Source organism: Onthophagus taurus, chromosome 1 (genome assembly GCF_036711975.1).
Source record: "Onthophagus taurus isolate NC chromosome 1, IU_Otau_3.0, whole genome shotgun sequence".
Classification (NCBI taxonomy): Eukaryota; Metazoa; Arthropoda; class Insecta; order Coleoptera; family Scarabaeidae; genus Onthophagus; species Onthophagus taurus.
Window position 1 is genome coordinate 22,409,266 of NC_091966.1, and position 288,358 is coordinate 22,697,623.

General features: G+C 33.2%; 4 protein-coding genes and 2 long non-coding RNA genes across 7 annotated transcripts; 1 reads left to right on the forward strand and 5 right to left on the reverse strand.

Annotated features, from left to right (window-relative positions):
* Positions 1 to 1,339: 1,339 nt before the first annotated feature.
* Positions 1,340 to 235,127, reverse strand: LOC111429449 (shroom). Of its 2 annotated transcripts, none has more exons than XM_023065358.2 (9): positions 234,740 to 235,127; positions 79,439 to 79,906; positions 76,516 to 77,405; positions 74,912 to 76,237; positions 8,579 to 9,885; positions 8,324 to 8,501; positions 8,105 to 8,267; positions 7,712 to 7,978; positions 1,340 to 3,383 (listed from the first exon to the last, which is right to left on the reverse strand). In XM_023065358.2, the coding sequence occupies exons 2-9, from the start codon at positions 79,820 to 79,822 to the stop codon at positions 3,123 to 3,125; spliced, it is 4,776 nt and encodes a 1,591-aa protein (XP_022921126.1). In that variant the 5' UTR covers positions 79,823 to 79,906; positions 234,740 to 235,127; the 3' UTR covers positions 1,340 to 3,122. The 2 variants fall into 2 exon arrangements, with proteins under 2 accessions (XP_022921126.1, XP_022921124.1); XM_023065356.2 differs by lacking the exon at positions 234,740 to 235,127 and adding an exon at positions 96,309 to 96,573.
* Positions 60,249 to 62,734, reverse strand: LOC111429453 (carbonic anhydrase 7-like). The gene is made up of 3 exons (XM_023065362.2): positions 61,202 to 62,734; positions 60,966 to 61,139; positions 60,249 to 60,913 (listed from the first exon to the last, which is right to left on the reverse strand). Exons 1-3 carry the CDS (start codon positions 61,323 to 61,325, stop codon positions 60,282 to 60,284), a joined length of 930 nt encoding a protein of 309 aa, XP_022921130.1. The 5' UTR covers positions 61,326 to 62,734; the 3' UTR covers positions 60,249 to 60,281.
* LOC111429452 (carbonic anhydrase 1-like) lies at positions 63,937 to 67,126 on the reverse strand. Its single transcript, XM_023065361.2, has 5 exons — positions 66,962 to 67,126; positions 66,707 to 66,907; positions 66,264 to 66,437; positions 65,961 to 66,205; positions 63,937 to 65,903 (listed from the first exon to the last, which is right to left on the reverse strand). The coding sequence occupies exons 1-5, from the start codon at positions 67,035 to 67,037 to the stop codon at positions 65,550 to 65,552; spliced, it is 1,050 nt and encodes a 349-aa protein (XP_022921129.1). The 5' UTR covers positions 67,038 to 67,126; the 3' UTR covers positions 63,937 to 65,549.
* Positions 192,999 to 196,861, forward strand: LOC111429450 (organic cation transporter protein). Its single transcript, XM_023065359.2, has 3 exons — positions 192,999 to 193,538; positions 195,098 to 195,209; positions 195,284 to 196,861. Exons 1-3 carry the CDS (start codon positions 193,499 to 193,501, stop codon positions 196,803 to 196,805), a joined length of 1,674 nt encoding a protein of 557 aa, XP_022921127.1. The 5' UTR covers positions 192,999 to 193,498; the 3' UTR covers positions 196,806 to 196,861.
* Positions 235,128 to 239,406: 4,279 nt separating the features above from the next.
* LOC139431678 (uncharacterized) lies at positions 239,407 to 239,981 on the reverse strand. Its single transcript, XR_011641742.1, has 4 exons — positions 239,880 to 239,981; positions 239,792 to 239,822; positions 239,621 to 239,725; positions 239,407 to 239,568 (listed from the first exon to the last, which is right to left on the reverse strand). It is a non-coding gene; the product is annotated as an uncharacterized lncRNA (long non-coding RNA).
* Positions 239,982 to 242,054: 2,073 nt separating this feature from the next.
* On the reverse strand, positions 242,055 to 242,666 carry LOC139430959 (uncharacterized). Its single transcript, XR_011641316.1, has 3 exons — positions 242,514 to 242,666; positions 242,379 to 242,456; positions 242,055 to 242,310 (listed from the first exon to the last, which is right to left on the reverse strand). It is a non-coding gene; the product is annotated as an uncharacterized lncRNA (long non-coding RNA).
* Between the last annotated feature and the right edge of the window lie 45,692 nt (positions 242,667 to 288,358).

Here is a 288,358-nt window from a genome sequence, read left to right on the forward strand (position 1 = left end):
GTCAGTTATACATTGGACTATTATTGATTTAGCTTTCACATCTTTTGTTTTTAGATCTGCCTTTTTTGTTTCATCAGTTTCCTCATTAATGTCCTTATATAAAACTTCATCTACCATCTTCTCCTCCAAAATACACTTTACTCTGAATCTCCAATTTCCAAAGGATTCGAATGACAACATAGGTAAATTTACTTGAGTCATGATGTCGAGCGTTTTCTTTTTTAAGGTTATGTTTTTTTTTTAGTCTTTTCTTTTACAACCACGTAACTTCTCGTATTTAATCTATTTATTCTTTTGCGGCATCTGGGCCCATAACCTATTAAAGGTTATTTTAAAATAACTCCACTTTTCGTATTATTACTTTATTTAATATTTAACTGAACACACATACAAAACTTATATCAAGAACTTCTTTCTCTAACTGTCACGCACAGAGTATACTCTGTGCACGTCTCCCTCTTTTTCTCTCCCTCTTCTTAGTACCAACCTTTACCTTCTCTAACACATATAATTTATTATAATGGGGTCATACACGATTTTTTTTTTATTATATTTTCTGAAAGTTTATATAAAAATATAGTTACCGTTATTTTTTTTTTTAATATTTTCGAACAAAGTCATTGTTAAAAAAATTATTGGAAATTTATATACCCATTTGCGCTTTTAAAATTCCCGCGTTGATGACGTACGATTCTCACTTTTGCGTCCCCTGCTCCCCGCTCAAATGCGAGAAAGAGATGAACGTCATTTAGGTTGTATTGAAAAGAGATAGAGTGTTTGTAGGTTATGTTTATTATGTTTTGTTCATGGATGTAATAGAGACACTGTATTACATCCATGGTTTTATTTTGACACTGTCACACCGCAAGCGCTATCTAACGGACAATTTAACTTGTTTTAGGCAGTGCGGTTCCTACGTCACAGAAAAGCCGCGAAATTATTTCGTTTGAATATTTATTATTTTTCACTTCAAATTACGCAAAATATAAAATTGATCAAAATATTTCTTTTACTTTGTGTTCATGCATATACTTGCATATATCGTTTGACATAAAAATTTTCTCTCAATTTAATAAGTGTGTATGACCCCATTCTTCAAATTACATCAAGTAAAGTTTTACTTCATTTTTCACCTATAAAACTTCTTGCTTTCATTGGTAATTATTAGTGATATAACAGTTTAACTACACTAAACCAACTTTTTTTAATGCTGTAACTGTAGAGTTAAAGCATTAAATAAGTTTTGCTAGATTGACTAAATAAGATAGAATTTACCAGAAATTTCACTTATTTGATAAAGAATAATTAATTAAACATATTAGAAAAAAAAACGAATAAATTAAAATTTGTTATTGTTTATTGCAAGCGGGGCATAAAGCTCAAAAAAATATTTTGTATACTTGGACAGCATACAGACGATATGTAAATAGAACTTAAATATTACATTCACATTAAGCGAGATACACATAACAAGTCGATGCTAGAAGAAACAAAAAAATAATAAAAATGATCACATCACAATGTAATTAATAACTCTTACGACATAGGACGAAGATAATGTTTTTTATGCAACCAGAGCACCGTTCAATTCCATTATTCAGGATTTAATCCGATATGTACAAATTATGTCGCTCGTTATTAACAGGTGATCCAAATATAAGTTTCCAAACTAACTATGTAAACAAACTAATTTAAAATCCAAAATAAAGAATATACCTTCTCAAACAATGGTCATTCAAGGTATTTATTATTGAAATGACAAAAAACAAACAAAGAAAAGAGTATATTTTCTTTTATAAATTAAGAAGAGAATACATTAATTTTAAACTTTAGATTTAATGACCATTTTTTAGGGTATAATTAAACAATTGGAAAAAGTGTGATTATATTTTTTAAGAACAAATATTATGAAAAACTTGAAAATAACAATTACAAAAAGTCTTAGTTTGGGAACTCACTTTTGCATCCTAATGTAAAATTTGTAATTTCCTGCTTTTTCTTTTTGATCAGCTGACGTCTCTCTCTCTCTCTCTATTTTTATTCTCTCTACACATATCTATATGCATACAGTTTTAAAAATATATAAGTATCCGATACAATATAATTTCATCTATACAAAAAATAACTAATCGACAGTTAAATACTTGGTAGGAAGATGCTTTGAACTTAATATAAATAAAAAAACTATATAATATATTTATATATAAATAATTAATTAATAATCTTTATGTATTATATAAAAGGGTAAGGGAGAAATGCACGTAAATGAATACACATTTTTCTTTTTATAACAGCCCATCTTCATTATCATCATCATTATTATTATTATCATCGCATCACTAGCCGTTCACGACATCTTTCCCGTTTTTATTTGGAAAACGGTAAGAGGCGATTCGACTTGAAGTTAAGCGGCCACAAGATCTACCCTAAACACAAAATTTAAGAAGGTAGATACACTGCGAGGTTCGTCCTACACGAAATAAACGACACGACAATATTTGTCATTGTAAACGTATTTACATAAATTTATGAAACATAAATAAGTTTTCTCCTTTCATTATAGTCTGATTTAAATTGTTGCCAAAATGATAAGGCGTACTGAAAAAATATTTATCAATAATGATTGGATGATTGAGACTTCATTTTTGAGATATTATAAACGATAAGTTTTTGAAAAGGATTATATTTTAGTATATCATGAAATAAAGAGGGATTTTTATACAAATTAATACCTAAAAAATGGAAATTATTTTCTTACATGAAATGTCAGTTTAGCAACCTACAATTAAACCATTCTATACACGTAATGATAACATTCATCTTAATAAAACAATCTTTACTATCACAAATTTTATACTTTATATCTTCTTTTTTTATTTTGTAAATAAATCCCAATGAATATCACTTTACACGTTTATAACGTCCCGACAAATATCATCAGCGTCGGTAAGTACCAAACAAAAAAATTCCATTAAATTTCTTTTTCTTATAAAAATAGTGACGAGTATTCATTTATCAATTAACTTAACTTCGATTTAGAGAAAATTTAAAAGGAATTTTTCACTGGACTAGGCACGTTGTTGTTTCTTGCTCGATTTAATTACCATATCTTCGCAAACGATTTAATCAGATACTATTAAAGTTTCCTTTAAAGCCATGAGTTGTTCTTCCCCCAATTTAATTTTATCCGCAATATCTTTCGAATCCATTATTAATTTTGCTTTCATATTAATGAAATGATCGTAATCCGCATATTCTTCTGAATTAAGATATTTGTAAAGAATGTTTGATACGCTCACACTTCTTTTATCGATACTCTCTTTTAATTTTTTTGCTTCTTCTAGCTGATCCAGTAATTTATCACGTTTCGTTTCTAATATCCTCTGTAACGAAAATAAAGAAAAATATTAACAGAAAAGTAGTAGAGAAAAATGACATTAGAGCGATATAACGGAAATTCTTTCTGATCAACCTTTGTATTTAAAATTTTTAAAGGTAAACATTCTGTTAATTATTCAGTTATTCTACATACCCTGTATGTAGAATAACTGAATAATTAACAATTAGCCCATTATGTATGGAATATAGTATATATCTTGGTAGGTACCAACTTTATAAAAAAACATTTTATACAAAAGTTGTTTAATATTTTATTTGCCATAATAAGAAAGCATTCAATTGTTTTTATTTCAGAAAACAAATGAGCAACGAATACACTTGAAGTTTTTTAAATGGCAATGTACCCTTTTGTTAGGCTCATTTAACAGAGATTTTTTTTCTCTTTACGATGACGTAAAATTGTAGTACCCTTAGTTCAGAAAATTTTTGAAAATAATGTAAAAATTGTTTATTGAGGAAATTTAACTAATAACATTAATCTAGATATCCGAGATCGTCAAGTACCTCGAAGTACCTCGAATTATTGGAGATGTACACTAATTTTTCGTTTATTTGTTTTATTTTGTATATAAATTTAATTTACAATAATAATTGGAGGTATTTGACGATCTCGGATATCTAGATAAATGTTATTGATTAATTTTTATTAATAAACAATTTTTACTCATCTGTTTTCTGAATTAAAAACAATTAAATGCAGTCTTATTATGGCAAATAAAATATTAAACAAGTTTTGTATAAAATGTTTTTTTATAAAGTTGATACCTACCAAGATATATACTATATTTCATACATAATGGGCACCCTGTATAATTCAACTATTTAATAATTTTAAGTCATAGATTGACTTGTATTGTCAATTATAATAGTTATTATATTAAAAACTATTTCTTTGCTAGCCAATTAAACATAAATACCGCCCCGTATTTTTAACCTGCGTGAAAATAAATTGCGGGTTAATTTCTAAATGTTCAAATCATTCTAGGACTACATTTTTTCTATCTTGAGCGAAGTGTGAAGAAAATGCTCACATTAGGATGTCCATTCAGGGAAACTAGCCTAAACCGGATATGTAGTGCCACAGAATTACCAAAAGTGTCATTTTCCCAGTTCTTACTGTTGTAGGATGGATTTACACATATTCCACGTAGGAGTGCAAGTATCAATTAATACTGGGATAGCCAACCAAATCGGTTGACTATTTACTTCTACCCTATTACACGTAGGGTTCTATGTTAGACCACTATCTCACAAGAAAAAGTGAACGAACAGAAAAAGTACGACTTTATAATACGTTTGTTCGTGGTAGCGAATAAAGTTTCTAACATAGTTTCGAACATAGTATATATTAGAAATATAATAATAATTTGCCTTTGAATTAAGTTTGACAGTGTTGGGCGAACAAGCCTACTTTTATGTATGCAAATGATTCTAAATACAATCTTTTCATGAGCACTTTCCATTCGACCTTGCTGCCTTTAAAACGTCATTTATTTTTTAAATAAAAACGTATAATTCCCGACAGTTTAAGTCAAGAGATCAGTTCAACTGACATTCAGGGCCACACTAAGGGTTGGTAGGTCCTGTGTACAAAACTTTTAACGGCATCTGTGAAAAATTTTGTTGTGGTAACATTAAAAAATCTAATGAGGTAATCTTAGAAACCTATTGAAAAATATTAGGTAATAATTATTTAGGTATGTAATAAGTAATAAGCCATGAAAGTGTTTGTTTACGGATGCAGTAAGGCGTTTTTTTTTTGTTTTTCTTTTTTTTTATTGTTTTTGGCACCACGGCGCCCCGAATCTTTTGGCACCTATGTGCGCCGCACAGATTGTACACGTGGATGGCGCGGCCCTGCTGACGTTAAAGAAGATTCTTTCCACAATTATGTTTTACTTACAAAGATAAAATACTTCCAACAAGTATTGTTTATTAAAGATGCTCACTTTCATATGAAATCCACTACCCACTAAAATTCAAACTACAATTTTGAAACTTCGGTAAAATAATGCTTTATAAAAACTCAACTGTTATGTTTTCTGTACCATTGTAATCCAACTTTCAATATTTTCTTCCTAGCAATTAATGAATTTCTGCCCACAAAATGTTAGTTTATTTGATTGTCAAACTGTCAAATAGACGCCTTGCTCCCAGTGCGACATCGTCGAAATTTTGGCCATATCAATGACTTTAATATATTATCAGTATGAAAGAGGCGAGTCTCTCATTCCAAGAGATTTGAAGAATCGGGCTGAATCGGGACCACACTACAGTTGCTCGGATATGGTCTTTATGATCCGAAGATGGGTTCATCAATGGAATGACATCGTCTTCAGTGATGAATCAAGGTTTTGTTTATAAATGATGGTCGTAGAAGGGTGCGGCGACATCGAGGGGAAAGACGGAATTTGGAGTTCGTTCAAAGACGACACACAGCCTTAAGCCCAGGTGTTATGGTTTGGGGGGGCGATATGTGCTGGACGAACATCGACAACGTTCTAGAACCGGTGTTAGTACCTTTCATGCAGACGTTGCAGAATACTGCAACTTATAACCCATACTGCTGTGGTTATAAGAAGGTTCCTGAAGCAGGTTGGATTACAGATTTTGCCCTGGCCTGCACGGTCACCGGATTTATCGCCGATTGAACATGTCTGCGATATGATGGGTCAGCGACTAACACAAATATCTACCCAGGCCTCCTAAGAATCTGTATGAACTTCGATAATGCATGCATAGCGCGTGGGGATGCAACCCACTACTAGCTTTTTCTTGAAAAATGTTAATTCGTTTCTTAGTTGATAATAAAGCATTATTTTACCGAAATTTCAAAATTGTAGTCTAATTATTAATGGGTGGTGTATTTCATGTGAAAGTGAGTGTACATTTTTGGACAAAAAATTTAAACCAAGCAGTCAATATAGCATAAAAACAAAATAGAAAAGATAGTCTTGGCGAGTATACATAGATTGGGTCAGGCACTATGTACCTATATTGCAGAGGGACGGTACGAGACAGCGTAATATCATTAACAATAATAAACTTTCGAATAAGTACGATGAAAAAATTATTTATTAAATGATATTGGTGCTACATATGTTTCGAGAAAATATCTCGTCTTCAGGCACGACTGTATTGAAAAAACATTCATTAGTAAGCTAAACAAAAACTAATCAAAATAATTACCGTCAGAAATTTAGCAAAGAAAGTCACTATCCAGTCTCCTGGATCTCGACAATATCATCAGTAATTAGTCACAATTATTTAAAAAAGGGGGGGAAGCTATTCAGAGCTGTAAATAAAATAAAATAATATAAATGGAGAAACACAACTAAAATGAACCAGAACAAATATGGCGTGAACTTACATGTTTCTTTGAAAATATTGTAGAGATCAAGACACTAAACAATTAAAATTCAAAAATACACTATAATAAAACTACGTTGTTCAAAAAAAGAAAGCGAAATATCAGGTATCTACCTGGTTAAATTTAGCAATATTAAAAATTCTTGACCAACTTGATTAAAGTTCCAGTGACACTAAAAGTGACTAAGAAATTCGCTAATATGTTGTAGTCTCTGGGACTAAAATACGTCGATGAAAATAGACATCTCTGTAGGGTTGTTAGAACTAGTGGGTCATGTAAAGCTAGTGTAAAAGCTCTTTTCTTTCGCTACTTTTGGAGAATTTATTTTGTCGAACCAAATAAACATACACAACTGCATACTTTTCACCACATATTTATTCACATTTTGAGCACACCCTACAATTTTTGCAGTCCGAAATGGTTGCTGATTGCTAAACTACAACTTATTTTCAAAAATAGTGTTTTGTGATGAGTGTGATGACCACGATTGCAAGATTCAAGTTATCAGAAATAAAAAACCAAACGGCATTGCAATCTGTAAAGTATGAAGTAGTTTTTGAACTAGCAGAATTAAAAGAGGCAAAGTTTGGGCATCATGTTGAGTATTTTTTTTTGAATACTGGTGGTTTTACAACTTCCTTACCATGAAAATAAAAAACAGCTTGACGAATCAGAATGATCTCAGTTTGCAAACTGCCTAAATGAGTACAGAATAAATCAGTATACTTATACCGATCTATATACAGATTTTAACTCAAATTATCTGTTATCACAGCTTTTACCATACATTATTTTAAGAAATACTCTTAACAAATTCTTTTAGAAAATGAAATTTTTTTTCTTTATAGTGTTTTATTTACTTAAATCAAGAATGGCAAATCTTGGATAAAAATTATTTTATAGTATTTAATAAATTTGTTTTTAAACAATGCAATTTTTTACCTTTTCAGGGTTATCTTCACACATTCCTATTAGAGCGTTTTCAACTCGAGCTAACCTTCCAGACAATCCAAGAAGAAGACTAGTGATTTTTCCAACTTCCTCAATGTGTAAACGAAACTTAGCCGTTTCAGTGGTTCTTGCAACTTTGGCAATATGGTCTTCAACGTTCTGTCCTAATTCGTCGTTTATTCGACACTCCTCTGATACCACCAATTGTTCTCCTCGAAGTACTTCTAATTTTCTATCCAATCTGTTCACTAGTTCATCCTTTGAAAAGTTATAGATTATTAATTAATAAAATTTCCTATCGGTTATTTTTAAAAGTATCTACAGATTTTTACTATTATCTAAAAATTAAATAATATTTCAGAAGTTATTTTCTTAATTAGTTACCTTTTTTCTATTGAGATCTTTGGTATTTTTGATCGTATAATGATTCATATCCTGGCTATACCTCGTCAGGAATTTTGCTTTTGGTTCTGAAGTTGTAAAATATGGTGAGGTCGCTGGCAATGGACTTGTGGGTTCTAAACTGCTGATTATTGAAATTGTATCACTAAAATTAAAAAGAAAATTATAATATGCCTTACAGTTTTGATTAAGTTTGCATACCTTGATGTCATTGATGTTGAACTTGATGGACCAGAATTACATGTAGGAGGCGGAGTACTGCTTGGAGTGTGATTTCTACTTCGAAAAGGAGCATTTATTGGTCTTGGTTTTAAGGTAACATCAACCCTAAATAATCCCGTAACATAATCTGTAATTTTTTTATGTTCAGGAGCTGGAACTTAAAAAATATTGTTAATTTCGTCGCCCTAAATTCAAAGAATTTTTCATCAAGGTACGAACTGTTCAAAAGCTTACCAAGTAAATCCTTTAATTTATCAGTAACTGGTAACTGATTAACAAAATCCTGCGATAATTTTTCACAATCAATTTCTTCTTGGAGTTTTCTCCTGGTCGGCAACGGCGTCGGTGGTAGTTCCTCTTTTTCCGTTTGTGATGAAGCATCGATCGTTGTCGTGTTCACCCTTAAAACAACTTCCGTCCTTTGTATCATTTGCAAACCTTCGATCACCTTTGATGTAATAATTTCTTTAGGAGTTTCAGGTGATGATGGTGCTATTGATAAATTTTTTGGTGATGGTGGCGGGGAAGAAGATAACACTTTTGGTGATGATGGTGGTGATGATTCCGGCGAAGTTTTTAACGGAGTATTTGCCATAAAAGCCATTGACGGAGAAAAACTTTTTATCGGAATCATTTTATTCGACAAATTTGGCGATAAAGTTGGTTTAATTTCAGGGACTACTTTTGGTGTTGGTGAAAACCTGCCCGGAAGAGACATTGATTGGGACGAAACAGATGAAAAAGAAGAATTTGGGGACGTTGAAGGGGATATTCTTTGGACGTTGGAAGTTCGAATTTCTTGATGAAACGAAGCTCTTTGCATTGTTTTAGTTTCATTTCTTTGGAGACATAAAGAATTTGATCTTATTTCTGCTGTTGATTCTTTTCCAGGGTAAACTCTTAAAGGTGACGAGTATTGCGGAGTTGATGAAATTGGAGATGAACTTCCTTGTGGAGATGATAATCGTAAGGATGGAGTTCTTAAAGGCGAATTTGAAAGATTTGTACTTCTTAGTGGTGCATAAGGGGAATTTCTTGAAGGACTTTTCGGCGGAGAATTTGTTGGAGGTGGTGGTGATTTCGGAGGACTCTTCGCTGGTTGATAATTATTATCGAGAGGTGATAGACTTAAATTGGAAGGTCTAAACTCTCTAGTGATGTGATGATGATGTTGAGATCTGGGAGAAAGTATTTTGGCGTTTATTGGCAGTACATCAGGTAAAACCAACGGTTGTTGCTGAGTTTTTTTCAAGTCTTCCTTTATATCGCCGCCATTTTTCGCAGCCGGCTCGCACATCGATGGTCTTCTCATAATATTTCCATTATTATTATTATTGTTCGTATATTGTTCTTTATTCTTTAACGTCGACCAAGGTTCACGTGATGATAATTTCGATGTTTCTTGTGTTGTTGTTGTATCATTAGCGGTAATGATGTGTCCGTTTGGACTAAGGGTTCGTTTGTAGCTACCCGAATCCGGATCTGGGATGATTTTATCTCGTTCTCTTCTTGAAGCCATATACGACGCCTTTGATTGGCTCCTAAAAGCAAATGCAGAAATTATAAATAAGCCAAACGAGTCCATTTTAAAAAAAGTTTTTAAACTAAACGTGCAGATCAGATGGTAAGTTGTTATCAATGTATCGATAATGTGTTTGAGATAGGTAATTTTTAATCTGAAAACACACACGCTTATCTCCTTTAGATTATATTCGAAATTAACCGGCGAGACGATAGCAACAAACCGCCCAGCAACAAACTTTTTCCTTTATATTTCCACCTACTTCTAGGGCCCATATCTTTGTTATTTAGAAAGATAGCGAAAAACTAAGCACACGGTTGGAAAGCTTGGTCTTTTCTCTATCTTAAACCGAGTTTTCGTCCGCCGATATGTTGATAATAAGAGCAAGAAAAAATAAGAAACGTCGCGCTGCATTCAATTTACCTTAAAATTACCAAACTTCACGGCCTTGTGCAGCCGTTACCAGATGGAAATTTAATAAATGGTTTACATATTCGAAAAGAGCTGACCTTGGACTATCTTATTCCGAGTTTTCGTCCGTCAATATCTGTCAGCGTCTGTCAAAAAAACGTCCCTGAAAAGGAGCCTACAGTTGGCAACAAACTTTACTTTTGTATTTACTTTTGTATGTTTTCGGACGGATATCTTTGTTATTTATAACGCTAGCGAAAAACTAAGCACACGGTTGGAAAGCTGGCTCATTTCTCTATCTTAAACCGCTATTTTCCTCCGCCGATATGTTGATAATGAAAGCAAAAAAAAATAAGAAACGTCGCGCTGCCACGAATTTTTGCCGCGGCTAAACCACGCTTGGGTGAATAACTCTCTTATATGACGTGGAGAAAACTCTAGAACTATATTCATCTTATGGGAAATTTTCTGCTCTTTTCAACGGTATATAACACATCTCAATCACACGTTTGCACAATCGTTTTTCAGCCCAGCAACAAACTTTCCCCTTGTATTTCCGTCTACTTTTCGGTCCAATATTTTCGTTATCTAGAAAAATAGCGACAAATTTGCTGCCCTTATTAGAAGGAAATTCAACAAATGGTTTACATATTCGAAAAGAGCTAACCTTGGCCTGTCTTATTTCGAATTTTCATTTACAGACCCCATCAATATCTGCCAGCGTCTGTAAAAGAAACGCACCTGAAAGACAACCTACAGGTAGCAGAACGCAATCACTTCTTAACCTAACTTTCTTATATGATGAAGGAAAAATTGGAACAAAGTTTTACCTGAGAGAGAATCCTAACTTCATTTCATGTTGACAGATAATTTTTCATTCACTCTTAATTTATTTAAAACCGTTTAAAAACATATAAGTACGAATTGTTTCACGGCCGGTGTTAATAAAACTAAAACTAACACTAGCACTAGCACTATCACTACAACTAACACTAGACCTAGAACTAGAAACTTTCGGGTTGAGCCGTGCGTTTTTTGAAAAAATTTTTGACGTTTCGGGTGCCATGTTGCAACCTTCTTCAGAAAACAAGTTGGAAGCGAACCCGAAAGTTTGTAGTTCTAGGTCTAGTGTTAGTTCTAGTGATAGTGCTAGTGTTAGTTCTAGTTTTAGTTTTACGTTTAGAAACATGTTAAACTGTTCAAAAAGGAAAGATTATTTCATGTTACACCTATTTTATCAGAATCTGGAAGAATTTGAGTGATTTTAGACTCGAATTGTTGAATTGTGTTTTGATGGTTTTGAATCTGGTAACGTTACCAACCTTGCATTTTAACTCAGTTCATCAATTTAAAAAACGCGTATGCAAACGCGTAAGCGAAGTGCGTCGGACACCGTTGGAAAGAGCAGAAAATTTCCCATAAGATGAATATAGTTCTAGAGTTTTCTCCCCGTCATACAAGAGAGTTAGTTATTGACCTAAGCGTGGTTTAGCCGCGGCAAAAATTCGTGGTTTAGGTAGTTCATAGTCAGAAAAAAGGATTGTGCAAACGTGTGATCACGGTGTGTCACACATCGTTGGAAAGAGCAGGAAATTTCCCATAAGCTGAATATTGTTGTAAAGTTTTCTCCCTGTCAAATAGGAAAGTTATTAGTGCAAGAAATATTTGCGTGTTTTTATCGGTAGGGGCTTTTTCAGGTGGGTTTTTCTTACAGACGCTGATAGATATTGGCGGACGAAAACTCGTAATAAGATAGTCCAAGGTCAGCTCTTTCCAAATATATAAGCCATTTATTGAGTTTCCATCTGTTAACGGCTGCACAAGGCCGTGAAGTTTGGTAATTTTGAGGTAAATTGAATGCAGCGCGACGTTTCTTATTTTTTCTTGCTCTTATTATCAACATATCGGCGGACGAAAACTCGGTTTAGGATAGAGAAAAGACCAAGCTTTCCAACCGTGTGCTTAGTTTTTCGCTAGCGTTATAAGTAACAAAGATATCCGTCCGAAAAGTAGATGGAAATACAAAGGTAAAGTTTGTTGCCAACTGTAGACTTTTTTTCAGGAGCGTTTTTTTTACAGACGCTGATAGATATTGGCGGACGAAAACTCGGAATAAGATAGCCCAAGGTCAGCTCTTTCCAAATATATAAGCCATTTATTGAGTTTCCATCTGTTAACGGCTGCACAAGGCCGTGAAGTTTGGTAATTTTAAGGTAAATTGAATACAGCGCGACGTTTCTTATTTTTTCTTGCTCTTATTATCAACATATCGGCGGACGAAAAGTCGGTTTAAGATAGAGAAACGACCAACCTTTCCAACCGTGTGCTTAGTTTTCCGCTAGCATTATAAATAACAAAGATATCCGTCCGAAATGTACATAGATGGAAATACAAAAGTAAAGTTTGTTGCCAACTGTAGGCTCCTTTTCAGGACCGTTTTTTTTACTGACGCCGACGAATATTGACGGACGAAAACTCGGAATAAGATAGTCCAAGGTCAGCTCTTTCCGAATATGTAAACCATTTATTGAATTTCCATCTGGTAACGGCTGCACAAGGCCATGAAGTTTGGTAATTTTAAGGTAAATTGAATACAGCGCGAAGTTTCTTATTTTTTCTTGCTCTTATTATCAACATATCGGCGGACGAAAACTCGGTTTAAGATAGAGAAACGACCAAGCTTTCCAACCGTGTGCTTAGTTTTCCGCTATCTTTCTAAATAACAAAAATATGGGCCCTAGAAGTAGGTGGAAATATAAAGGAAAAAGTTTGTTGCTGGGCGGTTTGTTGCTATCGTCTCGCCGGTTCGAAATTAATATTATACCGGAAAGTCAAATGGTATATAAAATTGAAAATTCAGCGAATTTATCTTAAAATTTCAATAAAAAATAACTAAGGAATAACTTAATCATATTCTAGTTATCTTTAATAACAACCTATATAATCTTATAGCGTTAAAATTTTTTGGTAGAATTTTTCTTTAATTGGCAACGTATTTATTGATGATGTAATCGTTAATTCATCAACATACTTCCGACGTACCGTCAAGCCTCGAATTTATAAATTCATAACATAACCCGTGTTAATGGATGACTGTGTCAGCTGCTTTCAATCAGAATGTGCGGTCGTTTTGATTGAAAGTAGCTCGAAATCGTGTCAGTGGATCGGCTCTTTGTTCAAGTCGCAGGCACGTATTTAATTAACAACTCTCCAGTTTTACGTTAGAACCATATTGATCTTTGCGCACTTAGATAAATACAATGGCCAACAAAAGGATTCGTTTCAGATAATGATTTCGGTTCATCATTTTCGTTTCACCAATGTACAATCATAGTTGTGCACATCGATTGCCGCATTTCCTATTATTGGCGGATTGTTGTTATTTATCTGGATTGTTGTAAATTCTCTGCATGGCTAACGATACTCGAGGAAGATTACGGAGTTCTCACCAACAAGAGAGTAAACAAGACTTTCTTGACTCTCTTTTGAGTTATGTGTTTATTTTTGATCATCGTGGATCAAACTAATAATAGACCCACCCTAAAGAAATTTTTGTGATGTCTTGGAATATTAATAAATAAATTGGAAAAATCCTAAATTGAGTATAATATTCTAATTAAAGTAATAGATTTTAAATTTAGTACGGCATTATACTTGTCATAAATGTACGTAAACCTCTAAAACTTGTTTAAATCCTTTTCGTTTTACGGAACATCATGAACGCATAAAACATTTTCTTACAAAGCAGGAGGTCAAAATCTGTTGGAATATGAGCGTAGTCGTCGAGATTACTCGTCGGCGGTACTTTCCACGATCCGCTAACTAGTAAGGAATGCCAATTTAATTGAAATGGCGGCGTCGCAAACATGATATCAACTACCACTTGGCCCTAAATTTTTATATCTTGATATTAAATCGCGAGTTTAAGTGAAAAGTTGACCGTTCTGAATTAAAGTTTTGTTCCATTTTAGTTCACTTGGTATAAAAACATAAAAATAAAATAGGCGAATACCAAAAATCAATTAACCCATACAGTTAATCTGTACTTTTTATTTTGTCAAAAAAAATTAGAATTCATAAAAAACAAAAGAAGAAAAGCTATAACTGAATTTTAACAAATTTTACTTTCCATTCGATTCGGGTCACGATCCTCCCACGATTCTTCAAACGTCGTCAAATTCCACACACACATGTCGAAGAATAACACGAGTTCGTCGTGTGACAGATGACTTCTTTAACAAACGACTCGGGTACATTGAGACCTCTTCAACGAACAAAAATAATTACACGCGACGTTTAGGATCATTAGAGGTACCTGTAGTATAATTTCTACTTACTTTCACGACTACAATACAAAACAACGGCAAAAATATCGCGTGCGACCACCAAAAAATAATCATAATTATGTTTCACTCTTACATCAAAATCTATTTTTAATTACACCTAAAATAACCACGTATAGAAGAGATAAATATTTAAAAATCTAGAAACATTTTTATTCCAAATTAAAAAAATATATACAAAATATATGTGGATGAACAACTAGATTTTTCAAAAGGAACGCTTTCCTTCTCGAAAATTATTAAGTAATAATAAATAAAGTCGATTAAGTTAACTTCTTATTTTATACATTGGTGTTTCCGACCTATGCTAAAACATATTTTCTCCCCAGAAGTTTCAACCACTCGTAGTTATCTCTACGAAGTTAACCTGGGGGCTTTATCAAATGATTGGTAGATTTTAATACCATCTAAATCTCAATCCGACAGTTTTTTTATTTAGGTTCGTCTATTATCAACGATGACAGATTTAAGTTGGATTAAGCGTATTAATAATCAAGAACAACCAACAAGACGTAACAGTGTTAATTTTTTACAATGGTAATTACCACCAATGGGACTTACGTAATGGTACTTTCTAACTGTGAGCTACGTTTACACCGATTTAATTCGGAGGCAAAGTTGTGCAATAAACCGTTTAGTAATTCCACCACCTCGTAATGCAGGTGTATATTCATATTCTTTTTTTTTTTCGATGATGAAGTTACTATCGCTGCTAAAATTGTTCGTCGTCTATAAAGTGCGATGAAAGCTTCGCGCTGCGAACGAAACGAACGGTATCATTAAAGTGCACTTTCGCGGATACTTTATCAAATTGGTTTCGGACCGGAACATGTCGAGGACATAGTTGCATTAACGATAGAAAGTTTAAAAGATTAGGTTGTAGTTAGAGCACGGGATGTTTTTCCTAATTCGGTGACGTGTAAGTTTATTTAAAATCAATAGTAATAATAGCCAGGCAACTTTCCTCTCGACTGGATTTCTATTTTAGCGGGCGAAATGTTGATTGTCCAAAAGTTTCATCAATTGCTCAATAGATAGTGAATATTGAGTGTATTTACAAACTTGCCTTGCAACACATTTACCTTTAATTTTTGTTTCGACTAATTAAATATCATTGGATATACCGGGTGTCTCATTAAGGGTACAGAGCGGTGTGTCTGAGTCGAGTGTATCTCGACAACGGTAAAGCCTAGAAGTATGGCAAAAAAATCATTATTGGCAAGGATACATAAAAGACTGTTTTAAACAAGACCAAAAATACGAGTCCAATGATAATCAAATATTGGTCAATTAATTTTTATAATATCTTTGAGATTTTTACTACAAAATTCCAATTGTTTATTCTAATTGCACTTTTTCAATCATGTTTCAGTTGGCTCTAATATTTAGGTGAACAGGTCGTATTTGGTAAGTTTTATAGATACCTACTTAAGTAAATTTATGTCGATATAAAATAAAAAAGTTGAAAATCAATTTTGAATTGAAAAACGTCTGTAACTACCGCTGCGGAACAATGCGTGCATATGAATAATGAAAAAGAACCGCTTCGGCAATACGGGAACTATATCCATTCATATCCAAGAGAGCCCGTTAAACCACGTTTCACTTGTCTATTGTTTGCTAATTTCAAGTTTGGCCCTCGCATGCATGTGATTAATTCTAGAAACAATCGAAGCTTGCATCTCGCTCTTTGAGTTTTGCTATGTTTCTACTTTTGATTGTTTCTTCGATTCGAAGTTATTACTTCCCAGATATTAATTTTATAATAAAGCTCTCTATAAGCCTCGGTTCGATTCTCATTGGACTTTATACAGTATTTTTGTATTTTACGATTGAATACGTATTATATTGATAGTTTATTACTGATCTTTATTAAGATCACCGTTATTAAACCACAATGAAATTTATGGACGGTATCGTTTGAACTTTAGAATCGCATTTAAACGTGGCATTTGTTATTTGTTTATAGGCGATTGTCAATTAACAAAAGAAAGGAATCGGGTAACTTCAAATTCTCGTTAGATTCAGTGTAGTTCCAAATAGCACACAGCGAAAACTCTGACAACTATTGCAACATTTTCTTTGACAGAACGTTGTATAATTATAATTATAGACATCGCTATTGTGAGAGATAACAATTACATCCATCCCGTTTCCTTTTACATAAAATATAACCTCGTCAAAAATGTTGACTTTTCGATACAGTGCGCACCAAAATTATTATTGACCACTGCTCTAATTGACCTAAATTGGCATGATTATTTCATTGCTTGTCATTCTTGCATGCCGTAAATGCCAGGACAGTTTCGAAATTAACAAGGAAATGCAATATCATATACAGAACAAGAATTTTCAAGTTTTAATTCAATCACTTATTTTTCAAATTCATTTTTACTTTCAAATTTTTTTAACTTTACGACCTTCCATTAAATTAGCATTGAATTACATTGAATACAAGTCCTAATAGACTACTTTTCTTTAAAAATAAAATCAATTAATTTCAATCGAAGAAACATGTGTGTGCGCTAATTTTTCAGCACTTTAACGTGACATTGTGCACTGAGGAAAAATACACAAACTGCGACCAAACGATTGCGTTATACCAATAGATCGACCAGGTTTAATACAACGATATACGCCTTCTAATATCCATATGCGATCGAAAGAAAAAAGCTCCTTTGGCGACCCAAGGTCGTTTACGGGTTATAATTAATAAGAATAACTAAGATGTTTTGTCTTATCGAACCTGATATTTAACACAGTGAAAAATTAATAAACTCGGTTGCGACAAAGAGTTGCATTTTATTCATCACCGCCCTAGCTTTAATTCGTTCGTCTTTCAATGAATGCTTGACCGGGTTCAGTGTTCGTCCTTGCAATGTTATACCGCATGTATTGGTCATTCGTCAATAACATTTATGCTGTTTTAGTAAATATATACGCAATAACAGATAAATAATGGTTAAACCCTTTTTAAATAGTTGTTAAACAAAAAAATGTATTTTCTTGCCTAATATAGTAAGATACGTATACATATAAAAATAGTTATTCAATTTATAACGAAGAAATCCATTACCCAACACTTATAATAGGCAGTTATGGCACAGCAATAACTGTCTAACTAACTACTAGAAAATGATTTCCCTCAAGTTTTTCGTTTCAAGTAACAAGTGCCGATAAAGATCTATATGCGGTGTGTGTATGCAGCAGGTGGTACTTTCCGTTATTTATGAGACAGATGTATCAACCCCACCTAAGATTCGTTCGTTTCACGGAAAGGAACGTTTCTACAAAATGCTTCTCCCGTCGACGTTTGTCATCAACAGGTTCGTTGGCCACGGAGCCACCAGCCTCAACTGTAAATAAACTAAGGCAACTTTATAAATATTCAAGAGTCGCGGCAATACGGAATGCCGTCATTTCTCGAGTAGTATGTACTGCTTCAGTTGCGTAATCGTCACGGCAATTGTCATAACACGTTCGTTGACTTCATACTTAAAACCATTAGATATTAAAATCGGCATACCAGAAAAAAAAGTGTTATTTCCAGAGTTGTCATTTATTGTTTGATATGAGATCTATATTCTGTCTGGAGCTGCATAGACCTTTTGATAAGAAGAAGACATGAATGAAAATTGATATGAAAGAATGATTTGCGGATTTGTCTATTTTCAAAGATGAATTATTTTGATATATGTAATAATTTAAATAAGTAAGATTTTTTTCCTAAACTTTCGTTAAATTTTAATACCATTTTCTGCAATTTCTTAAACTTAAGGTTGGTTATATATATATATGATTATATGTATGTATATATCATTATACAGCGTGTCCCGTATCTTCCGCATCAGAGCATTATACGGTTGTAGAATACATTATTCTGAAGCGATCTTTCTAATAAAATTTTTTCGAAATGTTTATAATAACCGCACGGGAACTGTTTAACGACGACCAATAACGGACGACTTTGATTCATCGAAAAAGTTTATTTCTCTTTCCATGACGAATTTATTGGTGAGTACACGTGGGAAACGAGTTATCATCGGCGTAGCGGACCGGCCGAGGGTGGCACCGATTACCTGAGTCTGATTTGCGATCTGCTGATTGGACGAAAAACAGTTCCTTTAAACAGTTCCCGTGCGGTTATTATAAACATTTCGAAAAAATTTTATTAGAAAGATCGCTTCAGAATAATGTATCCTACAACCGTGTAATGCTCTGATGCGGAAGATACGGGACACGCTGTATACGATTGGTTCAAAGACGAACCAGTTTTATTCATATGACAACCAACTAACAATATTTGGATGGAAAACCTTAAAATCTATTTACACACACCCCTGATAAGAGTTGTCAGACACATAAGCGCGTCCACCACCTGTTTGGGCTTAAAAATATAGTAGATAAAATTGAACTTAAAACAGTTCTTAAAGAGTGCCGATTTTCGAGTACTCAGAAAGGTTAAGGCAGAAAATATAAACGCCAAGGAATGAAATCATAAATAAAAATATCAGATGTAATTAGTTGAGATCAACTTGAAGGTAAAAAGAAAGATGATCTACAAGATAAGTTTCATCGAACTTATTCTCGTACACAAATTATTGTAAACTGAGATTAAAATATATATATATATATATATATATATATATATATGTACAACCTGTTTCAGAGTAAGCGCCTTATTTTTTTTAGCCACACTATGGGTACTACTTTCAAAACATTTGGCAGTAACATGTTTTAAGACATTCTCTACACGATGGTGATACCAGATTTTCAATTGGACCAATTATTTCAAAATGGCGACTTACAACTTTTTTTTAAAATGGGATGCCATAATTTTTCTTTTATTATTGAGATCCTAAAACATTCTTTTTACGATAGTATTTCGTTTTTCTGAAAAATTCATTTCTGTTCCCATTAAAAAGCAACTAACATTTTAATCTAGTAGCGCATGAATGTTTTATTCGATGTTATTAAAAGTTGAAAGTCGCGACGAATTTTGAAATAATTCGTCCAATTGAAAATCTGGTATCATCATCGTGTAGAGATAAACCTAAAACATATTACTGCCAAATATTTTGAAAGTAGTACCCATAGTGTGGCTAAAAAAAATAAGACGCTTACTCTGAAACAGGCTGTATATATATATATATATATATTTATTTAACCAACTCCGCCTTGTTTTTATGTTGTTATATTGAGTTGAAAAATGAATGCATAGCAATTATCGTAAATATTTGGATATTAGAAGTGTTCTTCTCATAAAGTTTAACGATTATTTCATCAGAATTTTTTTAGAATGCAATTATAGTGCAAAAAAAGGCGGCAGCAACAGCGGCGGTCCTTTCTCTATTGTGACATAATACGGCGGCACTATGCGACTTAACGGCTTTTTCTAGCGTAGCTTCCTGGAAAAAGGAGAAGGCCATAAAGTTTTCACAGTTATTTATAAGATAGATTGAAAATACAGTTCAAAGTAAATGACAAACATTTGTGGACTTTTGGATCATTATTTTTTTACAATTTTAGTGTGACACTTCTCTTTTGTATTACCATGTATGGAGAAAAGATTGAAAAAAGACTGCTAGCCTACAACATCATATACAAAGTATAGCACGTTTAACCGAATCAATGACACATCGTTTTAGTAGAGGTAATAGATTTCTACCCATTCGAGTATGGTTTAAGAAATTTCTTCTATGAAAGTGGATACTTTTTTTATAAACATTATGAATAATGATAAAAACAATAATTCTATATACAAAGTCAAAGTTCTTTTACAATTTCCGTTTTACGTTCGAATCGATTCGAGAATGATTCCCACAGTTCTGTCATTAATTTTGCATATAACCTACTAGTTTCTTTGATCATCTAATTAGCAGTTTGAAACGCGAGGAAAATTTCTTGTGTTGTCCATTCGAGGGCATCATTTGGTTTCTTTATGTCCAGATTTTATTTAAATGCAAGTTATTTAATATCATTTACTTTCACCGTAAATTTATGAAACAAAAAATATATGGTGTAGTTTCTGGCAACGGTATGCACTTATAAAAGTATTTTAAATCGATTCAAAATTACTTCTCACACATACTAAATTTTAATAAAATCGTAATTTCAATCAATTTACATAAGTACGAAGTTTACCTTGTTTACACATCAAAACTTTTTAGATTTCACAGAAAATAATGTATGAAATTAAAAAAAAAGTTCTTCCATTGTAACAACATAGTAAGAACATTATTGTTATTGGGAAATTGCGGTGTTGCAATATATCCAAGTCCTTCACAAACGTCTTTGCGTTTTATGTTACAGCTACACTACTATTTACTACATCTGAAGAGAGAAGGCTATATACGGTCTTAATCAATATTGCTCTCGTATAGAGGCTACCCGTGTAGATATGAACCGTCCCGTTTCGCCGTTGTCCATTGTGCAAGAGAACTTTTTCCCATGAACGTGGTTGTCGGTCTCGTTCGGAATTCATGAGGGAGTTGTTTTAGTCATCGCGACGGATTTTGCGAAAACGATCGCGTCAAGAATACTTAATAGAAAAAAATTCTTATTTTTTTTTAAGATTGGTAAGCATGGTCAAAATAATAATAAATCAATTAGAACTGAGAAGGTGACGTTGGTTTGGTTACGTGAAAAGTAATAGATTTATCTATAGTTAACAACGAATTGGGTTAACCAGATAATATCTACGATATCGAAAAAACGCAAAACCAAATATAGTGTAAACCGCAACTTACCTCAAAAGGCAATATAATGGTCGCAACAGTTGGTCACATGCGGAGCGTGAGGTATATTGCTTTTGTGAGAGTAGTTTTGGTGTTTTCGAGGTGTGACTTGAAACAATACCAACATTAAATCACATAAAACGCACGATTAAATAAATATTCCTTTGAAATTGTATTTATACACTAACTACAAGAAATTCGACTTTTTTGCAATTATCATTACGTTGCGAGCGCTGCATTTTTACCGAATTTTTTCGAAAAACTAATTAACCAATATTTGATTATGGGGTATGATTAGAGGCAGAATACAACAGCAATAAAGGATAAAAACGGGAAATTGATAATAGGATATATAACTATGGGGGAAAGGAATATACAAAGAACTGCAAACTAGATCAACGTACGGTAATACACCTACTACTTATTATAGCATATATAAATCATAAACGAAGTTCTAAATAGGTGAACAAGCTTTTCTAGACGATCTTCTCAATGTATCTTATCTCGATGACATCTTTAACTCCTTTGCAAACTTCTACCTTACGTAGATTATAAACATATTTCTCTTATCACTTTCCCACAAAATTCTGTTACTAATAAAAATCGACATGATAAAAGCATGTCCTTATGTTTACAAATTAACTTAAATGTATTTTACAATATCAAATTCTTGAACAAGCTTTTCTAGACGATCTTCTCAATGTATTTTATCTCGATGACATCTTTAACTCCTTCGCAAACTTCTACCTTACGTAGATTATAAACATATTTCTCTTATCACTTTCCCACAAAATTCTTTTACTAATAAAAATCGACATGATAAAAGCATGTCCTTATGTTTACAAATGAAGTTAAATGTATTTTACAATATCAAATTCTTGCGCTATTTTCGATTTAGAATGATTTATTTTTGAAGTGATTTTCTATAGGTTCACGATCTCTTTAAATCTCCTTGAATAATTTTAAAAATCTGAAACGACGTATTAAAATGGAAATTACAAAATCACGCAACATATTAATTCCTTTTGCAATAACATTACCATTTCTCAAATATTAAATTACTAGATATCAAATTATTTAAATTAATGTTATTTAATAATTATCAGGCAATATCGATCGTTCATCATCAAATCAAATTTAATTCTAATTTAAAATTTTAATTGAATCTTTATGTTGTAATGTATCGTTTTGCTACCATATTAAAAGAAAAATAAAATACTTGCCACCAATTAAACTTAAAGCACAACATATCATTGAAAATTATTATTTAAACGGTTTCGCGTACAGATTAACTTGATTTAACCCGTTTCTTGAATGCAGGAGTTAATCCAATGAAAAAAAAGTATATGCTTTGATTAATTTTGCAGGCACAACACGTTCTATAAAAACTATAGATACACAATTTTCGCAATGGACAACAAACGACTGGGACCGGTTTGAAAATAATTTCGCCTCAAACGCGTGACACCACATAACATATCCGATAAAAATAAATCTTGAGATCACCAGAATCTATTCTTGGACTCGTAGAAACTCCAATAATACTACTACGACTGCAAATATATTCGTACATTATTTCGTACAAAATATCTTCAAGACATTCACTCAGGTTTTTCTCAAAACATAACAATAATAAATGGAAGTTATCTTAAAACGCAACAGATATATAATTTTTATAAACAAAATGCTTATTAATCTAAAAGCAATGTTGCTTCGGACACCGGCGAGACGATAGCAACAAACCGCTCAGCAACAAACTTTTTCCCTTATATTTCCACCTATTTCTCAGGCCCATATCTTCGTTATCTAGAAAGATAGTGAAAAACTAAGCACACGGTTGGAAAGCTTGGTCTTTTCTCTATCTTAAACCGCCGACAGATATTGACGGACGCAAACTCGGAATAAGATAGGCCAAGGTTAGCTCTTTTCGAATGTGTAAACCGTTTGTTTCATTTCCGTCTGGTAACGCCTGTATAAGACCTTAAAGTTCCGCAATTTTGAGGTGATTTAAATGCAGTGTGTCGTTTCTTAGTTTTTTCTACTCTTATTATCAACATATCGGCGGACGAAAATACGATTTAAGATATAGAAAAGACTAAACATTCCAACCGTGTTCAGAGTTTTTTGCTATCATTCTAGATAACGAACATATTGGTCTGAAAAGTAGACGAAAATACAAGGAAAAAGTTTGTTCCTGGGATGAAAAACGATTGAGCAAACGTGTGATTGAGATGTGTTATATACCGTTGAAAAGAGCAGAAAATTTCCCATAAGATGAATATAGTTCTAGAGTTTTCTCCCTGTCAAATAAGAGAGTTATTAACCCAAGCGTGGTTTAGCCGCGACAAAAATTTGTGGTTTAGGTAGTTCTTAGTCAGAAAAAAGGATTGTGCAAATGTGTGATCACGGTGTGTGACACATGGAAAGAGCAGAAAATTTCACATAAGATGAATATAGTTCTAGAGTTTTCTCCCCGTCAAATAAGAGAGTTATTGACCCAAGCGTAGTTTAGCCGCGACAAAAATTTGTGGTTTAGGTAGTTCTTAGTCAGAAAAAAGTATTGTGCAAATGTGTGATCACGGTGTGTGACACATGGAAAGAGCAGAAAATTTCCCATAAGATGAATATAGTTCTAGAGTTTTCTCCCCGTCAAATAAGAGAGTTATTAACTCAAGCGTGGTTTAGCCGCGACAAAAATTTGTGGTTTAGGTAGTTCTTAGTCAGAAAAAAGGATTGTGCAAATGTGTGATCACGGTGTGTGACACATGGAAAGAGCAGGAAATTTCCCATAATGAATATAGTTGTAGAATTTTCTCCCTGTCAAATAGGAAAGTTATTAGTGCAAGAACTATTTGCGTGTTTTCATCGGTAGGGGCTTTTTCAGATACGTTTTTCTTACAGACGCTGATGGATATTGGCGGACGAAAAGTTGGAATAAGATAGTCCAAGGTCAGCTCTTTCCGAATATGTAAACCATTTGTTGAATTTTTATCTAATAACGGCTGCACAAGCCGTTAAGTATGGTAATTTTGAGGTAATTTGAATGCAGTGCGATGTTTCTTTTTTTTTGCTCTCATTATCAACATATCGGCGGACGAAAACTCGGTTTCGCTATCTTTCTAGATAAGGAAGTGATTGGCCCGAGAATTAGGTAGAAATATAAGAGATAAAGTTTGTTGCTGAGCGGTTTGTTGCTATCGTCTCGCCGGTGATTCGGACTGATTTTATATAATTTTAAATCCATTGAGCTTCATGAGTCTAATCGTGATTCATCGATATATTAAGGAGTTAATTGAGGATTCTATTCTATTGTTTGTAAATTTTTTTTACAGGTACCTTATTTGGATGCAAATTTTATTGTTAGTTTGAAACGTAGGTGGAATAATAACTGGTATAATAAAGATGTATACGATTGTATTCTCAATAACATATCAATTCAATCTCATATGCGATTAAAGAATAAACGCTTCACATGTGAGAATGTAATTATTGTCTTTTAATTTTTGATTAACGCGATGAAAACGGTGGCTTTATTCGTGTCGATCGTTTTCGATGATGTAACACGTTTTTCACTGTCGTCTATCTTCTAATGAAACTCTGGCCAATTGTGTAATAGAACCTTGCACGATTGTAACTGAGTTTATTTATCGCACGTTAGCCGGCGAAAAGGTATATATCAAGGATGTTACGATTCGTATTGCTCTCTATGCGATGAAATGAAATCGGAAACCTTGAGACTAGTTATTTTTTATACGAATTATGATCTAAATTGAACGCCATCAACCGAATTTTTATAAGAATATGTGTTAAGCGCTCAATCAATAGGTGTGAGACTGAAAATACTATTAAATAATTTCAACATTCTATTAAATTCATTATGTATATTATTCTAAATATTAAATTGCGTAGTATTAATAACAATTTTTTCTCTCCAGATAATTACAATATTATTTAAAAAATAACAATACCAATAACTAATGTAAAACCTACCCCTTTCCCCAGCCTCCCAAGTCTTGACTTATATTTTAACTTGTTTTCTGAAGTCGTCCCAACCTATGCGTAGTCGCTCCTATGAACTCCGTCTCCATATCCCGCTCGTCTTTTCATTGTGTCCGTACTCCCATCTCTCCCTAACCCATTCTTCTTCTTCTCCCCTTCCATTTCCCTAATTACGTCTCTTTTTCATCCTTTTTTCATCACTTTTTTCATCCCCATGACCTCTCGTCTTTCTCCTCTCTTCTTCTTCCCTGTGCTTTCCTCTTTCCTTCTTCAATCCGGTCTTCTTGTACCCGGGCGACGGAGATCTCGCCAGAGTCTTGCCACTGTCTTGGTTTAAACACCTCACTAGGATTCGAACTCTGAACGAGACCTGAAACGGCTCCAGGGGCCGCAAAAAGCAACCGGTCCACACAAGAGCTCGGCGAGTGATGTAAATATTAACACCTCCAGAACACTCGAAAAAGTACCAATAAACACCTCGTACGGAAAGTCCTAATTTAAGGGCGCAAAGTATACTCAAAAATACCGGGTAAACTGACAGAAACATTTTATTCAGTGCTGATTCACACCCCGTAAATCGACGTAAATTGCGTAGTATTATACAACCAAAAAATTGTATTATTCCTCCAGGATTTTGTTATGATTTTAAGTTTATTTCAATATTTTACAATTTATTTAATCAAAATTTAAACAATTTACCAAACTATATCTAACAAAAACCACAGCTTTTACTTGTTATGTTTAAGAAATTAAACAAGAAATAATTTGCTAACAACAGTTGTTAATAACCAATATTTTTTTAACGAGATTCTAAGAGAAAGTCTAGAAGAGAGTTATATATAATAAAATAAATAGAGTCAAAACCAATTGAATTATTACCGCTGCGTTTGGATATGATATAAAAAGTTCCTGTACGCGGAACAATGCCTAATCAACGTGCCAAACTCCAGACGCCCATCGACTTTCTTCAAATCGAAGCAATTAATTCAACCGGATGCTGTCTGAACAGGCCATTGCACAATGGACGTATTAAATTTTAATAGGCACAACAGCAAGAATATGCGTCGACCGGGAATAATTCTGATTGCTAAAATTAGAACCAGGTGAAAGCACCTTATGCAATGCAACCGGTGACGATATTTTCTTCACCTATTCACACAAAAAAAGTAGCATCGCCTTACATGAAGAGATATAAAAGTAGAGACAATCAATTACTTTCATGAGATTACTTTTGTGCTCAAATTGTTAAAAATATATCTACCTTGATGTTTAGATTGAAGTAATTTCAAAAATATTTAATTCTAATTTCAAATAATTACCAAAAACATTTATTTAACTAAGTTCTTCAAAAAAATACCGCAGAATTTATGAAACTATTAAGATAGGTCTCCTGGAATTTGCGGTTGGTTACGAAGGATTCATTCTATTATTAGCACGGCGAGATGCTTTTGGAATGTCGACGACTGGCGGAAGTGCGGATTCAATTAAGAGTACCCCGACTACCGAGTTACTCAATTAGTGCACGTGAACGAGGAATTAGTACAAGACATTGTAAGTATGCATGATTTACTAGGGGTATAGATTTTATCTTTGGATGATTGAGAGGCCTATTAAGGTCTTGTACTAAGTAATAATTTCTATATTAACTACTTAGAAAGACGTCCAAAACCTTTGCTATTAGTAACATTTAATTTTTTTAAATTTGTTGCTTTCGCTGCTTCATTAATTTAGTTCATTTAACAAACTTTAGTTTAACATAACACGAGAAGTATTTCTTTGATTAGGTATGATTAACTTAAATCACCGCTGAAACGACATCCAAATTGTAACAAGCTCTACGAAGATCTGAGGGAAGATGTTTGAAGACTAAACTGAGATACATGAACAATAATAACTCGATTGTTTATGGATACATGAACCACATGGACCACTATATTTTGAAAAAGACAATCAGTTAATCCACAACAGTCCCAAATTTAAATGATATAAAACATATGAAGAAATAAACATTATATTAAGAACACCTAAAAATTTGCTCGTGATGTTTAAATACATTTAGGTATGTTACATTTATATAATTACGATTCGAAGTAAATGTGTTCCGAAAGTATCCAAAGACAAAATAATAAAATACTTTTCTTCAAAACAGGGTTCTATGACTTTTTAAGTTTCTTATACAATCTATAGTTTTGAACTCGATTAGAACTAACACTATTAACCTTTTAAACTTATTCAAGAATATTTGTCAAATTTTATTTCAATGTAATTTATGAAATTAATTGCTTGTTTATAGGAAGTTTTATAAGGTTACCAAGTAAATTCTAATTTAAAAAAAGTACCAAACGACCTCGTTAGAAAAAACAACAATATTTACGACTTATTTACATATTTAGAAACACCCGTTCAAATTAAAAAGCAAATAGCGAATCCATTTATATTTGTCACCTCGAAAAGGTTAAGGATCCATTACGACGTGTGTCGTTATTTAAATTATCCAAAACAATTAGCTGTTGCGGTTGTTTTGAAAGGACGTAATAATATGCAATATTTATCGTTTTATTATCAAGCTGTTAATTGTTTGCAATTCAAATTCACATAAGCAAAATTTAATCGAAAGTTATCTTTTAGCTTCGGTTACGTTACAGTTAAAACAATCTACATTCTTAATAACAAGCTGCAGTATTACATCTAAACCACACAACGACACAACATGTATAAGCACACACTACTTCCTTATTAATATTTGCCGCCATGTACAAAGATATTCAAAACTGTAAATAATTTGCATTTCATAGATAACAATGTTAATTTTACTGATACGAGATCGTTTACCTAGGGGGTTTGATTGCACGTGCGTTCGTTTGTAATACGAAAGAAAAGTATGCACTTCCATTTCACGTCGTATCATTCCATATTCGGGAAATCATATACTGATTGTACTGTTTATTGTTGTTTTGTTATTTACATAAGTTTATAGGAGGAGATAATTAAAGTATTCAAAACTTCCACTTGTGCTGCAAATGTAACTAATCAGAAATTACTGCCATAATATGAAGCTGTTGGAACAGAATACGTTTTGAATGATCATTTTATTATACTCACTTTCAGCTGATATACGCACATGTTGAGCTTATGTGCTGCCCTACTGTAAAATGACGGTAGGAAATATAATGAATAAAAAAACAGTGGACGACGAAATAGGCAGTGCGATAGCATGTATTCAATGCTTGCATGCTTCTAAACATGAACATTTTGAAGAAGACCCAGAACTAAATACAACAAAATGGTTATGGATGATCATTTTACGGCAAAATACTACTAATATTGGAAATTGGCGAGAGTACTTACATTTAAAAAAAATGTCTTGTGAGTGGCAACAATTATTTGTAACACATTACGTAACACTATACAGCTTTCAGGTGTAAATGCTACAAAAAATTAGAAAGTAATAAAAAAATCATTTCAGTCGAAACAAAAATATAAGACAGTGTTTTTTTTTTGGAAAACTGAAATAAATGCAGCAAGTCACTATTGCAGAAATATATCTAAAAATTGCATAAACTATAATGATTATATAATGAAGAAGTTTCAGATATTTTAGAAGATATTATTCAGTGTATCTGCGCATTTTTGCGAACGAGTTTAAATAGGGATTTAAATTACCAACTTCTGTTGTGCGTAGTTATTATTCCACCCAAAATAAAAACATCTAGTCAAAGACCTCAAATAAAAACTGATGCTTCCACGAAAGAAACTAAATAATAAAATGGGAACATATGCTTATTGGCTACTAGTTGTTGTTTCGATATACAATGAATACAACCTCTATCGAAAACCTCAGTGTTAGAATCTTATTCTTCAACATGGTTAATTTAAAAACCTCAGAATTAACATTTTACACGTGATCAAAAGCTGTTAAACGGTGTGCTGAAATCTCATCAGTGTTGTTCATATTTTACAAGCGATAGATTTTCAGTCATTAGGTATATTTATATTGTTTAGTGGCAGTCGTGTAGCATAAGAATAATATTATGAAAAAGATATGATGTTATTTTTTTTCTAGATTCAAAATTTTTCACATAATGCTATAATTCGACCAATGTAGACTTCTACACACTTTATTGTCAAGACGATCATTGATTAGGATAGTAAAGACTAGATATTAATTGTAGGAGGACGAGACGCTATACCTAGATCTTGATAGCAGTCATTATGGTACTTGGTCGCCACTTCCTTATTGTTGCATATGTACACGGTGTACCATTTTGTTGTAAGCAATGTTTTTTTTTGAATAACCTGAAAACAACTCAATGTTTTGTTTGGGTTCGATCATATTATTGAAGAAATTTGGACTTGTACAATTTGTTTAGTCACTTTCTGAATATAATGTCTGGTAGGTGGCTTCCCCCAGCTGTCACCATAAAATTGGTGAACGTAAAGGTTAATTGAGGATTTTCGGTGCCTTAATAACGAACATTTTGCGTGTTAACGCCTCCACAAAGTGTGAAATCTTTGTAAAGTCTTGCATGTTTCTGCCGTATTGAACGCATTGCGGTTTATTAGCTGGCAATAAATTTTGAGTCATTTGCATTTTGTAAGGGAACGCGTGCAAATCGAACTTTAAAATTCGCCACATCATTATCGTAGAGAGGCCAAACTTATAGAAGCTATAGCATCATCGCTACGGCGCCGCCGTGTACGAGTCTTAACTTTGGGCTTCAATGTTGCCAAAGAACCACTGACATTGAACTTCGCCACTAAACTTCGAATTGTCTTGGCTGTGGCCATTGGACGACCGCAATATTTTGCTCTGTGCGCGCGTTGAGCAAGCGTAACAGAGAAATTTTTTGGAAATAACATTTTATAATTTCTGCAAACATGACGATGTACAGTTGGTTGTCAATTTATTCATAAGAAATATCGGTTAAACATAATGGTACACCCTGTATATTTATCTTTATCTTAGCCTGTGTCACATTAATTGTAAGTTTATATAAAAAAGGTTCGATGGGTTCAAGGAACATATTCTGAAACACATTAAATATTGTCTACGTAAACTAGGTCGAATTATTACACTTTAGTAGTAGCTCCAAAATACAGATTTGACACCCATAAAAAAAAATAAACAAAAATTTTTAAGGTAATAAACAAAAAAAACAGTGACTAAAATAACAACTATTTACTCAAATTTTTCGTTCTAAATAGTGCTCTGACTTGACCTGAGTTCATACATATAATGAAATTGTTCAAGGTAAATCGACATTTACTAATTCTTTGTAGCACAAAATAAATAATTCCGTTCAATAAACATACGTGATTCATCATGATTCAACAGTTCATAAACGACATACAACACAACAAAATCGCATAAGAGTTTTTTAAAGGAATTTGCGATGGTCAGCTGAAAACAGCTGTGTAGTGTATTTTTGCGTCGTATATGTACGATTTGTTATTGAAAAATGAGACGAATGAATTCTTTATGGTTAAGTTTTTTTATAAATTCAATGTCACTGATGAAGGATAATTTACAATGGATTATTAATCTTCTTTAAGATTATTTTGCAATATCTCTTTGTTAATATAAATCTGAATTCCCGATTGGTTTAAAAGATTGAACTCAAATTTATATGTATAAACAGCACGCATCATAAGACCCCCTTGTTTAATGTAAAAACGTCGATTTTTCGTTTTTATTAATCCAAATAATGGAACATAAAAAATTGTTTATCAGTATTAGTTTTTTCGGCAAATAGGTCAACTTTATTTTTTTAAATGGAACACCCTTGAACACTCTGATAGATCTAAACATTATAAATTCAATGATACTTCCCAATCAAATATCGGTTAATTACTTTTTATAATATTAATTAATAACAACTAAATAACGCATGTAGGTATCATGCTCATGCTCATGCTCATGCTCATGTAGGCTCATGCCGAAACAGAAAACAGAAAATTGTAAATTTCATTACAGTTAAGAAACCGAGTCAACCGTGGAAGAATGTAACACATCGGGTGTCGATTATAACTAATATTTGATGATTTAATGATAAGCTAATAACTCTCATATGGCAATATCGCCCCAAGAAACTCACATAAGTAGGATAATATAACATTTTGAACTTAACGTGAAACCTATATCAATTACATTCTAATGCTACCTTTAAGTATTGCGGCAGCAAAATAAAACAGTTTTTAAATTTGAAACTTTTATTATTCCATTAATAAAGCGTTTACTTTGCTTGCCGATTGATTTAAAAAGAACTTTCATTGTTCAATTTGGTTTTAAGAATATGGGTCATAAACTCTGACACAATGTTGTACTTTAGTTTTGCAGTTTGCGGTCGACTTCCGCCTGTGTAACGTCAATTAAGAACGAAACAATTACTGTGTGAATACAAAGACATGTAACTGACATCAAATCCAACTGAAACGTTTTTGTGGTTTGCATAAAACTGTTCTCTATTTTGCTCAACATACAGATTTATCTTCTGGTTGTTGTTTCGTAAAAATCTATTTCGTTTATAGAACCATTATAAAATGCTGGCTAGGTTAGTTAAATAATTAACAATTTAACGAGTCATAACGTGCCTATTACGGTCCTAACTCAAGCGATTCTCCGCTTCATCGTGAAGAAAACAGCACTAAATCTTCAGCGCTCTAGGACATTATTACGCTAAATGTTGTTGGCACTCTTTCCTCTTTTCCTTCACCAACTAGAACTAATTGAAGCGAATGTTATGGACGACATTTTCCTACCCGGACCGTGGATAACGTTTTATGTTAATGTATTTCGACGATAGAACAGCTAATTTCCAATTAAAACCAGAGGAGAGAACACAACGTGTTACAGCAAACGTAACAACCACTATAAGAAGTCGATGATTTATACCGTTCGTTACCGATGGATAGCGTTAACGTGTCGCGAAATTAATTGTTACGGACCATTAGGTTTTAGTCAAGACACATACGTTACGGAAAACTGGAAGAATAGTAATTTTCAACATTAATTGTACTAATTTATCACTTGGTATTTACAGTTGATAAGAGTTAACTGTAATTAAAAAATATGTAATTAAAAATGCACATTTTACATTGATAAGGTTTTATTAGAAAATGTAATTTGTCTTTGCATAACTTGGTATTATGATATTCATATACTTTTTGTCAATGAAATTAATTGCGATAGGGATCAATAAAGTGTGAATGTTAATTGCGTTTCAATAAATTTATGGTTGTATCTGGGATATATTTTTTGACATATCCCATGGTGTTTAGAGTGATTTAAATGATGTTGAAGTTTCGATAAAAAAACCTAGTGTTTTTGTAATAATTGTTTATCGTTCTAAGGCGAGATTAAAAAATCTTTCCGTCTAAAAATGCACCTAATGCATTTTTAAAAGCAACGAACATGCTTGGTTAAATGCTGTAAGCTAGATCGCTCAGTAAATATAATACAAAGTTATAGCCTACTCGTAAAAGTGAGTTATTATTAAGTATCACAAAATGAATATTATTATGTGATATGAATATTACATTCAAGTGGCCACCAAAACTTATCATTCATGTTGAATTTGAAAATTGAATTTAATAATGGAACTTTTTCCTTGAAAGAAGAAAACTGTAAGAAATCATCTAAGAATAATGCAACTGTAAGTAATTGAATAAAAATATTGTGTTAAAATATTCAAAAATTCACTAAAAGTGGTCTTAAAAGCGTAATATTAATTTCTTTGAGCGAATGGACGTTATTCAGCTATGGTCCGTTCGTGGGAAATGCGTTTAGATGAGCTCGCAGCAAAGATAAGATGATCAACCCGCGTAGTAGAATCCATTAACGCGCAATTACGACCTATCGGACAGAGTCTGCTAGAGACGAGAACGATTTTTACGAAAATTCGCATCACCGTGGGGGTCACGTCTACGTTGTAGTAATTAAAGAGAGCCGAATGATGTGTACCGTAAGCTGAGAATAGTCACAATAGTGACCACCACCTCGGACGTCTAACGGTTCATCGGAAATTAATGTAAAACAAAAAAAAATGCACATACCAAAACGATGATAAATTACATGTTTTCAATTTCACGCAATAGAACACCATATTAACGCACGTCTATCCACATTTCGGCACGATTCCGAACTGAACCAGTTTTTTTTAAATCTCGAAAAATATAGGTATGTCTCTTCGATATCTTTCTCTCTTTTTGCGACGTCGAAGTACATTGGCGTACGAATACTTGTGATGCATGCTTAAAATAAATATATGAATGTATAAGAGATAATGTTTACTACAGCATCGTATTTTAAATTAAAATTATAAATTCATCTATTTTTGCTCTTAAAATTCTTATAAGAAAGCTACAATCTATTTAAAAACGACTTTAAATCATTAACATGGATTAGTTTGTGATATCTTTTTCTAATAGGTACTCTACATTGTTCAATTCTTACTCTTTCATGGTGTTATACAGTATATTTCATGCGCGTACTTCGAGATATGGACGTGTTAATAATTTTCAAGGTCAAAGCGTAAATCAACGTCGACATCGGTGCCATCAGCATTTTTTCTCTTCGTTTCCGCGAATTCCCTTCCGTATTTAGCTGAGAATTTAATAATTCATTGCCTGAACCGTGTTTCGTGCAAGTGTAGAAGACGCGTCAAATGTCCACACTGTTCGAGTTATGCGCATAAATCGATGTGTGTGCGAAGACAGCTCGACTTCTGTAGATCGACACACAGCGCTATGCAGGAAAATATCTTTCCGAAGAAGAGTTATTTATTGGCAGTTTTTTTTAAATTTAGAATTTTTCGTAGATTAGACGATAAAATTTACGACAATGACAAAGAGATTTGATGTATTTAACTCATAATGGGTGTTTCTATTTTCGTAATTAGGAAATTTAAGAAAGTATTTATTCATCAATGTAACCGTAAAATAGTATTTCTTCCGATATTGTTCAACAAAGTAATTTATAAACTAATTCCTTTTTACACTACCTATAGAATATAACCAAGCACTATTTTCTATAAATGCACTACGAAATTTAGCAACTTTGTAGTTTTATTTCTAATAACACCAGCAGTGAATGATTTCTAACTTAGATTTTTACACCCTAAAGGTCCCATCATATTAAGTGAGGTGTTTACAATATTTTCCAGGATGGTTAAGTTTACTGAATGCCTAATATCGTTTATGGTATTTTGTGCTTCCACTGGAACAATTACTCGTCATCATCGCAGGAAGTTAGATATTTGTTTACTGGTTTCTAATGAGCTGCAATTATTTTTGTTAGCGTAAAATCTGCAAGTTAATGACTTTTAATACTTTCAGTGTCAAGGCGTGATGGATTAACTACCCGTTTACACACTGACTGTAAATATGTATTAATGATCGTAGAAATATAATAAGAAGTTTAAAATTACAAGAAAAGTGGAATGAAAATGTATTAAAAGTAACCAATATGTACTTAAAATAATTTCAAAGTCAACGAATTTATCGCGAATAATAATTGTGTGAGTATATTATATTATATTCCATAATGGATTTACAAAATGTAAAATAGTTTAACCTTTAAACGATTCTATTTCATCGGCAACTAGAACGTTTAATTATTACTGAAAACATTATAATGATCCTGTCCTATCTCTGGATAACCCCTTTAATAATTCCTTTCTTTCGTATGAGTTAAACAAAGGAATATTTCCAATGCAGTTAACTTTTAAACACACAATTTCCAGCAAGGCTAACAATGAAAAGTCGATAAAACAGGACCGATAATCAACAAACAAAGCTTCCCCCTCTTATAATAATTTCTCTTCCGGTGAATAACACGTGCCGGGATCAGAAACAAACAAAAACAAAAGAAATGCAAAAAAAGGAAAAAGTAACCAACCAAATCATACTGATATACGTTGTCGTCGCATTGATTGCGTTCAGATAGCGCCTCGTACGCCACCTTTTCTCTTCGCTGAGAATCCAATTACGAGTCATCCTTTTTAATTAACCGCCTCTTCTCGCGGTTGAAACTACCGCGTTGACGTGACATTGACACCAACCAACGGTGGCCAACCGGTTGCTAGAAAGTATCTTTTGACACAGTATTTGCATAGCATCGCTATTGTCGTGAAACGGTTCTGGACTTTCATTATTATGTAGTGAACTTAAAAAAAAAGATTCATCGTGTCAAAATTCGTTCTAACAACAAACAAATAACCCTAGTTATTTAAACAGGTTATCTACCGAAAGCAAGTGCTATTAAGGGCTTACTTCTCTATAAGATGGTATGTGACATGGTTATACAAATGGTTAAGTGACCTACATTATATTATATCCCAGACAATGAACAATAAATTGAAAAACAATCCTATTTAGACTGTTTTTGTGTTTAAGTAGGTTTTAAACAATTCCCTAAATACCAGACCTCTTGTAAAATGTTTATGTCATAAGTAGAAACTGATGATGAGATTCAATACATAGAAACTTTAGAAAAACTTATTGGTAGCAAGAACAACCCTTCATGTACACTGGTAATAATGTACATAGTAACATAGTAATCTTCTTAATTTTTCAGACAATCAGAAGGATCGGGTATTGTCGGTTTGATGAATGCTACCAAATTGGATACCAAAATAAGGAACGGAGGATGTTTATAAACCCGTCAAAAAGTACTTACGTGTACTATAGTAACACTTATCAATCATTACTCACTCTGTCCAAATGCAGGAAGCCTTTAAAAAATTTGATATATTAAATAAACAAACTCTTCTGCTCGTGGTTGGGTGATATATGGTGACTTGAAAATTTCATAATTTCCTTGTCATTGCCAAATACACAAGTTTCACAAATAGTAGAACAAAGTAACATTGGACTATAAAAACTGGCTTGATTGAAAATTACCACCTAGTGAGAAGAATATTTTGCATAAAAACGTTGTTGACCCGAAAACAGATTGTGTAAGTCTTAGGTAATGGTAACGTTTTAAGTACTAAAACAACATCCTTGCGAGAAATTCCCTCATCTATCAGAAGCAAACTTGAAGGTAGGTGTGTTTGTTGAGCCTAACATATGAAAAATAATGTTCTATTCCAACTTTACATTACAAATGAGAATATATTTACTGAGAGGTTGGTATTATTAAATATGTTTCTAATACGCTGACGTTGTTTTTGCCCTTCATTTTGACGCCACCTACATTATCCTGGTCTACATACTTACAAAGTTTTGACAAATGTGACATGGTTATGTATTTGAGTTTCGACAATTTTTTACGAAGATAGACTATATGACGACGCCCGCCACCCCAGTCGGGTCCTGTACATACTGACTGCAATTCATCCTGTATAGTACCAGATTCCGCAAGAGAAGGTGCCATAATAGAATCTGTTTTAAACGTATTGGGTAACAAAGAATATGTTGAACTTACCTGCTGTGATCTCAGTAAAGCGTTTGACATTGTCGATCACAATATACTACTACAAAAGTTGTACTATTATGGTATTAGGGGCATCCCACACAAACTATTAACATCCTATTTGAGAGAGAGATAGCAGATGGTACACGTGAACAAAGATAGATCCTCAATAAGGCAGGCCATGAACGGAGTACCACAAGGATTAGTTTTGGGTCCGCTGCTGTTCATTATCTATATCAATGTAATCATTTGTATGCTGATGATATGTCATTTATAACAACAGCTCCCACGGGGCAACAAGTGAAAATGTGCAGCGACAAAGGCTTAGAAACAGCAGAAATATGGTTCCATAACATAAGCTAAAAATCAATACTGATAAAACACAATATTTAAAATTTGCGCCAAGAAGTGACCCAACAGTGTGTAACATCAAGTATTTAGGGTTGAACATAGATAACAAATGCATGTGGCAATCACATATATCGGATATAGCTTCCAAATTAGCCGGTGCAGTATACATAATCTGGAGAATGAAAATGGTTGCATCTCACGAAGCAGTCAGGATGGCTATTTTTGCAAATTTCCAAAGTATTGCATGTTATGGAATTCTATTTTGGGGTATGCCATCAGACTCTTCAAAAAAAAGCAATCCGAATACTATGTAACCTAAAATCGAACAAAAGCTGTAAAGATAACTTTAAAACGGAAAAAATTCTTATTTTACCTTGTATTTACATCATTACCTGTTTAAAATATGTAGTGGGAACAAGTATACCAAAAATAATCATACACATAATTGTAACACAAGAAATAAGAGTGCTTTTCAGGTACCATATCACAGGATCAAAAGAACCCAATTTATGTGGACTACTGGGGTCCAAAATTATATAATAAAATCCTAAATTAGCGTGATAATTTACAGGGGGCTCTACAGACCAAACAGTTCGCTGAGAAAGTGAAGAAATTATTAATTTCCAACCGTTTCTACACCATTGAAGATTTTTTAAATTATTAAAATATAAATATGTATTGTATATCGTCGTTGATTCAAAAAACCGCTGACAGACTTCTAAGGCAGGTAACACCAAAAATTAACATGAAAAGTCTTAATATACATGGGGTCGCAAATGCCTTCTTAACAAGATATAGCGGGTCAAAGTTTCTTTAAAATTAAACATTATCTGCAATAAAAAGCCCTTTTTTAAAAATATTTTCAAGTCCACTGCTAATTTTGTCAAACGGGCAGTATTTTCGTGTAAAGTGATCAATTATAATTTAAGCAACAAATGTAATTACAAATTGAATTAACAGATTTTCTACAAACGTGTTTTTCTTAAAAACTATTGCTTTAATCAAAGTTGTGTAAGAGACCAATTGATAGATAATTGATAACTACACGCGTAGAGAGCAATGACGTAGACAATATTTTTAAAAATGTGCTTTTTATTGCAGATAATGTTTAATTTTAAAGAAACTTTGATCCGCTGTATTTCACCAACGAGGCATTTCCAACCCCGTGTATATTAAGACTATTCATCTTAATTTTTCTTGTATTATCTACTCTAGAAGTCTGTCAGCGGTTTTTTGAATCACTTTTTGAATCAATTGATTTTCGTGTAATGTTTTATTGCATAGAATAAAGTAATGAATATGCTTATGCATTTAAACCTCTGATTTAAGTCTGATGCCGCATCGAATTCTTTTCTTATTCACTTCAAAATTGTTATTTTTATCGGATTCGTTATCAGCAAGTTATTTTCATTTAATACATCTATGTTATGATATGACGTGACCAACTTATTTCTGACAATAACATAACCATCAAAAACCGCTAAAACAAACAATTCTGGTTACTTTCGTTAACATTTGCAGTGACATTGTGCAAAGTTAGTAGGTTTTATTTAAACCGTACAAAACAGAATTAAATTTTCTCATAAACAATTTAGAACCATATTACATTGAATCACCAACTTGATGGAGCCTAGTAGATCACACATAGAATACATTAATGCAATGAAATGTTGAATAAAAATTAGTAACATTGTATTAGTACATTGATGAAATGGTGCTTGAATTAATTTTTATCGAAAACATCGATGATAACGTTGATAATGTTTGTGTATGTAAAGTTGTTGGGGCAACATTATTTGATACAAGTAATCTGAACAGCAGTAATAAGTGACATTATTTTTATGTACGCTAATTTGTAGAAATCAATTACGGAAGTCATTGCAAAGCATATCGATTGCTGATGTTTATTTATAGATGCTTAGTTGAGTTCGAAGAAAAAACATCGACAAAAAATGATGTGCAAACGTAATTCAATAGCTAACGTGGGGTGAATTAGGGCGGATGGTTAAATATAATATTGGAGGAGATGTCTCTTAATCTTCATTTTTCGCCGCGTAGATATTCAAGGATCAAGTTGCGCGCGCGAGCTGAGCAGGTCGTAGAAGAAGGATGCACTTAATTTGACGTTTGATGTAAACGGACACCGTTTAACGTTGTCGTCGTTAGTTGGCGGAATGGCAAAAACCGCCTACAACGATTTTCTTGTTAGAAATTATGATTATTTCTGGTTTAATTGCCAATAAGCTTCAATATAATTAGAAATAAAACTAAATGTATTTAATTTCTTTTAAACACTTCCATAAATTGACATGTTTCTTATTTCCGTTTATCGATTATTTATCCGATAACCGATTATTTATGATAAATGGTCATCAAAGTAATATTCAATTTATTATTAAAAACTCTTTCTTCTATTAAAAATGTATTTGTAAATTTTGCAACTTAAATTTAGAATTAGAAGAATTAAATTGTTACTCATAGTAACAACAATTTTTTAAACAAACCATCAACTAAACAATTCTCAATACGCTGTCAGATAATTTGTAATTCTTTAAAATAATGATATGAATGTAAATTAGAACTAAAACCGTTGAATAGACCTGCTTCCAGTTAGGAAAATTATTATGGTGTTTGAGGATTAAACATTTTTATAGATATGATTGCTGAGCTGACAACTCTTGCACACCATAAATCACCGTTTTCTTTGGCGCAGTACTCGTTATTTGTCTACATAACCCAGAAACCGTTTTAACAATTACGGAATAATAAATCAAAATTGTGCACCGACGGCGGCTCGACGGCCGGTTCTTTGGCTCATTACTTGTACATGCCGTAGCATCTTACGGTAATAACAACACGACGAGTACGAAAAAGCAATAATATCGGCCGTACGGTACTCTATGGCACAATTACGTTCGTTGTTGTTTACCGTACGAAGATATAGACGAATATTTTCTGTTGATAAAAAATCTTTTAATATAAAGGATTAGATTATCTCTAAAAACACTTGATAGTTTCAATTGAATGACATTCTGGAGAAAGAAGCCAATGTTGTAATGACATGAAAGCGTTTAGGCTAATGATTTATTGTGAAAGAAGGTTGGTTTCTTTCTAGAGAAATTCATAATTTTCGAAAACTGCTTCAAATTTTTTTAGTCACAATTTCCGTTTAATTAAAATGTTTTATTAATTCCTTAATGATTTTAAACAAACAATATATGTGTTACCTTCCTCTATTTTTATAAAACTTGCTTTACAAAGAAGCATACAAGAGGTAAATAAACTTTGACTTAGCGATGATATAACCACGGTATGCTTAATTCCAGACCTCGAGGAAGATTCTCACCATCGCGTCGTGTCGTTACGACGACGTTTCCCAGCGTATAACGACGACGTTCCTCTGCGACGCGTCTTCGCGGATTCCAGAGAGCAATTTAAATTACTGCGTCCCATTATTTAATGTTACGCTGAATTTATCGGTCGCTCCGCCGGCAATTACCTGCTGAAATCGAGCGACCGAGAGAAACTTGTCGTCTTCGAGGAGCTTTTAAAGCGCACGCAGCTTTTACGACCGGACAATTAGGGCCCTGGACCTGGTGCTATTAGATGATGGCACTTTCGATTTAAGACCAATTAGAAACAATAATAGCAAGTGGGCCCCGAGAAAAATTCCTCCCAACCGTAGACATCCCAAGAGTATCTTCAGACTCATAAACACGGAAATAAACAAGCCACACAAGATGAAAAAATGATATTTAAACGAAATTGTCAAGAATTAGTAAAAGTTATAAAAGGGTTTATTAGGAACCATTATAAATAAAACATATTTTTAAATGTTAACCATTTGTTAAATATTTTTTCATCATTATTAAAACAATAAATAGTGCGAAAAATGAAAAATTGCCAAAAAAGTTATAAGATCAAATCAAGAATGTTTAAATTAAGAGGCAACAAATGTAAAATTTCGCAGTTTAAGAATAACTTGTAAGAGAAAAATAAAATTTTATTATTGGTTTGTATAAGAGTAACATCAAAAGGAAATCCTACACGTCTTTTTAAATGCTATAAAATTAGTGTAAATTAGTACCGACGTAAATTTTAATTTAAAATCTAGAACGTAACCATTTCCTCTTTTAGATTAAATATCGATTTTAATAAATCGGTACCGTAATTGGCATTCTTGGTCATATTGGCAGTAAATTAGATGATTATTTTCCTTATTATCATTATTTTTGCGGAATGAAGAAAAAAATTCTAAAGCTCGTTTACCGGAGCAAGAATAGACAGTAGTTAACCAACGTGGCAAACTCAGGAGGCATCATTAAGCACATTCTGTTAGCAGTAAATTAGAAAATTTTATGCGCAAACCGCGAGGCGGCCGCTATAATAATAGTAAAAGAGGAACATAATCGCCTCTGCGCATTGCGTACCACTAGAGGCGTCATAGATTATCAATTTTATGTGCCCATTAAGCGCCCGACGCTGCCACCCATATTTAAAATAAGGGTTACCATGCTTAGAATTTCTATACTCTTCTATACTGCTTTACAGCGATCGACAATTTTGTTCTCAATGTTAAAAAATCTAGTGTTTGTAATACAAATAAACTAACTCGACACATCTTAAAGTAATAAATTTCTGGCCTTCAACACAATCTGGAATTTCTATTTTCAATACAATCGCGTGCTTTTGCGTGCTGATTTCCGAATGGAGGGATTCCATACGGACTGATTCGGTTGCGAGGAGAAGATTTTCGCAAGAGAATTTATCCTTTTTGCAGCACAAGTTAAGCCTGTTCGATTGAAATTCCCTTTTTGTTGATAATTTAGATGATGTAGATGTCCTATATAACCGATTGATACTTTTAAAATATTTTCATGATCTCTGTTGCCCGTATGTAAGGGGGTGAACTCCCGTAAACTTTGATCATCGGAAGAGATGGGTTACTGCCACGGTAATGCTGTCTGGCTAACAGATTTCCAGAACTTCGTACGGAATACAATAACAAAAAAAGTCATACAAGGCCTTAATCGATCAAACAAAAAAAAACACTCTTTTGCCGATAGAATCAACAATTCATTAAACAAAACTCGAGTGCTTCGATGCTGCATTAATGAGCAGTTGATTTTTCGTCAGTCGTTCAGGAAAAGTTGATCGCTGCCTACGGGTCTTCGTTGTCTGAAATGTGTACAGTAGGTTACTGCATAGGCTCCTCTTTGTATTTTACTCCGGTTACACTTGTTGAGGGTTCTGATGCTATACGAGATTTGAAAAGTGTTAGAAGTGTGGGCTGAGACGACGTTTCCGTCGAATGTATTAAATTTGTAAATGATAGTTTATGTGAGCCGCTAGCAATTATTTTGAATCGATCAGTTGAACTAGGTTCGTTTCCAGATGTATTGAAAGTGACGAGAGTGACTCCTGTTTTCAAAAAGGGAGATTCGAGAAGCGTTGAGAATTATAGGCCCATCTCCGTTTGCAGCATCTTTTCGAAAATATTTGAAATAATAATTAGTTTCGGAGGCATAAATGACTGTTTAAAAAATTATTCCCCTAACTTGCAACAGATTACAAGTAAATTAAAAAAATGGAAGCATACGAATGTTATCATTCGTATGATTCTTCATCATTCGTCTCAGTGTCATACAGCAAAGACCATGTTTTAAATGATAAAATTTTTGAGTTTAACAATGCCCTTTACAACTCTATTTTAACAACTAGAAAACAACTAATGTATTTAGATGCCAATAAAATAATAAATAACCGTGATCTGATGTATCGTGGCATTCATTTGAATAAAGGTGGGAAAGGGAAACTTTTTATAGAAATTTTCGTCAGTATCTGTAAATATGTCCCTAATGTGAATTGTATAAACTTTAGTAATATTATAAGTATTTCTAACGATACCTCTAACATGTTACATTTTCAAATGTTCGGAGGCTCCTTCGGATGCTGCCATGTCTGAAAATTGTTTCATGTAAAAATAGTGACATTTCTAGGAAGGTTTTTGAGCTGTTTTATACGAATACACAAGGCCTGAGCAGCAGTATGAATGAGCTTGATGCCTATTTGATTGATAAAACTTACGAAGTTCTATGTTTTACAGAAACTTGGCTTAGGTTGCCAGAAGCACAATGTTTTAAGTTGTCAAATTATAAGCCGTGTGCATCATTTAATAGAATCAATTTAAACCGCGGTGGTGCAATGATTATGATTAGAGATGGTTTGGATTTTAGAGAGCTTGTCAATGTGAAAGAATTATCACGGGAGCTGCACTTTGAGGAGTGTGCGGTTCGATTAACTGGTATGAATGTTACTGTTTTGACAATGTATAGGTCTCCAAATAGTAGTTTTCTCTTATTTTTGGAGCAGGTGGAGCAAGCACTTGAGTTGTTGAATAGATCACCTCAAAGGATAATTATCGCAGGGGACTTTAATGTCGACTTTGGTACTGACGATAGGAATTCTAGTCTGTTGGTTGATACCTTCTCTAGTTTGGTGTGGATACACCAACTAGAGGTGTAAACTGTCTTGACAATATTTTTGTGAACTTTGGCGATAATCGTGTCTCAGCGAAGGTGGGCTTTAAATGTTCGGATCACTATAGCATTTACCTGCAGTGTCTCGTGGAAAGCCCTCACACAGATTCCTTGGCAAAATGTAGACCATTGACTAGTATAGGAAAGTGGTCCTTCTACAGTTATGTATGCGAAATCAATTGGGATTTCTTATCATGTAGTATTTTAGATGCAAATCAGAAATTTGATAGGTTTCTCGAGATCATCCTTCATGATCTCCCTCTCAGATCAAGATTTTAATATACAACCTATTTTGTCAGACATGGTAGTATCGGCTGTAATGAATGTTAATTGTAGTGTATCGGTACCGTATGTATTAATTTTTTTTGACTTGATGAGTGTAAAACAAATTTGTAATTAGGTTGAAATTGAAGTTAATATCCATTATACCAGTTTGTTTAACGTGATAGAAAAAATTTCGAATTTTGTTGTACTTTTACTGGTTTATTTATATTTTTGTTGTCTAACTAGTTTCGGCAAAAGCCATCATCAGAGACAAAAGTCATTGTATCTTACAGGAAATTAACATCGAAAATATAAAGCAGTGAACAAATTAAAATTATTACTGTCACAAAATTTACTTAAAATACATGTAAAAATTCTTTTACAAAACTTGAAGATTTAACTCCGCATGGACATCGTAGATATCATAGATGTTACAAGATGGTCTCGGTCTCAGACCATCTTGTAACATCTACCACAAAAGAAGTAAATTTTGTGACAGTAATAATTTTAATTTGTTCACCGCTTTATATTTTCGATGTTAATTTCCTGTAAGATACAATGACTTTTGTCTCTGATGATGGCTTTTGCCGAAACTAGTTAGACAACAAAAATATAAATAAACCAGTAAAAGTACAACAAAATTCGAAATTTTTTCTATCAAATTTGTAATTGCACGAATAAATTCTATTCTATTCTACTAGTTTAATTATAATGTAATTGTCTCTGTATTTTATTTTTGTTTGTATTTAAGTGTGTTGACTTGTCACCACCTAGTTTCTGTGGCACTGTGGCAGAATAAAAAAAAAATCTAGACGAACGCGAAAAAAAAAAAATCTGAAACTAATCTCAGACATATGGTGAGGCGGCAGCATGTGGTCAAAGATTGACTTAAACGGCTGAAAGACAAATATTTACAGTATAGATCTATATAGATGCCGTGAAAGCAAATACATTTAGTTCTAAATATGTAGTACCGAAAACGTTGCATTCAATGCTTTTTATCCGACATTTACAGCCATTATAAAGAGAACTGCAAATGGTTCAATAGTAAGAAAACATAAAAAATAAAGAAATAATTAAACAACAAAAGAGCTTGTAAAAGTTTACAATCTTGATCTAATAAATTTTGAAGTAAAAACTGGTGTATCTTCAATAAATTAAATTTATAAAGTAGGGATATACAAGTGTTCATTAAGTATGGAACCGGCTTAATGTCTCCCAAAGTACTTGTCGGATCACATTAAATTTGAAAAGTGACTTGGTGTAAACAAACTTTTGCACCAACTTGATTTTTTTTAAATAGCACCACTAGTCAAAATTGACATCATTCGAAAGTTTATTTTTTGTGCATTCGAGAATGTATACATTGTTTGTCAAAACATTGTTTAATTAACGGTAAATGAGGAGAAATAGTAAAAATGAAACTGTCTACTGAATCTAGTTACATCAAAAAATTTAATAAATGGCATTAGGAAAAGTTTTTTTTAACAAGTTTTATTTAAAAAATAAATTGGTTCAACAATAACTGGGAAGATAATCTTGAATTTAATTTCTATACAGGAAGTCCCATTAAGGGTGCGGAGCGGCTGTATCTCAACAACGGTAAGGCCTACAAGTTTAGAAAAAAGGGAGCTAGAGAAATAGCTGGAAATAATTTTGAAGTTCGTAATTCAACCGCTAGGGGGTATAACTGCCATAGAGCAAATAAAATTCCCGCTATCTCAGAAAGTTAGATATGAGCTACAACTTTGACAACATCATTTGATAGCTTGGATAATACCGCATCACTTTTGTTTTCAAATATTTCTCACATTTATCATAATAAGGGAAGAGGCGGCCAATACGTTTTCAGAGAACATTTTAATATCTTCTGGACCATTCCGATTTGAATATTTTTAGTCTTGTTTGAAAGAGCATTTTATGCTCTTTTGAAACGTATTTTCAGTAAGACCGTTTGGTTTAAAACAAGTAAACTAGATGCAGAGGGCGCTATCTGCAGCGGTTACATATTTTTGTGACTCTTAGTCACCACAAAATTTGTTAAATATTAGTGAAAACCGCATCTTGATATCTCTATTCGTTCTCGAATTATAGATGAAAATGTTCAAAACTTGAGTGCCTACAATCGAATCCAACTAACTGTAAACATGTCATTTACTTCCGTAGAAGCGTATGATATGTTAGGGATTTATTTTCAGTGTTTCCAATATGATGCAATTGCATGGCAAGAATATGTAATGCAATTACCACAAAGAAAAACATTTTTCTCTAGAAGTGTTTTTAAGATTGACTTACCGATTACGGGAAACTGGCAACGTGTAGCTCATTCAGACACCTCTATGAATTCGTAGATGACATTAGTGCGCAATGCGATCCCACATAATCTGGGAATATCTTAAACAATAATTGTCCACAAGATTCCTCCAACAGAATACTATGCATCTTCTCTACATTGATTTACATCAGGCCTTGACAAATACCGATTATGATAACAGACTGAACTATTATCATTGGCTGTTAAATATGATTCGCGAAAATCCAAACTTTTTATCACAAATAATATGGATGCAATCAACCATCTCTCAATAACGCAGGTGGTGCATAATATGTGACCCATATTGTGTCCATCCCTTTTAGATTTGTATCTATCGGGTAGACTAAAAGACCTTATTTTTGAAGAAAAACCAACAAGCAAGGAAAAATGACAAAATAACGAAATGCCTTTAGAAACGAGTCCAGGGCTGAAACTGAAGCAGGGTTTTTTTTCTATCGAAACTTGATTAAATTAATTTCATTGAGATTGCTGCACGGAATTTCGAAGATTAGTATGAGCTATTGTTAGCTAAAGTGTGAATAAGTCTGAGTATTTTGGTTTATTTTGTTTTATTGTCATTGTTTGATGTTTCATTAATCCGCTGGCATTTAAACACGCCTCAAAAGTAGTTTTGAACCAGTTCTAAGCTTGGATAAATTGTAAAGGAAGGCTCTAGGTATTTTTGTGCTCTCATTTGTCTCTTATTTGTTTGCTAAGGTGACAGTCACCTGTTTAGCTTTGAGTGACAAGCTTTTTTGGAGGCAATTCAAAAAAATGTTAAAAGCCACAGCAACAATGATGAGACTGACAATATAGAAATAAGTAATAATCAGCAATTTATTAGTAAAATAAAAAGCTCAACATTCTGGAACTGTTACCAGGTAAAACCTTTATGTAGTAAATATACTAAATTCGGTAGAAACACATGAGTTTGCAATTAATAAAGTAAGTATAAAGTAATTCTACTTATTAGTTTTTGGCAAGTTTTGTTAATGCAACAGGTTAGAGGGAAGCTACCGTACATTCTTTATTTTGTAGTTTATTTTTCGAGATGGTAGATTTTTTGCTTTTTTCTTACATCAAAATACGAGAACTTTAAATGTAAAACATACCAGATTTTTTGAACATGTAATATTCCTTGGTCGAAGCCAAAGAGAATGCCAATAAAGTACAGTAACACAATATCGATAAAACAAGATTTATAAACGTTTGATTTCTAATACCTTATACACAGAATGCTATAAATAGATTCAGCTTCCGTAAAATCGCTAAAGGTAAACAAAAACAATCGAGCGATGCGGGCGTGGTACCCGTTAAAACAAACGACGATCATTACGGCACGCTTTCAAAGGTTTTCAAAGCTATCCAAAGGTTAGCCAGTCAAAAGTTGTGTCATACTGCGCAAAACGAGAGAGTGTCTACTCTTTTTATAACAGTGGTAGTTTCGCGAGATCCTTTCTCTCCTCCTCCTCATCGTATACCCGTTCGTGTTTTTATCTTTTTCTAATTTTTTTATCCTCCCATATCTTGTATGTGTGATATAATTTTGCTTTAGATTATACGTTTTAGCGCGCTCGTAGAAGTTCCAGAGATACGCCGGAGGCTGTTCTCAATCGTAGTTACATTTTGCACAGCGCTACCTAGGTGGACTAAGGTAGAAATAGACTACCGATCTTAAAATAAACGCGCGATTTGCCCGCGACCCGGGTTACTATGTGCACCACCCCCCGCCAGACATTCCTTCAATTTCAATGCACTTGTGCATGTTGTTAAATTCATGAGTCAGCGACTATCTCCCGAAGACTTACGTTGACAGGCTATGAAGACTGCTTCCGTATTTCTTTTTAGCAAAAGTGGTTTCTTTGTAAGGAATTCACAAAAAGGACGAATATATCATACTTTTTCATATTTTATATTATACAATAAGTTATGAATTAATTTTGATTAAATAACGTTTTGAGGTAATAATTAATTTTGTTGTAATTAGAGATCATAAAATTAGTATTTGTCAGAATATGGTTAATCTGTAGTTTTTTTTTTTGTAATCGTAAATAGAACTTCTTGGAAATCTGAGATCATTTATAAAAAAACTGATTTTAGTGCCATCCGTGATTACAATTTTGATGTAAGATACGAATCCTTTACTAACTTTGGGGTAATTAAAAACACACTTTTCTACAATCTGCGAATATGCCATAACTAAAATTATTGATCTAATATATTGGGATCAAAACTGCGACGACCAGATATGTCTCGAAAATGAATTTTGACGCAAACATCGAGTATCCGACATAACTGACCAGGATAGTGGATAAAACATACTCTTCTATTTCATCGTCGGATAAAGTCAATATGTTAAGATGAGCATTTAAAAACAGTGTTCTATAACACTCCATTAGAACATTAATGTTTATCACAGTTTAGTACTAAATATTCAAGCTTTGACCGTGAAGTGATCCACAATACTCAACTCAAATACTTAGACGGAACAAAATAAATCTTACGTCCATGAAATTATCAAATTAAATCAAACATAGGAAAAGTAATTAACGTGATTAGAATTTGTATTTAAAAATTTAGATGAACTTTAAATAAATGCAGAAAAAATATATATGCAATGTGGTATTAAATTTTTTCATGCCTTTATGCTTTAGTAGCATGGCTCGGTACATGTTCATTATAAATGTGGATAATATAAATACGAATAATCACGTATTTTTGATGATTTCAATGTCTACATTTTTTAATTGTTCTCTCCCCTTATATTTATACTTTTACCATAACAAAGCGTTTTATAATACTAATCTAAAATTAGTTATAACAGTTTTAGTTTCCATTTTAGGAATCATCACAAAAGGGAAATATTCGTACATTATCGACATTCACATGCATTCCAATATAAATATTACTGTTGGCATTAAGATAATGTTTCACCTGGATCAATACCATTTCGATAAAGATTAATCCTATATAAGTTCACCTTCAGATGAGATAAATTTGTCTCTCAGAGAAACTTTCGAAAAAAAAAATTAATAAATATTAAACTATATTTTACCTTCTAATTCTAAATTTATTTCCACTTCCAAAAACCATCTTTATAATCGTTTGGACAACAGCGTCAACTTAAAAACACAATTTCTATAATAATGGAATTAAAAAATATAATGAAACACTATCAAAAACAACAAAAAACCGCCGTCATTTGTCATATCATGGTCAAAAGTAAACGCGGCGAAAGTTCCCTAACACTCGACGGCAACGCCGTTTGGCGAGTACTAACGCATCACAGAGAAGAACGATGCGACGCTACCGCCCCCACTATACACAAACGGTATCGCGACGAACAAGAAAAAGAGAGGGGACACAAGGCGTTGCGTGCGGTGTGTAACTACTTAAAGGTGTGCTGTGAAAGGAAAGCAGATTAACACGATTTTAGTTCTTTAAAGAACTATGAAATCAATATATGAAATTAAAAATAACTTTAAATTGTTGAAGTGAGAATATCAGTTAACCAGTCGGAGTTAATTAAAGAACTAAAATTAAAACTAACACTAGACCTAGAAGTAGAAATTTACGGGTTACACCGTGCTCTTTTGAGAAGTGTTTGACATTTCATACACCATATTGCAACCTTTTTCAAAAACAAGTTCGAACATCAAACACTTTTTCAAAAGACGCACGGCTTGGCCCGAAAGTTTCTAGTTCTAGGCCTAGTGTTACATCTACTGATGGTGCTAGTGTTAGTTCTAGTTTAAATATATAAGTAAAAACAATATAAGATAACAAACAATCTTTATGTGAACTACTTTGAACAGCCCATCATCAGCCGAATAAACTAATCAATATTGGTACATAACACTGCTTTCAAAAAATAATAAGTCAAAGTGTTAAAATTTAAAAATAAAACAATAATATCACATGACTCTCAGTGTTTTAACATTTAATAATTTTTCATCAATGTGTTCTCCATGTGAAGTCGGAAATAGCGTAACTCGTTACCGCAATACCTGGGTTTTAAAGTAACAACTGCATGGCACAAATCTCTAACACTTTTCACATTCAAATGTTATAACTGATTAATTAATTACACTAACACAATAATTACACACTAATACACACTTAATACAATAATTAATACAATAAAAATTTGATAATAATCTTTCAAAATTCCAACGTCAATTGGCCAGGAAGACTATGTCTGATCAAGCCCCAATTTAGACGCTATAATTCAACATCAGTTGTTAATAGACAATAAAAACATTCAATGAAAGGTATTTTTGTTTCAAAATTGTACATTGAATATGCCACACTCGTTAGTATTACGCAGTAGCTCAAAAAGCCACCCTTACAATTGAAAATTGCTGTTGCATCTCTCTCCCGACTCGTTAAAGATAAACTTTATGGTCTTGATAACGAAATCACTATTTCAGCGAGGCTATACATATATTGTAAAGAGGATTAAACATTTTAAGAGGATTTTAAAGATTAATAACAAAAAGCTTGACCCCTAATAAGAATTTTTTTTAATTTATTCAACAAAACGCCAACGAGTTCAAGTTCCCTTTCACGTATGCTTTAGTTTTCTCACAGTTTAGGCGATGCAGCTAGTTGCAAATTTCGTAACAAGAAGCAGACTGCGGCCAGGAATGTGGTTTGATCAGGCAGCCAATTAATTCCTGCTCGTAAATTACTACAGAAGCCTTTTCGCTCATCCTGACGCAAATAGCCGACGACTTATGACAGCTGAATCTCAAGAAACAACCCGATGCAACTAGCTATCCTCCGTCATTTCAAAATCTATATCCCAATATTTTTTCATAGTTTCTATCTCTAATGCCACATCAATTGTTAATAGTCTTCTATTCTACATTTTTTGTAGTGGTTTTCTATACGATTTTTTTTCGCAGCACTCAATTAATGCGGAATGTAGAAATTAACAGCGTAATATTAAGCACGGACTATTAGAGGAGGTTTTAATGAAAATGGGGATCGATAAAATAACCTGTTCGCGGTCCCGAAGATGGTTCAGGATAATGACTGACACACGCTTTTTCTTCTACAAGTTCGTACGCCTCTGGAAGTTTGTTTTAATTTATTTTTCGTTTCGTAGTCTGCCATCGACCTGTTATTTCATCGAATTGGTCGTCGATCGTAATCGTTGCGACGATTAGCTATGCCACGAGAAGGACGTAGTCGAAGGCAAGGACGATTCCGTCCTTGAGGATGACACACCTTTCTTGTTGGAAGTAAAATTTCAAACTGACTTTTTCTACAGATTTCTGTATTCAGGTTTTAATTACTAAAATAATGTTTTCCGAATTTAATTTAAGACATTAATCGTTCTTAATTAAAAATAATAAATGATGGTATAATGACTGTTTGAATATATTACATGTCAATTAGTTCAAGAATAGTCACTTTTTTACTTTTATTATTTTCTATGTGTGCGGCTTACACATTTGAAACAAGGTTATTATGTAGGATATACGACCCATTATGCTCGATAATTACATCAGCTAGCTAAACATGAACAGTTATAAGCTATTTTGGTTACTTTTTAGATACTAGAATAATTGAAAAATGAAATAATAACACATATTTCGATGTACGGCCTACACTTCGTAATTATGTATCAATTTAATAATAAATATGCTTATTAGTTTATATGCTAGTTTGAACAAGGTAAGTTATCAAATATAATTTGTATTATATATCAAATATAATAAAAAATTTATATTTTGAAATAATAAATTACTAAAATACACTGTGTACAATTTCACAATCAATTCGATAAAAATTCGGGGGATATTCTTCCAGAAAAAAAGGGTTGTGCGTTATTTTTTTTAGATCAATTTGAAATGTATAGTGTCCCAAAATTTAAATACGATCCCTATGCACGTTTTTAAATACTTACCAATGAGTGTGCTCAAGCCGAATAAAGATTTTCTATCCATTTCAAGATAATCCAGCAGAAATCACTACAAATCATGTTTCTAATAATGACCGTCAAGATATGTAAATGTTTAAATGATACGTTTTATAGAGGTTGGTAAGTATTGGCATAAAGCCTCCGATATAAACATGAATAAATATTTTTTTGTTTGTTTTGTACTCATTTCTTGCTAAAATATTTTATACGAAAATCAACAATACATAACAAAGATAAATAAAAAAAAAATAGAATAAAATAGACTTTTTAAACTTTCAAGTAAAGGCGAGCAACAAATTTTAAGAATTTTATTTTTTTAGGCAAATTTTTAAATATTCTTCCATAAATTTCTTCTTTCATTATATATACCTTATATAATTGCAAGAAAATTAAACAATAATTGAATTTTTTTATCGTCTAGACCAGAGTAGGTGTTCCTTCCTAAAAAATTAAACATTTTTAAATTGGTCATTTTTTGATTGAAATTTGGAAGAGTATTATTTGAACATTTCTTTTTGCAAATTGAATTAAGAATCTGATAATGTTTAAATTTATTCATGAATCACTTTGTTATATTATATTAATGAATCACCTTGTATACCTAATTATAAATTGAGCAATAAATATAAAGTGAAAACAAACATATAATATCCATTTAGATAATTTACGTGCTTATATTTAACGATATGACAAATAAAATTTCCCCAGACTTTTCAAAAAGCGCTTTCCCAACGCGTTAACATTCAAAACGGACGCGACAAAGAAATTGCTTCATACAAAACGATTACTTTACGAGTTTACGTAACTCACCACTAACCGTGAAATTTTAAAGTTAAACTAATTAACTTTTTTGTTAGGCAAAGCACATTAAATTCGGCAGTATCTTGAGTGCGTTTCGATGTAAACCAGAGAAATCAAAAGAATTTCGCCCAAATCTCGATAGGTTTTCATTATTGAATATATTACAGTGAAAATATATTTTGATGTATGTGCAATTTCAAGAAACCGATTTCTTAGAGGTCAATGCTTTGAGTCGTTGTCGATTATCTGACCGCTTTAATCTCTTAGTACGACGTTCTCGTAAGAAGCATTTCTCGACGGTGGTAAATCCTTCCGCGTCGCGCAAGTTTCTTTTGTGTTCACGCGCGACGAGGAAATTCCGGAAATTTCGCTTCACACTAAATGCCGCCGAGTGCGTTCAACCAAATACTTTGCGACCCGTTAGCGGTGGAGTTGTTTTGTAAAATTTGACTGCCCACCGAGGAAGGCTAACGATGTCACGGTCGTTGTTAAGGTAATTACAAGAACGGACCGTTTTAAATGTACCTACTATCCAACAAGATGATAATGTGAGTAACGAATTTTATTTTTTTTTGTATAAAACTTTTACTGTATTTTACTTCTCATTTATATTGTTGAAACATTAAAAATAATTGGATGTACGTGTTAATCTGTTAAGTAAACCTAAAAATGATAAATTTTTGCATGTAAATTTCTCCTGCAATTGTGAAAGATCTTGAAAAAATATTTTGTTCAAATTCAGATATGATCAAGTTTCAACCAAATCAACTACAAAATTGTCTACAAAACAGTTTAAAAATGGTGAAACAGTTATGAATGCCAACTCTTGTAATCTTGAATAATATGTAAACTTGCTGAGTATCGCATAAATACAGAAATGATTTTAAGATCATGTATAATTTTAAAACGTTGCTTCTTAAGAAAACTTGGTCCTTAAACGTTCCAATATTCTATAAGTCATTTTAGGGTAACAAATATGTCTACATTTGTAATTAACACTTTACAACACTTATAATGAACTGTCTATTAACTTATAAATAAAAAAATAACTTTATTTTCCAATCCAATTTTCTATTTATAGAAACATTCCCGTCCTTCAAAAGTATTCGCCTCCTACTCGACATTGTGCATTGACAATGGTCTACACGCGAACGCCGTAACCGGGTCAACAAAAAGCTTTCACAACAGAGAGGTTCGGATACGGAAGAGGCAGATGTCTGCTCCTGAACGTTGTTGTTGCACACCAACAGAACAGCTGTTCGTTTCGTTTCCCCGATTGATTCCGGACGTAATAATTTTATGCCCCCACGTTATCGGTTATTTCGTCGTAGCAACCAGTACATCCGGCTCGTCGACAAACTTTCATGATCCTATTTATTTCAAACCACACGGAGACCATTGTCTGCCATCGTCGTTGGTGAAGAATTAAAATTCAAATTGGACGTCAAAGTAAAAGGAAGATTTTAGATGTTGGTGATAGGATCCTCGACTTGATCACGCCGTCGCCGCCAATTAAAGCGAAAGTGATTACTCGTAATTACCTATCTTGAAGCAGAAAACATAACTCTCGTCGGATGTACCGCGGGCTTGGAGGAAGTGGTATATCATCCGTTGTAGGTTGTTGGTCATATGACTTATACAAGAAGTATCAGTGTATTATATTATTGTTAAAGTAGCAAAACGTAATACATACCAAATTATACATATATGTATACCAGTTATTTTAATAAATTATTTGAATTCAGTTATTAAACATATGCTTCAACGTTCTCTAGTTACTCTGTAAATATTATGAAACGAGTTTGGTAGTTATATGATATGTTTGGAGTTAAAATTGTGTAGGATAATGAGATTTTTTCGTATGCGAACAAGTTGCAACAGTTAAGTTTTAGTAGTCATATAAGTTGCCTAACTAAAATGATTGAAATATAAAACAGCGATAAGTATTGTTAGATGAATATTATAATTAGTAGGTTTCAAAAGCCTGGAAAGAGTAATTAAGGATTTTTGTGAAATTAAGTTTTTTATTCATTGTTGGTAAGGTTCCAAATTCATAATGATTTTTTGAATTGCCATGATTACAGAATATTGTGTTCAAGTATTGTTTTCATTATAAAACCAATTGATTGCAATTTTCATGCGAAATTCCAGTATTTTTTATTTTTAGAGTATATGCAACCAACATAACCTTATTATGATTGAAAATTATAACGAAATTCATCATGTTATACTACTATAGTTATTTACGTTATAAGTCCAGTAGGCGACGAATGATCTAGATCTACATGATGAGATCTAGATGTTAGCGTTAGATTTAAACGAGGAATATCAAATTTTTTAGAAAAATTTTTAGCAAAGAAACAAAATGACAAAAACATATACGAAGAGATAAAGAGAGAGAGAGAGAGTTATATTGATCACTCATCATTTATTATAATTAGATTCTTCGTGATCTTTGGGAAGATATGGGGGCGGAAAACAGAAGGAATCGGCGCTGCTATTTCGATGGGGGTCGATAGGAGCAGCGTTTTAATTGCCGTTCTTTGCTGAGGTTTTTATCGGGGGCGGAATCTTCTGAGGGGTCTTCTAATGCAATTCTCCTTGAGCTGCTCCAGGGCCGGTAACAAGACGCGAGCAATTACCGTCGCGTTTTATCGTTTATAAACACTAAACTCGAGGGCCGAGCTTTCGAGGGGACATGAGACAAGGTCGAAACAGCCAAAGATCCGTATCGATTCTGTATACTATGGCGTCGTCGTGGTTGAAAGCAACCGAAGGAAGTATAAAGGAGCTATATAAGTAGTAAAAGGAGAAAGAGAACGAGAAAGAAAGAGGAACGTGGGGTCTGATAAGAAGTCACACTTACTTGTTGCTACCATTTATAGCGTCTACAGTCGTTAGGATTGAATCGCTCGACGTACACGCCTCTTTATAGTTCGTACTATGTTAATGTTATCTACTAATTTGATCGATTGCCTCTAAGTAGGGGGTTAAAAGATCAATCGGTAAATTTAAAACGTCAAATTCGGGGTAAAGTAACCGTACAGTGAAAATTCATAGTACTAATTTTTTAACACTGAAAATTAATTGACTTTCATATACAAGATAATTTCAACATAGATTGGTTTACTAATTAACTTTTTTTTTCATTTAAACGTCATTAAAAGACAACTTTGAAAGGGTGTTTTATCGCGAAAATAAAGTGAAAAGTTTACCGACCTTGATAAAAATGTTTTTCCAAAGAAAATTTTAATATTGATTAAAATAAGGCTATTTGTATATGAAGCCTGGGGTAATGTTTAAAGAAAAGTAAAAGAGTAGACGCTATTTTCTGTAGCATGTATGCTAGTTTGTGTTTACTAAGTGCTTATTCGAAAACTCATAATTTATAATATTCACTCTTAAAAAAGCGTTTTTCTTACAAATAACTTCGATTTGTTAACCTACATTTGAATTACTCTTTACAGAGTAGATAGACTTTCTATTTGGCGTTGAACACAATGGCTATCGCGGTGTGTCTTTTACAGCGCCATCCGCGATAACCTTGACACGACCAAGTACAATAACCCGTTTCGCACGCCGCGGCGTTCAGCCAGCCAACATTAAAATGATCAGGATCCATCCTGCTGCGTATTCGAGAACAGCCGACACCCAGCAGGAAATGGAAACGAACCGTGTCTTCTTCTTTTCTCCGATGGCTCCAGTGTTTTTGCAAAGCGAAAATTCTATCGACCATTGTTCGCGGTCGAGGGAGAAAACACGAGAATACGGCTTCTTCTGCCTACGCGGGATATGTTTGAAACATTAATGCAAACAAAGTTCACTAACTCGCCAATATTCACGTTGTAGAGTCAGCCGACGGGCTAATTGTCCAGACAAAATACGTTTCGTTGTTGTGTTTCAAGTGCCTCAAGAAGTTGTATATTGAAATTCACGCCGACGCTATGAAGCGCGATGCAAAGCGACAAAAATGATAATTATACGTTCCAGAGACGCGCAACAATGCTCTCTTTGATGAGCGGCGTAATGATGGACTTTGTTCCGGAACCATGAGTATTAACTGAGTTGTATCAACTTTAACGACTTATAGAAAACGAAAAATGTTTGAAATCAGTAAGAACATGATATATTCGATGTTTTAAATATTAACTATTAAAAGATAGCACATCATAAACTAAAAGGTCAACTCAGAAATGCCAAGAAAAATCGTAGTGAAACAACAAATTTTTATTGATTCTCAAAACGCTTGCAAAAGTGTTAATGTTAATTTTCACAAATTTTTAAAGTGATAATATTTATATTACTGTTATATTTTAAATGAGCATAAACGTGTTTTAGTTTTCTATACTGCTTGTATTTGAAAGAACAAATGACACAGTATAATGCGCGGTACCGGTGAACTACTATTTCAAGTCTGACAGTTTAAAAGCGAACCGGCGTAAGCTGATACGGTATTCGCGCTCTCAGTTCACGATCGCATCTCATCGGGGAAAACGGTAAATGTCCATTTGCATATACGACGCTCAAAAGGTTCTTTCTCCTCTCAGTGAGTAGAAGAAGTTGACGGCCGCGCGAAACTAGGAAGAGGTTTCGGAGCGAAGCTTTTCAGCCGCGGAAATCGCTTGGGAATAATTAATTGGTGGAGCGGAACCGATCGCAGGCGACATAAATCGCGAACGAACGGTGTGTGCCCCCTCGATTAATTGCTATCAGATGCGTCGGTCCATTAATTGAATCCTGCTGAGGAATGTTTCATGCGCGCCGGATCCAACTGTTTTATGATTTTTATAACGTTATGTAACTGATTTGCTTTTTTCCAATATATGTTGATAGAAAGTTCGCTTGATTCTCATAATTATTACACAGAGAGAAATATATTTTTGAACGAAGATTATTACTCTTCTCAAGCTTATCATATTCTTGTATATCCACAAGGTCATTTTGTTGAGTGAAAAAAAACCACATATTTTCAAAGCAAGTATACAAATATTCTTGATTCTCAAGAAAACGAATTCTTAGTGAAAGTAAATCAATAATCTTGAAAAAGAGTATCTTAGTGTTGCGTCAACAATCCCATTTTCGTATCGAGAATAGATTTCGTAAGTCAAGAATAACGTATCTTTCTTTTTAGAAAAACTTATTCATGTAACAACAATCTTGTATAATTCTTCATTTGAGTATTACAAATTATTGACGCAAAAATTAATTTTTGATACAAAAAATTGATATTCTTCGATGGTAAGCATATGACATGCTTCATTCGATAATATTTCTATTCTTAAAACAAAAAAATATTTTTGTTTTAAGAGTATCTTATACTTGTTTCTAAGAAATACATTCAAGAATAAATTTTTTTTGAGAGCCAAGAATAATTTCCCTCAGTGTACACTAGTAATCTTTAAATTAACTGAAATTGTTTAATATGTTTAATAAATATATCAAATTAATATTAATGACAGGAGGAACATCTAAAAACAAACTAAATGTGATTTTTTTTATATCCTAAGTTTTGATAACACCTTGATTCATAGGGTGCAGAAAAAAAGGATTCGAATTCGGAAGCAAAAACATTACTTTGACGTGAGGTTCATAGTCGATAAGGTTAGTTGCTGAATGTCCAACTGCATTGTTAATAATTAACATCACTTGACATACGATGTTTTTAGAGGAACCAATCTTCAAATAAAGAAGCAATAACCCAAGCTTTTCCGTTGGACTTCCAAATTAGTAGCAAGCATAAGTATTAACCGATCTTTCGCCGTTTTAAATCCTGTAAATCACAGCTAGATCAAATATGATCTGTGCGTTATAGTTGGTTGTAGCCCCCTTTGAATACCCAATAAAAAATAACGGACAAGTTAGCAATTACAGCTCCATCTTGGTTGAATAGTGGTGCAGAAGAACGAGTGCGACAGGAAATTGTTGAAGTGAGATAAGCGATCTCGTGACGTCGACGATCGTAGGTACAGTGCGCGCCAAAAATTTAGTACATACATCGTAATATTATAGCTTAACAAAAATACGCAATAACATAAACTTAAGCCGCTTGAAAATTATAAGCTTTTTATATTAACTCTATAGTAATTTTAGCGGGCGTAAATTTGTTATAATTGTTTATTTATGTTTTTATTATGTTGTAAAGGGAATTTCCGTTAAACATAAACATACGTAAAGAAATCACTTTTCAAGGAATAGATCTGGATGGTAAGGAGGTAAAACGAAGCACGTCTTGTTTGTCTAGAACGAATGTAAATATGTTTCATCCATATATATATAAAAGGCCGTATCGCATCTACATTGTTGTACATGCTTCAAGAAAATACAACGCAAATTTGTGATGTCATTCCCTTCATCAATGGCTTCTTAAATAAGACGATGGAAGACGAAATCAAATGATTTCGTTTTTCGTCAGCAATATTCGTTACTTTATTTGACAATATCTTCAAATAAATTTATCTATACGTGGTGATACAAGTCACCACGTATAGATAAATACCCTTTCAGTAGTTTTCAATATGACGATTTTAAATAAATTTAGCCCCTTTCAATTTGATGTACTTTCGAACAGTTGGCAAACTTTATTGGTTAATTAGTTTTTATGATATTAATTAATAAAAAGAGAAATCTAAGAGGTGGGGCGTCTTTTAAAAGTTCCGCCCGCCGCATTTTCCGCAATATTTATTAATTAATATCATAAAAACTAGTTAACTAATATTTGATTGACTACTAATTAATCAGTATTTGATAGTGAGGTATCGTTGGATTTGTATTTTTTATCTCTTTTATAATATGATATAATATATAGCATGTTCCATTTAAAAAAAACACAGTTCACAGATTTTCCGGAAAAACTAAGTGATAAAAATCGCAAAAAATAAAAATCGACGTGTTTCGGCTGATGACGATATCTCGAACCGTTTTCAAACTTATGACGTGTACTGTATAATAATAGTATATTCGAAAACTTCCACATCGCTGCATAAACTGTCAAATCTTCGAAAAATCATGCTTATTTCATTCCCGTGATAGCTAAGTGAACTTCGAGGTTTCACTTCTTTAGATGAGAATCGTCAATGTAGATATACGAAAATGCTTGGTGTATTTTTATTGATTAAATAACTTTTCAACAAGGTGGCTTTTATTGTTAACTAAATCTAGCGTTTTGGTTGTTTTGTTACATTATTTGATTAATCATTCATTAATCATTCTATGCTACCAGGAAAACTTTCTAAGGTAAATTATTTTCAAGGTAATAAACTGCGTCTGTATTTAAACAAAAAATTTGAAAATTCTGCAATGGTTATTTATTTGTATTTATAAAATACGACCAAAAATACATTTTAATATATATTCCGCTTCATTAATTTTAACAGTAATCAATCTACCATTAAGTGGTTGAACTGGTCTAAAATTGTTGATTGCGCCAGGTTGTATACCATAAAGCCCTCTTAATGCCCTTAACCTAACTGTTGAAATGGGTACAGGTTTTCCCGATACGATCCAAGTAACAGATTCGGAGCATGGAGGTGTTGTTAAAGAACCCGAATAAGTGTAATAATTACTGTCAAAAGGTGGTAATATGTCAGTAAGCGCTGGAAAGCCAGTTATGTCGGATTCGGTTGTGTTAGTGTCGGACATGTATACAAATTGTTTCGTGAGCAAATTCCAACTCTTGCTTTTGGTAATCCATTGGGGATAATAAACGTAAGCAATTACTAACAAACCATCTGATTGATTTATGGCGTTTTTAAAAGAACCGTATTTGAAATTATAATGTACGGCGTGAGTTTCTAATGCATAAACTTTGCTTTTTATTGTGTGTTCACTACCAACTGAATTATTACTGCCCCAATGAAAATGAATTTGTTCAAGAACGTAGGTATCTTGCAGTGGTCCTCCGGTTATCGTTACTTGTTCCCCATATTCGTAGGTTGGTTTTATTTCAACTAAAAATTTGGTTTTAATTATCAGGCCATTAAATATACTAAACTAAGATACCTCCATGATCAGTAACAGAAACTTTGACGTTATTTGGTTTTTTAGTAAACGTTTTCGATCTTCGAAAATTTCCATAGTTGTTGATTCTGAGAGCATCGCAGATGCTTGGTAAATTTATTGGAGATTGTCGATTTCCTCCACATTGTGGATATTTATTTGGCCAATCTTTGGGACCTATTGCAATTTATTAGAACAAACTAAAATAATATAAAAAAAATCGAAAAATAATAAATTACCTCCATCGTCAACATAAATATTTCCATGACAGATTACAAGTTGTATGGGCAGAAATGTAACAATATAAACGAAAATTAAGAAATTATTTGTGCACACCATTTCTTGTGTTACATATACTTTCATTAGACAGAAAATAGAGTTGCTTCGGTTTAAATATGCGCAACTTTATGTAGTCTCGTAAAGATAACCATTAAGTATATAATATTAATATGCATTCCAGTAATTAAGGAAAAACACCAAAAAGATATTACTTATATCGAGAATTTTTACGGTTATGACTTTACAGGGGGCGGATTAAAGGATATTTTCAAAAACGTGAAATGTAAAAAGTTAATGACATCTTATCTTAAATTCAGTTTTTCTGATAAAAATTGTTTTTGTTGTACAAATGGATTAATTAAAAAAAGTACTTTTTAACAAATTCGAATTGTAATATAAGTACGAAGGCTTCCACGGTTGGTGTTAATTAAACTAACACTAGCACTATCATTAGACCTAGAACTAAAAACGTTCGGGTTAAGTCGTGCGTTTTTGAAAAAAATGTTTAACGTTCCCGATGCCATGTTACAATCTTCTTCAGAAACAACTTAGAACTTCTTTCTATGTTCTATGTATTACTTGTAATGAAGAATATACAGTATCGGTAAATCAAGAAATAAAAAATGTAAAACCATAAGGGTATGGTTTTACATTTTGAAAATCTCTTGTAATTCCATTGAAATAATTACTTTTTGCCTATAAAATAAAATTGATATTATTTTAAAATTTCGTTAAATTCCACTACATTTTGTGTAGTAACCCAATGAGTAAACAGGCAAATCAATCGAAAGCTCTTTAAAAAAAATACAAACATAAGGTGATGCAAAAGTCTGAATAACTCCGGTTTTTTTGTGTGCAGATATCGAAAATACGATACAGGACGAAGTTGTTGGTAACAAGTTGTTATAAATCATCTACTTGATATCGACTATTTTTTATTTCTTTCTTTCAGTAATCAACAATAATAGCCCAATACTATTCAGGAACGAGTGGAAACGATTCTTACTATTGCAGCAGGCAAGAAACCTGAAACGATAAGTTGTAAAGAACCATTATAGACATTCAAGCATTGGTCATTTACTAGTATGATTCAAGACAACAGATAATATATAAAATAAATGGCGGTCAAGCTGGCGATGTACATCAACACTTTTAAACTCAGTTAGCGTGCTAGCAAGAAAACAACAGAGAAATACACGTACGCAGAAGTAATGGGAATCGTATTCGGATGTTCTATAAACAAAATAGAAATCAATTTCAACAATTCTTCCTGTAGTTTTTAGTGGTGTAATTGAAGGACATGGCAGTTCAAGTCATTATTTTATTTTAGTTATGCTATGCCGCGTAAATTTGGAGTAAAATTTTGTTGCATAGATAAAAGCGAAAATATAACCTTCTATTCCAAATGGTTAGCTTATCTCCAATCAATAAGTCAATCACGAATGCCAATGTTAATAAAAAAAATATTATAATACTATCACACTATTTTGATTTAGACTTAATGCAGTATATACACTGTGTACATAAAGTAAGGAATAAATTCGATAAAAATTCAGGGAATATTCTTCCAGAAAAATGCTTAGAGATCTATGTTATTTTTTTAACGCGCATTTTTTGATATAAAATTGAAATGTGCAGGTGTCCAAAATTGAGATACGATCTCTAAATTAACACTTTAAAATAGTAGAACCCCCATTTTTTGTTGTATTTATGGATTCTACTTAAAATTCTGAGTATTTTTTATGTTGCACACCCTATGTCGATATTCAGCTGTTTCCCAGAAAAGAGCTGTCAAAAATTACTTTACTATTTTATTTCAAGTAAAAGATAACATTGTTTTGTGTCCCACAGTTTTAAGATGTCATCATAAAAAATAATCCAAAGGATAGAGATCGAGGGATCTTAGTAGCCATTCAATTGATCCACGCTTCCAATCCATCTATTACGAAATGCTACTTTATTTAGGTATTGCCTAACCTGAACTGCATGATGTGGTGGTGCACCATCTTGTATAAACCTAAAACTTTCGTCATTAGCACGTATTGGCACTGGGACATGAATTTCTTAAATTGGGGATTGTTGTAAGAAATCAAGATATGTAGACCGTTGAGTGAGTTCAAAAAAGTAATTGAGTAATTGATTGATTGTTGATAATTTCTGCCCTAACGTTATTTTTTCAGGATACTGGGTATATTATGTTCGCATTCATCCGGGATTTTCTTTTGTCCAATAGCATACAATGTGTATTAAACGCCATTTTTTCATGGAAAATACTCAAATTTTGACGTAAAATCGATAGATGCAACAAAAATGGAGGTTGCTATTTAAAAATGTCAACTTAGGGATCAACATATATATATTTCAATTTTATCTCAAAAAATGCGCATTAACAAAAATAACATAGATGACCAAGCATTTTTCTGGAAGAATATTCCCCGAATTTTTGTCGATTTATTCCTTATTTTATGTACACAGTGCATATTAAACTTGAGAAATTTTTTAAATATCACTTCTTTTTCCAGATATAAGTAAAAATATAATTTTTACCCCAACTTTCAACACTTACACCTGACCAGGGGCTTTGGCCACACATATAAAGAAATAGTCAGCCGTACTTTTCATCGAAATCAGTGTGGCATACCTCTGGAACATCCTGGTAAAATTAGAATAGGGAAATCAAACAAAAATACATACGTCAACCAGATCAAACATTTTTCATATATTTCTTTCATAAACATCTCTTCCCTTAAACCCACAAAGTTCGGTCACAACAACATATAGACTCTCGATACAGAATAGTGGGAGATGGTTTATTGAGATATTTAATTGGTTTTGTAAATATAGTTAATATGTTGATATGCTGTTTGCGATCACGATAACTAGACAACATCGTAGCGTCTATATCAAGTATATAATATATGAATTCTCTTTCATGTACATCTGAATTTTCTTCGTTAATTTAGCAATAACAATTCAATGAAATGGTATCATATAATCTAACTTTTAGCATTAAGTTTAGGTAATGTTTATTCGACGAAAGTGTCGAGTATTTATACAAGACTAGATAAAATGGTATAAAAACATAGTGAAAATTTAAGCATGCTCCAATGGTTATTCATTGTCAACAGATACGGTGTTATTCTATTTAGGTATATCCTCCATTTCACATTTTCACAATGTAGATTTCTAATATTTTATGATCTCCATTTTATCGTAAAATATTAAGAAATGCAAACAGACCATAATGACAAAATCCTGATAACAAAAATAGCACTACAACAAAAATAGTATCAGAACGAAAATACCAAAACTATCTCTATGTAACATTATTTGCTAAAAACACTTTCAGGTAAAAAGAACGAAAAAAAGGTTCTTTTGTTATATGTTTCTTGAAAATAAAAAATTTACCAGGAGGGCTGATCAAGTTCTTACGCCATGCCAATAATATTAAACCTCACTAAATTTTATTACATTTTGATAGCCGTATGTTATTAACTAGGCATTTCTAGATAATCTCTTTTTTAGTTTTAAGTGTAATAAATTTGATTCTCTTTAAAAGCCATTTCTATTCACTTTATGGTAATCATTTTAACCTCAACTTCACCAAATATTTTCTTCCTATTTCCTTCTTATCAATACTATTTATCTTATCAAGCACCTTCATAAAGTTTCAAAAAAATAAGTTTTATCTTAGAAGTAGAATAATATTTTTTAAACATATGTTTAGGAAGCTTTTATACATTCCGCTTCAGAAGTAACTCCAGTCCGGTCTAATATGAAAACAGTTCGAGATGTCGTTATGAGCTAAATTGCTAAATAACATCGACTTTTTTATATTTTATCACTCTAAATATTTTAATATAAAAAATTGTTTATCGCTTTTAGTTTTTCGGAAAAATTATTCAGCTTTATTTTTTTTTATGGCACGCCCTAATTTTTCTAATAGGACTAAAAAAGATGAATACAATGATACCCCAACAAATAATAAATGATAAATAATCCTAATAAATGACTGACAAATAAAATTAACTAAAATGTGTCATTTCAGTTAATAATAATTTAAAATTAACTTTATGTTAATTGTTAATATTTATTTCGTTTTGCTTTTCAACACAAGCTGTTCTTTAACAGTGGTTATCTCAGACATGGTAAACTTTATAGCAGCTTGAAAATACAATTTGTAAAAAAGTATTATATAATCTGCGTGATTTTTAAAATATTTATGGCCAGTTTTATTTAGTCTTATTTGAAATACAACAAAACTTGCGATTTTTTAAACAACGAATGTTCTTAATCTTCCTTTGATATTCAGAAACATCTACATTTCCCAAAAACCTTTCTACCGTTAAGTTGTTGTAAAGGCCTAAAATTATTACGTGTACCAGGTTCAACCTTATACAAACTTCGAAACACTGCCATAGTTTCGGCGGAGATTTCCAGAGGTTTTTCAAAAACAATAAAAGTGGCGCTTTCGTAGTAAGGCGGAGTTGTTATAGATCCATGGTAACTAACGTAATTGTCTTGAAGAATTGGGAAAAACTCCGCAAAAGAAAACGATTTTTTAACGTTCACCTTCGCAAAATTTTTCTGTGTAAGAATTTTAATTGCAGCTGCAATAGAATCCAATGTACTTGATTGAGAACTTGTCGTTTCTTGAACAACCTTTTGTAAAAAATAAAAATTTAAAAAATTGAATTGTAAAAAAATGCTTTTGAATACCTTTACGAAATAAGTAAAAACTGCTAAACCATCTGATTTCGTTTGAGCATCAGCAAAAGATTTGTATTTAGTGTTATAAAATTCGGAGTGGATTTCCATCGGGTAAAACGTACCATTCATTGAGTGTTCACTTCCGATTGCATTGTTATCGCCCCAATGGAAATGTGCTTGATCTAAGACGTAACAAGTACCTTTTTGTATACCGGTGACTTTAATGTTACATGCATTTGCAAATTCAAGTTTGACTGCAAATAAAGTTTAGATAACCAAGAGAATATATTTAAAATAATTTTGTTTATTTACCTGTATAACTTTGTCTTGTTATTGTTATGTTTTGAGGTATTTCATAAAATGATTCGCTAAGACTAAATTGTGGAAGATTTGCCCTTAACGGGGCGTTGCATGGTAATGGTAAAGCTATTGGAGATTGGTTTAGTCCAATACAAGTTTCGTACCTTCGTAACATAGTTTTTGTGTCTACAAATTATATTTATTGTGTTATAAAAGTAAAAAAGTGTTAAATCTATTCCTGTGATAAAATCATTTCTCGTTTTTCTTAACAAAATGAAATAGAAAATAATAAAAAATGTAACAATAGTTTCTAATGTGTAACAAATGATAACAAACATTTTAAAGCATACTTATAGTATTATTAAAATGTACAAATTATGGTCAAATCTGTTATTAACAAAATGTTTCTTCAATCGTCCTTTAAATTTAGAACGTGAAATGTCGCCCCTTCTTACCTTTAGACTCTGAGGGTTCAGTTTGTATTATATTGGTGGTTTTATAATTGTGTATTGAGGAACTGCTTCTACACCAATAGTACGAATGTTTAAGTTCTGTTGGATTAGCTGGTAAATCCCAAATCTTGGAAGACCTGAAAATAGGAATTTGGTCTCTTACGTACCTGGATTCTAACCGAACACCATGATTTACGAAGTTGTCTGGAAGGAATCTAAGAGTAATCACAGGTCTAATAATGGGACATTGCCACTTACAAAAATACTTGTTTGTTTTGAGAATATACGATATAGGTCTCCTTAGAGAGTGCGGCCTACACCCAAGAACAATCATTTTGCACAACTAATTTAGACCCGCGATCAAAAATATTAAAAAGTTATAACCTTCGCTCGTCTGTCATTGACAGATTCACTTTGTCGATTAAACTGACATATGTACTTGTAATTGCTACAGTAAGTACAGCTTCTAATAAAATTAATATATTATGTATAAAATAATAAATTATCGATTTCCGGAAAGGTCGCAACTCTTAATGGTTTATGCGAAAAACATACCAGAGAAATTATGTATGATATTTCTAAGGGTTATATACCGGGTGTCCCTCAAAAGTGGCTCACCCCCATATTTTTTTAATTATTAGTGATATAAGAAAACCATTTGGAACACATAGTTAGGCCGTTATAACGGATTATTACGACATGAAATCATTCTTTTTGTACTTCCGGTTACACCGGTGAGGACTAATTTCGCTATTTTTTTAAATCTATAATTTTTTTTTCTTCAGTTGGGTAGACAGTATAATTTCACATAACTTTTACTTGAAAGAAATTTCAGGATCGCTTATAATTTTTGAAAAAAAAATTATATTCGTTATTTTTTAACGTTTTAGTACTTTAATAATTAGTACCTTTTAATACCTTGAAAATGTATTACAACTTTTGACGCTTAGTAGCTAGGTTAATAGTACAAACTACGTTATGTCCCTCTTGTTTGCTATTCCTCGAGCAGTGATCGCTGCTAGCTTTAGTTAGTGGTTCTTTTTTAATAATGGTGTAAATTAACAGTTGTATTAAATTAGTTTTAAAAGAAAAACGCTATCCAGCAATTAAATTTAATTCAATTGTAAGTTCAAAAAAACTAATTTTCTAAATTTTCAAAATGCTCCCGCCTCGATTTTGATATAATTGTATCTTGCGTATTATCGATCTACCGACTCGACGTTATTCCTGCGGAGATATTTAGGTAATACAATTTCTAATTCGATTTATTTTCTAATACCTCACGAGACCTTACTGGTGTATTATACAGCTCATTTTTGATTTTGTCCCATAGAAAGAATCTAAAGGTGTGAGGTCAGGTGATCTGGGACGTTTTAACCAAAATAAAGTAAACAATCCAAATTATAATGTACAATGGACATTGTACATTGTAAGTTACTATCAGCTACAGAAAATTTAGTGTAAAAGAACAAAAAATAAAGAAAAAAATAAAAAATCAAAAATAATGAATTAAACTTAATTCGCGTTTTTCTTTTAAAACTAATTTAATACAACTGTTAATTTACACCATTATTAAAAAAGAACCACTGACTAAAGCATAGCAGTGATCACTGCTCGAGAAATAACAAATCAAGAGGGACATAACGTAGTTTATACTATTAACCTAGCTACTATGCGTCAAAAGTTGTAATACATTTTCTGAAGGTACTAAAACGTTATAAAATAACGAAAATAATTTTTTTTTCAAAAATTATAAGCGATCGTGAAAATTTTTTCAAATAAAAGTTATGTGAAATTATACTGTCAACCCAACTGAAGAAAAAAAAATTATAGATTTAAAAAAATAGCGAAATTAGTACTCACATCCGGTATAACCGGAAGTACAAAAAGAATGATTTCATGTCGTAATAATCCGTTTTAACGGTCTAACTATTCATTCCAAATGGTTTTCTTATATCACCAATAATAAAGAAAAATATGGGGGTGAGCCACTTTTAAGGGACACCCAGTATAGTATAAGTTAAGTGATTAGATAAATCATTAAGTTGTAAAAGTGGATTCTAGCAATGTTCAAAAAATTTTATTGTGTTGAATAATTTTTTATCATATTTTATTACAAATACTTTTCTCTATCTGTAAGTAAATAATACATTAAGTTAACTATAATTTAAGATAAATAGGTCTTTTCCTGGTAAAAATAAACTAGCTAATCTTTTAAAAGTATTCAAAGTCAACCTCCACTTGCACATATTTTTTCAGGAATATGTTTCGAGGAATTCACTTTGAAACTTATTCGTACCACATGGCTAAAAAATGTAATGCTCCAGATTAAGTTTATTTGCTGAGATCCTTCCACAAAATTATTTTGTTGCTATGCGGTTTTATCAAAAAGTAACATTTTTTATCTAATATTTCGCAAAATATTATTTCCATGTCGAACGTAAAAATATTCAAGGTTATGAAAAATTTACAACACCTGAAAACATGTTTTTTTATAATATCCCCTAATAACACCTTTTTTTTATAAAAAAAATCACAATTTTTCCGATTTATTAAGATATACTTTTATATTCTAAAACTATTTCTTCCCAAATGTAAAAAGCTTGTTTTAAATTATTTTAAATAATAAATTGTTCGAATTTGTTAAATTATTCGAAAGTTTTGTTTAATCTTTTATTAATAAATTTAATAATTTTATTTTTGAAATTATTATTTTTTATTTAAATTATTACTATTATTTTATTAAAATAATTTTCTTAATATTCATCTACAGAACTAATTCATTCACAAATGGTTTTAAAAACACGTCCCTCCCATTTACATTTTGTAAATTCCTAAAATTGTTTCGCATCCCAGGCTCGATATAATAAAATGCTCTAAATCTATCTATATTCGTGATTGAAATTTTTAGAGGTGTTCCATAAACAATCCAGGTTACACTTTCGTAACAAGGAGGAGTGGTTAACGATCCACGATAAGTTATAAAATTATCTTGGAACGATGGAATCAACGCTTCAATCGGAAATGGATTTTCTATGTAAGTAAAAGTCACGTCTTTATCTTGTTGAATTGAAGTAAAGGAAGAGGTTAGAATATCCATTGCCGGATCTATCACTGTAGCTGAATCGACTTCAAAAACGTATGCAACAACAGCCAAACCATCCCGTTTCATTTGAGCGTCCTTCAAGGTATGATATTTTGAGTTATAATATACCGCGTGAAGTTCAATTGAATAAAATCGACCATATAAAGAATGTTCACTTCCGTAGTTATCGTTGTCACTCCAATGAAAATGAAGTTTGTTTAAAATATAAATATCACTGTATAATGGCCCGCCAGTTATGTTTATATTTTCTCCGTTTGGAAAAAATGGTTCAAGATATACTATATAAAGGATTAGATGAGTTTTAATTTAGAATGTTTATTTTCAATTACATATGTATACAGAGAATGTTTCACAAGTAGTGTGCCAAACAAAAATCGAATATATAGTAAAAGTGATTCTAGAGCAAAATGAAAGAATTTCATTTTACTACTACTAATATAGATATAACAGTTTCAAACATCAGAAGGAGAAAGTAGTAAATGTGTCAATAAAACGTTTCATTTGGATATTAAATAATCAATTGATCGAATTTGGTTGGATGGTCACTATCAAACAAATTTATCAAATCGAAATAATCGAATACGAATAAGTGTTCTGCAAGGAAGTCCATTCTTCCATTCTGTTATCTCTTATATGCAGGACGTTATCCTAATTATTGCAGATGACATAGCTATATTTGTAAATGACACAGTTTTAGAAAGTCGAATTTTAAAAAATGGGCCACATAAGATACTAAATACAGCAGTGAATTAGGTATAAAAACCTTATAACAATTGAACTAAAACTAAACCTAATACTATCACTAGAACTAACAGTAGACCTAGAAACTTTCGGGTTAAGCCGTGCGTCTCTTGAAAATGTGTTTACCGTTTTCGAATGTCATGTTACAACCTTCTTCAGAATCAAGTTAGAAGTGTCGAAATCGGTAAGAGTTTGACTAGATATGACATGAAAAAATATATAATAATTAATTAACACTAATTACTGACTAATTGTCAACTGAGTTGTTTTTGTCAAGACCGGGTGGAGAAGGCTTCGTCGAGTTAACTAACATTTCCCATGTGCAGCTAAGTTCCCAGCCTCCTATCGCTTCTCTTGTCATCCGCTGGAAATAAGTTCCGGCTTTAGCTAGCATCCTGATCTTATTGAATTTATGGTGTGTCACTTTTTCAAAATGACGCACGGCTTAACCCGAAAGTTTCTAGTTCTATGTCTACTCTTAGTTCTACTAATAGTGGTTTACAACAATTCTACAACAATTCTACCAAAAGTGACAAAAACCTACCCAACATAAGCAATAACTGCTGTCTTTCAAAAATGTGAGACAGAAAATCGTTAAAGGAATTCCAAAAACAGAATAAAAAATATTAATAATGACAGGATTAAGATAGTTAATTAAGTAAATATGCCCAAAATTTATCAATTATTAAGTTAATTAATAACAGCTTTATTTGTAAATTGGTTGCGAACTCGAATTAGAGTCGTGTATTCATTATTTGACATAACGAATAAAACTTTGAGATTTAATAAAACTATATTTTAAGACAATTTTGAAATAAATTAATCAATTTTTGATTTCAACTGTGAGCAATTTAGATTATATACTATTTTGTTTATTATGTTTTACATCTCATCTCAACCTTTAAAGTTGATTATCTCTACACAATTTAAGTTTGGCAACCTATTTATGAATCATTCTGTACTAGGATGTATCTAAAAAATACAAACAAACTTCAGCAAATGATTTTCCTAATCAGGTAGGTAATCAAAAGTGGTGCAAGAGTTCACTTGTTCATAGTGCTTTTACGTATATCCCATAGAACTTCACCAGCGTATTCTCACGATTAAAACAAACAAGACAGTATTCAAATATAAAAAAATTAAATTAACCGTCAATTTGGAAACCTTTGTGTGCACTGACAAGTTTATAGGATAGGAGCTAGATAGGAGCCATCTAGTTTTAGATGCTCCCTATTACTCAAATGAAGAGTTGTCAGAATCTCTTCATTTAAGTAATAGGAGCCATCTGATAGTTATAGTATGCTAAGTAATTAGTATTCGATAATTATTGAATTATTGTATGAAATTAAATCTCAACACTTTGAAAATATCCGATTTACTGATCTATGTATACCTATACGTTTATTATCTTTGTTGTTTGTTTTCAAATCGCTGAGAACACGTTGGTAAAATTTTACAGTCAGAGAGACTGCTATATTGGTGATATTTAAATACATAATGAAAAATACGTAATTGATTTTTTTTTCATACCTGTGTCTGGAGTTCTTATTACTTTTATTTCGGGTATTTTACATAACGTATCACTTCTAGTTATACAAGGAAAATCCGTTTCATGAAAAGCATTCATACTTCCTAATAGTGGTATTGGCGATTGTACTTTACCGCCGCAATTAGGATAGAAAAAATGCCAAAAGGCAGCACCTATCAGCATTTAAAAATATTCTGAACATATTTAATACGTTGTTTTTTAAAATTTACCTCCGCTTGTATCATAGACACTTCCTTGGACTAAATGACAAAAAATTGGAACTATGAAAAAAAAATTACTAACACAATCGAAAAGTATTCATTAACTTACTTATAACAAGAAGAAATAGATTCTTTGAAAACTTCATTCTCACAGTAGCAATAAAGTACTAATACTGAGATGCTTTATTTATTTTATACGGAGAGTAGTTTAGAAACGTTATCTTGCCTAATTATTTCGATATTAGTGAAAACACTTTCACTGACTTAACTAAACTTGTAATGATTATTAATCTATAGATTAAATCGACATTGTAGCACACGGTAGCAAACATAGTTTGTATCAAATTTGTTTTTCTTTTGATATCATTTCGTGCGGCACACGACGTTAATGCCGGTTATTTGCTAAAATATAGTAGATATTTAACGTCTCATTGAAAGAAAAGGACATATCGCATAAATTATGGTTTGGTACAACCAAATTTGTTTAACAAAAAGATCTCGCTAGATAAGCGTTTAGTTTTATGTGAAATAAATGTTTTTATGGCAGCTGTTAAAATGTCGTAAATATACAGAATTATTCTATTTAATGGTTGTTTTTCGTTAATATATTGTTGAAATTAAAAGATTAATTTTTTTTTGTAAATATGGTACTGATAAACAGTAACAAATGCCAACTTAGATTTTCTATATTACAAACTAATAATAAGAAAAAGTATAAAAATACGTTGAGTTCTCATTAAAATATTTTTGGACGATTTTATAGGATTATAATCGACATTACATTAACATTTCAATCAATTTGATCCTTTCTGAAGCTAATTAATGATTTCCAAAAATTGGAGGATCTTAAAACGATTTTTATATTTAAAAAACATTTTAAACGATTCGAAATATTGTTGTTCATTTGTTTCTGAATGATTCCAGAATGATTTTAGACGATTTTAAACATTTCCCTTTATCCCGTTATTTTAAATGGAAGCTATAGGTTTTGTTACACCTTCTACTTGTATGCAAAATATTTGATGACTGATAAAATTTATTGATGCTTTTTTTGATACCGTGCTCTTTAAAATCCTATTTCTCAGCGTTTCTCAACGTTCACTCACAAAATTTTTAAGTTGGCACTATCACATAGATTGTCATTTGCTGTATGTACAGGCTGGTCCAAAATTGAAGTACCGTTTTTCCACATTCAATGGCAAGAAATTCGAAAATTATAAATGGAACATGGGTCGTTCCATTTTATTACCCTACCAAAAAGAGAATTTAATTCTCTACAAATCATCCATAGACATACCTATGCTTATTTATTGTAGTTTCCCTCATATTGGGAAATTTATCAAAACATGCACGGAAAAAAAAATTTGCTTTTTTTATTAGAAGGTCATGGAATTTTTGACAGTTTTTCATTTATGTTGAAAGAATAAGAAAGTAGTATAAAGAATGTTATGAAAGTGTCGGATGATTGATCCCTACAACCAAAATTTCAAAATTGTCCGATTAAAAACAAATTTCTAACGAACCAGTTACGTGGGACTCGTATATGGATTTATACAGATGCATTTTCGATGTTACATATATTTTAAAGGATTTTTCATTCAAAAATTTATAAACATCTTTCTATTATTTATCATGATATTTAAATAATTTCAATTATGAGGAAATGATCAATAAGTGAATTTATGGTGTTCTCTTCCTTAACAGAACAAATACAGATGCTATGAAAAGGTTCAATGAACGTTTTCCCATCCAGCAAATACGCTTACTACCATGTTAGTAGACAGAGTAATTGGCAACGTGAGCAGGGGTAATTAACTCTTGTCCCTTAATTACATAATTAATTTTAATTAGATGTACAGGCGAGCAGGTTTGTAATGGATCGACCCATACACTCTATAAAGTCTTTTGCGGAAGATCAATACGCCTATGCGGAGTTACACCGTGAAAGCAAACACGTAGGTTAAGTTGCATATACCTTCACTGTACAAAATCATCAACGGAAAAGAATAATACGCCTACTATCAGAACCGTGGAGAGTTGATTCCGTTACGAATAAGCCTTTTACTAACAAAATGTTAATTTCGTATGTACATGCGTGTGCTAATTACATGCAATTAAGGCACACAGTGTGGTAAATAGTCGGGACAAAAAACTATTAATTGAATTCAGCGATTAGACGCTTTTCAGAACGCATTATAACACCCTTGCGTGGGCTTTACCATTTGCTAATTATAGTACATTTTCCTAATCGAGCAAATTGGTATTAGACATGTGAGAAATTTTTTCTAAATGCTTAGCTTATGTAAATATTATCAATACATATATATATTTATGTGTGTTTTTGTTTAAACTCCAACTGATTCCTCATTTAAGTTTTCAGTTTTCAATTTTAATATATTATTATTAATAGCAATTAAAACGTTATTATTATGAAAAAAAAGTGGTCAACATTCCACATTCATGTTGTTTAATTATGTCACATCACATACAAATGATAATTTACAACTTATTGTTCTCACACAAACAAAAATTATCGTTATATGTTGCATTTTAACAACTAAAATGAACAATATTCTTTAATTTTATTGTAAAATAATGTGAAATGTACTCACATTGTGTAGTTTAGTTGTCTCGAATCCCTCAACGTATGGTCCCTGGGCGGCGATGCTCTACTTTCCGGAATTCTTGCTCGCATACTCTGGTTAATTCTCATTTGTCTCGGTTGAAGAGGTGGAGGTACATCTCTCAATGGCCCTTCGGCAATAGAAGCCCTTTGATTCACCATATTTCCAACATGACGTGGCGATTCTTTTAATGGGGAAGTATTTTCCGATACTGTTATGGTCCGTAAAGGTTCAGCTCTATATTCACTAATACCATTTGAAATTTTTTGACTAACCGCTACATTTCCGTTTAATACAAGTTTATGAACTGAAGGATATCTCGTGCTGGATCTTTCGTAATTACGGTGATTCGGAAAACTGAAGACGTGCTGAGAATGATCTTTAGATTTTTTCGAACCTGACGACCAAGGCGTATCGCTAATGGAATGTCTAGTTTCGCTAGTGGAATTATTTTGTGATAACCTGTGTTCGCTTGGAAGATACCGAACCGAAGAATATCTTGGGTTTCCTCGTTCAGGAAGTCCTATAAGTGGCTTTTTCGGTGGTTCCAACAAGCAGAGATCATCGTTTAATAGTTTACTATTATTATTTCTAGACGATTGTACTTGTGGAGCAGGAAATTGTTTAGTGGTCGTTGAATTTTCCATATCACTATTTCTCCAATCAATTTCTGGTGGAGGCGGTGGTAAGGGATCGTCATTTTGAATAACTTCATCTTCCAAGATAGGTGGAGGTGAAGGTGGTGGTAAATCAGGACTTGGAACCCGTTGATCTTGAAACAAATCAGGATACGCTAACCTTAAATGCGGATTTTTCGGTGGTCGTTCCGGTGGTTTTTCAGGTACCCAATCATCCAAACTGATCGAAGGTCCAACAATAACTGGTCCCAACAAATCGGTTGAAAGGCTTCCGCATGAATTACTGTGTTTATGTCTAGCGGTAATTTTTCCTGAAGAGATTTCTTTAGAATCTCTGGAAGCTAAACTTGTTCTTTTCGATGAGCTGTAATCGGAAGCACATGAAGCTCTTCGTGATGGCGTTTGATGCGTTTTTACTCTTGGTGGTGGTTGAGGAGCAACCGTTAAAGCTGGTTGAGCTTGTGCTAATTGTGGTTCTGATCTCCAAGTACTAGTTTTTGACGGCGTGTTATTATGATGCCTTTCGTAGAAGGACAACAGGGCTTTTTTCTGTATGGCCTTCAGCGTCGGGTCAGGAACTTTGTGTTTTTTATTGGGATCTAAGTATGAGTATCTTTGTTGTTTCTCCAGTTCGTTTATTCTGTCGGCTACAGATAATGGAAGAGGCTGAGATAACCTAGAAAAGAATTTAAAAAATATTATTATTATGATGATGAAACGAATTTCATTCAATGTAAATTCTTTACGAATGAATCGTTTAGATTAGAAAGGAAAAATTATCTTGAAATCTATAAAATTGGATGATTGGAGTTAATTTAAATTTTTGCAATAAATAAATTTACTTGGGAAACATTCAGAATTCAATGTAATTCTAAGGAATGTAGAGCATTTTATCACTGATGTGTAAGTTTTGAAAGTGTTATTAATATTTACAATTTCATAACTGGATATTACCTATTCTGAAGTTGACTTGATGCACCATTTGTTGTAGAACTCGCAGTAGATTCGACCCTTTTAGTTTCATCACCCTGCACAGTGTACGTGTTAACAGCAAACAATTTAAGTTTATTATTACTATTATTTCGCTTTTCTTTATCCTTCCATGTAGACTCGTTATCGTTGTTCTTCTGCAGCACCGATTCCGAATAGTGTCTTTGTGGGGTTTGCACTCTCGCACTGTGCGCTATGTGTTGTCTTTGCACCGAGGAACTGGAGGAGGAGTTCACGAGATGCGTACAGGAACTAGCAACCGACACGTCACTCATAGATCCGTGCCACTTTAATGTTTCGCTGGAAGAAGCACTTCCCGAACTGGTGGTCACTACACTGTCTCTACCTTCCCTTCGCGAGGGTTGAAGATGACTTTCTTGGTCTTCTTCCCATCTAGCAGTGGCGACCGCTTCACTGTCTCTCCTTAAACGATCTAAGAACGGTGTAGAAGTCGAGTCTGTCGAAGATACGTAACTGTGGTAGCCTTCGGATTGGGCGTAGGAGAGCTGTTTCTGGTGGAGGTGAGCGAGTACGGTATCGTCGTGTTGTTTGATGTGGAACTCTTCGTAGCTCCTGGCATATTCGATAAAATTCTCCAAACCTTTCATTTCTAATTTTTCGATGGACGTCTCTTGGTAGGATCGCGCGTACTCTTCGAGTTCTTCTTGGGTTAGTTGTGGTTTACTGACATCCCTTTCGGGTGGTGATGGCACCGTATATTCCATATCTCCCAGTGACTTCCCGTCACGATCCACGTGGGGTAAGTACATACAGTCGTTGAGCTTGTCGAAACAACGCGACTCGAACGTCTCCGGCGGGATTTTCTCACATCTTTCAAGTACAGTCTTCAACTTCTATGAAAAGAAAAACAAAAAATAATCGTCAATGCGAGATTACACACGAAATCGCTTAAAGAAAAAGAAAGTTGTTTATTATCGGGTTATTCCAAGAAATCCAATACGCGGTGACTAACGATGCACGAGGTGTATGAATATTAATATAGTCACAAAGGATATTACTATGTACACTCTTTATATACTCGTGTCTCGGAAATGAATCTTCACATAAAAAATTTTCAAAGAAAAGAATAAAAAATATTAAAATCGTACAGTAATTTAGTCGTTAATCTACCAAGTTGAGTCGACTTGAATGTACAGGAAGTTAGTTGGCAACAGTGAACCTGATTAGCTACTGAAGAATGATGATAATCATAGAAAAGAACTGTTTCTGGAGATGATTGCAATCGTATAATAATAGGGATTAACCCGACAAAAGAAATTATTAATGTGAGCAGTTAATCGAACTTTTTCAACTTTCTCAAGGTGGTTATGTATATACGAGGTGGTATGAGCTCAGCAACTATTTCAAAAGGACCTGCTGTTGATTTGTCTATGTATGACTAACGTATGTATGACTAACTCGTTTGTGTATCTTAGTTTTAGAGGTTAATTTACATTCCTATAGGCATTGTAAGATCACCAACTGAACACGTAAGGTTTATTGTCCAATATCATTTAAGTTATTATCTTTCAACTATTATCCTAACATGTGTTGTCATAAAAATTTAAAAAACTCGAAAAAATATGACAAATTGTTGATAAAAATTAAAAAAATAATGTAATAGTTGACAATTTTTAACTTAGATAAGAAAGTAAAATAAGAAATATCCGCAAATATTTTGTTTATTGCCAGAAAAGTTACGAAGAAGAAAAATACAATAATTTAAAAGTTACGATCGTTGATTCTTTTACTTTAATTTTACTTTTTTGTTTTTTTAGTAAATTTTACTTACTTTCAACGATTTTTCATTTTCTATTAGATAAGTGTTAAAATCAACATAAAACCTTTTTTATTTTAATTTAAAGTATGGTAATCAAAAAAGTTTACATTGATTGGGAGAGAGATGTAATTTTTGCATAAATTGGGAAGATTAACCAGATTTGCACAACTGGTTCGTTAGAACTTTTTTAGGTTCCACTATTGGTACAGTTTTAAAATTTTGGTAGCATGGGTTTTTTATTCCGAACTTTCGATCTAAAATATTTTCAAAATGGCTACCACATCCGGTCTACCGAAAGTAGACCATAACTTCGTTATTTTAAATGGAATGCTATAGTTTTTATTACACCTTTTAATTGTACGTGTTAATTAATCATTTATAATATTAATTACTTTTTTGTTTTCATTGTTTCATTTATGTGATCTTCTGTTTGGGGTATTTTTGGTAAATAAAACCTAGTAAACAAAAAGATTATCAATCGTAGTTAATACTACAAATAATAATAGAAATAGATAATAATAGATAATTTGTAGAGAATCAAATTCCCTTTCTGATAGGCTCAAAAAATAAGGGACGTCAAATTTAAAATTTTCTACTTTCTTGCCATTGAATATGGAGAAACAGTAATTCAATTGTTGACCATCCTGTATAAGATACTCTGATACAACAAATGACAAACTATTTGATAGCATCTGAAGAGTAATCGAGCCATTTTGAGATGAAGAGCTGAAGAGCTTTTTTGAATGAACGTTGGCTAGGATATAGGGTTTTAAAGAGCATGGTGAAATTTCCCAAAAAAAAACTTAAAATCAAAATAACTCGAAAATGAAAAACGCTAGGTACCAATAACTTTTATGAAAGTTAACATGTTTTTTTACGTACAATTAAAAGGTACAATAAAAACTACAGCATTCCCTTTAAAATAACGAATTTATGGTCTACTTTCGGTAGACCAAAAGTGGCGGCCATCTTGAAAATATTTTAGATCGAAAGATCCTAATGAACAACCCATGCTACCAAAATTTCAAACCTCTACGAATAGTGGAACTTGAAAAAGTTCTAACGAACCTGTTACGTGAGACACCTGTATATTATTGAAAATTGTACCTGTTGTATATGTGACGAATGTTGTCTTTTCATATATGGTCTCGTATAGGTCACGACCTTTTCCTTGGGGTAGTTGGTATGATCGGTCCATGACTTGGAACGATGCGAACCGCCGCCAGGTGGAGCTTTGGTTGCCTGGGGGGCGTCAGCGGCAGCTGGTACTGGCCACGAAGGAAATTTTTCGTGTCCCGGTCCATATTTAATGGATTTGAGGCTGGAAGCATCGCGCACAGGGGGCGCCGGCGGCGGGCTATCATCGTTTCGTTCAACGATGACCGCCGTTTGTTGATTGCCGACGTTAGCGTTGGTTGATGTTGTTACCCCTTCTCTTATCGGTTGTGGTGGTGTTTGTTGTAAATTCGGTGTCGACCTCGAGGGCATCATTGTGTCCCCAGAATGGACGAAGGTGATCTCTTAAGCCTCGGACGGCCACTTGATAACTTCGAAGCCATTAGTTTAGTTCTTTAACTGAAAAAAAGAAGTTTGCGCAAATATTAAAAATCTGGTAAAAAATAAGATACAGAATAAAGGAGACAGCTACGATGAAATTATTCGATGTTAATTATTCAAGTTAACGGGGCTGTGGAAAAAAACAAGCGTAAAAACAGAATGAATGAATTATGCGTTGATTTTCGGTTTTTTGGGGCCGCATTGGAGGCGTGAGAATCGACCTGGAATTTGAACGAATCGCGGAGGAGAAAAGAGGTGCCTGGAACGTGAGAAGATCTCTTCATTGCTTGACATTAGATCGTCACGCATCTTATGCGTTTTTTTTTAATTATCATGCAAAAACTATTGCACTACGGATTTGAGCAAATAAATTTAAATATTATGAATAAAAGCCGCGATATTAAAATGTTGTTAATAGACTAGGTTAATAATTTTTTACTAGTGTCGTAATAATTACTTAAACGCCTCCAGAATGTTTATAGTCATAATTTTTTTACGGCTTAAAATTGTAGGACATTAATGCTGGTTAAAGATCGGTAATAACAGGCTTCCATATTGTTTCAATGTGATCATGGTGAACGTGTTATGTCATCTCTTAGTAATTACCTTTTTTATGGTTATAATTACATATTACGCAGCCATTTTGAAGAATACATGTTGTTCGTCTTCTTCGAGCAATATCAACTTACTCTCATTTCATAAGAAAATTACCTAACAACGGGAATGGCAGAAGGGTAGCAAGTACGTTGTGTTATACATCATAATAATAATAATAAACGCTTAACGATAATTTTAACACAAAATGTACTAAAACCATTGAATGCAATACATCGATGTACTACGTCAACTTAGTAAAATTTCAATTTCGATTCAATTCGAACGTTTATGGATTCTCGAACAATGGCCTATTACTTAATTCCATTTATATTCAGGAATAGATGTTTGTTGATGAGAGACTGGAATCGATATGGATCCAATCAGAAACCGTTTCAATAACGTTGGTACTGTTAGTGTTGCACTTGAACACACAATGTTATTATAAATTTCTTGACCTTTCAAATGACATCACCCTTCTTGGAACGTTGTAACGGCTCACGGGATTTTGAGCGAAATCCCAAACAATAAAATGCGAACTGTAAACAGGCTAATAACTTCATCGGACATTCGCGCCCACTCTAGACTGCAATCTTTGCGTTCAGTAGGCATAAACTTGCGTATATGGAGCTTATCAGTGGTTCTCAAACGTATTCAGGAATTTAAATTACGTCGAATTGAAGTTAAAATTACACGTCATTTAACAATATTTATTTTTTTTTATTAAAAATTGTTCCTTGACTGAATAAAGAATAATTTAATATGCAAATATTTGAAACTGCTGATCTTAAATCTTAAGGACTCTCGCAATTTATATTTCTAGCTCGTTTTGTTGTCAGCCTTGAAATCGGCCGTTCGAGAAAAGTCGTAAAAATCCGACAACCAACAACGATACATTTCGAATTGTCGGTACTACAATTCCAATCGAGCAACGAGATCTAACGACCATGGCACACACATGACCGCGACTTTTATTGCAACGATTACGGGCGGAAATTTTAATTAGCAGCGCGGCGATACGATAGAACACGGAGCCCGGCATGAAAAGTCACCTATTGTTACCTATTGTTGCGAAACTAAGGAAATATACTGGCCAAACAAGAAACGGCATTATAGCAAGAACGCGATTGTCCCCAAGAAAAAAAACAAGATGAAAACTGTAATAAATTAATGTTGTGGGTAATTTAGTTGATCAACGGGCAAAAGAAAGGATAAAGGTCAACAGTTAGTTTATAGAATGCGGATATAATAACATGTGATATGCTTTACTATATAGTACCTATATACTTACATAGTTGAGACGCAAAGGATATGCAACGTATTAATGACTGAATTCTTTTTAGTTTTAGTTTTCTAAGAATTTCCAAAAATTATACACGAAAATAATGCCATTTCACTACAAATATATGTCATCTAAAGTTTTCATATTGGATATAAGATGGGTATGCCACAAATATAACAACCGGCGCATTTATATGAGCTATTGAGCAAAATGTGTATAGTAGGCATAGATTAGCAACTACATTACCCACAACATTAAACGAGTAAATAAACCGTGCCTTTCATAAAGGTTCCAAACATCTTGTACATTTGCCCTTGTAAGGTCTACACCACTAGGTCTAATGTACAGTGATTCCTAAAACTAACGGATAAATGCGTTAGAACAATTAAAAACGATTTATGGAAAAATCGCTGAGACTAAGGATTTAAATTTATTGGTAAAGATTTAAAAATCTTTCCGCCATTTTTAAACAAGTTATGCCGTCATCGCTATTTTTTTCAAATAGCAATCCTCTATTTTTATTACGGAATATGAATGAGGATTTTTTCTAAATTTGATACAGCCAAAATTAATATTAGCTACATAAGAAAATTTTCGAGAAATATTGCCTTAAAGTTTCATGATTTTCGATTCATTTGAGGTAGAAAAATAGCAGTAGCCATACGTAACCATGGCAACGGTTGTGAAGTTAGCCATAGATTCTAGCCATAGATTTAAAAATCGAAAAATGATCGATTTTTGCAACTCGAAACGCAAATTAAAATTCATATTTGAGTTTAGCGGTCTTAGAATAACTCGTATACAAAAATTTACGGGGGGGTGTTTTCATTTAAGGGAGTAAAAAAATCCCAAAGTTGTGAACATCGCGTGCGCGCGTATACTATTCGACCAAAATCGAAAAATGACTAATTTCTGCAACTCGAAACGCAAATTAAAATTCATATTTGTGTTTAGCGGTCTTAGAATAACCCGTATACAAAAATTTACGGGGGGGTGTTTTCATTTAAGGGAGTAAAAAAATCCCAAAGTTGTGAACATTGTGTGCGCGCGTATACTGTTCGACCAAAATCGAAAAATGACTAATTTCTGCAACTCGAAACGCAAATTAAAATTCATATTTGAGTTTAGCGGTCTTAGAATAACTCGTATACAAAAATTTACGGGGGGGTGTTTTCATTTAAGGGAGTAAAAAAATCCCAAAGTTGTGAACATTGCGTGCGCGCGTATACTGTTCGACCAAAATCGAAAAATGACTAATTTCTGCAACTCGAAACGCAAATTAAAATTCATATTTGAGTTTAGCGATCTTAGAACAACCCCTATACAAAAATTTATGGGGGGGTAATTGTAATTAACGTTTTTAAAACATATGCTTCGTTTTTGATTTTTTCTATTAATTCATCCTTAGAGTTGACTTGTGTAAACATAGGGTGTATGTTAGGTGTATGTTCTTTCATGTGGCCCCACACATAAAAATCAAGGGGCGTCAAATCAAGACTCCTTGCAGGCTATGGAATTAGATCTCCTCTCCCAATCCAACCATTAGGAAACATTTCATTTAATGAATTTTCAACATTTTGGGAATAGTGTGCAAGGCATTCATCTGGAAAGCCACATTACATCTGTTTTCTAAAGGTACATGGTCAAGCAGGCCTATTAAATTGTTATGTAAAAATTCATTGTATGCTGCGCTAGTTAAACCATCCGGCAAAAAATAAGGACCAATTAAATTATTTCCAATGAGCCTCATCCACAAGTTTACGCAAAATTTTCTTTGATTGTTCATTTCCCTTGTTAGATGCGGATTTTGAATACGGTGAAAATGATTTAAGAATACAGTTCATTAATGGATGTCCGAGAATTGTTAAGAAAAACTAGTAACTTCCCAACGAAAAGAGTACAACATATACTATCAAAACAAATTTTTTACTTTGGTCGATGCATCAGACTTTGATATTATTGCTCTCAGTGAAACTTGGGTCAAGAAGAGCGTCCTAGACTACGAGATCTTTCCAGACAGGTATGACGTTTTTAGATGTGATCGATCTTTCCATAAGGGTGGAGAGATGTTACTGGCTGTTAATTCCGGAGTTGCTACTTCGAATATCATGATTGCCTCCTGTCCTATTGAATCAATTGACTTGAAAGCTGTACGGATTGACTTTAAAAAGACGAAATCGGCCTTTAACATTGTTGTCTGCTATTTCCCACCTGTTACACCTGGAGGAATGTATGTATAGTTACACCTTCGATTACATTGAATCAATGTTGGATATGTCTTTGGATACCATAGTCATGGGTGATTTTAATATTGAAGTAATAATGACTTTCTGCAATTAAATAATGTAATGAATATCATTGATAGAACTCTTGATTTGATACTTGCTTCCTCAAACTTGAGTTTCAAATTAAACAGTGAGACTTTACATTGGTATGAGAAGATAATTACCAATCGGCATTACTACTTACTATTTCGGTAACGGTGCCTACACATTTGATAGCTCGAGATGTTATCTTATCTGCCTGACATGTACGAGGTACTGCTTAACATCGACTGGACTCATCTATTTACGTTATCATCGGTTGAACAATACTGTAATGTTTTTTATGAAGCATTATACAACGGCCTGGACGCTCACGTACTTAAATCTGAGGGCAAGCATGCAAGCTCGAAATATCCTGTATTGCATTCAATTAACCTAATAAGAATGCTTAGATTAAAAAAACACCACCATAAATTGTATAGAAAAACTCATTGCAGATATCATCGCACAAGTTTATGTCAAATCTCTGAGGGACATAAGAAAAGAACCAAAAAACGTTTGGCGTTTTGTTAATATAAGCAGAAACAATATAAGATCTCCAGGCTCTCTTAAGTGTGTCCGATTTGCCAACAGTAGTTAACTTATTTGTCGATCATTTTGAGGCTATGTACTGTCCTGCATCATTTGGTAACCTACTGGTAACGATCACGCTGTTTATGATACTAATTCTGTCACCTTTGGTATCTCCGAAGTCAGTTACGACGAAATGGTTGAATCTTTCAAAAAATTCAAGACAAAGGCTACAATTGGCCCAGATGAGATTCCTACATTTTTAGTCAACGATTGCGCCCCTACACTCTCACATCCGTTCTTACATATTTTCAACCTAATAATCAAAAACTCTGAATTTCCAAGCGCGCAGGCGATGTTCAGAACTTTGTGATTTTTTTACTCCCTTAGATGAAAACACCCCCCCGTAAATATTTGTATACGGGTTGTTCTAAGACCGCTAAACACAAATATGAATTTTAATTTGCGTTTCGAGATGCAGAAATTAGTCATTTTTCGATTTTGGTCGAACAGTATACGCGCGCACGCAATGTTCACAACTTTGGGATTTTTTTTCTCCCTTAAATGAAAACACCCCCCCGTAAATTTTTGTATACGGGTTGTTCTAAGACCGCTAAACACAAATATGAATTTTAATTTGCGTTTCGAGTTGCAGAAATTAGTCATTTTTCGATTTTGGTCGAACAGTATACGCGCTCACGCAATGTTCACAACTTTGGGATTTTTTTTCTCCCTTAAATGAAAACACCCCCCCGTAAATTTTTGTATACGGGTTGTTCTAAGACCGCTAAACTCAAATATGAATTTTAATTTGCGTTTCGAGTTGCAGAAATTAGTCATTTTTCGATTTTGGTCGAACAGTATACGCGCGCACGCAATGTTCACAACTTTGGGATTTTTTTTCTCCCTTAAATGAAAACACCCCCCCGTAAATTTTTGTATACGGGTTGTTCTAAGACCGCTAAACACAAATATGAATTGTAATTTGCGTTTCGAGTTGCAGAAATTAGTCATTTTTCGATTTTGGTCGAACAGTATACGCGCGCACGCAATGTTCACAACTTTGGGATTTTTTTTCTCCCTTAAATGAAAACACCCCCCCGTAAATTTTTGTATACGGGTTGTTCTAAGACCGCTAAACACAAATATGAATTTTAATTTGCGTTTCGAGTTGCAGAAATTAGTCATTTTTCGATTTTGGTCGAACAGTATACGCGCGCACGCAATGTTCACAACTTTGGGATTTTTTTTCTCCCTTAAATGAAAACACCCCCCCGTAAATTTTTGTATACGGGTTGTTCTAAGACCGCTAAACACAAATATGAATTTTAATTTGCGTTTCGAGTTGCAGAAATTAGTCATTTTTCGATTTTGGTCGAACAGTATACGCGCGCACGCAATGTTCACAACTTTGGGATTTTTTTACTCCCTTAAATGAAAACACCCCCCCGTAAATTTTTGTATACGGGTTATTCTAAGAGTGCTAAACTCAAATATGAATTTTAATTTGCGTTTCGAGTTGCAAAAATCGGTCATTTTTCGATTTTTAAATCTATGGCTAGAATCTATGGCTAACTTCACAACCGTACCATGGCAACCAGTTGTTTCAGATATTTTATTAAGACAATAATTAATTTTTAATGACTGAAACAGTTGGTTGTCATGGTTACGCATGGCTACTGCTATTTTTTATCTCCATTGAATTGAAAATAATGAAACTTTAAGATAATTTTTCTCGAAAATTTTCTTATGTAACCAATATTAATATTGACTGTACTAGATTCAGAAAAAAGTCCTCTTTCAGATTCTGTAATAGAAATGGGGCATTGCTATATGAAAAAAATATCCATGACGTCATTACTCATTTAAAAATGGCGGAAAAAATTTAAAATCTATACCAAACAATTGCAAAAATCTTTAGACCCGGCTCAGCGATTTTTCCATAAACTGTTTTTAATGGTTTTACTGAATTTATCCGTTACTTTGGGGAACCCTGTATATTTTAATAGTCCTTAAATGAAATGAAATAACTATATTTCACATAATTTAAGGACTATTAAAATAAATAGCTTAACTATTTTAGTAGATGCACGGCAAAATATGGATGGTTCTAGATTTGGTTTTATCTGTAGACACTGCTTATGAAAACCTACGAATGTTTACTTCCAATTTCCATGGTGACGATACATTTAATCCTATCACGGATTTGAACAATGTGGAGTTTAACAACCTCGACTCAACTGGAGCCCGTAAAACCTTCATCAAGACAGTACAAACTGATAACAGGCATTGCTGAAACAAAGTTGATAGAATAATCATGAAAAAGAATTCCAGAAGTGCCGGAAAAGAAAAGCCAAAAGATTGGAGTCATAGAACGTCAAAGTGGGAGGAGGATCTTTTACAGTGATATTCATGGTCATCAACAAATCCAAAATTCTATAGTAATTCGCTAGATGCTGTGGCAAAAACTTAATCGAAGTCCAACTTCACAGTTGACGAGAACAACTTAAACGCACTAGTCCAGATAGAGGGTCCAGATTTCCTACTAGATAACGTCCCTTACAGGAATCGTCGACTCATACATTAGATATTCAACACATTTTATAGAAGCAATTAACAATATTTCTCTATATTCACATACATAGTCAACTTCGATCTGGGCATCCTATGGGCTAAGAAGGAAAACAAGCAGATATAATAGATTGTTCCAACAGCACGTTTTTGATCAGCTCATGTATGATCATTCATGTACGCGTTCATAAGCGGAATGTATAAAATTGTCAACGGTATTGGAACGAATTGTGTCTTTTAAGGATTATTGTCTGATCCTGAAACTTGACATAACCTAAACAAACACATCGCTCCTTGTTGAACAGTTGATTGATTCCTGATTTGATGTTTTAACAACGCATGCTTCTGACCGTCAATTGAAACTCAAAAATATGACTAGAATAAAGCTAACAGAGACGGTAAGTAGTCAACCAGTCAGCTTCATCCGTTTTTAGCGATAGAAACTTATCGCCACAAAAACATCATCAAAGAAGAGGATAATAGGCTCAATTGAACCTGCGAACCATTGCATAGCAGATCTGACAATTAGCAAATAGTAGTTAATTCATTAACTCTAATTATTTACTAAGTATACATGCAGTGGCGGCGCTACGTACAGGCGAAGAGGCAGCCGCCTGTAGCGGCCAAAATTAGGGGCGGCAGAAACCACGTTCCTCTCAGGCATAAAGAACTGCTATTAATCACGACTATCAGAAGTTATTCTTACACTAACTAAATTAGTGTAAGAAACTCTTTGAATGTAACTCTTTGAAAAAAATAACCGAGTGTTTTTTCGTCTAAAGAGACACAAGTTCATTGCCTTAGTAAAGACATACAAAATGAATTAATAGGTTTATTGGCGGAAATGACTAAAAAGAAAATTATAGAAATGGCAAAAAAGCTAAATTTTTTTCTGTAACCATGGAAACAAGTCCCGATATCAGCCACAAAGAATAACTTACATTAATAAGAAGAAAATGTTCTTCCAATTGATTTTATTGAAGGAATTGACACTACAGGAGTCGGTCTGGCATTTCTATTTTTAGACACAATGAAAGTACTAGTTTTAGACATTTACAACTGTAGAGGATAGGGCTACGACAATGGAGCCAATATAAAAGGTACGAATAACGGGCTACAAAAACATATTTCAAATATAAATGCGAGAGCGTTATTTGTTCCTTGCTCCTGTCGCTCTATTAATCTTGTTTTAAATGATGCTGCAGAATCAAATATAGAAATGATCAATTTTTTTTGAATAATACAAAGCTTGTATAATTTTTCTTCTGCTTCACTTATAGATGGTCTATTCTTGTCAAACATCTGACCAATTTAACATTACAACCTGTATGTTCTACGAGATCGGAAAGTAGGATAAATGCGATCAGGCCCGTTAGATTTTTGTCCCGTCACTTTTTGGTATTGTATTAGAGAAGTCAAATTCTTCTGCTACAAACCCCAAAGTGCACGATTTGTGCAGCAGTTGAAACAATTGAACAGGTTGCAAATAAACTAAAAAAACTAAGAAGTAACGAAGAGTATCAAAAATTGTTAGTTATAGCGTCTGAACTAGCAAATTCAGTACACGTACAACCAAACTTTACAGAAATCAAATTAGGATGTCGAATATGCAATTTCAATAATAATAAACTTTTGACAACCCAATACAAGATCCGTCAGAAAAATTCATTCAATAGAGGAGCGTTTTCAACAGTTATCCTTATTTAATAATACATTCGGAAGTTTGCACAATCTTGCTGACCTAAGAAATTGGGAAAAAGAGGACGTCCTAAAGCACAGTATGAATTTGGAGATTACTCTTACACATAACAATAGAAAAGACATCGACGGCATTCAGTTGGCGGAAGAGTTGAATTTTATTTCAAAACTTTTAAACCCAGGTGATACACCTTATGAAGTTTTGAAATATATTTTAAACAATAACTTAATTGTTATATATCCAAATCTTTAATTATATCGCTTTGAAAATCCTATTAACAATTCGTGTTAGTGTGGCCAGTGGAGTAAGAAGTTTCTCTCGTTTAAAGTTAATTAAAACGTGTCTTCGGTCAACAATGACACAAAATTAGTTATCAGGCCTGACAATTTTATCAATAGAAAATGATATTGCTAGATCTATAGACATACAAGATGCATTGCGACGTTTTATAAGCAAAAAGGCGAGAATTTTAACAAATTTTTAATAAATTTATATTTGTTAAACTAAGATTAGAACTAAAACTAGAACTAACAGTAGAAACTTTCGGGTTTTGCCGTGCGTCTTTTAATAAAAGGTTTGACGTTTCGGATGCCATGTTGCAACCTTCTTCAGAAACTGGTTCGAAGTAAAGCCTTCGTACTTATATTATATTTGTTAGTTTGCAATTTGCAACTTGTTCAATAAATAAATAGAAATAAATCAAAGTGCATTTTTGAAAGGACACTTTTTTTAAATTTTTATTTAGTCAAGGGCGGGCAAATCCATTTTCGTCTATAGCGGCCAAATCTCTGGCGCTGCCCCTGTGTACATGATGACAATTTTACATGTAGTTCGTCATTTATTAACTTATTTTAGAAGAAGATTACAACACGGTATCCGAACCGTCAAGTATTATTTTAATTGAAGCACGGCAAACCCATGAAGTTTTAGTTTTATTTCTACAGTTGGAACTATATGTATTCTAGTTAGAAAAACGTATCAAACTGGTTATAACATTAAAGGAATAAATTGGGCGATTAATAGCTGAACACCTGCTTAGTTAAGCATGTTCCTTTTATAAATCTTTAATATTATATTAATACTATGTAAACAGCTAAACAGATTCTTTTACTCGTGTTTCTAAATTTCTATGTTTTCACAGTTTAAAACACAACAATACAAAGTAGATAAAATTGTTATTTAATCTGTTTAACAAATGTTATAGTTAATTAGAAAAATAACAAAAACTTTGTAATATATGAAAAATGTAAATAATAACCGAACAAAGTATATGCAAATATATTATGATCATATTCTCAACCAATAAAGTTTAAACAAATACGTTTAACGCTCAACAGCTTTTCAAAATTTAGCTTCTATCTACCGATCTACAACTTGATCGGTTTGAAGTTTGAAACACCATCACCGGAAGCCACAACTTTAAAAATTCAGGTGAAAAATTATTGTTAAAACAACGTGCACAACTGGTCGTTGGTTACATAGTATAAATATGAGTAGACAATCACGTGAGGACGCCCACGCTGTAAAACGGACATGTCACACCCCCGCTTAAAGAGCTATCTACGTAGTGGTGTTGCGCCCAAGGAGGTCCAGCTTCGTCTCACGCAAATCCATAGGTAGATGCAGATTCTCGAATTCTTCGATCGTATCTGACCCCAGAATTAGATCCGGACGCAGACAATACGTCGCGTACATCGCCTCGGAGAGGCGTGTGACCGAGCGCAGCGTTGGTTGGCATTTACTAGAGGATTTACGCCATATGGGAGCAGCACCACACAGTTTCTAACAATGCGAAATCGTCGACGAAACGCCGACGACGTTGCTTCGACGGTGGTCTGTAGAAAGAGCCTTTTTTGAAAAAGCCGAAAGAGCCCGGTTTAAAAGAGGCTGTGTAAAATAGGGTTCCCCAGAGGTATTGTACGTAGGTAATTGAAGCGACTTTGTGGTTACTCCAAAGCGGGGCACAGGGACATTTTGTTTTGATGTACTTGTCAAGATGGAGTTTTATTGCCGCGCAAGCCTTTTCAGGTCAGCAATTTGTTACTTTGAAATATGTTCTTGTGGGAAGGTATTTTCTAGAGTGCATCGGAGATGCAATAAAATACACCAGAAAAAGCATTAGAGTTCAATAATTTATCTTTTAGTTAGTGAACCTTAAGAAGATTTTTATCTGTTCGGTTGACACTTAACTAATACATAAAGTGGTATCATTAGTTTCAGAAATTTTCTAAACCAGGTAGTTTGGGAATCCTTAGATTGTTTTTCATAAAGACCATTCTCATTTCGTTCCAGGTAGACCTCAACCAGGTACGTATTTACTTTGAAATATTAGAATATATTTTTCTAATAATATACCTAAAATCTGCTGAGATTTAAAAAGAGAAAAGTGTATATAATATAAAGTATATAAACAATTACTCATTACAAAAAATTATAGTAAAAAAAGTGCTAATTAAATCGTGGAATGATGATCAAATGATCAATTATTTATTAATTCTATTTTGTTTTTCTATTTCTCTTTTTTCTATATTTCTAATCTAAATAATTCTATATCACCATTCTAAGTATCATATCTATCGCAACTATCACCCAGTATATCACACAGTACTAACTTAAATTTGGTTCAAAAATTATTCACTTCAATTAGTGAACTATGTAAAATAACCAAATTAAAGAATTTTTTCGATGCGTAACTTTTTTTACGTCTAAAAAATCTTCCGCCCCGCCCAGTATAAATTATGTCTGGTATATAAATTCTTTTATATGTTGTTAAAACCTATAAGTGTGAAATATCCTGATGGATTTAAATTAACTTTATCGTGTTCCTTATGCAGCTTAAAGACAGCATCAGTTTGACCGAACAACACCTACGTTAGGCGCCAGGTATAAGTTGTGAAAAACCTCACTAAGGCCAGCAAAATGTCATGTTGCGTCACTCTTGTGCCTTGTAACTTGAAAACCATGCGGTTACGAAGCGGCTCGCTTATAGATACCACCTACACCAGATGCTTTATTTCGTTGTGTTCTGGTGTATAATTGTAAATGAAATCGAGATCTTCCATATACGAGAAATGTCAAGGTTCCTCTTTTATCCATATGATGCACATGTTGATAATTTCCGATTACCGTCTATCCGAAGAAGTAAAAGTTTGATTCTAATAACCTAAAATTATTAAAATTCAATGCTATTAATTTCCTGTTTACAAGTTGACGAAGAAAAACTCAGCAAGGCATACGTATACGGTTGATTCTAAGAAGTTCGCCTTTGCAATTATATTTCAGAAGGCAGGAGGTAAGCCGTGAAGATAAATCTGTCCTCACGCGGTCCAAAACCGTTAACAGAGGGGGTCTCTCTCGCTGGAAGAAGTCAATGGTCTCCACTCGATCGCAACTGAAGCGTTTTATTTACGTCTTCTTGTGTGTCGGTTAATTGAAGAAGTTCGAGACCACGCACGCCGAACGGTACCTATCTTTCCGGTTGCGTTAAAGGTTTCCGTTCCATTTTTTCACACGCTCAAAATTAACGATGTCAATTATTCGTATTGTTTCCAAGTGAGTACTTAAACTTAAAATATTCAAATAGAAACGCAAAGAAATTAATTATTCAATCGATGATAATAATTATTTCTCTTTATCGGTGTAATTGCTAATAAGAAATGATTTCGATTATAGATGTTGTCTTTATTGCTAAATCTATTATTCGGCATACGTACCACATTTTTAACACTCTAATAATTCTCCTTCGTTAGCCGTTATTATCTAGTGCCAGAGTCCATTCAATCAGTTTCGTATTAGCAATCTCCATAAATTAGAGTTTCTTGTTTCATTTGTCCGCCAAGTACTATAGCAACGGCATGCAATACGGCTTTTACTTCACACTTTCTTGTTAGAGTCGAACAAAAGTATTAGATTCGTGATCACTTCATGCATTGTCGGGGTAAACGCCGCTATATTCTGTTTTGCGCAGGTAAAATATCGCGAAGAAAGAGAATGTCTAATAAGAATATACGTTCTATAGGGCATGTATCAAAAGAAGTTACGGTCATAAATTCATCGACGACGATCGACGAGTTATGTTCTTAAACGGCATGAAATCGAAATTTATAATTAAGTAAATGGTATTTTTTATTAACTTTAGTTATATAAGTTTAAATTGTAAGTAACTTTGGTGAATTTTTCTTTGTTTCAAGATGGAATAAAGATATGTAGGTAACTAATACCAAACGCTGTTCTAAAGAACTTTTAAAAATTGAAACTGGCTTTATTTGTAAACAAGTACGGAGTAATCTTGATATCTTTGTGTAACTACCGTAATCCAGTCTCTCTTCGTCAGCTTCCAATATAGCCTGTTGGATAAAGGGGGTCCTCGTATGCGAGGTGCCAAGGTTCCATTATTTCTATTGTTTCTACTCCATTATGCGTTTATACGGTCGCTATTATAGGCGTACGTACGTCGATTATGCAGGCGATAGCTCGGGCTCGGCCAGTATTTTTCGAACCTCGATCGTATCGGAACCCCTTTTATGCCACATCTAAGCATGGTTCGGTTGAGTGGTGTGAGGTGCACAGCCGGGATTATGTACACAATGTCGAGCTCTCTGGGAGATGTAGTACGGGATATGGACGTGAACAAATGTGGTAGCCAATTGCAACGGCAAAGAACCGGCTACTGAATAACGTTGTTGATGAACGGCCGTTGTCACCTGAAGTAATTACTGGATATTTCAACGTTAGGTCAAGCTGTTAACCTACGAACTAAATGACTTAAAAAGGTTTAACCATAAGCAAATTCTAAAATTCCCTTTAATTTATGTTTTAATATTAATATAAGAAATGTAATGAAAATACAATTATTTTGTAATATTTTGATTTGATTTTAGAGACAAAAAATTTAAACGATTTTAGAAAAAATATGCAACACAATGTGTTCAGCTTTTTTAACACTCACGTGCATCAGTAAATAAATGAAACTAGTAACGTTAATGAACGCCTTGAAAACTAATAACCATTTATTGCTCTACATAGTCTTGATAAAGCATTTTTTGCTCCTAAATATTTACAAACATGAATATTTAATTTCCTTTGTCTTCACTCCAGCAATACAATAACATAACTAAAATAAATCATTTTAACTTAATAATTATAAAACTATTAAAAAGAAGAGAAACTATGTAAAAATAATTCGATAGATTTTGTCTTTTATGTTACGTATACAAAAACAGTTAGATGAGCATTTTTAAATAATTTACACTTGCATAATATATTTATATGCAAGTATAGCTGTAGAAACAAGATAAGAATGAGATTTATGACAAAAAATTGCAAATGTTGGATCGCAAAGGAAGTGTTCTGTTCCTATTTGGCCGAAAAGTTCGGAATGTTTATCAAAAAAGGTTCTCAAAATCATATCTCCACTACGTGACCGTCACAATGTATAAGTTAAACATGGTGGAGATAACCAATTTCACGGTTTAACATCAAGATTTTAGAATGCGGCATTTTCTACCTGCTCGGGGGAGTTCTTTTATGCTCTTAAAAAGCAGTACTTTGAGTGTATAAAAGAAAGCACCAAAAGTTCTCGGAATGCCACCACAAATTCCTTATCGCACGGTGCATACGCGAAATAGTTACAAAAAGCACTTTACCGTGCGCATTGCGACATGTTTAATTAGCTTTAACAGTTTCTCACGCGGCAGCGCTTCCACCTAACGTCCGTAAATGGACTTATGTATGCTACCGTTTATTGTAGAAAAATACACGAGAAATAGTTTTCGAATAGAAATGAATGGTGTAGGTATGTCGTAACATTAATCATATAACCATTAAAAAAATAAACACCTAACAATATAACTTAAAAAAATATGGTTTTTTTCTGTGAAATCCCTTATGCAAAGTAACGTTTTTTAATGAAAACAGATGTTAGACGTTCTAACCCACGATAGTTTATTTTATGAACACTTGTAACCACAAAGGATTATGTAAATATAACTTGTGAACGTCCACCTACGCTACAAGAATAAACGATTTGATGGTCGTGATTGACATAGTCTTAAAATAATATTCTTGAGTATTGGCGCACCTTTCTGTGTCAATATCTACTTATTTATGATCAACTGTAATGTTTAAAATCATTATCACTTGTATTTTATGGTCGTTGGAAAAAAGCAATCGTTATGTAATGCTCGCTCAGTATTATCTATGAATATTCTGCATAACATTTTTTCTAATATAATCGCTGTAACCTATAACTGTGATTATTATACATTAAACATACATAAATTATGTTTAACGGAAGGTTTATTACATTACTCCAGTAAATTCCAATGAAACAATAAAAAATAGTACTAAAAAATTCATTATTAATGAAAACCTATTTCATTTCAAGAATAGATTAAACAAAGAGTAAAAAGAGAAAAATAAATTGGCCTAGATATAATTATTATAAAACCGTAATAGACATAAAACTGTTTTTATATATAATTCTTTCAGCAATAAGACCTTGATCAATAGATTAAATTGCGTAATCTGGTGTGTCTAATGTACAAATCAGCTGTTGAAACGATGGTGAATATTTATAAAGGTCGACGACATGACGAACACCAAATGGCGAAATGGATGCAATTTATGCGATTGCCCTTAGTGCCAATTAAGTAAGAACAAGGTTTTGGTTAAATGTTTCCAGATAAGTTATCCGAAGAACAAGTCAGTTGGTTAAACGAATTCGAGACTAGACGGTACCTTATCACCGAAAAAGAACCGAGATGGCGCTCGTTACCAGGATAATTGGATTTTCTTGTTAAAGATAATTGTGATAATTATGGGGGAGATTCCGGAGCGATAAAATAGATCATGAAACGAGAGAAATGGGCATCAAGAAACAGACAGAAGCGGATCAAGCAAGAACGAGAGCTTATTAGTGACCTCGACCGTTTAAAGATCCAGCCTTGAACTCGATCGAAGCCTTCGGAGTAAACCGTCACAATAGCGAGAGGGAAAAATTGAACAGCGAAACGACGACGACAAGCGACCAGCACCGTCTGTTTGTACCTGTCACGGTTCGGGAAGAAGAGTTCGCAGGTTGGCAATACAAAGAGGCCGATGTTTTTTTATTAGTTTTTGTTATGTCCGAGATACGTCGTCGTCGAGGGCCTTCGTGAAAAATTCCTGCTCAATGATGCTACTAGCGCTCGAGGCCAATGTTGGCGAAGAGCCGCGTCGAAAGAAACCAATACACCGTTACGCGACAGTCGGTTAGGCGTGCGAAGATATTCCTTGGTTTTCGAGGACCTTCCTCACCGTAAGAGCACCTTCTTTAAAGAACATGTGTTAAACCCGGCAGCAAAAGACCACTGACTGGCTGGTGCGGGTGTACGGGTCGACAGACCCAACGTGGTCACTGCACCGACCGTTCCATACCGAGAAGAAGTTCACAGGACTTACTTTGTCGATTCCGAGATTCTCTTCCGAAGAGCGATGTATCCTTCACTTCTTGGAGTTTAGTTCACCCAGTATGGAAAGATAACGTAAATCACTTTTTGAAACCACTATACACCAACGAAACACCGCGCCTCTAACCGAATCGATTGGGAACCGCCTCGTTGCTAGGAAATTGTTGGTTAGTTCTGCGGGTAAGGAATGCAAACTTGTTCTTAAGCGAGCCCGGTTCTTTACGTAGACGCGTACAACACCTTTCGCGGTCTGCCGAGGACTGGCGAAGAAGCCAAGGAGAGTCCAAGACGCTATTTCCCCACCACATATTCTGTTTGGTCGAGCAACAGTTGCCTGCTGCTTGGTCGAGTTGAGCCGAAATCTTTGCTCGCTAAGTCGCCGGATGTTGAATCGCCCGGTATACAGTATTCTTGAAGGCCACATCGGTATACCCAACCGGTGTTTTTATAAACACTACTCTTTATACAATTAAATGCAACTTTTACGTTTGAAATGTAATATAAAAATATACTATCTTTAAATAAATTAGTAATAATAATTTTCAAAAAAATACGTAAGAGTGAAAAGATTTTAATGGCTATTAAAAATGTAACACTAAAGGGATTATTCCTTTAATAATAATCTGTGTCCTAAATGCATCTGAAATGATACTAAGTGGTAGATGAGGTATTGCAAGGTTCCGAATCCGGAAGAAAGGTCAGTTGATCGGGGAAAAAGTAGCACGAAGTCGATTTGGTGCAACATCGTCGTCGAAGAAGAAGAACGCGGGCGAAAGGGGGCGAAGAGGAAGGCAGAGATAAAGTGAGGTCGCAAGCTCGGCCCGTGTCGCCGTTCCACGGCCGTTTGTCCGCCCAGTGTGTCATTTTTTTTCTGCTGCCTTTAAAGGGGCACGACAGATTTATATCGATTCGAAATTCTCATTCAAATACCGTCGTATTTTCGTCGCCTAGCGTTCCTCTTTCCGATTAATAAACGCAAATGCACTCGGACGAAGCCTGTAATTCGGGCCTCCAAGTCGCCATATGGTTTGCAACATTTTAAAAAAGACTAATAATTACTAATAAGGAAAACTTAACACTTAATGCAGATTGGGATTTTTCTGTTGATGTGGTTATCGTCAAGATTCTATTTCTGAAAACAACCTTGGAGTTAGTGAAATAATCGGGGGTTACCTAAAAGAAACTGTGACTGGAATTTGCTCTTGAATCAAAGTAAGAGGTACGAAGGTTCCCGTTGCTGGTGACGCCAAATTGAGTTCCTTTCTTTTCCTCGACTAAAATGTTCTTCAGTTCGTTTAAATTACGGACCATGACTACACAAAAAAAAAACAAAAAGAGGACGATTTTCCTTACAGATCATTTATGCTTTGGCAATGTGTTGGTACGCAAACAGGTCGTTAATTTACTCTGCGCGAACATCTTCCAGGATGTAAAAAAAATCCATTAGCAGAACATCCTGTGTTACATGAATTTGCGGGTATACGCACTTTCTCTCTACTGATCGTGTTTACCGTTGACATGTCTACAAGCTTTTCTTGACGTAACGTCATCCTAACAAGGACTAAGTTTACATTATAGTATGTGTGGACTGTAAACGCATTATTTTCCGGCTTTCTTCGACTAATCACAAACATATTAGGTCAACTAATTATTATTTCAACGTTGAACATACCTTCTGTATACTATATAATGACGTTTTCGCATTACAAAGATCTCAGAGAGATTTTCTATACACTATCTTATCTGGGTTAATATGTTAAGTTAATCTATTTTGAGGAATTCTGAATCCATTTTAAACCCTCTTAAAACAGAATTCTTCAGTATTTTTTAAAACTTTCGTTCGCTGCACATATAGTGATCCATATGATACAATAACTGTAGTTTACGACTGCCGTTTAGCGACATCGTAAAACCTAAACTGTTTTCCTTTTCTGAGGAAGTGTTTAAAGTAATTAGCGTTCGTTCTTTAATTGCCTTGAGTTATTTCGTTGGGCGCATTCGGAAGAAGTGTGAGAATGCATCATTGGTGTAATAACCACTTTTTTCCCCACCACAGGGGTCTAATATAAATTCCTCCACCACGTTTCGTTTTCGCTTTACTAATCAGAGTCTAAACGATTTCTTCATAAATTAAACAACCAAACCGGCTGATTGAACTTTAATTCAAAGTCTAAGCTGACACTTTATGATGATGATTAAGATGTAAGCAGTCTTAATAGATAAAGTTTGAATTCATCATTTTTAGAGGTTTTACTCAAAGTATTAATAAAAAATCTCGTCGATATTTTTATAACTGTTAAATTCGTAACATCCGTTCCCGGTCTTAAACACTTAATGTCCTTAAAATGTTTGTGGGTCTTCTTTATGAACAAGTATCAATGCGTGTCTTGATTTTGTTGCATAGCAAGATTATGACAGGCGTTTAAAATCTCATTTATATTATGTGTTCTCATGTTGTATTGTCTCATTCTGTTAAGATTGGTTTCTGTTTTTCGGATGTGATTATTTTTTGTTCTGCATGTAGAAGTAATAGTTAATATAGTGAGCATGAAGCCGCGTCGGATTAACTGCAAATCGACGGCAAAGGAAATAGAAGAATACGCTGCACGTCTCTAATGATATTCAGAAGAATGCTGTGCGAGGAATTTTCTTTAACGATCGGCATTCCTGGGCAGCTTGGAGTCCATATGTTGACTTCTTTTCACACGTTGGTGCTCACCAGTTTTGAGTGCTCTTAAGCTATCAGCGAAACAAATAATAAAAAAGGTACACATATTCTTATGGTACGTTGTTATCTTCGCAAACACATTAAAGTTTTTAAACCCATTTCGAAAAGGCTTTCATTTTTGTTAAACATTTGAAATAAATTATGTTCAAGGTATCTAAATTGTCTTTTATCCCTCAGTATATTAAAGATATTGTGAAAGAATGAGCTCAAGTCAAGAGACAGTTTTAACATGTTTGTGTTGCGCAAATTGTATGGTTTGATCTAAATCAAAGAAAAAGGAATAAGTCAACTAAAACTCTATAAAAAAGAAAAGACAAATCAACCCAATAGTTGTTTTGGAAGTTTCGTATTAACCTCTTCAAACTTTTTCACAACATGACGAGTTTACGTTTATCATTAATTTTATCATAATGATATAAAATACGATTTTTGAATACACAAATTGTGCGACTTCGCCAAAACCTTTTCAGCGAATGATAATAATTTGTAGAATCTGCAAGTATCCACTCATTGAGAGTAATATGTCTACATTTTACAATAAATGGATTTCAATTCTAGAGGGTGACTAAAGAATAAGATAGGCAGGAACTCTGTGAGCAATACAATACTTGTTAAGTTGCGATCAAGACGAATACTCGAGTAAGAGAGATAAACAACAACCTGTCACGTCACGGAGAGCGATTCCACATTAATATTAATAACTAGCGGATCCGTCCGAGTATGCAAAACCGGCGGATTCGATTTATGAAAATCGTAGTAAGAGATGCTTTACAGTTTGATAATGTTGAGGATACACCATCTGAACCGTCGTGGTTTCGTCATGCATTGAACAGAACCTTCAAATTAACAAAAGATAACACAGTTGAATAATAAATTCGAACATTTATACTTTAATTTCATCCGCTATTAATCGAATGTTTACGATTTCCTCGAAAGGTAATGGACGCTAATGGTCGGTTCGGTGTCGATTCGGAAGCCGCGCGTTTAACGAATACGCCTTTGTCCGAAGAGTATAATCGTTGCCGGCAGTTCCTTCTCGATTAATTTCGAGGACGGTTGCCAAAGAGACTTTCTTGCTAGGTGAGAGAGTTACGTCCCCGCGGCGTCCATTAGCCACGCTCGTGGACAAATAGCGGTCGTAAGGCAACGCGCGTCTTTTTGCACAGTAAATAGTAACTATTACCATCAGCTCGTATTCGAGGAACTCTCCGACGGTGCGGACGACATTGGCAACTGAGCGTCGTGAACCTCCGCGTTGCGTATATCAAATCAAACCGCATTCCTCGGCGAGAAGGAATGACTGGAGAGGGACGAGGAGGAGATAGAAAGAGGCACGAGAAAGATTGTCTCGGATAGTTCCGCGACTGTTAAGCCGCGAGGAAGAAAGAAAGGATGAAAGAGGGAAAGAAGAAAACGCAAAAGAAAAAATGCACGAATTTTCTTTGAACCTACAGGGAATGCCGCCAGATGGTAGACAATAAAACAGCGTCGTCCAGCGCGGCGGCTCTTCCCATTAATTACGTTTACTAATTACGTGAAAAAGGACTGAAAACGGAATGCCGACGAGCGTATTTTTATACGTAAATGTCCGTTTAATTGGACGAAGATGCGGAAACTGCGTATCTGGACTTTTTCCCTAGTGGAAGCGGGGAGATAAAGGAGACGGATCTGTTGTCTTTGGTTCCTTAATGATGAACATCTCAGAGGGTTCCCGTGGACGGGAACAAGATAGCGGCGATACTACCGCATACCTCTTGCATATCCCGAACCGACCATCAGCATTTATCAAATATCGTGGCGGCCTAAGAGCCGGAACGTGTAAATCATAGTCGCTCCGACATTATAGCTCCTTCCTTCTTCCAGTCGTCATCAACGGACGACGTACCATGAAGATAAATGCACGCGAATCGATCTCGGCAGTATAGTAAATTGTTTCCAAGTGTAATTGAAAAGATACGCGACTAAATTCTGTTAGTTGGTACCTTCATCACGTACTAGATGCAGTTAGGCAGATCGACGCTGCGTTTTTAAAGCGAACAGCTTCTTTTCTTGGTACAATTAGATTTTTTCGGATAGTGCATCACGTGTTTTTTTCGGTTTCTTAACTGCATCTGATAACTACCACGTTACGTCTGTGTTACGTGACAACCATTTTTTACTTTCAGTTTTTGACTTTCTTCTAGGGCTGTAACCGCAGGATGTTTTTTATTGCCATTTAAACAACCATCTTACGTTCTAATATAAGTAAGTAAATGTGGTAATAAATAAATGTTGTGTGCTAATACATGTATATAGATGCATAAAATTCTTAAATTTCACAGGATGGCGTCATCAGTAAGCAGTCTATTAATAACTTGACGGTCATCTCAAGGAAGTACTCGAGAAATGACCACCGGAGGAATTTCAATCAATTATTTCCTCTTGGCTCACCGCATTCCCACCGTTTGGTCACTCTCTGGCAGCCGTGCACTATCGATCTTCACGACAATCAATCTAACGTCAAAGACAATGGTGTACGTTGAATGAAAGACAACGATAGCACACCTTTCTAATCGACCTTGTTTGCCAAGAAAATAAGGTATTATAATAAAATATTATTCTTAGTTACCTATCCGTTAAAAATTAAGCCAAAATACATATGAAAAAATTGTGCAACATATTGATTCTTTTGAAGTTAATTAACCTATTAATTGCCAAAGTTGCATAAACGCTTCAAAATAAGGCAAAAATAATGCAAATGTTTCATAGCGTTTTTAGGTGGTTGCACCAGTAAGTAATTTTCATAAAATAGTCTCCTGAATGTTATCTTTATAGGTTATAGTCAACAGGATAGATATGTAGTAGTTATTTTTCAATGTAAATGATTTGACTTAATGTTTATCTCACTTATGAAATAATTTTAAATAGCGTGGGAATAGTATTCAGTTCTATTCTAAATGGGAACAAAAAACATCCCATATATTTTTTATCATTTCGTTCCTATCAAATTACAGAATTAGTTGGAAGAGACATAGAAGGAAACAGTCCTCTTAGAAGGTTTGAAATGTATTTTGACAATGAGTTCCTTGTAAATTTTTCATAAAATAGGCTCATAATAATAATAGACATCATAATTTGTGATGCGTTATAAGTTATAACGCACCACAAATTAGAGCGTGGTGCATTATAACAAAATTACAATGAAATCTACAAAGTAATATAAATTAGATTAGGAGCAATCTAACAAACATAAAAATAACTTACGAATCGAAGGTGATGGTTAAATATAAAATTCCTTGAACAATTACAGCAAATGAGGTATTAAAGATTAGATGTGATCTTGGCGGAGCGAGAAGAACACTGGCTTCACTTTCTGACAGTGAGTATTTTATATTTTATTACGTAGTTTAATTATAATATTTTCGGCTGAAGATGAAGTTATAAACTTCGAAACCGGTTCCGATATAAATTAAATAATCTCTGTAAGTGTAAGATTCATAAATTGTGTTTTATTTTCATATTCAAATTTCATTTTTACTTGCAACATGTGTAATTCTCATAACTTTTCTATAGATGTTTTAAGAAAATGTTTGGCAATAATAATTTAATAATCGGGAATATAATAATAATTTTAGCAGTGTAGCGCATCACGCACTCTAATTATTTTTTATATTACCATAATGCTCATAATCAAGATATGCTCAAATATCAACATCATGTATTTTTCCCATGACAATTTTGCTATAGATATAAATAAATTTAAAAAAACAGACTGGATAGACATGAACATTTTAGTCTATCAAATACTTCCATATAAATTTTAATATTTTATTTATACAAATAATATAAACTTACTAATAAATAAACTCTATAAATATCATCTATAAATATGCCTGTACTTGATTATTGTAGTTTCCCTGATATTGGTAAATTTGTCAAAACATATTGCAAAATCAGGTACATGCTGCTGCACAGACAATGGTTTAGCAATGGCACCCTGGTTTAGGCTGCGCTAGTTGGAGATCGTGGATTCGGGGAACCCAATTGATAGAAAATATGGGAAATAACTTAGAACACTTGCTGTGATGTTATTTTAAAATGTTCTATGTATTCTTGATTTGTAAGTAAATATCACGGATATCTATGAAACAGAAAATCTTTTACTACAAATTTTTTCACCCATTAGTCATTATTCGTCATGAGGAGTAAATCCCCAAGTTTATGCGTATAGGTTGAGAATCACCCTGTATAAACAAAGAAAATGTCCTGCATAATAAAGTGTGTAATTTTACTTAAACAATTTATCTTTAGTGAAGATTTGACTAAAACTTATATTTTTTTTTTTACATTTTGGCTCACTTCTACAATCTTCGCGATAAGGATTGTTATCATAGTTACTACAGCGGTAATAGGCACTCTCAATAAAAGTCATTTATTGTATCATAAAGACCTTCCATATTATTAATAAATGAGGTATATTAAATTAACAATCACTAATCACCTATTCAATGAATGCTTTTATTGTATTATATGTATTAATGAATATTTTTACGAACAAATTTTGTTTCATTGCCACAATAAACTCGTTTCTCGATTTATCAGTTAAAGAAAATTTTTCATTGTGTTTACGTACTTTTCTGATTCAGTATAATAATTTTCAATGTGGCGACAACACCTTAATGTCAAAATCATTGGTTATAGAGAATATGTAATAAATTGTGTAAAAGTGTAGAAGAATAAAAGCAAACTTCAATGCATTTCCTAAACTTTATTTTTGGTAGTACCAAAACAATAATAAAATAATGTAAACACAGCTTATTGTACCTTGGTTCGTAACCAAGTTGTATGGCGTTAAAATGTGAGGTCTATGTTACGGCGTCGGCCACAAGATAGCTGGGAGCTCATTTCGTACAGCCAAAGTTTCGATAAAGTCTAAATTTGTATTGGTGGCATTTAATTTGGTTGGTCGAATAGTAGGGTTTGACATTGATGAAGTTAAATCAATATCATGTTAGATTCTAAATATTGTATTCTTTAATTTTGCAAACTTAAATAATGTATAGGGTGCCTATTGTTATTAGTGACTTTAAATGAAAAACGGTATAATTAGTGATATTATTTAGGATTTTGATTACAGCTATCCAGACCAGTAACGTCTAAGTGTTGTCTAAAGACTATAGTAATGAAACGTAAATAATTTCTGCTCCGAACCACGCACGTCAAGAAATTATCGATACAGCAGAATATTTTGTAAAGATATTACAAGGACAAAAAGATATGATGACAAACAGGATAAAATAAAAGGTTGTTATATTAGCATTCTGTTATATTCTGTTATATTATTAGAATTGTTTATGAACAATTGTAAAGAAATTTGTTCTATATCTGTGTAGATGAAATGTTAATTGCGTTTACAGTTAAAGGCAGGTTGTGAATGTAATTTGTAAATATAAGGAATTATTATGTTATTTCATATTCCAAACATGAAGTTTTGATAATTAATTAGAATCATAATATATCAGCAGTCATCATGACCATCCATTGGTGGAAGCGTTACTAAGAAAAACGTTTGGTATCTAAGGGTTATTTAAATGTTGTATAAGCCTTTATAATCTTAAACATTCCAAAAGTAACGAATAAATTCGTTAAAACTATTAAAAACGGTTTACGCAAAAATCGGACTCGGAAATGAGACGGGTCTAAAGATTTAAAACTTTTGCAATTTTTTGGTATAGATTTTATTTTCGCTATTTTAAACAGATATTTTATTAAGACAATGATTAATTTTTGATATGTGAAACAGTTAGTGGTCATGATTATGCATTTCTACTGCTATTTTTCCATGCCAAATGAATGGTAAATTATGAAACTTTAAGATAATTTTTCTTGAACATTTTTTTTTGTAACTAATATTAGTTTAAACCAAAACATTGCAAAAAATTTATATCTGTAGACCCGCCTCAGCGACTTTTCATAAACTGTTTTTAATAGTTTTGGCGAATTTATCCGTTTACTTATCCTGGAGATTTTCTGCCGTATTTTTTAATTAATGGTAACATATAAAAGCGCGATAAGCTTAAGGGTATTCCCCTTCCGATAATTAAATACAATTTTCTATAAAAACTATGAAGAGAATATATTTGTTAACGATTAAATTAAAAAATGCTGGGTGGTTCAGCAATTGCCAATTTCGTGTTTACTTAGTACATGTTTTAATAGCACTGAATAAAAGAGAAAAAAGGTTAGAAAAGATCCTTATTTTTATTTAAAACAGTTATAATTGCTCATAATTTAATAAAAATTGTTAAAATGCTCGCTCTACGTTACTTCATTTCCGTCATAAAAGAAAAATAAAAATGCATAATAAAAAAGTGAAAGTTAAACAAAATACGCGTAAATACAAAAGCTTCCATGGAAATGAGAAATGATAAACATCGATGTCATGTCCCTCGATTTACGTAAGCGAATAAGTGGTATTGCATGCGTGACATAGTTGGAAATGTGGGGTTTAAGAGATGATTTGGAAAAACACGAAAAAGAAAATATCGTACTAAATCATTTGCGGAGACTTTATTTTTTTGTTTACATTTAAATTAAAAAATACCGTTTCGTCAATGTAATTTAAAACGGAAAAAAGTTTTCGATGAGATTTGCATTAGAACGTTGTAGCCGCATTGTACGACAATTAATGCCGAATGAGCCGTGGAGGAAGGCGCATTGTTCCCATGTGGATTTACGATTGCGTTCGTGCAACTTCAAGACGCGAGCGCGGACAACATTTGTGACCTATTGTGTATACGGCTCTTTTTGCGCTTAGATCGCGATGTCGAACGACATGTAGACGTGCACGCAGTTACATTTTATTAAGTAATTGTAATGTTTGCCTTTGATCTTCCTTTTTCCGTTAGAAGCCCCAGAACAGTACGTTCCATTTCTTTGCAAGCTCTGCGGAGAAGTTAAGCTTTTGTGACGACAGCCTACATGAAGTCAATAGAATGTGGTTAGCACTCAATCGTAACAAGATCACTTAGAGTCAGTTAAAACATTGTCAATATCTAAGTTTGAAAGTAAAAGTACCCCCACAGTAAAACAGTTCCCTAATTAGTGGTAAATCCGTGTCTATATTTATCCCGAACGTCCATCTTGGACGGAGCTATTTTTATCTGGTGTCAACAAACTCGAAAGGTGGTCTTCGCTGGACTAAACCACGCACGAAGACGACTGGAAAGTGGCCCACGTAACCTATAACGATCTATAAAAGATAAGTTGGTCTGCGTTGTTCCGAAAGTGGCTCTCGGCTTCGCAGGAAAAAAGCGAACCAAAACTGAGCTAACGGTTCTGAATATTGTATTCTTTTAATTACTTATTGACGTCAGAGGAACTCTGGTAATCGATACAAAAGGAGTTTGAATGTAAGTCACAAACAAAGTCGTCTTCAATAGGAACTTTGTAGATTATCGAACAAGTTAAATAGCAATTAGCGATATAAAAAGGTTGGTTTAACGTCTGTTGGTCTCACGAGTGGCAAGTAATGATAGGAAAAGTCATCCAGAACAGGAAATTGCTGACTATATTTAAGACCAATTTCTTAACAGCATTAGATGCTATCCGGTAAATTTTTAGAAACCAGGAACATTTTAATTATTTAGCTGGTCCACTTATTCGGCACTTAAACAGCTGCTTTGTAACTACATTTCCCAAAGAAATCTGTATTGTGCAGTCTTATACCATACGCTCTCATCAACCTGCATTAAGAATTTTTTGTTTGATAATTATCGTTGACCATAAATGTTTGTATGATACGTCACTATTTTTGCTCTGGTGTAATTTGTATAGATTGAGATCTATAACAATAAATATTCTTTATTTGTACTTTAAAGGGCGAATCAGAAACCATATTTCCATTATTAACCATATTTATCATATTACGTTTTACCATTTTCAACAAAAACTGTCTGGAAGACTGCATAATTTCCTTTTCCTTATCTACCGACACAGAAGCAAATAGTAAAGAAGGGGTTGTATATTATAGTTGAAAAGAATAAATGCTTTTGTGACGAATTTTTTGGGAAGAAATTTCTGAATACCTGCAATAGTTTCAAATATTTTGTAGTAACTTCATTACTTAACTACATTTGACGCGCATGTTGGTTGTTTCTTATATGAGAAACCTGAACAATTAGTGGATCTTATACTGTCAGTACTCAATATACTTATGGTATTCTGCATTTGGCATTACTCTATACGACGTATATTAGGAATAAACTATTTCACCTGAATTCAAACTTATGCTTTCATGTAAAAATACCAATATTACATGTTTTTCGAAAATTGATTTCATACTTTTAAAAGAATACGTTAGATAACATATTTATTGAAACTCTTTATCTTAGCATGATTTGACTTCAAAGAACCACGTGATAGCTTTTGCTTAGTTTAATCACCTATCACCTCTCATTTATTATGTCATCAACGCAGTAAAAGTAAGAATAGAACCATCAAAAAAAAAGGAATAAAGAAAATAGAACCAAGATTTTGGGATTATTATGACGCAGAAACGTAACAATTGAGATGCTGCATTAGTCGCTATAGAATATAGACTGATCTATCTTCTTGCTGTAGCAAAGTCCGTTCCGGCGACACAGTGACCATGACCGACGTGTCAGCGGCTGGCACTGCAGACTCCGAGGTCCGAGTGAAAGAGAACAGCCGGCGAATTCTTGAGTTAATGGCGCAATAAACTGAGAATTAGCTTCGAAAGCAATTTCAGATTACAAAACACAAGACCAGCGTGCGGACCGGACCGCATTTGTTTCTCCAATTAAGCGGTTGTATTTGCAGAAGCTTTGTCGGTTTTAGGATCCAAGCAATTCACCCGACTACTGAGAAGGACATGCGTGAAATTGATGGTGGTGACAACGTTGATGACGTTTTCTCGTGGCGTGATCTTCATGACATACTGCAATAGAACGGTTTTCTACTCAGTGTGTCAGAGACCTACTTATTCCAAAAGGATCTTTTCGGATAATAGTAATTTTGTGCAAGGATAATGTGATGATGGCAACAACAACTGAATCCTTACATTGAATCGTAGCTGTCCCGAACGATACATACATTTAACCTCAGGTTATTGAAACTGTTGAATTGAGTCAACATTCTCACCGCTAACACATAAATAAGCGGTTGAACCGGACTATCCGAAAAAATAACGGTCAAGATAGGTGGACGATGGCAACGCTTGGCCTATCGAAATTGTCCAATAAACATCATTTTAAACAAGCTATTAAAAAGCAATTATACCGGGGGCGTACCGACCTTAGCGGCTCATTACGTGGCACGTTAAAGAAACTGCGCTGTTTAAACCGTATTAAATTACTTTTCGGATTTTTGCCTTATGATGGTTGTTGTTTATTATTTGTAAAATTTAAAAATGTGTGGAGGGTCGTCAAGGACAAATAGCTTTCTTTCGCGGGCGAATTTCTGTAACCTAAAACTTTGGCGACTACGATGACGGTTTTGGGCCCACCGCGTCGTCGACGACGTCGAAAGGTTCACTATGGGTGGTCGACAACCACTCGACACTGGACCGTTTATGATGACGTAACCTGATATTTACAAGCGGACAGGGTTCAGATCGAACCGTTCGCATTAGAATCCGATCGAGTATTGTTTTGTATTTACCATTGTTAACGAGTCGCATGTCGGAGACCAGGAATGTTGTTTGTGGACTATACATAACCAGAAAGGAAGAGTGAGCGTATTACGAGTCCAACTATAACTCATTGGTACAAGATCCCAATAAAACAGCTTTTGAGATTAAAGAATGCTTACTGATTAAATTTTGCAAGGAATTTCACGATGATTGATTTATACAAAAACAACTATACACTTAAAAAATAATTTATAAAGCAATTTAATCGCAATGAATTAAAACATATTTATTAATTTTGCAATGATTTGTGGTGAAAATGTTTGATAAAAGAATTTTTTTTATCATCCTTAATATGTTAAATGGTAGTGGACGGAACTCTTGTCTTCATTTTGAATGTAAAACCTAATATCAAAAAAAAGTGTTGTAGCTTGGTGCAAAAATTTTGTGTTCAGTTAAGAATAGAATTATGAATGTCTTTATTTTAGTAGTTTTTCTGGAATATCTGTGTAGTGTCCAGTATTATTGCATAAATACTATCACAGACATAGCGCCCCCTAAAGGACTTTCATTTTGTCCAACCTTTCATATGCGTTTTAAAAGAAGAGGAAGTAAATGAGAGTGTCACAAAACGTGCGGATAATGTGTTAAATGGGAATAAATTAAGGCATAAATTACGCATAAGTACAATAGGTCACAAATGGTCCCTTATGATTCAAATATTCATGGCTGATTAAATTCTTTAATTAATTATATATATATATATATATATTCTTAAATTCGAGCTTTGTCGCTCCTGCGTGAAATAAAAAAGAATGGAGAGGATTGTGCAAGAAGAGAGACCTTCATGGCGCCTCTCCGTCCGAGTCCAAATCTCTTATCGATAGTCGGATTCTTGACTTGGTGACGACGAGACGTGCCGATTGCGACATTGTCGCGTGAATGGGAAATCGCTGTCGTCGGTTGCCTGCAGGAGTAACGGCACTTCCTGAAGACGCCTTCGTCTTCGATTTATTATCGCATTGTTTATGCAAATGTTGGGCGTTAAGGAATCGAACATTTTAAATTAGAGAATATCTCCGAAATGTGACAGGTTAACTTCTGATGGGACCATTGGAAATGCCATGGTCGGCGTCGATCTACACACTAACGGGTAATATTACGCCACTTTCATCCGTTTTAAGAGAAAAAATTAAGCCATTCGAATTCTAAACTATTTTCGTTGAAACGTTATACGATATTACTAAGACGATGGATAGATAGATACAATTTATTGGTAAGATTCAATGTGCGCTGTCTTTTTCCATTACTTCTATGACCTTCATTCTTTGTATTCAGGTTCGGATACGACCGATAGAACGATAGATCGAGGAGATAGCGTGTAGGAGTTCAAGTTAAAGTTCAACCTTACAACATAACGGTGCAGCAGGCGGTGATTGTTGCCTTGCGGTTGGGCAACAAGCGAAAATATCCGGCGAACTAGATTTCGAGAGCATTTTTCATCATTACAATGGTCGCCTTTGTTATCTCTTCCTGTCCAGAAAGAAAGACGCACCTTCACCATCCTTCCATTGAATACAAAAACTTTTAATAGATTACTTTGCCCGCTAAATTTTCTTAGTTAGTACTTCCGGATGTTATACCAACAAAATCAATAGCGATAGGTTTTCTAATCCACTTAAATGGTACCCGTATATCTTACGGTAGCTATTACACAATTTATAATCACCGGGTATTCATTTCTTTGTTGATAGTATTTAGATATCCATGAGTTAGTACTTCCGGATACCAAAAGAGGATAATTATATATTAAGGTTAGTTTACGGACTTCTTGATTTTGCTTCCACGTTTTGACAAAAGGTTTAAGTTGCCATCTTCTTTGCCGTTTGGGTCATAATTGTGATGAAAAAATCTTTGTTGGAAGATAATGTCTGATGCTTTCGACTGCGAAGCGACAGTTTACGATACCATTTCTAGATAATCGAGCAACCTCTTGGTTTCAAGGGTCTTTTCTGTATCGCGGTTGTGGCAGTTTTACCAATCGACCGTGTTTGAGTAATTTATTTGTGATCGGAGCGCAGGATGTGATACGCGCAGCTGGTTCTTAAGTAAAGATATCAATCGTTCCACAGCAACAGGTATGGTCGGAACATTTGCATAACGAAAAGATGTGCTTTAAGAATCGTTGTTTTCCGGAAAAAACTTAAATTCACTATGTTTTGAATGAAACAGGAAGTATTTGTTTTCATAGATTAAACGGAAATGATCAAATAGCGCTATAAAATAAGTTTATTTTTTATCTACAATCAGTTTTGCATGGTTACAAATAGATTATAATCGGTATGTTTGAGCATGTTTCGAGCATTAATCAATGATTACGTACTGTACTGTATTCCAGGCGGAAGTATTTGCTATTGACATGGGTGTTAAAATCCTTCTTGAGAGAGGGGTGAAGAACATAACAGTACGATTTTTCTCAGACAGCCAAGCCGCTCTTCGGGCGCTGCAGGTCGTGAAAACGGTGTCGACTTAATGACTGTAAAAGAACTTTATCCACACTGAGATGTGATAACAGAGTTTCTCTGATCTGGGTCCCAGGTCACTTTGGGGTTGCTGGCAATGAAGCGGGAGACTCACTAGCACGAGAGGGCAGCGTTAAACCGTTAGAGAGGCCAAAGCCCGCAGTTGGTGTATCATTTGCGATGGCCAAACATAGGATTGGACTGTGGGCTGAAGAGAGATTTCACCTACAGTGGACCAGTTCTCATGAAATGAGTCACGCTAAGTTGTTTATCAACATCGGCACTGTCAAACCCAGGAATATCTTAGGACTTGCTCGTAGCAGCATTAAAGTTCTAATGGGCTTCTTTACTGGGCACTGCCGATTAAAGACACACCTCAACTTGTTGGGCCTAGTCGACGACGTTGAATGCCGACTATGTACGGAGGACGAGGAGACGGTTGGGCATGTTTTATGCCACTGCCCTGCTGTTAATCGTGTCAGATTCCCGATTTTTCGATCGCAGTTTATCAGCCCAAAGGATCTGAATGACTTTTCACCGAGCAAGGTATTAATGCTCGTTAAGAGCATTGGACTGCACGGTGAAATCTAATAACGTTATCTATCGGAGTACAAAAGATCCTTAGGGAAGCGATGCAAGGTTGGTTGGTGCGCCTACACGATATGTAATTTATGTAAATGTAAGTATGTTTGTAATTCATACAAAAAATCAAACTAAGCGTATTACAGAATATGAAAAAATTAATTTTACTTGCAATTGATTTTAAATGATATCGGGGTTCTAATTTCAATTGTTGTTTATAAAAATAGTAATACGCTTATTACGGCAATCATAAGTTGCAAAATACAGAAAGTAAACAGTCCTCCCTCTTTCAAGGTCTACAGTGATAAGTTGTACACACACGTCCATTGTTCGGCTAATGGCGTAGTGAAAATCGTTGGATAACCGACATTACCAATGACCTACTTGGAGCGATCTCTATAGATCCGGAGATATTAGAATAATTCGTTCTGCAATGTGGCAATCGACGGTCACTACGCGACGCGCAATTGAAATTTCGTGAATAATAGGCTGATTGATGTTACTCGTTAAAATTGAACCGCCGAGGAGCATTTTCATTGTTTTGCTGTGGGAATTTTACCTTTAACGTTGCGCAACTGCAAAATCTTAAGCAACTATTATGATATTTCACCCGACTCATAACCAGGAAATAATAATAAGAAAAGCTCCTAAAAAATGACGTCGTCATTATTTTGCCCGCACCGATTATAAAATGGTAACGAACTGTAATTGGTATCTGTGGGTTTGGCGGCGGTAACTCGGTTTATCACTTACATAACACGGAGTAAATCGGGATTTACTCAGTTATACCTATTACTGGTTGACTTTGAGATAGACATGCTTTTACTTTTCAGCGGTTCGCAGTTATTTGCTTTTAATTAAAGGTCTGAAAAGTGTGCGGTGTCCGGTTGAAAATGAAACCGGCGCAACTGGAGTGTAAAATCATATTTAGACCGTCGTCGTCGTCGACTTCGCGACATTTAAACCGGGGTATAGTGGAGCTCTAGAAACGTAACCGCGCCTCAAATCAGTCGTTGACGACTACACGAAACGTTTAATTTACATTTAACCACATGCATAAAACAACGACCACGTAACACGTTTTGCATACTGCACTAATAAATTTGCGGGAGCAGTTAAATGTCAAATTGCACCGGGTGACTTAGACTTGAAAAGATCGATTTTGATTGTATTCTAGTTGAATGCAACTCAACAGTACTATGTCCTATTTTTAACATTACGTTTTACTGACATAAACTAGCGCAAATCGAATGTATACCTATTGCATAACGGCCCATAGCGAGTAAAGCCACTAATTGCGACGTGAACTTGGCGCTGATCTCGTCGCATAATTATGTAAACAAAAGGTTGCAAAATGAATTTTAATAAGCGGCTGCCAGGCGGAGTTATGCGTGCAGACACCGCGCATGGTATTAATGTCAGTCCGCCGGCGCTGAGGTTTTAAATTATTCATAAACGTCCTCCATAACAACGTTCCGTTCTTTAATTTCGGTATATAGATAGCACACAAAATAGGCGCATTCTTTTTTATAATGATTAGTTCACAAGCTAATACAAGATAAATTTAAAATTTGGTAATCATCAACTCTACGTTTGTTTTTTATCATTATACTTACTACGAGTATTCCAGTTCTTACAGTAGTAATCAAGATAGATAACATTATGACTCTGGTGGATTGTGTTTTGGTCTTAACCTGAATGATTAAAGCACGTGTTATAGGATAATACCAGACGGCGTGTTTTGTTTTTGCTGAGCCACATGTGCTGGCCAACAAGAAGCGAAACGTGCTTCAGAATACAAAGTAACCCTCTCCTGTATGACTCATTCCTTTGTACCCGCCGAGAAAGAAGAAAAAGGCGTCCATCGCGACGAGAAGAAGCGGCAGAACAGAAATTCCTCCGCGGTGATGTCATCAAAAGATAATTTGTTCAATTTAACTCCACAAGATTGTTCAATACATAGACGATTTAATTACTATTGGCTTTATCAAAACCTGAAACTAAATGTCTTCTTCATTTAATCATTGCTATTAAATGTTATAATAAAATCGCTGCATTGACAGAGATGGAACATGTTTTGAGAAATATACAGGAAGGTTCAGATTTTAATCAGGAAACTTTACTAAGACTTGCCAAAATAACACAAGTTTTTTATATGTATAAACATAGGGTCCCTACTAGGAAATTTGTACATATTAACTTGTGTTATTTTGTTAGTACTAGATCCTGGTAAGTGCAGAACTTCATATCTAGCTACGAGTATACAATTTTCTTTTTATAGCGTTGCTTTGCTGCACACTTTAGCTTATTTTATTTTTTTACGCTAAAACTATTATCTTTAAGGAAAAAACTAAAGAAACAAAAAAGTACCATTAAAGTATGAGCTTTAAAACTCATAATTTCTTAAATTTAAACGGGTTGTGAATTTGATTACCATAGAGGGCGCTAGGGAAGCTTAAGGTATTCTTGAAAATAAGGTATTGTCCAGTAGTAATTACGTATAAATCTTCAAATTCTACGGTTTACTTATAGCCGACATAAAAAATAAAATGTAAATTTTTCGCTCAACTTTAATCGCTCATAGCTCGCAAACGAAAAGAGTTGCGACCTTATGTTTATATAAAAAACTCATGTTATTTTCGCAAGTACTACGTCCTAGTAAAGTTTCCCGATTAAAATCTGAACCAGCTTGTATTTGCTAATATTCAGGGGCAAGTCGTAATAATGAGAACAAAAGGGGATTATTTTTTAAGTAAGTATTTACAAAGAGTAATAAATTTGTATGAATAATAGCTTATTAGATGCAGGCGAGTACAGTTTACAGAAAATGTTTTGTCCAAGAAAACCTTTACTTTTGGAAAAATCTGTAAGAATGCCATAAAAGTTGATTAACTTCAAACTTTAAAACTGATTAACATGTTTTGAACACAAATAACCTAAGAGAAAGCTATATAAACACAGACAGGTCAATACTTATGTATATGTGCAGGGTGGGCAAATTTGGGTGTTATTATAGGCTATCTCAGAAACTATAAGAGATACGAAAAAAGTAGGTGCCATATCCCGGTCTCTTTTTTCGAGACTAATTCAATCCCGCAAACATCAAACCTCTATCTTCTTTTGTTTTTAAGTTATAGCCAAAAAGTCAAATTTTCGTGATTTCAAAAAATGCTCATATTTCGTTTATTTTTCAAATTATAGGAATGGGGTTGATACGTTCTTAAGACACTTTTTTAAGTGGAATATACTGCATTTCGATGGGTTTGCAGGGCATCTCAGTTATTATGAAAGATAGAAAGTTGCGGTTTTCGCGAACCATAGCTACTTTTTTGTGAAACTTACAAAGGCGCAAACCATATTTTCATAGCCCTCTTCGGTTTTGATATACAGGGAGTGTTTCAAAATTTACGATTTTCAGACACCCCCTATCTATCTTGGCTATCCGGAAACTTCGTAAAAAAGTAAAAACGGGTTCTCATACATTTTTTCACGTAGAATCTAATGGTGCACGTAGAATTTTTCTAGTTATCACGGTTTTTGAGCTATAAACACAACTTAGGTTTTTTAATTGGAACCACCTATATTTTATTTTTTTATTGAACTAAAATTTTTTCAAGCTTTTCAATGATATATAATACTCTATACTTACCTTCATAGTTAACCTCGAAATTTAACAAAACACATTATTTTATTAGTAGGCTATGATAAATTAAGTGATCGCGTTGCTAGGATACCGGAATAAACAGAAAATTTTGAAAATGCTACAATATTTTTACTGCTATATTACTTTTATTTAGTTATTGACTTATTAAAAAAATGTATCTGTTAATTTTTGTTTGCAAAAAACGAAAAATAATTAAAAACTAGAAATGATGCAAATATGGCTTCAAGTTGCAAGAATTGCTCACAAAGTTGAGTAATGCGTTTAATTGCATTTAGAATAGTTATGGGATGTTGCTGTAAATGTGAAAAAGCATCATTTACAGCAATTTTCCATTTAAATTTCGTTTAATTCTGGATACTATATACGCGATTCTTGATATATCCCAATAAAAAGAAGTGCAAAATAGATAAATTTTGTGATCTTGCTGGCCATCGCGTTGGATCATGCGTGGATAGGCATAGGTTTTCATAGGTTTTCAATGATATATTATATCATTGAAAAGCTTGAAAAAAATGTAAAAAAACCTAAGTTGTATTTATAACTCAAAAACTTTGGTGACTAGAAAAATTCTACGTGCACCATTGCATTCTACGTGAAAAAAAATTTTTAGAACCCGTTTTTACTAAGTTTCCGGATAGCCGACATACACGGGGTGTCTGAAAATAGTAAATTTTGAAACACTCCCTGCATATCAAAAACGAAGAGGGCTATGAAAATTTGGTTTGCGCCATTGTAAGTTTCACAAAAAAGTAGCTCAGGTTCGCGAAACCCGCAACTTTCTATCTTTGATAATAACTGAGATACCCTGCAAACCCATCGAAATTTGGACACAATGTACAATCAAACTTGTTATATTAATTCTAATAATACTAACACTTAATAAAATTACGTCATATAAGTCATAACGGCAAAGTTTTTTAAAAAATAATAAGAGTGAGAAAAGTTTTAGAATTAAATTCTACATGAAATGAGGCAATAATCTATAAAATTCGCCAAAAGCTTAAAAAAGACTGTCAAAATTTAGGGGACCATCACCCTTAATCAACCCTTTGAAATGCCTCAATTGATCTCAACTTGCTACCAATTAATACCCTTACTCATAACGTCTACCAAATTTGGTTTTTCTAACACAATGTATTACTATGTAACTTTGAAGGCCTCTAACTCCTCAGAGGTACAACTTAGTATACCTAGAGGTAAGTTGTGTTAAATCATCTTAATTTATTGTCCTCTTCATGTCTCTGCTCTGTGTAGGTTCTTATGCGCATCACCCTCTATGTTTCAAAGCAACATGTAATATTTCACGTTTAAAAATCGTAATCGGCTACATAATTTTATAACGAAGTTATGATGCTCCTCATAGCAGTTCACGACAAATTATAGCAAAACATCATATTTCACAGCTGTCGATCTTACGAGTGTTCCAAAAAGAAAAATACCATTTATATAAAGAGCGATTAGTGCACGAACTAAATGAAGAAGATTACGATTGCCGTGTGGAATTCTGTGAAATAATGCAGAATCGATGTGATGGTATCCACACTTTATTTCTAATAACTTACTCTTTGATGAAGCAACATTTTGCCTCAAAGGAAAAGTAAATAGGCAGAATCACCGATATTGGAGCAGAGGAAACCCTCGCTGGATGAACGATGAACATACCCAATAGCGTTAAAAAATAAATGTATAGACAGGAATAATTCAAAATAAAATCATTGGTCCTTTTTTCTTTGATGGCACTTTAGATGTGGAAAGATATTTAATCTTTTTGAGAAATCATCTAATGCAGTAAAACTTTTCGTAATAATAACGACCCTAATTTTTTGGACCATAATATTTGGTTTTTTAGATACCAGCTATCCGGAGAGATGGACCAATAGAATATCCCTAGCTCGCCAGACCTAACACCTCTTGATTTTTTTGTGAGGATATGTACAACCTAAAGTTTACGTTGACAAACCGACCAATCAAAACGTATTAAAAGATCATAACACCGTCGAAATGCATAAAATTACTCTATACCTCTTGTGTCGTACATTGGTGTAGGGATGTTGGGGTAAATTGTGATACTTTGATGTCTGGTATGTCCAGTTCTAGAATTTACCTTTCTTTATGATTCACCATGTCGATTTCAAAAGTAATAACCTGGAAAAGTCCAGTGTCGTGCCAATGTAAATCTTAAGAAGACTTTATTGAGATCACATCACGTCCTTTATGCACAAGATCCTGAAATATTTCTACATATATGCATTCGGCGCGTATCGCGCGACTTTCCTCCACACGTCACCATCAATTATGCGGTTAATACACGACGCTCGATTCTTGAACGAAATGAATAATTTAAGGACGCGATTATTTAGGTCGAAAAAATACGTCTCGCCAGTCTCTCGGATAGGCGCTTGTTGAATTAATTTCGCCGCGATGTCATCTGTCACTGTCGTTGCGACAAAGAGACAAGGATGCATGAAATCCGTCCTGATTGCGAAGAATTCGCATGTGGTCACGGTGTATCCGTTCTCGACAATTTTTGATGACATATAAGTATGCAATAAACACACTGCACCGGAAGAAAAATCTTTGTGTTATAAACAATTAAAACATACTTCTAGTCCAATTCCTTAATTATCGGTTTACTTAAGAAAGACAACTTCGGAATACACAAAATCGCATGATTTGGTGCTTTAAATACGTTCTACTAGAATTAGGAACTATTTATTACGGATTAGAAATGATATGAAACTACTTCAAAGGTTAGTCATTCATTTAGAAAGAGATTTAATATAGTGTAGTCTTAAGAACATTATGCTTAGTAGTACTAGTCGTATATGGATAACGCATACAATACATTGGGCTTTACCACATCGGTCTAAAAGGATTAACGGTAGTTTATGCTCGAACACAGCCTCTTCGAAATGTCACACCCAAAGTAGGAAAAGCAATTTTCTCGCTATTTTCATTAGCTCCATAAACTATTATGATATAAATATTTTTAAGAGAACATGACTCCCAAAGTGACATGGCCCACGCGTAATTTCATACATAAAGCTTAACGTATAGTGTTTGTTGGTCGCCATATAAGCTAACGTGGACTTATGTACGTAAGACGACGGTCCACCCGACCTGTGTCTCTTATATCTTTGTCAATAAGTGTGTCTCGGTCTTATTTACTTGTGCAATTTACCAATATCCACCCACTTGCACGGCGACCAACTGGCGGCGAAAATTGGGTCATACTTGGCCATTTTTGTGCGGCCAATTGTTGTCGACAACAGAAAAAAACGAACACCTTATACGCATAGTCAATTGTTTTGTAATCGTTCTGGTCGGTCAGAGTAAGCGATGACCAAATCGGATTTTGGGCCAACCTTACGGGTAGAGACAATTTCAATTTAAGCAATTAGGTAAGAGATTCATTCCTATGACAGTTTAGTATTAATGATAATAACCCATATATTCAGTTTCACGCAGAGAATTGTGAAACAAAAATTAATAATTCTCGTTTCTTCGTTGGTCATTTTGTGCAAGGACATTGACTTTATTAGAATCCTAACCAACCTGTGAGTATTGTTTCGCAAGAAATGATTAATGAGATATCTGCTCTAGCAACGACTAGGTGCGAAAATCTAGATAACGCCTTGTTTGGTTAGGGCAACTTAATGAAAGATGAGATTATAGGTGACAGTTGCGGGCGATTTTGAAACAACTCGCATTAAGGAACAGCAAATTAAACTATTATCTTCAAGAAGAAATTCCTCGACATCAACAGGCGCCGGTTAATCAATCCATTTATACATGTAATTAGCAATTCCCGCATTAGGAAATTTATGATTGTTAATATGACTTCTTGGTTAAGTGGTTTTCTTCAAAACACGTCCTCACGTAAAAGAATGCAGTCAATTAGAAGACGGTAAGTTTGGTTAGCGTCCAGTGCACGTGTTCAAAACGTTGTTTGTAAATTATCAAATATTTGTACAGCGTACAAATATTTTAAACATTTCTTATGTTGGTTTTTTTTCAATGGTATTGTACCAGATACGCAGTAGGACAATCAACTTTCTTTATAAAAATGACGCCTCGGTCCACACCCACGTGTACAATAAAGGCCGATACGCATGGCATAAATTACTTAACAGAAACCGGACCGTACAGTACGGCTTAATTTATTATTAAATGACTCGTTTGCATGTATCGAGTGTTCCCCAATAATGAACACAGAAATCAAATTAATCAACATTTAAATTAAGATATGCAGTTTTGTGTTTCATCCTTAACACACAAACTGGGACGATGCTTTAAGAATTTCTACCTGTTATGGCAGGTGTAAAACCTATTAGTACAAAAAAAGTAACATTTTTAAAAGAACATTTTTGTACGAAAGTGTTACGAGCAAGGTCGTAGTAATTTTTTATGAGGTTTCCATATCCAATACATTACAATAACCGTCATACATGTTATCAATTTTACAATGTTAAACGAACAAATAATAAAAGACAAATCATAAAAAAACCTATGAAACGCGCTTTTTGAATTCTGAAAGAAAAAATTAGTAACTATTCGCGTATTTTACTTTAATAATAAGTCGATTATACTTCATAATAACTTATTATTAGCAACAACACTATTAGTATTTAGCAACAAATTTCTATAATTCCTCCTTCTGTGGTTGTAGATATTTTATAAAACTTTGGAAATATAGCCGAAATAACTGATGCAATGTCAACTAATACCAAATGGAGATACGAAAATCATTAATAACTTCAATAAAATAACACGAGAATAGTTACTAATTTTTTCTTTTTAAAAGGTTGGCCATATCAGTGTTGTTAAATACCCGGGTATTTATTTTCAAGGGAAAATTCCCTGGATATATACCCTAGGGTATTTACCCAAGATGGGTATTTAGAGGTATTTATAAAATTTGATTTAAATTGAGTTGATGGCAGTTTTGCAAGTACTTCAAGAATACAGAGTCCATTATCGATACACCAAACTTATTTATAACATTTACAAGAATGCTACAATGAGCGTGGGGTAAGACAAGGCGATATAATGTTGAACCCAAATTGTTTATCACAGTCCTGGAGAGTGCATTTAAATAACTGGATTGGACTCAAAAAGGTATAAAAATTGATGGCAATACCTAAGTAATTTGCGCTACGCGGACGATATAGTCCTTATTTCGGATATCCTTGGAGCGATGAAACTGATGCTGAACGTATACAGGAGGCGTGTGCAAGAGTTGGGCTAAATATTAACAAAATTTAGGACAAATCTTGTTCCAAGCTGTAACATCAATATTGGTGATGATGAATATTCCATCTAGAATACTTTCGATGGTATGTTATTAATCTCTGATGCCTTTCCATATTTTGCCGCAGAGATTGCGTTTTGAACCTCACTGATTGATATAGGTTGAATGACACTATACTTTCTTTGGTGTGACGGACTGCTGTCTGTTTCCAAATTAGTTTCTCTATGTTTAATAGGTTTTGGAAATAATTTTTTCAAATGTCATTCATTTCACTATCACATATTATTTTTCCTGTTCATCTCAGCATAGAGCTGTGTGCGATTTGTGCCTTTGTCTTAACTATCTAACAAATTTATACACATTCCTGGTGTTATTAGCTTTAAAGTGTACATATATTTCGGGAAAGTTTATATTTTCACTACCGACCATTCTCGTTTACGTAATACTCTTCGAAAATATTTAACGATTTCTTTAATGCTTGAAAAACAACTTTGAATGTCCTGAATTGAGTATAAGTCTAATATTAATGACTAAATTCAGTTTTTATGCTTCATTAATTCTTGTTGTTTCATTCTTTTCTAGTCATATTGCACTTCCATCAAATCCAAGATTCCAAGATCCTGTGAGATGAGATTGTTGATTTCCAATTGAAAATTAAGTAGTTCGTTTAAGATCTTATTATTCTTCTTTTTTATTCAGGTTGTAACCTGTTTACGCATCATTCATGGTGTTTCATTAGAGCTGGAAATCCAACTTCCTGGTCTCCCGGGATCTCTTTCTAGCTAATCTTTGGTCTCTTTTGTCTTAATCAGCCAGGTTTCTTCCATTCTTTGGAAGTACTCATAATTTTTTTTTTATTTTTCCGCTAGCAAATCTCATGACATATCCGAATCCACAAAATTCTCTTACAATTTTGTTCCTAACTCTGTCTTTTTTTGTCTCTTCCACTATTGTTCTTAAAGTACTCATCTCAGTTGGTTCGCATTGCAGCCATATATCTTGGCCATGAGGTTCGTGTATCGAGAGATAATAATCAAAGGCAGCCTACAGGAAACTTAGGGACATCTTCATGGGCGATATTCCTGTATATTTGAAAAGAAAGGCTTTCAACCAATGCGTGGTTCCTCTTTTGGTTATGACATACGGTTCCGAAACTTTAACATTAACGGTGGCCATTACCAGGAGGCTCAAAGTAACGCAAAGAAAGATGGAGAGGTGGATGCTGGGTATAACTCTGAGGAACCACATACGAAATGAAGACCTACGAAGAAGAACTGGCGCAAATGATGCGGTCAACATTGTGGCAAAGCTCAAGTGGAACTGGGCGGATCATCGTCGCAAGAATGAAGAATGAGCAGTGGTTACCTGATTATAGTACGTCTTCGATCGTTGACAATTCCTCGTCTTCAACGCCTATTTCATGTTCCTCTACATTTTTGTCCGAATCTGTTATATTTTTACTTGTATCACTTTTGTATGTACTGTTTGGGTATTTACCCAAGGCCGGGGTAAATACCCAGATAAATACCCATTTTATAAATACCTACCCGCCGGGTATTTACCCAGCGCCCATCACTGGGCCATATTAATCTTTGCTGTTAAATGTCTTATTACATTATGTTTTGTTTTTATTACACTCAACACAAATCGGCAGGCATACGGTAAAGTTTATTACTTTATATTATTTCCGGCCGTTCCACGAAAATCAGTTGGGTATTTACCCAACTTCGACAGCGCAAAAACAATTCTTCTTTTTTCAATCGTATAAATTAACCTTCGCAACTATATATTTTAATTACAAGTCGCTCACACAGGGATCCTTGGGGCCGTAATTATTAAAAATCCATTAGAATTATACAGAGTTCTGACCAAAATAAAAATTTGAAAATTTAGATTTAAGTATTATCAATTGCGTTCTCTTCGACTAAAATATTTCCAGTTTTCTAGTACTTCCGGTTATACCGGAAGTCGCCACCTATTTTATTTTTTAAATGGAACACCTGTATGTTTTTACATATTTGGATTTGTCTGTTTTCAAGGTTTATGAATAACTTTACTTTTTGCAATTTGATTCGGCCGTTCTCGAGTTATTCGAATTTTTCTAGAAAAATCTGATCCAGCCGACATTTGTTCAAAACATCAGAGAACACTCGATTTTTAGGATATGAATTTAGGATTCAGAACATGCTTAAGCAACATGATGGAGTATGTTTTCGTGCCGAGTACGGCTGTCTAGAACGTTTGGTCACTTTACTATGGCACGCTAACTTTTGGAAACTTGGAAGTAGCATAACTTCATTTTTTTTTAATGGCACTCCCCATATTTTATTCCATAGTCGTCTTCGGTGTCTCATTTTACATCTTTTATATCGCATATGTCCTATACCTAACGTTTATAGTTTGGGATATAATTAGGGTTCTTTGAAAAATACTCACACATCATAACGATATTTAACCTACTGTGCCATGAAAACCTAGTGCGACCCACAGTGGTCAATTTCTCAAATTTAGGAGGACAAAATACAAAAATTGGTCATTCTTTTGTGGTATAATCATGCAGTATTTGGCTTACTGTATGACTGAATGGCATATAATATAGGAATTTTTTTTTTGATTACAATTCAATTTAGGTTTCATTACCACTATCCGAATGTTTAATGACGAATATTTCGGGTCTTTAATTTTGTTAAGATTGTTGTTATAATACAGTTAGTATGTATAACTAAGTTTATTTAGTTCACTCGGCTTTTCTTAAATTTAAAAAATCAACATCACATATTTACAGTTCTATTTGATTTTTCTTGCAAGGTTCATAATGAATCATTACAATTCTTTTTTTATTTTGTAACCTGAAGCATTAGCTATAAGATGGTATATAAGACTTTACTTACTACCACTGGCTTTAGAAAGTATTGACTGCCAAATGAGGAATGTGACAAAAATGAGGTAACATAGTGGCATAAATTCAGGATTAAATCTCAATATTTTCACGTTTCGAAAGAAAAGCAGACAGAACTGATATGATTATGGCACCTTCATATCTCAAGTGAAGTGGATTCATATCCTCATTTTCAAACCATAACGCAATGAAATAAAGAGTGTCACAAACGCGACTACAAACTTTAAATAAAAATTTCAATAGAATTTATGTGCGATATTAAATTTCCGCTCCTTAATTTATATTTTTTTTAAATATAATTAAATTTGTATAGTAAAAAGACTATTGTATTTATCGTAATAAACGGTTGGTTAAGTCGGTTGAAAAGCTATACTAACCTACCCTCCCTCATTCTACAGTTTATATTACAATTTAATTCTAACAAAAACATAAATAGACATGAATCTATAAAAATTCATGAAATACTCCAAATTAATGAACGCTTTTCCTGCAATCAATTACAAAGCAGGTTTGTATATGAACCTTCTAAATAAACAAACTTGACCACTTCCGGTTACGCAATTTGACAGATATTTAATATCTACATATTTTCATGACTACAAAGAATTTATTAATTAATTTCATGCATTTGTCTTATTATTCTGTAAAATGCCAGTTTACATATACAGTATGTCCGTAAAGTAAAAGGATATAGGCGATAAAATCATTATAAACGGTTTATGGAAAAATCACTGAAACGGGTCTAAAGATTTCAATTTTTTGGTGTAGATTTTAAATTCTCTCCACCATTTTTAAACGAGTTATGACGTCATCGATATTGTTTTCAAATGGCAATCCACCATTTTTATTACGGAATATGAAAGAGGATATTTTTTCAGCATCTAGTACAGTCAATATTAATCTTGGATACATAAGAAAATTTTCGAGAAAAATTACTTTAAAGTTTAACTACTTCAAATTTGATGACATGATAAAAATAGCAGTAAGCATGAGTAACTATGGTAACCAATTATTTTAAACAATTTCCTAAGTGTCAAAAGCTGATTTAGTAAATAGTTGACCTCTTTAATACAACATATCCTGATCGCCAACTCATTAGCCAAAGTATAGTGAGCCTAGCTGTGACTAAATTTAAAAATCATGGGCATTTCTCGAAGTCTGGCCTACCAAATATTTCAGGGGAGGTTCAACAAAATGTGGTTTGGCTAGGCAAGAAAACCCTCATGTTACTGTAAGGAATATTGGGTCTAATTTGGAGATTAGTAAATCAACGGTTCACAAAATATTAAAACCCTCAAAATATCATTCCCATAATGTAAACGTCATTCACGAGCAATGAATCGTAGTTTTTGCAACAACAATATTGTAACAATGACGAAGACTGTCAAAAACATAATTTTTTCTGACGAAGGAGCATTTACAATGAGTGGACAAGTAAAATAGACAAAATTATCGGTGTTGGGCTACCCAAAGTCGCACACCCAATATCCGCAAAAGATTTGAGGAAACCTTAACTGGAAAGAGATATTTAAATTTTTTTAAAACGTTGTCAATCCATCCATCCCGATAATGTTGACGCAACTCAATTCCAACAAGATGGCGCGCCACCACACTTCAAGAAGCATTACTAAATCAGTTTTTCTCACTCAAGCAATTGTTTAAAATAATTGGTTACCATGGCTACTGCTATTTTTATCATTTATACAGATTTGAAGTACGAGAACTTTAAAGTAATTTTTCTCGAAAATTTTCTTATGTTAACGTGCCATAGTAAAGTGACCAGACGTTCTAGACAGTTTGATATCCCAAAAATCGAGTGTTCTCTGATTTTTTGACTCGAGAACGGCCGAATCAAATTGCAAAAAGTAAAGTTATTCATAAACCTTGAAAACAGACAAATCCAAATATGTAAAAATATACAGGATGTTCCATTTAAAAAAATAAAGTGGGTGGCGACTTCCGGTATAATCGGACGTGCTAGAAATCTGAAAATATTTTAATTGACGAGAACGTAATTGATAATACTTGAATGTGAATTTTCAAATTTTTATTTTGGCCAGAACCCTGTATAGCTCTAATGGACGGTCGTCGTGGATGACCCTGTATAGGTAACATTTTCTTAGTTTGTCTCCCACCCTTCTCTGTTATCACATGACCCGCATAGTACGATTCTTATTCATGTACTGTCATACCGATATCTTGTATATTTGACTTTTCCCTGATCCATTCCTAATGCGAAATCTTTTTCATTCTTTATTAATTTACTTGTTAATACAGTACACATCTCACACCCCTAAATCACGACAGAGAGAACACACATTTCCTAAAATCCCGTTGCTATCGTCCGTGCAATTTCTTCCCCTGCGTTGTTAATTATAACTTTCTTGGCCGAGGTATATGAAAGAAACTAGGAAAAGAAATTTATCAGTTTCTTTTCCACATATACAAGGTGTTCATTAAGTACAGAACCGGCGAAAAAAAAGTACTTATAGTATTAAAGAGTATATAGTCCATAGTAATAGAGACAACTGTCGCGAGGTCTAATTACGATTTCATAGATGATAACGGCAGTAACACTACGCAGGTAGTGTTGTTGTTCCATGTGCGTTGTTTCTAAACTTTATCAGAAATTGCTTTTTCTATTCTTTATACTACTCTCTTTTACCTCCTTGAAGGAGTGCATTTTTAATAGATTATTTTTCAAACAGAATGGTTTCTACTATTGTGGTATTACCCTATATACTGCCATGTTTTTTTTTTCAATTTGTTCAGTAATTCATCTACAATAACTTCAATTAAAAATTTCTCACGAACTTTTACTAATTCACTTTTTATATTTTTTTTTGTTAAACAGCTACATTTGCAGACGTAACATAGATATTGAAAATATACAAAATGTAGTTGTCTCATTCCATGACTCGTAAAAATGCTGCGTTACGATTCACTTCAATACGTTTCTTTTGAATTTTATTATTTCTTTGGACGTTGGGTTAAATCAAGCTTTTTCACTAAAATGTTGAGTTAATTTATATTTTATAACACACAAATAGAAGCGATTTTAATTTTTAAACTGATAAAAACTATACAAATATACACTATTTCTCGAAAATTTTTAATTGTCCTATATCATGGATCTGTAGCAATGGGGCCGCTTTTGAAAGTTTATCTTATGTAGTGGATGAGTGCTTCAGTGCTTACTGGTGCTTTTTGTCATCAGGCTACTTATGAACTGATTGATACTTTCCTGTGAATAAGGATATACATTGCAAAATTCTCTAATTTAATTGATAAAGAAATAAAAAAAAGAAAATTATCTATTCGCGATAAAGATAGGATATTAGATAGTAAATGCTGATGTTAGGATTCGATATTGGCTCACTAAACTTTCCGGGTCGATGTATTAAACATACTACGCTACCATTGAAAGGTTATAGGTTAAACGGAAACACTAATAAGGACTATGCACTATTACATAGCCAATGTAAAACATAAATATGCCTGTCGGTAAAAGCTAATTATTGAACAAATTAAATTGGAATTTTTAACAATCAATTGAATTACCTAATAACAATTAAAGAAAATTACCTATTCCTATTATTGAGCTGATATTAAAAATACGAAAGATGGCGCCAAAAATCTGTGGAGTAACCAGCAGAATTCGAAATACAACTCCACACAAAATCAAACTAAACTTACTAATCTTAATCCACTTCCTGCGTATAAACTGATTCAAACTGAGATGGTTGAAGTATTTTACATATCACCTAATTTCTTTAACTATTTTGTTTTATTGTCTTAACAAATAAATCACATTAACAAAGCGCAGAAAATACACATAAATGAAAAATTCCCAAGTTGTATTCACACGGAAACCGAATCGAGGGGTTCTACTTTCGCACATTGTAAAGATTACGTCTAGCTAACGTGGCACAATGCCTTTTACAAACTTTACTTGTGTCGAATTGTTTACACCGACCGCCATAAACTTAAAATGGACTAAGGGAAAGCCAGTACAATAAGAATGTTATCGTAAATATCTTTGTCCTTGTTTATGGTATTGTCCTACACTATATCTTCATAAGTATATTTGGTGTAAATAAATACAATTGGGCATCATAGTACTTACTCTTACATAATAAATTAATAAAAGTATTATTATTAAAAGGTTTCAAAGATATCATAGTAACAATTTACAATTCTTACTTTAGTAAATAAAGAAGTTGCCGATTATTACATTTAATATTTGAATTCAACAAAGAGGGGACGTTAGTACCGCGTTCACACAAAATGCCTATGTAGATGACAATAAATCTACGTCAAAAGCGTTTAAACATATTTTTAAATCAATTTTGTGCATGTGTAGCCTTCGTGATTAATGAAGATATGGGAAAAAAATAATAATAAACTCGCCCAATATTGGCTATTTATTAGTTTATTCGTAATTTAGCAAGAAAATGCGATTTTTCTAAGTTGCGATACTGAAATCACAGGTGCTTTCGACTAATAACACACATAGGTGTTATTTGGTTAAATATATAACCCCTCGAGCATATCATTACCCCCGCTTATTAAAGTTGGCCTCGGGACGAACGAAAGTCCTCCTGTCCACCTGTTTATAGTAACCGGACGAGCAAAGCAAAAAAGATACCAAAAACGAGAAGAAACGAAAAGGACAACCGAAGGGGAATAATGGTTACAGCTAACAAGGTCGTAATCAACGTCGCCATTACCATAATTACGCCCCGTTGCCCGCTGCCACAATAGTGGCGCTATCTATGGAATGCAAGTACGTCTCAACTATGTGGGATTTTTTTGTTTAAATCCAGAAAACAATTAAGATTTTCATTTCGATCCCGGGGGCGGAGTCGCCGTGACCGGAGCACCGTGCAGTTCGCTTCCCAAGTACATCACGATAAGCCGTGACAGCTTAGACTACTTAAGTCTCGTGTATACTTGAAACGACAATCTATTTCAACATACAGCGCTACATAATCAATATCCGGTAACGTACCACTACCGCAATATCATTTCATAAAGGTCGCTTATTACACCCGTGACAATGTTTTCGCAATTGCGACGTGTGACAGCTACCGTTTGTGACAAAAACTTTGCTAACGTAGTATATAGAGGTCTGATATGCGTAACAGGTATTTCAACTTTAAAACTAATTGACAGCTTAACCTTTGCCTCGTTGACGGCTTAGTATGGTTTGTGGGTTATATCAAGTCCTGTCTTTTCCGTGTCATGAGTAAATAAGTAGTAATTTAAATATAGCTATACCAACTAAACTCTATACAAACACTTTAAACGGCCTTTCCACACTTAAATAACGTTGCAAAATTAGGAGGTTTTCAAGCGTTTTGTTATTGATGGAAGATGCGAGATATACTAAGAAATCAGAAAAGGGTAAAGATAAAGTGTAAATGGTAAAGTTGCATTGGTTATAGTACAGAATATATTCATTACGCACTATTCCATTTTTCTTAATATATAAATACATGAAGATAAGCGCCGTGAAAGGCACAGAGTTATAGCCCGAATCTTAAGAAGACAATGTAAAGTTAGAATGTGATTACTGTTTTGTTATTTGATATGTGACTACTCAAAAGATTCTGAATTCAATTTTCACAATACTCGAGTATAACTACTTATTTGAAAAAATATAAAATTTGTCAATCATATCATCCATCTTCATAAAACAAAGTTGTATATCCTTGTAATATTTACTGCGACATCGTTGAGGGGCCGCAGTAATTGACGTGTAGACGAGTCCGTTGTGGACGCAAAGTTGCGCTGGGTCGGCATAATGAAGACAGGCAGGACTTGGTTATGTACTGTGAGGGTTACGCAGAGTGGGATAGTACTTCAAGAGACGTCGCTTAATCTGACATAATCCAATAAGTATAAATCCGCCCGGTTTGTAAACGCCAGGAGCTGTTAACCAGGACCACGAAGATTTAAAACGGTTCGTGACGTTTCTCCGACGACAGAACGGGACCGTGCTTGAAAGATCTACTTCGAAACGAATACTACCATGTATTCTATGTTAACTTCGTTTGTGTGGTTCGTTTCATTTCAACTCCTTTTATCCTGGGGAAGCAATTTCCGCGGAATCTAAGCGAGCAAGTTGCATAACGAGGAAGTCCCATAGCGCAGCGCAATCCAATCGACGGGGTCACGACGATAGCCCCGAGTGTCGCCGGGTTCAGTGGACCGTCTAATGAAAATTAGAGACTGGACGTTGTGAGAAAGCCAGATGTGGATCTCGACGACGAGCCAGGTAATGGCCTCGTTTCAGGACATCTATCGATCACCGTCTACAGGAGGACGCGTAACCGATTAGTCCTTGGGCAGGAGGAATTGGACGGTACATTATTAATGAGACTTGTGCAGGTCTATGGGAAATTGGGAACAGGGAGAGAGAGTGGTCGTTACGTGCTATTTAAAGGTAGGCACAATTCTAGAAGAATAATTTACATAGATGTTGCATAAATAGTACCAACTATACGATAATTATTTTACCCCTTCTGACGAATAGAGTGTACGAATTCATTGATGATTTAAATTGGACTTCTTACCAATACATTATGTGCAATTGTTTATATAAAACTATCATTCTTCATATAAAGAAATACTATATTATAATTACACTCTTGATGAAATAAAATTAATACAACTATTAGTCTTCATTGGGACTTATTGAAAGTATAAACTGTTTTCAGTTAATACGTTAGAAATCCAATCAAAAGATGCGCCGCTTCAACAATCTTTTGCACAGAAACCAGGAATACGCCATAGAATTCAATTCATCGCGAACCTTTCTCGCGATTCTGCTACGTTTACGATCGATAGAACACCACATAATTTCCGGTTGGTGAAAACGATAAAAGTTGAACTTCACCGTGAGAACCTTTTTACGCAAATACACCTTACAAATTCATGAAATTTCAAATCTTATATGTTACAGATTTGATAAGCATTACCTATAACTTAAATGTAAATAAAAATATTTGTGGCACCATGGTTCGAGTTTTTTAGTCCGTAATGACACACCGGAACGCATCTATACTCAAGGATAATAATCTTCCGTTATTATGCGCGGATAACATCAAGCACACTCAAATAAGAATAATTCATAAGTTCACGCACTCGTAAGTCCCCGTTTCCTTCCTGCGTTCTTGTTATTGAACGAACTCAAGGTCAAAGTCGTTAGCGATGCGGCTTCTAAATAAAATTAACGCATAAGCTCCCATTGAATATGAAAGCTTATGATGTCTTGGCCGACAACATAGGTGGAGGTATTAAGTATAAAGCTGGCGAAGCGGAAGTGTGGCAGTTTGCTCTCAGACAAAGACTTGCATCTATAAAAGACATTCCTGGATAGGTATATTAAATGAAAAATGCGAATACTTATCGTCCTCTCGTTATTACGACAGACCATAGGCTCTAACTTATTGCAGAAGGAAATGAAGAGAAATTTCCAGCCGGGATTTATTTCTCGCACACAATTCGCCTTGTGCTGTTCTTGTTTGCGGGTCCGAGCATGGTAAGTCGCCTTAATTAGGATTTTGCACATTGTGACGTCCCTCAATTCCCACAAGCATTTGTCAAGCTTACTCTCGCTTTATGTACCGATGACAATCCCTCTCGGGCTCATTAAGATTGAAATATTTTATATTCTCCGACTACGCCCGGTCGATTTAAATAATCCCGATCGGTCAACAGCGGATTATATTAAATGAAAGCTACAAGTATATGGTAGATTGAGTTTTACCGTGCCTCCTTCCCAAGGACTTACAGCGATTTTATAACGCGAATTTATGCAGTTAGGCTTGCAGATAAGTACACGTACTTAAAAGACAATGACGCTTTACAATGATGATTGATCTAACAAGTCATTGCGTCTGATTTCAAAAAGATTATTTTAAGCTCTTAATCACAGGTGTGCCAACATTTTAAAGGTTTTAAATTTACCTTAAAAAGGATAGAGTTAATATTCATTACCTGATAGTTGATAAAATTGTCTGGCTTTCATTGCCGCTAACTCACCTGAAATAAAAGAAAATCTTTGATTAATTTTATTTAGTTTTATATCATAAAAACTAGTTGTGAAATTACAGTATTTTTGCTTCAATGTCATTATATCTTTCAATTTATATGAATGTAAACTACCTTTTACGTACATAGTTATAGTTAAAAAAAAAAAGAAAATTTATGTAATAGTATTACATATGAAAAACATGTCTTTTAACATGCTTACGGACATGTAAGTTATACAGAATGTCTCGTATCTGTTGCACAATGCTTTACAGTTCATAAACGGAAGATTTTCAATATATTCATGATTTTATTATCATAAATTGATCTATTACCTCATTAAAGCTTATGATTTACAGTAATAATTAAATAACCATTGGTTTGAAAAATTGAAAATTTCTTGCTATATTACAAAGTGGTGACGATGGATTTTCATTAGCTAATCCGTAACAAGAAACTGCTTTTTACCATGTACCTTCTTTTTTGATTGTGTAATTAATGAGAGCTATAACTAAATAGCTACATTTTACTTTGGTTACTAATTTTGGTTTTGTTATTTAAATAAAAAAACAAACAAGCCAACCCATCTCACGTCACAGCAGTCCGGTGGAATAAAGGACGAGTCTTCTAACGAAACAGATACGATTCGGTAAGAGAAGTCCTTCTAAATACAGAAATAAAAATGATAGAAACGGAGATTAATGTCGGCTGAGAAGCAAGCAGAATTGTAATTTATACATCACAATGTATAACCTGGGGGAAATAAGGCCATTGAAGAAGAATTTATTTCGATATATTACCGAATAGCCTGAAGAAGCCGAATAAAGACACTAGAAGAAAAAACTGAGGAAGACTATTGAACACGATTGCAGTAGTAATAGAGTCCGAAGATGCGACGACAGTTCCCACAAGAAGATCTCGCGGAAATAATATACATTTGTACAAAACAATAAAAATTAGAAGACTGAAAATGTCGAAGAAAAACATAAATTATGTTCAGCCAACATGCCAATGTGCGCTATGATCTCGGGAGGAGCAGTATTTAAATTCGAAAAATTAAGTTCGCTGACCAAAATTTTCTTACAGATTAATTATAAATAATACAGAAATCATTCAAAAAATAAAAGAAAAGCAGGATATACATTTAGAAGTTCAAAGACTACAATTAAAGAAACAGGAGAAAAGACAAATGAATTAAAACCACATTCTTCAGAAATGGCAAAGAAGGTTGCAACATGATTTCCGAAAGAGTTAACACTTTTTCAAAAGAAGCTCGGCTTAATCCGAAAATTTGTAGTTCTAGGTCTAGTGTTAGTTCTACTGATAGTGCTAGTGTTCGTTATAGTTTTCGTTTAATTTATGAAATATTGTTATGAAATATAATTTACGAAATTTCAAAAGGTGCACGACGTACAGGATCACACTTCAACCTTCACTTTCATTTACTTGCTATATCCAATAAACACAATACCTCTCCTTGAAATCAATTTTAAAGACGAATTATTTTTACAATAATTTTAATAGATAGGTACTAACAAAACCATAAGTTTTTTGAACACCGATGAAATGGATAAAATAACGTCCGGACTTATAAAGTGGATTGTACAGATGTTCGTGTTAACATTTACCAAACGAATATAACATTATTAATCTGTCCGTTTGGGCCCACTTTTACCATCTTCCTAATAAACACCTGATAAACTATCTACAGGATAGTTGATGGTTACAGCGGTTTTAAGCTCTTTCATTGGCTAAGAGCTGGATTTAACTATCGGATAAATTTATGAATAGGTGGCCCTAACTAATATAAATATATTACCATTAGTAGTGAGTTGGCAGCGCGAAAAAAATGAATAGCATTGATGCGGCGAGTATGCTAGATATTAAGAAATTAGGAAACGTCAGTTTGAGCACCTTCAAGATAATCGTATCTTTGTGCTGTTTATAAAAAATTGTATGCATTTTCCAAATGTTTGGTTAAAATGTAAAGCTGAATAAATTCATCATTGAAATACATTTCTCAGTACAATGTAAGTGATTGTACTTACGATTATTAGTTCTGAAATCAACTTTCAACTGTATAATAGTATATAATTATCGAAATGTATCTTTTTATATAGACCTTCTTTTATTGGACCTATTTCTGAAGCATAGGTCTCTGAATTTTGTTTCAAACACTATTTTTCGAGTACCCTGTAAGCTTGATGATAGTACACCGTCGTCTACAGTTTTTTGCGACATCCTCTACGCCACCAGACATTTGCAATTCAAATCAGTTGATCGGATGTAGATGGTGCAACCACAACCGACCGCAAGGTTAACAGATTAATGGCTCTTTAGTAAGCGTCCACCCGATTTTGAAACGCTATACCTAGTTGCGGCGGTTTCTCGCGTTGTTCTTTTGCTTTACAAAACGATTTCGAGAAGCGAAAACGCAGAGTTAATCTAATTAACCACCAATGCGCTTCCTCGTTGTTAAGCCCCCGTCGCGGTCATAACTCCTTGTTATTTTTAATAGGTGTACAAGATTTATCAGTTAGCCGTTGATTCCGGCGTTCGTCACGAGACACGCGATAAACGTCGAATCTTAATAACCAATTAAACGTATAGCTGCAGTTAGAATTCCTGTTTTGTTTCTTTACATTCAATAGAAAGTGAATACACCTTTTCAGCACTGGACAATGGTACAATGTAAGCTACATAACATACCACACCAAAACAAACGGAACCTCGACAGAACGATTAACAAAGAACAGCTTAGTTTTCAATAAGCGAACTTGATTATCGCGGCATAGGGAAATCATAAATTTTCCGGTTTATTAATGGAATGTTCATCACGCAATATTAACTCGAACAAATTTTCAATTTACACCGCTGATGGCGGCGTAGATGGTGATGTATGGTCACTACTGTCAGAAATAAATGAGGTTTTTGAACCGTAATGATGTATGTGATGAAAAAAGGTGTTATGTAATGTTGTTAAGTGAAAATAATCAAAAATAAATATATGTAGACGGGATGTTTCAAAAAAAAAAAAAAGACTCCGTTGCTAAGATAGGTAAAACACTGAAAAATAAGTGAGGTTTGCTTAGTAAAAAATTTTCGTAACGGCATCCGTATTCAAGATAATTTTTTATACACCTTTTTCACCATTATGTCGAAACTACTGGCAAGATTGTATTTTATTTGAAAATTAATTAAACAAAGAATCACAAGAAGAAAATTAAAATAAATTTGACTAAAAAAAGAAAATATTCAATGAGTTGGAGTAAGTGTTCAAAATGTCCTCCGTTTTTACGAATACACAATTCCATCCTTTTTTTTCTAAAGAATGCATTAATCTTCTAAGCGGTTGAGGATCGGCCAAAGGATTGAAATCCACCAATCCATCGATTGGTAAAGTGATTACTCAGCTAATTACAACACTTTCTAGCAAAGTACCAAGGGTATTAATTGGTAGCAAATCTTCTAAATTTTGACACAGCTTTTTAACGTTTTGGCGGATTTAATACGCTATTACAACATTTCATGTGGACTTTCTCACAAATTTATATGACTTTGACAGATAAACAAAAATTGTGAAAAGTTACCATTACAATTTTATTAAAACTAAAAGCACTATCGAACCATTCTATGCAAATTAAAACAAAATTATACTCATTTTAAATTGTTAGATATAAAATCCATAAAAGAACAAAAAGACAAAAGGAAATTTAACCAGTTAAGCATAATAAAATAACTTCTGTTGAAAAAATCAACCAGGATTTAAAATAAATAAGAAACAAATCTTGCCTGAACCAGTGAAAATGAAACCAAATACAACAACGAGCTGAATCTATATGTATATGGCAAACTACTGGCAGTACTTTTGTGAAAGTTTGCATACAGGGTTTATCCGAGGAGCTTTACAATAAAAATAATTTTTCGAAATTAAATTCGAATCAGGCCAAGTGCGTAATAACTACGCGCGCACTTAGGCCCCAGTGGGCCCATTGTACATTCTCCCTTGGGGGCTCGAGTAGGCCAAGTATTCTCAAGGTTTGCTCAAATAGGGCCAATAGCTTACATAATCTTTGAAAACTTTTTTTTTTAATTACATAGGTTGTCAGAAATGTGCGCCAAATTTCCGAATTTTTTCTTCAGCAGCGTATTGTACGCTGAAAAATAAAGGGACTTTGCCATTACATCCCTATATCTAAAATGAATGGTTTTTGTAGAAACTTGAAAAAAAAAGCGAAATATTGTGGTTATTTAAAAATTTTAAAGTTGCCTTTAGTTTGAAGGAAATGATATGAAACAGAAACTATTCTACGCTGGAAAGTAAGGAGACTTTGTGATTAATATCAAAACGAAAGAGTTTTCTATTTTCTAAGATACAGCATGTGGGTGAGGTCTGCATTCAAATTGGGTGGTTTACATGTAGATCTATGACTATTTTCCTAAGGTATCTTGAAAACGGTGGCAAATACGAAAATAACGCATCAGACCAAAAAGTTAAAGAAAAGCATAGGGAGTTTAAATACGATATCAAAACTTATACACGGTATTCAAAGAAAAACTTGCGGAAGGAAAACTTGATATAAAGATTAGAAACACGAAAAAAATAGGACAAGCCTGGTAGTGTGGCTGACGATTTTGTTATTTTATTGTAGAGATTCATAAACATTAGGTGTACACCAAATTTGAAATAATTATTTAAAAAAACAGAGGAGAGAAGCGTAAAATTTAAAAAAAATTTGAGCTTTTGTAGTGATGCATTTTTGACCACATGTTTATACCATTTTTCTCCTATTTTGTCGAGCACTACCGCTCCCTGAAATATTTGCACGTCGTTCATTAACACCATGTAGATTCAGCTCATCATGACACACCCTGTACACGATAAATACAACAATTTCACTTCTATACGTGTTCGTCCACGTCAACGGTGTTGGAACTGAATGTGTGTTTTAAGGATTGGTGGCTGATCCAAACAATTAACACAACCAAAATAAGACTTATCACCGATTTACGCATGTCCTAACTGACATGATAAAAGATGCATGACCAAACCAACGGTCTTTGGAACATTTGATTAAAAGTCGGAGATCAGACAAGTATGATGGATGGAACAGTATTTTTCATTAGTAATGAAAAATGCGCAAGTGTCATTGGAAGCAATCTTATAACAATGTATATATTTGTACGATATGCCAGATATACAGAGTGATTCACATAAGAACCGACACAGAGCAGGGACATGTAGAGGACGATAAATTAAGATGATTTAACGCAACTTATCTCTATATTAAGTTGTACTCCTGAGAAGTTATCTTCAAAGTTGGGTCTTAAATTTTTAAAACATTGAATATCTTCGTAATACATTAAGCTAGAAAAACCAAATTTGGTATACGTTATGAGTGTACCGAGGGTATTAATTGGTAGCAAGTTGAGACCAATTTAGGCATTTCAAAGGGTTGATTAAGGGTGATGGTCCCCTAAATTTTGACAGATTTTATTATCCTTTTGGCAGATTTAATACTTTACTACTTCATTTAATTAAATGCCCGTTAAATCGTCTCAATTTATGGTCCTCTACATGTCCCTGCTCTGGGTCGGTTCTTATGTGAATCACCCTGTATAACAAATAAATTAATTTTATTAAATAAATTAAATTCCAATGAATATCTTTTATAGATACAACATAGTGCAACACAGTAGGCGTGCATTTCTTTACCAATCCAACACATTTTTCTGAGAAAGCCGCGTAAATATTTACGTTTGCGTAACTTCTCGGCAATGTACACGTTTGCGCAAACCGCTGTGGGGGTAAATAAGGAAAATGAAAAAAAAATAGATGGAGTAGGTATATGAAGAACTGGTTACGTAAAGCGTGTGCTGGGCGAAAAGCAGACGGACGCCAATGGGATCGGGGCGGCAGACGGCGGCGGCGTTCAAGTCGGCGCCGTAACTGTCCTCGTCGTCTTCGTCGCCCCTCCGCAATACACCGCGCGCACAAATGCCAAGGGCAAAAAGTGGAATTCCGTCAAGAGCATTAAATTCCGAGATCGGCCGCGAGACCAGCCGACGTCTATTAGGTGTGCGACATCGCCTTTTTACAAACTCGGACACTAAGAGAAATGATGGCCGGTCGACGCGTCCATCTCGACGTGTAATTTCTTCTAACCGACGACAGAGGCATTTTCATCGTACTACGACAATGAAGGACAACGACGCTCAATCAGTTATTTCTTAAACGCCACCGTTAAAGGAAAATGTTTCAAATGTTACTAATAATAACGGTACGAATGTAGAATTCGTGTCGTTAAATAATTCTAATTCTAGCATCTACATATAAGATATTTTGTAGTTTTTTTTTTCTTCCATATCGCCCTCCTTATGTTCAATTAAAATATTGTTTACGTATTTGTACATACCGATTATATTATTTTCAATTTCTGACTTTTATGACATTTATAGGGACTCTCGTCCCTAAATTTTATTACGAACTTAAATATTGTAAGTCAAAGTTTAACGCAAGAAATATTGTATAATTGTGTTTACATAACACATAAGTGTGAATTATGCACGGCCGTCTACAAAGTAATTTAATCTTTTTCCAGTCGGTTATGAAGTCTCTTTGTTGTTAGATCACAGTGCTTAGAACTTTAGTGAAACCTGCCAGTCTTCAATAATCTTGTACGAAAATTGAAAATTAATAAATTCCATATAAAATGTCTCACAAACTAAGTGGTCAAATATTTACAATAGCTGCTTTTATATGGTTTTAAATTTGAACAATTGTAACGAAGAAACAGATTCAGAGGAAGAACCACAACCCATATCAGCCAAACATCGTAAAAAGAAACAACGGATATGGAATGAAGATAACTTCTCATCGTAAATACATCAGTTCGATATTGTTATTTCTATTATTATTATTATATTTCATACTTTCTATTACTTTTCAATAGTGATATAATGACCGCAAATGTAGTATTAACAAATAGAAATGCTAGTTATTATATTCTAATTATTAATTTATAAGCTCCATGGACTTGAAGGAATCCGTACACGATGGTGAGTGACAACGGAGCCGAAATTGAGAATATAACAGTCGTCATCAACCGACGAAAATGACTTCCAAGAGTGATCCCAAATCACACATTCATTTCTGTCGAAAAGATCTATTGCTAACAATGATAATAACAAACTTGTAAATTGTCTTGGACCAACAAGAACATCTTTACCGATATGCCAGCTGCTTTTCCAAAAATAAATAGTCGTCATATTAATCATAATGTTGTTTCAAATTGTGGTTTCAAGATTTAGTGGAGTAGATGGTTTTCCAAACTATTCTATATGCTACTGAGATTAAATTAGAATTAATCGAATTTATTTACACAAAAATTGTAATTGATTATAAGACAGCAGCTAAAACTGATTTCCATCCAACGTATTTCACATTTTATACATATAAAATTGAAACAAAAATTGAATATGTTGGAACCATGTTTAGTCCTAGTTACTCAATTTTATAGAAGTTTAAAGAGCTAAATTTCTTCTAATTGTAAGAGTTAATAAATTCTAAGTAAATTACTTCTAAGTTCTATTTCAGCCAAATTAAATTTTTTTATTAATCATTTTTGATGTTTTTTGGATCACTACTATTGAATTATCCTGTATATGAACCTGGTAATAAAAAATTGAGGGCGTCGAATTCGCGGCTTTAACTGCTGGAGAAGTTTCCGTTGTCGCGGAAACTCACGTCCTTAGTGCTGGCGGATCGACTTTATCGCTAAATTATGCTCCCCGCCCATTGCTAAGGTCCTGACAGTAACGGGATTCCCGTCGGAATTTTTAGATCTTACAGCAGTATACCGTGGAAGCTTGAGGTTAACAACGGGAAGAACAAGTCATGTACAGATTTGAAAAGGTTGTCTGTACGGTGAGTTCATTTTATCTAATATATTGCGTAACACAGGTGAAAGAATGCACCATCGTTTACAAATTTACATTCGAACGGAAGCTACAACCGTTAGGTCAAAAACAATTACATGAAACCTTTGCAGGTATTAGCGTAATAAAACATATCGGTATCACCAAACTGATATTAAATATTAAATACAGACTAATTGTTATAGCTACTCATAATATGTTGCTATTTTATTAATATAAAATTAACTAATTAAAACGTAAGTATACTAGCAGAAAACCAAATTAAAAAAAGTACTAAACATAAACAGTGGGTATAAGTATATATCCATACAGAATTTTGCATTGTTATAAAACAATTACGAGAAAAACATGCTAAAAATGATAATGTTACTGGCGAGTATTTGTGCACACAGAGAAACTCACCATAGAATTCGATAGGACTAAGGTGCAAGTCATAGCCGAAAATTACTACCAAAGGGAAAATTACAAGAGAGGTCATAGAGGTCCATCGGCATTCAGGGACAGCGTAAATGGAGATGACGACTGGGAACTTAGCCGCACATGGAAAGTTTAACAAATTAAAAAAAGAATAAAAAAAACTGACACAAATAGACGGACTGTTATATTAAGTACAGTAATGGCATATTTTATTACACATTTTTCTTTAAATTGTAAATATGTATAACGAAAACTACTAAAATTGGACATTTGAATGACATACTTAGCATAAATTAGAGGGAACTTGATGGGCAATTCAACCAGCACATAGGATACAGGGGGATTCCAGTTAGAAATCTTATGGAAAAGCCATTTGAAAAACATTAGATCTTTAATAGTGGTTTTGACTATTACCTGACATAGTGTAAAGGCAAAATCGACAAAAATGTACTTTTTGAAGAAGGTAACGCACGATTAAACACGAAATTTCTTTCTTCTAGGTATAGTGTTAGTTCAATTGATAGTGCTACTGTTATTTCTAGTTTTAATTCAAGTTTTCTATTTTTCCTTAAGATTTTGGTTTGCAACATGAATCCATTTAATGAAAATAATAGAATTAAGTACCATGAAAGCGGACCATTCTTACCAATCCGCCGATTTCCATAATTCTTGTTGAGACAACCTTTCCTTCTCTGGAAAAATGTGAACGCAAAACTCGTAAACAGTAGAAACATTATGGAAATAAGTTGTATTATGTAAGGTATTCTCTCCAACAACATCGCATCGCGGATAACATCTGTTCATTACTTGTTCTCTACTTTAGCGTAGTAGATGGAAATAAGGAGGTTTATTCATCAAGGCATCTGTTGGGAAATTTGATCTTGTGAAGATTGATTGCGTCAAGAGGTGATAACTAAGGGTTTTGGGTGCTGTTGGCGAGATTGCGGTACTTGATTACAAATTATATTCAGTCTTGCTACTACTTATTTCAATAGTTCTATTGAACAAGTGATCTTTACGAATGATTATTTAGCAGCGGGCAACAATGCCTTCGTTTCTGAATTAATTGACTAGAATCTTCTCATAATATGGAAAATCTATCATATTATTAAAAATACATATATGTTTAATACTCATAATACAGTATATTAAAAGGGTCATTGCAACAACTGGTCAAGTTCATCAAGTAATTGAGTATTTTAAACCGTCAAAAATAACCAAATAAGGTATCGATGTCTGAATAGATTTAATGTACCTATTGTATATTCATTTGTGATCTGAGTTGGTACATGTGTCCAACTCTGGTTTCAACTTAAACCCTTAAAGCCTTAATTATTATTATTGCAGTTAGAAAAGTCCAAGTTTAATTGGGCTAAATAATTATATGCATTATGTTGCAAAATATACTGAAACAGCAATTACATTATAAATTTGAGTACATGGAAATTATAATGATCTGATTATATTATATGATATTGTCGATGTAATAACAAAATTGGCAGACAAAAGTACGCTTTTTCAGCTTTCCAAGTCTAGCTTGATATTTGAAAAGTACTCGAAATCTATGTCTTGTATCTGTAGATGTATGATCATATTTCTGTAGAAAACCCCATAAATAAAATTATTAGAATTAGGTACCACTTAATAGCTATATTTGTAATCTGCTTTGTATTCGTAGTATTTAAACCCATTAGGTTTCGTATACATATTATGTAAAAGTTAGCTATATGTTTGCTTCATTAAATAGTTTTAATAATTGTTTATATAACTATTTATAAATTTTAATTTTTACTCGACTTCCGATAAAGTGGCCACTTCAATTTTTTTTTCATTATTATTTACTGGTTATTATAAAAGATATGAAGTAAGATGTATCAAAACGTACACATGTTCGCATCCTAGAGTACATCCTAGTGACACAGAATGCCATCGATAACGACTCATCGGCATGCGATGTCGTCGTCACCCAGAGGACACCACCGAAAGAGAAAAAAGTAACAACAAGCAGAGAAAAAAAGGTCAAATGATGCAAAATGATCTCGAGACCGCCGCTGATAGATTGAGACGTGTGCTGGCGCGGATGCGTAACTGTATTAAACGGTTATTACTTGGCAAGTTATGCCCGTAACTGTACTAAGTTGTCCACGCCAATGCTTCACGGTGATAGACGATCACCGTTGACCCCGTTCGTCCGGAGGGGAGAAACCCAAAGACGACCACAACCGTTCAGCCACTGCCACGCATCAAAATGTAAATTGCCACAGCGAAAACGTAAGCCCCCTCCTACAGTACAGCCACGTACAGCTACTCGCTGGCTGAAGATTACGATCTACGTGACCTTACAGACCGACTTACGAAAAATTGTCCACGACGAACACCAGCCTCTACAACGAAGGCTTTGAACGGGGTTCGAACATACAAGAAGAACTGGTTACGTTCGAAGAGTATTAACAAGATGAGTTGCCACCGTTGGACGCACTCTTACAGTTCTTCCGATTGTTGTACCGTTAGTCATGAAGGACCCTCATCGTGAAGCGATTTTTGCCCTGGAGGTGATGTAACCCATGCTGTGGAAGCTGGAACAACTCTGTCGCAGACTTCGATGTATTTACAAGAACCGCCACGTACTCGATTTTCAATGAATTTATAATGACCTTGAAAAATAGACCCCTGAGGATAAATTATTGTATTGTCAATGATCGCGTCTCTTAATCGGTCGATGAACATTTGAATACATAATATACGTTAATAAGTATTAATAAACAGAAAAGTCTTAAAAATGTAAGATTTAACTGTAACTAAATAAATAAATGCTAATTAAATGAAAACAGCTAATTAAATGGCGTTCTATACAGCCAACAAATATCCAAACGAACTAAAACCCGAATGTACAGTGCGTCCAAAGTAGCAGATATAGGCGATAAAATTATTATAAACAGTTTATGGCAAAATCCCTGAAACGGGTCTAAAGATTCAATTTTTTTGTAATTCTTTGGTGTAGGTACATTTTAATTTTTTTCCGTCATTTTTAAACGTCATCGATATTTTTTCAAATGGCAATCCTCCATTTTTATTACGGAATATGAAAGACGCTATTCTTCTGAGTCTAGTACAGTCAATATTAATATTGGTTACATAAGAAAATGTTCGAGAAAAATTACAATAAAGTTTAACTAGTTCAAATTTGATGAAATGATAAATAGCAGTCGCCATGAGTTGAGTCAACATTATCGGGATGAGGACGTTATGAAGGAATGATACCGCTTTGAAAAAATCTAAACATCTCTCTTCAGTTAAATTTTCCTCAAAAAAGTAAGGACCCGGGACAGTATCCTGTACTATTTCGCTCCATTGATCTTTTGCGGATATTGGGTGTGCGACTTTCATGCCCAATATGGATTTTGGTTAGCCCAATACAGACAATTTTGTCTATTTACTTGTCCACTCAATGTAAATCTTTCATCGTCGGAAAAATAAATGTTCCCCTTGATTTACTATGTCCAAATTCGAACCAATACCCCTTATAGTAAGATATTATTCTTGCCCAGCCAAAACCACGTTTTGTTGAACCTCCCCTGAAACATTTGGTCGGCCAGACTTCGAGAAGTCTCGTAATTGCCCATGCTTTTTAAATATAATCACAGCTAAGCGATCAGGATATATTGCATTAAAGATGTCAACTACTTACTAATTCAGTTTTTGACACTTAGGAAATTGTTTAAAATTATTGTTTACCCATGGCTACTGTTATTTTTGTCATATTTGTCGTGTATTATTTTTGTTCATCCATCCAGTAACCAAATACTGCTTCGTTTTTGTTGCCGTGTTCAGTGATACCTCTAGCGTTGTAGTGAGCCATAAGTGCCATCCTAGAGTGACTTTTAGTCATACTTCAATGCGCGGCTTGGGCTTAAAAATAAATGTTACATGCGAAAAGTGTGACAATATTAGTAGTGTTCCGAACAGTCCACTTATTAAAAATGGGTATGAACTGATAGACGAATAGTATTAGCAATGCGTTTATTGGGAATCGGTATGAATAGATTGTTCAAGTTCTGTGCCTTCATGGATCTGCCTCGACCGATATTTCAAACCGGTTATACAGCTGCTGTGGATACAATATCGGTCACCACTCGCTCGGTGTGTCAAATTAGTATGGAGGGAGCAGTGAAAGAAGAGAAAGAAATGACTTCTGCAGAAGGACGAGATGGTAATGAACTGGCTGTCTCTGGCGATGGGTCTTGGATTAAACGAGTATTCACATCGCTTTTCGGCTTAGCTTCTTTAGTTGGCTGGCATACCGGAAAAGTTGTCGACATCATCGTCAAATCTAAGTACTGCAAAAGTTGTGAAACTTGGGGAAAGAAAAAAGATATTGAAGAGTATGCGGAATGGCTTGAAACGCATAAGACAGTTTGAAACCATGAAGGTTCTGCAGGAAAAATGGAAATAGACTTACTGAGTCTGAGATGTTTAAACGTTCCCATAGTCTGTATAATGATAAATACATTTCTTACATCGGCGATGGCGACAGTAGAACTTTTAAAGAAATTATAGATGATCAACCTTATGAAAATACTGTTATGCAGAAAAAAGAATGCATCGGTCACGTGGCAAAACGCACAGCAACTCGATTGCGTAACGTTGAAAAATCAAAAAAAGGCGGTGGTGGAAAAGGTAAATTGACTGGTAAACTTATTGACGATTTGAGTAAATATTATGGTTTGGCAAATCGGCGCAATCCTCATTCAATAGAAGATATGAAGAATGATATTTGGGCAACTCTGTTTCATAAATTGTCAACAGACGAGAAGCGACAACATGACAAATGCCCGTCGGGAGAAGATTCGTGGCGTGCGTGGCAAGTAGCTTGTGCCGAAGAAGATAATTATAAACATCCACCACCAATGAAACCGAAAGTTTTTGAAGCGATTCAATCTATCTACGAAGATTTAAGTAGAGAGGATTTGCTTGAGAGTTGCATGAGGATACACTCAAAATAGCAGTGAAAGCTTTAATTCATTAGTCTGGTCCATCCACATCAAGCGGTAAAAAAATATTGGTTTTAAGTACAGAAAATGCTGTTAGTATTTATAACAATGGACTGAGTGCAGTTTTAAAAATAAGGAGCTTATGGAAATAACAATTGGCTATAACTGTTACAATTTCTGCCTCTAAGCCGATGCGAAGCGAATTAAATATTCTGAGCGCTCGCTCACCGATAAAGCGAGAGAGGCGCGACAATCCTTAACAACGGCCAGAAAACTGCGAGAAGAGGAAAATAGCATCATTGAGGGTCAACTTTCTGATGCTGGAATAGCTGACTAATGGTAAGATCCTATAGAAACCAATTTTTTTAAATTTATATGCGAACTCTCGCGTTCTAAAACTTTAAAGCGTTTTTTCTCGAAATTACATTTTTCAATCTTGCGCGACAAATAACTTTTACAATTTTTGATAGATTAACTTCAGATTTTAACTGCATCTTTAGAAATAGATTATCTCAGGAAAAGCGTAAGGATTTTTCGAAATATTGATTATTTCAGCTTTTCTAACCAATTTTCGGGGAAATTTTTACGTGAAAATCACTTTTGTAATGTTTAAAGGCATGCCATTTTTACAAATATTAATTTTTTGACAAACCGCTACGTTTTTCAGTAGATTTTGAGCTAAACATTGAAAAGAACTTTCGTTTTCTATTCTAGGTTATGATTTGCGTCTTCTATATGTCGCGCAGAAAAGAGCCACGAAAAAAAAAACAAACCTGGATCTGTTGTACGACGACTATTAAAAAAAACATTTCACGAAATTCATGAATACAGCTTTTAAGATGTATACAATAAATCTACATCATCTGTCTTTTTACCTTAACATTCCCAGTTGAAAAAGAAATAAGTGAAAGTGACCGGCAAAATAGAAAAAAATGGAAGCCAGGATGCAAGAAACGGCTGTAAAAAAATCGTATATATACAGTACCCGTCATAAGTAACACGCAGATTTTTATTTTTTGTTTACCTAAATAATTTAGTATAAAAAATTGTTTATCACTAGTTTCTTCGGAAAATGGGTAAACTTTCTTTTCTTATGGAACAACCTATACATATTTTATAACGTTTTCGGATACAGGTAAAAAATACGAATAAAATGATATCTCACAATCAAACATTGGTTAATTAGTTTTTATGATATTAATTAATAAAGATTCGGAAAAAATGTGACACGCGCATCTTTTAAAGAATGCTCCGTCCCTTGGATTTTTCGCATGATAGGCAAACAACAAAGTAAATAACAAGCGGTATGGTACGCAGACTTGGGGCAGTTAATTTTTACATGGTCGACTATCCTGCGAGAAGTCTAAGGGACGGTGCATTCTTTAAAAGATGCAGGTGTCGCATTTTCCCGGAATCCTTATTTATTAATATAATAAAAACTAATTAACTAATATTTGATTGTGTGGTACTATTCGTACTTTTAGCTCTATCAGAAAATACTATATTTTCCGGAAAAACTAAAAATGATCAATTAATATGTCATAAAATATATAATTAATAGCATAATAACAATTTAACCGATATTTGGTTGTGAGGTATCATTGGATTCGTATTTTTTAGTTTTAGTAGAATATGTTATAATACATGCTGTTCCATTAAAAACACTAAGTTGACTCATTTTTGAAACTAAAAGTGATATCTTGTGACGATATCTCCAACAGTTTTCAAAAGTAGGGAGTTACTTTTAACTCGGATTGTATATAGTTTGATAATTGTTCTTGCAATTCCTTCTTACTTACTTTGAGTATACTGAATCGGGTTGTACACACGGCCGACATAGCTTTGATTACGATAACAGCTGTTAACCGTTCTCATTGGTTAATAGCTGAATTTCCAGCTAACTAATTTTAAGAAGACGCTTATTTCTCAAGTTGGCAATATTAGTTCATATTATTATTATTCAAATTAAACGATTTCACTTTTAGTATCAATTTAATCTAACACATTACATTTGAGTGTGTTCGGATGTATTATTGCGGTTTAGACAATTATTTTAAATTGTTTAGAAAGCATCTAATGGAAAACCCGTGAGAATCTTTTCTAATAACTAATGTTATTGAAGACTATACTATTATTTTACATATTATATGCATTATTATTATTATTATAAAAATTATGCAGTTATTGAAGACTATACTATTATTTTACATATTATATGCATTATTATTATTATTATAAAAATTATGCAGTTTCCTTTCAGATTTCTTAAACTTAGTTGCTACCGTTGGACCGTGCCTAACCCAGTGAAGATGGGAGTTTTATTTAAAGGCGCCACGTAATTTATTACAACGGTTCTCGTCAATTACGAGATGGAGATAAAGTTAATTTTATAGAATAAGAAAAATGACACAAATGAACCACCGCAAAAGAAGATGATGCAAACAAAAGTATTGAATTACAAGACAAAATTAAATTTTAAATACAAAATTCAAAAAGGTAATCTCGATTTTGATCAACAGAAAGGAAACTGAATGATACAAACACAAACAAAAATAGGAGAGCATTACCTAAAGTAACGCTACTACGTTCGCGTCAAAACAGGTGACTTTAGGAACGTAAAAAAAATAAAATGTACGCGTTCAAACGCAACGTGCCCAAAATTGATAATTTTTTTACAAAAAAATTGAAATATATATACATATATACTTATAAAAAGGTTGTTACCTCAACAAATTATCAATTCAAAATTTCATGGCCATTTAATTCTTCTTCACCAAAAAATATCTGCGGGTGAACTAACCACGTCAGAAGCTGATTCTGAAGAACAGTATGAGATCTGCGCATTACATTTTTCTCAATCTTTTAATTTTCAAATCTCAGATGTTATAATAAAATAGGAATTATAATAGGAGGAATATAAAAAGAATCATTAAATTAGAATGATCAGAAATAATACGATATTTAAAACTTAATGAAGTAATAAACGGAAGTAAATTACGAAAAATGACGAACGAAACACGAAAGAAAAGAAATCTACCTATTAATAATTGGAAAAATATTACATTAAAGAAATTACAGGGAGGAAACAACAACAAAAAATTAAACAACCTAATCTCAACACTAATGCTTGCCACAAAAAACAAGAAGGAAACAAAAGGATAATATTTAAAAGCAGAGTATTTGAAAGGATTAAAAATATCTTATTTTTCAAATTGTTAGTAGATTCTTAGTCATGTTTAATAAGTTATTGCAGGAAGAGACATTAAATTTATAAATGATGACCGAAGCGATGTTGCGATGTAGTGCCGCCATAACAGACATAACAAGACAATTGATGTAATTAAAATAAGCTAAGGATTATTGCTGTAGGTAACAAAGTATCGTTGACGACACATTGTAAATCGTTGATGTATACACATATCGGCTTGTTCTTCGATCGTGTACGTACCCCACGCTTAATAGGATATACTGCCAAAGTACATTTCTATGCGCAATTTACGGCGATCTGGCCTACGACTTGTCCAAAAAGAATGTAAAATGCACACGATATTGCCCTGTAGTACAGATGTTACCGTCGAAGACTTGCGGCGATTCCTACGGCATACAATAAAAACTACGCTCGCTCTAATAACGCCTTTGCATTGTCTGTCAGCCATATGCCGTGTCTGGGACACAAAAGTCACAATGACCAAATTGATCCGGGCCGTGTCCGACGGCGAATAGAAAAAAAACTAAATGAAGAGGAAAGGGTCGAGGAGGTGAAAGAGGGGTACAAAAGGCATATTTCACGACCGGACTGGTCGGTCTAATTAAGATATGGCCATAATGGAGACTCCAAGAATAGAGGTATGAAAGTTTTGAATTGGCTTCTTGGTAGCAGAAGACGTCTATGATATACCAGCGATTAAGAGCAATTAATTTTCGGTTGATGATTTAAAATGACGATATCTGCTTCACAGCTGGTACTAATTATTATAGTAGTTTCTTTTCCATTCTTTTGGCGAGAATATTTAGTAATAACTTCTACTGATGCTTTTGATTTAACGGTATGCGACCAAAAAAGATAAATGATTTTATAATAATGCGTCATCAATTTATAGATTATAATTCAATTACAAAGTTAGTTTTGAATGGTTGCAAGTTACTTAATGACATGTTATATATCCTTCTAAACTAAATTTGTATAATTTTAGATTTATATGGATATGTGATGTATTTAAGAATATTAGCTATGATATGATCACATCAATGGCTTTGAACACCTATGCGAAATTAGCCCCCAATTTTTCTAGCCCCCAATTAGATAGGATTTTACATGTAGGTATAGTATTTTGGTTATAACAAGAAAACCACTCAACCGATTTCGATAAACACTGTCTCATACGAAAGCGTAGAATGAGTTGGAGATTATTATTAGAGATAGAATGAGTGGTTCCCTCATACTCTCCAAAAGCATTATACGAACAAAATGTAAGAAAAGTAAGACATTTTTTAGTTACTACTTAATAATAGGCTATACCAATGAATAATAGAAGCTACAGAATAAAACATATATATAACTAAAATGTCTGATGAGAGATGAAATAATTCAATTTTCAACAAATTTAAATCCAATATATTAAAACACTATATCATTTCATCTGAAAAACAATGTAGATTAAGAAAGGTGAGAGATGTTAGGGTTAGGATGTTAGGTTCTGAGGTTAAGAAAGACGACGATGCAACGTCGACGATGTTTTATATACTGTGAGCATCAAAAGAAAGTAAACGCTAGTTGTTTACTTTTAAAAACCGTTTTTACTATGATTCTGTTAACCTACAATAAAAATGTATATACCAAAATTTACGACTTTATTTGTGAGCTATCCCTTCGTAGAAAATAGTTAAGTAAAAATCTGCACAAATATGGTAAATCCCCTTTAGAGTAAAAACATACCGATATTTACACGTCAAAAAGTAAAGTTACGTGAAAGTAAACAGTCGGTCCGGTTGTTGCAATTTCATTTTATATTTAGGGGAAGCACCACACTTCGTATAAGTACTTATATACCCCTGTCATGACAACTTTAGAACATTTTAGAAGAAACAGCAAGTGGTTGAACGTCGAAGTTAATTATAAATACCAAAAATCATCATGGGAAAACAAACAAGTATTGAAACGCGTAAAATTATATTAAACTTAAATAAAAAAGGTAAATCCTTACGCGAAATAGCAAAAATAGTGGGAAGAAATCACTGCACAATAAACAAAATTTTGGATAAATACGCCAGGCACCATACTGTAGTGGATTTACAACGCATTGGACGACCAAGGCGCCATACAGAAGCACAGGCGAGAGCAGTGGTCAGAGAAGTGAAGAATAATCAATGTACAAGTGCGGTTAAAATGGTAAACGACATATCGCAGATAGCAAGCACATCCGTAAGTTCGGGCGGCCAAAAAATGAGGCCTTCAAAGAGAAATTTGTTACCAATACCATCAAACACGGTGGAGGCTCGGTTATGGTCTGGCTGTGTGGCGGCGTCAGGGGTCGGTAATCTAATTTTTATAGAATCAACAATGAACAAAATGGACTATTTAACCATTTTAAAGAACAATGTTACCCCGAGTGTTAATAAATTGGGCTTATCAGAGAACTGGATCTTTCAACAGGATAACGACCCAAAACACACTTCCAAAATTGTGAAGGAATGGCTGCTATAGCGAGTCCCTAAAACCCTAGGTCATCCACCGCAGTCTCCAGACCTTAATCCTATAGAGCATCTATGGAATCACCTTGACAGGAAGATCAGAGAAAGGACCATTTCAAATAAAGACGACCTTAAAAAGCTTGAACTGAAGAATGGATGAAAATTCCTTCAGATGTTACAAAAAGCTTGGTGGAATCCATGTCAAGGAGATTAAGGGAGGTGCTGCATTCCAAAAGAGCTCAAACCAAGTATTAAGAATTGATGTTATATTTATTTTTGTACTTAATATCTATTATTTACGTATTCTGTTTACTTTCTCTTGACGCGTAAATTCGGTAGACCTTTACAATTAACTGAATTATTACGGGTAATGATTTGTTCTTTTTTTTCATGTTTTTATTGATTTAAATATAGTATATATGATCACTTTTTGATTTTCATTATTAACTGCATTTTTGTTAACCTTTTAATAGAAAAACAACAGCTGTTTACTTTTTTTGACACTCACAGTACCTAACTGTTTAAATGTGCATAACTAACCCGATCAACAACGGTTCTGCTGTTACAGCATCTTTAAAAATGTTCAAAATTCATGCACTGTTGCATATATGCAAATCAACTCTGTGAGTTATTACTCCGTGTACTTAAAAACAATGAGTCACACTGTAAAAAGGCTAGACGGCAGCTGAAAATGGAATGGTATACGTAATTTACTTATACCTATACATTTTTAACAAATACATTGTGTAATAAAACCAAAGCTTGATTTCCACCGGCATTTTCTTACATTTACTCATGTCATACAAGCTTTTCAAAACAGTACGGCTTAATTAACACACCCCTTATAATTTATTCGCGTGTAACTAAACCAACGAAACTGGGTGACCTTGAAGATACAATGTTCGTGGAAGATGCACACGTTACTAGAAGGAAAGGTCACGATACGAGGCAGTATCTACAAATAATTCAAACCAAAGAAAGCCTGCACAATAGCAGAAAACATTCTATCACAAACATAAATACAAGAATTAAATGGGGTATGGTAGCATATAATACAGGGTATATGTATATGGTGGAAATAAACGTTCTCTTAACTTCTAAGTATATTTTCTACAGAATAGCCCTGCTACATGGCGGTTAAAATAAATACATATAAGCAGTGAAAATATTCGATAATATTGAGAAATCTAACAAAATAGAACCGGCGAGACGATAGCAACAAACCGCCCAGCAACAAACTTTTTCCTTTATATTTCCACCTACTTCTAGGGCCCATATCTTTGTTATTTAGAAAGATAGCGAAAAACTAAGCACACGGTTGGAAAGCTTGGTCTTTTCTCTATCTTAAACCGAGTTTTCGTCCGCCGATATGTTGATAATAAGAGCAAGAAAAAATAAGAGCTGACCTTGGACTATCTTATTCCGAGTTTTCGTCCGTCAATATCTGTCAGCGTCTGTAAAAAAAACACTTCTGAAAAAAAGTCTACAGTTGGCAACAAACTTTACCTTTGTATTTCCATCTACTTTTCGGACGGATATCTTTGTTACTTATAACGCTAGCGAAAAACTAAGCACACGGTTGGAAAGCTTGGTCATTTCTCTATCTTAAACCGCTATTTTCCTCCGCCGATATGTTGATAATGAGAGCAAAAAAAATAAGAAACGTCGCGCTGCCACGAATTTTTGCCGCGGCTAAACCACGCTTGGGTGAATAACTCTCTTATATGACGTGGAGAAAACTCTAGAACTATATTCATCTTATGGGAAATTTCCTGCTCTTTTCAACGGTATATAACACATCTCAATCACACGTTTGCACAATCGTTTTTCAGCCCAGCAACAAACTTTCCCCTTGTATTTCCGTCTACTTTTCGGTCCAATATTTTCGTTACCTAGAAAAATAGCGACAAATTTGCAGCCCTTATTAGAAGGAAATTCAACAAATGGTTTACATATTCGAAAAGAGCTAACCTTGGCCTGTCTTATTTCGAATTTTCATTTACAGACGCCGTCAATATCTGCCAGCTTCTGTAAAAGAAACGCACCTGAAAGACAACCTACAGGTAGCAGAACGCAATCACTTCTTAACCTAACTTTCTTATATGATGAAGGAAAAATTGGAACAAAGTTTTACCTGAGAGAGAATCCTAACTTCATTTCATGTTGACAGATAATTTTTCATTCACTCTTAATTTATTTAAAACCGTTTAAAAACATATAAGTACGAAGGGTTTCACGGCCGGTGTTAATAAAACTAAAACTAACACTAGCACTATCACTACAACTAACACTAGACCTAGAACTAGAAACTTTCGGGTTGAGCCGTGCGTTTTTTGAAAAATTTTTTGACGTTTCGGGTGCCATGTTGCAACCTTCTTCAGAAAACAAGTTGGAAGCGAACCCGAAAGTTTCTAGTTCTAGGTCTAGTGTTAGTTCTAGTGATAGTGCTAGTGTTAGTTCTAGTTTTAGTTTTACGTTTAGAAACATGTTAAACTGTTCAAAAAGGAAAGATTATTTCATGTTACACCTATTTTATCAGAATCTGGAAGAATTTGAGTGATTTTAGACTCGAATTGTTGAATTGTGTTTTGATGGTTTTGAATCTGGTAACGTTACCAACCTTGCATTTTAACTCAGTTCATCAATTTAAAAAACGCGTATGCAAACGCGTAAGCGAAGTGCGTCGGACACCGTTGGAAAGAGCAGAAAATTTCCCATAAGATGAATATAGTTCTAGAGTTTTCTCCCCGTCATACAAGAGAGTTAGTTATTGACCTAAGCGTGGTTTAGCCGCGGCAAAAATTCGTGGTTTAGGTAGTTCATAGTCAGAAAAAAGGATTGTGCAAACGTGTGATCACGGTGTGTCATACATCGTTGGAAAGAGCAGGAAATTTCCCATAAGCTGAATATTGTTGTAAAGTTTTCTCCCTGTCAAATAGGAAAGTTATTAGTACAAGAAATATTTGCGTGTTTTTATCGGTAGGGGCTTTTTCAGGTGGGTTTTTCTTACAGACGCTGATAGATATTGGCGGACGAAAACTCGGAATAAGATAGTCCAAGGTCAGCTCTTTCCAAATATATAAGCCATTTATTGAGTTTCCATCTGTTAACGGCTGCACAAGGCCGTGAAGTTTAGTAATTTTGAGGTAAATTGAATGCAGAGCGACGTTTCTTATTTTTTCTTGCTCTTATTATCAACATATCGGCGGACGAAAACTCGGTTTAGGATAGAGAAACGACCAAGCTTTCCAACCGTGTGCTTAGTTTTTCGCTAGCGTTATAAATAACAAAGATATCCGTCCGAAAAGTACATAGATGGAAATACAAAAGTAATTCGAAAATTCGAAATAAGACAGGCCAAGCTTAGCTCTTTTCGAATATGTAAACCATTTGTTGAATTTCCTTCTAATAAGGGCTGCAAATTTGTCGCTATCTTTCTAGATAACCAAAATATTGGCCCGAAAAGTAGACGGAAATACTAGGGAAAAGTTTGTTGCTGGGCTGATAAACGATTGTGCAAACGTGTGATTGAGATGTGTTATATACCGATGAAAAGAGCAGAAGAATATAGTTCTAGAGTTTTCTCCCCGTCATATAAGAGAGTTATTGACCCAAGCGTGGTTTAGCCGCGGCAAAAATTCGTGGCAGCGCGACGTTTCTTATTTTTTCTTGCTCTCATTATCAACATATCGGCGGACGAAAAGTCGGTTTAAGATAGAGAAACGACCAAGCTTTCCAACCGTGTGCTTAGTTTTCCGCTAGCATTATAAATAACAAAGATATCCGTCCGAAATGTACATAGATGGAAATACAAAAGTTTGTTGCCAACTGTAGGCTCCTTTTCAGGACCGTTTTTTTTACAGACGCCGACGAATATTGACGGACGAAAACTCGGAATAAGATAGTCCAAGGTCAGCTCTTTCCGAATATGTAAACCATTTATTGAATTTCCATCTGGTAACGGCTGCACAAGGCCATGAAGTTTGGTAATTTTAAGGTAAATTGAATACAGCGCGACGTTTCTTATTTTTTCTTGCTCTTATTATCAACATATCGGCGGACGAAAACTCGGTTTAAGATAGAGAAACGACCAAGCTTTCCAACCGTGTGCTTAGTTTTCCGCTATCTTTCTAAATAACAAAGATATGGGCCCTAGAAGTAGGTGGAAATATAAAGGAAAAAGTTTGTTGCTGGGCGGTTTGTTGCTATCGTCTCGCCGGTCAAAATAGAAACTATTTTCTATCAATACGATCAAAAAAAAAAATAATGGGTATTTTAGAGTTACCGAATCACAATGGAGAGGTGACAAGTTGTACTAACAACAACGGATTTTTTTCATTCATTTTGACGAAGTAGAAATGTACAGACATATTATTTCTTTTGTTTCTTACGATTTAATAGTACGCCATCAATAAAGGTTAATCATTTTATGATTATGAGTCGTCGATTTACGACGGTTAGTCAAGTTGTCAAAACGTTATTGGACAGTAGACCGAAAGCAGTTCAGACGTAGTGTTACGTGATTTTTCGCGATTACAACGCTGTTTAACTACCGACCCGCCTGCACCAACGAATTCCGGTTTAGTCTATAAAACGAACGTTGGAGCAGGGTCCGTTGTGCATTTCCAATGGAAATGTCCGCAAGACAGGTATTTCAAGACAACAAGCCTACACCCACCAACCGGGCATAGCATTTAAATAATTGAATCCCACGCGGCTAAACTGGTCGCGGGATAACGTAAGTGCACAACGGCGATGTATAAGTAAGTAGATGCGGCATTGTTCCAGTACTACTCGGTTTTGACAACGCCAGATGGCTCTAAAAATAACAATACGGGAACTGAAAACAAGCACCCAACGCGCCATTATGTTTTGAACATCTTGCCTAATGGTAAAAAATGTTTCCTCTTTGTTATTTGTTGTTTTTTGTCGTTATGGGCAAATAATCATTCACGGATTGTTGGCTATAATTACAATACTGTTTTAATGTTTATAATTCATTATAAAAAATCTATATAATTAGGCCTTATTGGTTTTTAAGCATTTTATAAAAATAATTTCATTACTTCTTAATGTCTTCATCTTTTCAATGTTTTTAAAAAATTGTTGAAGTGCTTTACAACGAGACGTTTGGATCTTACCACCTCATAATAGCTAGAGTTTCTAGAATTTGGTTAGCTACTTTCCCATTTGTGCTCTTGTTTTAATAGTGTGTTGGAATCTTGGTATTAGGAATTCATATTGCAATTTTTTAATTAATTGATGCCCTTTGCGTCATATATAACAAACAAAAAATAATCCTAGCTTTTCTGTTGAGTTTCGTCTTACTGAATTACCCATATGCATAATGAAAAAAATGGCACTGGTACATGATTCAATGTAAATTGGTAAAGTTAAATGTATATTATATAGTTGCATACTTGTTTCCGTGTTGTTTACAAACTATCATGTAAACTTTTGATTTGAACGGGTAACAAAAATACATGAACAGGTGTCCAAGTATTTATGACGATACATACAATTCTGAGCTTAAAAAGTAAAAAAAAATCGAGTAAATAAGCAAACTAACAAATAAAACACACCAATTACTATAGCTTGGTGAACTGACTGTTCAATTCCATATGGTCATAAAATAAGTTTTATCAGAATAAATGAATTGGTTAAAATCTTAAAACAGTACATAGTATAGTCTAACGGTAATATCATTTACGATTTATAGTAATTTATAGTAATTACAATCCATGTACTTTTTAAGGCAGAGCATTTGTGATGATTTTAAACTCAATTTATTTTCATTTAATTAATTTAAGCAGTTATTTAATTAAGTTTTACTAATGTATTATAAATAAATTGTTCTTAAGGAATTATTCTGAATATGTTGTTCTGAATATGGGTATTACCTTTAATTTTTATAATCCGTCGATTTCAGTTTTGATTGAATAGTGTTATCTGATAAATGTTGGTATATATCAGTTGTGTCCACTAATTTTTGATCAAGATCGACGTTTTATATAAATTTCTTGCCAAGATCGACCGAAACGCCAAACGCACCTTTTTTTGACCTACTGGCTCATCTTGTCATATTTACCTACCTGCTTATAATATCACATTTTTTCAATGAAGAAAATATGAAATAAAAAATCATTTCATTTAACTCATTTATTAATATTTGAGCTTCCAGGTGAATGTTTGACTTATTCGACACTGCTGTGAGCCTACAATCTTTTTAAAGTTAGGAATGTAATTACTTAGGGCATTTCTCAAACAAGATTCTAAATTGAGATCTGTCAATGCCGTTCGGTATTTAGATTTTATTATTTTCATTTGTGAAAATGCAGTTTTACATAAATATGTTGAATCACAACCTGAGTACAAATTCTGAACACATTTTCGAAAATTTGTATACTTGTCTTTCAATGCCTTGCTTTAACAAAGATATCGTTTTGCAGTGTTATCATTTCTGATTCTAACTTATGTAGTACATCCATTTCGAACAAGTCAAATAGTTTCTCTGCAACTTTCTCTATATTTATATTTTTATTAAACGGAAAAGTGATAAAAAGTGGCACTTTTGATCACTTTTTATCATCAATTTTTTTTTTAAATCTTGAAAACGATTGTCAAAATCTGTAATTAGGTTTTTAATTTCATTTTTATACCTATTTAAATCGATATCGGTAGCAGCAATATTTTTTAATAGAGACGTCATATTGGGAAAAGAAGTGAAATTATTATCATTCGTTCTAGATAACATTATGTTTAGTTTTTGTTTAAAGGCATTTACAGAACTCATCAAGTCAAAAATTGTTTTATTTTGTCCTTGAAGTTCTAAATTCAAATCATTCAGCTTACCTGTAATATCTGTCAGAAAAGACAAATCTAAAAGCCAAATGTCATCCTTCAACATCTTGTAATCGTCGCCTCTTGAATAAGAAATTGTTTAATTTTGTCAATTAAATCGCGAAAACGCTATAAGAACTTGCCTCTTCTTAATCACCTGATGTCAGTATGCATCACAAGTTCAGAACATTCTTTATGGCCGCTTTCTTTTAAGTATACTTTAAAAAGCCTTCTTTGTAAACTTCTTGCCCGGATAGAATTTCTGATTTTAAAACCTATGGTCATGATTTCTTGCATATTGAGAATTTTAGAGTATAGCATAAATATCTATATTATAGATATTTCAGATTCATGATTTTGTTGCCGATCGACTCAAAATGGCTTCGCGATCGACCAGTCGATAGCGATCGACTTTATGGACACAAATTTCGATGGGTTTGCAGGGTATCTCAGTTATTATGAAAGATAGAAAGTTGCGACTTTCGCAAACCTGAGCTACTTTTTTGTGAAACTTACAATGGCGCAAACCAAATTTTCATAGCCCTCTTCGTTTTTGATATAGAGGGAGTGTTTGAAATTTACGATTTTCAGACACCTCCTGTATCTCGGCTATCCGGAAACTTAGTAAAAAAGTAAAAATGGGTTCTAATAGATTTTTTTACGTGGAATTCAATGGTGCACGTAGAATTTTTCTAGTCATCACGGTTTGTGAGTTATAAACACAACTCAAATACTGAATACTCAACTTCTAAAATACTTAACTCTTTATAACTTCATAATAACTGAGATACCCTGCAAACCCATCGAAATTTGGACAGCCTGTACAGTAGACCCCGGTTATAACGGAGCAGAATGCGGGGCACAGCATTTAATAAATGAATCTAATGAACAAATTCGTGTTTAAAAATTTCAAAAATCAAGTTCAAAAGTTCTATAACTGTGGTCTGTTTGTTTGAAGCAATTTGTAATTACTTCTTGACTAACTGTAGTCCAAGCTTGTGAATCTTCTTCGAACGTTACAACCGATGTAAGTACGTTATAGCTGAGTACGCATATCAGGTAGACGTTATACTACCTATAAGCAAGTGAACTTTGAACAGACCGAATAAAACATACATTATATCCCATTGAATGTTATAACCCGGATACGTTATAAACGGAGTCTACTGTAGTCTTGTTGACGTGTACTTATAAATAATTTTGATTAAGGAAGTATAACTAATGTGCATAGCAGATAATGTCATAGGACATAGGACCATAAGGGTAATGTTTTAGGGCTCTACATGAATCCTTATTATGTACTGTTTGATAAATCTTAGATTGTCATGCGGATAACTGGAAGACAATTAAAGTAAAAAGGTAAAAGTAGAATTGTTTAATACGTGCCACAAATAAGAATATATAGAAACAATATGTGGAAAATCATCTTCTTTAGTATATCTTAGAGTTAGGAAACTGTATTTATCCAAATAAGTTATGCTTGAGTAACAATACCTAGCAGTTATCCTGTACTTCATTCAATTAAAACCGTTCAACATTTTTGTGTTTATTAAGGTAATTACTGAGGTAGGTGTGCACTAACTCTGTGCATACTTTTCTTATTTCGAACGTTATTCGATTATGTATAATTATGTGAACTTATAAATTGTCCAGTTAGGTTACACATCAAGAGAATTCATTGAACACATAGTTTTGAATTGCTTAGTATACAGGCTGTTTCGGTGACTCGGGGAACAAATATAACCACATGTACTGGAGTGAAAATGATGACGATTCATATAAAAAAAAAATTGATAAAAGTCCTCAAATTGCAAAGTTAGGTTTTTATGTTGTTAAGTTTTTTTTTATTCTATCATAACCCTGCATTTATTTTTGCAGTTTCTAATAGTAAATTTAGTTTAGAAACTTTTATCACTCTTAGAGAATATTGATAAAAACCACCGTTTTCGTATTAAATGCAAAAATATTAGGCTCCGAATTCAATAACACTAATAAAAATAAATTAATCTGAATTGGTAATGACAAGTGAAAATCGAACTGAGCTGTCATAACTATTATGTATGCAACATGTCCAAGTGTAGATTTAGCTAAATCACATTTTTAATTTGTTTTAGTTGGTTTAATAAAAGAATCGAAAAACAATAAATTAAAAATCAACAATATTTTGCATCAGAACTTTTTAATGCGTCTACATTTTTCTATTTATAAACTTGATTTAAATAGTGGGATTCAATAGGCAACTTTTTTCTCTCTTAACATTTTCTCGTGAAATCGTTAGTTTGTCCATAAAAAAATAAAATAATACACAAGCTCAATTATTAATTAAATTAATAATTTAATTAATTCAGAGAATGGTTGTTATTAGTCAAAAATATGAAGTTATGTCAAATTGATCTCAGCATTATTTTATTTTTTGTAATCAAACTAACAATTTGTTAGTTGTAAAATGTCAAGACATGAGAAGCTTGCAGATTTTTTCCCCTAATTTTAGAGGGCTGTAACTTGGAGGAGAAGTGGTTTTGACCAAAAAATTATATGAAAGACCCATCAATTTAGATACACCCTGTATATTACACCGAAAATGCAAACACACAGTGCTTAATACAGCTCTATTTGAATTTGAAGTGGAACAAGTCGAAGTCACTTTCCTGCAGAGAGGTCAGGCGCATTCAAGATCGGGTTCAAGGAACGAATTTCTCCGGTTACAATCTTCTGGCATAACGGACCGTGGAATCGTGTAGGAGGACTTAAGATAAATTCCTTTCCTGGATTGAAAATTATTGCCACCTCGGCCGCCGTCCGAAGAACGAACTGCAAAGATCGCGCTATCATAAACCGCCACACAAAAATAATCCGAGACGTTCACTTTCTTCCTCGGCGGTCTCCTCCATATAAGGGTATTTAATACCGTCGCGTTGCAGAAATGTCATGAATAAACCACATAGAATATCATCTGGTTATCAGGTTATAGTTAGGGGCCGGTTAAGGTCGTATAATTAAAAATGAGTAAAGAATTCGATAATTACAATTTCGCATTACGCCACACCATAGCTTCTCGCTCCATTAGATTCGAAGGCCGACATCTTATCGATACTTATTAATCACTGGATTAATTAATTTGATATAGTAATTGGTACGGTTATAATGTTGGAAGACATTTTTGTACATAATCGAATGAATAGAACTGGAACGAATATACTGAGGGAATTGCATAACATTTTCCAGGTGTTGTTACTCCACTAACTAACTAACCAACTAAACCCAGCGATATTTTCTTGTGTTCAGTTAATTCGTGTAGTTTCTTTTGAATAATAACATTTAATTTTCTTGTGTGCGCGGTTCCTGTTTGGTCTGAAGCGGGAAATAAATAGCACGTGTACGTGGAAATTGGACTAAATTATTTCGCTGGCGTATCGATCGTTTAAATCAATTAAGCCAGGGTTTGATGTAGTGGATGTGGATGTGAGAATCGACTGGATATCGTTAAGCGCAGCAATTTATTGCCGGGGCAACATGCGATGGTTTCAAAGAAGAAGGCATTCGCTTAACGATGGTGAAAATGTGAGTGGTTTCCGCGCCTTTTTGATCAGACAGACTATACATACGTGTACAATAATGATAAACAATTTTTTATTATTTTGCAATGTAGCAGCGTGGGAAACGAATTTTTGATTATTCGGGACAATACGTCGAGATTAATACTAAGATAGTAAATACTTAACGAGTCAACAAAAAATAACGAGTTCTATTCATAAAAAAGCGCGGAGGAAACAATTTTCATCCTCATCTCCACTACGACGCGACGATGTCCGCCGAACCATATGGTAATAATATCCAATTTACAAAACCAGCTTGATGAGAAAATTTAAATAATCGAAAGGCAAAAAGTGTTATTTGAGTGCGTTGACCGTCATTCGTCAAAATCTAATCGTCCCGTTACTAGATGAGTTTTTTATGAAAACGAAAAGCCTGAAAAATCACAAGTCTAATCATGATCATAATATACTGTTTAATAGGTTAATTATTTATTAACTATCTATTACTCTTGCTATGGTTCAAGATATATTTTAAAAACACCTACGTATCCACAGCGATTGTAATATTTTAAACTTGGCAACCGTGAAACAGCGGCAAGCCTTGAAATGGCAGTAGCGTTAGCTAGTGAAAGTAGTGCTACGCAGCGAACCGCAAGGGCAGCATTACCTGGTGGCGTGCTTTAGAACTAGATCGTCGGAGAATGCTGCTCACCTGAGGCTAAACTGTGCAATCTATAAAGTGTATACCTATTCATAATTTAAACAAAAATAAGCTATTTAGCCATTTTAATTATCCAGCAGTGTGCTACAATATTTATTAATAATATTATTTCGTTTCATAACATAATTTCTTTAAATTTGATGTGATCTATAATGATCTTAACTCTTTATTAATTTCTGCATTTTTATCTGACTTATTTTATTCTGCATACAGTATAGATCCATAAAACTTACTGTTTCGAAATGATAACTTTTATTTTTTCAACACTCTTTAACCCTTTGTTTCCCAATGTCCTCGGGGTGTGCACACCTGAAAATAAATTATTTCTGAAGCGCCTGGTGTATTTACAGTAAAAATTAGTTCGGCCGCAAAGGGTTAAAGAAGTATCTTAAAGTAGTTACTCAGACATTTTCTACCGAAACGGCATTGAAATAAAATTTTAACTATTAATTTTTAAGTAAATCTTGACTTAATATAACAAATAGCGTCAGTAACATTATCTGTAAGGCTCCATTAGGCTACCGACGTACTTGGTTGAATTATAACTCGTAGAAACGTGTAACTCTGGTGCGGATATTTTGCCCGGTCGTGCGTGAAATGGAAATTTATTAACGGTCGCGCAGGTATTGTGTACGTTTAAGGCTATTTGCCCGTCTTGGCAAGTTGAGTTTCACTTTTATTTTAATTTAATTTGTTTCTATATTTACTTACTTCGTATGCCATCTTAAAAACGATAACTTTACACCACAAGTAAAATATATGTTTATCTTCAGCAACATTGATGGTATTTCATACCAGAATGTCGACCTAACGGATTCACCCGTCTACGTTCCGCGTATCATTGGGCAATTGACGAATTGGTGAATGGCAGATGAAGAGATTCATAGAGATATAATAGAAGTTAATAAGTCGGTCGATGTCGACTTATCGAAGTAGTTTATCAATTCTTATATAGTTCTAGGAATTTCTTGGCTAGAAAAAATGAGGGTATCTTACACAATATTACCTACTACATAATTGGTCATAAATTCAGGTTAAAAGTTTGTATTTTAATATAAGATTGGGAATTTAATAGTACCTACTCATATCTTTTTTAAATGCCATCAAAGAAAGCAATAACAAACACATGGGGAGCTGTTTAAATTAATCTGACTCGCCACCTAAATTGGAACGCACCAGTTGCAGATGTATGAATGTTTGTTATGGCAAACTGATTTAATTAGTAGAAAGTAATACATGTACTAGTTTTAAGATTCGTTATAGTTTTCAATTGACCCAGTGCAACTATAAAAAAATATTAATAGTAGTATGAAACTAATGTTTACCAACTTACACTTCAACGTGAATTGTAATAAACACAGTGCACATTGTTTTTTTATATATGAACTTTACGTATAGAATTTAAAGTATCTATGTAGGTAATATTTCTTGATAAAGTTGTAATCATTTACTCTTAAAGAATTTTGTTTGTCATTATAATTGTTTGATGTTTTCATACTTTTCCATTCTTTTGGAATATCAACAAAATGGTCGTTTGGTACTAACGTGAAATTTAAAATCATTTTGTTCATTTACCTGCAAATTTAATCTGCATTATTTGTGTTTCATATAGGGTATGTAAAATTGGCGGAAAAGCTATACGTGACGTCATTCTTCGTTTGAGTCTGAAGTGAAAATCTGAATACAAAAATGTTGTATCGCGCTTCGTATGATTTGAGGAGGCACTTAAAAGAAACGTAAACATTTGCCACATATTTACGTTTCTTTCTTTATTCATTGTGTTTGTGTACTGTCAAGTACCGTAATATTTTCTGAAATTCAATCTACGAATACATTTTCTCGTCATTTCATCGTAAAATACTAATCAAAATTATAATTTTATTAATTAATTTTATTGTGAATTATTTTGGAATACTTGGATTACTTGAACCCCAATTGGGTAATTTTGAATTAGCTCCCCAGTTAAAAATTTCAAATCAAGCAGACTTTCCAACATATTAAATTTAACAAAATTTGCAAATCAGAAGTTTTAATTTCAAGATTTCTTAATTGCAACTTAATTAAACGTCACTACATAAAGATAGATTTCATATATAGAAAAATTAATTACATTTATAACGTTATGGCGACCAAATTACATTATATCGAATTGGAAGAGACAATCACAAAATCACATTCATATAAAGAAAAACAGTTACAATTTTTATGGAAGAATAATGCGATAAACTTTTAAGATTGAGAAATGAAAGACGACAAAAAATAGCCACTTCCTCATTAAACATAGATCCACATATCCATCAGTTCCATTCAAAGACAACTAATCTTTCCAATTTCCAATTTGCACAAAATAAATTAAATTTACTTAATAAAGGACATAAATATGCACCCACACCCATGTTCCTGAACCTACCAAGATTGGCTATGATCCAGGATATGATTACGGGCACACAGGAAGAAGACTCATTAAGAAAAGATTTTATAGAGATCCTCAAAAGAGAAGAGAGTAAAGAAGGACAATTGCCCAATAAGAACAGTATTAAAAAATTCAGAGAAGAGGGACAAATTATACGTAAGATCAAAACAAAAATTAAAACTAACTCTTTAAATATAACTAATGTAGATAAAAATGCAGATTTAGTTATTTTAGAAAAGAAAGATTATATAGATAAAACTTTACAATTTTTTGATGATAATAACTTCGTTGAAATAAAAAGAAACCCTACACAGTTTTCATACTAAAGTCAAAAAAGTTGTAAAAAATAGTATAGATTTTTTAAACAATAATAATTATCCAACTTTTTCATTTCTTCCTACGAACCCAAAACTGCCCATAGTTTATTCCTTGATAAAACTACAGAAAGGTAATTTTCCTATCAGACCTATTATATCATATATTAATTCCAGTACATATATTTCTAAATTCATGATACAATGATACAACACAGTTTACTTAACATTAAAAATAACACTAATGATAACATCATACTTTGGCGTAGATACGTAGATGATAATATGGAATGATGATGGTTTAAATTTGGTTGAAGATTTCCACTCGTACATTAATAACTTACACAATAACATCAATTTTACAATAGAAATAGAACAAACTTAATTTCCTGGATTTAACATAATAATAATAAATAACAATAATTCAATAGATTTTGAAATTTATAGAAAGCCAACACAGACGAATAGTATCATCCCAGCAAATTCTTTCCATTGCCAAACTCATAAAACTGCAGCTTTTAGAGCCTATTTGTACAGGTGGTTTAATACTCCTATTTCTGCAGAAGATAAAAATAAGGAATTAAGCATAATACAATTTTTAATTACAATTTAATACAATAACGGCTTCACACCCGAGCATCTTGATTCTATATACAATAAATTCATGATTAAACAAAATATTAGAAGTTGTACAGCACTTCAACAATTAATTCCGGAGATGAAATTTACAGATCTATCCCTTATCCAGGCAAAATAGTACACATCATTAAACATGTTTGTAGGAATCACGGTATTAAATTATCTTATAAAAATAATAATACGTTGCAAAGAATTCTTGTTAACGCTAAAGATAACATAAACGTATTAGACAAGATTTATAAGTTGAGTTGATGTTTCGCAGATCTTGAGGTTCCAGTGGCTAATTTTTCTCCAGTTTTCTCCTTTATCCCTAATCCAACAACATTACCTTACCCGTGCCTCCCCCTTTTTTCTATATTTTGAACCTAACAACTAATTATGTCCTGTTGCTTACTTTCTTTGAATTCTGAATAATATTATGCATTTTGTAAATTTAAATTTAAGAATTTTTAAACATTTATATTTTAATTCCAACATACATGCGCATTTTGGCTTTATAACTTTAGAATCTGTCGATATAGAAATAAAAAAACTTGTTTTTGATTTTTGTAACCTTTATACACTCAATGTCCTATAGTATAGAATGAATTTGTGATTGCTCTTAATATTTTATTGGTTCAACGAATTGTGGAGATTTATTTGAATGATTTTTCAACTTTAACACAGTTCATTTGTAAGTACCTTTACTCTTTTTTCTTTTTAAATGGAATTTCTAATTTGGGAATAGTCCGAATTTATAATAATTTTTAAGTCAGTCTGTTTAATTGTTGTTTTTTTATTTTGTAGTTTCTGATGATGCTTACACTGTTTAAACGAAACATGTAAAACTAGAACTTATCATTCAAAATAATATGTATATTAAACCAGTAAAAGTGTAAAAATTACTTACATTCCTTTAAACGACATTTCGATTACTGGTTAAAATGGATCACAACATCAATGTCAATTTTAAATTCTACTATGTTGTTAAGTGTTTTTCGTGAATGTATGTTAATTGACAAATCTTAAAAATAAACTTTAAAACCTAAATAAAATAATGTGAACAAAAAAATCATTTTAAAGATCTTTTTATACTACATTGCAGCCGTTTCCATCAACAGATTTTCAATATTAATGATCAATATTTATGAAATAATTGTGCGATCTTTGAGAATCTCGTGAACAGGTACGAAGCAAGGTACAACATTTTTGTATTAAGATTTTCAGTTCAGAATCAAAAGAAGAATGACGTCAATTTATAGCTTTTCTGCCAATTTATACACATAAATGTTGCTTGTAGCTACCAAAGCATATTTTTAGATAGATTTACAGGTATACTGTACTGTTTTCTCTTCTTCTACATGTCACTAGGATGTATATTCATCATGGCGTGGTATCTGTTGGTAGGACGTAATTGCGAATTTCGCAGTCCTTATAAAACTATCTTCGCCAGCGTGGTGGAATCCTTGCGCGGAGGCGCCTTGGGCGTCGGGCGCGACGCTTCTTCTATTTTCATTCCTTGGCCGGCGGTATCAGGCACGCAACCATCTGCGGGTAGAATAAACAAATAGTGCAACGTCCGGCGTTATCTTCGAACGGATCCAAGATGACTGGGCTCGCGGCGCGAACGCGGTCTTCTTCGTTTTCTATTTTTTGTTCTCCACCGCCTGCCTTCTCCCACGGTCCCGGCCGGACCCGCGTCCGACGTCGTTCGCTTTGGGCCGAAAGTCTCATTGTTTCGCGCAAGGCGCCTACGACCAATTGGTGGTAAGGACAATGGGAATGCTACGATCGAAACGAAGATTCTTCTTCGACTTCAGGTTCGACCCTGCAAAAGGTGCATGCTGTTGCAGCTGCCTATTTACCCGATTCGAATTACGGCAGGTGCTCTCTCCTATAGCTCTCAACCTGGAGGAACCAAACGGAGACGCATAAGACTTTTACTCATTTTGCGTTAAAAGTCATTAGCATTAAATATAATGAGACTCAATTTTATAGTTTCATTATATTTTAATGGAGATTTAAAATAAAACTTTGATTTCAACATGTTAATAGCTAGTTGATGAGGTAAAATTTAAGTATTATTAAAGAGTCCTGTTTAAATATTCTAATGACGAAACATAAATTTTTATAAAATCATCAAATAGATCTTATTATTAATTTTAAAAAATAGATAATATGAATTACAAGTATTATTTTAACTTGTTTTAACTTCTACTTTCAAGTTGATTGAAAAAAAAGGAAAACAGAACTTTGCCATTCCAACGTAGCATTTCAGATATTTCCAATACTTGGATTTATTGCCGTTCATTGTGTAAATTGTCTATTTACTTACAGGATATATTTAAGAAAAATATAAATTTTATATAAGTTATAAGATTACATGTTTTTATCTTTATTACTATTTGATCTCATATTATGTTCTAAACCCATCATTTTTAACCTATTCTTTAGCCATTGTTTTTGGCGACGTTGATAAGATGTTTATTCAATGGAAGTTCAAGATATGTTAGTTAGTCACGACCAATTATGGGAAGAGAAAAGACCTCCGCCGAGGTTTTTTCGGACCACGTCGTATTGCCTTACTAAAAATCCACTGATCAGGATACAAGAGGGATTACCATTCGCAACATACAGCCCAAGCGGAAGAGGTTCTTCATTTCTATCTGCACAGTATAAGTCGACTTGTAAAGGCTTAAAGCCTAGCTTCAAAGATTCGTTGGTATCACACCTTAAGATTGTAATTATTAACGATAGAAACCAGGGAAAGAGCGGGGAAGAATTCGCGTAATTCGCGGTTAAACTAAAGGAAGCAACAGTACTATGTTACACTCCAATGGATACAGGAAAATTTGTCTAGCTTGGGAAATACGTATAGCAAAACGTGCGGCAGTAAGAATCCCCTGCTTGCCTATTCCGACAAACACGTCTAACGCTTATGATTGCGCGTTGAAAAACTACCCAAGGAATGTAGATTTCAGAGGGTCACTAGCATGTACTTTATGAGGCTGTGTAAAAACGTTCTTCGAATCGTTACAAAACTTATTACGGTTCACTGTAACGTAAACAACGTAAGCAGTTTTATAATTCAAGATAGTCGGAGACGATGAAGATGACGTCGAAGACTGGCTGAGCACGAATAGCGTCAGAGTCACATCTCTGCGCTGTAGGCAAATTATTGGGAATTTCTTAGGTGTAATACAAGTTCGTAAGGTTTCACTGCCGGTGTTATTATAAATAAAACTAAAATTAGTAACTTCCTGGTTATGTTGTGCTTCCTGTGTATTAAAACATTGTTTGATATTTCGGATGCCATGTTGCAACTTTCTTCAGAAATAGTTAAATAATTTAGAGTTTTATTTTGTACTTTTAAACTGGTTTTTATTTTATATAGAATTTAAGTCTAACTAGTTTCGGCGCTTGCCCATCTTCAGAGACTATTTCTTTTTCTTTTGTGAAAAAATCACATGTTAAAGTGGAAACTCTGATAGAGTTACTAATTCACAGAATCAAAGTTTTAAAAAGTTGTAAAATAAAATTAAGGACGAAGTGTTACAAGTTTACAGGTTAAAATTTAAGAACGTTCGAGACACAAAACTTTTGATTGACTCCCTTGATTATTGTTTTTCATTCTATTAATTAATATGTTGATACAATCATTTATAAATTTTGTATTATTAAATGTAGAGGATTTACTTAACCTATTAATATCTAAAAGTTTAGTCTATTGTCCGAAACAAGTTACAAAGATTTCATTTATAGATATATATTACTGTAGTGAATATTTGATTCGATATATTGCTTGCATACTAAATGAATTAATATTATCGAGAAACTACTCGCCTTTGTCGGACTTAAAGAGGGCGTGTTGAACGTTGAAGGTTAATGCAACCGGAACGGGTCGTAAGTTTTTCCGAAATTGCACAACATCAAGAGTAATCTATACCTATCGATCGCAAAGCACGGTCAGTTACGGTGTTTTTCCCTCGAACATAATGTTTCCGTCTAATTTCCAATCACAATCAGGATAGATGTGTTTTTTACCTATATTACAAAATACCCGTTCTAATAATTCATGTATTGAATGTTTTCTAATTTTTTTGGTGGACTTTGTTCAAACTTCACGATTTCCGTTGATACATATGAATACAGCGTAATGGAATACCAAAACAGGAAATAATTACGAAATTTATATAACATCGATGCGCGCATTACGAATTAAAGACATTCGATAAAAAATTTGAACTCGCATATTAGTTTATGTTAAATTCGAATAATATTAAGTTTTAAAGAATTAGTCTAGTATACAGTGTGTCCCAGGATAGATGTTACAAGAGGTATAATGACTTAAAAATTTTTGAATTTTATTTTAAGGCTGAGTAATTAAGCCCTGCTTGGTGTGGAGAGAATTTTAAGTATATTTTCATATTTTGAAAATCAACTCGGTCTTGATAGTGAAGCGAAAACTATTTTGTGTTCAGGTAAAGTAAGCTTTTTGTTCATGATACAGCAAAATATCATTAAGAAAAGTTGTTCAGAATGGAAAATTATGGCACTATGCAAAATGTCAGAAAGATCTACCTACATTGATTAAACCACCATATTTTAGATTAGGTCAGTGAAGAAAAAAAAAAACAAAGAAATATGCCATGGAAAAAAAAATGACTTAAGTAGTCGCAAATATTGACAAATAAATTATATTATCCCTCAGTTTTAGTTGACATTTCAATTACTATAGAGCAGTGTTGTCCACTAATTTTTGATCAAGATCAACTTTTTATATAAATGTCTTGCCAAGATCGACCGAAGGGTTTAAAGTAACCTTCCTTTTTTTTTGCTCTGAGGCCCAGATATAGATATTTCAAATTCATGATTTTTTTGGCAATCGACGTTATGGTCACCACTGATTTAGAGCTTATAAATAAAAAATGGTAATAACTGAGTTTAATCTTTTTATGGATCTAGTCTTTATGGCCCATTACTAAGGTTTTATGTATAAATAGTATTTCCCCATCGCTTTTAGTTTTTGAGTTATAATTGAGTTAATTTTCGAAAGTCAACAATTTTGATGTTTAATCGATTTAGAGCTTATAAATAAAAAATAGTAATAATTGGGTTCAATCTTGTTATGGATCTAGTCTTTATGGCCCATTACTACGGTTTTATGTTTAAAAAGTATTTCTCCATCGCTTTTAGTTTTTGAGTTATAATTGAGTTAATTTTCGAAAGTCAACAATTTTGATGTTTAATCGATTTAGAGCTTATAAATAAAAAATAGTAACAATTGGGTTCAATCTTGTTATGGATCTAGTCTTTATCGTCCATTACTAAGGTTTTATGTATAAAATGTTTTTATCCATCGCTTTTAGTTTTTGAGTTATGATTGAGTTAATTTTAGAAAATCAACAATTTTGATGTTTAATCGATTTAGAGCTTATAAATAAAAAATAGTAATAATTGGGTTCAATCTTGTTATGGATCTAGTCTTTATGGCCCATTACTACGGTTTTATGTTTAAAAAGTTTTTCTCCGTCGCTTTTAGTTTTTGAGTTATGATTGAGTTAATTTTCGAAAATCTACAATTTTGATGTTTAATCGGCTTAGAGCTTATAAATAAAAAATGGTAATAATTGGGTTCAATCTTTTTATGGATCCAGTCTTTATGGTCCATTACTAAGGTTTTATGTATAAATAGTATTTCTCCATCGCTTTTAGTTTTTGAGTTATAATTGAGTTAATTTTCAAAAATCAACAATTTTGACGTTTAATCGATTTAGAGCAGTGGTGTCCACTAATTTTTGATCAAAATCGTTTTAATCTTTTTACATAAATGTCTTGCCATGATCGACCGAAGGGTTTAAAGTAACCTTCCTTTTTTTTGCTCTGAGGCCCAGATATTAGATATTTCAGATTCATGATTTTCTTGGCGATCGACTCAAAACTGCTTTGCAAAACCACTGCTATAGAGTATTTATGTTATTTAAACTAAAATGTGATGGTTCAACCAAAGTAGATAGATCCTTCTGAAATTTCTCATTTTGAACAACTTTTCTTAATAAAATTTTTCCGTATCATGAACAAAAAGATTACTTTACCTAAACTAAAAATAATTTTCGATTCATTGTCAAGGTCGCCTTTGTTTTTAAAATATGAAAATATTCTTAAAATTCTCTTCACACCAAATTTCAAAAATTTTTAAGTCTTTATACCTCTGGTAACATCTATCTTGGGACACACGTATGTAATCGTACAGTAAGAATGTAATAAAACATTAAAAGAAAGCAATCTTTCATTTTTTATCATCAAATCAATCAATCTATTTTAATAACCATCAACGGTTATCACAACAGTGCTTAGTTTAAAAGAGTATAAATTTGATACGTGCCATTGTACCTACAGCCAAATACTATATTTAGTGTTTTCTGAAGTAAACTAATTGATACTAATATATTTTTGATTGTAGAAGATAGGAGATTATTGATGCATATTTATTGTTTTGGGAAAGCAATACCCAAAATGGAAAAATGTCATAAATGCCTTGAAGTTTTTCATAGGCATTCCTGATTATTACTGCGAGAGTTTATGGCTCACGATGCTACGTCCGTTGCTTTAATTGGCATTCCATGGTATCCACGATGCCCACAATATACTATATATATTTTAATAACCTTGAAAACGGGCGCACGATCGACATCGGGAAATGTCTGTAGAGATGCTGGCGTCGCGTAGGGGTTGATAGTTGTTGACTCTTCCCACGGTCCCAACAAACAGCTTTTACCTAGGCGTCGGCGTCAAAGGTCGCCTTTGAGTCTCTGCTGACACGCCCTTCAACCTCTTATCGGCGACCTATCATCCACACTGTGGTCTACCGAATTTTAATCACTTTTTGTAAGCGGTAAAGAAATGGAACTCTGGAACCTTCGTCGCGCGCAGCAGTGAAGAAGATGTAAGTTTGTTTATCTTAGAAATCGGTAGATAAAGTTGCCGGTACCCTAGGGCGATAAGGTCATCGACCCGCAGGCCGCCACGGGTCGCAGACCGGGCTGCCTGTCAATTGATCCTCTGGTCCTCGCCTGACAATATAATCGGAGCGAATTTTTCGTGATTCTCGTTGAAACTGCGCAAAGAAATGCGATAGAGCGTGCTGTTCGATTCAATGAGAACAGATGATAGTTTAGTTTGATCTCGACGAGCGGCTTCGTCTTATACTCCAAAAGAATTGCTTACAAGAATCAATAGCATAATTGTACGGCATTAATACGTTTTTTTTTAATTGATAATTAATGCTTTCTTTAACTTTTTACTAAAAAATAATTATAATAATTAATTATAAGGTTTTAATTTTATTAATCTTATCCAATAATCGTGTATAGTTACATAAGAACAAAGCGAACATGAGGTGATCTGTTTATAATCGAAACACTTAAAATTTTACGCTTAGTATAGACTAGTTGGAATAGTTTGGATTTTATTCAATAAGTTTGCCCTTACATGAAAAATAAATTTTATGAATTTCCTTTAATCTTCTATGCTACAAAAAAATCAGGTTCAAGATACTACTTAATTTGTTTTTAATAAATTCTAACAAATATTTCCAACAACATTGTAGTCGCCAAACAATTAAATTTTTTAAAGTGAAGAAGCAACTATTTAAATAAAACGTAAACGTTTGCATTCATATTAGACTCGATTAACAGGTGCTAGCTAAGAACTGTGCAACGCGCCCCTAAGAAAAAAGAAAGAATGAGATTTTTTTAGTTATCACTTGTCAACTGTCAAATATTTATCTCCAGAGAGCTTTGTTATATTTACCTTGAATACAACGTGAGAAACGACAACTTCTTATTTGAATAGGGTTGGATCTGAATACTCTGCTAAAACGCTACAAGTGGATACCTACTACGTATTTTATACATGGAATGATTCAAAAATAGGTTATCAAGATTAAACAAATAAAAAAAGTTAATTTAATTTCTAATTATATTCAAAGTTTTTGCAATTTTCTACGAATTTATTCTGAAGAGGATAACCCAGTTCGAAGAAGATTCGAACGTTGTAAGCATTTAAAAATCTTATTTTTAGTGGACAACTGCAAAAATCTATTTAAAAAATTGATTAAAGAGTCGGATGATGGGGAAAAATTTGTATTGTATTTGTTAGACTCCAAGGTGGTGCAAGCTTGGAATACATTTAGTCAAAAAGTAATTAGAAATTGTTTTAAACAACCACAGTTTATAAAGATTTCGAATGTGATTTTTGAAATTTTTAAACACGAAATTGTTCATTTAATTAAATATACTTACTTAAAAATGATATTTTTTTTATATTTATTATTTTCCCGCGGGGATACGTTATAACCGGAGTCTACTGTATTTAATTTGTAATTTTTATTAACTAGCTTATTTGTATATTAAATAATAGGAGAAAATACAATTTAAGCACAGTGTTACTTAAATGACACAGTTTTAAACACAAAAATGAAGTGGGTATTACAATAATATCTCCAACCTTGACGTCCTATTAAAACACACACATAACGAGCTCAAATAAAAATGTTGTGCCCCGCATTCTGCCTAATTATTCTAGTTGGTTTGATTGAAGATGTTTTTTTTTTAATTACTGCTAATATCTGACACGTGTCGATTGTTTTCGAACAACAATGTACTTAATAGCTATTATTTTATACGTAATTATAAATATTGTAATATTATCTCCTTAAACGTTATATAGTAAACTGATATAAATACTTGTACTACTTTTAAAATTTAAAAATTTTACTGCTCGAGATTAGCACAGAAAAGTGACAAAATCAATATTGACCTATTTCATCTCTGTTATAATCTCAACCAAGTTTGCTTGCCGACGGGGTTAGCGAGTCAATAGCACTGTAAATCTAAATTGCAATCGCAGTGTTAGCAATACAAATATATTGCGTGTTGAACATTTCTACCATAATTTCTTTATTAATTATTTTATAGCTAAATTAAAACGAATGGATGATTTTTAATTTTTTAAAAGAAGGTTGTACCTAAACTGAAAAAAGTATTTAATTTTTAAAACATACTACCTTTTTAATTTCAAAGAAACCATCTGGCATTTGGAGTTCCCATAAGAATCGAGAAACGTTTTCTACATTATGTTTCACACCTAGCTATGGTTTATAGGGTAATAAACCTATGTTAATTACCCGCGGAGTGGAATAAAACAAACAATGGAAGAATCAGGTTTCTGCTACCGCTTTGCGGAGAGCTTGTTCGGTTTGAAAGGCAAAGAACGAACGAACGCACGCACGAACAGCACCACCAGCAGGTTGCTATACAGCGAGCGAGTGTCCTTGCGCAGTGCTAGTGACCTTGTGATCCTCATTTTTTGCAATTCTCTGCGACGAATACCACAATACTTTTCGAGCCATTACATTACGAAAGGAGAAAGAACCTGGAGGAATGCCACGGCGACGTAATTACATCCACCAGCCGACGACGACGAAGGAATGGCACATCGGCTTAGGTTATGCCGACGCTAATTGGCGACTTTTTGAAAGACCCTATTATCGTCTCTAATTATAATTGAACTAATTTAATATTATACAGATTTGATTTATTGTGCAATATATCAGCCCATTCTACACAAAAGAATAAAAAAGTGGTCAAGATCCAAACATTATGAATTGATTAAAAAATCGATTTTTTGTGTAGAGTAGCTGTCTTTTTTGTGGTGGTCTGTTTCTATGACGGATGAATAAAGTGTGAAAAGAATCGTTTAAATTAGTAATCAGTTCGTTTTGAAGAACCTTGTCTATTATTTCAAGATATGTCCTTTATAATGGATAATTTATTGAAAGTTTAATTTGAAATATTGTAATATATTTACCTAACTTATTTACTTCGATTAAACTTAATAAACATTATTTATAAAGTATTCCAATACCTTCAGATTTCAGTCGTGCATATTAGTTTAGTTTGTTCTAGGGCAGTATTTATAGTTATTTCGTGGGGACTATTAAAGCTTCTTTAGGAACCCGTAATATTCTTAATAATTCGAAGTAGGTATTGTTGAGATATAAATATTGTAAAGGAGAATCTAAGGACGATTGAGTAACGCTTAATTGGATATGTTGTAAAAAAATGGAGTGCGAGAAAGCTTGATGAAACGTGAAAAGAGAAAAACTGATAAATTGATAAGAATTTGAATATCGTATAACAAGAAACCAAAAAAGTATATTTATACGAAACTGTTTATATCTGATCTGAATTGGGAAATAAAATCTAAGCAACGTGTTTGAGGCGTGTTATTAAAGCTGGAATTAAATGAATTGGAACGTAAGTAAATGTGAAAAATACAATGAATCTAAAAAAAAGGTTTAAAAAATATTTATGTTCTTCATTTCATTATTAATAACTTAATGTAATACAGTAAAACCTCGACTTACGCGACACCGTCTTACGCGGCCCCGTACTTACGCGGTTTTTTAACGATAGCGCTTTTAGGTTTTCGACATTGGAATTTATTTAAAAAAAGAGATCTAGACATGTTAGCTTCTTTTTTTCTAACTCTTACAGTTTCCGAGATAGCCCATTCGGACATCGAATTTGAACCACCCTGTACACACATTTTTTTAACAAAATTAATGTTTATTAATCCTGATTTTATAATATGTATTCATCGGCTACTGTCAGTCCCACCTATCGCGTAACTACGGGGTATTACTGTAATTCATCAAGTTTCAACAAAATACCAGCTTGGATTGTTGGCACTGCAATAACAGAACCTAAGTGGAGTTCCTCCAGAAATACTGTGACTCGTTGCTTCCACATCCCCTCCGCCTCTTAGAGTCTAGTCATGTCCGAGTATATGTATATCGATCTTTATCAAATTCAGCAAACTAACATGAGCGTGGGTGTTCCCGCTGTTTTTGCAAAGAAAAACGGTTTCTTCTTCACTATTTTGTCTGCTGTTCTTAAAGTATGTATACATTTCAGGATCATATTGCAAACTGAAATTTGGCCAATTTAAGAATACCTAAATATGGAAACCCCCCTCACTATTGAGGAAAAACTTGTAGCGCCAGCTGCTAAAGACATTGTAGAATATGTTCTGCGACAAAAGTAAGTCAAACTGTTCGAAGTATACACGATAACGTAACTTTTTCACATAATGGTTAGATCGCTGTTAAGAAGTAAATTGTTATCATTTTAAGCATAATACAATGATCCAATGAAGAATAAGTGATGATCCACTTTATTCAACAACAATTCAATGAGTACTTTACAAAAAAATACTAAAAGGCTACTGACCAAGAATACTGACTTTAAAAACGAAACAGGTTTAAAATATTTAATTTTTCCACAACATATCTGCAGCTATCTCCAGTTATTTATAAAAGAATAAATAGTGCCTTTACCTCAGCAAACCAAATTTCAGATAAATTGTAATTATATTTTGCCAATCAATTATAAGTGTGTATAAGTTATTATTATAATATTGCATGATGATGATCATGACTTCTATATATGCTTAAGGGTACACGTCACAATATCCTTAAGGGTATATTGAATTTGTTCCTTTTTGATTCTTTTAATAAAATCATAAAACTAATCATTCTGGAGTGCTTCTCCTTTGTCCAAAGTTTTATTTCATTTCAATTCTTGAAAGCTTTACATTAAAAGAAAACGTTTTATTAATTCTATGAGTAATTCATAAGAAAAATTCAATTACTTACAAAAATGAATATTACTTTAACCAACATAAATATATGTATAGTATTTTATTTTAATTTGCCGTACGACTTCCCATATAATATTTTGAAATGAGTTTTAGAAGAAATTGGTAGTTGGCCATTTTTGAACGAAATTACAAGCAGGCCTAAAGTCCTTTATTACATTACTTGAGTCTCTTGCTAACTGAGTGGTGTCAAAGTGAAAGGTGGTACAACAGGTAAGTTTCTTTATGACCTTGATAAAAATGATAAAAATTAAAAAGAACCCTTAAATTAAATTAGATTTATCATTACACGAGCGACAGATATCCGTATTTAAAAAAAAATTAAAAGTAGTCGATAAACACTCGAAAGATTAAGAAAGCAAAACGTGTTTATCGTATCTTACTTATAAATCCTTCGACACTTATATGGATATAAATAATGTGACAGTTATGAAACGGCGACGTTGGATACACAACATCCTAGTCAGGGAAACCATTTAAAGTACTTTGACCTTTCCTCTAGCTTTCGGTGGGTCACTCTTCGATCTATACGAACGAAGATTTATTGGGTTTTGTCGCATGAATTAAGACGCCACACGCGGGTCTATTCGCTTTGTTAGTATATGGTCGGGTACCGATAGAAGATCGTAAATCAACAAGAAGGGAACGACGAGACAGAGAGAATTTAAGAGACATTTTATGTTTGGTTTTACGATAACCGGTCCTTTTATATTTATTAATCGTGACTTTGTTTCCTTCCACGATATAATCGAAGTGGCAACAAACGAAGCAAATTGCTACAAACATCGGTCTCTCTATATAAGCATAATAACATAACGACCAATGATGACCAATTCACTCCATGTCTGTTGAAGCAAAATGGAAAAACATTAATCAAGTGCTTGTGATAAGAGCGTTCACAAACGATATACAGTATAATAGCGTGTCTACCTATGTATATGTACGTTACACTCAGCGCAAATGTCATTGCACTTATGCAATGTTTTCGAATCACAATGGTATTTAATTTGCTGCACAATACACTCAGTAAAACGAGCGTTTACATTTATCGGGTACATTAATTAGTACCGATTGGACTGGAGAATGGTTTTATCATTCAGTGCTCCATAAAATTAATACAACTACAAACGCTACTAGCTAGATTGATAATTTTTTAAAAAGATAAAACCGAGAATGTAACCTCTTGAAACTCGAACCACAACACTTAAAATAATTTCAATAAAATACAGTGTCCGCCAAAAAGTCAGCAACACCCGTTTTAGCACTGTTCCATTACATCAACGTTTCTGAAATTTAGCTTATATGGAAGGTTCATACCGATCTTTCGATCTGAAGTATTTTCAAGAATTTCGCCCTTTCCGGTTCCCCGGAAGTAGACCTCAACTTCATTATTTTAAATAGAATGCTATGTTTTTATTGCACCTTTTAATTGTATGCGAAAAAATATGTCGATTTTGATAAAAGTTACTGGTACCTAACATTTTTCGTTTTCGAGTTATTTTGATTTTAAATGTTTGTTTGGTAACTTTCACCACTTTCACCTCCCACATAAACTAAATTTCAAAAATGTAGATGCAATGGAACAGAAATAAAACGGGTGTTGTTGACTTTTTGGCGGACACTGTATATCCAGCAGAATTTAATAATCAATCAGAGTCTACTAAAAGTTATCAAATATTCGTTCCTTCTTAACATAGCTGTAAAATTTTTTATTAATTTAAAAATTTGGAAATTTTATTCTTTTCCAAACGTTCACTTCTACTAATATGAACCTTTTTATTTCACCCTTAACATACATTCTTCGTTATGTCTTTTTGTGGGTTAATTAGTAGTTTCTGTTAAGCTATTAAATGTAACCAGAATCGTAGCTCAATCATGATCAATCATTCATGATATCTAATACCATTGGAATAGGAATGTTGGCATAAATAAATATCACTCTTCACAGCGCAGTAAAGAAATTATTGAATGTCTGAATGGTTCTCCCCACGAAGACATTGAGAATATCTGTCACAAAACGACTCAAAATGTCGAACGTAAAGATGCGTACGATAGATAAATATTATCACATATTTAAATATATGAATTGTCGATAGTGCATAAAACTGAAAACAGATTTGAGTGAAAAAAATATGCCACAAGGGTAGAAATCTAAACGTGTCATTTTGAATTCTAGTTTATGTTAAGTTTTATACCTAGTTCCTGTGAAAATGCATGTATGCCCAAATATTCTTATGATACTATAAGTTCTGAATTCAGACATACTAAAAATTATTTATTTGAATAATTAGTATTAATTTAAAAATTATCCCTTGAAAATATAAGTTTTAATTAATTATTCTTAATTAATAATAATTTCGAACATTTGGTTACGGTTGATTATAAAACCAAGTCTAGATTAAATAAAGAAAAAGTTAATTAATTATTTTAAATTATATAATCTTTAAGATGTGTAGAAATACGGAAGAATCGTGACTATAAATAACGTAATGATATATTAGGATTATAGAAGTAATTATATTTTATGATTTGTATTTGTTTCAAAATGATAAGACATTATTATATAAACAGTTTTAGTAATTTCATTATGACCCGGTGTATCTAAAATCACGTTCAATATTACTAAGATAGCGATAATCTAAATATTTCGAAAATTTTGGAAGTTGACCGATTGTTACGCCGCGGCATAAATATTTGTTAATTGCTTATTGCCATTTTTATAAAAGGATCAATTATTAATATCGATTATCCATCTATATCAGATTATATAATAACATAATACCACATCAAACGTAAATGACAAAATAAGAGAAACAATACATTGTGTAATATAACCAATAAGCAGAGCTAAATAGTTACGAACATAACTGGTTGTAATTGCAACTGAATTACAATTATTAAATGCGGTTATTATTAGAACAATAAAGAAATAAAAAGTTTATATATTGATCGTTTCTTAACAGTTTTTTTTCTGTACAGCTAATAGTCTATTAGAACAGTTTCAAATTTTCAACCTTGACAAGTTAATTAAACAATATGATTTCACATCTCAGAAGCAATTCGTTCTGCGACAAACCCTCTTATATAATGTTTCATAAACTGTTTTTAGTGTCAGTGAACTAGCCGGCCAATCGACTTGATGATAAGTGGTTTTGTTGTATTAATCCCTAACGTGACTTAAATAAAAAAAAAACTAAATAACAAATAACGTCCGATCGGTTGATTGATTTATTTGAAGTCAAGGTATTTGAATGATGGGGCCTTATTAACAGTGAAAACATTAATAAAGCAGTTGATTACGTTGATTGATTACATGATTGTCCGAAGTAAATTGGCCAGCTAATTATAAGGTAGCAACTTTGGATATAAATAGATAATAACGCAACACTTCTGCTATTCTATACGCTTTCATTATAACAGTTATTCATTTTATTACAAGATAAAATACAGAGGCAAAAGAAAGGGAATCAAAATGAAAATACCGAATAGTAGAAACGGTCGGTCAAGAAAATGTGATGACTAATTTATATAATAACGACACTGGTATACAGATTTTATTGACAATAAAATGGGAGACACGCTATGTTCCACAAAAGGTAGTATACTAAATGAAGATTGGCTATCAAGAACAATTAATTCTAAAATCAATTCTTTTTCCGGATTGGCGTTTATATTCGTAATAATGATTTTTGAACAATTAAATATAAGATAAAAAGTCCATCAGCGGCTTCTCTCCAGTGACTAACTTCACAACTGTCAACTGTAATCATCTAAGTATAACGTCTTATGGACCCTTATACTATAAACTATTTAATTTTATTTTGGGGTTCTCCTTCATACCCAAATAGGCAGAGGAATTATGTCGAAAAGACGCAGTTAGTTTTCATTGAAATAATCACTAGCTTTGTTGAATTAGAAAATAATATTTTTTATTCGACGTCGGGTATTCAAACATGTAAGAAAAAGAATTTTTTTATATGTTTTAGGTCTAGGATATTTATCAACTAATTTTTTAGATTTTGGAGTATTTGGCTCGTAAATGCTTGTTCAAATTTTTAAATACATCGTATAAATACAAAATGCATCGAACTGTTAATCTAAATGTCGTTAAGCAAATCATAATTTCATTTTGACTACGAAAAAAACATTACAGTCCGGTTGTTATTGTGAGCGCTGATTGTTGAGGAAATGTCAATCACGAATAGACATTATTGTGTAATTTAAAAATAAGATAGGAAATTTATATAGTTATTTTATTACAATTTCAATATAAAATTTATTTTTGTTTTTCATAGAAAATTTGATGAATATATGATATGATTTTTTTTTATTATTAATTTTATTATTACTTAATATAAAATTTATGGTTGAAACGTTTCAGAGCAAATTGAAACAAGTTAATATTATAATATTAATAATATTAATTATATACAGGTGTATCTGAATGACTGCAACAAACTTCAAGGGATGATTTAGTGAATTTTAAGGGTACTTTGATATATGAACCATGGGCGACTTCGGCTCCCCTAAGGAGCAAACACTGCCCGTTAAACAATGGGGATGTCGATCAAAAGTTGGAATGAATTTTTAAAGAAAAAATCTTGGTAGGCTTTGCAATCTTTGTCAGAAATATTTTTGACGTTTAAATGTCAGTGTTTTTCGTACTATCATTATTGTTTTTCAAATTAATTTTTAAATAAAGTTAAATAAAGTTAAATACAGTTAAATAAAGTTAAATAAAGTTAAATAAAGTTAAATAAAGTTAAATAAAGTTAAATAAAGTTAAATAAAGTTAAATAAAGTTAAATAAAGTTAAATAAAGTTAAATAAAGTTAAATAAAGTTAAATAAAGTTAAATAAAGTTAAATAAAGTTAAATAAAGTTAAATAAAGTTAAATAAATTTAAATAAAGTTAAATAAAGTTAAATAAAGTTAAATAAAGTTAAATAAAGTTAAATAAAGTTAAATAAAGTTAAATAAAGTTAAATAAAGTTAAATAAAGTTAAATAAAGTTCGCATTTTTTAAAACAATAATAATAGTAAGAAAACCACTGACATTTAAACGTCAAACATATTTATGGCTAAGATTGCAAGGCCTACTAAGTTTTTTTCAAAAAAAATTCATTCTAACTTTCGATTAATAACCCTACAGCTTAACAGTTAGTGTTTGCTTAATTATTTTTTTTCTCAGAAATTATTAAGTTTTAGAAGAACATCAGAGAGACAAAAAAGTTTTAGAATAGTTTTATGTATCTAAGTGTAATTTTTCCAATGTATTTACCATTTTCATAAAAAAAATCTAGGCATAAATTGAACGGGGGTGGTTACGTTTAGTAGTTTAGAAGGGTAGGTTGAAAGTACAAATAGGGTCAAAACGTGCCCTATTATGAGTTAAACATATTCCCCAAATTTCATTTTCTTAGTGTTTATGGTTTTTGAGAAAAAAAAATTAAACCAACATTTTCCGCCATTTTTGGAGGGGTGTAGCTCCTTAGGGGAGCCGAAGTCACCAATGGTCCATTATCAAAGTACCCTTAAAATTCACTAAAGAATCACCCCTTGAAGTTTGTTGCAGTCATTCAGATACACACTGTATATGTATAAGAACCAAATTCCATGATTAAATTAGTCCAGAAGAATACTTGTTGATCAATAATAATATCCGTGCTACAATAGAATAGATATATCCGATTGATAATTGAAATTCCTGCAAATTAAGAAAGTAGAGCTCAAGAACAGAGTTCAGGAAGATTACCTACTACAAGGCTGCAATATTGAGATGTTAGCCCTGAGTGATTACGCAAACCAAGTTCATTCAAGTGCAAAAGCTTGTAATTGAATGTTTCCAGAATTCAGCAATAGTTCTTCAATTAGATTGATAGTCATCAGATTCATCATAAATGTTATGATTTTTGTGATTTTTGCAGTGACAAAATGAGTTTTGGAGTAATTTCAAAATTGTGTTTGAAAGATTTCAGAAACCGAAATGCTTTAAATTATTCTAGAATCGGATATGTTGATCAATCAGATCCATACACAATAGAAGAGATGCATCCGATTGGCAGTTAACTGTTTCTATGTAGAAATTACTTGACATGCCTTGAACATTAAGAGAATCTGAGCTTAAAAAACATTCGTATTGTTTCGTATTCGTTTCAAGGTATAGTTTGTATATGTAAGAAAATAATATTGCGACGTCTCCGTTGCAGTGCTTTGGAATGTTTACATTATTTGGTATAAAGAAACACATTTGGATTTCAAGAGGAACTGATGAAGGAGAAAATTTTGAATTTCCTTTCAATAATGCGCCATAATGACCCACGTATGATACTGAAATGTTTAAAATAATAATTTTATATAATAAAACAAAAAGTGATGCATAATTTTACCGGTATCTAATCGAGTGTAAATTGCGCAATCAATAGTGTCACACTAGGTAAGAATTCTAGAAAAAATCTTCAAGTGTATACGATAGACGATTAAGTTTTTTATTGAATTTTTATTGTGTCATTAAATATAGATCTAAATGAATTTAGAGTGGTGTTCCATAAAGTTGTATAAGGGCTGGAAATGGATCCAATATCTCCTGATTCCCTGTCGGATGAATTCCCTATACCTTTTTTTTCAACATTTCAGATATCATCTTCTTTTAAACAGTCATCAGATGAGTAATATTTCCTAATTTTGCACAGCCGCTAAGTTTATAAACTACGTAATTGAGGCAACCCAATTGCTTTAAGCATATTTTAGGTTAAGCTAAACACGTATCATGTCCATATACATTTACACAGAATACAATCCCACTGTGTTGTCTGCCAGGTATTTATCACGGTGATACCGAATGGGTTAAACCCCATAAGTATGTCCGTTACCCATAAATAACTATTAATTCATTTTGTATATTTTTTGTGCGCGATTATATCAGCACACGAACACAATTTAGTAAAAATAAATAACACTTTTTGCGTATGCATAAGACGTGCTGACTTCATTACCATAGCATAGTATACTAATACAATTCTCATGTAGTATTACTATGAAATGTCTGAATGTGATATCTATGCCATATCATATACAGAATGTTTTAAAACAACGTTTAAATATTTGTAGGGGTAGTACTACAGTCGAAAATAAATTGAGAAGTGTTAATAAACATGGGTTCGAAAATCAACCGTTCTCGAGATACAGGATGTTCAACATTTTTGGGACTCTACGTTTTTTCTTTTAAACTATAACTACTACAGATTTGATACCTGGCAAATCGATGCAATATGAAACTGTCTTTTTTTGAGAGTAGTGTGATATTTCCATTGCTTTCAGTTGGTATAAGTTATTCCATTACAAAACGTTATGCCGAGTGTACGGCCATTAATTACCAAAATGTTAAGATACATTAATTTGACGTTTTGTTCAAATTACGAAATAACCAAACTCCAGTAATTTGATTTTGCGAAACCTGAAGTGAAATCGTTTGCAATGGTCTTGTATTCAATACTTTGAGAGCACGTCGTTTCTATGCTGAAACATTTCCCAATCGGCGGCTCTAAATCGAAATCGATCGTTTGAAAAAAGGTCTTATAATACCGGACGGCAGAGATCCGTATGTACACCGAAAATAGAGGAACAAATTTTAAATACAGTTGCTGAAAATCCCGAAACAAGTGTGAGAAGAATTTCGGCTCAAGTGGGTACTAGTGGATATGTTGTTCCAACCCCTCAATCCTCCGGATTACCACGCACGGTTGACATTCTGTCAATGGTTTTTACGTGAAGTTACTGAACGTTGAGGATTCTCAGCTAACATACTTTTTACCGATGAAGCTGGTTTTACCAGAAATGGAATATTCAATTTACACAATAATCATGTGTGGTCTGACGAGAATCCTCGAGCCGTTGTTGAAACCAGGCATCAACAGCGTTTTAGGTTAAATATCTGGTTAGGCGTCGTAGGGGATAGGATGTTGGGACCGATAGTTTTACCACAACCATTAAACCGTCTAATATACTTTGATTTTTTGGAAAACACTCTTCCTCAACTTTTGGAAGACTTGCCGCTAAATCAAAGACTAAATTTCTGGTTTATGCAGGATGGAGCTACCCCGTACTTTACGCGTATAGTTACAGAGCATTTGAATGAAAGATTTCCTGGGAGATGGATAGGGCGAGGGGGTTCCAACCTTAAGGAATACAAAATTTTTTTTTTTCGAATTAATGTTGTTTAGAATTAAACTATCTATTCAATTGTTTAATAACATTTTGAATTTTCTGAAAAGTAGTGGTATTTATTTTCACTTCCAGTCTAACTGGAAGCAATGGAAACATCATGCTACTCTTAAAAAGAGACAGTTGCATACTGTATCGATTTGCCAAATATCGAATCTGTAGTAGTTATAGTTTAAAAGAAAAAAGGTAGAGTCCCAAAAAATTTGAACCTGTATCTCGAAAACGGTTGATTTGCAGACCCATGTTAATTAGGACTTTTCAACTTGTTTTTGACTGCAGTACTACCCCTATAAATATTTAAACGTTGTTTTAAAACACGCTGTATAACTCTCTATCTATGCCATATATAATTTCAAGCGTCTATTAGTTTTATGGAATTTATTGTTCAATTGACACTTTAAATTAAAATGAATAAGTAGATGAGTAAAATTATATCAACGGTAAAAAATGACAATAACACAATTTTAATTCTTAGTATTATAAGAATTGAACTAAAATTAGAACTAACACTAGCACTATGACTAGGGAATTTCGCATATTAATTAATCAATTGAGATTTATTTATAGAATATATAACCAGCATAATTCCATTGTCTTTCAATGGTATATCGTAACTATATTTAACTCTTACCACAATTTTAATTATTATTATAAGCTAACATTCTCTTCGATACCTTTCCAGTGAATTCTGCTTTGATATGTTATTCTAAATTTAATTCCTGTCACATAAATTACAGGAACCAATCTTACAACAACGGTGCTGTTATATACGCAAATAATAATAATCGTCGCAGACGCGTCGTTTTCTCTTTTATATCTGTGACATTCTATAATTGCATTTAGCGCGCATTAAATAATAGCAGAACGTGTTATATGATATTTCAAAAGAAAATATAGCAAACGACCGTTATGAACATGTTTGACAAAGTAATAAATGCGGTTTTCTCTATGCTGATTACAACAGACGCCACCAAATATCGTAAATTGTGATAGTTTACGAGAAAACTATAAAACTAACGTCTGGTGTAACACTAAATAACATTTAAAATAATATATTAAGGTCGCAACAATTAACACTCATTACTCACAGTATACTAGTTTCACACAAATACACCTAAAAGTTTAGTTTAGTTTAGTTTCATTTCATGTGTTAACAATTTACGATTATTAATAACGAAAACATTTTTAACGTAGAATATTTAGCTACATGAAATAATATTGACCTTGAACATTGCAAAAACAAACAACTTTTTGAATAGTTTGCGTAGAAAACAATTTATGAGTTGGAATGTTGTGATAAACGGATAGTACAATGGGCGCCAAATTGTTTTATAGATAGTTATGTAGAATATTTAGCTACATATTGACCTTGAACTGTGCAAAAACAAACAACTTTTTGAATAGTTTGTGTGAAAAACAATTTATGAGTTGGAATGTTGTGATAAACTGATAGTACAATGGCCGCCAAATTGTTTTATAGATAGTTTTATAGATCGTCAGTAATTAAATCTTGAAATACTATTAAAAATCAATTAAGATGTAAAATTAACGTCGCATCTGATTAATTTTCAACGACAATCTTCATCGCCGCTCGTTGCTTTTGGTGGTCGGTTTACGATTTTAAATCTACATATTCTTCCATTTGTGGATGATTTTATAGTATGTCTGTTAACATTCATGACATTATTCACGATTTTATCGTTTGTGATCGTAAATTTTACACATTCTAAATAAATTACAACGTTTTAGCAATTCTAAATAGGTAACAGTGCTTTATAAAAAATATTACGAAACGTTTTTAATATGAATTTAATTTTAAAAACACAATGAATCAGTATTAGTTAAACAGTTCGATTGTATCGTTCATTTCCTAATGTTTCAATGTTTTGTACGGTTTAAATTTATCATGCATATGGGGTAATACAATTCTAGTAGATTGAAGTTTAAATAATATGGTGAGAATAATTTCTTTATTATACATACATGATATTAATATGCTTAGGTAATATTTTAAACAAAGATCAAAGTAAAGAAATATCAGTTAATAAACATAGATTTTTGGATTACAGGTACAAATTTTGCTTTTGATGATTTTGAGATAAGGAGTTCATAAAACAATGTTTCTTAAAATAACATTTGGTAATATAAATTTGGAGTGTTAATTACACATAACTTGCAAAGTTTTTTACGGTGTTTGATAATTTCTGTAATCTTTTATCTATCATCTTAAGAAATATGACTATATGAACTTTTCTTCTCAAAAACATCTAAGGACCCAGCTACAGCGACTGCATCCATAATGCTGAACACTTTTAGGTGAAAATAACAGCCAAATAATATTTCTTAATCATTAATTAGGTCAGAATTAAGTACCTTTTTCTTTAGCTTAGGTAATAAGGATTAGATTTTCTCAGATTTACAAAAATTATACTAGTACATTTCAATGTTAAATATCATTCTTTTCCTGATAGCATGGTTGTTGTTTTGATAAATACTTTGGTTGTTATTTAAACTAACTTAATCTGAAAGGTAAAATCATATAGACAGTATTCTGTACATACGTAAAATTGATCGTTATCGTTTTAACAATCTCTATAGGTAGATTACTTTCAGGGACTATTGTTAACTGAACTGACACTTGTGGTCGCGTCTCGTTATTGGTTAGCTAGGCATAGCTTAACTTTTTCTACACTTATTGAATAGAAACTTCATCTTGAGACGTACTGTACAACATGAATGAAAACATTTTAATGGGCAAGTTTTAACGAATATATGATTGCAGGAATAATATTGCAAGCACCGTGGCTACAATGTTATTAATACTTACGTCTTATTTAGCCTAATCAATACGAAATCACTAAAAATCGTAAATATTTATTACCTTTTTGTATATACCGGGTGTCCCTCAAAAGTGGCTCACCCCATATTTTTCTTTATTATTGGTGATATAAGAAAACCATTTGGAATGCATAGTTAGGTCGCTAAAACGGATTATTACGACATGAAATCATTCTTTTTGTACTTCCGGTTATACCGGATGTGAGTTCTAATTTCGCTATTTTTTTAAATCTATAATTTTTTTTTCTTCAGTTGGGTTGATAGTATAATTTCACAACTCTTTTACTTGAAAAAATTTTCACGATCACTTATAATTTTTGAAAAAAAAATTATTTTCGTTATTTTATAACGTTTTAGTACCTTCGGAAAATGTATTACAACTTTTGACGCATAGTAGCTAGGTTAATAGTATAAACTACGTTATGTCCCTCTTGATTTGCTATTTCTCGAGCAGTGATCACTTCGCTGCTTTAGTCAGTGGTTCTTTTTCAATAATGGTGTAAATTAACAGTTGTATTAAATTAGTTTTAAAAGAAAAACGCGATCAAACAATTAAGTTTAATTCAATTATTTTTGATTTTTTATTTTTTCTTTATTTTTTGTTCTTTTACACTAAATGTTCTGTAACTTACAATGATAGTAACTTACAATGTCCATTGTACATTATAATTTGGATTGTTTACTTTATTTTGGTTAAAACGTCTCAGATCACCTGACCTCACACCTTTAGATTCTTTTTATGGGGCAAAATCAAAAATGAGCTGTATAGTACACCAGTAAGGTCTCGTGAGGTATTAGAAAATAAATCGAGTTAGAAATTGTATTACCTAAATATCTCCGCTGGAATAACGTCGAGTCGTTAGATCGACAATACGCAATTTTTTGAACTTACAATTGAATTAAATTTAATTGTTGGATAGCGTTTTTCTTTTAAAACTAATTTAATACAACTGTTATTTTACACCATTATTAAAAAAGAACCACTAACTAAAGCATAGCAGTGATCATTGCTCGAGGAATAGCAAATCAAGAGGGACATAACGTAGTTTGTACTATTAACCTAGCTACTATGCGTCAAAAGTTGTAATACATTTTCCGAAGGTACTAAAACGTTAAAATATAACGAAAATAATTTTTTTTTTTTCAAAAATTATAAGCGATCGTGAAAATTTTATCAAGTAAAAGTTATGTGAAATTATACTGTCTACCCAACTGAAGAAAAAAATATTATAGATTTAAAAAAATAGCGAAATTAGTACTCACATCCGGTGTAACCGGAAGTACAAAAAGAATGATTTCATGTCGTAATAATCCGTTTTAGCGACCTAACTATGCATTCCAAATGGTTTTCTTATATCACCAATAATAAAGAAAAATATGGGGGTGAGCCACTTTTGAGGGCACCCGGTATACATATTTAAGACTAAATTTTATAAAACTCGATTAACGTTATGTTAAATAAACCAAATACTATGACATATTACTATCCTTGCCAAAACACACGGCCCCTCAGTTTAGAGATCGATGTCTTCGCAACCGTTCTATAAAAATAATTGCGGTAAAGTTTGTTCTATTCCCTAAATATTTCTACGTAACGTATGTGAATTTTATAGCTAGATAAATGAAAAAAGTACGCGGTTTTAAGGTTTTGGCGGTTTGCGATTTTTATTTCTCAAAAATAATTGACGACCAAATTTCAATTTTTGAACAGATGGTAACCTGATATTTTTTTAATGAGAAGTATATTTTATGTTACAATGCTGTTATGTCAAAATCGGCTGGGATGATTTCAACGCGGTTTTAACCAAACTATGTCAAATAATTGCGTTTGTCGAATCTCGTTATCAGTATTAAACGGTTAACAGAAATAAGCCATGCGGGGAGAGGGGGGCTCGGTCCAATCGGAAAAAATGGTGCTGCCTGAGTTCCAGACTGGACGTCGCGCCTTTACTTCCTTATGTAGGTAAAAAATTTCTTAAATATTCTCAATATGGTTTGACTTAGAAAGATTAAATTTGGTAAACAATGCAATGTTATCATAAGAAATCGGCTAATAGAACAAGGTAACACAGGATGTTAAGGTAATTTCCTAAAAACTTCACGTAATTAAATTTAAATTTTCCCTTAAATTTTACAACTATTTCCAAAAGTCTACTTCATTTTAAAATTATTTTCACTCTTAGAAATTTTGATTTGATTAGCCGCTTCGCTTTCAAGTTATTCGCAAAAAAATACAACTTCCATTTTGGAACGTTTCATTAATCGTAGGTGCCTATGAAAACAAATGAAAAGTAGAGCAATCTGTCATTATTAGTTAATACGTACAAAGTAAATTTATTAACAACAAAAATAAAAACTTGAAAAACAACAATAAAATTATATGGAACATAACACAATAGTAAAAAATGTATTTGAAGCAAAGAAAAAGGATAGAAGTGGGGGGAAAGAATAGCAAAAGTTGGGAAGAAGAGAAGTGTATACTCTTAAAATTTTATATTGTAGAGCGTAAACAACTCTACTTTAAGATAGTTTTATATTTTTATTGCAAAAACTAAAGCTTATTAAATCAGTTTTTAGTGATGAAAACTTAAAAAAACATATTAGGTATTTTATACAAAAAATCTGAGTACACCAGTGGATTAAGCGCTCTTTGAATTGATGACATATTAATAATTGCAGCTAAAGTAAAAATAAAGTGTTTTTATCTATTTACTTCATCACATCTTTGCCAACAAACAATTTATTTTTAATTTATCTGTAATAATTAATATACAGTGCTTCCCAAAAGTAAAGGATAAATTCGTTAAAACAATTAAAAATGATTTATGGAAAATCGCTGAGACAGGTCTAAGGATTTAATTTTTTTTGCAATTTCTTAGTATAGATTTAAAATTTTTGAAAGTTATGACGTCATCGTTATTTTTTTCAAATAGCAATTCCCCATTTTTATTACGGAATATGAAACAGGGTCTTTTTCTAAACTTGGTATAGGCAAAATTAATATTATCTATATAAGAAAATTTTCGAGAAATATGGCCTTAAATTTTAACGATTTTCCATTCGATTGAGGTAAAAAATAGCAGTAGACATGCGTAACATGGCAAACAGTTGTTTCAGATGTTTTATATATTAAAACAATGATTAATTTTTGATATCTGAAACAGTTGAATGACATGGTGAAAAATAACGAAACTTTAAGATAATTTTTCTCGGAAATTTTCTTATGTAAACAATATTAATCGACTTTACTAGATTCAGCAAAAATTCCTCTTTCATATTCCGTAATGGAAATGGGGCATTGCTATTTGAAAAAAATATCGATGACGTCATTACTTATTTAAAAAATGGTGGAAAAATTTTGAAATCTGTACCAAACAATTGCAAAAACTTTAAATCATTAGATCCGTCTCAGCGATTTTTCCATACACTGTTTTTAATGTTTCTACCGAATTTATCCGTTACTTTTGGGTAACCTGTATAATTATTTTTTAAAAAAATCCCTAACATCATTTCCCAAATTTTCACTTCTAAAACTTACTATATAGGCCCCGGTTTTTGTAAACAAAATGAGACACTTTGTCCTAAGGTATAGTTTCTACGCTCTACAATTCATAAAAAGAATTGTCAAAATCGGACAATAAATACAAATTTTATGAGGTTGTTCCAAGGAGATTGCCCCACTTTTAAATGGATCACTGTATAAGATCACACTGGAAACATATGTACTACATCCGTAAAATATAATTTTACTTATAATTCTCAATATCATTTTACCTGCATAAAGAAATAAAGGTGCGACGTCCAGTGTAGAACACACACCAACATCATCTTTTCCGATTGGATGGAACCATCTCTCCGCGCATGGCATATATCTGTTTATCTTTTAAATTTATAATTTGCGTAAATCTCTCTAAATCTCATATTGGCAGTAGTTTACCAATATGGATATCCATTTTTGAAAGAAGTAAATCTCTCTAAAACAAATTAGAGAGACATAACTTTCAAAAAGTTTTGGTTAAAACCGTGTTGAAATCTACAAAGTTGTTTCTGTAAAATATGTTTCTTTATAAGAACACATCAGCTACCACCTGTCCAAAATTGAAATTTGACAAAAGAAATTGCCTGCACCCTAAAAAATTGGGTACTTTTTTCATTTAACTCTTGATAAAAAGAAAACCGCTGAGCCGAAAATTTCATCAAGTGGTTGCGAAGATATTGATTAAACCAAGAGGCCTTCATTGGTACGGATAATAGTATTTTCCAAACTTATTGTATCGTGATCTTCTGCTAAGATATAACATTTTCAGAGAATATCATAAAATTAATAAATTAGATATCCAACATTTTGGGATATAAATTTTTGAATTTACGAATTTTCAAAATATAATATTTTTCTCTCTTCGATTAATTTTTAATTTGTTAGTTTTATTAATTTAGTTATTTCGAATAGATTTGACGGTATAATTTTAACGTTTTCTTATTTTTATTCTTTATTAAATTCAGGTTAAGTAAAAACGCTTTCACATTTCTACATAACATAGAATCAACTAATCATTAACTAATTTATTATTAACCGCAATTGTATATTCAAGAGCGTTTAATGATAAATTTCATTGCTCTGTACCCATAAAATAGATAAAAGGCACAAGTGATGCTTGTTCCTCTCTTTTTTTATATTACGATTTAATACAAAAATTAGCATAAACCACATTAATTGCAATATATAATATTAATTATATACTCGGATTACTATTATTATTATATAAAGTTTAGTATTAAAGATAAAGTTTAACATTAATGGTAATTTTGCAGTTAAAGGTGATACAATTTAAAAAAAAAAAGCGTAAGGTATGTAAAGTTCTGTAGTATTTGTTTATTATATCTATCGTATATTGATATCTAAATACATTCGTTTTCAAAGTAATCAAAATACTGAGAACAACAAAGTGTCATTAATGTCAGTTTAATAAATAGGTACTTACACTTTCCTAATCTTCTTTCTTTAAATAATTTTCTCTCCAGAATTTTTGCTCATTTTTATCACAAAACCGCAAAACTAAAAACCAACTAAAAAAATACGCGTATCTTATCAGTTGCGTTGGTGCCATTTCCAATATAACTCGCATACACGCAACAGCACGGATCGTTTTACAGTGTGCAAAATAAACGTGACGGGAAGAGTCGATGTATCCCGCTGAAAATTTATTCAAGAAAACTTTGTTAAAGATTAAATACAGGAAGTTGGAAAAAAGATTGAAAAAAAGTGAAAGAAAAGGTTAGTAGCGAGAAGAGAAGAGAGGAAATTGGTGTTGGAGTAAGGACCGGTTCAGCGTCAGAACGGGCACCAATGAAAGACAAGGTAACGACGGACTCGTGAAAGTGCTGCGGCGCCTGTCCATACTTCAGAACCGACCACAGCAGTAGTGCAGCCGACGACAAGATGCCAATGGTTTGAATCAAATCATCTATAATATCATCTGTGTGTTTCAATCTGTGATAACCGATCGCTGGCAACAGCTTAAACCTACTAAAAACTAAGCGCCAGTAACGACTGAAAAATTTTTAGAAGCGAAGAACCATACCAAATCAAAGTAATAAAGAACAACAACCATGGATACTCAAGATCTTGACATTCTTATGGGCCACTTAGGTAATTACAAAAACCTAACCAACAAAAGTAAAACACATTATCGACTTCACCGGTTCCTCCGATCTTCCACCGTTACTCGCCTAATCACTATCCATCCGCTCTCTCTTTCGCGAATAAGAAAGTTCTTGCACGAAAGTGAAATCTAGTTATTTTAGTAGCACTGATTTTAGTTATCGGTTTTCATTCAACCATATGTTAACTGAATTAAAACTAGGATTGTTTTCTGTTGCTTACAAAAATTATTTTTCAAGGATTTTTTAATTTGGGTCTTTTCTTCGATCATTAACCTACTTAAGTGGTTTTAGTAAACATCTAAATTCCCGTACTGTATGAAAACAATTGTTCTATATTGTGCGCAATTAACGATTAATGGACGTATTTAGTTAATATAATTTAAAAAGACATTTTCACATTAGTAATTGGTAGGTTGATGGCGTTAAATCATCATGTTACGTAGTAAATCATATAGGCACATTGCACGAATTGAAAGGCTTCATTAAAACATATGTTAAAGAGATTTATACATGTTAATATTACATAGTAATTTAATACTTTTATTTACTAAGCAGATTTAATTTGCTTAATGACGACCATTACATTCACGCTTTGTTATCTGTGAAGGTATTTTGATGTAGAAAATGTTACATAAATTTAAAAAAAATTCATTATTGCGTTATATAGAACAAATTTCATTCTAACAATAAATTACTGGTTACATTTCTTTTAATATAAAAAAATATCTAAAGTTGCGTAAATTTCAATTAAAACTACCGACATAAACCCAATTTATTTTATTATTAAGCAGTAACTTATAAATAAATGGTCAAAGTGATAATTCATATTTATTTATTATGTATACATAAACGTTACATAAATTCAAGCAGAGTCAATAAAGATGAATTCTTTGTGTGTCGTCATTCAAATAGATTGCGGCTTCATGTAATAAAAATTGCCTATAAATAGGTCACAAAAGAATTGGTGATAATTCGAGACTGAATCGGATTACTCTGAATGGAAAAACAAATAATGGTGTCAATGGATGTTTAATGATCACTTAAACTTTTATACTTTTCTTTCTGGATTTATTACAACGAAATCTTTTATTTATCGAATTCTTTAAATCTTATTCTAGAAACATTAATCAATTAAATTAATATTTTAGTCTTACAAATTCAACCATATTCAATAGATTTTACTTCTATATTATTTTATTAAACTCTTATCGATTCATAAAGGTTTCATGCAATTTATAAAGGTAATTTTCGCATAATTGGAAATTGAAAGAAAATCGTTAAAATTTCAAGATTTTCTTGATATCATTTGTTTGCGACTCGTTTTACAATGAGGTATATTTAGCGCTGCAAATATTCAAATTAATAAATAACCATATGTATCAGCGATTATTGTTTTGTTGTGAAGATTCATCAGGAAGCAAACGACGTAACGTAACGACCTTCATAAATTAACCACGCGATCCATTAAATATTCCAATAAAAGCAATCTAATAATAGTTTCTCTGCATAAAATAGTTACGTAACACATTTTGATTTTCCTTTTAGGCGATTTCGGAAAATATCAATGTTTCCAATTCATCCTTCACGTATTATCTGGTGTTACAGCTGGGATGCACATGTTATCTTTAGTGACCGTTGGTGCAGTTCCGGATCATAGGTAAGTATTATTTTTTAAAGAAATCAGCAGCCTACTGATATCACAAATTTTGTTTTTTTTAATTTTAAAAATAGATGTTACATTCCCGATATTGACCAACACTCGAACATCACAATGTATAATCATCCGGAAGCTGACAATTACGTGCCTATATCAAAAACCGGTTCTTACGACAATTGCAATATTTTTATAAACGGAACATCTTCGAATGAAACGACACGTTGCAATCGTTGGATATACGACGATACTTACTACAAGTCATCTAGAGGCATCGAATGGGATTTTGTGTGTGATAGAAGATGGATGGGGGCTGTAGCTCAATCATCTTATATGTTCGGTGTTTTTCTGGGTGCTATAACGTTAGGAAGTGCTGCAGATAAATATGGAAGAAAACCGGTTTATTGTTGGTCGGCAACACTTCAGTTGATCCTGGGTGTTTTAGTTGCTTTCATCCCTGAATACTATTCTTTCTTGGTAATAAGATTCCTATATGGAATCGTTGGATCTGCAGGCGCTTATATTCCAGGATTCGTCCTGACCATGGAATTAGTTGGTGCAAGTAAACGAACAGCTTGTGGTATAGCTTTCCAAGGTGCTTTTGCATTTGGATTTATGTTGGTTGCGGGATGGGGAGCGTTAGTCAAAGATCGACAGCTTCTCCAAGTGATATACGGATTGCATAGTTTGATTTTGATAGCAAATTGGTGGATTATGGACGAGTCTCCACGGTGGTTATGGGCTCAAGGTCGTGTTAAAGAATCAGTGAGAATTATTCAGAAAGCGTTAAAAATGAACGGAAGTAATATTAAGGTCGATGAAGCTGACTATAGCTCAAACGTAAAATTACACAACATGGAGGAAAAGGCTTCCAGTGAAGAAGCTGGAATGATGGATCTTTTTAAAACACCGAATTTAAGAAATAAAACATTAAATATATGTTTGTGTTGGTTTGCGAATTCCATTGCTTATTACGGGTTATCTTTGAGTACGGGTAAAATGTCTGGAAACCCGTTTTTAATCTTGTTTTTGATGGGTCTTGTTGAAATTCCCAGTTATATTTTAACTTCTTTAATTATGGATCGAACCGGACGACGAGGATTAATAGCTTTCTATATGCTGACGGGAGGAATTTGTTGCTTGGGTGCAGCGAAGATGACTCAAGGGAGTACAGAATCAACAACAGTTGTAATGATAGGAAAGTTTTTGATTGCTAGTTCTTTTGCTATTGTTTACAACTATTCAGCTGAGCTTTTTCCTACTGTAGTTCGAAATTCAGCTCTGGGATTAGGTTCAATGTGCGCGAGGTTGTCAGGTGCTATGACACCATTAATAACTTTGTTAGATTCATTTGATCCAACTTTACCTGCCATGATTTTTGGCGTGATTGCTTTAATATCTGGATTTTTAACACTGTTCTTACCGGAAACATTAGGATCACCTATGCCTCAATCAATAGAAGATGGAGAAAATTTCGGTGTTGGTGATACATGCTTTACTTCGTGCATGGGTAAAAAGAGACGAAATGCTAATAGAAGACCGACTAAAGAAGAAAATATGGAACAGATGGTGCCATTGGGCACCAATAATAGTAAATGATTAAATGTTTATAGTACTTTTTATATTTATGTACTAAATAAAATTATTTTATATAAGCAATTGTCTTTTAATATTATTAACAATATCTGTTCATAATTCTAATTGAATCGCAATAATTCTTGTTTATAATTTTTTAAATTGTTTTATGAAATCTTCTTTTATTGTGTGTTGTTAAAAACACATTTTTTTAATCGTGTGTTAGGGCTAAATGAATAATTCATAAGTTCCCCAATAAAATAAATTTCTTTAGAACAGCACAATAAATGTTTTAGTTTTCAGAAGCCGCATTCTGGGAAAGTGAAATAATTGCTGATTTATAAAAATATTAGTTACATTCCACTTTACACACTTACTTTACATAATAATTACATAATAACTTTAAGGATAACAATTTCAAAAAAAAATTTCTTGCAAAAGTTGTCCTCTATGTTAGAGTTTGCCATCTACTTTTGAATTGTTCTGTATATAGTAAAACTATCCCCGAGGATATAGGTTACAAGGATAAACTGTTACATATACGGTACTTGAGCAGTCAAACTTAAATATCTACTAAAGGAAAAGTATATACCGATAATAACATTATTATTGATTTTAGTGAAACGATCGTGTAGTACACGCGTCTATAGAGTTCAAACGTGTAATTTTCAGCAAAGCAATCGATGCTAGAAAGTTTCGTTTCCCGTAACAATGGCAATGTTGAGCTCTAAATTAATAATCACGATCGATACCAAAGCCATTGCATCGTCGTGTTTTTTTGTTGACCCTATGCGATGTTGTACATGCCTCCGTAACGACCGAACTGTGAGAATCTTGCCGTCGGCCCTCTAACGGTATCGGCATCGGCGTTTGAGATTTACACCGCTCGTAGAACCGATGGTGTTAGATTTCCGAGAATAATTGTGGATCTAGTTTTTTACCTTCGGGTGTGACAGAATCAATTTGTATGCCGAAGTGTTCGTTCGTGTATTTTTTCCTCCTTACGTTAATAAAACCGTATTGATGTTACGTGAATTTGTTAGAAGTCAAGACGTGTTAAATTCTTTAATGACGAATCGTAGGAATGTGTAAAGAATTAATCGAATTATTCTGAAATATAAAGAAAGCAAACAGTAATAAACTAAAACCATAGTATACAGAAAATCCTTATTATTCGAGTGTCACCATCGAATTCTATACAGTTCTGTATATTTGTTTATTAATTGGAGACTAATTGGCAAGTTACGAATAAAGTCATCTGCTAATAAAAGTACATTCTTTTTATATAATATGTAAATTTGTATACAACAAATTGTGATAAATGTACAGGCTGTTCAGAAATTGACGGATAATCTACACGTAGCGACATTCTTCGTTCGATTCTAAAGCGAAAATCTTAATAGTAAAATGTTGTACCCATGCTTTATAGGTCTTCATGAAGTTCTGAAAGGTCGGATAATTTGTCCATAAATAATCATTAATATTCAATATCTGATGATAAATAAGCTGTAATTTAGAATAAAAAAAATTCATGAAAAACACATATGGCAACATAGTAGAACAACATTTTAACATTAAGATTTTCGATTCAGAGTCGGTCGTAGAATGTCGCTACGTGTAGATTATCCGCCAATTTCGAAATACCCCTGTATATGTAATAAAAATACACGCCAAATAAAATCAAAATAATAATCTCAAAAAATATAAATATAAATAACAATAAATTTTAATTCAATAAATATAACCAAATATAATCAAAATGGACTGAATAAAACTTGCAAAGAGTAAACAAAATTATTTAAAACAATAATTTATATCTTTGCTATGTTTTTAGGTGGTATTTATTTTCAAACACTCACATTTATTTAATTATATAATGTAGTGTAATTGAATGTCTCAATATGTAAAAGAAAATAGTGCCTTCGGTTTCCGCAGTAGCAGTAGTAAAGATGTGCTTAAGTTAGTAATATCTGTCCATGTCCGCATAGATAATGTTACATAGATTTGCCATTTAACGACGTTTTACTGTTGCTTTATAAGCGTCATCTGTTGAAGTGTTCCGCTATGTGGTACTTTTGCCAGGTATTTTAATTTGTCTTTTCATTTTACCCAAATCGATATCTACATCTAAAATATTTAGATTACTCCTTGACACAAAAGACATTGATTTAAAAATGTTTATTTAATAATTTAATAAGACGAATTGTAAGTATAAATATATCAGTAATTTATTTATAATCAAGAATGTATGTAGTCGACTGTTATCGTAAAATGCACCATATTATGGTGTTCGATCTTTTCTAATTTTATGATTCTTCTAGTTAATTTGCCTAATCCTTAGAGATGTCTTTTTACCAGCTTCTTCATGTTTTTTATTCAGTACCTTCTTAAGGACTCATGTTAGAAATAACTTTATAACAAGCTTTTCATCTAACGGTTTCTGAGATATTGTTAGCGATATGAGGAGTTCTTTAGATACGAAACGGATAGTATTGGTAATAAAAAGTTTAAATACGAGAATAATAAAGTAGATAATTTTGTTGGAGTTATCATTACAAATTACAGCACAAAACATTTTAACCGATTTTTATTACAAATTACAATTTGATTGATTTTGATTGGGAGGTAATGGTGGAATTTAGAAATTAGGATCTGTTTCATTAACACCTGTTCTGCCATCTGTTCTATGCTAGAGCGGACTAATTATTGCATTTTAGGATCTATTATACAATGCGTTCACGATGAAAGGAATATAGTATACAGGGTGTCTCAGCGAGACCGGACATTAGACGTTTCTGGGGTTCTGGCCAAAAAAAAAATTTGAGAATTCAGATTTAAGTATAATTGCATTCTCTTCGACTAAAATATTTTCGGATTTCTAACACTTCCGGTTATACCGGAAGTCGCCACCTACTTTATTTTTTTAAATGGAACATCCGGTATATTTTTATATATTTGGATTTGTCTATTTTCGAGGTTTATGAATAACTTTACTTTCTGCAATATTTGTCTCGAGACATTTGTTCAAAAAATCTGAGTACACTCGATTTTTGGGATATCAATTTAGGATTTAGAACATGCTTAAGCAACATGATGGAGTATGTTTTGCTGCTCAGAACGGCTGTCTAGATCCTTTGGTCACTTTACTATGGCACGTTAACTTTTCGAAGTTTGGAAGTACCATAACTTCATTTTTTAAATAGCACCCCCAATATTTTATTACATAGTCGTCTTCGGCGTCTCATTTTACATCTTTTATATCCCATATGTCCTATACCTAACATTAATAGTTTGGGAAATAATTAAGGTTGTTTGAAAAATGCACACATATCGATATTAACCTAGTGTGCCATGTAAAACAAATGTTTAATGACTTATTGACGAATAACACTTGATGTTTTTTAACATTAATCTAGATATCCTGGATCGTCAAGTGCCTCGAATTATTGGAGATGTACAGGATGGTTCAAACTCGATGTCCGAATAGGCTAACTCGGAAACTATAAGAGTTAGAAAAAAAGTAGCTTACATGTCATGATCTCGTTTTTCGAGAAACTGCTAATGCCGAAAATCTCATAGCTCTGTCGTCTTTTGTTTTTCCTCTAGAGGCCAAAATACAAAATATCGTAAAACCAGCAACTGCAATTATCTTCGCTATTATTATAGGTGGAGTATTATAACTGAGACAATTATATGGACACTTTTTTACAGAGAATTTGATGACGTAGTCAAAAAAATGTTTTCGGTTTTTAGATTTTGAGATATGACAATTTCCGTTTTTTAAATGGAAAAAACCACTGATTATTCGCTTATTAAATTCGTTATTTTTTTCTGATTACAGAAATATAGAGTTCGACAGGTCTATTTCTTATTGTTTTAGAATAAAGCTAAAAATAAACTTTTTTTTATAAAATTTCGATCTAGTGCCGTCGACGAAATTAAATTTAGTTTCCTGTAAATTACGGTACTATAACTAAAAATTAAAAAAACATTTCTGATATTTGAAACAAATATATTTGTTGAACTATTTAATTTATATTTGTTTTACATAAAAGTTGGAATAGATTGACTATGGAATAATAGACTATTTCACATTTTTTATTAATATTTAATATTATTATTAAATGACTTAATAAACTATTGATAGATGGCGCTCATATATTTTTTACGAATTCAAATAAACATTTGTCATCAAAGCAACATTTGTTTTTATTCAAAAATTTTCTGAAGTGTTGTTCAACAAATATATTTGTTTCAAATATCAGAAATATGTATTTTTAATTTTTAGTTATAGTACCGTAATTTACAGGAAACTGTAAATTTAATTTCGTCGACGGCACTATAGATCGAAATTATATGAAAAAAGTTTATTTTTAGCTTTATTCTAAAACAATAAGAAATAGACCTGTCGAACCCTATATTTTTGTAATCAGAAAAAAAAACGAATTTAATAAGCGAATAATCAGTGGTTGATCTAGATTAATGTCATTGATTAATTTTTATTAATAAACAATTTTTACATTTTGTTCAAAAATTTTCTGATGTAAGGGTACAAAAATTATATGTCATCGTAAAGAGAAAAGTAATCTCTATCAAATGAGCCTAACAAAAGGGTACATGGCTATTTAAAAAAATTCTGGTGTTATTCGTTACCCATTTGTGTTCTTAATTAAAAACAATTGAATGCAGTCTTATTATGACAAATAAAATATTAAACAACTTTTGTATAAAATGTTTTTTTGTAAAGTCGACATTTACCGAGATATATATTATATTTCTTTCATCGTGGACGCACTGTATACAGATTCATTGCGGAGTTAAAAGACATTAAAATAAAATGATAAGGTTTTGCCGATTGTAAAAAATTGTTTTATTGACTTTACATGTACTATTTTATTTATAACAATGTCAATACGAAAGTGGAAATGCCCATTTCGAAATCTCTTTTGAATTCCGTTAAATCGTTAAAATATTGCAAAGGTGCTCGCACACTGAGAGAAATGGATTGTACTATGCACTAAAAATATACTATAAGGTAATATAATATTTAATACGTGTAGTGACAGCGAGACGAGATTGTACTGAAGCATATAAATATAATGAATATAATACAATGAATTGGTGCATGTTTAATATTTTTTCTATAATACGATTCGTACAATCTTTTTCTCTCAGTGCAAATTACTTTTTTAGGTGGTCATAACTCGTAAATAATGTACACGACCTTTAAAATTTACCTATACACCATTCGATTTGCCGTAGTTTCTTCTATCGAAATCACAAAATGTCCGACCTCAATTCTTGCTCGCTAACCTTATCCATCCCTCAGGCTGACATCATGTTCAGTTCATTGTTTATACACGTATGGGCGCCCAAAAGTCCAGCTCACAATAAAAAAAAATTAATTTAGTCAGTTTAAGCACAAAAATTGTTGGTACACAGTTGGTATAAATTTTATTCATAACAATATTGCTCTGTAATACTTTTGCTTTCATTTGCATAAATATTGAGAAAAATTCGAAAAGGTGAAAATTTGATAAAATCGTGCTTTTACAATATTGTTGTTGGTAGAGGATTAGGAACGTTTAAGAAGAAAAGCTCTTTTGTACGCTTCCTTATACACTTTTGGTTTCAGATTCATAAATATCATTCTCAAAATTATTTCTTTTGGTATTGGGGACTAGACTTTCAATCGGTACACTCACTGAGTCGTTTAAAAAACCGTCCGCAGTTATAGAAGAAACTGGCCAGAAGAAACTATGACGAATCGAATGACGTATAGATCTTGATAATCGAACACATCGTTTACGAGTTATAACCAGAGCCGCGACGTTGTCGGGCAACTCATTGGCGGGTCGTCGCCTTACGGTAGAGACTCGGGAAACATGGACCACATCATGTCACATATATTATACCACGCCACTGGCTGAGTTTTAGTCGGACAATAGGCCAAACAGTTATTGAACGCTGCACCTCAGAGAACACCCCCCCCCAAATTTTACATGGACCAGCATTCAACCAGTATCGTTATGTTGCGGCACATCGATGTGCTCGATAGAAGTATGTTACTACTACGCTATAACCCATTCGCTGCTCTATACAGATGGTGACATCAACAGCCCGAAACGTCGCGGCTCTGGTTATAACCACCTAAAAAAAGGCCATTGTTGTTTTATTTTCGTGCACTTTAATAATTTTTTGGCCTTTTAGCGGAATCCAAAAAATCTTTTATCGGGCATTTCCATTTTCGTATTGGACAATAATTCAGCTTTCGAATGAGATATTGAATATTGTTCATCGTAATCGGTTAAGAGGTTCTCTTGTTATAATTAAAATACTATACATGTAAAATTCTATGTAATTAGGGGTAAAAAAAATTGGAAGGCTTACTTCACATTGGTCACTTCGACATGGCATCCGAAACGAAACGTTCAACACTTTTTCAAAAAATGCACGGCTTAACCCGAATGTTTGTAGTTTTAGGGCTACTGTTAGTTCTAATGATAGTGCTAGTGTTAGTTCTAGTTTTAGTTCAATTAACACCGGCCGTGAAAGCATTAGTACCTATGTGTCACATACTTCATTAGATTGTATAAAATTTATAAAGGCATTTTTCGAGCATGCAATTGAAGTATGTTAACCAATGGCAGCTATGTATGTATAATAATTATAATTAGCATAATACCAAATATTTCAGCAGTAGATGTTTTTATAGTCGTGTGTGTGCAAATATAACTAACATATGTTTAATAGTTCATCAGGATAGCATTGATCGCAATTCTTTGACCAGTGTTATATTCCGAACAATTGTTTCAGAACTCGTATCAAATTCATTTGAGGATTAATTAATATTAAGCTTTATGATTTAAGCTTTAATGAACATTTTAAATAGTCGGTAAACCTGTGAGCGGATCAACACCAATATGTTAAATTTAGAAAAGCCCGTCGCTCAGTTATTGCTGTAAAGATTTGTGATGTGGAGTCAAGAATCCCAACTCTAAAAAATTGCCGTACTTTATACATAAATTGAACTTGTAATCAATATCACGCATAGACCTTGTGCTATACCTTGGTATGTTTACGTTTGAGAAACCTGTGACCTTAAAATTCGTTCAAGAATAAAATTTGCGATACGGTTTGTTTAAAACTTTTTCTGGGAGATCCTATTTGTTTTTTACCATTTCCGTATTTTTAACATTTTCCGTAACACATAATTTCGAATACGAAAAGCTGAATTTCATTTGAAATTTGCCATTACCAAATATGTAAGTAAAATTTTTGTTTCAAGACTGTAATCTAGATAGTTCACACTGGACAATGTCTTCTCGAAATATCTCCTTTGCATTATTAAATTATCTAGATGTTGTAGCATTACAAATCTTATTATTGTCAACAGTTTAGTGTGTTTAATTTTCAATATCTTATTGTAAGTTAAGATTACTGTAAGCACTGAACGATCTATCCTGGAAATCATTTGCATGCAAAACTAGATATATGCGGTGCTCAGTACAGGCTCACTTTTACCACATCATGATTAATTTATCTAATAGATAAATTCGGCTTTTAGCCAATCAGAGCGCTAAAAACCGCTGTAACCATGGTAATTATCCCCTAGATAATTTATCAGGGGGATGGGCCTTAATGGAAATGTTAATAATGACGTTATTGTTTAATAATATTAATAATTACTATCTATAACGTTGAAATGCTTGTTATGTTCATATGTCTTGCTGATGTTAATTAGCAATCATTCTATTTTATTTAATAGTAAAGCCAGTGAAGTAGTCGGTCACGAATGGAATATAATAGAGATTCGTTGATCACAATTTGCTTTCTTGTTTTTATATGTGGCTGAAGTTAGATTCAGACACAGACACAGATTCGAATATTTACGGTCGATCAAACAAGTAGTGGTGCTAAAATTTTATTTCAAATATGAACTTCCTTTGTCACCACTTGGGAGCGTTTCACTCTAAAATCACGCTAAGTACTTAAGTTGAACCCTCTAGAACCCCCGTGCACGATCAGAACCCCCGAATTTAGAGATGGGGATGCAGGGTGAGGGTTTAATTTTTGTTAATTTTGTAGGGTAACTTTAGGATTTTTTTTCTCATGCCCCGTGGAGTGCTTCACTTTGCAACCATGCTAAATAATTAAGTCGAACTCTCTAGAACCCCCGTGCACGATCAGAACCCCCGAATTTAGAGATGGGGATGCAGGGTGAGGGTTTAATTTTTGTTAATTTTGTAGGGTAACTTTAGGATTTTTTTCTCATCCCCCGTGGAGTGCTTCACTTAGCAACCACGCTAAATAATTAAGTCGAACCCTCTAGAACCCCCGTGCACGATCAAAACCCCCGAATTTAGAGATGGTGATGCAGGGTGAGGGTTTAATTTTTGTTAATTTTGTAGGGAAACTTTAGGATTTTTTTTCTCATCCCCCGTGGTGTGCTTCACTTTGCAATCACGTTAAATAATTAAGTCGAACCCTCTAGAACCCCCGTGCACGATCAAAACCCCCGAATTTAGAGATGGGGATGCAGGGTGAGGGTTTAATTTTTGTTAATTTTGTAGGGTACCTTTAGAATTTTTTTTCTCATCCCCCGCGGAGTGCTTCACTTTGCAAGCACGCTAAATAATTAAGTCGAACCCTCTAGAACCCCCGTGCACGATCAGAACCCCCGAATTTAGAGATGGGGATGCAGGGTGAGGGTTTAATTTTTGTTAATTTTGTAGAGTAACTTTACAATTTTTTTTCTCATCCTCCGTGGAGTGTTTCACTCTGCAACCACGTAAAATAACTCGGAAGGATCCTCTACAAAGCCCGTGCGCGAACAACATTTTTGCAAAGTATTGTTATACTCTCAGGGAGAAGTAAGGATTTATTTTTAATTTATTAGGAAATAAAAGAAAATATTGATGAAACAACCATAACGTTGAAACAATGATTTATTTAAAATTTAAAAGCATTGACAATGTATGATGTCTTAACAAATAACAAAAACAAATTAATATATTAGCAAATAATAAAAGTAACACTTTGAATATATATCTATGAAAAATAACGTTTACATTCTTGCTGGTACAGAAAAATACAAATATAAGTTAATAACAGTTAAAATATGTTTTTAATATTGGAATGGGACTATGTTCGGCAAAACAAACAGTTAAAAAGAAAGGAAGGATGGGAGGCAGCATCAAATGAAATGGTTTTTGGAATATCGGAACAATTGTAGACATGGTACCAACGATGACACTGGTTACAGTTAATGTATTTTGATACATTGTACAGTCCACAACAAGGGTAATATTTCCTTATATCACTAGATTTTTTCAATAAATAATTCTGAAGGAAAATTCTGTGATTTTCGGGATCAAAGTTTTTATGGTTTAAAAACAAATCATGGATTCCACTTTCACCTATGGTGTTAATAAAGAATGTCACAAACACGCCACAGTTTACACTATCCAACTGTTTGGGATTTTTACAGTTTGGTGCCATTTTCCATTCATCCACGTCAATTTGGTTATCAGAATTGTTGAAATTGTTGTAAAGTAAAAAAAACTTTTTTACCATTTTAAAAATTTTAGATTGGGCATTTGTGTGTCCTGGATCAAAAAAATATATTAAGTGGTTAGGTACACTTAAAACAATTAAAGTCCAATGCGAAAAATTAATATTATAAGGAATTAATATGTATCTGTACTTATTGAAGCATTCCGAATAAATTTGTAGCTTCAGAGAGGTATTGTTTGAAAACATAAACTGTGTTGAGACTGTGTCAACATAATATATATCAGCAAAATTTTGCAAATATGCAAACGCGAAGGCATCAATACAGGAATCTGATAGCCACCTATCAGCAGTGTCTTTTTTGCTCTCCCTGCATCCTCATCTCTAGATTCGGGGGTTCTGATCATACCCGGGGGTTCTAGAGGGTTCGACTTAATTATTTAGCGTGGTTGCAAAGTGAAGCACTCCACGGGGGATGAGAAAAAAAATTCCAAAGTTACCCTACAAAATTAACGAAAATTAAACCCTCACCCTGCATCCCCATCGCTAAATTCGGGGGTTTTGATCGTGCACGGGGGTTCTAGAGGGTTCGACTTAATTATTTAGCGTGGTTGCAAAGTGAAGCACTCCGCGGGGGATGAGAAAAAAAATTCTAAAGTTACCCTACAAAATTAACGAAAATTAAACCCTCACCCTGCATCCCCATCTCTAAATTCGGGGGTTCTGATCGTGCACGGGGGTTCTAGAGGGTTCGACTTAATTATTTAGCATGGTTGCAAAGTGAAGCACTCCGCGGGGGATGAGAAAAAAAATTCTAAAGTTACCCTACAAAATTAACGAAAATGAAACCCTCACCCTGCATCCCCATCTGTAAATTCGGGGGTTCTGATCGTGCACGGGGGTTCTAGAGGGTTCGACTTAATTATTTAGCATGGTTGCAAAGTGAAGCACTCCGCGGGGGATGAGAAAAAAAATTCTAATGTTACCCTACAAAATTAACGAAAATGAAACCCTCACCCTGCATCCCCATCTGTAAATTCGGGGGTTCTGATCGTGCACGGGGGTTCTAGAGGGTTCGACTTAATTATTTAGCATGGTTGCAAAGTGAAGCACTCCGCGGGGGATGAGAAAAAAATTCTAATGTTACCCTACAAAATTAACGAAAATTAAACCCTCACCCTGCATCCCCATCTCTAAATTCGGGGGTTCTGATCATACCCGGGGGTTCTAGAGGGTTCGACTTAATTATTTAGCGTGGTTGCAAAGTGAAGCACTCCACGGGGGATGAGAAAAAAAATTCTAAAGTTACCCTACAAAATTAACGAAAATTAAACCCTCACCCTGCATCCCCATCTCTAAATTCGGGGGTTTTGATCGTGCACGGGGGTTCTAGAGGGTTCGACTTAATTATTTAGCGTGGTTGCAAAGTGAAGCACTCCACGGGGGATGAGAAAAAAAATTCTAAAGTTACCCTACAAAATTAACGAAAATTAAACCCTCACCCTGCATCCCCATCTCTAAATTCGGGGGTTCTGATCGTGCACGGGGGTTCTAGAGGGTTCGACTTAATTATTTAGCATGGTTGCAAAGTGAAGCACTCCGCGGGGGATGAGAAAAAAAATTCTAAAGTTACCCTACAAAATTAACGAAAATGAAACCCTCACCCTGCATCCCCATCTGTAAATTCGGGGGTTCTGATCGTGCACGGGGGTTCTAGAGGGTTCGACTTAATTATTTAGCATGGTTGCAAAGTGAAGCACTCCGCGGGGGATGAGAAAAAAAATTCTAATGTTACCCTACAAAATTAACGAAAATGAAACCCTCACCCTCCATCCCCATCTGTAAATTCGGGGGTTCTGATCGTGCACGGGGGTTCTAGAGGGTTCGACTTAATTATTTAGCATGGTTGCAAAGTGAAGCACTCCGCGGGGGATGAGAAAAAAATTCTAATGTTACCCTACAAAATTAACGAAAATTAAACCCTCACCCTGCATCCCCATCTCTAAATTCGGGGGTTCTGATCATACCCGGGGGTTCTAGAGGGTTCGACTTAATTATTTAGCGTGGTTGCAAAGTGAAGCACTCCACGGGGGATGAGAAAAAAAATTCTAAAGTTACCCTACAAAATTAACGAAAATTAAACCCTCACCCTGCATCCCCATCTCTAAATTCGGGGGTTTTGATCGTGCACGGGGGTTCTAGAGGGTTCGACTTAATTATTTAGCGTGGTTGCAAAGTGAAGCACTCCGCGGGGGATGAGAAAAAAAATTCTAAAGTTACCCTACAAAATTAACGAAAATTAAACCCTCACCCTGCATCCCCATCTCTAAATTCGGGGGTTCTGATCGTGCACGGGGGTTCTAGAGGGTTCGACTTAATTATTTAGCATGGTTGCAAAGTGAAGCACTCCGCGGGGGATGAGAAAAAAAATTCTAAAGTTACCCTACAAAATTAACGAAAATGAAACCCTCACCCTGCATCCCCATCTGTAAATTCGGGGGTTCTGATCGTGCACGGGGGTTCTAGAGGGTTCGACTTAATTATTTAGCATGGTTGCAAAGTGAAGCACTCCGCGGGGGATGAGAAAAAAAATTCTAATGTTACCCTACAAAATTAACGAAAATTAAACCCTCACCCTGCATCCCCATCTCTAAATTCGGGGGTTCTGATCGTGCACGGGGGTTCTAGAGGGTTCGACTTAATTATTTAGCATGGTTGCAAAGTGAAGCACTCCGCGGGGGATGAGAAAAAAAATCCTAAAGTTACCCTACAAAATTAACAAAAATTAAACCCTCACCCTGCATCCCCATCTCTAAATTCGGGGGTTCTGATCGTGCACGGGGGTTCTAGAGGGTTCGACTTAATTATTTAGCATGGTTGCAAAGTGAAGCACTCCGCGGGGGATGAGAAAAAAAATTCTAAAGTTACCCTACAAAATTAACGAAAATTAAACCCTCACCCTGCATCCCCATCTCTAAATTCGGGGGGTTCTGATCGTGCACGGGGGTTCTAGAGGGTTCGACTTAATTATTTAGCATGGTTGCAAAGTGAAGCACTCCGCGGGGGATGAGAAAAAAAATCCTGAAGTTACCCTACAAAATTAACAAAAGTTGAACCCTCACCCTGCATCTCCATCTATAAATTTGGGGGTTCTGATCCTGCACGGGGGTTCTAGAGGGTTTGACTTAATTATTTAGCGTAGTTGCAAAGTGAAGCACCCCCCGGGGGATGAGAAAAAAAATCCTAAAATTACTCTACAAAATTATCAGAAATTAAACCCGCCTCCAGCATCCCCATCTCTAGATACGGGGGTTCTAGAGGGTTCAACTTAAGTACTTAGCGTGATTTTAGAGTGAAACGCTCCCAAGTGGTGAAAAAAGTTCATATTTGAAATAAAATTTTAGGACCACTACTTGTTTGATCGACGGTAAATATTCGAATCTGTGTCTGGCGAGTGAATCTAACTTCAGCCACATTGTTTTTATTATGCCTAAAAATAACATTATTGCAATTACAGAACATAACTGTAACACGGCAGTCACCCTTAATTCTTTAAGAATACTTTACATCTCAAAAAGCATTTGCGGTCAATATCATAAATTACTTACGGGTGGGAAACGGGTGCTTGAAATAGAATAAAAAGAAATAGGAATGTGAGTTACCTTTTGAAGTATTAGTGACTTTAGGAAAGGTATATAACAATAATTCACACATTACATTTGTATACAGGGTGTTTCAGGTTTCTGTAGCAGGACTTTAACAGTCGATAGATCTTTTAAAATTAACACAAGAACTTCATATAAACATAGGTCGACAAACGCTTCGTTTTGGAAATACAGGATGTTCAAATTAAATTTTTAAATTGATTTTTATTTAATATTACACGTGTTTTTCAACCGATTCTATTCAAATTTAGTATACGCAGGAGTAAGAATACGTTACCGAGCGCCCTCTACCGGCTATAGTAAAACGGACTCCATAATCGTCTTTCTCATGTCAAAAAACCTCCGTAGACCAAATTTGAGTAGAATCGGTTGAAATACACGTGAAATATAAAAAAAATTAATTTAAAAATTTTATTTGAACATCCTGTACCTCCAAAGCAAAGCGTTTGTCGACCTATGTTTATATGAAGCTTTTGTGTTAATTTTAAAAGATCGACTGTTAAAGTCCTGCTACAAAAACCTGAAACACCCTGTATAGGTGTTTATTTTGAGAGCTTGGCTGAATAAGCAACCTTATGTTACTGATCCACCTTGAGAATAAAGAAAATTACAACGCCCTTTTACACAGTTTCAAATTTAAAGAGAGTAGATTAGAGTAAGATTTCAAAGATAGAATTTTTGGATGGAGATGACATGAGCATTTTTCTAGATTAATGGAAATCATTTATGTTCAAATAAATGTCAAAAATATGACTAAGGGACTTCGACCGCATGTATAAGTATAGGGAAAACAGTACTTCTTACTTTTGATCTAGTTTTTTTAGTTTAATTCTTTCGGCAACTGAAAGATAAAAGTACAAAGATTCTTCCCACAAAGCCCGTTTTTTTAATAAACCATTTCATTACCCAATATTTGCATCTCAATAAACCTGTGATGACCTTTTTTTAAAATCGTCAAACATCCAAAAGTCGTAATGAAAATTTAAATACCGTGGGAGGATTAATATATCCATTGTCTATAAGTATAACCCAAAATTGACATTAATGTTTCAATAACAAATAATTGAGACCATTAGTACGAGAGGGTTGTAAAACAAAACTAAACGCCTGTATGGTGGTTCCATCTGCGGATATATATTTTTGTATTGATTGAGTACCGCCGCTTAGAGGTGTGTTCTATTTTAAATAATTTAATCGTTTGAGTCACATGGTAGCACATTTGAAAGCTATGGGCAAGAGGGCCGTTAACTATTTTTTTTTATTGGCTCATTCGAAAGTTTTTTAAAATTGATTGACCCCATATTTTTTAATTTTTGATTCTGAGGCTTAGTTTTTCCAAAAGAAAATAATAAAGTTTGAAATTACAGGCCGCGAATTCAGTAGCGCGTCACTCAAATTTGAGCGTATGATTGGAGCATATAAAAATCAATAAAATTCCTGGAGAGAGACAATGCTACGAATCTTATGCGCTAGACGAAAACAGAAGAAAACGGCAGAGAAATCACGTCTGTGATTTCTTTCTTCTTACTTAAAACATCACAATGAAGCAGGGGTGGGAAATTTTAAAGTTTCACATTAATTATTGCAAAAATTAAACAATTTTCGAACGTGAAAACGTTACTAATCCGTCTAATTTAATTTACATTATCGATTTTTTGAAAGACGGTCTTTCTAATCGATTGACGTTAACGGCCCTATTTTTCGACCGTGTTTTCGCAATGACTCCTAGGACAAAAACGGTTAAATATTTTTGTAAAACCTTACTTAAAAATCTAAAATGTTTTAATTTATTTACGGACAAAATTATTATTGAAATAAAATTATTCAATAAACTATTTAAACAATTGGGGTGAATAGCATAAGTAAGCGAAATGAACCATTCAAAACTATTTACGCTATTAAAAATATAAAATCATTTCCAACTCACATTTCTCCATAACCATTCCTGTAAATTTTAACTTTCTATTTTAGGGTTTTATGATTTCTTTTTCCAAAACAATGATGTTTACATGAACAAAGAAGTTTGTGCCTCAAATACCTTTTTTCAAACTTGCTATTTACTTCCTCTTTCTGACAAAGAGTCCTGCTGGGCGTCCAGATATCCACCACAAGTCCCATTACATTTATGAGTGAAGTGGGATTCTCATTTTCGGACAGAGGAAGTAAGGGTGGTGTGAAAAAGGATATTGATACAGAGATCTTTCTTTATGAAAAAATTCATTGCTTTGAATAAGTCAGGTCGTAAAGCCATACAACAAATGTAAAAAATGTACAAAAGAGATCGATTTTGCAGAAATGGGAATTGGGTAAACCAGTACTCTATCCTAACAGAGATCTTCCCTGGACAGTTGAGAGGGTTAAAGTATTCATTCTTATTCTAGCAACTATGTTGTTTAAACCACTCGGTAACGTATTTGAGATATATTAGTTTATATATATGTTTTTTCTTGAATTCTCGAATTTCTTAAAGTTTTTTTTTCAGTTTTAAGTGTGGTCTTTTGCTGTTAGTTTTTACTTATGGTAAGTATTTTTATAGTTCATGTCTTCTTTATTATTTTATGTGTATGTTAGGCACGCAAGGAGCATGTCTTCATTAATTTCTTTTTGGGATTTTAATTTAGCATTTTTGTGGTTATGGGGAGAGCGTATCCAGAATATCTCACATCTTATCGATATTTAAAACATTTATCAATTATAACGGTAACCCTATTATAGAGCGCGTGAAATTCTTTTAAGAAATTGTGGTCAAAATACTGCAACTACTACGTTGTAAGATATAACGTAAGAATAAAAACTTTTATTTAGAAATCAAGGTAGCATAAAAGAATCAATGAATGATAAATTGGAGAATTTTCGATCAACACAAAACACGTATGTAATTCATAACTAGAATTTACGTACAAAGTTCTCTAATAAATCCCTAATAGAAATTGTAGAACTTCTGTGAAAATGATAATTTTGATCTTGTGCAATAGAGTTAATGAGTTAATTAAAGACAATAGTATGACTATTTATGGGAATATTAGGAATAGGTATAATAGGAATTATAAGACAATCACGACTGAGACACTAAACCGAAAATACCTGTCTAGACTAGTCAGCCCAGTCCTTTATGCATCTTTGTCGTTATTGTTTTTCATCAATTTTAAATAGAGTAAATTTTTAACAGCCCTAACAGCCTCGAAACACAGGATAATGTTGAAACAATCGAGAACCCACAAGAGTGTATAAGCCAATATAAGCGACCGCAGAATTTTCGATGTAAAATATCTTTTTCATCAAATTTTGAATAATATTGTACATTCCTCTTTTGATTGTTTAATCATTAACATGGAGTTAGTAAAGAAGAAAAGGTCAGGATTAATAAGTGTTAAGAAATATGTAACGATCCAATATCTGACAATACTATTATGGACATAAATAGCGCTATTGTTTTGGCTACAATTTCTACTGGTGCTGGTTATTCTACATTAAAAGAAACACACTCTGTTATATGCATTCCGCCAATGTCTAATCGCCGATATAACGAAAAACATAAGAAAGTTTCCTCTTTTGTAAATAAATCAGCCTGGGCAACAATGCTTGAAGCTTCTTTAGCAACACAAGTTGGTGATGTTGACGACGACAGTATACCGTTTATAACAGTAATTGCCGATGGTGGATGGTGTAAAAGATCCAAAATAAGTGAAGGACCTTGAGGTCAACCCTATCTGCTTCCAAATAAGCAGACTTAAAGGTATGTGAAGGTATCATGGACATGTGAAGCTGAAGCGAAAACAAAAGGGGTAAGAGGGAGTAGGGTTCTCCCCATTGTGATTATTTCCTAAAATTAACAAGAATGAAAAGAGGTCAAACTAAATATTTTAGATTTATAGCCGAAATAAGAAATAAAATGTAAATTTTTGTAATGTTTCCCGATTAAAATCTGAATCATTTATTCCTCATAACAAATAATGACTAATAGATGAAAAAAATGGTAGTAAAAGTTTTTTAGTTTCCTAGATGGACATCTAGGTAATGTGTTTCCTGGAAGATAAATAGGTCGAGATGGTCCAATGGCTTGACCACCGTGATCTCCCGGCATCAATTCTCTTCATTTTTCACTTTTCAGGTGACTTAAAAAGCATACTGTACGTGACAGAAGCTAATACTGAGCAAATGTTGCAAAATCAGATACATGCTGCTGCCCAGACAATTCGCCAACACCCTGGTTTAAACAGCACTAATGAGAGGTCGTGAATTCCGGGAGGCCAATTGATAGAAAATATGCCAAATAACTTGGAACACTTGCTGTGACGTTATTTTAAAATGTTCTATGTATTCTTGATTTGAATGTAAATATCACGGATATCTATGAAACAGAAAATCTTTTACTACAATTTTTTTCGCCTTTTAGTCATTATTCGTCGTGAGGAGTAAATCCCCAAGTTTATGCGTATAGGTTGAGAATCACCCTGTATAAGTGCAGAAAATAAAAAGTAAAGCGTATATAGTTGTAAACTATTATTTCTTGTTTTGCCGATTGAAAACATTTGCGTCGAAGAGATCCGTAATTACTGGAAAAAAGTTATCTTCTTTTCATCCCGTTCCCGTTTACACGCACCTGCAACGACATATTTATTAAAGCCATCTATAATGGGAATAATGGAGCTTATTACGTGCATCAATGACCTTTTTATTAATGGCGGTCGTTACGCGGAGCCCCGGCGACAGCTTTTGTTTCAGATTGATGCGCGTCGCAGCCACGGCTGATGATAGTTTTATAGTCGCGTGGACTGCGGTTTGTTGTAGTGCGCGGCTTTTCTGAACCGGTTCAGTTCAGTTTTGGTCCGTACTTTCTTATTTCCTTTGCATTAGCCCTATGCCGCGCGACGTCGAACGTATTCGACCCTCTTCTAAAAACGATTTGAAATACTAATCAAAATGTTATTGATACTCTAGATTAGAAAATGTTAGCAGATTGAACTAATAAAAAAGGATAAGTAAGAAATACTTACAGGAAAGCGATTTTGGGATATCTTTAATGGACTTTCGAGCGAAGAGGCCGACGTCGAAACTATCTTGGCTATTAAACGTGGGCAATTTTTGCGTAGTAAAAGTTGTAAACGAGTAAAAGCTAGAGCTAAAGTCTGTAATTCCGAGACGTTAATCAATTTGCGGCAATTATTAATTAGCCAAGAACGAGTTCGTCGGACGAGCTGCGAAAGCCTTTTACCGAGAGGGGAAGAAAAACTTGGACCACCCGATCGTCCGCGAGAACAGCGCACGGAATAATTCCGCCAGCGCAATTTAGCGCTAGAAACCGACTCGGATCGTAAATAGAACCCCAGGATCCCGCGAGGATAGAGGCGAGGTTGCCGCTATCATCGCTTAAAAGTTTGCTGAGCTTCGTCGGCGCTTTCGGTTAATTAAACGCAAGTTTTACATATTCCACGTAATTTATCGACGCCGTTAGCGGCCGCTCTTAAAATGCTTTACTGCAGGATTTTCTGCTGTCAATTAAAGCAGCGAACGAAGAAACGGCAATTCCCGGGGCAATAAAAAATTGAAAGCACTATTAAATTAATATAGAGCGTTTCGGCGATTTCCGTTTAGGTATCTTATAATTAGTGGGGCTGGACTAAAGAATTGTAACAAGTAATAATATATTTTGTGAGAAACTGTCTGTTAAATATAAAAATATAAATATAGACAATAAATTAAGAGCACTTCAAAAAACTGTAAAATTTCCTGCTACGGCAGTTCCTGCGACGAATAGATTGTTTTAACCCAACCGACCTATATTCAAAACAACAGTCATTACTGCACATTCTAAATACAGTAAGTGGTATGCAGACCACGTAATATATATACAGAAATTTTGTAGTCAGAAATTTTTGCAATTTAATAGTGATTTTTTTAATAATGTAATCCTTATTAACCATGCTGCTATAGAAGTCACAAATCAAACAAGAAAAGTCGTTAGTTTTGCGAAAAAATATTAGTTTGATTGAGTTAAGTTTGAATACATTTATGTCTATTAAATTTTAGGCCTGTTTAGTCAAGATTCCAAAATGATGCAACGCTTGCCGTTTTTCTGCAAACAAAACATTATTTCAAAAATGTTAACTTTCGTATGTTATTTGTATTGCCTCCAAAATAATGTACCAACTTTGGAAGGTGTACCACTCAATATCTACGGAAATGTGGTTTCAACAAGATGGTTGCCCAGCTCATTATGCTCGTCCTGCACAGGATTACTTGAATTGGGTGCCTTGGGTCGATTATGTGGTCTCTTCGTTTTCCGGATCTAAATCCCCTTGATTTTTTTTATTGGGGTTGCATAAAAGAAAAAGTGTATTCAAAACCGATTGTAAATCTTGCCGAACTGCGTCACAATATTTATACAGCAGCAGAAGCAATAAATGCAGGCTTTGCACGATTAGTAAAAAGAATAAAGAAATAAAAAGAATAAAAAGAAGCTTGTATTAGTGCCAACGGCAAACAATTTGAGCATTTGCTTTAGTTTTAAGAAATTAATGCAATAAAATTAATAATAAAAAAATTAATAAATCCTTTTGTTTAATTTTGTCTTTAGTCTTTTATTTTATGCAAGACATAAAGGCAACGATCTTGTTCCACCTTTTTTCCATAGACCGCATTTCTCCGTAGATGTTGATTGACACTCAATCTTCAACAAACTTGGTAAATTATTTTGACGGAAATACAAATAGCATACAAAACTATGAATTTTTAAAGATAAATTAATGATTTCCGATTGGACGGAACAGGGACTATTCCCGGGCTTATTTCCGTTTCTTTTTAATTTATACTTCGCTTAAATCATTCTAAAAAACGTAATTATAAACGCAATTATTTGACATATTTTGGTCACATCCACGATAAAATCCACCGAAACTATATGGAATATCGAAAAAATAAAATGTGCCCCTCATTAAGAACACATCAGGCTACAACCCATTCAAAATTGAAATCTTTTTGTTAGATAGTTTTTGTGAAAGGAAAATCGCAAAGTGGATAAAGTTGCCGTAAAAAATCGGGTACTTTTTTCATTTTATTCGCGATAAAAAGAAAACCGCGAATCCTAAACTTTTCAAATTAACATATGTTACGTAGAAATGTTAATTGATTATAACGAACTTTACCGCAATTTTTTTTATTAAGCGGTTGTGAAGATATCAATCTCTAAAGTGAGGGGCCTTGACTTTTGGCACGGATAGTAGTCGACTGTCCTTCGAAAAATCTAATATAATAAAAAAATAACCAATATTTGCTTGTGTGGAATCATTGGGTTCGTATTTTATCTCTATTAGAAAATGCTATAATAAGTAGGGTATTCCATTAAAAAAAAGTTGACCCCATTTTTGATAGTCAGGGCTAAAAAAAATAAAAATTTAAAATTTCAAACATTATCTTATCGTAGTAACGACAAGTTTTGATGTTGCAAATAATTTACATTTTTATCGATACTAAATAAATTTATTATTATTGAAGTTTTGTAATTTGATATTTATTTCTGCATCACATTTTGTACATTTTTAGTTAGGCAACTTATTTGACACTACAAGTAGAGCTTAACACATTGGCTGCCACGTCATTCATGACGTCATCAGGTGGCAGCCAATCTGTTAACAAAATGTTTGTAAATATAAATCATTATTAAATTATTAAATGTTTTTTAAATAAATCGTTATGTTGCATCAACTACAATATAATAGTATTAAAAAAAGAGACGGCCTAGGTCAGTGTCGAATCCTCAAGAAAAGATTAGAAGAAAATCCGATTATCACCACCAGAAAAATAACTAGCGAACTAAATATGAATGTTTCTCTAGTTTGGAGTGTTTTATGGGAACAATAGCTGCAACCATTTCAAGTTCAGCGGTTGCGAGTTCCTATAGCATTCGACAATGGTTCCAGAACGACATTCAGTAGATTAATACTAAAAGTGTTGCAGAAGATCTAAACTTTGTTGCAAATATTTTATTTACTGATGAAGCGATATTTGTAGTAAATGTAGTATCATTAATTTTTACATCAATCATTTTGGACTGAGCACCTCAGGCCGTTGTTGAGTAGACAAAAACATCGGATTTCTTTGAACGTTTGATTTGGTATTTTTGAAGACCCGTTGAATTTATCTACTGTTTGTACAAAACCGTTGGATAGTACCGCCGATAGTAGTAATTAGAACCATTACTTTAATTTCTTTCTTTTTTTTTCATCTGAGATAATGCATATTTGGATTAAAATACAAATTTAATACTATCTCTAATACAATCCATTTGTGGACTTATGTTTGTTAGGACTATTTACATCTTCTGATGATTTTATTTTTTTTATTTATTGTTGTTTTGACTTCTACCAAAATAAAACTTTATAGATTTATAAAACAGTACAAAGACTCGTTTCGCCGGGATTTAATGGATTAAGATGAATAGCTAATAATTAGTAAGTTCTAATTATTTCTAATTTATGTTTAGTTCTAATTTTTTAGACGATTATAACACTATGTCTATGTAAAATGAGCATCGCCTATTTTATTTCTATATTATTATTTCATCGGTTTTGATTGCATTGCTATTGTTATTATAACTAGTTTATTACACTGGTTTAATTGCTTATCGTTTAAATTGTTTATCGTTTGTTGGTTTATTATCGTTCAATAATAAACCAACAACCGCAATTAAAAAATGCCAAATCTTGAACAATAAAAACTTAATTTATTATATTTCTTGTATTTGTCGTCTAATTTATACCGCAACCGCAACCTCGCCAACAGCGCTAGTTCTCTTCGTCTCAGGGTCTTCGCGGAGAACAAAAAGCTTTTTGCTCGAGTAATCACGTGATTAGTAATGTAAGTGAAGCAAATAAGGCAATCATCTTCATCAGAAAATGACTAATTGATAAAGCACTACTAATTATTAAGTCTTATTACAGTATTTAAACCATAAAAACTAACACTAAGTACAACTAAGCTGGTCATAAAATCTCCAAGACTTAATAAACTCTTCTTAAAAGCTTTAATGTGCTCTGTAAGTATAATACCCTTCTTTAATTTTATAAATTAAATCCTAACTTTTTGAACAGTTCTGTAACATCGATAGGTATTTTTAAATCTTTTTCTTTTATTTTGGTGTCTACCACGATTTATTATGCTACCGGGTTATCTGTTTCGTTGAAGGTACTTCTAACGCTTTCAAAACGCTAAATTAATGGTTGCTTCGAACGGTGGTCGAGACATATAAAAAATCGTGTACCACTAAATTCCGTCTGATAAATCTTATAGTTCTTACAAACAACCCTCTCCGTGGGAGGACACTATCTTGTCGTCCGGTAATCCTGTTGTCCACCTCATAAGTTATAACGAGCTTAGTATCCACGGTCCACATAAATTAATGAAATAATTTTGAACTTTATCTGATGATATTTTTTTCTTGGACCGTGTTACGTAATGGCGCGTGCTTTCTCCTGGCAGCTTCTCACTCTATGAGACTCTATGGCACGAAACGGATAACAAGCCGACCAGAAGAAAAGATGTTATCGCAACGTGACGTTAATTAAACAATATCAAGATACCTACTTGAGGACCGGGTCGAAGAGGACTTGTCAGAAAAAGAACCGGATTAGAATTAGTCTTGTGGAATAATGTCTTGTAATTATGGCTTTGATGTACCCGAAATTAGGATTTATTTTCTTTTTGAATTGTTTAAAAGAATTTATGTAAATTATAATAGAAAAAATGTCATTTTTATAACGTTTATAACATTAATCAATTAGGACTGTTAAATTCTGCATAAAAACGATACTGTCACACATACTGTAAAGAAATATTTTAGAAATATATAGAATATTTAGAATTTTTTCAGAAAAACTGATTAAAGGTGTAACTGTGTGTGTATTTTTTCTATAATGTTCTCTTTCGATATTTATGAAATTTATGATTAGTTAATTTTAACTACGTGACTTTAACAGAGCTATAAATACGAGTACTAAAAAACTTAAACAATAAAATAGTCAAATCGGCACATAACGTGTTTATGTTTTCTACATTTTTAAACTATATTAAACATGTCTTTTTCCGTCGATATATCAAGTTTTAGGATAGGTTGGCAAACATATTGTAATCGTACAACAATACATCTTAGAAATGTTAATGGATCTATGTATATGTTTTGAAGTGACTTTGTGCGCATTAGACAATTTTAGCGATCTCTCCCTTAACTCGACGTTTATTCATTCATTTTATAACTATTGGTCCTCTTAGAGTTAGTATCAGTCATCGTGGGGAGGCTGCTATAACGTTATTACGATACAGACGAACATAATAGTTACTTATGCTTTGGAATTCAAAACAGGACGATTATAAATGACGTTTATGCGCGTGATATACACAAGTTTATTCTATTTGCGTTATTTTCTTAAAATACAAAATCGGAATTTTAGATAATATTAATTTAACTTTAAAAATATCTATTGGAGTTATTCGTTAATTGTGAATTAAGCAAAAGGTTCAATACGTTGATGAAATAGTGTCAGCACATTCTGCTATTATAACCCATATCTTGCGCGAGTATGATTGAACTGAAGAGGTACTGGTTATTACAAGAGAAGCTTTAAACTTCTTAACTTCATTTAAACCGAAATTATGAATTATTGCATGAAATTATGCATACATTTCATGAACCGATAACATCCGAAAAAAGATTAGCTACATATTTGATATAATTCTTAACAATTTAAACTCATTTTAAAGTTCATATTAATATTTTCATCATTTCGGCTCCTGATTAAGACTAGCCTCTTTCAAAATAGCCATCATAGCATCCTCTATAGCTATAGTATTCTATCTATAGTTCGCTTTTTTATGTAGATCTACCTGTAGAAATGGCAATTGTTTTGTAAAGGTAATTCCTAAAAGTGTTTGTTCTGGGTCATTTTATATTATGTCTTAAATTTACTTTTTCAGTAAGAGTATTGTTATTTTCTTCTTATTAGACGAAGTATTGTTGAAAGGTTTTCGTTATTAAGAAAAAGTTACTGATTAAGCTTACTGATTTGATAAACTCTCAGGAGTGAAAATATTTTAATGGTTTCTAAGTGATTTTGAAATGCAAACAAAATCTCGATAAGAATTTGGATAGCTGTGGCCAATTTCGGGGCCTCAACTAGTGATCAATAATTTTATTGTTGCGGTATCCTAATGTCCAATTAAACAAATACAACTTGTAGCCCGAGTTAGTAATATAATGAATACCAACTTCAGTTATAAAACCACCTCAGCCGTAAATAGCAAGGAACTGCAGCAAAATATTGGGAAAACCGACTAGTGCGAGGGGGTTAAAGCAACGTGGTTTTTGTTCTTACGTTTTCTTCACAGTAACCAATACAATTTAAAAAAAAAGGTTATAACTTAGTTAATTACCACAAAAAAAAAGAATGCAAATGTACAACAAGACAATTAAAAACATTCAGAACATAGTCGACACGGTTAAAAGAAACCGCACAGATAATATCATATATAGATGAAGAAGAAATTAATATAATTTTATTATATTTATTTATTAATTAGTAATAAAGTTCAGTAAAGGAATATACTTACCTAAAATATGGTTCATCACCATAGTAGTCAAAATAGAAATGCTAAGAACTGACTCCAATGGGTAGAGTACCAAATACCTAGATGTAATTTTTTTATCAAAAATAAAGTGAGATGATTCAGAAAAGTATTAATTCGATGAACAGCTGTTAATAGATGTTGTCGCTTCTAGGAACTCCTACTTACTTGTTAGTAGTAATAAGTATTTTGACTAAATTTAAGGGAAAATTCATAAAAAAAAACCTACGTACTGTGAAGTCAATCTCTTCAAATGTAAACGGGTTTTTGATGTAATAAGCGATTTTCTCACTAAAGGCCTAAGTTAAATTTCTTGTCTGGATGTTTATTTCCGACATAATGCAACTGTTTTTCCAGAAACATTTTAATATGGGCCATTATACAGTTGACTCATAAAACATCTTCACTAATGTTACATACTAATCCTTCAGAACTGTCGTGACATCCACATTTATCTGGCGTAGGAACAAACTTGCCAACTTTACGGGATAATGGGCCATTTTAATCTTCCTAACTTAAGCATTCGTTCACTTATTGATGCTGCTTAGATTAAACTTGCAACACATGACAAGAAGCTTGAAATGACATCTTACCCACTACTCAACGTGTACGAAGTGACACATATAAGATCTAAAAAATACCAAGAAACAAAGAAAATAAAAGATGGCTTTTAGCTGATGGTTTAATTGATATATGAGATGCTCATGAAATGAGTTAGGTAATTTTAAAAAGAAATTAAACAACACCTTTATCGGCTTATTTTCAATTATAAAGTGCGCGTAAAATTATGGAACATATTCAATACATATCAAGAGCAAGAAATTCAAAGTCAGTTTTGATTAAACACATCCGTTAGGTAGCAAACTGGTACTGTCATACAGGGAATGATTGAAGTGTATTCATTATTATTTGATTGTTTCAAATTATTAACTGTTTATCACTTGTGTAAATATGTAGTTTTTAGATCAGTGAGACATCCGGAACAATTTTTCAACAAACGCACTGCTATACACGAGAGTTATCAGGATTATTAAACATCCTTTATCAATTAATTTAGAATATATTTTTTATCCAATTAGAAAACAGTTAGTGAAATAGTAGCTGTAGTAAATCTCTAGAAAGTTCCTCCTACGTTCTACCCATATACTACAAACACGTCAACAGAACGAAACAAACGTCTTCCAATTTAGAACTGCCCACCTCCTCCCCAACAATTAATTTCTAATAAATAACCCGCCTCTATCTGTAGTATGTTCTCGATATAGAAGTGGTCCTTTACGAGGAAGTAACGACTACACGACGTTCGAGCTTCCATTTACGCCTTCTAAAACCGCATGACTTCGTCTCCTATTTCGTAGCGATACTTTCAATTAATCTGCCCTGAGAGTATACCGTAAAGTTTGCGTCTAAAAATGTATAGAGGATATAACGTATTCAAGAGTTGTGTTCGTAAATTTTGACAGAATGGCCGAGTGTTGCTGTTTTCTGTGGGAACGTTTTGTATTGCGAAACCGATTACGAGGTTTTTAACCAAAAAAAAAAAAGGAAAAAAGCAACGGGAAAAGAAGTGCGTAGGAGCATCAATTGTTGTACGACGAACAATGGGGCTTCGCGAAAACTGGAGATTCTTTGTGATGCTGTAAGTGTACGAACAATAACTCGTGCAATTTTTGTCGACGATCTGATAGGTTCGAGTTTCTGTCGGTTATAAATAGCCCGGTAAAAAGCTGTGGGCCGATGTTGCGCTTAAAATTTAAATATGAAACCTTAAGATAATAGCGATAATTCGTTTTATTGCACGTAGTTGTCGTTAAAGATACCGGTGGAGGTACAATTCCATTAGGCAATTCTGTGCGCTTTACTTAAAAGTCATGCACACGGAAAATGACATAAAATCGTTTTACGACCCCGCTTCAAGACCGCAACAGCAAAAATAAAAATGCAGAATGTCGCTAACATTTACTGATGGAAAGGTGAAGGACACGGCTCTCTAATACAATAAAATTTCGCAATTTAATTAATAATATTTAATTAATTAATTAAAAACCATTCTTGTTTGCTATTTGTGGTAACAAATTTTGATCGCAAATTCAAATAGCAACAGCATAAGACAATAGTGCAAAATTAGTTCAAGGCATCTCCCTAGCCACAACTCTTTTGCGGATAAATATGTAAAAGTGTATACGTAACGTAACTCGCAAAATAAACCTAAAATGATGTAATATAATGAATAATAGGACGTATCAAATATCTACATGTTGAATAAAACATCAGTAGTCGTTGGAAAATGAACAAGCGGCGATTTGTAGTCTTTCGCTGGTAGCCGCGTCATTTGCATAACAATACAAAGATCGATTTGCACAATTCCACAGCATCTATCATGTGATCAGAGTCTGTAGAGAATATTGTATGCAGGTTTTAAGTTAAATGTTTTTTCCTATTTTCAAATATATTACATTTATACAAAGTATAACCAATTTTCTCTTTAATTTGTTTAATCAGAAACGAATTTCATTATTAATTAAAATTGAGAATACCTAATCGAATGAGAATATTTAACCCGAAAACTTAAAACCTTCCGGATTGGCATTTTTAAACGACACAATTTATGTTTGTGTCTATGTTATTTCTGCATGGATTAAAAAGTATTTTATCTATCCATTTGGTGGATAAAACCAATTACGTTTAAATCTTATTTTAGTTTGTTAAGATGCAATCGAATGGTTTTTTAACCTTCGAGCGGGTGCGCCTGATTTTATAACACGACTGGGCGCGTGTCATAAATTTTATGACATCAGGTCCGTATTACGTTATTTTTAATAAAACAGTTAAAACACACATTTTGCTAGAGTAAAAATATTTAATTTATATTAAACAATTGTTAAAAACATAAAATGAAGTCGATTAATTTTTCAAATCTAATAACATTTACAAACTACATAATTTAGGAATTTTCTACGGAATTTCATATAAGTCGCAATATATGAATGCAGTTCTAGTTCTCGGTCTTGTATTAACACTAGACCGAGAACTAGAAACATTCGGATTTAGCCACACGACTCTCAAGCCAGCTAAACCCGAATGATTCTAGTTCTAGATCTTGTGTTAGTTCTAGTGATAGTGCTAGTATAAAACTTGAACTAACACTAGACCGAGAACTAGAAACATTCGGATTTAGTCGTACGTCTCTCAAGACGGCTAAACCCGAATGATTCTAGTTCTTGGTCTTGTATTAGTTCTAGTTTTAGTTCAATTAGAATATACAACATAGTGATATCTTATCCCTTAATACATCTCATAATATAAATACGGCCTTATAAATCAACAATTAATGTGTACATTTTTCGTCTTTTATAACATTTTTTGCCATAAAGACAACGTCAATATATTTTTTTTTCATCATGTTCAAAATACATAGTTACATGAATACTTTAACGTTAAATCCTTTCAAATGCATAATACATATAAGGAGATATATTATAAAAACGAAAATTGTCATAAATTTTATGATAGCGCGCCCGCTCGAAGGTTAAAGTCATGTAAAGTTTAAATAGACAACCTAAGCCTTGACGTCACAGAGATGGGCGGAGCCTATACTGACTCCAAACATTTTTGTTGTTAACGGTAAATCACCATATGCAATTTTCCATTAGTGTTAAATGTTTAAATAAAATAAACTAAGTGATGACATTTCAAATGACATTTTTTGGCGATTTATCTTAGCGACTGTGGTTAGCAACGAAATTGTTTGGAGTCAGTATAATTAAAGACGATTGCTGTCAAATTTTGATATATACAGGGTGTCACACAAAAAACGCCCCAACGTGTAACTCTGTTATTTACATTCCGATTTTTATGACCCAGGTATCAAATAAAATGGTTTTATAAATACTATGATTCATGCTACAAATACATTTTTTCCAACGCCATCTTCAATTTCAAACAATTATTAACTTTTGTTTTTCAAATTGCTGCGTATATTTTTCTTCACGTCATTGGATAGAGATTGTTTTTCTGAATCCATTGATCTACAATACATCCATTTTAAATGTAATTTTGGCAGAAAAAAGGCACCTGTATATACAGGTTGTCACACAAGAATGCCGCAAGCTGTAACTCTGTCATTTACATTCCGATTTTCATGAGCGAAATATCAAATGAAAAGGTTTGATGAATACTATGATTCATGCTACAAATAAACTTTTTCCAACGCCATCTTCAATTTCAAATAGATTATCAACTTTTGATTTTCAAATTGCTCGGTATGTTTTTCTTCACGCAATTGGATAGAGATTCTATTTCTGAATCCATTAACGTACAACACATCAACATTAATTGTAATTGTAGCATAGAAAACCATTAAAATAGTTTCCTAACATTCTCTTAAAGTTACTTGTGTTATACTGTAGTGTGCCACGGAATAAATAAAAAAAAACAACTTATAAGTATCATTTACAACTGCTTCGGGCATAGATATAACATTCCTGATGACTGTTATCAGTTTTGCGTGTTATTTTTTTTCCATGGCACACTACAGTATTACAGAAGCGACCAAGACAATGTTCGGAAAATGTTTTAACTGGTTTTCTCTGCTAAAATTACAATTAATGTTAAAGTATTGTACAGCAATGGGTTCAGAAAAAAAATCTCTATCCAATAACCTGAAGAAAAATATACCGAGCAATTTGAAAATCAAAACTTGATAATCGCATGAAATTGAAGATGGCGTTGGAAAAAGTTTATTTGTAGCATAGTATTTATCAAACCATTTCATTTGATACCTCGCTCATAAAAATCGGAAGGTAAATGACAGAGTTATAGCTTGGGGCGTTTTTTATCTGACACCCTGTATAAATAAGAAATAGCGGCCATCTTGAAAATATAAAACAAAAAAATATGGGTTGTAAAACTTATTCATTATTGGTACTTTTTTGTCTCTTTAGTTTTTTCCTTAACGATAATAGTTTTAGCGTAAAAAACTAAAATATGCTACCTTGTACTGTAAAGCGCTACTATTATTAAAAAAAATTTTTTCTTTATAGCTGGCTATGGAAGTTGTACACTTACTAGGATTTAGTACTAACTAAATAATACCAATTAATTTTGATTTTCATCACAAAAACCATAAATAAGGTATTTACCTAATTTTTTTAATAATAGTAGCGCTTTACAGTACTTGGTAGCATATTTTAGTTTTTTACGCTAAAACTATTATCGTTAAGGAAAAAACTAAAGAGACAAAAAAGTAGCAATAATGAATAAGCTTTACAACCCATATTTTTTATGTTTTATATTTTCAAGATGGCCGCCATTTCTTATTTATACAGGGTGTCACATAAAAAACGCCGGTATGAACAAATTACGTTATTTTAAACAATATTAAAAAATTGATACTCTTGCTTAATAACAGTCAAAAATTATTAATAACCATCAACTATTATGAGGATTCACTGTAAATTAAACTTACAAGTTCTCAGAGCCAACTGTTAGAATAATTTAGCTAAACATGGAACATTTACACGGAAACTATTAACTTTAAGGAAAATACAAAATAAAGAGACAAAAAAATACCGCTAAAGAATAAGCTTACAACCCATATTTTTTTATGATAATATTCCATACCACTAAAAAATTCTTATAAAGAAAATCAAGGGTGTGGTGAATTTCACCTCCTTCTACGGTTTACTTACAGTCGAAATACAAAACAAAATGTAAACTTTTGGCTCAACTTTGATCGCTCATAGTTCGAAAATAAAAGAGTTGCGACCCTATGTTTATGTAAAAAAATTGTGTTATTTTGGCAAATACTACATCCTAGTAAAGTTTCCCGATTAAAAACTGAACCAGAGATTACGATAAGCTTCCAACGATATTACCACATAACTATTTGCTCGAATAGCCGTCGGTCTATCGATTAATATGTATTTATGCAAAATTTAAATTTCATCTTTCAGCGAGAGTGTTTAATTAAACGAATTCCAAGAACAGATTATAATCGATATACGGTCTCTCGCAAATGACTATTTTGTGCGTATAGACTGCCAAGATATTCCATAACCACAGAACTGCTGTAAATGTATCGAACCGCTAATGATATAATACTATGTGTTGGAATGTAATACTTTTGTAACTTCCACGAATTTTTGTTAGAAAATAAGTAAAAAATTCATAGAAAATATTTTTTTTATTTGTATACCTTCAATTTATACATTTTTTAAATTTTATTAACTGGCACAACTCATATTCAAAATTATGCTCAAAGATACCAAACTATGACAGCTAGATCATAAAAAAATTATTTAAAAGCTATAGATAATGGTCAAGAACACAATTAATATTAAAACTAGTATCAATTTGAGTAGTACCAGTTCAAAACTTTACACAACCAGACTTTCATCTATTTTAAATAGCACAATCGGACTTGTGTTCGAGTAAATGTCACGAGTCGTTTTGTCCCGTTCGAAAGTGATCTTATTATATCTGTTTACAGCGCGAGCATAGAAAGAACATGATTCTGTTTGGCCATATTTGGGCGAAGGTGGGGGATTAGGACGGCAAAGAATAATTATTTTGCATAACGCGTTCGGGGTGGAAGGAAAAAGTCCTCTTTAGAAACACCATAGCAGCCTGGCTGTCATGTGTTTATTCTCACTATTTATAATAGACGCCTTACCAGACACGGTGCCGAGTCAGATAAAATATGTAAACAAATGTTTCTGTCGAGGGCTTTCATCAAGATATTGCATAACGTTATACGTTAATGTTGTTTGGATTTTAATCAAACCAGGGCGTGAGATACGTGACGTTTTGTTCAAACAATATGCGTCCTTGGTTAATAAATGGATTGTTAATCAAAGTCAAATAAAAACGGTTCAAAGAAAAGTGACTACTCCTTTTTTATTTTGACTACTAACATTTCGTTATACTAACGCCTGTTCTAATATGATTATTTTAACACTCTTATTAGACATGATAGAGTCAACCCCTTGTTGTACAAATACATATACAATTTAAATGCCATCTAAGAAAACTAAACAGTATAAAATTCTGTTATTAATTTGTTTTTTAATATAACAAATCGAAAATGCAATGTAGAAAAGAAGTGAACAGTTTATTAAAATTTTTCTATAATTGTCGTGTAAATATAGTATTAAAACTGAAGAACCATTTGATGGTTTGTAAAATAGTAATTATTTTCACCACATTTGCCAATGCCAATGCGATTTTATCGGTCGTAGATATCGTCAGTGTAGATATTTATATTTATAGGTTTACTAACCGGGCTTCATATAATACAATACGTACACTATTTTCTTTAAACGTTGCTTCATATAGTAATTTAATTTTAGACAATATTAAATTTTACTTTCAAATGTTATTTTGATCAAAGCAGTACTCTTATTGTAATAACTTTCACTTTGACTCAGCTCATTTTGCCCCACCGGAGTTAACACGGTAGTTTGTCAACCCGATTATAATTCTCTTCAAAGATGATCAACTTTTAATAGAAGAAATGACTTTTACAAGGACATTCATATTACATTCATTCTTCTAAAAAAATGATTTATCCGGTTAAGAAATGATTTGTTTTGTTTGGCCATCACATTCTCTCTCGTATAACTACTAATGTAATACAATAATAAGCATATAAAGTGAAAAGAAGTCTGAAATACAGGAAATATCTTCAAAAAGAGTTTATTCTGACAAAACCCCTTGAACAAGGTATAAAATAGAAGAAATAAGTATGTTTAATATTTGTTTACTTTTCAATGATAATAGAAATTAAAACAAGAATTATAGCATCAATTCGTTTTTTATGCAGTTGCACCAATCTTTTTTGCCCGATTTGTTTTAATTAGGTTCGAAATTATATTGCATAGCCAGCAAACTCCCGACTGTAGTCCAGCTGTGAAAAATATATTATTTTATATATATTACATATATTATTGATATATATGTAATTTGTGTCATGAGTGAATGAACATATGCACATTGTTACCAAGCAGGAACAAGTTCTAGAACACTATTTATTTATTTTTTATTTATTTATTTATTATTGGGACACAAACAGGGAGGATATCCCCAGTGAAGCATCCTCATAAAAACAAAGCACTTAACTACATACCAAGCAAAAAAACGAGAAAAGAAAAAAAAAATAACAATAATTATAACATTAACTATGAAAATAATAATAACAGCATTGATAGTTGCTAATTAAAAAAAAATTACAAAAAAAAAGCGAAAAATATTATATAATTGTACTACAATACAGAAGATAACAACTAAACGTTACGTAATAGTAATTCTCTAAATGAGCGCAACGAGAGTCCAAATAGAGTAACATGGTTGAAGTCCTGATTGTAAGTATTCAAAAGCCGAACGATAGGCGAGTTTAGATGAGCGTTCGTGTTCGATGTGCCTAAAAGGAATGTAGTATTCCGCCGCGTGAAACGCTGTGGTACATTAAAGTTCAACACAGACAGAAGATCAGGTGCGTCCAGCAAGCCATTGACCAGTTTGAAAAGAAAAATTAAGTCTGAGACTAGCCGACGCTGCCGCAGGGATAATAAGTTAAAAACCACACAGCGTCTATCGTAATCGCAATAGGGAAGATGATATTTGTAAGCCAGATAGCGTACAAAGCGTCGTTGAACCGCTTCGATGCGATCACGATAGACCGCGTACATAGGATTCCACACTATGGAACCATAGGATAATACACTATTAACAAATGCCATATAAAGGGATTTAATGCTTGTAAAATTGGTAAACTGTCTACTTATTCTGATAACAAACCCTAGGTTACGCAGGGCTTTCGCCACCATGACTTCGATTAGAAGGTGATATCTCAATTTGGCATCAAGTATAATGCCAAGATCCTTCACTCTGTCAGTAGAGATAATAGGTCTACCATTAAAGTTGTAATTAAAATTAATAGGATAGCGTTTCCATGTAAACGTTATTTTTTGGCATTTGTCATAGTTCAAATAAAGTTTGTTAACGCGACAGTAATCATGTAGACGATCGAGGTCCTCCTGGAGCCTTAGGCAGTCATGACTAGAGCTGACTCTAGTAAATATTTTATTATCATCCGCATAGAGCAGGAATTTGGAAAATTTAAAACAAGAAGAAATGTCGTTAATGTAAATTAGAAATAATGTGGGCCCAAGGTGACTTCCCTGAGGCACACCAGATGAGATGGGTTTGTAGTCCGACAAAAAGCTACCCATCCTAACTGCCTGACTTCTGTCAGAAAGATATGACATTATCCAGCGCACAATGCCGGCAGGAATGTTAAAGGAGGACAGCTTTTGTATAAGAATTCCATGGTCAATCTTGTCGAAGGCTTTAGAGAAATCGGTATAAATTGCGTCAACCTGTGAGTCCTCATTTAAGGTAGAATGAATAAAATTAACATAAGACACTAAGTTAGACTCAACCGATCGGCCAGACAAGAATCCATGTTGTTCAGTAATGAGAGAGTGAGCAATAGAGTGGTTAAAGTAATCGCAAACAATTTTTTCAAAAACCTTTGGAATAGACGAGATAATAGAAATTGGACGGTAATTAGATATCAACTGTCTATTCCCTGATTTAAATATTGGAACGACAAAAGCTGTCTTCCACGCGCGCGGAAAAGTACCTTCGAGTAAGGATTTTGAAAAAATAAGAAAAAGTGGGGTCGACAGTTCGGCAGCAAACTCCCTCAAAAAGGAAGATGGAATACCATCCGGACCAGAGCCAGAGGACTTGTCAAGATGGGTCAAAATATTGAGGACTGCGTCAGCAGAGAACCAAGGTGAAACACCCTGGCCACCGAAGACCATTGAGCGGTCAATACTACCATCTACGAAAACCGAGGCGAAATACTCTGCAAATGCACAAGAGATATCATGACCTGAGGTCACCATTGACCCATCAACAGAAAACATAGCGGCCGGCAAGCCAGACACATCCCCTTTCCTGGACTTAACAAAGGACCAGATTCCTTTGGGATTTTCCATAACCCCCGCCTGAATCGAGTTTAAGTAATCTCTATAATCAGCCGCAATAAGCCTCTTAGACCTGGAGCGCAAGATAGAGAAAGCCAAGTAATCACTATTATGTCGAGTAGATTTCCATTTTTTATGGTAAAGTAGCTTTTCTTTAATGACACGAATAGTTGAACGTTTGTACCAGTAAGGAAAACGTTGCTTAGGCAGAAAGCGCTTAGGAACGTCTCTGTTAATTACATAATTAACGCGGTCATAGAAAACTTCAACCATGCTCTCCACGCCCATCCCAGCAAAAACAGTCTGCCAATCGATACTATTTAAGAAACACTTGATAGCTCCGGAATTCGCGTTCCTAAAAAGAAAGCGAACATTCGGACCATCACTCAGACAAATGAACATGCCCGATAATAAGAATTCAAACGGTGGATGGTGGCAGTCAGGATCCACAAGTGGATCGTTGCAGAGGTGTATGCTTTCGACTCGACCGTTAGCGCATAGAACAAGATCAAGAATTCTATTATTAATATTCGATACATTATTAAATTGACTAAAATTACAATATGAATAAATGTTAAGAAAATCAATCGCGCGACGGTCGAAATTCCCTGTGGGAATTAATACATCATCTTCAGACATAGACCAAGAGATAGTTGGCATGTTGAAATCACCTATAATAACAATCATAATTTCCGGGTAGGCATCGCGCACAGCAGACACACTGGACAAAAACAGATTCAGCGCTTCATCAGCAGAAGGAGGAAGATAAACACAGCACAAAAGAAAAATTAGTTGACCGCACTGAACTTTCAACCACAAGTCCTCCGCACCACTTTGCAGACTCGGCATGGGAACGGTATGAAAGCCATGCTTCGCAGCTATAAGGACTCCGCCACCATCGCGCTTGGTGGAAGCCGTTGAATTTCTATCGCGACGATATACGGTATAAGATGAGTTGAGTAACTCCTTGTCGGATATGCTATCATTAAGAAATGTTTCAGTAAGGCAGATAAAATCCGCCAATAAGGCATGTGAATTGATTGAACAAGTATTAGTCTTGGATCGTAAACCACGGACGTTCTGATAATAGAAGCTGATACCCATAAACCGTTAAAAAGTGATAGGAACAACAATAAAAACGACGAGGGCCATCTTACAATTTATTCAAGTCAGACGACGATTTGATCACCAAAATCTTCGCTCTATCATCTTTCCGCACATGGATCACGCAGCTCTTCGTCCAGATATACTTGTAGTTTTTATTTCTCGCGATTTCTCGCACCTTACTAAAGAGGTCCATGTTACGAGCCGTAAGATGTTCATTAATGTAAAGATTATCCGCAACGTCGGGAATCGACAGACAACGGCCATTGGCACTGCGACGATATAATTTGGCCGCGCTAAAAATACGGTCACGTGTTATTCTGGAGGTGAACTTTACTATAATGGCCTTAGCGCGCGACTTGTCTTTTCCTGGAGATGGTCTTTGAGGTAAGCGATGAACTGCATCTATATCGGAAGCCACAATAGGAGATTTGATAGCTTCCGCAATGTTGGACACAATTTCGGGAAGATTTTCTCCTACATGTTCGGGAACTCCCGCGATGATCAGATTATTGAGCCGCGAATACTGCTCGAGGTGATCAAGGCGACACTCCGCAGCAGCTAGATCAGCCTTAAGTTTAGAATTTACAGCGACCAGCGCATCGACTTGCTTAATCTTATCACCGAAATTGTTAAGGGCTCGCTCGAAATCAGTGATTTTGTCGCCGTAGAAGGAAATTGACTTAACAATCTCGTCGTATTTGTTTGATAAATTCTTTACATCATTCTGAATAGATGATAAGAGACGGTACAGTTGAGCATTGCTAGGGCCACTAGAAGACTGGGAATCAGAGATTTCATCGTCAATTATGACGGATTTATCCAAATTTCCTCGACATTTGGAACATTTCCAAAAGACACCCCCCGCCTTAATTTGTTCAAGCGCATCGGACGAAATTTTTACGCATTTGGCGTGGAAGTTCCCGTGGCAGCCGCCGCACTGAAGGCCAGGACTCTTGGATGACAGGCGAGACGAGCAGATCTTGCACCCCGACATCGATACGGGGATTCCGGTTCCAACGACAGGACAAAGGTCAACACGAGCGAATACGACAACGCGGCGGAAGAAAGAATATGTAAAAATAGATATATTAATCCTTCGAAAAATGTTGAATGCAAAACCGAACAAAATCAAACACCACGCTGACCAGCACCCGCGGGTGAATGTAAAAAACAAAAAAGAAGCCTTAAATATAACAATCGCACAACACTACTTAGAAACTCAAGAGACGCGATTATGCGACCGTACACCTCGCACGTTTTCGCGACTATTGAAATACATAATATGCTACATCCATTTTAAAAAAGGTTTTAACACATTTTAAAGTAAATTTTTAGATAAACGTACAACAGCATAGTTTTAAAATTAATTTTGTAACTTTAACCAAATTATTGTCATAAGTTATTTAAAGAAACCGGTTCAACGGCCTACCACAAGTTCTTGAGGTTAAAATGGGTGTTTACGATTCAACTTATTTATATCCAAATTTTGCAATCATTATAGAGAGAGTTAGGATCTTAATTTTATTATTGTCCCCTATAGGTACATTCTACAATCACATGTGTACACCAATAATACCTACTTTGTTATTTCAATGGTGACCAATAGTAAACCAATTGTGAAAATATTATTCACAAAATACCCAAAGAACTATTTGTTGTGTAATTAATGATTGCTATTTTTTAATCCTTATTACAATGTATTTCATGAAATGATTAATCTATATACAAAGAACCTTAATGCATGGTTATTATCACAAACTAATGTAAAAATTCCTAATAGGTTGTTCGTTGTGCTATACTTGGCTACATAAATGTAGTACTATTTATTAATAATTAGAAAATAATATTATAAAATAACGAGGAAATTGATATCATCCATATGAAAGATTTGACAGATTAGATGAAGACAACTTAGTAAATTTGACAAATTGACTTCAGATTTATCTACGCCACAAGTTTGCTCTGAACGTTTATTCCAGACCTAGGTAACTAAGTTAAAATTGTAACCTACTTATAAGTAAATATTTTAATCAATTCACTGGAATTTAACCTTATAAATTACTACCTTATTTCCTAATGGTATTTAAAATGCTCCAGGAGAAATCCTGTTTCTCCCACACGATCTAGTTTCTTCTTTTTTCTTAGTTACTGTTTTCAAATCGTACTGGTGTTTTACATTTTCACATGTTGGCTTCACTAATTTTCTATTTACACTTTTAATTTAAGTTTAAAAAGGTTGATCTGAATACACTTAATACCAGTTTTTGTAGCTCTTTTCGGATGAAAGATTTATAAGATTCTTTAATTCACCGACTATTTCATATATGTATGAAAATGAAGTTTGTTTTTCTTTCAAATTTTAAAAGTTCAAAACATTATCTAAAATGGAACACGCCGACTAACGTTGAGCTGTTGACCAGCTGCTTCGCACGCTGGTTATTGACTAGTAGTTGGTTGCCTTTGGCAAGTTCTTGTTTCTTAAGCGTCCCCACCATCATTGCTGGCTGCAAGGAATCGAGTGTTTTGTGTTCTTGGTCTACGTCTTTTCTCGTCTAAAGGAGCCAGGTAGAAGAGCCATGTCGATGCCAAAACTGCATACCATTGATAGGATATAGAGCAACGTTATTTACACGATTACATTGTATTTATCTATTTATTGTTTTCAGAAACAACGGCAATTGTGAAAAAATTGTTAGATTTTAAAAATGAGAAATAATTTTATTTAAAAAAACTAATTCTTAAAAACTAAAATATTGGTTAAAACTATGTAATGGTTAATCACATTACTTAATGCATAATAAAGTGTGATTAAATTTAGGCTTACTGTCAGACTTTTTTAAATTATTTCAAGGAGAAATAAACCTTTTAAGAATGTGGTTTTTAGAGTTTTGAGCAATAATATATTCTGAATGGTTACATTACTATTTAAATAGTTGTTTAGTGTAGACAATTAGAAATGTTTTGTTCGTGTTGGTGTCTGGTATAAAGAAGCATTTTGTTCCTTAAAGCAAAATGACCCTAGTATCCCATACACAACAATCTTTATGACTTTGTGGGATAAAGAGTATTACTGGGGTCGCAATAAAAGAAGCAATACCGAACGTTAGGCGATGAAATCGGATACTCACTGGTCAAATATCAGAATACGACGGGGACGTAAACGGGCCATCTAGAGGCCACGGTCTGAAGCAGTAACTGCACGTACTTTATGGATGGAATGTATCGGTACGAGCAGAAGTAATCGCGAATTTAGAACCGACGTCACCGCTGTGCCAATAAAACGCTCTCGGTTCTTGTCGGACCACCAGAAGGGCTAACAGAAATTTCTGCAAGTTACGGCACAGTTAATTGTTGCAATTAATTTTTGTCATACCACCCACCGGTAAGATAGTGAAACTTACGTCCTGCGTGAGCAGTTGGGATTTTCATTAAAACCGTCGGGATGCAGCCCGTTTTATTGGTCAGGTTTTCTAGTAATTGTACGAATTTTTTGTTTGTACATTCCATGCCTACTTAGGCTTCTCTTATTGCTCCCTCTCGCCTCGTAATCTTTCGCAACGACACGACATCACGTAGGAAGAGACTGTTACTGTTGCAAACCAAAAGCTTGCGGTCGACGGAGGACGAAAAGAAAACTGGCTGCCGCTATGTTCGCGAACACAACAATGACGGACGCGCGGTCTAATTTTGCGTCATGTCACGGATTGATGTCCACTTTTACTTTTCCGTTGCGTCACACTCGGGTGGTTGCAACAAGGCCGTCCGACTGCAAACGACATCCATAATAACTAAGAATTTATCTTCTCAGGCTTTTCTTTGAAATATATTCTCCGTTTAATGAATTTTTAGTTTAAACCTATACACACACATTTTATTATTATTACGATAATGTAGTTCCCGTACAGATTGAATACTTAATTAGGCTTATTATTTTTTTTTCAGATTACCAAACATCTTTAAACAATGGCTGCAAAATCAACTGAAATTCTATTACTTTTCTTGTTAACAAACGTAAATTTTGGTACTTATTTAAAAATATGGATAATTTTTAATAGTAAATGTTATTACAGGGGTTAATCCACACTGCAAACGCAAATTCATGTAAAGTATTTGAAAATGGTTATTTTAAATATTACTAATAATTTATACAGGCTGGTTCGTTACTAATGGGACACAAAGCAACAGTGAATTCCTTACATTAAATTATTACGATTGAACCCAACTTATCTTGGTCCAATTGTTAATAATAACGAATATGCTTAAAGTTAACACTTTATTTTCGGTTTTTTTTTTCATAATTTCGCTTTTGCTTAAATTATGAACATGAAAATTAGTATATTATCATTTTTTCAGACGATAAATAATAATTTGGTATTAGTTTTGATCTATCTCTCAGATGGCGCTGCCTAATCTACCTTTATCTAACCTATCTTTTTTATCGCTAAAATGTTTACTACTCACACAACTTGAAATAGTTTCTCAGACTGTTTTATACAAATTTGGTATACTTACCAATCTTCTCCAAAGTTCTCCGTTTCCAAGATAATCACTGTTTAAGGGCATATTGCAAAATTTAACTATGCTCAATAAAAATTAGTTGGTGGTGAAAAAGTTTTTATTTACTAATGGACTAAGATAAATTGACTTAAATTTTAAAATTATTACGATTCAATCCATTTTATCTTAGTCCAATTGTTAATAATAATGAAGATACAGATTGTTAAAGTTAATAGTTTATTTTCGTTTTTCTTTGATGAAATTATCCACTGTCAATTAGCATTAATCTGGAGTATTAATACCAAATAAAATCATTTTTAACGCCAACTAATGTTTTCTGAGCATAGTTAAATTTTGCAAAGTGCCCTTAAACAGTGATTATCTTGGAAACGGAGGACTTTAGAGAAGATTGGTAGGTATACCAAATTTATGTAAAAATGTCTGAGAAACTGTTTCCAGTTGTGTGAGTTGCAAAAATTTTAACCAAGAAAAAGATATGACTACTTTGAGGGAGTTTTTTAAGGCCGGCAGTGCCATCTGAAAGATACATCAAAACTAATACCAAATTATTATTTATCGTCTTAGAAAATGCTAATTACCAATTTTCATGTTCATAATGTAAGAAAACACGAAATTATTAAAGAAAAATAAAGTATTACCTTTAACCATCTGTATCTTCGTTATTATTAACAATTGTACTAACATAAATTGGGTTAAATCGTATTCATTTAATATAAGGAATTCACTGTTGCTCTGTGCCCCATTAGTAACGGACCAGCCTGTATATATTACCGCTTGAGAAAGAAAAGAATGTTTTATACAAAAGTTACTTGACTCACCATTTTCTATTACGTAAAATTATTTTCACTTATACAGAATGTTCCATTTAGGTGTAACGGAGAGTATGTAGATTTTTTTAAATGAAACACCCTGTATATTTTATAATATTATGAATAGAATTAAATTTGTTTATACAACCGTATATGTTACTAACTCATAGCGTTCATAGTTCCTGAGATAATCAATTGTTTTTCCAAAATGTGTCCATTGCAGGATCTTTTAAAAAACGATATAAAAGCGACATTTTTTCTAATTTTGGCTTGAAACTATATCAGATAATAGTTAAAGCCAGTAGGCAGATGATAGTATCCAAAGATATTAGATACGCTATACAGCGTGGTCATAAAGCTTAGTTACTTTTGATGTTTTTCCAATGTCTTTTTCATAAGTCTTTTTCAATAGTATATATTACACTATTGTCTTTAAATTCTAAATATCAGGAAAACTATTAAAGTTAGACATATGACATACTTATCATTAATTAAAGGGAACTTGATGGGTAATTAAACCAGCACACAATATATAGGGTGTTCCATTTAAAAAACTTATGAAAAAGCCATTTGAAAAACATCAAAAGTAACTAAGCTTTATAAACACGCTGTGTAGTCTATCTAATATCTTTAGATACTATCATCTACCTACTGGCTTTGACTGTTGTCTGAGGTAGTTTTAAGGCAAAATCGGAAAAAATGTCGTTTTTACATCGTTTTTAAAAAGATCTTGTAATCGGCACATTTTGGAAGAACAATTGAATATCTCAGGAACTATAAACGCTAGGAAATAGAAAAATATACGATTGTGTAAACAAATTTAGTTGTATTCATAATATGATAAAATATATAGGGTGTTCCATTTAAAAACATTTACGTACTCTCGGTTACGCTTAAATAGAACAGTCTGTATGAGTAAAAATAATTTCACGGAGTAGAAAGTGGTGAGTCAAACAACTTTTGTATAAAATATTTTTTTATTTTTCAAACGGTTTAGTAACTATCGATCACCGGGATACTAATAACTCACCTGTATAATAATTTCTCTTTAAGCATTTCGTCAACTTATAGAAATCGAATTGCTGTCAATTAATCACATAAACGTACTAATTTTCTTAATAATACAAGAACCTTTTTCATGGAGAAATACTGCTTGTCCAAGTAATTTTTTTTCTTTAAAATTTATTTAATAGCTAACGCCGAAATTACGGGTTCACGAAGACAGGAATTTAGCGTAGATCGTATCAACACAATCTTAATAGAAATTTTAGTTGAACTTTATCAAATATCCAACATAATGAGACTACACAAAAATTGAACAAAGATATACTGCGCAGAAAGCGATTATTAATTTTTTCTTACAAAATCTAAATAAAAAGAAATAAAAGCCTTAATTGTCGTTAATTTTTTATCTGTATTTTATAATTTTATTAATTAATTTGACTGCAATATTTTTCTTGCCAGTTGTCGTGATTCATCATAAGTCTTATGATTTTAAATGCTTCTATAACAGTTTCCATTAGAAAAGAGGGAATTAGACTAATTTCAAACTTCATTTTTCTTGCCTCTGAAATCAATTAACAAATTACAACAATTTAAATTACGGCAAACAGTTTTACTTGGACAAACATCATTGCGCCATGAAAATGGTTTCGCTACAATGATAAATGCAACATGGAATATTTTCGCAACCAAGGTTTCCACTTCTAGTAGTTCATCGATTTCTATAAAATGTCATTTTTAAAAAAGATCAACTTAGATTTAAAATTAACGGAAATATATGAACTTACTGCTTTTTTGGCCGTACACTTGTACGTAACCCTTTTAACAAAATTGCTAATATTATTAAGATGGATGTAAAAAAAAATAAAACCTTACGCTTATTAAAAGAAAAAGTACTAATAAGTGAGCTTTGCTAGACTTCATTTTTGAATCTCAAATTTCATTGAAAATGTAATATAAATAATCTTATCTTCATAAATTGTACTAAGCCAATTGTAAAATATTATTTTACAACAATAGTCCATTGTTTACTTTAATAAAAAGTTATCTGTATAATAATAAAGATGGGTGTTAAAAAAAATAAAATTTTTATCATTTTCATGTTAGCAAATGTAAATAATTTTCTTTTTAATTTAAACATATCGCAATTAAATTTTGTTATAGGGACTAGCTCAGGAAATTATATCATTACTTTCTAGTGTGTTATAAAAACTGTGTTCTATTAATTATACAAAGAAACATTTAATACTTTAATTTCAGGAGATAGAGTTTTAGCAGAAGTACAAAACGGTGTCATGAAATTGGTACACGTAATGTTTTTAATTATTACACAACCGTTTACTTGGAGGAATGATGTTTGTCCAAGCATTAAGAATACATATTGATGGTTTCATATAAACTTTTTATAACAAAATTTTCAGGCGCTAGAAGACAAAGATTCAGTCGAACGAGTAAATACATTGTTAGCTGAGTCATTAACTAAAATCTTAGGAATGGCCCGTTACACATTCTTTTATTGGCTTATTCAATAGTTTAACAAAATTGAAGACTTTTATAATTTTTTATTTTTCAAACTGTCTTTAACATTTCAAAAAAAAAAAAAAATTTGAAAAAACTTTGGAGACGTCACCGTCGTTTCGCACGCGGTTGGTTGAAATGAAAATCAATAAAAGGTGCATGAGCGTGATGCCAAGAGAATCTTATGCGCTAGAAGAAGAGATCCGAACAATGCACGTTTGTGTTTTCTTGATCTTACGCGAAAATCTTGTAAACGTTACCAAAGCTTTTATAGAGGGGTTTTTGAATTTTAATATTAATTAATGTAAAAATTAAACAATTTTAGGATCTGAAAATGTAACCAATCCTTCTATTTTTACATAGTTTATCGATTTTTTGAAAGACGGTCTCTCTATTCGATTGAGGATAACGGCCCCATTATAGTAACTCAAAATGAATGGCAAAAAGTTTATTGTAGTCAAATTCAATAAAGTAATCCATTTAAAATTTAATTAGATTCCATCATCCACATAAGTGAGTAAGCTGATGAATTGATAAACTTGCATCCTGAGGGCTTTTCGAAGAGTAGAACAGTGGCGGTGTTTCATCGGGGGCCCGTATCGCGTCGGCGTCGATTTAGTGCTCCCGTCACGTCCACATTACCATACGGGTTGGTTCGGGTCGGGAGTGTCCCTTGTTACCGTGCTTGTCATCTTCATTCCCTTATAGTTTATCTCCCGATTAGCGCGGCGTCTTGACGGAAACCAGAGGCGACACGCGTTTTGAGCTACGACCTCGGTCCCGGGCCGCTCGTAAATCATAATTACATGCGTCCGCGGCTCCCAGAGCCTTCATCTTCTTCCCTCGACCAACACACGTCTTCTTCTTTCTTTCTTCCATCTTCCCTCCTTCTCGCGTTCCGTCGCACGGTAGCCAATGTTACTTATTTCGCAGTATTCGGATAAATGCTCGTCCTCTTTAAATTTAGATGATTATTTAATATGACGACCGCGACGTGACTTTTAAGGTGGACATTTCTGCAATTTTGTATATCTTTTGTGTTGAATTAACGTTGAGTGAGAGCTACCCGTAACCTTGTAAAAAGGGGAATGACTTCCGCGAATGAAACCGACGGATCGCCTAATGGACGTCCCGTTTTGAATGACACCCATACACTTCGACGACTACGACGACTGAAATATCATTATCAGGGGCTGAATGCCCCTACAAGGTTAATACACTTCATTCTGATTTAAATTGGAGTGGCATTAAATACGTCTATCTGGAAAGTAATCTATTTCTTCGCGCGGCTAATTATGGTTGCCATTAGACCTGAGAGACCTTGACAACGGAAATCAAGTATGCAACGTTTCCCATCCTATAAGAGCTGAGTTGGTATTACCACGTGCTATTCATGGACTCGGCCAAATAAGCAATTAAATCGAAGAGTACTCTCTCGAGAATAAGAGTACTGCAAATCACGCGGTATCTCCACAAGAAGATATGACTAGAGACGTGTGGGATTGGAATGGATGAGAATAGGGACAGATTTCGATTTATAACACGTCTTCATTTCATTTGAACATCTTTGACTACATAAATATGCCGTCCGAGTTTATAAGATTCAAGTGTTGACCGGATTTAGAAATCAAGCTATGGCAATATGTCTTTTTCCATGTTGCTGGATCGTTTTGTAAGACATCTAAAGTTTCGACTACTAATGGATCCATATAAAAATCTTTTATGCTTTCAAGAAATGCTGCTAAAGTACCCGGTGGAGCCATTTGTGGTACAGTTTCAAGTTTAAAACCTAAAAGTTAACATATAATAATGTGAATAAAATGTGTTTACCAAAAATGGTTTACTCTATCTACTAACCCATACAAATTTTCTCCCTCCAAATATATGGATACTTGAATACCAATCGTAACACTTTTAATATAGTAGCTTCAAGTGCTAAAATTTTTAATTAAGTTAAAGATTGCATAAAAACACTAAAATTAATATCAATACGTATATTTCCTTTTAGATTAGATCCATTACACACCAATAAGATTGAAATCACTGAAGTGAGTATAGTTAACGTAACATGCATGATTTAAAAAGTCAATCTTGAAATTTTAATTTTTTGTTTGTTAGTATAAGAAAGACGTAAAATCCTACATCGGTAATGAATTTAAACATAAAATGTTTATGACTACACTTTATTGTTCATTGCATATAACTTCTATCTTACAATAGATGAACCGTAACTACTTTCCATAATATTCTTAATAAGATGTTACATTTTAGCTCATATTTAAATAAAATTCGACAAAAGCATTAATGCATTAAGCATCAAAAAGTTTCAATAATGGTAATAATTCTATATACAATACTTACCCGACATTTCTAGTTGTTATATTTGTTAAAAGAAATGAAAATATCTTTGGTTATTGTGACATAAAGGAAGCATAAAGTAATAAAATAGTCTAGTCATCACTAAAATCTTTTTCTAGGAACGTAAATCTTTAATAGAAGACGAAGAAGAAATCCTAAAGAATCTATTCATAAGAAAACGGTAGAAGATCCGGCTAGTGGCAGATACAGTAGGAAAGATTTACAAACACATCAACAGGCGAATTGTTAGACGAAGGCTCAGCGTCTATGGACAATCCGGTAACGGAGAACCAGAAAGGATTTAAACTGACTATTTTGCATACGGAAGACGTGTTTCGTTAAACTTATCCGTCGTCTAGGGGTCTTTCCACACGACTCGACATCCTTAACCCCTGTTACTCTGTCCCCTAATTAAACCGTTTAATGGATACGATTTCCTCGTTGAACAAAAGGCACGTAAGGTTGTTAGTGTCAGGACAATTGTCGCCGCCAAGGAGACGAGACGAGTGATGCGTGCGAGTCATTCTGATCAACGATTCGAGAAAGAGAGCACGATGCGTGATTTTCTCAACGGACCGGATTCTACAAAGTTAGCCGGCGCCGAGAGAACTTTTAATATCGATGATTCGGTGTGAACCGCTTTCACCAAAACTCACAACTTGTCTAGATACTGATACTTATAGGTATCGAAGGTCATTCTTTACACATGAAATTATTCCGTGAGTAGTGTAAGGTAAAATTTGCCACAAAATTTAAACTATCAAAGAACCATGGTGCCACCAACCAAGTAAGTTAAACTAGGAAACCTCTAAACAGGCTCGTTCGGGTACAATTACAGAGAGGTTGTTTGCGTTTAGTGGAAGTATCAAATTCAAATAGAGTGAACCGGGAAGCTTACATCCTTATTACTTTCCTTCATTGCGCAACAATCTGTAATGTGATATGATATGCGGCCTATTGCAACCAGTATATATTTTAGTAGATGTTTCTCTATGCAAATGAATCGTTGAATAGGTCTATTAAATTTTGTGACACTTATGTCGAAACAATGAACGATTGTACATATGAAGAACAGAAAATAAGAGTTTTTGTTAAAAAAATCAGAAGGGTAACTTTGTGGGAAAAGTTATAATTATTGACGTAAAAGATATATGGTTTTTATCATAATTATGTTGTATGTACGTAAGCTACAACAATAATAACATATTCGTCGTTCATATCATAATCAACAAAATCCAAATCTTCAAAAACAAAATGTTTAGAATACAGTCATAACATAAAACGACCTTATAACTCATAGACCATCAATTTGATCTAAAAAAGTTTCAGATAAAACTTTCACCATATGAAGGGGGGAAATATTCTGTATGGTTGTCGTTGCATTTTAGAACCGCCATTTATGCCGTTCAACTGTTAAGTAAGTTTTTTTAAATGGATACATTTATTTTTTTCATAACTATGGTATTCTCCATGATAAAATAAATAAATAAACAGATATGGGTACTAAAATAACTGCCACCTGCTATGATCGCCTTAATATTTCCAGCCTACTTGATGTTAATTGTGGTGTTCCCTGGTTGCACTTTCAAATTTTATTATGCGTAATATTCATTAAATAAAATTTTTTTTCAAATAAATGTTATTTATTTGTCATGGAGAATAGCATAGTGATGAAAAAAATATATATATCCATTTAAAACAACTTACATAACTATTGAAAGACCTAGATGGCGCTTCTACAATACAATGAAAACCATACAGAATATTTTCCCCCTTCATATGATGAAAGTATTATCTGAAACTTTTTTCTATAAAATTGATGGTTTATGAGTTACAAGGTCGTCTCAATTTAAATGCCTCACCCGGTATACTGTACAGGGTGGGCAAATTTGGATATTATTATAAACTATCTTAGAAACTATAACAGTTATGAAAAAAGTAGGTGCCATGTCCCGGTCTCTTTTTTTGAGACTAATCCAATCTCGTAAGCACTAAACCTCTATCTTCTTTTGTTTTTAAGTTATAACCAAAAAGTAAAATTTTCGTGATTTCAAAAAATGCTCATATTTCGCCTATTTTTCAAATTAGAAAAATGGGGTTGATACGTTCTTAAGATACTTTTTAAGTAGATGTATCGCATGTATGATGTATTTGCGGAAAATAAGCGTTAATTTCCAAAGTAGTAAGCGCTAGTGTTCAAAATTTTGATTATAGTAGGCGGGTCCGGACAGGAAATACTATCTATTATAATGGCAATATGGTTTTGCATGAATTTAAATTAGTTAATAATAATTAACAGTTAATTTAAATTTCTCACCGTCTTATCCCTGACTTTGTTCACCAATAACTAATGGTTATTAAGTAAAGTTTGTTTATTAGAAATACAAGAAATGTATGATTTTAAAATCGCTAAAATTTGACTTTTTGGTTATAACTTAAAAACAAAAGAAGATAGAGGTTTGGTCTTTCCGGGATTGGATTAGTAGAACTATTTTAGGTTTCATTTTTCGATTTCAGGAACGTCTCATATTTTTTTAACCTACTAGAGAAAGAATCTAACCATACATAAGCATTCCTATACCTATTTATTGTAGTTTCCCTGATATTGGGAAATTTACTAAAACATGCACTGCGTGCACGAAACGGCATACAAAGGTTTTTTTTATTAGAACGCCAGAACGCCATAGAATTTTAACAATTTTTCGTTTATGTTTGTATTATTGTTATCATTAGTTACATTTGACGACGGGTGTAAGTCATTGAACATCATGGCAAATTATTACAACGCCGATATTTGAAATTTATTTTGTATTGACGGTGAATGTACTAAAATTTTGGATAGGACGCGGACGTGTCGAATACTTAATGAAAAATACCTAACAAACCTAACGCCCATCTGAAAGAAAAAATTCCGAAAAAATGAAAGATTTCTTAGTTGTGGACATATCGAGGCCAAAAGAAACCTTATCATCAGTGATAAAGACAACGAAATAAATATTTTACCGTATTTTATTGCATTTCCAAATGAAATTTAATAAAAAAATTATATTTTAAATTTATATTTTTATCCAAACCTAATTTTTGTCATTAAATTTTTGTTTTCTTTGTTTCATTTATTTGTTCATCTGTTTGTTATTTATGGTAAATAAAAGATAGTAATCTAAAAGATTATGAATCGTAGTTAATTGTAAAAATAAATTAAACGAAAAACTATCAAAATATCATGGCTTTCTAGGTATAGGAATTTTTATAGATTATTTGTAGAAAATTAATTTCCATTTCTGGTAGGCTAATAAAATATGGGGTGTTTCATTTAAAATTTTCGACTTTCTTGCTATTGAATGCAGAAAAACGGTAATTCAATTTTTGACCACCTGTATAAGATACTGTTATACAGCAAATGACAATCTATTTGACAGCAGAGTAGTGTTGCCAAATTTTTTTATTGGCTTATTTAAAAAAAAATATTGAAAATGTGAATAAATTTTGGAGACGTCACCGTCGTTTCGCACGCGGTTGGTTGAAATAAAAATCAATAAAAGGTGTATAAGCGAGATGCTACGAGAATCTTATGCGCTAGAAGAAGTGATCCAAATGATGCACGTTTGTGTCTTGATCTTACGCGAAAACTTCGTAAACGTCACCGAAACTTTTATAGAGGGGATTTTGAATTTTAATATTAATTATTACAAAGATTAAACAATTTTAGGATCTTGCAAATGTTACCAGTCCTTCTATTTTTACATAGTTTATCGATTTTTTGAAAGACGGTCTTTCTATTCGATTAAGGGTAACGGTCCTATTAAAATGTGTAATAAAAACTATAACGTTTCATTTAAAATAACGAAACTGTGGTCTACTTCTGGTAGACCGGAAGTGGCGGCCTACAGGATCTACCGGATCTTGAAAGTATTTCAGATCAAAAACTGAGAATGATTAACCCTTAGTATCAAAATTTCAAAACTGTACGAATAGTGGAACCTAAAAAAGTTCTAACGGACCAGATACGTAAGACACCTGTATATACTAATCAATTTAACATTAGAAGGTATAAATAGAAATGTTGTTAAATAACTAGTTATTTCAATTGAATGCAAGCATCTATCAACTTAATAAGATGATCACTTAGATGCATATTGTACATGGGAATCATTTGTGTATGTACTCTTTAAAATCATATTGAAAAAAGAAAATAAAAAGCTTTCTTTCTAGCATTTTAATATACTACTAATTAATATTGGTACCAGTTTCGGGTTACAACGCAACCATTATTAACCGAATCTATTAAAAGGTAAGTCGCAAATTACATTAAAAATTGTAACTAATGTAATTAAAGTATTAAAAAGAAAGAAATGAAAAAATTACAATTATAGACAAGGATCTAAAACATTCAAAAACTTTCATACGGGTTTAAAGTTAAAAAATTGTAATAAAATAAAACCAAATGAAATGCATAAGCGTAATGTGTGCAAATAGATACATAATCTAAAAGTAATATAAAAAGAACTTATAAAAACAAAATAACAGTTGCATAATATACTCAACTTTTTTACGTTATTATACGGTATTAACATATTAACAACATTTGTAAAATATTTATTTACATATCTAGAGTTACCACACGTAGGAGATAATTTAATTGAAGCATCTAATTTGAAAAGGGCTACTTCCAAATACGAGATTTGTTTGAAATTTTCGATCTGAATATTATAAAAATAATTATAATAGTATTTGAATTGACCATCATGAACTGACTCAAATTTGGCAAAGTCGAACCGAAGAGTATTAATCAATGAATATTAAAAGTCCCTCAAAACTAACTAGGCATAATCGGTAAGCATTGATAGTAATCCGTGTTGTAATAAATCGTTTTTATCTTGGTAACGATTGATTTGCGGACCCATGTTCATCAAGATAAAACCTTGCTTCCGGAAAGGTTCCAAAAGAAGAAATTATCTGTGAAGTGGAAGCGGCTATTCGCAGATACCTGCAACGAAAGCAAAAGAAAGTCGACAAGATATATCGGGAGTGCTTAAAACAGCGAAACTACCAAAATCAAACATAACAATAAACGAAAGAAGAGCACTGCATCTCTGCGTACGATAAGGGAAAAACAGACAAGGGATAAGATAAGGGAATGCGACCGTGCTCATGGACAGAATAGAAAACGACGACAAGATGACGAGCCTTTTGGATCCAGCCACCTACAAGAAATACGAAAAGGACCCAACCGAGAAGATAGTAAGAAAAATGAAATAATTGGTAAAATCTACAGGAATCCCGGCAGAACAGCAGAGAAGTTTATACGTACAGGCTCCAGTACCTCTAAGAATATGTGGGTTACCTAAGATCCATAAACCAGATGTCCCGTTACGCCCTATTGTCAGTACCATAAATTCTCCTACCTATCAGCTAGCAAAACACCTCGCCAACATCCTGTCTCCTTTTACAGGTAAAACAGAATCATGTGTCAGAGATTCTACACGTTTTGTAGAATAAATCAGGAGTATGAAGTTAGATCCCCAGGATATCCTGGTAAGTTTCGACGTGGAATCTCTATTCACTAGAGTACCAGTCAAGGATGCCGTGCCATCCACATATTTTAGTTGAAAGGGGCAGCCATGGGATCATCTCTGTCCTCAGTGATCGCCAATTTTTACATGGAAATATTTGAAGAGGAAGCGTTAAGGAAGAGTCCGTGGAAACCGATGCTATGGGTCCGTTACATGGATGACACGTTCGTGATCTGACAACACGGAAAAGAGCGACCCGATGGTAACTCGATATGCGACAAAGGAAACTTAATGAATGAAGAGAGATTTCTACAAGATGTACTGCAGAAGAACGGCTACGATGAGGGATATGCAACGAACCACCAAACCATGTAAACAGAAGGAAGACTCGATAAGTACCACACCAGTCGGATTTATTTGCCTTCCTTATGTTTCAAGTGTGACGGAACGAATTGCGAGATGCCTAAAAAAGAATGATATCGTGGTACCGTACGGTACGGTCAGCAAAATACAGAACGCTCTTCCGATAACTAAAGACAAACAAACCCCATTAAAGGAAGCGGGAGTGTATCGGCTAAATTGTCGGCGAAACTGGACGTACCATCGAATGCCGCATTAAGAAACATGAGAGCGATGTCCGACTAAACAAAATCCAACCATCTACAGTCGCAGAACATTACTACATAGGAGGACAGATCATAGAGTTCGACAAAACCAAATTATTAGCTAGAACCAGACATTATTTCCAAAGAATGGCGAGAGAGACGATAGAGATTCATCGGCATGGAAATAGTATGAATAGAGAAGACAGCTGGGAACTCAGCCGCACATGGAAGATGCTAGTTACCTCAACAAAACCCTTTCCACCCGGATTTGACAAAAACAACGTAGTTGACAATTAGACATTAATTAGTTATTAATTACCTTTTCATATATTTATTCTCAAACATTAATCGATTTCGTCACTTCGAACTTGTTTCTGAAGAAGGTAACAACATGGCATCCAAAACGTTAAACATTTTTCTAGTGTTTAAGGTCTTGTCAGGTCTAGTGATAGTGCTAGTTTTAGTTTAGTCAAATCAATTTATATTTAAAAAAAAAACCGTGTGTTAAATTTGAACTTAACTTCGTACCTCTTCTTTTTGTTTATTTTTTTAAATGTTAACGGATTTTTTGCACTGTTCATTTCAAAGTTTTAAGACTAGTAGGATAATAGGTGTATTTTTAAAGTTTTTGAAATATTCCTTTGTATAAATTTGTATGTAAAGACAAAGTGAAATTAAAAAAAAATGTTTTAAAAGACTTTTGTATTTTTCTAGGAAAATTGGTTTATTTAAAATTTTTTTCGGACCCTTTCTTTTTCTTTAAATACGTAATAAACATAGATTGCTTATTATGAAATTTTCAAAGAGCCGGTATGTAAAATTTTTGAAATAATTCTTGGAAAAAATGTCAAGGTAATAAAAAGTAGTTTCGAGAAAAGAATAGGGCATTACTGTCAAGAAGTGGAAGGTAAGTATATTGAACAATTTATTTAATTGCTGTTCTATAACAAAAAAAATGATAAAATGAAAGTTGTAGCAAATTTTATTCTTAACAATATCGCTCTGTTTCACTTTTGCTCCCAGATGCATAAATATTGAGAAAAAACTAAAATATGAAAATTAGATGAATGCCCAGTTTTACATGCTGCTGACAGTAACACTCTGGATTTAGAGCATATTATTTCTATAAGTTCTTTTTTGTAATATAAGCGGTTGTATTACCAACTTCAAAATAATTGTTGAATAATTAGATCCATTCTTTCTTTAACCAGTGCGGTAATTAAATAAATTCGAAAAATTGTGTTACAAAAAAATAACAAAAAATAATTTCCAGCTATATCTCTTGCCCACTTTACCGATAAGGATTTCTTCCCAAACCTATATGCGTTACCATTGTCGCAATAGATCCGCTCCGTACCCTTATCGGGTCACCCGGTATAGATATAAAAATTTTCGTTTCCGTATATTATTAATGCTACTCAGTTGTTAAATACTTATTGTAAATGATCATTTTAGTATCGAAATGTGACAACTATAGTCTTCGTTATAAGTATTAGGTCATAAGTTCATCAACAAACTACACTTATTTTTTAATGTAACTTCGAGAACCTATCTTTGGGATCGAAATCAAAATATTTAAGGATATCTGTTCCTTCCTGTTTATCATCGCTTGCTTTTCTTGGCTGTTAAACGTATATGTGTGTTTACAGCGAAATTAGATTATCTACAGTACGGAGCTAATTTAAGTCCATGAGTAGGATAGTAATGGGCAATTTTACAATGATAGAAAGTTGACGTATTATTGGATTAATGTATAAAAAGAAATTAAAAGTACACGGGAGTGATCTAGAAACAGATAGTTTCGTTACCATACTGATAAACAAGCTATAAGAATCACTTACGGTTATTCGATTATCAAATCGAATATATGTTCGTCTATCAATATATCACTTATTTATATGTGTTTATACCCATATTTCTTTTTGTATTTAGTAGTTCCACTATGCGAGAAATTACAAAAGTAAAAGAATATAATTATATTGATATGAAGTTATTGACGCTTCGAATATGGCAAATTTTCAGTATTGGATATCCTTAATAAAGGGTCGTGCACCCGAAGCACAAGAAAAATTTGTAGAAAAATCATCTTAAACGATTAAAATATAATTTCATGTGTAAAATGTGTTGTTCAAATTTTATACGTGATCGAAAATTCACCAAATTTTCTTGTAGGATTAAATTTTGTTCGCTATCAAATATATGTATTTCGTTTTTCCAGGAAAAAGAATTTTTTCTGTCACTTCCAAGGTAAAATTATATAATATTAATTTGCAGCAGTATGGTTGCTGCAAATTAATAGCCACGTTTTTTGTTAATAACAACTATAAGAACTAGAAAACAGCCACATCAAAAAGAATAATAGCGACAACAGCAAGGGTACCAAGGACAATAACAGCAATAACAGAAACAATAAATTTGCAGGCCTAAATAAGTATTTAGCAGAAAGAATATCATGCTGTGCTATCGGGAATTGAGTGTAGGTTGTACTACTGTTTCATATAAAGAGCAAAATTTAAATACAATAAGAGTATTGCAACAGATATTGCATTTTAATGGGTTTTGTACAAAATGACATTTATGTCATACCAGTAAAGCACAGATATGGAATTAATAAGATACATATATATGATAACTAACTAACTATATATGATTAACTAATTAAATATAAGATGTTCTATTGAAAATTGTAAAGTTTGTTTAGCAATTATTGAATATGATAAAAAATAAATTTAATGTTTGAATAATGACTATAAGTTAAACCGATATTACTAATTTGGGAATATCTGAGGAGTACTAAGAATTTCTTCTCAGAAATTAAAACAAATAAAATACCAGTCATTAACAATCCTTATCAAAATCAAAATATTTTTGTATGGATTAAAAATAAGAAAGTTGTAGTCTACTGCACAATTCCATCAGTCTGAATTTCTAAATCATATAGTATATGCTCAGCAACATTAAAATTCACATTTCTTACGTGGTATGTGCTTGTATACATTTTCTTCTAAATATTTGCTTTTCCCCATATTACGTCTTGACGTAACATGTACCTACTACCGTATTTTTTGGATTATAAGACACATCTTTTACATGGAGTCCAATATGGAAAAATGAACTCCAATTTTGGATGCGTCTTATGGTCCGAAGGTAACATTAAAATATTTTTTTTAATAAATCGTCTCTAAATTTGAAGTACGTCAAAATTCAGTACGTAAAAATATATTTTTCTAAAACTCATCTTATAAATTTGAAGTCCGTCTTTTGTCCGGTGCGTCTTATAGTCCTAAAAATATATATAATATACTAAATTTTTCAATTGTAGTTTAATGTAGAAAATAAAAATAAGAATCCCTCGAAGATGATTTGATCAAACGTTGAAACCTGCAAACAGTTTAAGAAAATAATATTTGTAATAATGTAATAACCAACATTCGTTAATCGCTAATTTAAAAGTTAATTAAAAATTGCAATCGCCGTAGGTTGTGTAAAGAATTTTCATTTCATAAGAACCTTTTCGAGTTGCTGCACGGAAAACGCAGAAATTACATAGAATCTTAGAAAATTCGAATAAGAATACGATGAGTCTAATTGCGAGAGTTTCAATTAAAACAAGTCTAATGCTGCCATGGCGTAATCAATAGTACAATCTCATCCCGGTACGGCGCTCAGATTGCTTCAAATACGCCGTCGCGATGATGAGACGGTGAAATTGATATCTTCAAGTAAACGAAGAAAAATTACGTATAGTAATTAAACCGGTTTTCAGTGCGTGCTTCATTTCCGAATGATTGGAATTGTACCTATTTTAGAAAATTGATGTAAAAAGCCGCCATTTTTTCTATACTCTCCAGTTATAAGTTAACAAGAACTAATAAATCCATTAAGTAACTGTATATCGAACCCGCAAAATACCGCAGCGGACACAATCGTAACAATGCAATGGAACTAAGGTTCCGACGCATATTTCCCACGCGCGCGGAACGTTGTCGTCGTGTGGTGCGGAATTAGGTTTATTGGTTACACTCTTAGGCATGAGAAATTGGCCGTTCACTTGTCGTTTGCTGTTGCTGCAAAATTACTAAAACAGCTCTTTCCGCGACAACGGTCTTCTTAAAGCGCAAATATCATCGGTGACTGTTTGCCTCCAGAACGTCGCGGTCGTAAAGTTTCTTCAGTTGAAATATAATAACCGCCATAACGAGTAGCGAGCGAAAAACAGTTACTCCTCATTCGGTATACGCAGATAGTGAGCAAACGCGGCTTCGCCGAAACGGAACCCCACCGATCAGATGCACGTTTCACGTGCGGCCTCTTTGGACTTAACCTAGCCATCGGGTTAAGTCCAATAGCGCAGTGCGTTCAGTGACCATTTTTGGATGAGAAGCGCATCCAGATGCGCTAAGCGAATCGTTCCGGCCGTTTGTACTCGTAATGACGTGCCCAGAAAGGAAATATGGACCGCTGGAGATGCAAAATCCTTTCTTAGCGCTTACCTAAGATTCATGCGAATTTGACTAAGCATTTTCTAGATTATTCTCTAATTCTTAGAATACTAACACTTACATTGTGAGAAAAATGCGATGTGTCTGCTATTCATGACTTTGAGATAGTTAAAAATAGAATAGCACTATATCTATGCACTTAACCAACTTGGAGGAAATAAGCGACAGGTTCTTCTTCTCCAGTTTCTCTTTTGAGTCCCGTATATCTGCAAATACATTATATACTTTTACAATAAAAAGAAAAAAACATATAATAATATACAGTACCACATATAATAATCTAATGCAAGGAAACACATCTATCGTTCATTTACAACCAATTAGTGTTTTGCTGACTTTTTTAAATGCAATAGAAAAAGATTTAGTCGCTGATCAGGATTTCTTGAGCGTTATACATTGCACCACCAATCAACTTGAATTTGAATATTATACTTGTGAAACCGCCTACTTAGGAGTACGTTATTACTGAGAACATCATTTGAGCGACTGCTGAATATGATTAAGTAGCAAGTCTTTTGGTACGGATAGTAGTGTAGCGAATCGCTAATTCGTTTAATTTTATTGATTGATATTTATCTTAGATTTTTTTATGGATATGACACTCGATTGTACATAAGGTTTCCTTCTAATAATTTTTCTTCCAAAGCATAATAATAAGAGTTTAATGGATATTTCTGCTAGTCATAATTTGAGAGTGATCGGTGAGTTGCTACCGATCACTCTCAAATTGTGGCACAGGCCTGACGTGTCTTAATGAGGGGCATATTTTATTTTTTCGATATTCTAAATAGTTTCGCGGAAAATCGCGGTTCAATAGGATGCGATTATGTCGAAAATGGTTGGGTAGATTTCAATACGGTTTTAAATAAAATATGTCAAATAATTGACAAAAATCGGGTGGTTTTACATTCAACTCGCAATGAAAAGAAAATCAGTGATTATAATGAACTTTGCCGAAATTTCTGTCATCAAGCGGTTGCGAAAATATCGATCCCTAAAGTGGAACTAATAGATTTATACGAAATACCTGTTGCTACCCTTTGATTTTATAATAAGTATTAATCATTGCTCAAATAATACCAAAATTAAATACCTAGTACCTGTACTAAAGCTTTTCGAATAATTTAATAAGACTATTGCATCTAGTATGAAACCTAACATTAGCAAGTCTGCACTATTGTTATTAAGTAGGTAAACCCACGTGCTAACCCTCTCGGTAGCAGATTTCAATGTTTTGCAATTTGGAACTATACCATGATTTATTAATTAGATTTAAAACTCATGCAACACAAAAGAAACGAACAAAAAGTTTAAGTTTGTGCTGCGCTGAGGCTGATCTACAATATAAGGCACGCAACATCAGGAATCTTATTAGAGATGGACCTTATAGAACTATTTGAGATGAACCGTATTATAACTTTATCATCGCCCACAATATAATTTAGCATTTTATTGCTAGGAAGATTTATTTCAGCCATGAGGATTTCTATATTGGGTCATGTTAACGCAATTTCTAATCTTGGTATCATTCGAACTTTGTCTAATGGTCATGGCGAGTATCCAGTAAGACAGTTGGATGTGTACCGTTTAAAAATCACTTAACTTGAATGATGTAATGAAATATAATCGTTACATAGCGTAGGTATCTTATATGAGATATTATCACACAATATTATTAAGATAAGTCACGCAATTTTCATCACTTAATGATAGCAATAAATTATTAGATCTTTGGCGAACAAAATCGCTCTATTGCAAAATAAAAAACACTACAGCAAGAATAACATTATTAAAATAATGTGATTTTTATAACGTAAGTTTAGTATGGCATATTACTTGATATGAATCATTTCGGAAATTGTATAGGCCATATATTCGCATCTAGTAAATACCAATTTTTCGCCTTGTTAAATTTTAATGAAGAAAATATTAGTAATACCCTTGCCTTCAGCATTCGGAGACGATATCGGTTTGATTCGGTTAAAATGATATGACCTTAATGGCAACTGTATGCAGTATTTCAGCTTAAGCCTGTTATTTCACTACACCACATTGGTAAAATACGCTAGCTTACATATAAAGGCAATTATATTTTTTATGGCAGTTAAAATATTTTGTTATGTCTCGCCATATACATATTTTGGCCATTTTCATTTGAAGGGCAGTATGATGTAAAGTTTCTAGATTGCAATTTTGCGAGTAAAACAATATCTGAGAATACATAGACAGAATGAGTGCACACCCAATATTCAACCCGTTTCATTCTGGAAATTTATGGCTCATATTACCTCTAGTTGCTTTAGAAATATTAAGCACTTAATAATAAAAAGAATTAATAAAAAATAAGAACAAAATACATCTTATTAATTGATTTACGAAACTATACTACACTCATATACCAAACAGGATAGGATCAAGAGAAACAAACAGACGTCTGTGCAGAATAAAAGATATATGGATTAAATTACTGAAGATAATACAGTTTTACTGAAAATTAAAAAACAACAAAATGATTCAACATTTAAAATTAACCTTTGGTCTGTTGTACGCAGTATATTATTATACTATTACAGGCAGATTCGACTATGTAGGTAAGGTTAGGTCCGCATTACGCCAAGTCGTAGCAGCCACCTACATCATATAAGTATAATGTCGCAAGCATAATCGTGGTCGCTGGCCGCTTGTTGCCAAATACGAGGGGTTTTTCAAATTATAAAAGCTAGATTTCGGTGGCCATCGCAGCCTGGCCGCCTAATGCGTATCCAGCCTAAGTAATTCTAATTTGAGTAACGCTTGTTGCCAATTGATCATTATACATCTTCTCACAAATGCAAGAGATTGATCAGGCCATAGCAACGAAACATTTTTTTTCAACCAAACACTATCTACGTATAATATACGTGTATATACATATACAGATCTGCACCAGAAAAAGCGTCATCAAACCATTATACTTCCTTCAGTTTTATTCTTTTGCTGGTGTATAGCCAATAAGATTACCTGATGAGAACAAATTTATTTTACTTTGGACGCTTCATAATGTTTTGTCATTTTTAGACGGTTACTCATCCAGGGTAGCCTGCAATTACAATAACATTCAATTACAATTCAGTTTTGTCGTAATACATACCTAACTTTAAAAATTATACAACGTTATTGCATTGTATGTAGCTTACGTGTAAACTATAAGAATTTTCAGGTAATATTTAATTAATGTTGGTAACTGATTAAATAGTTTTGTTTTAAAATAACTTTGTCATATTATTCCTAAGGAGTGAGTGGAGAGAATTATTATGTTTTGTTATCTTAATTAAAAGTTTTATTTGCATTCTCACAACATGTTCTTTAATTTTTACTCTTTCCATATACCCATAAAAGCTTCAACTACGCTTTTAAAATAGTTAACCGATCACGGAATTTTATTACTTTCAAAAGTTCTTTCTGTTTGATCAAAGAAATAGTTTTCTAAGGGATCAACGAATAAATATTTCACATTGACTGTTCAATATCAGGCATTAAGTTGTAATTTTAAGTCGAAAATGTGATTGATATATTTTTCGATTACTACAAGCTATTTTTGTACAACATATTGTTTTTAAATCATTCTGTATATAAATGAAGATTACGAAGTTATAACTCTTAATGTAGAAAGAGTTTTACATAAAAGATAATACGGCTTATTGTGACAAGATTGGCACATTGAAAACGCCCAGTTACGCAATGGGCTCCGTAATTCACCTGACAGTTACATGTGAATAACACCCAATGGGCGAGGAGTGAAATTGGAATTACCATAATTGCGAATTGTATTCAAACCTGCGTTACCTATAATAAATTTAGATTGTTCAATTGTCAACTGATTTCTTATTGATTTTATAATCATGTTAAGACGATAAAATGTTAAATGATGAAGAAAATGTTGCAGGATAGGACAAATTTAATTTTTTCATGTATGCGTACAATAGTTGCAATCAAAAATTATAATAGCGCTTATACAGGGTAATTCAAATTCGACCCCCACCATTGGGATCTCAGAAACCATAAAAGATACAGAAATGGTTTAATTGGGGCAAAGTTGCGTATCTTAGAGCTCATCATTTTTCATCCGTTTCAGTTTTTAAATTATGACTTTTTCGTTTTTCGCCTATAACTTCTTTATTTTTCGTTTTTTCGTGCATCTGAAAAAACATTCACAAGGCAACTTTTTATGAAAAATGTCATAACACAACTAGAAATTTTCTCCGACGTTTCATGTCATATTTGATTTTCACACCAAAAAATAGGATAATTAATTCTGATTTCAATGATATGTCACACAATGTATTTCATTTAAAAAACATTGAATATTAAAAAAAATCAAATCAGAAAATTTTTGAAAAAAATGCAAACATTTTTTATTAAGAAAATTTAACAAATGCCATTAATCTAGATATCCGAAATCGTCTAAAATATTGAGGTGTGGTTTTAAGCGTCATTAAAGCATCCCATTATACTCTTGACACTACCTCGATTCTAAGGTCTTGGCTTTGAACAAGAGATCAACAAAGCTTTTGGCGTGTCTCCTGCCAGGAGTATTAGAGACAGCGTTCAATCCATCTTCCAATTCTTTTCTTTGCCACCATAAAGATGACGCCTGGCAAACGTCATTGGTAGCATGGCTGCCAGAGAAGAATCGTACATGATCCTTATATCGGTTTACATCCCTTTTTTCACCCATCTATCTAGGACTATTCTTTCTAGAGATTGCGGAATTGCGTAAAACGCCGTGATTTATGGTTTATGCATAACGCCGCTCCACCACATGTTAGTCTAGTTCAGTGGTAGTCAACCTGGTCCCTACTGCCCATGACGTTCAAGCTTTCATGGTTTGCGGTAGCGAAATCGTTCGCGAACGATTTTGAATTGTTAGTTTGATTGTTAGCGAAGATGGTTGTGGTAAAAGCTATAATGTTGGAGAAACTCTAATAATACCCTCTATAAAAGAATTTATTTCAACAGTAATGCATCAGGATATACCTAAAATTTAAAATTTTGCCCCTAATTGATATCACAGTAAAGCGACGAATTGATGAAGTGGCAGTTAATGTTGAAAACAAACTTATAACTATTCTCCAAAACTGTTCATTTTCCATGCAGTTGGACAAATCTACCATTGCGAATAACGATGCTTTATTGATGGCATATGTACGCTATTTTGATGAGAACAATACATTACGAGAAGAAATGCTATTCGCAATAAATCTCATCACAGATACAAAAGGATTATCTATATTTAATACTGTAAGTACAAACTTTACAAAAAATAATATTCTTTTGAATAATATTGTTGTATGTGCTACTGATGGAGCAACATCAATGGGTAGGTCGCTATCGTGGGTTCGTTGCTTATTTGAAACAGAAAGTGCCAAATGTTTTATGTATTCATTGTGTAGTGCACAGACAACATCTTGTAGGAAAACATCTAAGTACAAGTCTTCATTAACATTAATAATTAGAGCCGTGAACAAGATCAAATCCAATGCAAAGAACGATAGAATGTTTTGGCAGCTTTGCGAGGATAATAATGAAGATTTTATTAAGTTACTTTTGCACACAGAAGTTCGCTGGCTGTCAAAGGGTACATGTTTGGCTAGATTTGTAGCATTATATGATAGTGTCATACAATTTTTAGAAAGTAATGATGAGACCTATCTGTGTCAACAATTAAAAGCAGTAAAGAATGATGCCTTTTACTTGGCAGATATTTTCAAGAGATTTAACGATATCAATTTGCAGCTTCAAGGAGCTAATAAAACTCTTATAGGATGCCAAAGTATTGTGCCATTATTTATTGAGAAGCTTCAAGAAGAGAGAATTTCATCAGTTCCCCCATTTATCCCAATTTGCCAAGAAGAACTGTTAGAAATTAGATATGATGAAGAAAGTAAACAAAAATTCGACAGTAGTGGATATGAAAACCTCTGGCAAAATAAATAAATGCCGGTCTTATATCCAAATATGTGGAAAATGGTATTCAGTTTATTGATACCTTTCCCTACCTCATATCTTGTGGAATCAGGATTTAGTGCAGTTAATCATATTATGACCATATGCTTCTTTTGTTCTTCACAAAAATTGAACCGGATATTCACTATTTAGTTTCCCAGCATCAGCATCAGGGATCGCACTAATAATTAAATTAAGTAATGTAATTTCTATTTATGCAAAGTACAAATAAAAAAATATACTTAAGTCAAACTTAGCGAAGACCCGACATACGAAAGTGCTTGGTAAGTAATTATTATTATATGCTTTAATTTGCTCTAACTCTGCTTTAGAAATTTTATAAAATTATTTCCCTACATTATATGTAAATCATCATTATTGTGGAACCGGTGGGCGGTTTATACTACTAACAGAGATACAAAAGTGGGTGGTAGGTATATAAAGGTTGACTACCCCTGTCTAGTTGCAAGGGAGTACTTAAATAATACTTTTCCGATTCGTTGGATTGGCATAGGCGCGCCAGGTGCGTGGCCACCACGTTCTCCAGTTTACACCCCGATAGATTTTTTATGGGAATACCTAAAACAATTTGTTTACTCTACACCGATTCATAGTTTAGGAGGTTGTGTACAACGTGTGCTCCAATTATCAATCTTTACCTTTAGCGAATTGCTTTTATGCTAATTCGAACGTAGTAATCCAGAGATATAGCTGTGTCTATGGCCTAACATGACAGTTCAAAAAAAATTTCTCCTGACGATATAGTTGTGCTCAATAAAATTAAACTAATCGTTATCTAAATCTTCCATTTTCGGTAATAAAAGTTGATGAGCATCTTGATATTTCTTCATGTCTGTACGCTCCCTTGTGTATTGACAATATCCAGTTATCCATTGCATGATATAGAAAATGTTTGAGCTTTTTTCCTAATAAATTTGTCTAGGTTTTAGTTTATTTTGGTAAAATAAAATGTGTTGTATACAGTGTGTCCCCGGATTGTGTCCCCGTAAGGTATAATTGACGATAAATTTTTAAATTCAAATTCCATCTTTTGCAATTAAAGTCTGGATGTCATAAAACGAAATATAACCAAGTTTTACGTCAAATGTCCTCAAAGTACCAAAGTTAACGCAAGAAGTTTGTTAACCGGTGCAGATAAAGTGGTCTTTCCGAGCAATGTACAACAAAAGTTGATTAAGATAAAATGTTTGGTATGTTAAATTATAGCGATATGCCGAATTTTATTAATTTAGCATATAAAAGAAAAATGAGTTTTTCTTGAAAAATTTTTTCTAATATTCCGTTTAAAATTTAACAAATGCCATTAATCTAGATATCCGAAATCGTCTAAAATATTGAGGTGTGGTTTTAAGCGTCATTAAAGCATCCCATTATACTCTTGACACTACCTCGATTCTAAGGTCTTGGCTTTGAACAAGAGATCAACAAAGCTTTTGGCGTGTCTCCTGCCAGGAGTATTAGAGACAGCGTTCAATCCATCTTCCAATTCTTTTCTTTGCCACCATAAAGATGACGCCTGGCAAACGTCATTGGTAGCATGGCTGCCAGAGAAGAATCGTACATGATCCTTATATCGGTTTACATCCCTTTTTTCACCCATCTATCTAGGACTATTCTTTCTAGAGATTGCGGAATTGCGTAAAACGCCGTGATTTATGGTTTATGCATAACGCCGCTCCACCACATGTTAGTCTAGTTCAGTGGTAGTCAACCTGGTCCCTAAAATTATAAGTGATGAAGCAAAACGTTTAGATTATTGTTTGTGGCTTGGGTACAAAATTTTGAAAGACAGAACTTTTTTAAAAAACATAATATTTTCGGACGAAGCATCGTTCACCACTAATGGTGTGGTTACATCACAAAGTTGTCGATTCTGGTCAAAGACTAATCCACATTATCGCATAGCTTGTAAACACCAGTATTCCCAGAAAGTGAACGTGTGGTGTGCTGTTTTGTGATATTTGGAAATACTTGAAAATTGTTTGTTTAATTATCTTCGCCGCGTGGATTTAGAAAAACGCAATAAATTATATTTCCAACAAGATGGTTGCGGCCCACATTCCACCATTTTAATTAGAAATTATTTAAATACGTTATTTGGTAGAAAAAAATGGATTGTTAGATATGGTCCGCAACCATGGCCGCCAAGAAGTCCGGATTTATCTATTATGGATTTTTATTTTTGGGGTTATGTAAAACAATACGCGTGTTCAATGTGTACACTGAAAATTTTAATAACAATTTAGACCGTTTAAAACAAAAATTAAAACAGTTATTAGAGAAATTCCTTTGGACCGTATTAGAAAAAGTTATAAACTATGTCGGAAAAGGGCTGAATTATGTGTTAGTGTTGGTGGTGGTATCATTGAATAAGCTTTATGTTAATTTAGTTTAGATCGAAAATGTTTTGTTAATCTTATGATTTAAAAATCTGCATTTTGCTTTTATATCCTAAATTAATAAAATTCTGCATATCGCTATAATTTAACATAACAAACATTTTATCTTAATCAACTTTTGTTGTACATTGCTCAGACAGACCACTTTACCTGCAACGGTTAACAAACTTCTTGCGTTAACTTTGGTACTTTGAGGACATTTGACGTAAAACTTGGCTATATTTCGTTTTATGACATCCAGACTTTAATTGCAAAAGATGGAATTTGAATTCAAAAATTTATCGTCAATTATACCTTACGGGGACACAATCCGGGGACACACTGTATACTGGCACAAAAACACGACTTGGCTGAGATGATTTAAAAGAAGACAAATCGTTTAGATTTACAATACCCATGATATGGAAAGATCCAAACAAAGGTATGCAAATCTACTGTAACTTAAAAAATCTCTATTTACGTAAAGCTCACATTTTTGAGAAATAAGATGACCAATTCATTTTATTTCTGCCATAATATTGCTGATCGAGTGGTAAACTTGGCTAGAAATAAACCAACCTAAAAGAACGGTTTTACACATTGAGAGTGCTTGGTTAGGAAGAGACATGTTTTAGACATGTTTTTAAACAAAATTAATTGTCCTGTTAGTGATAGGATATCTTCGGAAAGTAAATTGGATTAATTAAAAATCAATTTGTTGTATTAGCGCGTGAAACTGTAGACAAACAAAAACAATGCGAACCCAAGAAAAATTGACCAACAAAATAAATCTGTAGAAGTGATCATTTTCAGAAAAGAATAAGAACGGTTAACGCATTTAGGGCCATGGTTGCGAACGTTGTGTTAAACGTTCGCAAAATGATTTTTTTTAATTTTTAAAAGTATAGATTTTGTTCAGAGAAATACTATTCGTTTTAAGAAGGATTTTGGCACACCTATGCATTTTTTCTCATAGATAATTTCGACGTTTCGTTTTCATCAAACCATCATCTGGTTTATTTTTTTTTTTTAATATATCAATGTTTTTTTAAATGAAATACATGGTGTGACATATCATTGAAATCAGAATTAATTATCCTATTTTTTGGTATGAAAATCAAATATGGCGTTCATAAGAAAAAATAAACCTGATGATAGTTTTACGAAAACGAAACGTGGGAGAAAATGTCTAGTTGTGTCATTACATTTTTCATAAAAAGTTGCCACAAGAATGTTTTTTTCAGATTCACGAAAAAACGAAAAATAAAGAAGTTATAGGCAAAGAACGAAAAAGTAATTTTTTTGTTTTTCGGCCATTTTAAAAACTTAAACGGATAGTTCCAAAAACTTTGTTGAAAAATGATGAGCTCTAAAATACGGAACTTTGCCCCCATTTAACCATTTCTGTATCTCTTATGGTTTCTGAGATCTCAATGGTGGGGGTCGAATTTGAATTATCCTGTATAGTGAAGTCAACATTTTGTTAATAATTCATGTGGTTGAATTTTGGGGCGTTCTATATCTGATTTTATCAGGATCTAAGTTAAATAATCCATTTAATCTTCGTTTGAAATTAGTTCTTACGATTACGGTTTTTTATACACAGCGTTTATACACAGTTTACAAAGATTAATATCATTTTACTGGTTAAAACCTCATACCATCTTGAGGTAGGTTTAAACATTTTTCTATTTTACTTATCTAATTCTAACTTATCCTATTTAATTTAACTACTTAAACCTAAATTCTAACATACACCTTTCATCGAAAATTTCAATTTCATTTCGAAAATAGTGTCCAGGAAAGAACTACTCTGGAACAAAGACGTGACGTAATTTCGTCAAAACACAAATTTTCCATATTTACCTTCGACCTGTGTTTCCGAAGGAGGTTAGCTGAAGTTTGTTGTTGTGCCTGCGTGTAATTTTTGTCATCGTGAAGTCAACAATCTTCGATCAACAAGAATCTGGAATAAAGGTCACAATTTTCCTTTATATATACAGCATGTCTCAGCGAGAGCGGTCATTAGACGTTTCTGGGGTTCTAACCAAAATAAAAATTTGAGAATTCAGACCTAAGTATTATCAATTACGTTCTCTTCGACTAAAATATTTGCAGATTTCTAGCACTTCCGGTTATACCGGAAGTCGCCACCTACTTTATTTTTTAAATGGATCATTCTGTATATTTTTACATATTTGGATTTATCTGTTTTAAAGGTTTATAAATATCTTTACTTTTTGCAATTTGATTCCGCCGTTCTTGAGTTATTCGAATTTTTCTAGAAAAATCTGCTCCAGCAGACACTTGTTTAAAAAAATCAGAGAACACTCGATTTTTGCGATATCAATTTAGCTGTAAGGAGCGGCTCTTACTTTGTTGTGTGGGCGTGCTAACGGCGTATGCGACAAGCAGAACCTTGACACGCCGGCTTGGATTTAGGGAGCAAACTTAAATGAAATTAAGAAAAATAAAGGAAATCAAGATAAATTTAAATAACAAATTTAATTAATTAAAATCAAACGAAAACAATAGCAAAAAAAATAAAATACAATCTAAAATTAATAAACAGAATTAAAGTTGAAATAAATTGGAACAAACAAAGTTTAGTTACAAAAATAACTCGAAAACTTTATATTGATCAACAACAAAAGAAATTTTAATCTAGTAATTTTCCTGACTTCTCTTGAAAATCTTTATAAGCAAATTTAATTAAAAACATTTAAAAAGTATCTACGTTTAACAATTACAAAATGATCAATTTAATAAAAATAACAATTCAAAAGAATATCGAATTTTACGTAGGTTCATACCAAATCAGAACAAGCTAAAGCAATTAGTTACAATCTTTACAAGTTAATATGTAAAATAAAACGTTAACGCCTTACCAAGGGTTAAAGTGTTCATATTGAGAGGAGTAATCCGTTATAAAGTGTAACACTTTAATTTTAATCCGATCGAACAAAAGAAAATTAAAATAATTATTAATTAAACAACTTAAATCAAACTAAAGAATTAGCGGAGTCTCACTAGGACTTTCCACTAAGACTCTTAACCGAAACCGAATAGGGTGCTTCGCAAAAGAAATTAATTTAAATCCAAACCGAACTGAACTAGGTTGTCTCGCCGACGAAGAGAGAAATTAATTTTAATCGAAACCGAAAAACTGACTCAAAATGCGCTCTTCTTCAATATTTAAACCTTTACTCCCTGGACGCTCTTTCCTCTAGGAAAGTCCTTATTGGCCAACGCATGGTTCAACCAACTAGAAATTGCACCATCAGCAATTAAACAAAAGAGAGGAAAGGAAAACAAAAGGAAAACGTTTTCCCCCTGGACGCTCTTAACTCTAAGAATGCTTTTATTGGCCAACGCATGGTTTAACCAATGGAAGGATGAGTCGAACAACGATCCCCTCCTTTCGAGAATGAATAAAAAATATCAATAATTAATTAACAAAATTTGAACAGATCTGCGGATCGCTACATCACTTCCCCCATGAAAAAAGAACGCTACTATATAGTTGCGTTTCTTTTTCAACCCTTATCATGCAATCACCTATTCGTATATTTAGCAAGGGCAACATAGGTGGTTGCTTGATCTTATCTAACACCAAAATTAATGAATACAATAATCAATTCTATATTTACTTATAGTCCTTAACTAGCATCACTAAGGTGTAATATTATCACTTTGGAAAATGACTCTATCGCGCACTCGAACACTTCGCGAGACTCATCACAACACTCTCCTTGTTTTTCAGAACATGCTTAAGCAACATGAGTATGTTTTGGTGCCGAAAACGGCTGTCTAGATCGTTTGGTCACTTTACTATGGCACGTTAACTTTTCGAAATTTGGAACTACCATAACTTCATTTTTTGCACCCCTGGCACTCCTCCTTCAATGACACCCCCCATATTTTATTACTTAGTCGTCTTCGGCGTCTCATTTTACATCTTTTATATTCGATATGTCCTATACCTAACATTTATAGTTTGGGAAATAATTAGGGTTTTTTGAAAAATGTTCAAATATTATATCGACATTAACTTGCCATGGAAAACAAGCCTTCTCAATGAGTTCTTGTCAAAGACACAATTTTTTACGTCACTTAATGCGTGTGAACTAATAATTATCTGTTAGGTCCCTTTAATAAATTTGATTTTATATGGTATATGATTTTGCGATTTCTTTGTGTTTTGTTATATGTTGGTGTTGTCTACCCTTTTCTTTCCAGCTCTCTTCGCAATTAGAGCGTACTATTGTAAAAAATTGCATTCTTGTTTCTTTGTAAAAGTCGTCACAAGATTATCATCACGTTCACTATGGAGTTAGTTCCAATGTTGCATTAACGCAACGTTAAAAAAATCTACCAATCAATCAAACCAATCAAATGTGCATAGTAACAAATACATTATAATAAGAAATCAAAATTTTATAGCTATATAATATAAGGTTTGTTCTTAGAACAGATTATAATTGATTGGAAACTCGTTTAATAGTTGATTTGCATTATTTTTTTTCACAAAATTGTGCGAATTGTATGGTACACCCTGTAAAGTAAAGACTGCCGTTCTATTCACGGCACTTTCCATCACTTTTTATTACAAAACATATTGGATTCTATTCGAATTTTATACTCTTAACGAATTAAATTATTCGTATCAGTTGCAATTAGCAATAGTAAATATAAAGAAATTTGATTTCTTTATTGCAATACACATACAACTGATACTATATCTAATAGTTATAGAAACTTATCATCCCTTGCAAGTCTTGAAGTGATAATGTAGTCTTTATTGAGAGTTGTGTAGGGTCGTAGTAACATTGCACGAGATGGTTTTGGTTGTTTTTGTTCTTAGGTCGGCCGCCATGGTACATTTTATCTCACCCACTATAACCAGTTATTACAGGCGCGAGAAAAAGGACGACCGAAAGCGCTGGATTGTTCCTGATAGACTTGACCGTGTCCGACGGTTATTTATGGAGTCTAATGGTATAAATTACGATAACAGCGCGTACGGGCGTCGCAAGGTGGCGTCTCGGCCCGGAAAAGTCGCCACTTGCCCGCGACCATTGAAAATAAATCACGACAAATGATTGCCGTCCGTTCGAATTACAGGTGTAAAATTTATTTCTTACCATAAATCATCGACCCCGAACAGCGCATACCTTCCCGTAATTGGGATAACCAAATATAGAAGTCGTCAGCAAAATTCCTTGCGACGTTCGATGCGCCGCGTCGTCACACATTGTAGGCGTGCCTTTTTCCCACACATGTGAATTTATAATGTCAAGTAATGAAGTACATTTTCATTTTTAATAACTACTGAATTCGACACATCAAATAATTTAAATTAGTTCACATTTGAAAAGTAAATACATAAAATATGCTTATAATATACCAGTGGTGTCCATAACGTCGATCACAAAAAGTTTACAAAGAAGGCTTTTTAAATTATACGTAGAAGAAAGCAGCTATGGAGGATGTGCTGAACTTGTGATGCATACTGACGTCAGGTGGTTAAGTAGAGGCAAGTTCTTACAGTGTTTTCGCGATTTAATTGACGAAATTAAACAATTTCCCATTACGATTACAGAATGTTGGACGATGACATTTGGCTTTAAGATTTGTCTTTTCTGACAGATGTTACAAGTAAGCTGAACGATTTGAATTTAAAACTTCAAGGACAGAATAAAACAATTTTTGACATGATAAGTTCTGTAAATGTCTTTAAACAAAAACTAAACATAATGTTATCTAGAATGATAATAATTTCACTTCTTTTCCCAATATGACGTCTCAAATAAAAAATATTGCTGCTACCGATATCGATTTAAATAGGTATAAAAATGAAATTAAAAATCTAATTGCAGATTTTGACAATCGTTTCCAAGAATTAAAAAGAAATTGATGTTGTGGCACTTTTTATCACTTTTCCGTTTAATAAAAATGTAAATATAGAAAAGGTTGCAGAGAAACTGTCTGACTTGTTCGATATGGATGTATACAGGGTGATTCACATAAGAACCGACACAGAGCATGTGTCGGTTCTTATGGTGGGACATGTAGAGGACAATAAATTAAGATGATTTAACGTAACTTACCTCTGTACTAAGTTGTACACCTGAGGAGTTATAGGCCTTCAAAGTTGACTCTTAAATTTTTAAAAAGTTTAATATCTTCGTAATACATTAAGCTAGAAAAACCAAATTTGGTATACATTATGAGTGTACCAATGGTATTAATTGGTAGCAAATTGAACTTAATTGAGGCATTTCAAAGGGTTGATGGTATCCTAAATTTTGACAGATTTTTTAACCTTATCTCGGATTTAATACATTACTACTTCATTTCATGTGGAATTTAATTCTAAAACTTTTCTTACTCTCATTATTTTTAAAAAAACTTTGTCGTTTTCATAAAAAACTTAAATAACTAAAGACACGTATTTCGTATTGTTACTTAAAATAAGCGAAAATTCAGTAGTCGGCTATGAAATTGTACGTCAAACTTGACAAACAGGTTATAAAGTTATTTGACAAGTTTGACGTACAATTTCACAGCCGACTATACTGAATTTTTGATTGATTTTTTGATTTTTTTTTGACTATCACCCTTAATCAACCCTTTGAAATGCCTCAACTGCTCTCAACTTGCTACCAATTAATACCTTCGGTACACTCATAACGTATACCAAATTTGGTTTTTCTAGCTCAATGTATTACGAAGATATTGAATGTTTTAAAAATCTAAGAGCCAACTTTGAAGGCCTATAACTCCTCTGGGGTACAACTTAGTATAGAGATAAGTGCCGTTAAATCATCTTAATTTATTATCCTCTACATGTCCCTGCTCTGTGTCGGTTGTTATGTGAATCACCCTGTATAAGTTAGAATGTCACTGCAAAATCATAACACTGCAAAACGATATCTATGTAAAGCAAGGGCATCTGAAGAAAATTTTTTGAAATATTTATCGGAAGACAAGTATACAAATTTTCGAAAATGTGTTGAGAATTTGTACTCATGTTGTGGTTCAACATATGTATGTGAAACTGCATTTTCACAAATGAAAATAATAAAATTTAAATACCGAACGGCATTGACAGATACTCATTTAGAATCTTGTTTGAGAAATGCCCTAAGTATTTACATTCCCAACTTTAAAAAGATTGTTAATTCTCAGCAGTGTCGAATAAGTCAAACATGTACCAATGCACCTGGAAACTCAATTTAATATCTGTATTAAAACTTAAAATATAAAAATATGAATGAGTTAAATGAAATGATTTTTTATTTCATATTTTCTTCATTGAAAAGATGTGATATTATTATAAGCAGGTAGGTAAATATAATAGGATGAGCCAGTAAGTAAAAACGTACGGTGAGTTTTAAAATGTAAAAAAAGATTTTAAACCCTTCGGTCAATCTTGGCAAGACATTTATATAAAAAGTCGATCTTTGTCAAAAATTCGTGGACATCATATCTATCTTCAGTTTATAACGAAATTTCGGCAACAACGTTCAGAGTACACTTTTTTTTCTATTCAAATCTTAAAATATTCACTAATTTTTAACACTTTTACATAAAAAACTTGTTTGATGTCCCTATTAGATTTTAAGATACAGTGGGTTAAATAAATATTAATTTATATAACCTTTATAATAGTTCTATTGGTCGCTGTGAGTTTCTGTGAGTAATTTCTTGAAAAGATTTTAAGAACAATAGACAGTACATCGTGATGTGGCTATGCACTGCGAAAATTTGCACTTACGGTATTTTTATGATATTCTCAAGGATATATTCTAGAATATATTCTTTTTCTTCTATAGTATTATGTTGAATTGTAATTGTTATTTAGCATTTTACAAGGCATTAATAATAAAACCTGTTGAACATGACAGATCTAAGTTTATAGTTAAGTTTTCTATTAATCAACAGTCTCGTCCACTGCTTCCCCATACTCTGTGGACTATTGTCTGTATCCACTCGGACGTAGACTAATTTTCTTGAACAACAACGGCCCGCTTTGTTCCTCAATTTGTTGGTATTTTATTGGAATACGACGTCTCGTTATTCCTTTTCTATCGCGTCGATCGAACCATCCTCGACGTAACCTAACATACGCAAGTTGTGTCCACAAAGCCTAAACTGACGTCTTTGTTCGCCAAATTTAGGTATACTACTTTCGTTCTTCTACTTCCCCGTAGACGGTAACTCCTCGGTTAATGCCTACAGAACGAAATCTCTTCAAATTGTGACCTTCGATTGACTATTGGCATTGTCGGCGTTCCGACTCGTAATTCTGTTTTGATTGGCTCGGGAGGGCGTCCGATGGTGCCATCAATCGCATCATTATGAGTCGACGGGTCGCGTCATAGATAACCTGGACATTGTGACAGCACGTATTAGTCTCGTTGCAAATAGTGATTGGCAATAAGGAGAAAACAATGCACGCGACATGACAGACGGACTGTTTTGTGTGCTGGTCCGCTATATCTATAGACGTCTCGGGGTGCGGGACGAAACATCGGCGCGGCGTACCACCCGCTGTTCGCTAGATTCTGCATTCCTTATTATTTCTTAGAGCTCGGATGAATCGTAGAAGTACGAAACTGTTTCCCACTACAAAATCTATAAATTTAAATTATGTAACGATATTTTCTTGTTTTACATATTCAACATATTGCAATTCAAATCTCTCAGATTCAACCTGGGTTCAACCATCACCTATTACAGAAGCTTTTCGATCGTCAACGAATGTCAATCCAGGTCAAATTTGCAGCAAATCTACCACGTTTTGAGCAGACTAAAAAGACCTGTGACCGTTGTTATGGCCTTCCATAGAGAGGAGTTCAATAATCTCCATTATTGCCGGTGGCGGCGTACAAATTAGCGGTAAATAATTCCAAGCCAACGCGTTGACTGCTGGGCGTTTCCTCCTAGAGACACCATTGTTCGATCTGCACAATGACAAACGAAATTACGCGAAACAAAAGAAGCCTGATGAGATCGTTAATGCAGAGCATCGTAAGCTATTCCCGACTATTTCTGTTTCTATTCAACATCAAAGCAAACCATGGGATTTCCTTGCGATAACAAATGTTTAAAATTTTTAAATGTTGTATTGATGAACAAATAAAAGTTTAATAAAAGGTTTACGAAACTGCGGCTTTGTGTAAAAAGTAATGTGTGACTTGGACCATATAGATATTTATCGCGATTGCTATATACACGTTGATTTGTATGGTAGTGCCATTAGCAGTAAAGAGTGATCATGTTTGTAATGCATGGTTTTCCTTTCGGCCAGTGGTGTGATAGAGTGTTTTTTCCAAATATTCAACAACTGACTTATAAAGCCACATCGACCGCGAATATTGTGGCGTCCGCGAACAATAAATGAGTGACTATCGGGTCTGTTAAGTATGTTGTCGCCTTAAACTCTAAACTTTACGACTCTATTAAGCTCGAAAGGTCATCACAAAACACAGACCATTTATTGATATAGCCCGTAGGTCTCTGAACCCTTCCGGGTAGAACTATTATCGCCTGCGTTGATGACGTAAAAATAACACTCGCTATTAGAACGACAGTGATGTCGTACCCAGGAACGTTCACACGTTTCTACGAAACACTAATGGTCTATTTTTATAATTGCCTTTTACGATCCTATAGGAAATAATGCAGTGTAAAAATCACGCAGTTCTTTGGTATTTATGAGATATGCAGTATTATAGTATTCTTTGGTTCAGAATGTAAAAGAAATTTTTCTGTTTCTCAACTACTTTCATAAGTCGCCATAGACGTTCCCTATGTCCGTATCCATATTGGGCTGCTCGTCATTTAAATGGAGAAGATAGCTCGTGTTGAGCATCTTCAGTTATACAAAACACAGTGACAGAAATTGTACGTCGTTGACTCATCGTTAAATCATGTTTTCGAGATAGCATTATTTAAGAGTATCGTCACATATTCAAATTTTAAATTATTTCGTAAGATTTTTCGAGAGTTTTTTAATCTAGACTGACTGTTATCAATAAATCGCGACCGAATTATAGGTAATCTACTGCGTTTAGATTTTAATCTTACTTTTACTCTCAGCTAATTTGCGTATGAGATGATTGAATCTGAAGATACAAATCGCGGAAACTCTCTTTTAGTTCCATTTTCTAGGTCACAAAGTTATTTTAAATACTTATAATTAGTAAGTTTAAATTAACAAGCGCTTCGGTTCTCTCGAGAATATTGAACCTTCGGGGGATATAAAGTAATTTGCAATACAATCTCATATACATAAGACCGACTCTATTAGATCGTATTCCACCTGGACTACAGCTAAAACAGTAAAGAACAGTCATAAAATTCATCCTCGACTTGTATACCATCTTTCTTTCGCACGAAGTTATGTAGAATACAATATGTCTTGATAATAAGGTCGACAAATTCGACTCGTAAGTCTAATGATCGATGAAAAATGTGCCATTTGTTTGCTAAAATTCCAAATGTACATGCTACTATACGGCGAATGCTTCGTCTCCTAGAAAAGAATTGTCGAATAACAGTTTTTGTGATAATAAAATTGGGAACCAGTATTATTTGTTTTTTTAATCTCATATGCTTGCCGTCTGCTGCACCATACAATTCGGAATATTTGTCCTATCGTAATACTCTTTGGAAATATTTATACAATCTTCTTCAGATTTTTATGGCATGTATAAAGGCTGTAAATGTTTCCATAATTGGTTACACTTGTCTTCAATAATTTCCCTTATCGTAGTATCCCCAAGTCAGAATTCAAAGTGTAAAAAATTGGAACTATTGCCGTTGACAAGGTATCTGAAAAAATAAATAATAACTGTTTTTGTATTGCAGAAAAAGTTATACAAAAAAACAGATTGTTTTGCAAGGAAATTAGGAAAAAACAGTACCTGGGCAAGCAGCAAAAAAAAAGAACGGGATATATTTATTTCGACCAATTACAATTTCTTCTGAGTCAATTGAGAATGAACAACAAGAAAGCAAAGGAATAACATTTGAATACGAATCTTCTTCTTTAAAAAGGAATATAGGAAACTTGCACAGTCTATACACACCTAAAAGTCGAAGAATATGAAGAAAAATTATTAAAAATATTGGAAGACAAACAAAGTGAGATAATCGACGATGGCAAGAATTACTATTCACAATTCTCAGAATATATGTTTTCCCCTGCAACAGCATCATCGGAAAACTCTACACCATCAGCAACCATTGTTTCTGATGGTGACAATGAATACTTTGATTTGTCCAATTAATAAATGAATTAAAATAAACAAATAGAATTAATCTTATTTAACCATATTTTGTGAAGTTTGCGCAGGTAATAAATAAATTGTGGATTTTATTTTATAATTTGTCGGCGTTCTAGAAAAAGTACGTTCCATTTTCTGCAAATTATTATACATGTCAAATATTTAATAAACGTACATATAAGATGTCTAACATTAATTAAAAATTGCAGATAATGTATCTAGTCAATTTTGTCAGAACGACGACACGAAATAAAAGCAAATGATAAAAATAGTATGTAGTTCCTTATCTTATTATCACTGCAAGACGTTCCTCAGGGGATATACATTTTCTCCATTTACTATTTTGATATGTTATTTTCGTTCCTATTCTTTTTAATAACTCAAGAAAAGATTTTTCACTCATCCTATTGTAGCTAAAAAATATACGAGGATGTTTTTGCATATCAGCTCAAGTTATTTACGATAATTCTTGGGCAGTTGGTTTTATAATTAATTGAATAACAAATTGTTTAATCCAACGTTAAAAAGAAAGGTGTAAATTTAATGAACTTGACATGTTTCTGACGTTGAGCCATAAATCAGGAACGCTTTTGAACTGTTGATGAATGAAGGTCACTGTTGCAAATTTTTCGTAGCAACTTGCCGAAAATTTTCTCGAGCCATGACGAAACGATCGTCATGAATGAAGTACAAGAATCGATGGTAGAATATTCACAATCTTTGTTCCCCCATGTTTAATATCTTCTTGCCATATTTTCAAGTCCTTCATGCTTTTTAAGCGTGACCAAACGTTTTTTACAAGTTCTTTAAACCCTGTTTAGGATGTTGCTTCATCGCCTTCTTCTTTACCTCCACCATTACAAAGCTCTTGTCATTCTCATAATCATCAACTGTGTGGAAAATACTCTCATCAACTTCATGCAGTAAACTGAGTTCCTCATCCATTACCCTATTCACCAAACACTACAACAGTACCATAGGTATAGTTCTTCTCCCATTAACATTGCTTTTTGAGAAATTATACGAGACAATTCCGTGGCAACAAAGAAATTGACCATAGGATTCTTCAACCATGTTATTGATGTATTACTATATAGCGAATTATCGTCTACTTCACTATTAGTATCGTTGATGAACTGGAATAACTCCATTTCACTTTTTGTTGCTACTCTGAAAGCGAGCTGTGAAATGACACATGTTTTGGATTTTCTAATTGTCAAAGAAAACGCCGATTTTCAAATCGCTTTTCTTCCAAAACACTTGAGAATCGCGTCGTATGACTTTGTCCTATGATCTGTATAGGCATCAGCATTTTTATTCATTTTCTCGTCCAGAGCCCTTTCAACATCTACTCAGAGGTTTTCAATTGGGTTTAAGTCGGGACTCTGGGCAGACCAATCCAAAACATTAACGTTTCCGGCAGAAGATCATGCTTTAACGCTTCTAGCAGTATGGTTTGGATCTTTATCCTGCATAAAAATGTATGGGACAGGCATATATTCGTCCGGCTTCATTGTATTCGCCATGATGTCTTTGTATAAATGTTGGTCCATTCGTTGAGTTATCCGACGAATAGGACCCACATCAAACCTCGAAAATGCAGCATTGTACAAAACTGCATCAGCGTATTCTATGATCAAAAATAAACAAAAAAAGCCTAATAAACATAGGTCCGAAAATGACCATTTTTGAGATATTCAAAGATTTAATTTCATAAGTTGATATTGTTAACATCATGAATTTAAATTTGTTTTTATAATAATGAAGTCGTTACTATGATTACGATAAGTTGTCTAATCAAAAAAAAATAATAATACTTCACGAAATTATTATTTTACTATTTAATTTAATAAAACTATTAAGTATGGCTCCTATTAATTACTCCAAGGAAGAGATGGCGGATATGGTGTATTGTTACGGACTAGCTGATGGAAATGCGTCGTTAGCAGCTCGTCATTATACGCAAAGGTTCCCGAACAGACGATTGCCTAATAGTCACACCTTTAGCAGACTATTTCTCAGATTAAAAGAAACGGGAAGCGTAACCCACAGCCATTCCACGGAGAGACATTACACAAGGCCGGTGGAATTAGAAGAAGCAGTTTTGAGAAGAGTCGATGAAAATGCCTCAACCAGCATTAAAAGAATTTCTGCACAAGAAAACATTAACAAAACAATCGTTCACCGCATTTTAAGGGAGCAGTCCTTATCATTACAACACCGTTCAAGCTCTAACAGAAAATGATGGCGAAAAAAGAGAGATTTTTTGTAGGTAGGCCATACAGGAAGAGGTAGTAAACGTCGACTTTCCCATAAACATGGTATTTACGGATAAAGCAACATTTACTCAAAGCGGAATTTTTAATATTCATAATGCGCACGTTTGGAGCGATTAAAATCCCCATGCAATACTAGAAACTCATCATCAGTGGCGATTCAGTGTTAATGTATGGGCTGGAGTTATAGGTGATCAGTTATTAGGTCCATTTTTTCTTGCAAAGTGATTGACAGCCGATGCCTAAATACATTTTTTACAAAATGACCTTACAGAGGCATTTGATGAATTACCTCAACAAATTCTAGAAGATTCCTACTTTATGCACGATGGAGCACCAGCACATTATGCACGCGCTACTCGAGCATACTTAAATAACAGATTTGGCAATAAGTGGATTGGCCGAGGAGGTCCTGTCCCGTGGCCACCTCGTTCACCAGATTTAAATCCGTTAGATTTTTGGTTTTGGGGACATTTAAAACAAATTGTTTATTCTGAAGACGTTCAAAATGTGCAGGATTTGAAGAATAAAATTAGTAACGCATTTGACACAGTAAAATAAATTCCTGGTATCTTTGAACGCATTAGAAGTTCATTTAGAAAACGTATCCGTTTGTGTTTAGAAGTAAATGGTGCGCATATTGAACATTTATTATGACATGAATCTTTTCCAATTTGTTAAATATTCGTTGTTTTTATGCTGGTTGAACGATTTTCTTCGACAATCTTTGTTACTTGTTTTGTTAAATTATTAATGAACTGTATTAATTAACTTAATATTATCTTATTATTTATTAAACTTTATCTTAACCATCGTAACCATGGCAATCATATAATTACTGCATCTAAATCGTTAGAATTAATGATGTTTACAATAGGTCAGCTTATGAAACTAAACCTTTGAATATCTCGAAATTGGTCCATTTTCGGACCTACGTTTATTAGACTTTTCTTGTCTGTTTTCGATCAGAGAATACGCTGATGCAGTATTGTACAATCGTTGCGGGACACCTGTATAGCAAAAATAGTGCGCCTTACATTCGAACGAATACGGTAATATATTTTTTTGTAATTCGCTATGGTAATGGAAGCTATAACAGTACTCAAACGGGTGCTGTAATAAGACTGCTTACAGCATCCGATGCTGTAATGAGATTTTAGTAACATTTTATGGAACCAGTTCAAGTTGGTGACATTGGGTCATTAATTTTTCTAGTTGTCAACGTGACAATTTTTGTCTATGGATGTTTAAACACGTTCTTAGCATCGAATACAAAGTCCACAATGATGAGGACATTGACTCTGAGCAATTTCTCTTATTTTGGGAGGTGTACATCAAACATTTTTTTCAGGTGAATATAGTTTGTGTTTTGACAGTTTCTAATAAAATTGTCCATTCAAAGTTTCTATTTTCAAGTGTTCCGGTGTCACCAACTGCTATATACCTATTTCCCTACATTGCCAAAATTTACTTTATTTTTGTTAAAAAAAAAGTACAAAAACGCGAATTACAAAAAATAGCATAAAAAATACGTGGCTTCGTTTTTCAACTTGAATTCGTGCATTTCAAGCGTGTCTTACGAAACTTGTTTTTTAATATACTATTATCTACGACTGCTTGGATAAGTCATCATTACCGCACTCATTTGAGGTGATTTGAGTTACGTAATGAAGTTCATTACCGCACTGGTTTCATTACGCAACGCATTTTTAGCCTATTCAGAACAGACTTAATTTATTGAAACCAGCAACAATACAAAAGAAAAAGTGCTATCTACTTACAGAAAAACAATACTATTTATTATAAACATTAATTGTTATGTTTTTACATTTCGATACACTTATTCCAGATGAGTAAACATGTTGTTGAAACTGACAATTCAAAATTGTCAACAATCATTTCAAAATACTCGTGTGATTACACGACTCGGTCTATGACCTCGTCGTGCAATTCTCCACACTCGTACAGTAATTATGTTTCTAGCCCACTTGTAATATAAATAACTATTACTGGTATCACTTTTATACGCACTGTTTAGGTATTTACCCTGGGCAGGGGTAAATATCCGGATAAATACCAATTTTATACCTGCCCGCGGGTAATTAACCCAGCGCCCATCACTGACAACTATACATAAACTTGTAGTATAACAACCGAAAACGTTAATTCACCAAGAGATTTTTGTTTAACACTCCGTCAGCAGGCTGTTAATGTAGTTTATTTGTTGATTATTTGTTCTTGCAAAAAGTTTGAAAACATATTCTTGAAAAGGTTAATTATATAAAATTTATCAAACGTTTTATACAACTGCGTGTTGGAGAACTCTACAAGATTTCTACATTTCTTGTGGTCCCTTGTAGAAATACATATACTCAAAGTTCTCTACATGTTGCCATCTAATTTTTTAATTTGTTTATTTTTATTATTTATCCCAGTGTAAGTAACAAATTAGAAAAATAAAAGATAGCATTAAGTGTAGTATAGTGGGTGGTATAAAGGAAATGCCTAAGACTTGAAACCACAAAACAATAAGTTCATGTCTATGTCTATCTACGGCCCGAAGCGGCGCACTACGAAGCGCCTCGGAGTATTTTTGTAGACTGGAAGAGTGCATTAACGACCGGGTCGGTCTTCAAGCCTCTGCGCTGGTCACGATAAGTGGTATGTCTGGTAGGGCTCGGAGTCTAACCGCGGAGGAACCCGTGCGATTCGACCCAAGGCCATTCTGTGTTCGCTATCTCGTAGCCACGTTTCGGAGACACCGACGAGATATCTTGTCGCACGCCGAGTGACATGCATCTGCATTCTGGTCTGTTGCCGAGCCTAGCTCCTTCCCGTGTACCTGGTATGAACAAATACCAACCCCTGTATGTGCGTCCCCTACATCTTATACCCATGCGCACAGAAAGAAAATCCACAAATACTAAGTAGTATTTTGCTTAATTTTACATTCTCAGTTTCTCGTTAATACTTATAACCACAGATGGAGAATACGTAATGGAGAGGAGTTAAAAACGAGAGTACTTCCGGGGTGACATATGTTGGATTTTTATTGCTTACTTTTCACTTATAAATCTGATGATTTAAGACGAATTAATTCTTTTATAAGTTGTTATGAAGATGGTAATTAGAGAAAGTGGATTACCAAATAACCCGAAATTTTGTATATGATCTTAAAGTAGCTTGATTTTATATTATGGGAACAATTAATAAAAAATTTTAAACAATCAATAATTATAAACACGAAGGCTTTCACGGCCGGTGTAAATTAAACTAAAACTAGAACAAACACTAGAAATAGAACTAGACACTTTAGGGTTAAGCTGTGAGTTTTTTGAAAAAATGTTTAACGTTTCGGATGCCATGTTGCAACCTTTTTCAGAAACAAGTTCGAAGTGACACTTCGAGCAAAAATAAAAAGTAATAGTTTAATAAATAATTAATAACAATAAAAATAAAAAGTAATAAAAAATTGCGAATATTTTATATAGCGGCTTAGTTTAGATAATTGGCATCCACTATTGGATTTAGCAAAAGTCAATCTTGTAAGCAATCTAAATGAAATACAATTAACACATACGAAGTGGTAAGAAGCTTTTTTCCGGCTTTCTAGCAACCTCAACCAGGTTTGTTTCTACAGTTCTAGTCGTTTAACCATTTTTTTCTTTTTATTGGTGTACAAAAAGAAACACTTGAATATCGCAAACTATCTTACTATCTCAATATCAAATTAACTATACCTACTTAGTACTTCATACCTTTGAACGGTACTTAAAATTTTTTCTATAAATAAAATCGATACATTTTCTGTAGACATCTGTACAAGGTCTGGTAAAACCGGCGTAGTGCTCTGGCATAGCGGGGCAGGTTTATGAAGCTTATTAATATTCAAATTTCCGAGTAACACAGTCGAAACCGCCGTACGTTATGTAAGGATGAGCTGTAACGCGGCGGGTACATATTTTCCGTCTTGTACTGGAAAATATATACGCGATTTCTTGACCACCTCCCGTCGGACGATAATGAATTCCTTGCAACACTTGGCTCGGGCGAAGCGATCATTAGAAAACAGGGACCGGTAACGGGCGATTATTAATTAGAATTATTGAATTAAGGTCCGCTCTTTTGTGCCATCTTAATTACGACCGGATCAATAAAACAGAATTCGTATGTTATTAGAGATTTTACGCCAGCTACTAGACGCCCGCGGAAGAAAACTGTTTTATCTTTCTTACAGCCACGGCGACGGTTCGTCTCAATTTCGCGGTCGTTTTATAAATATTTAGATAGCTAGGGCCGCCGGCCCCTAATTGCCTCGCCGCTAATTATGCGGGGATAAACGCAATTAACGGCGGCCGGTGGAAGCGATAAATCACCAACGCTATCTGCTTGACATCGACGAAAGCACCGCAAAGAATTCGCGGCCGGAGGACTTTGTTTGTCCTTGTTCGGAGGGAAGCCGTATGTACTCCATGCGTACGTCCAACCATGGTTAAAAATAGACACCAGCAAAAGCGTACGGTGTACAATGTATCGTTGCCTGCTTAATATTCCAAACAAGCAAACATCCAACGTAAACAGTTGCCTATCTAATTTGATTTTTTTTTCTTTCAAAATTCATTATAGAATACCTTAATTACATTAAAACTTCGCTTGATTATAAAACGTGTGACCCATTTAACCCTTTGCGGTCCAATAAAATTTCGTAATAATTCTAATGTCGGGGCTGCTCCGACAGAAGACCGCGAAGGGTTAAAAGTAGTTTTCAATTTTTAATATACAATAGAATTACTTCATTTTTTAAAGGTGCTCTTTTGTATTGACTTGAAACTATCGAATAAATTAGTAGCTGATTTGACAGATAAAGAAGAACCAGATTTGATGAGTAAGATTTTTTGTCTATACACTGCATAATAGGTCTATTATTCAGAGGAAAACGATAATATCAACATATCAATTTGAATTTAGGAACAAGCATTCCACTCTCGACTAATTACACAGAATAACAAGTATTACAAAAAATAGTCTGGAAGAAAAAAATGTCTGGCATAAAGGATTGATATACAAACTTAAATCTTATACACAGAGAGAAATATATTCTTGAACGAAGATTATTACTTTTGGCTCAAGCTTATCATATTCTTATATATCCACAAGAAGATCATTTTGTTGAGTGAAGAAAAACCACATATTCTCAAAGCAAGTATACAAATATTCTTGATTCTCAAGAAAACGAATTGTTAGTAAAATTAAATCAATAATCTTGAAAAAGAGTATCTTAGTGTTACGTCAACAACCCCATTTTCGTATCGAGCCACATTTGCAGACGACTCGGCCGTATTGTAAGTTACAAACAATAATGGGATATCAACCGGAATGTACAGGCTATTCAACAAATACAGAAATGGAGAAAGATATGGAGAATATACAGGGTGAGTCAGAAAGAATGGGAAATCCGAATACCGGAGATACTTGACACCAAAATATGACGATTTAACCTAACATGTCTTATACAAATGTCGGTGGTTTTTAATACATAGGGTGTTGAAAGTTAAATTTTTATTTCGAAATTTTATGATAATTTTGAAGGTTTTTGTATTATTAACTTAAAATTTTCAGTTAGATGTTTTCAAGCATGACAAATACGAATTTGATATTTGTTTTGTGATTACTCGTAGAGGGTGCTAGATACACACTGTGCGTTTAAGATATCAAGACATGACTATTTTGTCAGTTGAGGTATGGTGAATTAGAACCAGAAATCTGAAGGAGTTTTCAATTCTGCACAAAAAAGTACTCTTGCTTACATTGTCTAAGTCTACTGGTTTCCAAGTTATCTGCTGTTAATTGTTTCAAAGTAATTTTAAGGTTAACATTTAAAATCAATAACACACAGAACTATAGCAATTAGTAACGATAAGAATCGATAACAATAACAATTAATTAATAACAATGGAATATTGTGACCATTTTTAAAAATCCAGTGGACTTAAATCTGGATTTCTCACTATTAAAAAGCTGATTATGTCGTGGCATTTTCAAATTGGTAAATAACTTTATTGTTGGTAAAAATGATTATTGCACACGGAAATTAAATCAATGTTGACAAGCGGAAAAATAACCCAACTTTGCTTATGTTAAAAAATAAATATTTTAGAAGAAAAAATACATTTAAACATTTAAAAGGAAATAATTCGAAAACCGATAGACTTAGACAATTTTCAATAAGAGTACCTTTTTTATGTAAAATTGAATGCTCTTTGTGATTTCCAGCTCTTATTGGTCGTAGCTGTCGAGGCAAAAAACTTATGATTTGCTTATTATGCTCTGCGAGCAATAACAAAATAAGTTTCAAATTCGTATTTCTCATGCTCGAAAACATAAAACTACCAAATTTTATGTTAATAGTAGAAAAAGCTTCAAAATTATCAAGAAATTTCGAAATAAGAATTTAACTTTCAACACCCTGTGCCTCGAAAACCACTGACATTTGTATAAGAGATGTTACGTTAAATCATCATATTTTGGTGTCTAGTATCTCCGGTATTCGGATTTCCCATTCTTTCTGACTCACCCTGTATAAAGAAAATACAAACAATGGAATAGAGCCAAGAGCCAATATCAGTTCATATAAATGGTGTCAAGAATTTGGACATGATTTTCGACGCAAAGCTACGATAAAAGCCACATGTAAAAAAGAAGAGCTCAACATAAATTACAAAACAATGTATTGGTTGTTTGATATAAACAAATACTTAGATCAGTCTGATTTACGGAGTAGAACTGTACCAAATAATGTAATAAAACAATTATAGAATGATACCAAGGTAAAGTATTAAGAACTGTAGTGATTTTTATTTGGTTCCAAACTATCTGCATAATTTTTTGTTTTTGTAATGGCGGATATATTGTATTTTTATATTGGATCAATACATAGTCTTTAAAGAGAGAGTTTTAATAATGTACAACATGCTTAATATACCTCTATTTATAGGAGAGATAATATGAAGAAAAACATAATTCATTTCACTAACGCTAAATTAAACTCCAACACCAAACAAACTGTTCAATATGACGACTAGTCTGGTACATACTTCAGCCACCTTGTTCTAACTAGTGAACCGTGTTTCATCTATTCAAAGTAATTTCTGCAATTCTTTATGCCAGCATAATTTGTACACCTAAACCTGGAATGCATCATATTTCGTACTAATATGAATCTTTATAAAATTGGTAATCCATGATCGCATATTAAACTGCACCTGTTGTAAACGGTAGGTGGACTAACTAGATCAGTGATTTACTGCTGGGCTAAAGAGTATTGTGATGTTATTAGAGAAGAGAAATAAATCTCTATTTCAGCTATCGACCTAATTTTCTTTCCGCTGGTTATAATTACAATAAAAAATTTTAACAATATTATTATTCATTATCAGCAAGTATTTATGAAAAAGTTCCGACATTGTCTTCCTCTGATCAACTTCCATCTGTGCTGCTTGTCTCTTTAAACATAATTTATGTATTTTTTCATAATTGTTTCTGTTGTCTAAAAATTTCTTCCGTAGTCTATCTAGTCTTAGTCTTATAGGTTCAATACCAGTCATTTCGTATAAGGTCTTGTTTCTTACGTTGTGTAATGGGTTGTTTGGGTGTCTAATCTTAGAGATAATCCTCAAGCATTTACTTTCCGCTTTGTCAATTATGTCTCCCGTTTTTCTGGATGGATTCATTGATACAATATTGCCATATTCGATCAATGGTCTACATATGCTCTTATATATTTGCATCGCTATCTTCGTGTTTATACCTTTGTCTTTATAACTTAGAGATCTAAAATATTTCGCCCGTTTAGACATTTCCGCCTGTACCTCCCTGTAGTGTGCAATCATGTTTAATTTGGAGTCGATGTTCATTCCTAGGTACTTAACGTTCTGTAATGGTTTTATGTCAACCGTATCCATCTTGATAATTGGAGACGTTTCCACTATTCTGTGATGTGGAATAAATAATTGAAATTTAGTTGGGCTTGGATTAAGTCTCAATTTATAAAACCATTTAATCATAATATTACACATATTTTGGAGCTTGTTGATCGTTTTCTCTAGGTTATTGTCGTGTGACACTAGGACAGTGTCATCGGCAGGTAATGTTATTATTATTCATCTTTCAGAGATGAGCAAAGTAATAGTAAAAATCGTATTCGTTTAAACACAAAAAATGCAAGATTGAACCCACTTACGGTTACACATTAAATTAACTAAATTTGAAAACAATTTGTATTATTCAATGCATATTTCGTTCATATTTTAGTAAGTAGTGCTAAACATGATTACAAAATTATAAGAGTGAATTGCCGTCTTTGTCTCTAAGTGAACGATACGCTTTGTTTAAAATAGATTGAAAACTTGATTTTCTTTTATATGTAACAGTGTACTATGACGACAATTATTATAAGTGGTAGAGTCCAATGAATACACAGTACGTAATGATGTTACAAGCTTCTGTCCTGACAATATTTAAAATCAAATAAAATTGATAAACTATTTAGATAAATGATCAAAAATTATTAAGTTATTAAAGTTATCGGTTGAAAAAAAAAGGATAATTTATCCTATAGCATAAATACGTGAAGTCTAAATCAAACAGACTTCTCACGCACCAATCAGTCGCCATATCACCCTGAAATGTATTATACATATATGTATATCAAAGTATTAAAGATTTGAAAAATTCTTAAAATTAAAACCATCCAAATTAAATTTTGTAAAGGAATTTTGTATTTTAAAACACATTCTTCTTTTAAATTTAAAATCAATCTTGACAGTATCGGAAACACGTAACCTAGTTTCCGAAAGGTGGCGATGAACTTTCTTTTGCATATGTACACACACGGCACAGCTTAACCTTCGGTATTTTATCAATACAGTTTCGCACTTCGATTTCCGCCCGTGAGAACGAACGAACGCAGCGAATGTGAAAGGTTTAGGATAGGCATATAAGGTTAGGATCGTTACGGATTTCCATTATCTAGCGGCATCAATCTTTCCTCTTTAATCGCATTTCGCTTTTCGCAGTTTCCTCTTTAATTTTCATATATATTAGTGTATGCGAACGTCCTCAAGTTCGGCGGCCGTTCCATGCCTGTAATTAACGATGATTAACGAGCCACGTCCATGGTAATGCGTTTTAAATATGTTGGCGCGTAACGGGCTGTCGTAAGTGGCAAGATCGCGGCTTTTATTAATATTGAGAACTGCGTCCGTTACGGCGCTTGTACTAACAAGAGGATTATGCGCTATGTGTTATGAAAACACATCCATGTTGCAATTCTCTGTTCGGGTTGTTTTGTTAAAAATTTTAACGATGAGTTTTTGGCTGTAGAGTAGCATTATGGTGGATTTTGTAAAGAAGCTCTTGGTAAACCATTGAAAAGATCGTGGCTTAAGAAAAGATTTATTTGAAAGACAAGATGCATGCGAACAGAGGTATTTAATTCATAAGGTATTTCTAAATAAATATTAAATGAATTCTGCAAAGTATTAGAAACTTTTGTATAGACTATGGAAAAGAAGATTGGCGGCATTACAAAGATATTTTCATATAAAATTCTCCCGTTACGTAACCGCATGTCGCCAATTATCTAATACAGAAACGGCAGCAAACTCATCTGTGATCTCGAGGCGCCAACAACGGAATGATGATCTGATCAAAGCCGGTAGGCTTTTGATGACGGTTGAATGTCGTGAAAGCAAAAGTAACGACAACAATAACGCAAGCTTTATTGTCTTGAGGGTTGGTCTGCTATGCCAGTTATGTGACGATGCTGTCTTCTAATGTAGCGATTCTTAGTAATATCTAGAACAGGTAATTGTTGTGATGTTGTCAAGAAAATAATAATAGGAAATGTTTTTCTTTCATATACAGGGTGTATCTGAATGACTGCAACAAATTTCAAGGGGTGATTCTTTAGCGAATTTTAAAGGTACTTTAATATATGAACAATGGGCGACTTCGCCTCCCCTAAGGAGCTACACATCCTCCAAAAATGGCGAAAAATTTTGGTTTAATTTTTTTTTCACGAGAACTATAAACACCAGGAAAATGAAATTTGGGGAATAAGCTCATAATAGGGCACATTTCTAGCTTATTTGTACTTTCAACATTCACTTCTAAGTTACTAAACCTAACCACCCCCGTTCAATGTATGCCTAGTTTTTTTTATGAATATGATAAATATTCATTGGAAACATTTCAGTTAGATAGATAAAACTATTTTAAAACTTTTTTATCTCTCTGATGTTCTGCGAAAATTTAATAATTTCTGAGAAAAGAATTAATTAAGCAAACACTAAATGTTAAGTTGTATAGTTGTTACTCGAAAGTTGGAATGAATTTTTAATGAAAAAATCTTAGTAGGCTTTGCAATTTTTTCAGAAATATTTTTGACATTTAAATGTCACTGTTTTTCTTACTATTATTATTGTTTTTCAAATTAATTTTTAAATAAAGTTATATCGCATTAACGCTCGTTCACTCGACGTTTCAAAATTTTGAATAAAACAATAATAATAGTAAGAAAAACACTGACATTTAAACGACAAAAATATTTCTGACGAACATTGCAGAGCCTACTAAGATTTTTTCATTAAAAATTCATTCCAACTTACGAATAACAACCCTACAGTTTAACAGTTAGTGTTTGCTTAATTAATCTTTTTCTCAGAAATTATTAAGTTTTCGAAGAACATCAGAAGGGCAAAAAAGTTTTAGAATATTTTCATTTATCTGAATTAAATTTTTCCAATGTATTTATCATCTTCATAAAAAAAATCTAGGCATACATTGAACGGGGGTGGTTACGTTTAGTAGTTTGACTCTCCATTCCACATCGAGCCGTCGCACAAAAGCGAATTAGTTAAAAATCTTGGCCAAAAAGATATTTTTGTCAATTTTTTACTTCAAAATTGGTGGAAATTAAAAAATATCTATACAATTAACAAGGATAAAGTATTTTATGATATACTGCGATTTTACTTAATTGTATCTACCTATATTTTTATATACAGGGTGGTCCGTTACTAATGGGACACAGAGGAACAGGGAATTAACGAAAATACAGGTGATTAAAGTTAATACTTTATTTTCGCTTTTTTTTAATAATAATGTCGTTTTCTCTTGCATTATGACCATGAAAATTGGTACATTACCATTTTTTAAGACGATAAATAATAATTTGGTATTAGTTTTGATTTACCTTTCAGATGGCGCTGCCTGCCTTAAAAAACCCCTTTAAAGTAGACATATCTTTTTCATCGTTAAAATTTTTGCAACTCACACAACTTAGAACAGTTTCTCAGACATTTTTACATACATTTGGTATACCTACCAATCTTCTCTAAAGTTCTCCGTTTCCAATATAATCACTGTTAAGGGCACTTTGCAAAATTTAATTATGCTCAGTAAACATTAGTTGGCGTTAAAAATGATTTTATTTGGTCAAACACTAGACTAACACCGTCAATTGGCATTAATACTAGAGTATTAATGCTAATTGACAGTGAAAATTATTAAAGAAAAACGAAAATAAAGTACAGGATGCGGCAAAACTCCCTCCCTAATTTGAAAGTTGAATAAAAATCAGATGATAAAAATTAACGAAACTGTATTAACATGAATGGGAAGTTACGTTATTATGTTGTACAAGTTTCTTTTTTTGAACAGTATATCGCTCAAGTGTTTTCCTTCGTTATCAATGCATTCCATTTCTGGAAGTGGAACCACCATCACTTCCAATCCACCGGAAGTAGACCACATCTTCGTTATTTGAAATGGAATGCTATAGTTTTTATTGCACCTTTTAATTATATGCGAAAAAATAAGTTGACTTTGATAAAACTTATTGGTACCTAGCGTTTTTGAGTTATTTTGGTTGTAAATGTTTGTTTGCTAATTTAAAACTCCACATCTCAGCAAACGTTTATTCAAAAATGCTCCAAATTGGCACGATAACTCTTCAAATGTTGTCAAATAGATTATCATTTGCTGTATCACAGTCTCTTGTACAGGTTGGTCATAAAGTGAATTACCTTTTTTCCGCATTCAATGGCAAGAAAGTGACAATTTTAAATGGTAAGCCCCATATTTTATTAGCACACCAGAAAGGGAATTTGCCGGGAAATGCCGGAAACCGGTTATATTTTTATTAGGACATGATATTTTGATAGTTTTTCTTTTAATTTATTTTTACAATTAACTTTGCTAATCTTTTAGTTCACTATCTTTTATTTACCAAAAATAACAAATAGAAGAACAAATAAATTAATCAATAAAAACAAAAATTAGGTTTGGATACAAAATTTAATTCCCTCTGGTAGGGAATTATAATTATAATATTAATCTAAAATTTTCAGCTTACTTGCCATTGAATATGGAGAAACGACAATTCAATTTTTGACCAGCCTGTATAAGATATTCTGATACAACAAATGACAATCTATTTGATATCATCTGAAGAGTAATCTTACCAAGTTAGAACTTTCTTGAATAAATATTGGATGAGAATCGGGTTTTAAAAACATGGTCAAAATAACTCGAAAACGAAAAATGCCAGGTACCAGTAACTTTTATCAAGGTCAATATAGTTTTTCGTATACAATTAAAAGGTGTAATAAAAACTATAGCATTCCATTTAAAATAACGAAGTTGAGGGCTATTTCCGGAGGACCGGAAGTGGCCACCATCTGTTATTTTAAACTGAAAATACTTTAGATCGAAAGATCGGTAAGAACCTCCCACATACGCTAATTGTCAGAAACGTTGATGCATGGAACAGAAATAAAACCGGTGTTGCTGACTTTTTGGTGGACACTGTATATAACAAAAATATTCTGCGTTGTTTAGGT

What these genes read in the sequence shown, in the direction of transcription:
- LOC111429449 (XM_023065358.2), bottom strand. Translation starts at nt 79,822, where the DNA reads ATGATGCCCTCGAGGTCGACACCGAATTTACAACAAACACCACCACAA. An exon ending in AGACAACTAAACTACACAAT is followed by an intron (nt 9,886 to 74,911) that starts GTGAGTACATTT and finishes ATTTGCTTTTAG; the next exon opens with GAGCCAATCAAAGGCGTCGT. An exon ending in AAGATCTCAATAGAAAAAAG is followed by an intron (nt 7,979 to 8,104) that starts GTAACTAATTAA and finishes AACTTTTCAAAG; the next exon opens with GATGAACTAGTGAACAGATT.
- LOC111429450 (XM_023065359.2), top strand. Translation starts at nt 193,499, where the DNA reads ATGGATACTCAAGATCTTGACATTCTTATGGGCCACTTAG. An exon ending in CATTCTTATGGGCCACTTAG is followed by an intron (nt 193,539 to 195,097) that starts GTAATTACAAAA and finishes TTTTCCTTTTAG; the next exon opens with GCGATTTCGGAAAATATCAA. An exon ending in GGTGCAGTTCCGGATCATAG is followed by an intron (nt 195,210 to 195,283) that starts GTAAGTATTATT and finishes TTTTAAAAATAG; the next exon opens with ATGTTACATTCCCGATATTG.
- LOC111429452 (XM_023065361.2), bottom strand. Translation starts at nt 67,037, where the DNA reads ATGATTGTTCTTGGGTGTAGGCCGCACTCTCTAAGGAGACCTATATCG. An exon ending in CAAAACAAACAAGTATTTTT is followed by an intron (nt 66,908 to 66,961) that starts GTAAGTGGCAAT and finishes GATTCCTTCCAG; the next exon opens with ACAACTTCGTAAATCATGGT. An exon ending in TTTTTACTTATTTCGTAAAG is followed by an intron (nt 65,904 to 65,960) that starts GTATTCAAAAGC and finishes TTTTTACAAAAG; the next exon opens with GTTGTTCAAGAAACGACAAG.
- LOC111429453 (XM_023065362.2), bottom strand. Translation starts at nt 61,325, where the DNA reads ATGAAAGTATATGTAACACAAGAAATGGTGTGCACAAATAATTTCTTA. An exon ending in TATTTATGTTGACGATGGAG is followed by an intron (nt 61,140 to 61,201) that starts GTAATTTATTAT and finishes AAATTGCAATAG; the next exon opens with GTCCCAAAGATTGGCCAAAT. An exon ending in TTCTGTTACTGATCATGGAG is followed by an intron (nt 60,914 to 60,965) that starts GTATCTTAGTTT and finishes CCAAATTTTTAG; the next exon opens with TTGAAATAAAACCAACCTAC.